At 37.7% G+C, this 282,133-nt stretch overlaps 2 protein-coding genes across 3 annotated transcripts; one reads left to right on the top strand and one right to left on the bottom strand.

Moving 5' to 3' along the window:
* Nucleotides 1-3,022: 3,022 nt before the first annotated feature.
* On the bottom strand, nucleotides 3,023-218,980 carry LOC138076172 (phospholipid-transporting ATPase ABCA3-like). The gene is made up of 27 exons (XM_068968393.1): nucleotides 218,878-218,980; nucleotides 218,287-218,546; nucleotides 202,190-202,306; nucleotides 201,758-201,875; nucleotides 199,850-200,023; nucleotides 177,028-177,209; nucleotides 160,112-160,249; nucleotides 137,397-137,526; nucleotides 132,599-132,753; nucleotides 132,196-132,351; nucleotides 131,671-131,881; nucleotides 129,226-129,376; nucleotides 109,306-109,404; nucleotides 106,774-106,927; nucleotides 105,097-105,394; nucleotides 74,421-74,673; nucleotides 73,985-74,189; nucleotides 65,932-66,154; nucleotides 41,699-41,860; nucleotides 38,904-39,082; nucleotides 19,889-20,014; nucleotides 19,475-19,669; nucleotides 15,280-15,467; nucleotides 14,175-14,345; nucleotides 13,524-13,714; nucleotides 3,549-3,622; nucleotides 3,023-3,157 (listed from the first exon to the last, which is right to left on the bottom strand). The coding sequence occupies exons 1-27, from the start codon at nucleotides 218,978-218,980 to the stop codon at nucleotides 3,023-3,025; spliced, it is 4,548 nt and encodes a 1,515-aa protein (XP_068824494.1).
* A 203-nt stretch (nucleotides 218,981-219,183) lies between these two features.
* LOC138075996 (N-chimaerin) lies at nucleotides 219,184-220,734 on the top strand. 2 transcript variants are annotated; one of them, XM_068968145.1, is made up of 2 exons: nucleotides 219,184-219,744; nucleotides 219,811-220,734. In XM_068968145.1, exons 1-2 carry the CDS (start codon nucleotides 219,184-219,186, stop codon nucleotides 220,561-220,563), a joined length of 1,314 nt encoding a protein of 437 aa, XP_068824246.1. In that variant the 3' UTR covers nucleotides 220,564-220,734. The 2 variants fall into 2 exon arrangements, with proteins under 2 accessions (XP_068824246.1, XP_068824245.1); XM_068968144.1 differs by having other exon boundaries at nucleotides 219,184-220,734.
* The last annotated feature ends 61,399 nt before the right edge of the window (nucleotides 220,735-282,133 follow it).

The following is a 282,133-nucleotide window of genomic DNA, read 5'->3' on the forward strand; positions in this document are numbered from 1 at the left end:
GCTGGAGAAATACTGCAGAAGGGACTTCTATTCATGGTTAAGTGTTTTCTCTTAGATTCTTCTTGCTCTTATCTTGTCGCTGCCAGCAGTGGATGTGGAGGACATTTCATGACATTCACCCCACCCCACCCCAGCCATGGTATTAAGTGTGAATTCCCAGCGATTCACGGAAGTTACCCTTCTTAGCACCAGGCTGCCAACAACCCAGAGGAGAGTTTCCTGCTTGCCAGATCTAGCCATGGTTCCTGTTGGCCAGCCTCAGCTGCCTGTACTGGAAGCAGTAATTCCTGCTTGCTCAGCAGGTATGGAATAGCCCTGGTCCAGGGACAGTGAACTTCCTCACGGGATCAGCTGAGCCACAACTAAACCTTTCCTTGGGGAGGAACCATCTTCCAAGTTTATTTTATACTTGTGTTTCCCCGGTGGCTCAGATGGATAAAGAATCTGCCTGCAATGCAGGAGACCCCAGTTGGATTCCTGGGTTGGGAAATTCCCCTGGAGAAGGGATAGGCTACCCACTCCAGTATTTCTTGGGCTTCCTTGGTAGCTCAGATGGTAAAGAATCTGCCTGCAATGCGGGAGACCTGGGTGTGATCCCTGTGTTGGGAAGATCTCTTGGAGGAGAGCATGACAACCCACTCCAGTATTCTTGCCTGGAGAATCCCATGTACAGAGAAGGCTGGCAGGCTATTGTCCTTGGGGTTGCAAAGAGTCAGATACAACTGACCAACTAAGCACACAGAACATTTTACCTCAGCCATAGGACAGTCTCGGGGGTTCTCTTTATTTCCTTATGGCTAATCCGCGTTATGGTTAACAATTCTTTTAATTTTCCCTGTTCAAATTGTTGTGTGGTTTCCTGATTCTTACTAGGGACACTGATAACCCTTCTGAGCTTCCTAATAATAGCACTTCCTATCTCAGGGGGTGTCATGGGATTAAATGATCCTATGTATGTAAAGTGCTTAGTAGAGGAACTGACACATTTTCTTTTGTTGTTTGTTTGTTTCTTGTTGAAGGATGAAGAGATAGGATAGGTGATAAAGCCTCTCTCTTCCTATTAGACTAGAAGAATATTTTAAAGAGTCATTAATGAAGTCAACTTGAAGACAAGATGTAAATAAAAGGTTAAACAAAATGAGTTTCCTTTCCCTTCTAAAGACAGCCAGTCTGGGAAACAAATTTTGTAATTATTGAAGGCACTTGTCAGAGATTAATGGAAGGCATTGGGATGGAACCCAGAGAAACTTAGATCAATTTTAAAAACAGTACAGAGAATAGCTTCTAGATATTAATTACAGTATCCGATTGAGGATATAAAAACCTATACCTGGGGGACTTCCCTGGCAGTCAAGTGGTTAAGACTTCACCTTCCAGTGCAGGGGGTTCAAATTTGATCACTGGTTTGGGAGCTAAAATCCCACATGCCTGAGGCCAAAAAACCAAAACATAAAACAGAAACAATACAGTCACAAAATCAACTGAATAGCAAAAAAAAAAAAAAAAAAAAAAAAACCAACAAAAAACAAAAACACCCCTGCACCTCCATGCACCCCACAATAGAACAGCTTCACTGACTCTATCTTGCAGTTTGAGGAGGATCATCCTACTTGTCTATTCATCTGCCTGTGATTCTGCAGAAGTGATTAGATTTCTCATGTTGCTTATGGGGGAACTCCACCTGCCTAAACATGAATTAGAATATGCTATCTCCCTCTCTCTACACTTCATTTCTCCTTCTTTCTTTCTTTCTAAATAAGATGTATGCCAAGAATAGAAAAGAAAGGACACTTCTTAAAGTATGGTCTGCTTCCTTTCTTGAACTCTAAATGTTCTTAGTGCAAATGCATGTGTGCGTGCTCAGTCCCTTCATTTGTGTCCCATTCTTTGTGACACTATGGACTGTAGCCCACCAGGGTCCTCTGTCCACAGGATGCTCCAGGCATGAATACTGACGTGGGTTTCCATACCCTCCTCCAAGGGATCTTCCTGACCCAGGGATTGAACCCATGTCTCCTATGTCTCCCACATTGGCAGGCAGGTTCTTTATCTCTAGGGCAATCTGGAAAGCCCCTTAATGCAAATATCCTTTTACAAATGTAGAATGTTGGCTTGAGTTTTGGAAATACACAATTTACCCCCAAAAACTTTGATATTAATTTAAATGGACTCTTTTGGCAGAAAATTGGTGTGTCTATTTGTGTGTGTTTTTATCTATGAAAAAGGTGATTTTTGTTCCAGGCTTTATATTCTTCTTATCTATAAATCAACTGCTAAAATGTAAAGCCATTGCTCTCTAGGCTGTACCATTCTGACAGCTTCATCATTTCTGTTTTTTTTTTTTCTCTGTAAAGGTATTTATTTATATCTTATTGAAGTATAGTTGATTTAAAATATTACATTAATGACATGTGTATAGCATTATATTATATTACATGTATATAGCGTGGTGATTGTGTATGTTTACTGATTATGCTGCATTAATTACAAGACCATGGCTATGATTCCAACACATGTAAGAATTAAAGATTTTAAAATTAAAAAAAAAATGTTACTTAGAAAAAAATAAATAAATAAAGCAACTATACTCCAATAAAGAGGGGAGAAGGAACAGGGGAAGGGAAAATTAGGGGTATGGGAGTAAGAGATGCAAACTGCTATGTATAAAATAGAGAAGCAACCCAGATATACTCTATAGCTTCATCATTTCTGAATGTTTCTTTTCAGATATTCAAAATACTCAGGACAAGGCCCTTGTCCCCACTCTGATGAATGATGTTGTTTCATATTTCTAGGAAAGAAAATAAAAATTTCACTAAATATGTTTAGATTTGCACATGCTGGAATCACAAGCCACTAATGTAAGTCTATGAAGAAGGAACATATGTTTCTTTTGAAGGACTCTTTATTACATAAATATATTTATACCAAGATATACACTCAGAGGGATGCCCTTCTCTGTATCCAAATATAGTAGAGAGTAGTCTAAGGAACGCGTAGGATCACTAGTTGCAAGCGAGTCTCAAGACTCTTTTTTCTCAGCTTCTGGGTTCTGACTGCCAGCAAAAGTCAGGAAGACTTGTTCCAGCGTTATCTGACTGATGGAATAGTCTTCTAAACTGAATTCTTCTTTAGCTTCCTCCAAAATACCAAACATCTTTAACAGCAACAACATAAAGTACAGTTACCATTGCAGTCCTCCTTTCCAGCCCACCACCCAGAAGAGCCTCTCCTACACTTCCTCCAACTGGTGCCAAGTTAATGGTGGAGGACGAAAGATACAAAAGGGGGTGATGAGATAACAGACAAAGTAGATCATCGAGAATTTAAGAAGAAGCAGGTCTCTGTCTCCATTCTCTTGATGGATATATAGAAAAACTGGGACTTAAAGGTGGAAGTCTGACTTAATTAAAATTAATTCCTTGGACCATTGAAAGTAACCTAAAGTCTCTGCTCCTCCTATAGCCCATTTCATAAGACTAAATCCCAAATGCTTTAGTTTTCTCTTAACATATAAAGTATTAGAAGGGCATGGTTTCTACATTCACCTTTCCCCAGCTATTGTTCTTGCTGGGAACGTAGTAGTTAATGATCCCTCGATTCTCATATTTCAATTCACTACCTAAGAAAGAAAAGATAAGATAGATACATAATTTTGCATATTGCTTTTCAAATATCAAAATACTGATACATCAGCTTAATTATATGTATAACAGAGGGGTAAATAGATATGGCTAGTAAAAAAGGGATGTAATCCAAAAGCCTACCTCTTTAGTATACACGATACAGTTAATTTCTTCAGCAGATTTATTCCTGGTGTAGTAGGCTTTGTTTTATGGGTTTCTAGGATTTACCGAGGACAGACTTTCAGGCACAAAATGTTGTCAACTCACATGTCTAAAGGATGAAACTTGAGTCTTCTAAAATTCTAATGCTGTAAGATGTAATTCCTAAACATAGGGTTGAGGATATAAATGGGTGGGATTTTCATTCTGGCTTTTTGAACATGTATGAATGTACAGCGTGTTTCCTAGGGAAGAGAGAAGAGGCTTTCTTGTTATTCTTATGATCCTATGCTAGGTTCAAGAGGAAATCATACATATAAATCACCAAAGTCAGGCTGTATGTTCTTTTTCAAGTGAATAAGAATCCTCTGGTGCAAGTTGGGGGATGAAGTGGTATACTTTCCAGATTTAGAATGAACATATTTGTTTATGTTTATCATTATATTTTGTAAGTTATTAAAATTTAGAGTAGCATGGTGGGCTGCCGTCTATGGGGTCACACAGAGTTGGACATGACTGAAGTGACTTAGCAGCAGCAGCAAATTAATTGAGATTTTAAATATTTTAAAATATGTTAATATAATCAAACTAGGAAGCCACTAGACTGAGGTGGCTCTAATTCCTTGATAGTCTATGTAAGGAAGTAAAAACCTAAGCCAGAGCAAATGTACTTGAATCTGAGGAAATCGACTTTAAGAACAACCAATAACAAAGAGCCAACTATGTCTCCCCAAATAAGGCAACTGCTTAAGCTCTAGCAAATCAAATATTTCCTTACTTTTTTCCATGTCTTCTCCATAAATATCTCTCCCCTAATTCCTGTCTGTGGAGACCTCCTAACTACCTTTGGTTTCAGTTCAGTTCAGTTCAGTCACTCAGTCATGTCTGACTTTTTGTGACCCCATGAATCGCAGCTCACCAGGCCTCTCTGTCCATCACCAACCCCCGGAGTTCACTCAGACTCACGTCCATTGAGTCAGTGATGCCATCCAGCCATCTCATCCTCAGTCATCCCCTTCTCCTCCTGCCCCCAATCCCTCCCAGCATCAGAATCTTTTCCAATGAGTCAATTCTTCACATGAGGTGGCCAGAGTACTGGAGCTTCAGCTTTAGCATCATTCCTTCCAAAGAAATCACAGGGATGATCTTCAGAATGGACTGGTTGGATCTCCTTGCAGTCCAAGGGACTCTCAAGAGTCTTCTCCAACACCACAGTTCAAAAGCATGAATTCTTCAGCGCTCAGCCTTCTTCACAGTCCAACTCTCACATCCATACATGACTACTGGAAAAACTATAGCCTTGACTAGACGGAACTTAGTTGGCAAAGTAATGTCTCTTGCTTTTGAATATGCTATCTAGGTTGGTCATAACTTTTCTTCCAAGGAGTAAGTGTCTTTTAATTTCATGGCTGCAGTCACCATCTGCAGTGATTTCAGAGCCTCAAAAAATAAAGTCTGACACTGTTTCCACTGTTTCCCCATGTATTTCCCAGGAAGTAATGGGACCAGATGCCATGATCTTCGTTTTCTGAATGTTGAGCTTTAAGCCAACTTTTCCACTCTCCTCTTTCACTTTTATCAAGAGGCTTTTGAGTTCCTCTTCACTTTCTGCCATAAGGGTGGTGTCATCTGCATATCTGAGGTTATTGATATTTCTCCCGGCAATCTTGATTCCAGCTTGTGTTTCTTCCAGTCCAGACTTTCTCATGATGTACTACTCTGCATAAAAGTTAAATAAGCAGGGTGACAAGATACAGCCTTGACGTATTCCTTTTGCTATTTGGAACCAGTCTGTTGTTCCATGTCCAGTTCTAACTGTTGCTTCCTGACCTGCATACAGATTTCTCAAGAGGCAGGTCAGGTGGTCTGGTATTCCCACAGTTTATTGTGGGAATAATAAACTGTGAAAATATTCACAGAATTTTCCACAGTTTATTGTGACCCACACAGTCAAAGGCTTTGGTGTAGTCAATAAAGCAGAAATAGATATTTTTCTGGAACTCTCTTGCTTTTTCCATGATCCAGCGGACGATGGCAATTTGATCTCTGGTTCCTCTGCCTTTTCTAAAACCAGCTTGAACATCAGGAAGTTCATGATCCACGTTTTGCTGAAGCCTGGCTTGGAGAATTTTGAGCATTACTTTACTAGCATGTGAGATGAGTGCAATTGTGCGGTAGTTTGAGCATTCTTTGGCATTGCCTTTCTTTGGAATTGGAATGAAAGCTGACCTTTTCCAGTCCTGTGGCCACTGCTGAGTTTTCCAAATTTGTTGGCATATTGAGTGCAGCACTTTCACAGCATTTGGTGATGCCCAATTAGAATCAATGTACACTCTGATAAACTCTTGAAAATTTTTGATATGCATCAGATGGGTAGTTCGGACATCAAAGTGAAAGTGAAGAAAGTGAAAATGTCAGTTGCTCAGACATGTCTGATTCTTTGTGACCCTTTGAACTGTAGCCTGCCAGGCTCAGCTATCCATGGAATTCTCCAGGCAAGAATACTGGAATGAGTTGCCATTCCCTTCTCCAGGGGATCTTCCTGACACAGGGATCAGTCTGGGTCTCCTGCATTGCAGGCAGATTCTTTACTGTCTGAGCCACCAGGAAAGTAAAGTGGGATCCAAAAGGATGCCCAATGGCTCTATGAGCAAAGTGCAACCAGATATAGGTACTCGCTGAGCCCTTCTTTTTCACTACTGTCTCACTGCACCCTCTTGGATATCCGAGCTCCTAGCTTTTCTGTCAAGAGCTCTGTAACTTGATTTGAGGTTTTTGTTTTTTTTCCTTTTTTTAACCCGACTGGGTATGGAGTTGGACTGGATCTGACTTAAACATCATTAGCTCTCTGTCTACAACCAAACTGGGTTCAGAGTCAGACTAGGTCCAACTTAAACTGGAATGGATTCAGTGTGAGGCCTCTGGAAAACATTTTCTTAATGAAAAGAAAGAAGAAAATGACTTCCTCCATATTCAGAGAGTTTGGGACTCCAGCTGACTATATGGGCAAAATTTATGGGTCCATGTGTTTTTATCCATTTGACTAATGTCTGTCTTTTGATTGGAGAGTTTAATAAACTTTAAATAGGCTTAGATGAAAAGTTTCTCCACATTGAGGGACACCCAGAGAGGTTCATTGAGTTACATGGAGAAGAGAAGAGGGAAGGGGTAGTTAGAGGTGACTGGAATGAGATGAGATGGGATCAAAAGAGGAGAGAGCAAGCTAGCCAGTAGTCACTTCCTTATGTGCACTCCTCAGTCTGGACCACTCAGAGGTGTTCATGGAGTTATACAGGGAAGAGGAGAGGGAGGAAGTAGACAGAGGTGGCCAGGAGGATAAAAAATGGAAATGAAAAGGAGAGAGACAGATCCAGCCAGTAACCAGTTCCCTAAGTGTTCTCCATCATCTGGAACACACAGAGATTCACAGAGTTGGGTAGAGAAGAGAAGGGGGAGGGAAGAGATAGAGGCCACCTGGTGGAGAAAAAGGAGAGTCCAAAGGAGGAGAGAGTGGTCAAGCCAGTAATCTCGCTCTCAGGTAAAATTGAGTACTGAAGATTGGGTTTTTAAATGTACAAAATTGACAACAAATACCAAAGAGCAAAGATTAAAAATTTAGAGTAGAGGTTGAATTTTCAAAAATACAGTATTAAAGAAAAAAAGAAGAAGGAGAAGAAAGGAAAAAAAAGCCACAAGAATTATTAAAAAACAACAACAACCACAAGAAGAGTATATACAGCATTTGCTTTAAAAATAGAGCCTTTTTTTTTGAAAAGTAATAGTAGGTTATGAAAACAAAAATTAAAGGAGAAACAGAGGACTTAAAAATTTTAAAAGGTTAAAAAGAAAAGAAGAGGAAAAAGAAAAGAAAAAACAATCACACAAGTAAAGACAATCTCTTTAGCAAGTGGTGCTGGGAAAACTGGTCAAGCACTTGTAAAAGAATGAAACTAGATCACTTTCTAACACCACACACAAAAATAAACTCAAAATGGATTAAAGATCTAAACGGAGGACCAGAAACTATAAAACTCCTAGAGGAGAACATAGGCAAAACACTATCTGACTTAAATCACAGCAGGATCCTCTATGATCCATCTCCCAGAATTCTGGAAATAAAAGCAAAAATAAACAAATGGGATCTAATTAAAATTAAAAGCTTCTGCACAGCAAAGGAAACTATAAGCAAGGTGAAAATACAGCCTTCAGAATGGGAGAAAATAATAGCAAATGAAACAACTGACAAGCATCTAATCTCAAAAATATACAAGCAACATATGCAGCTCAATTCCAGAAAAATAAACAACCCAATCAAAAAATGGGCCAAAGAACTAAATAGATATTTCTCCAAAGAAGATATATGGATGGCTAACAAACACATGAAAAGATGCTTAGCGTCACTCATTATCAGAGAAATGCAAATCAAGACCACAGTGAGGTACCATTTCACACCAGTCAGAATGGCTGCGATCCAAAAGTCTGCAAGCAATAAATACTGGAGAGAGTGTGGAGAAAAGGGAACCCTCTTACACTGTTGGGGGGAATGCAAACTAGTACAGCCACTATGGAGAACAGTGTGGAGATTCCTTAAAAAATTGCAAATAGAACTGCCATATGACCCAGCAATCCCACTGCTGGGCATAAACACCAAGGAAACCAGAATTGAAAGAGACACGTGTACCCCAATGTTCATCGCAGCACTGTTTATAATAGCCAGGACATGGAAACAACCTAGATGTCCATCAGCAGATGAATGGATAAAAAAGCTGTGGTACATATACACAATGGAGTATTACTCAGTCATTAAAAAGAATACATTTGAATCAGTTCTAATGAGGTGGATGAAACTGGAGCCGATTATACAGAGTGAAGTAAGCCAGAAAGGAAAACACCAATACAGTATACTAACACATATATATGGAATTTAGAAAAATGGTAATGATAACCCTGTATGCGAGACAGCAAAAGAGACACAGATGTATATAGTGGACTTGGACTCTGAGGGAGAGGGAGAGGGTGGGATGATTTGGGAGAATGGCATTGAAACATGTATACTATCAGGTAAGAAATGAATCGACAGTCTATGTTCAATACAGGATACAGGATGCTTGGGGCTGGTGCACGGTGATGATCCAGAGAGATGATATGGGGTGGGAGGTGGGAAGGGGGTTCAGGATGGGGAACCCATGTACACCTGTGGCGGATTCATGTCAATGTATGGCAAAACCAATACAGTATTGTAAAGTAAAATAAAGTAAAAATAAAAATCAAAAAAAAAAAAAAGAAAAAAAAATAGGCTTCATTTCCTGGGCTTCATCTGAAGGATAGCTCTTCCAGTTATATTACTGTTGGTTGACATTTTTTCTTTCAATATCTTGAATATATATTTTCAGTTTCTCTCAGCTTGAAAATTTTCCACTGAGAAATCTGCTGATAGGTTAATGGGGTTCCCTTGTTTGACAAATTACTTTTCTCCTGCTTTTTGTCTTTGACCTTTGACAAATTTATTACAGTATGCTTTAGCCCCTTTCTGGTTCAACTATTTGGAGTTCTTTGGGCTTCATGAATGTGAAAGTCCATATCCCTCCCAAAGTTTGGGAAATTTTCATCTATTATTTCTTTAAATAGACTTTCAGTCCTCTTTTCTTCTCCTTCTGGGATTTCCATAATATATAAATTGTTTCTGTTATAGTGCCCTGTAAATTTTGTCAGCTTTCTTCATCTTTTAATCACTCTTCATTCTTTTTGCATCTCTGATTGCATAATTTCAAATGACCTATCTCATAGTTCACTAATTCTTTCTTCTGATTGGTTGAATCTGCTAAATTTTTCAGTTTAGTCATTACATTTTCAGTTCTAGGATTTCTGTTTGGGCTTTTTTATGGTGCCTATTTTTTCTTCTTGTTGTTGTATTTTTCATTTTCTTTCTGCATTGTACAACTAATTTCACTTGGTTGTCTTTCTGTGTGTTCATATAGTTCATTAAACACTTTTAAAAGGATAGTTCTAAATTCCTTGTCAGACAGCCCATAGATCTCCATTTCTTTAAGGAGTTTCATTAGTTTCTTTGGGTAGTGTTATATATACCTGACTCTCTGTGGTCCTTGATTCCTTGAGTTTGTATCCACTTTTGATAAATAGTCTCTTCTTGTAGAGTTTACAGACTCACTTCAGCAGGGACACACCTTCACTCATCAGCTCAGCTAGAGGTTTGGACTGTTTGTGTGGCAGCATCCAGGGGCAGGCAGTCTTGCTAAGAGGGTCTTGGCTTGGGCAGGTACACTGCTTGTTATCTGAGGTTGAAGGTGGGTGGATGGGCAGGGCTGCTGTCTGATTTCTGTGGCTGAACTGACCTTCCAGCTGAGCTGTTCAAGCATGGCAGCTGGATAGGCTCCCTGGATGAGCAAGACTCATGACTACAGGCTACTACTTCACAGTCTAGTGGTGACATTAACTGAGATCTGTAATCACCTCTGGCCTGTTGAGGTGCAGGCTGTGCTCCCTGGCAGGGTAGGATGACTCTTTGACTCCATGATTGGGCAAGGTTACATATGGGCTGTAAACAATTGCTCTTGGGGGAAGGGTTCATATTGTGCTCCTTGACTGGATGGTGCCAGTTTTTGGTCTCTATGTTCAGGTGGGGCCACAGACAGGGCTTTATGGTTAGATGAGGCCTCAGGCTGTGCTCATGATTATACTGGAAAGTAAACTGCACTCAAATTTGGGTAGAACTGCAGGCTAGCCTTCACAATCTAGTAGGCTGGGGGTTGTGCTTCATTGCTGGCTAAGGCTACAGGCTGGGCTACTTTCAAGAGGGCTGCCAGTTACATTCACAGTTATATGGGCTCGAGACTGTACTCTGTGGTCAGACAGGGTCACTGTCTGGGCTCTGTCTTCAAGTCAGACCCTAGGGTATGCTCCATGAACGGGCAGAGTCACTGACTGGACTTTTTACATGAAATCCGTATGCTGTGTTCAGCAATTGAGCAAAGTTATAATTTGGGCTCTGCAGGTGGGCAATATCATAGGCTAGATTCCAAGGCCATCCAAGGCCATCATGGTGAGGTAAGGCCAGAGGCTATACATAACAGTTGGGCAAGACTGTTCGTTTGGCTCCCAACCAAACATGTCTGTAGAATGGGCTTAACAGATGCCCAAATTCACTGGCCAGGCTTATTGGTCAGGTGGGTTGGAAGTTATACTCAGCAGTTGGGTAGAGCTGTGAATTTGCTTCTCTTCCTAGACAGGGCCATGGAACAGGCTCCATAGCTGATAGGGTTTGTTGGTTGAGGACCCAAATCAGGCAGATCTGCCCTTTGAACCCTTTGGTCCAATAAGGCCAAAGTGCAGCTATAGGTTGTGTTCCATGGTTCTTCCTAAATTCTCTGGCCAGGTTTCCTGGTTGGAGGAAACTAGAGGCTATACTCAGCAGATGGTCAGGGGCTTTGAATCTACTTCTCTAGTCAGCGGGGCTATAGAATGACTCTACCCCTGGTACAGCTAATTGGCTAGGGACTCAAATATGGTAGAAGTAACCTCCAAGCTCTCACACCAGACATGGCCACAAATTCAGCTTTGCAGATGAGCAGAGCCATTGTCCTGGAACTCTACTCCAATGCTGCTGCAAGGAAGAGTGTGGTTTTGCTAAGTTCTGAGTGCTTAGTTCTTGAAGCACCAGCCCTCTTCTCTGTCTTTATGTAGTCTCTGGTGGTAAAGTCTCACAGGTTCACCCAGTGATCCTTGAGAGTTAAGACCAAGCTGGGCCTCCAAAGAAGCATTCTGCAACACTGGGGGACCTGATGAACACCATTGACTCTTTTTCCCAAGTGGAGAAACTGCAGGTCTAAGGGAGGGTTGATACAGTCAGTGTAAAGCTCCTCCTCTTACCCTTCTCATATCTCTTTTGGTTTCTATTGCCCAGGAGGTTGCTTCAACCTTACCTCCAGGTTCTGGGATTTTCATAATCATGTCTCGTCTACAGATAGTTACTAATTGGTCTTCTTATGAATATGATCTTCCCAACTGATGTTGAGAATGACCTATGTTGCCATGTTTATATCACTGTCAATATTGTAAGTTTGTCTCATGCTGTTATATATAGTTATTTCATTCATCTTCCATTCTCCACAGTGGTAATCTGGTATATGATTATTCTATAACTTATTTTCCATTCAACTGCTGGCAAGTATAATGTGAATATCATTGATTTAAATATTTTATTTATCTCATGGCACAAGTGGATGCAAGTATAATAACATAAGGAACAGCCATCTTCAGTTGAAAATGTTCCTCAAACCCACATTTCTATTAAAGCTTTTGTGTCTACATCCTCAATTATAGGTCTCTGATGTTTAATGTCTCTTCTTTAAGACCTGTCCTAGAGAAAGTTGTTAGGACAGCACACAGTAAATGAGACTTTCTGTTCACAGCTTTTCTTTGTAACGATGTAGGCACTGTATCTCAGAAATATTTGCTGAATAAATTCATAAATGAGTATTAAACTTAATAGACTATTAATAACAACACTGAGGTAATTCTATTTCCCATACATCTGTTCCCCCAGATCTGCTCTACCTTCTATTTCTTTTTATTTTCTGCTCTCCATTCTTACTGTGTAATCAATCAGGCTGTTTTCTATTGCTTGGAAGATAAACTTCCAACTCCTCAGCCTGACATACAATGGGGATATCTGTGATATTTTGCTCAGTGTAGCAGAATGGAAACTAACATGAAAAATCAGAATTAATAAAAGTCTTACCAAGTTTCTTATTTATATTTCTGAAGGAAAGATAAGAGATAGAAAGAAATAATTGCTGTTTCTAGCATTGTACCATATAGTCAAAGAAATGCTTATTGAATATAGCATGAAGAAGTGCTATTCTTGCAAGGAGGAAAAAGCTGAGTGGTTCTTGTTTAAATTTCAGTTTCATATCCTGACTGGGACAGCAAAAGACCACAGTTATATTTTCAGGTAAAAAACCTTAAAACTTTTCATGAGTGATATTATGAAAAGAATTGTGTCATTTCCCACCCCCCACTCTCACCCCCACCAAATTCATTTGCTGAAGCCCTAACCCCAGTTAATTGTGTTTGGTCATATGTCCTTTAAGGAAGTAATTAATGATAAATGAGGTCATAAAAGTGGTATCTGGATCCACTGTGACTGATGTCCTTATAAGAAGAGTAAGAGACACCAGGCATGGATACACATAGAAGAAAAGCTGTCTGATGACACAGTGAGAGAAGGAGGCCATTTGCGGGCCAAAAAGAGAGGCCTCAGGAGAAGCCAGACCTCCTGAAATCTTAATACTGAACTTCTAATCTCAGAACTGTGAGAAAATAAATTTCTGCCATTATGCCAGTCAGTCTGTGGTATCTTATTATAGCAGCCCTAGCGGGCTAATACAACTTCTATTTACTAAAAATTGAGAATTATGTTCAAACATGATTTTAGGTATACAGGTCATATGGACAGCTCTAATATCACAACTACCTTACTAGTTAATATGCACCAAGATATTGGTGGATATTTCTGTTCTTTGTGCAAACTTCTGAGCACAACAAAACATAAAAAGTTTAAAAGAACAAGCATTCCAAAAATAATTCAACATGGAAGGGCAATTAATATTAATAATTCACAAGAAATAGTTACTGGAGATATACAGCATATGGATGGTGAGAACAATAAATATAATTTAACACATCTATATCAAAGCTAACCCAACCAAACAAGTTTACCTGGGAAAGCTGTTTCAATAAAAGTTTTAAAATCCTTCAATTTGTTCTCATTTTCGTCAATATTGATCTTGACTTTTAGGATGTAAACATTGCCAAATTTGTTCTTGAGATGCTGAGGGCTGCCCAGACACATGAACTTTCCCTTCACCATGATGGCAAGCTTAGTACAAAGAGCGTCGCATTCCTCCATACTAGTAGAACAAAACACCAAAATGATGTGAAGCTTTAAAAAAATTTCTATCAGAAGATATTCTATAGTTCAAATATCCAGTATTTTGTGACCCTTTTTGAAAAAGGAAGTTTTATCTGCCCCTCATCAACATCATGGCAAATGGAGATATTTTCAAATTCAAAATAGTAAAGTAATCTGCAGGATATAATGTACAGCACATGGAATATAGCCAATATTTTTAATAAGTTTAAATGGAGTATAATCTATAAAAATATTCTATCACTAAGTTGCACAATTGAAACTAATATAATATTGTAAATCAACTGCACTTTAATTTTTTTTAAAGTAGTAAAAGACCAAATCCTCAAATGGAACAGTTCCTGAACTTCCTGCCCTTTCCTGTCAATGAAAACTCCTTCCCAGAGGTCATACTATTGTAACTCTTCTAACCCTTAACCAAGCCTCCCAGTGAGCTGCACCTGTGAGATGTTATGATGATTGCTTTGCCACTTTCACGTGTCCGTGTCACTGCATTCCAGAGTAGGCGCCGGGCTACTGGGTCCATACCAGTTGATGGTTCATCCAGGAAGATGACTGAGGGCTTTCCCATGAGGGCAATAGCAGTACTCAGCCTACGTTTGTTTCCTCCACTTCATAGTTAAGGAAGGAGAGAAAAAGCAGAAACAGAGATGGGTATATGTGACAGTAATTTAATACATCAAAAACATATATTTAATGTATATCCATTATTTATAGGAAACAATTAAATTATTTCAAAAATGCTGAGTCATAGGAAACATCCAAGACATTAAAAATGCTTATTGCATGTCATTCAACCAAGGCATTGGGCTTCCCATGTGGCACTAGTGATAAAGAACTTCTTGCCAATGCAGGAGATTTAAGAGACATGGGTTTGATCCCTGGGTCAGGAAGATCCCCTGCAGGAGGACATGGCAACCCACTCCAGTATTCCCTCCTGGAGAACCTCATGGACAGAGGAGTCTGGTGGGCTACAGTCCATAGGGTAACGACAAGTGGGACACACATGCACGCAATGAAGGCATCAGATCCAAATGCAAATATATAAGTCAAGTCATTTTCATTTGAAATGTAGAAAAGTGACTTTTGTCTACCAGAGTTCCTTTAGATTCCCAGATATATAAACAATATATTTACCAGGCCAATACAAAGAATTTCACATGGTCCTTGAGAGACAAAGAACAACAGAGAATAAGGGAGAGAGATGCTTTCATTTATAATTCATTATAAATTCAATGACTACATTTGCGATTGAACCAGGATTGTGTTTCATCTCTGCAAGGGAAAATTGTGATAATAATTCAGTTCAGTTCAGTCGCTCAGTTGTGTCCGACTCTTTGCGACCCCATGAATCACAGCACACCTAATTAGGTCTGCTTTATTGCTGATATCCCAGTACTGGCAAGGCATTAGATTATTTCCCAGTCATTGCTTCTATTTGTCAGTGGAACTCTGGCTAGATTGTGGGCACTGATTCCAAAGATCAGAATCTGCAGAAGGCTCCTCAATATTAGCTGCAATGAGAGCATCAGTATAATATCTCACCTGTAAGTGTAAATATACTTGTCAGCATAGGGTTCCAGATTCAGTGCTTGAATTGACTTCTTTACATAATTATTAATTTTGGTCTCAGGAATCCCCCACAATCTGGCATACATAATCATTATTTCTCGAGCAGTCATGTAATCCAGTAAGGCATCAAATTGTGGGCAATAACCAATTTTTGATCTTACCTAAAATAAAAGAACAACAATGGACATAAGTCAACTATATCTCACTGAGCATATAATATATACAAATAACATAGAAGACCTGACACTTTCCAGCCCATGCCTCTAAGAAGGTTACAACCCAGAGTTTTAGTAAATAATTTCTTTCTCAGTGATTACAGAGTCATTGCTGTTGTAAGCTATTGCCATGTATTAAAATTAAAACTTTGACAACCCTAAAAAGTAAAAGAGATCCAAATCAATAGTGTGATGTCCAGCGTTAATAACTAGATGGCTATTTTTGAACTTTGGTATCTTATTTTCTCTAATAAGTCTTCATTAGTTTAGTCCCAAGGGATTTCAGGATTTCATAATCAAAGACTGCCATAGAAGGGTGCCTGGGCTAGTCTAGGCTCAGTGATATCCTACTTTTTGGTAGTTATGACAAATGGATTATAAGTGGGGTCCTCCATCTCTCTGTTATACACAATATTACTTTGTGAGAATCATCTAAGTTGCACATGAACAGAATTGGGATCCTAGCTCTTATTTCAGTCATATATTAGTCATAAAAGAAGTCTGAACATATTATAAAAATTTTATAATATTCAGAGAAAATATCTGACAACATGGAATTAAAGTAAAAATCAATAATAAAACAAATATATTAGAAACTTCAATATTTTTCATATTTCAAAATGAATTTCTAAGACCACATCCTTAATTCATGGGCTGAAAATCCCAATTTATCTTGCAAAATATTTTGAACCTATGGGATATAGGCCAATTTAAACAACAGATTAACAAATAAGTTTAAATCAATGATTAAATTATTAACGTAACAACATATTTGTAAAAAACAGATTCAAAGGATTCTGGGAAGATAGCCAAGTAGGGAACACTGAGAATTTATCTCTGTCTAATAAAATTATTTTGGGACTCTGTAGTCTACTGAAAGTTTGCAAATTCCTAGGGGAAGATTTGGACTGTAAATTGTGGTTAATTGCAGTCAATTTCAGCTGTTAGCATACTAGCGTCTACCATCCTCCATCCCCACACCAAGTCACATTTGTGCATATGTTCTTGAAGTAGCTTTTACACAGCTAGGGGGAGACAGGATGAGCAAACAAGATCCCGTCCTCCAAATAAAGGGCATCTGTGCTCTAATTGCTTATTGCTGCTTCTGATTGTAGAGGTGCAGACCAACAAGAAAGCATGAGCCATCTAAAGATAAATAGATAATCAGGCACTACCCCTAAAAAACAAAACAAACAAACAAACAAAAAAAAACCTGATGTAAATCTACTAGACAGATACTTTAAAGTGACTATCTTAAAGGTGTTCAAAGAATTTTAAAAAATGTGGAGAAAGTCAAGAAAATTATGAACAAAATGGAAGTATCAATAAAGAGACAGAAACTATAAAGAGAAATTAAAATAAATTTTAGAGTTAAGTATAACAACTAATTGAAATGAAAAATTCATTAAAAGGATTCAAAGGCAGATTAAAATAGGCAGAATAATCAGCAGACAAAGATATGACAATAGAACATGAAAAAGAAAGCAAAAAGCATTAAAGAACAGTAGATTGAGCCTAAGGGACATTTTAAGCCATTAAGTGGATGAACATACGCACTGTAGGTGTCCTGAAGAAGAGAGTAAGAAAAGGACAGAGAGAATATTTGAATAAATGATACTAAAACTTCTCACATTTGAATACAATCATCCAAGAAGATCAATGAAATTCAGAGGAGACGAATTCAAAGAGAACCACACCAAGACACATTAAAATCAAGCTTTCCAAAACCACAGACAAAAAAAGAATCATGAAATCAGTAAAAGAAATGAGACCAATCATATACATGGAATGCTCAATAAGATCATGAGCATATTTCCCATCAGAAATTCTGGAGGTCAGAAGGCAGTGGGCCAAATATACTCAGTTCAGTTCAGTTCAGTCGCTCAGTTATGTCTGACTCTTTGCGACCCCATGAATCACAGCATGCCAGGCCTCCCTGTCCATCACCAACTCCTGGAGTTCACTCAAACTCATGTCCATCGAGTCAGTAATGCCATCCAGCCATCTCATCCTCTGTTGTCCCCTTCTGCTCCAGCCCCCAATCCCTCCCAGCATCAGAGTCTTTTCCAATGAGTCAGCTCTTTGCATGAGGTGGCCAAAGTATTGGAGTTTCAACTTTAGCATCAGTCCTTCCAAAGAACACCCAGGACGGATCTCCTTTAGAATGGATTGGTAGGATCTCCTTGCAATCCAAGAGACTCTCAAGAGTCTTCTCCAACACCACAGTTCAAAAGCATCAATTTTTCAGTGCTCAGCTTTCTTCACAGTCCAACTCTCACATCCATACATGACCACAGGAAAAACCATAGCCTTGACTAGATGCACCTTAGTCTGCAAAGTAATGTCTCTGCTTTTGAATATGCTATCTAGGTTGGTCATAACTTTCCTTCCAAGGAGTAAGTGTCTTTTAATTTCATGACTGCAGTCACCATCTGCAGTGATTTTAGAGCCCAAAATAATAAAGTCTGACACTGTTTCCACTGTTTCCCCATCTATTTCCCATGAAGTAATGGGACCAGATGCCATGATCTTAGTTTTCTGAATGTTGAGCTTTAAGCCAACTTTTTCACTCTCTTCTTTCACTTTCATCAAGAGGCTTTTGAGTTCCTCTTCACTTTCTGCCGTAAGGGTGGTGTCATCTGCATATCTGAGGTTATTGATATTTTTCCCGGCAATCTTGATTCCATTTTGTGCTTCTTCCAGCCTAGCGTTTCTCATGATGTACCCTGCATAGAAGTTAAATAAGCAGGGTGACAAGATATAGCCTTGACGTACTCCTTTTGCTATTTGGAACCAGTCTGTTGTTCCATGTCCAGTTCTAACTGTTGCTTCCTGACCTGCATACAGATTTCTCAAGAGGCAGGTCAGGTGGTCTGGTATTCCCATCTCTCTCAGAATTTTTCATAGTTTATTGTGATCCAAACAAAGGCTTTGGCATAGTCAATAAAGAAGAAATAGATGTCTTTCAGGAAATCTCTTGCTTTTTCGATGATCCAGTGGATGTTGGCAATTTGGTTCCTCTGCCTTTTCTAAAACCAGCTTGAACATCTGGAAGTTCACAGTTCACGTACTGCTGAAGCCTGGCTTGGAGAATTTGAGCAGTGCTTTAGTAGCGTGTGAGATGAGTGCAATTGCGTGGTAGTTTGAGCATTCTTTGACATTGCCTCTCTTTGCGATTGGAATGAAAACTGACCTCTTAAAATTTTGTGCTTGTCTAAACCATTGTGTATGTTAGTGGCCTTAGGAGATTAAGGCGTGACAAGTCTTGACAGTGCCCTGAAGGCTGAGGAAATGATCACTTGCCCATTCAGGCTCCTAGAGGACTACTAGTTCTTATGCACTTGTTGAAACTGCCTTTTCACTCTCCACATTCCAGGGGGGGTTCATGAATGCCACATCCTGTTTGCCCTCAGAGCTAGGTGGTTTGAAAAACAGTCTTTTGGACGGTAGACAAAAAGTTGAGGAGCTAAATGTGTGAAGCTGGGAGTTGGGAGTTCCATTCTGATTGTAATGCACTGTTTTGTGGGTGGGTTTTATGGTGCAAGTGTGTCTCAGCTTATCCTACCCATCTTGATGTGGATATTTTCTCAGTTGTGTGATATGTAGGAATCTTTCAATTAGTTCTGGATTCATCTCAGAGGGAATGGATCCCTGTTTAACTGTTTATTTGGTGCATCCAAGGAGGGAAAGTCAAGGGTCTCCTATTTCACCATCTTGCTCTCCGACAGTTTTATAGAAAATTAAAGACACTCTTAGATTCTCATGATAAGGCTGCTCTAATTGCCTCACCATCTCTGACCAAAATTCTCATTTCTCTCTAGAATCCATAGGCTAAGTCAACAGTAGCGATGTCAATGCCTACCATGATTCATGTCTATCATTTCCCACAAGTTGCTTCTGACCTTCACCCACAAATCATGTTTCTCACACCACAGACAGTAATGATGTCTTACCTTTAGGATATTTTTGGTGATGCTGAGGCACTCAACGAACACATCCCCAGAGGAAGCAACCTCCTCTCCAGTCAAAATTTGGAAGGTAGTAGTTTTCCCAGCTCCATTTAATCCAAGCAACCCAAAGCACTCCTGCTTTTGGATTGCAACAGAGATATTTCTCACAGCTAAAACGACTGGAGTTGCAAAATACACCTTAAAAAAATACAGAAAACATAATAAAGAATACTTACAGGTCACATACAAACAATACTTTAGACTCCCATGGACCACATCAGATAGTTTCACAAGAGTTCTTCTATTCTCTTGAGAGAATACACATAGATTCAAAGACCCACAGTAAACCCTTGGGATTAATGACATACTCTTTAATAGAAATTAAACCATCATAAGTTGTTCATTGAATAATATTACCTTTGTGAGTTCCTTAATAAGCACTACAGAATTCAGTGACTTCTGAGGGTCCTCCAGGATTCTATTTCTTTCATTTTGTACATCTTCATCTTCAGATTCCGCAGATAATTCCTTGGACACTGTATCCTATATTTTAAAAATAAGATCATAGATATGGATGCACTTTAGACATCTGGTCTACACTGCTTGGCTGCAGGAAGGCTAAACTGAGGTAATCTCAAAAATGTCAAAACAGAAGTTTTGAGTCATTTCCAAATGACTTCCTGCATATCAACTCAGCTCTTACATATTTCCTACATCCAGAGTTTAAAACCTATACCATGAGCAAGTAGCATGTTCTTAACAAAACAGGCACTTCACAAAAAACTGCAATCACAACAAAACTGTTAATTGTAACTAAAAGTTATTTTTAAATAATTTATTTTTAATTTTTATTAAATATAAATTTATTCTTAATAATAAATGTATACTTTATGAGAGATCAGAAGAGTTGAGAGTAGGGAAAGAGTAACACTTTTCTTTCAGAGTAGAAGAGCGGAATCCAAGGACAGACTCACATAAGAAATGTTTAAGATGAATTTAAATAAAATAGGAGCTCATCAGGCAGCTTATGACGGGAAAGAAGGAATAGGTAAGACATCCCACAGAGTGAAAAGAATATGAAAGAATACTCTATGACTTGTATATCATTCTTTGTATTTTGAAAGAATTTAGATGTACAGAAGAGCTATAAAAAGAGGACAGCCCTAGTATACATTTTAACTTTGCCCAATGACATCATATAGTAATGATTCATTGATCAAAACTGAGAAATTAACATTGGTTCAGTTCTATTAACTACAGATCTTACTGATGTTTGTGTAAAATATTTTGAATTCTTTAACACTATTTCTAGTAAAGCTATTTATTTAAGCATAATATATATCTTGGTTGCTGCTTTTCAGCCACTAAGTCATATTCAACATTTTGTGACCTCATGAATGGCAGCACACCAGGCTTCCCTGTCCTTCAATATTTCACTTAGTTTGCTCAAACTCACGTTCATTGAGCTAGTGATTCCATCCAACTACTTCATCTTCTGTTGTCTACTTCCCCTCCTGACTTTAATATTTCCAAGCATTGGGGTGTTTTCCAATGAATTGGCTCTTCACATCAGCTGGCCAAATTATTGGAGCTTCAGCTTCAGCATTGGTTCTTCCAGTGAATTTTCAGGATTGATTTCTTTAGGATTAACTGGTTTGATCTCCTTGCTGTCCAAGGGACCTTCAAGTGTCTTCTCCAGCACCACAGTTCAAAAGCATCAGTTCTCTGGTACTCAGCTTTCCTTTCTTTATGGTTCAGCGTTCACATCTGTACATGACTACTGGAAAAACCATAACCTTGACTATGTGGACCTTTATAGGCAAAGTGATGTCTCTGCTTTTTAATATGCTGTCTAGGTTTGTCATAGCTTTTCTTTCAAGGAGCAAGTATCCTGTCATTTCATGGCTGCATTCAGTTTGCAGTGATTTTGGAGACTAAGAAAATAAAGTCTGTCACTGTTTCCATTGTTTCCCCATCTATTTGACATGAAGTGATGGGGCCAGATGCCATGATATCAGTTTTTTGAACGTTGAAATTTAAGCCAGCTTTTAATGTTAAAAAGAGTTAGTTTCTCTTTGCTTTCTGCTATTAGAATGGTATCATTTGCATATCTGAAGTTGTTGATGTTTCTCCTGGCAATCTTGATTCCAGCTTGTGAATCTAGCCTGATATTTCACATGCTGTACTCTGCATATAAGCTAAATAAGCAGGGTGACAATATACAGCCTTAGTGTACTCCTTTCTTAATGTTGAACCAGTCCATTTTTCCATGTCTTGTTCTAACCATGCTTCTTGACCTGCATACAGGTTTCTCAGGAGGCAGGTAAGGTGGTCTGATTTTCCCGTCTCTTTAAGTATTTTCCACAGTTTGTTGTGATTCACATAGTCAAAGGCTTTAGCATAGTCAGTGAAGCAGAAGTAGATGTTTCTCTGGAATTCTCTTGTCTTTTCTATGATCCAGTGGATGTTGGCAATTTGGTCTCTGGTTCTTCTGCCTTTTTCTAAATTCAACTTGCACATCTAGAATTTCTCGGCTAAAATAGTGTTGAAGCCTAGTTTGAATTATTTTGAGCATTACCTTAATAGCATGTGAAATTAGTGCACTTGTGTGATAGTTTGAATATTCTTTGGCATTTCCCTTATTTGGAGTTGAAATGAAAACTGACCTTTTTCAGTTATCAGAGTGATCCAAATTTGTTGACATATTGCTGAAACATTAAGAGTGTCATCTTTTAGGAACTGAAATAGCTCAGCTGGAATTCCATTACCTCCATTAGCTTTGTTCATAGTAATTCTTCCTAGAGCTAATTGACTTCACATTCTAGGAAATCTGACTCTAAGTGAATGATCACATCATAGTTGTTATGTGGGTCTTGAAGACCTTTTTTGTATAGTTCTTCAGTGTATTCTTGCAATCTCTTCTTAATCTCTTCTACTTCTATTGGGTCCTTACTGTTTCTGTCCTATATTGTGACAATCTTTACATGAAATGTTCCCTTGGTATCTCTCATTTTCTTGAAGAGCTCTCTCGTCTTTCCCATTCAATTGTTTTCTTTATTTCTTTACATTATTTACTTAAGAAGACTTTCTTATCTCTCCTTGCTATTCTTTGGAACTCTGCATTCAGTTGGTATATCTTTCCCTTTCTCCCTTGTCTTTCACTTCACTTCTTTTCTCAGCTATTTGTAAGGCCTCTTCACTTTGCCTTTTTGCATTTCTTTTTCTTGGGGTTGATTTTGGTCATTACCTTCTGTACAATGTTATGAACCCCTGTCCATCGTTCCTCAGGCACTCTATCAGACCAATCCTTTGAATCTATTTGTTTCTTACACTGTATAATTGTAAGGGATTTGGTGTAGATCATACCTGAAAGGCCTAGTGGTTTTCCTTACTTTCTTCAATTTAAGTGTGAATTTTGCAATACAGAGTTCATGATCTGAGCCACAGTCAGCTCCCAGTTTTGTTTTTGCTAACCGTATAGAGCTTTTCCATCTTCGGGTGCAAAAAATATAATCAATCTGATTTCAGTATAGACCATATGGGTGATGTCCATGTGTAGTCATCTCTTGTGCTGTTGAGTGTTTGCTATGACCAGTATGCTCTCTTGGCAAAACTCTGATAGCCTTTGCCCTGCTTCATTTTGTACTCCAAGGCCAAAGTTGCCTGCCTGTTATTCGATGTATCTCCTGACTTCCTCCTTTTGCATTCCAATCCTCTATGATGACAAATATGTCCTTTTTGGTCTTAGTTCTATTACATCTTGTAGGTCTTCATAGAACTGTTTGACTTCACTTTTATCAGGGCTATTTGTTGGGACATAGACGTGGATTACTGTGAATTTGAATGGTTTGTCTTGAAAATGAACAAAGATCATTCTGTCATTTTTGAGATTGCAGCCAAGTACTGCATTTCAGACTCTTTTGTTGACTCAGGGCTACTCCATTTCTTCTAAGGGATTCTTGTTCACAATAGTAGATATAATGGTCATCTGAATTAAATTTGCCCATTCCCACCCATTTTATTTCACTGATTCTAAAATGTTGATGTTCACTCTTGCCAACACCTGTTTGAACACTTTCAATTTACCTTGATTCATGGACCTAACATTCCAGGTTTCTACACAATATTTTTCTTTACAGCACTGGACTTTACTTTCACCACCAGACACATCCACAACTAGGGGGTTGTTTCTGCTTTGGCTCAGCCTCTTCTTTCTTTTTGGAGCTATTTCTCTGCTCTTCTCCAGTAGCATATTGGACACCTACTGATCTGGGGGGCTCATCTTCCAGTTTCATATCTTTCTGCCCCTTCATACTGTTCGTGGGATTCTCAAGGCAAGAATACTGCAGCGGTTTGCCATTCCTTTTTCCAGTGGACTATATTTTGTCAGAACATATATCTAGATATGTACATAAATCATAAACCAACATCTTAATAGGTTTTATTGTAACCATTCTCAATAAAGAAAACAGAATATTATCCCTCAATAACTAGAAATATGACATGTAACTCACTGTGTATTGTTGTACATTAGTTTTGTTTTATATAAATGAAATTCTACTTTACATATTCTTTTACATCTGACTTATTTGGTGGCAATATGTATCTGAGATTATTCTATGCTGTTGCATTAGTTATAGGCTCTTCCTTCTGATTGCTATATTGTATTGTGTGAATAGACATTTTAAAATCCATTATGCTATTGAGAGACATGTGGTTTTCTTCCTTCTTAAACTTTGTCTTATATAAATAATGTTTTGTGCACATTCTTTCAAATGTCTTTCAGTGAACATGACTATGCTTCTCTGTTGGATTTATACTTAGAAGGGAAGCTTGTAGGACTTAGTTTTGCAAACTTCATATGCATATAAAATAATGTTTTATTCTTTTGAAGTATAGTTAGAAAATATTATATTAGCTTCATGTCAGCTTCACATTAGCTACAAGGGAAGCCCCCTACAACATAGTAACTTCACATTAATATACATTACAAATTAATCACCACAACATCTAGTAACCATCTGTCATCATACAAAGCATTTGGAATACTATTGACAGTATTCACAGTAGCATACATTATGACCTATGACATTTATTTTAAACTGGAATTTTATACCTCAATCTTTTTGTCTTTGTCTTTTTCTCTGAACCCTGCCATGCAATGATCACCTTTGCATCTTGTGGTCACCAGTTTGTTCTCTGCCTCTATGAGTCTGTTTCTGTTGTGTTGAGTCTCTGTCATTTGGTTTTTTAGACTCCACATATAAGTATATTGTTTAGTCGCTAATTTGTGTCTGACTTTTTGTGATCTATTGACTGTATCATGCCAGGTTCCTCTGTCCTTGGGATTTTCCAAGCAATAATATTGGAGTGGGTTGCCATTTCCTTTGCCAGGGCATCATCCTGACCCAGGGACAAAATCCACACCTCCTGCCTTAGCAAGCAGGCTCTTTACTATTGATCCACCATGGAACCCCACAAACAAGTGAGGTCATAGTAATTGTCTCCATCACAAACTGGAATCAAAATTGCCAGGAGAAATATCAACAACTTCAAATATGCAGTTGATGCCACTTTAATGGCAGAGAGTGAAGAAGAACTAAAGAACTTCTTGATGAGGGTGCAAGAGGAGAATGAAAAAGCTGACTTGAAACTCAACATCAAAAATTTAAGATTATGGGATTCAGTCCCACCACTTCATGGCAAATAGATGGGGATAAAGTGGAAGCATGGAGAAGGCAAGGGCACCTCACTCCAGTACTCTTGTCTGGAAAATCCCATGGACGGAGGAGCCTGGTAGGCTGCAGTCCATGGGGTCGCTAAGAGTCAGACACGACTGAGTGACTTCACTTTCACTTTTCACTTTCATGCATTGGAGAAGGAAATGGCAACCCACTCCAGTGTTCTTGCCTGGAGAATCCCAGGGACAGGGGAGCCTGGTGGGCTGCCGTCTATGGGGTCGCACAGAGTCAGACATGACTGAAGTGACTTAGCAGCAGCAGTAGCAAAGTGGAAGCAGTGACCAATTTTCTTTCCTTAGATTCCAAAATCACTGCAGATGGTGACTGTAGCCATGAAATTAAAAGATGCTTGCTCCCTGGAAGAAAAGCTGTGACAAAATGAGACAGCATATTAAAAAACAGAGACATTACTTTGCTTGTGAAGATCCATATAGTCAAAGCTATGGTTTTCTCTTGAGAGTCCCTTGAACTGAAAGGAGCTCAAACCAGTCAATCCTAAAGGTAATAAACTCTGAATATCTGTTTGAAAGACTGATGCTAAAGCTGAAGCTCCAATATTTTGGCTACCTGGTGTGAAGAGTCAATTCATTGGAAAAGACTTATGATGGGAAAGATTGGAGGCAAAAGTTCTCCTTTTTGTGATCTACTGACTGTATCATGCCAGGCTCCTCTGTCAGGGGTAGCAGAGGACAAAATGGTTACATAGCATCACTGACTCAAATGGACATGAATTTGAGCACATTCCAGGAGACAGTGGTGTGCTATAGTCTTTGCAGTCGCAAAGAGTCAGACATGACTTAGCGACTCAACAACATTGACAATCTGACATTTCACTTAGCATAATGATCTCCAGGACTATCTACCTTGGTATAAATAAGACACTTTCACTCTTTTTTTTATGGCTGAGTAATATATTATGTGTCTGTGTATTAAGTCACTTCAGTTGTGTCAGACTCTTTGCGTCCCTATGGATTGTAGCCCTCCAGGCTCCTCTGTCCAAGGGATTTTCTAGGCCAAAATACTGGAGTGGATTATTATGCCCTCCTCCAAGGGATCTTCCTTACCTGAGTATTGAACTCACATCTTTTATGTTTCCTGCATTGGGATGCAGGCTCTTTGCCACTAGTGTGACCTGGGAAGACATGCACATGTATATCATAGCTTCTTTCCATTCATTTATTGATGGACACTTCAGTTCAGTTCAGTTCAGTTCAGTTCATTCGCTCAGTCATGTCTGACTCTTTGCGACCCCATGAATCGCAGCACGCCAGGCCTCCCTGTCCATCACCAAATCCCGGAGTTCACTCAAACTCATGTCCATCGAGTCGGTGATGCCATCCAACCATCTCATTCTCTGTCATCCCCTTTTCCTCCTGCCCCAATCCCTCCCAGCATCAGAGTCTTTTCCAATGAGTTAGCTCTTCAGATCAGGTGGCCAAAGTATTGGAGTTTCAGCTTTAGCATCAGTCCTTCCAAAGAACGCCCAGGACTGATCTCCTTTAGGATGGACTAGTTGGATCTCCTTGCAGCTTTAGCATCAGTCTTTCAAATGAATATTCAGAGTTTATTACTTTTAGGATGACTGGTTTGAGCTCCTTTCAGTTCAAGGGACTCTCAAGAGTCTTCTCCAACACCACAGTTCAAAAGCATCAATTCTTCTGCACTCAGCTTTCTTCACAGTCCAACTCTCACATCCATACATGACCACAGGAAAAACCATAGCCTTAACTAGACGGACCGTTGTTGGCAAAGTAATGTCTCTGCTTTTGAATATGCTATCTAGCTTGGTCATAACTTTCCTTCCAAGGAGTAAGTGTCTTTTAATTTCATGGCTGCAATCACCATCTGCAGTGATTTTGGAGCCCCCCAAAATAAAGTCTGACACTGTTTCCTTAGATGACTTCTAAACCTTGGATTTGTAAATAATGCAGCAGTGAACATAGTGGTGCATGTATGTTTCAGAATCAGTGCTTTCCTTTTCTTCAGATAAATATTTGAAAGTGGAATTGCTGGATCATATGGTAATTCTATTTTTAATTTTTTGAGGAACTTCTATACTGTTTTCTATATTGACTGTACCAATTTACATTCCCACCAACAGTGGCCCTGAGGGTTCCCTTTCTCCACATCATCACTTGCCAGCCTAACTAGTATGAGGTGATATTGCTATGTGATTTTGGTTTGCAATTCCCTGAAAATTAGTGATGATGAGCATCGTTTTATGTTTCTGCTGGCCATCTTAATCTCTCTTTCTGTTAGTTGATTATTATAATGTATAGAAATGCATCAGATTTCTGTGTATTCATCTTTATCCTGCAACTTTACTGAATTCACTTATTAGCTATGACAGTTTTTGGTCTATTATAGTTTTAATAGTGTTTTGGATTTTCTGTATATACAGTGGCATCTGTGGATACTAACAGTTTCACATTTCCCTTCCAATTTGGATAACTTTTATTTCTCTTTCTTGTCTGATTTTTTGTTGCTAGGACTTCCAATATTGTGTTAAATACAAGTGAGAGTGGACATCCTTTTCTTGTTCCTGATTTTTGAGGAAAAGCTTTCAGTGTTTCATTATTGAGTTTGATATTAACTGTGTGTTTATCATGAAATGCCTTTTTATTATTTTAGATATGTCCCCTTTATACCCAAACTATTGAGTGTTTTTATAATAAATAGATATTAGGTTTTGTCAAATGATTCTTCTGCATTTACTGAAGTGATCATAGGCTTTCTACCCATGGTTTTGTTAACATGTACATAATATTGATTGATTTGGAGATACTGAACAAATGAATGATGGGTCATTCATTAGTTCAATGAATAATGAACCATCCAAATTCATCATTCATTCTTACATGTTAAGGATCACGTGTAAAATCCTTTAAATGCATTGTTGAATTCAGTTTGCTATTTTATTGAGGATTTTTGTATCTATGTTCTCAGGGATATTGGCCTGTAATTTCTTTTTTTGTAATGTTTTTGGTTTTGCTATCAGGGCAATACTGGCCTCATGGATTATGTTTGGAAGTGTTCTTTTCAATTATTTGAACTAGTTTGAGAATGATAGGTATTAGTTCAGTTCAGTTCAGTCGCTCAGTCGTGTCCGACTCTTTGTGACCCCATGAATCACAGCACGCCAGGCCTCCCTGTCCATCACCAACTCCCGGAGTTCACTCAGACTCATGTCCATCGAGTCAGTGATGCCATCCAGCCATCTCATCCTCTGTCATCCCCTTCTTCTCCTGCCCCAAATCCCTCCCAGCATCAGAGTCTTTTCCAATGAGTCAACTCTTCACACGAGGTGGCCAAAGTACTGGAGTTTCAGCTTTAGCATCATTCCTTTCAAAGAAATCCCAGGGTTGATCTCCTTCAGAATGGACTGGTTGGATCTCCTTGCAGTCCAAGGGACTCTCAAGAGTTTTCTCCAACACCACAGTTCAAACGCATCAATTCTTCGGCACTCAGTCTTCTTCACAGTCCAACTCTCACATCCATACATGACCACAGGAAAAACCGTAGCCTTGACTAGACGGACCTTAGTCTGCAAAGTAATGTCTCTGCTTTTGAATATGCTATCTAGGTTGGTCATAACTTTCCTTCCAAGAAGTAAGCGGCTTTTAATTTCATGGCTGCAGTCACCATCTGCAGTGATTTTGGAGCCCAAAATAATAAAGTCTGACACTGTTTCCACTGTTTCCCCATGTATTTCCCGGACCGGATGACATGATCTTCGTTTTCTGAATGTTGAGCTTTAAGCCAACTTTTTCACTCTCTTCTTTCACTTTCATCAAGAGGCTTTTGAGTTCCTCTTCACTTTCTGCCATAAGGGTGGTGTCATCTGCATATCTGAGGTTATTGATATTTCTCCCGGCAATCTTGATTCCAGCTTGTGTTTTTTCCAGTCCAGCGTTTCTCATGATGTACTCTGCATATAAGTTAGATAAGCAGGGTGACAAGATACAGCCTTGACGTACTCCTTTTCCTATTTGGAACCAGTCTGTTGTTCCATGTCCAGTTCTAACTGTTGCTTCCTGACCTGCATACAGATTTCTCAACAGGCAGGTTAGGTGATCTGGTCTTCCCATCTCTTTCAGAAGTTTCCACAGTTTATTGTGATCCAAACAGTCAAAGGCTTTGGCATAGTCAATAAAGCAGAAATAGATGTTTTTCTGGAAATCTCTTGCTTTTTCCATGATCCAGTGGATGTTGGCAATTTGATCTCTGGTTCCTCTGCCTTTTCTAAAACCAGCTTGAACATCAGGAAGTTCACGGTTCACATATTGCTGAAGGCTGGCTTGAAGAATTTTGAGCATTACTTCACTAGCATGTGAGATGAGTGCAATTGTGCGGTAGTTTGAGCATTCTTTGGCATTGCCTTTCTTTGGAATTGGAATGAAACCTGACCTTTTCCCGTCCTGTGGCCACTGCTGAGTTTTCCAAATTTGCTGGCATATTGAGTGCAGCACTTTCACAGCAGCATCTTTCAGGATTTGAAACAGCTATACTGGAATTCCATCACCTCCACTAGCTTTGTTCGTAGTGATGCTTTCTAAGGCCCACTTCACTTCACATTCCAGGATGTCTGGCTCTAGATTAGTGGTCACACCATCATGATTATCTGGGTCATGAAGATCTCTTTTGTACAGTTCTTCCATGTATTCTTGCTACCTCTTCTTAATATCTTCTGCTTCTGTTAGGTCCATACCATTTCTGTCCTTTATCGAGCCCATCTTTGCATGAAATGTTCCCTTGGTATCTCTAATTTTCTTGAAACTCATCTTTAAATATTTGGTAGAATTCGCCTGTGATTCCCTCTAGTTTTTAGACTTTATTAGGAGTATTTTTGAACACTGATTTGATTTCATTATTAGTGTTGATCTGTTAAAATTTTATGTATCTTTCTGATTGAATCTTGGGAGATGGTGTGATTCTAGAAATTTATCTCTTTCTTAAAAATTGTCCAAGTTCCTGCTGTGTAATTGTTTATAGTAAGCTCTTGAACCTTTGTATCTGTAGTATCAGTTGTAACTCTTCTTTTATTTATGATTTCATTTGGACTTTATCTCTTTGTTTTAAAAAATGAATCTGGCTAAATGTTTACCACTTTTGTTTATCTTCAAAGGACCAGATTCTAGTTTCATTGATTTCTACTTTGTAAAAGTTTCTATTTATTTTGACTCTGATCATTATTATTTCATTTATTCTACTAACTTGGGGTTTCATTTGTTCTTTTTCTGGTTCTTTTAGGTGGGAGATGGGATTATTTACTTCAGATTTTTCTTGTTTACTGAGGTTGACATATATCACTAAAATGTTTCTTAGAACTGCTTTTGCTGCAATCCATATATTTGGGAGCATTGTGTTTCCATTTTCATCTTTATTTCATCTTTGATATCTTCACTGATCCATTGGATGTCTAGTAACATATTGGTTAGCTTCCATATGCTTGTGGTTTCTATAATTTTCTTCTTATAATTCATTTTAATTTTCATACCAGAGTGATCAGAAAAGATTCTTCATGTGATTTCAGTCTTTTCTCTGAGATTTGTTTTGTGGCCTAACATGAGAAAGTCCCATGTGAACCTGAAAAGAAGGGGAATTCTGTTGGGGTGGAATATTTCATATATGTCTATTAAATCAACCTGATCTAGGCTGTCATTTAAGTATTTGTTGTTGGTCAGTTGCTCAGTTGTGTCCAACACTTTGGAACCCTATGGACAGCAGCATGCCAGGCTCCTTGTCCACCATCTCTTGGAGCTTGCTCAAACTCATGTCCATTGAGTTGGTGATGCCATCCAACCATATTATCCTCTTTTGTCTTCTTCTCCCCTTGCATTCTATCTTTCATAGCATCAAGGTCTTTCCCAGTGAGTCGGACTTTTGCATCAGGTGGCCAAAATATTGGAACTTCAGCTTCAGTCCTTTCAGTGAATATTGAGGGTTGATTTTCTTTAGGTTTGATCTCCTCACAGACAAAGGGAATCTCAAGGGAATCTTCTCCAACACCACAGTTTAAAAACATCAGTTCTTTGGTATTCAATCTTCTTGATGGCCCAACTTGCACATCTGTACATGACTACTGGAAAAACCATTGCTTTGACTATAGAGACTTTTGTCAGCCAAGTAATGTCTCTGCTCTTAAATACACTGTCTAGGTTTGTCATAGCTTATTTTCCAAGGAGCAAACGTCTTTTAATTTCATGGCTGCAGTCACCATCTGCAGTTATTTTTGAGCTCAAGAAAATAAAGTCTATCACTGCTTCCATTGTTTCCCCATCTATTTGCCATGAAGTGATAGGACCAGATGACATGATGTTAGTTTTTTGAATGTTGACTTTTAAGCTAGTTTTTCACTTTCCTTTATCATATTCATCATGAGGCTCTATAGTTCATCTTCACTTTCTGCCATAAGGGTAGTGTCATCTGCATATCTGAGGTTACTGATATTCCTTCTGGCAAACTTGATTCCAGCTTGTGCTTCATCCAGTCTGGCATTTTGCTGGATATACTCTGCATATAAGTTAAATAAGCAGGGTGACAATATACAGCCTTGACATATTCCTTTTCCAGTTTTGAATTAGTCTTCTGTTCCATGTCCAGTTCTAACTGTTGTTTCTTGACCTGATACGGGTTTCTCAGGAGGCAGGTAAGGCAGTCTGGTATTTCCATATTTTTAAGAATTTTCCAGTTTGTTATGATCCACATAGTTAAAGGCTTTAGCATAGTCAATGAAGTAGTAGTAGATGTTTTTATGGAATTCTCTTGCTTTTTCTATGATCCATCAGATGTTGGCAGTTTGGTCTCTGGTTCCTCTGCCTTTTCTAAATCCAGCTTATACATCTGGAAATTCTAGGTTCACATACTGTTGAAGCCTAGCTTGGAGGATTTTGAGCATGACGTTGCTAGCATGTGAAATGAGTGCACTTTTGTAGTAGTTTGAACATTCTTTGGCATCGCCCATCTGCTTCTGTTAGGCCCATACCATTTCTGTCTTATTGTGCCCATCTTTGCATGAAATTTCCCTTGGCATCTGTCATATTCTTGAAGAGATGTCTAGTCTTTCCTGTTCTATTGTTTTCCTCTATTTCTTTGCATTGTTTACTTAGGAAGGCTTTCTTATTGCTCATTGCTATTCTTTGGAAATCTGGATTCAGTTGGGTATATCTTTCCTTTCCTCTTTGCCTTTCACTTCTCTTCTTTTCTCAGCTATTTGTAAGGCCTCCTCAGATAACCATTTTGCCTTGTTGAATTTCTTTTTCTTGGGGGTGGTTTTAATCACTGCCTTCTGAACAACATTACAAAACTCCATCCATAGTTCTCTAGGCACTCTATCAGATCTAATCCCTTAAATCTATTTGTCACTTACATTGTATAATTGTAAGGAATTTAGTTTAGGTCATACCTGAAGGGCCTAGTGGTTTTCCCTACTTTCTTTAATTTAGTGTGAACTTTGTAATAAAGAGTTCATGATCTGAGCCATAGTCTGCTCCCAGTCTTGTTTTTGCTGACTGTATAGAGCTTCTCCATCTTTGGCGGCAAAGAATACAATCAATCTGATTTCAGTATTGACCAGATGGGTGATGTCCACATGTGGTCATCTCCTGTGTTGCTGGAAGAGAGTGTTTGCTATGATCAGTGCGCTCTCTTGACAAAACTCTGATAGCCTTTTCCCTGCTTCATTTTGTACTCCAAGGCCAAACTTGCCTGTTGTTTAAGTATTGTGTTGGCCAAAAATTTCGTTTATGTTTTTCCATAAGATGCTATCAGAAAACCCAAAGGAACATTTTTGGCCAACCCAATAGAATGTTTTTTCATTGATTTTTTTTTCTGGATGGTCTATCTATTAAAACAAGCAAGGTGTTAAAGTCCTCTTCTAGTTTTAGACAACTGGAATTATCTTGCTTTATACCTATACTCCTTTGTTAGGTACATAGATATTTGCAAATGTTATATCTTTTTATTGTATTGATCACTCTATAATTATGTAATGACCTTTTCATCTCAGTATAGTGTTTGCTTTAAAGTAAATTTTAAAATATATAATCATTGCTACCACAGCTTTCTTTTCATTTGCGTGGAAAATCTTTTCCATCAATTCTCTTTCAGTATGTATATCTTTATCTCTGAAGTTAGTCTTTGAAGGTTGCATACATATGGGTCTTTAAAAAAAAATCCATTCAACTACTCTGTGTCTTTTGATTGTAATATTTATTCTATTTATATTCAAAGTAATTATTGATAGTATTTACTTATTGCTGTTTTGTTAGTTGTCTTCTGTTTAGTTCTCTGATTCTTTCTTGTTCTCTTTCCTTGTAACTTGATGACTTTCTTTAGTGTTATGTTTATATTTCTTCTTTTTAAATTTTGTATATCTATTACAGCTTTTTTTGTTTGTGTTTACCATGAGGTTTGTAGGTAACAACTTATGTATATAGCAGCCTAAGTTGATGATCACCTGAGTTCAAATATGTTTTAAAAGTACAATCATGCCTCACATTTTATGTTTTTGATGTTGCATTTTGCATCTTTTAATTTTGTATATTGCATAATTAATTGTTTTAGATACCATTTTACTATTTTTGTCTTTTAACATTCATATTATTGTTATAGGTGGTTGATCCACTGTCTTTACTGTATGTTTTCTTTTACTAGTGACATTTTTCCTTTCATAAGTTTCCTTTTCTCTAGTTTTCATTTTCTGTTTTTTCTACCTGAAGAAGTCTCTTTACTATTTCTTGTAAGGCTTGTTTTGTGGTGATAAACTCCTTTAACTTTTACTTCTTTGGGAAACTCTCTCTCCTTGAATTCTGAATGAATCCTTGTCAGGTAGAGTATTATTGGTTACTTTTTTTCTATCAATACTTTGAATATATGGCATCAGTCTCTACTTACCTGTAAAGATTCTGCTGAACAGTCAGTTGATAATCTTATGGTGGTTCCCTTGTATGTAACGAGTCCCCCCCACCCCCCCAACCCCCCCGCCTTGCTGTTTTTAAGACTCTTCACTTTTACTTCTTGTTATTTTAAGTAAAATGTATTTTGGCATGAATGTTTTTCGGTTCATCTTGTTTGGGACTCTGTGATTCTTGCACTTGGATGTCTGTTTCCTTCAATAATTTAGAAACACTTTCAGCCATTATTTTTTCATATAGAGTTTCTGCCCCCTAATTCTCCTCCTGTAATCCCTATAATGCAAATATTATTATGTTTAATGTTTTCTCAGATGTCCCTTAAACTGCCCTCATTAAAAAAATTTTTTTTTCTTTTTTGCTATTCCAATTGGCTGATTTCTATTACCCTGTCTTCTAGATTGCTGATCCATTCTTCTGCATCCTCTAATGTGCTGTTAAGTTACTCAAGTGTATTTTCATTTATTATTGTATCCTGAAGTTCTGACTGCTTCTTTTTTATATTTTCTAACTCTTTGTTGAAGTTTACTGATTTCATCCATTCTTCTGAGTTTGGTGAGGATTTTTATGACTATTTCTTTGAATTCTTTATACAATAATTGTTTATTTTTGTTTCATCTGGATCTTTTTATAAGCTTTTGTCATGTTGTCTCTGCATTTTGCCTCACTCTCTGTTTGTTTCTCTGTATTGGGTATATCAGATATAGCACTAGGTCTTGAAAGAGTGGTGTTATGTAGACCACTGGTGTCCAGTGAATCCCAGTGGAACAACTCCCCCTGGTCATCAGGGCCAGGTACTCTAGGGGTATCTTTATGTATACTAACATGCCTTCCTGTTTTGATTGGGCCACAATTCCTGAAGGCATGCTGCATGGCTTGGAAGTTGCTGCAATGCCCTTGCAGACTGATTGGTCCCCATCCCAACTGTCTGAGACCTGGTCACAACTACTGTAGGTGTGCTTGTGAACAGGATTGCCCCTCAGTATGGCTGGTTGTGAGGCCTAACTGTGACCATTGTAGGGGTGCTGATGTGTAGGGCTGGTCTCCAGGAAAGGGAGATGATTTGGAGGGGTGCCAGGTAGGGTGGAGTGAGAGCCACTTTGAGGGCTGAGCAGGGGAACTGGGTTGGGCGGGGCTGGCACTTAGCATAAGGCTGGGGTGTAGCACACAATGTTAGTTATGTATCTGGAGAATTACAGAAATGATCCCCACTAACTCAGCTAAGTAGGAGACTAAAAACATATGACATCCACTAGCACTTCTGTTCTTTGAGATAGTTCCACCGGATCCTACTCTTCTGGTATATGCCCTAAAATTAATCAATTAATTTCCTTCTTATATGATCCAGGTGTTTGCAAGTCCTCAGTACTGGGACATGGAGAAAGTTGAGTTTGTATACAAGCTCTTCACGAGGGGAGTTTTGATTTCCCACAGCCAACTGGTTCTCCCGGTTATAAACCTCACCAATTCTCAATGCCAGACATAATGGGGACTTATCTTCCTAGTGCAGGTCTTTTGGGCTGGTGGGCCTGATGTGGAGCTTGAACCCCTTCCTCCTTGAATATTACTTCTTGGGGTAATATTCCTCCTGTGGGGTCTGGCTAGCCCATATCTCTGCCCCTCCTACCCATCTTGATGTGGCCTTTTCTATATATCCTCAACTATATGAGTTTTGTTCTGCTAGTCTTTAGGTTACTATTGGAGACAGTTGTAGGTGTGGTTTTGGCATTTCTCTGGGAACAAGTAAACTCTATCTATTCTGCTATCTTTATCTGACTCCTGAAGATAATGGCAGACAATTTTCTAATGGAGTATCAGTGTATATTCCCAACATCAGTGTTTGATGGTTCCAGTTGTACTGTTTCTTCAACACTTAGTATATTTATGTGTATATTGTGGTATCTCTCAGTGGCATTCTTTGCACTTACCAATGACTGTTGATATTGTTCATTTACATATGCTTTCCCTAGTAAAGCAATGCTCAAAATTCTCCAAGCCAGGCTTCAGCAATACGTGAGCCATGAACTTCCAGATGCTCAAGCTGGTTTTAGAAAAGGCAGAGGAACCAGAGATCAAGTTGCCAACATCTACTGGATCATTGAAAAAGCAAGAGAATTCCAGAAAAAACATCAATTTCTGGTTTATTGACTATGCCAAAGCCTTTGCCTGTGTGGATCACAATAAACTGTGGAAAATCCTGAAAGAATGGGAATATCGGACCACCTGACTTGCCTCTTGAGAAACCTATATGTAGGTCAGGAAGCAACAGTTGGAAATACAGACTGGTTCAAAATAGGAAAAGGAGTATGTCAAGGCTGTATATTGTCACCCAGCTTATTTAACTTCTACACGGAGTACATCATGAGAAACGCTGGGCTGGAAGAAGCACAAGTTGGAATCAAGATTGCTGGGAGAAATATCAATAACCTCAGATATGCAGATGACACCACCCTTATGGCAGAAAGTGAAGAGGAACTCAAAAGCCTCTTGATGAAAGTGAAAGAGGAGAGTGAAAAAGTTGGCTTAAAGCTCAACATTCAGAAAACGATCATGGCATCTGGTCCCATCACTTCATGGGAAATAGATGGGGAAACAGTGGAAACAGTGTCAGACTTAATTTTGGGGGCTCTAAAATCACTGCATATGATGATTGCAGCCATGAAATTAAAAGACGCTTACTCCTTGGAGAGAAAGTTATGACCAACCTAGATAGCATATTCAAAAACAGAGACACTACTTTGCCAACAAAGGTCTGTCTAGTCAAGGCTATGGTCATGTATGGATGTGAGAGTTGGACTGTGTAGAAAGCTGAGCGCTGAAGAATTAATGCTTTTGAATGTGGTGTTGGAGAAGACTGTTGAGAGTCCCTTGGACTGCAAGGAGATCCAACCAGTCCATTCTAGGGGAGATCAGTCCTGGGTGTTCTTTGGAAGGACTGATGCTAAAGCTGAAACTCCAATACTTTGGCCACCTAATGCGAAGAGTTGAGTCATTGGAAAAGACTCTGATGCTGGAAGGGATTGGGGGCAGGAGGAGAAGGGGATGACAGAGGATGAGATGACTGGATGGCATCACCGACTCGATGGACGTGAGTTTGAGTAAACTCCAGGAGTTGGTGATGGACAGGGAGGCCTGGCATGCTCTGATTCATGGGGTCACAAAGAGTCGGACACAACTGAGTGACTGAGCTAAATGACTGCATATTTGTATGTTCCTTTTTGTAAAGTCAGTATTCAAGTCTTTTGCTCATTTTCAAATTGGATTTTCTGCCAATTTTATTAGTGATTTTCAATTCAAAATATTTTTCCTCTGTGTGACTTGCCTTTTGACTCATTTAACGATGTCTTTTGATGATTATGTCTTCACTATCATGGTTATACTTTCTATGTTTTTGTTCTGAAAGCTTTATTGCTTTATCTTTCACATTTAGATGTATAGAAGTTGTAAACTAAAACCAACCTGTATGAAGTAAGATGGGAATCAAAGTTCACTTTGTGCTTATGGAAATCCATTGAGTCGGCATCATTGAGAAGAACACCCTCTCTTCATTGCATTTTGTGTCAATTCTGTCATATTTGTGCATCTATTTCTAGACATTTTATTCCATTGTTCTCAAACTTTAGCATGCACAGAATTACTTGAATGGCTCGTTAAAACAAGAATAATGGGTTCCAACCCCAAATCTTCCAATTCAGTAGGTCAGGGATGGGGCCTGAAAAGTTGCATTTCTAAAACTCTGAGCTTATGCAGATAACTACACTTTAAGAAAAAATTATTCTTTCTGTTACATTTCTCTATTTCTTGCCTTAATTACTAGTTTAAAAAACACATATATGGTAGTATATGTCTACCATATTTGTTCTTTCTCAATATTTCCTTGGAGATTCTTAACACTTTGCATTTCTATGTACATTTTTAAATCACTTTATATTTCCATGTAAACTTTAGAATCAACTGATCAGATGATCATTCTACATACACACACACACATATACACACACAGGATTTTGATTAGGATTGCATTAAATCTTTAGATTAATTTAGGGAAAATTGTCATCTCCCCATGATTGGGTTTTCCAAAGCAAGAACATGGCATATTTCTTCATTTATATAGGTCTTCTTTAATATTTCAATTGTTTTTTTGGTAATATTCCATGAAAATATCTTACATAACTTCTGTTAGATTTATTCTTGGGTATTATTTTTAATTCAAATAACACCATTTGAATGTTTTTATGCTAGTCAAATGACATAATTTTATATTTAACTTTTTGTTTGTGGTTGATATATAGATATACAACTGATTTTTCTATATAGACTTTATTTAGCAATAGAACACAGACCAAAATTTTATACTTTAAGAAAGAGTCCAGGAGATTTTGACTAATACCAACATTTGAAAACAACTGCAATAGAGATATGCTATTAAATATGCATTCTGTAGGCCAACAGAATCAATATCACTTGGGAGTTTATTAGAACTACACAGGGATCAAGTTAGGGTGAATGAGCAGTTTTGGGAGGGAATGGTTTTCTGACACAGGAGATGTTCAAGGGAAAGCTTTCTATTATGGTCAAAATATTTTACAGTATCGAGTTCTGACTGGTAGAGGTCATAAAGTTTAGAAACCAAAATTCAAATTATGATAAACATCTTTGATTCATATTGATCCCAGGCAACATGGAGTGATTTATATTCCTATATCTTAGTAATGAAGTTAGGCAGATAGAGACATGCTTTTGGTCTTAGAAATATCTCTGATTCAATAAGATGCTTACCTTATTGTATTTTTTGAAAATACCAAACAAAATGTAGCGAAACACAAAGGTTTTCAGTTTCCACAAGGTGGTCTCCAGAAGGAATATCAAGAGGAGGAAAAGAAGTCCTGTGACAGCCATTGCAATTAAGTATCTTCCAACTGCATCACGTTCCAAGGTATATATACTACGTTCAGTTACTGATGACAACAACAAATAAAATATGGACTTACTTTAAAAGTTAATTTTAAAAAAAGTTAATTCAATGAGCAAACATTAAAAAGTCAACAGATAGGAAGTACTAAGGAATGATTATCAAATAAGCTCAAAATTAATGTATTTATTGTATGTTTAAATAACTTTGTATGTCATGCAAAATATTTCAAAATCTGTTACAGTCCAAAATCTGTACAGTCCATGGAATTTTCCAGTCTAGAATAATGGAGTGGGTAGCCTTTCCCTTCTCTAAGGATCTTCCCAGTCCAGGGATTGAATCCAGGTCTCCTGCACTGCAGGCAGATTATTTACTAGCTGAGCCCTCAAAATCCATTAATGGAGGCAAAACCTTTAATTGCATGAACTTTGTCTTGCTATAGTTCTAGGCATCCATTCCCAACATAGATAGTCAGAATCATTGGGTGAATGCCCACTCACAGTAACCAGAGTACTGGGTAGTGGCAGAGACTCTCCTTGCTCTCAAATATTATTTTCTCTGAAAATACTTGAGATAGAGGTTTTGAAAATTGGAGCAGGAGCAGAAAAATCACCTGGTAGTGTGCTACATATACACTTTAACCTATAACAGTTAAAGGTTAAAGTTTAAAAGCTAGTTGTAACTTAACATTTAAACTTCAATTGTAAATGCCTAAAAGCTGGTACTTTTCCAATTATTTATGAGAAAACTTTATAATTACAAGGTTTTGAATTCATGATAGTGAAAGCTGTAGATTCATAAAAGCGATAAAGATCAAATTTCTTTTTTACTTTAAAAAAACTTCATATTAAAATATGATATACATACATGGAAATCCACCTAAGTATAGGACTCGTTGAATTTTTAGAAACTGAAAATATCTATATAACAAGTAATATTTTTCACCCAGTTTTAAACTTCAACTGCATCATAGTTTTTCTTTTCTCTTTTACTTCCTTTCTTTCACTCTTTCCTTCTAGTTTATAATTGTGCATGCGTGCATGTCTGCTGAGTCATTTCAATCGTGCCTGACTCTTTGTGCCCTTGGGGAGTGTAACCTGCCAAGCTGCTCTGTCCATGAAGATTCTCCAGGCAAGAATACTGGAGAGGGTTGCCATGTCCTCACCCAGGAGATCTTCCTGACCTAGGAATCAAACCTGAATCTCTTAAGTCTCATGCATTGGCAGGTGGGTTCTTTACCACTAGCGTCACATGGGAAGCCCATTTATCACTGGATGTACTTTTTGTAGTTATCACTCGAGACACTACTTTATGCATACATAGCTTACAGAATCATGATGTTCTTCCTTTTACCAGTCTGAGTGAAGTGTAGAAAACTTTCCCATGATTTATATCTCTTTAATACCCCCATTTATTACTGTCTTAAATATCCCAACTATATACACTGAGAACATACACTGTTACCACTTTTGCTTTAACCACCAAACTTGAGAAAACTCAAAAGGAGAAAGTATATAGTGTCCACCATATTTTAATTTTTTTCATTGTTTTTTTCTTGATGCTTCAAAATTCTTTATTCAATCATTTATGTTTATAGAATCTCTAGAGCCATTCTTTCAGGACTTCTAGAGGTAACAAATTTACGTAGATATTCTTCATCTGAAAATGTCTTGATTTCTCCTTCATTCTTGAAAGTTATTTCCTATCTATATGAAGTTTTGAGTAGACAGTTTTTTATTTACTTGAAAATAATGTGCTGCTTCTTTTGGTGTTTATGCTCTCTGATGAGAAATCTATAAATTAGAGGAATTGTTTTGCCTTTATGGATAAGGTATCATTTTTTTCTATAGCTGCTTTTCTCTAGTTTTCAAAGTTTAATTATGATATCTCTTGGCATGAACTTCTTCAGTCTTTTTAGAATTGAGATATAATTAATATACAACATTAGTTTCAGGTATGTAACATAATAATTTGATATTTGTATATGTTGAGAAATGATCACCACAATAAGTCTTATTAATATCCATCACTACATATACTTTCGCTTTTTTGTGTGTGATGAGAACTTTTAATATATACTCTCTTAGCAACTTTCAATTATACAATTCAGTATAAATATCTATAGTTATCATTCTGTACATTACATCCCCATGAGTTACTTATTTTATAACTGGAAATTTGTACCTTTTAAATCCCTTCTCCCATTTTGCCCAGCCTTACATCCCCTGCCTCTTGCAACCATCAGTTTGTTATCCATGAGTTTCTTTTAAAGATTCCACTTATAAGTAAAATAATATGTTATTCATCTTTCTCTGTTTGACTTATTTCACTAGGCATAATGCTCTCAAGGTATATCTGTAATGTCTCAAATGGCAAGATTTCCTCCTCATTTGTGGATAAATAATATTCCATTTTCTTTATCCATGGCTACCATTTCTCATGAGAAAAATGCACTATGCATATGAGTGGTGAATCTTAGCTCTAACTTGTACAAGTTGTATAACAGAATAAGTTATTCAATTTTGTATAAGCTTTAGTTCAAAGAGAGACTAGGACAGAACTTGAATAACTGTGAAGATTCAAAATAATGTAGCTATTCACATGCAATAATTAGTTGACTAGTTTTAACTCTGATGAGCCTTGGGTAGCCTAAGATACTTACCTGCTTTACTACAATTCATAATGGGAGAAACCTTTCCCTGTGAGGCACATGCCAATTTTGTGTGCTGGATATCATAATGCCTGCTGATGCTCATCCCAAAATTATGTATAGGTAACACCATCATTGCATTAAGCAGGATGCTTCTAGAAGCAGCTTCTTTACCTGCATTTAAAAAGATAATAACATTAGCGTGGTTAATATGAAATGAACTGTCCCAGGAAAACAAAATCTCCCTAAGTTGATCAAACTAAACTGAGAAAATTACAAAGCCATAATATTATCCTTGTAAATCTCTTGCCACTAAGTATACTGTCTCTGATATCTTGTAGTGTAGTTTGTGTTGATAATCACAAAACTGGAAAATCCTGTTGGGAAAGTTGACGTCCATATTATCTCTCTTCTGTCACTTGATGTGAACAGTAAACTTATACTGATTATTTCTCATATTTCTTATCCTATATGATCAATAAAAATAGTCATAATGAGAAATTAGCCTCATACTCAACAATGAGAAAGAGATAGAGGAACATTTTAAAAGTTGAAAGGAGGTATATTTTCAAAGAACCAAACTTAAAGCTAAATGTGTGTTCATGCTTAGTTGCTCAGTCATGTCCAACTCTTTTTGATCCTGTGGACTGCAGCCCAGCAGGCTCCTCTGTCCATGGAATTCTCCAGGCAAGAATACTGGAGTGGGTAGCAATTCTCTTCTCCAGAGGATTTTTCCAACTCAGGGATCAAACTCAGATCTCCTGCATTGCAGACAGACTCCTTAACATCTGAGCCACAAGGGAATCCCTAAAACTGAGATTTCTCTAAATATTAAATTAATATGTATAATGCACTGTGTGCTTAGTGACCACTCTTTGCAACTCTATGGACTGCAGCCCACCAGGCCCCTCTGTCCATGGGGATTCTGCAGGCAAGAATACTAAAGTGGGTAGGCGTGCCTTTCTCCAAGGGATCTTCCCAATCCAGGAATTGAACCCAGATCTCCTGCAATTGCAGGCAGATTCTTTATTGACTGAGCCACCAGGGAAGCCCAAGAATACTGGAGTGGGTAGCCTATCCTTCTCCAAGGGATCTTCCTGACCCAGGAATCAAACTGGTGTCTCCTGCATTGCAGGCGGATTCTTTACCAGCTGAGCTACCGGGGAAGCTCATATGTATAATAGTTGATGAACATACATGAGTAAATATAAAAGTAGTTATAGGTTAAGATATTAAGACTTCATGATTGAGTTCAGATATTTGGGAATAATGAAAAAATATGTCTGAGCAAAAAATATTTGTAAGATACTGACAAAAGAGAGGTGATGAGCAAAGATGATAGAGAATAAATGAAGTTCTTAGGATGTAAATTTTCCAAGTGGTCAAGTCACACCAAGCATGTTAAAAGAGGACAAAAATTAGTTTAGACCCAAAATGTAGTGGCCAGAAATAATAATTCTGGACATTGACAGGCCACTTTATTATTGAATAAAGGGAAAGTGTTAGTCACTCAATCGTGTCTGACTCTTTGCAACCCCATAGAATGTAGCCTGCCAGGCTCCTCTGTCCATGAAATCCTCCAAGCAAGAAAGCATGCTAAAAGTAATAAGTGTCATTTCATCTCCTTGGTTACATTTACTCCTTATAATTTTTTATGTGATTTTAAACAGGATACTCTGAAAACTATAAAACATTGAAAAAAGGAATCAAAAATTATTTAAAGAAATGAAAAGACATCCCCTGCTCTGGGATTGGAATAATTAATATTATTAATATAGTTATACTACCCAAAGCAATCTACAGATTTAGTGCAATCCCTATCAAATGTCAGTTTTCACAATACTAGAACAAATAATTCTAAAATTCATATGGAACCACTAAAGATCCCAAGTTGCCTAACCAATTTTGAGACAAAACAATAAATCTGGAGATATAACCCTCCCAGACTTCAGACTATACCACAGAATCACACTCATCAAAACAGTGTGGTATTGGCACAAAAACAGGCAAGAAGCCTAGAAATAAGCCCATGCACATACAGTCAATTAATCTGCAACAAAAGAGGCAAGAATGAACAAAAGAGAAAAGATAATTTCTTCAACAAGTGAGGAAACTGGACAGTCACAAATTAAACAGTGAAATTAAAACATTCTCTCACACAATATACAAAAATAAAACCCAAAATGATTTAAAAACCTAAATGCAAGATCTGAAACCATAAAACTCTTAGAAGAGAACATGGGCTGAACATTATGACATGAATCACTGTGGTACTTTCTTGGATCAGACTCCTGAGGCAAAAGAAATAAAAAAATAAACAAATAAGATCTAGTTAAACTTAAAATATTTTGCACAGAAAAGGAAACCATCAACAAAGTGAAAATACAGCCTATGGAATGGAAGAAAATATTTACAAATGATGTGATGGACAAGGGGTTAATATCCAAAATATAAAAAGCAGCTCATTCAACTCAGTATCCCCCAAAACAAGCAACTCAATTAAAAAAAAATGGGCAGGAGATCTGAATAGACATTTCTCCAAAGAAGACACACAGGTGGTAACAGACACTTGAAAAGATGTTCAACATTGCTAATAACTAGAGAAATTCAAACCTAAACAACAACGATATGTCACCTCACATGGGTCAGAATGACTTTCATCAAGGTCTACAAATAACAAATGGTGGTGATGATATGAAAGAAGGGAACCCTTGTACCTTGTTGGAGGGAATGTAAATCGGTGCAGCCACTGTGCAAAACAGTGTAGGAGTCCCATACAGTATTGTAAAGTAAAAAAAAATAAAATAAAAAAAAAGTAACTTTGACTAAATGGACCTTTGTTGGCAAAAAAAAAAAAAAGAAACTTCAAATGAAACTATTGTATGATCCAATAATTCCTCTGTCTGATATATATCCAGAAAAAAGAAAAAGAAAACACTAATTCAAAAAGATGCATGCACCCCAACATTCAAGACAACAGTAGTTACAATAACCAAGATATAGAGGCAACCCAAACACCCATCAACAGAGGAATTGTTATATATCTCAGTCATAAAAGGAATGGAATTCTGCCATTTGCAACAACATGAATGGACCTTGATAATATTACGTTAGTGAAATGTCAGAGAAAAAACAAATACTACAGTATATATCTCATATGTGGAATCTGAAAAATAACACAAATTAAAGTGTATGCAAAAGAGAAACAGATTCATGGATACGGAAAACAAACTTGTAGTTACCAAAGTGCAGAAGGAAAAGAGGAGAGACAAATGAGGCTTATGGTATTAAAGAATACCAAACTACTACATATATAAGAGAAGCAACAATAACATACTCTAGAGCACAGAGAATTATATCCATTATCTTCTAATAACCTACAATGGAGTATGATCTGCAAAAATACTGAATCACTATACTGTCCACTTGTAACCAACATAATATTATAAATCACTTATTCTTCAATAAAAATATAAGTGGCTAGTGCAATATATTGAAGTATTAGTCTTGCTCTGTATAGTACCTATAGCCCCTCACCTTTAAGGAGCAGAGGAAAATCTTCCCAGATTAAAAAAGAGTAGTATGATTCCTCACCCCGTTAACTGTTGAAAGATACCATTTGAGCGAGGTGAGAAAAAAAAAACTGAGAAAAATATGCTATAATGGATAATGTTTTAAAATATTTATCTTCCAGTTCAGCATGTGTACTAACCAGCAAGAGTAGACTATCAACCAGACAGACTGGGAACAAATGATAAACAATCCCTGCAGCTATCCTGTGCTTAATGACTGAACAGACCTTTTCTAGGATCTAGAGAAAAGCAGAATTGCTGTCTGCAGTTTTGGTTTGCCTCTTTATACATTCTCAACGTCACTAATAACAATACCTTTACTTTTATGTCATGTCTGAGTAATGACAATTTAATTTCTTTCTATTTTTAAAAATTTTTTTATCTATTACTGCACTAATCAAGACATTAGATGTCAGGTTGATTTTCAGGGAACATTTTAATGATTTAGCATTGGGTATGATATTCATTGTTTTTTGCAAATGCCTTTTATGAGGTTATGGAAATATTTACTTTACTTTTAAGAAAAGTTATAAGGAATCATTGTTGGATGTTTTAATGATATTTTTGCATATATCTATATTTTATTCATTAACTTATTAATATTGTGAATTATATTAATATACTTTCTGAGTCTATCATTTGAGTATATCATTTGCATTGTTTTTGTTGTTCATTTGCTCAGTTGCAGAACACCAGGCTTCCCTGTCCTTCACTATCTCCCAGAGTTTGCTCAAACTCATGTCCACTGAATCAGTGATGCCATTCAACCATCTTATCCTCTGTCATCCCCTTCTCCTGCCTTCAGACTTCCCAAGCATCAGGGTCTTTTCCAGTGAGTCGGGTCTTCAGATCAGGTAGCCAAAGTATTGGAGCTTCAGCTTCAGTATCAGTCCTTCCAATGAATACTCAAGGGTGCTAATCCTTAGGAGTGACTGGTTTAATCTCCTTGCTGTCCTTACTAGGGAAAATCTAGTTTGGTCAAAGTTAGTTACCTTTTCTATAGTTTACTGAATTCAGTTTTCGGCATTTTGTTCAAAATATTGCGTCTGTATTTATGAGTAATTTTATCTTATAATGTTCCTTTCTTCTATTCTTTTCCATTTATATTGTCAAACTTATACTATTTTCATATAATGGGTAGAAAAGCTGTTTTCCCTCCTCTTTATTCTCTAGAAGGGTCTGCATTAAACAAGAATACCATTTTTGAATGTTTCATAAAACTTCAATATGGGCCTAATATTTTCCTTGTAGGAAGACTTTTAATTAATAACAATTTTTGAATGGTTTATGGGACAATTTACATTTTATAACAACCTCAGATGTGCAGATGATACCACTTTAATGGAAAGAAGTGAAGAGGAACTATAGAGCCCCTTGATGAGAATGAAAGATGAGAGTAAAAAAGCTGGCTTAAAATTCAACATTTAAAAAATTAAGATCATGGCATCCAGTCCCATCACTTCATGGCAAATAGATGGGGAAAAAATGGAAACAGTGACAGATTTTATTTTATTGGGCTCCAAAATAACTGTGGATGGTGGACTGCAGCCATGAAATTAAAAGATGCTTGCTCCTTGGAAGAAAAACTATGACAAATGAAGACAGCATATTAAAAAGCAGAGACATCACTTTGCTGTCAAAGGTCTGTATAATCAAAGCTATAGTTTTCCCAGTATTCATGTACAAATGTTAGAGTTGGGCCATAAAGAAGGCTGAGTGCCAAAGAATTGATGCTTTTGAACTGTGGTGCTGAGGACAACTCTTGAGAATCCCTTGGACAGCAAGGAGATCAAACCAGCATGCTGTTTTGATGACCATAACATTGCAGTACAATCTGAAGTCAAGGGATGTGATTCCTCCAGCTCCATTTTTCTTTCTCAAGATTGCTTTAGCTATTTGTTTTTTGTTTTTCCATACAAATTGTAAAAATTTTTAACTTATTTTTTGCCAAACACCCCTGGAAATATGCTAAGGATTGTATTGTATCTGCAGATTGCTTTGGGTATTATAGTCATATTCACAAGATTGGTTCTTCCAATCCAAGAACATGGCATATCTCTCCATCAGTTTGTGTCATCGATTATTTCTTTCATCAGTGTCACAGTTTTATGCATACTGGTCTTTTATCTCCTTAGGTAAGTTATTTATTTCGGTGTTTTATTCTTTTTGATGCTATGGTAATTGGAATCAGTTCCTTGATTTCTCTTTCTGGTCTTTCATTTTTAGTGTACCGGAATACAAGAGATTTATGTTCATTAATTTTGTATACTGCAAATATACCAAGTTCATTGATAAGGTCTAGTAGTTTCATGGTGGTCTTTTTAGGGTTTTCTATGTATAGTATGCTGTTATCTGCAGTGACAGTTTTACTTCTTTGTTTAAAAAAATATTTATTTTAATTGGAGGATAATTACTTCACAATATTGTGATGGTTTTGGCCATACATCAACATGAATTGGCCACAAGTATACATGTGCCCCCACTAACCTGAACCCCACTCCCACCTCCTTGCCCACCCCCACCCCCTGGCTTATCCCAGAGCACCAGCTTTGGGTGCCCTGCTTCATGCATCAAACTTGCACTGGTCATCTGTTTTATATATGGTAATATACATGTTTCAATGCTATTCTCTCAAATCATCCCATCCTTGCCTTCTCCCACTGAGTCCAAAAGCCTGTTCTTTACATCTGTGTCTCCTTTGCTGCCCTGCATGTAGGATCATCTGTACCATGTTTCTAAATTCCATATAATGTGTTAATATACAGTACTAGTGGCATGGGCAACAGTTCGTTGGGTAACAGTTCAACTACATGTAAGATAATGAAATTAGAACACTTTCTAATACCATCCACACACACACACACACAAATCAAAATGAATTAAAGATCAAAATGGAAGGCCAGAAACTATAAAACACTTAGAGGAAAACACAGGCAGAACATCCTCTGACATAAATCACAGCAAGATCCTCTAAGCCCACCTCTTGGAGTAATGGAAATAAAAACAAAAATAAACAAATGGGACTTAAATAAACTTAAAACTTTTGCACAATGAAGGAAACTATAAGGAAGGTGAAAATGAAAAGGCAACCCTGAGAATGGGAAAAAATAATGGCAAATGAAAAACTGACAAAGAATTAATCTCCAAAATACACAAGCAGCTCATGCAGCTCAATACTAGAAAAAATGGAAAATCCAATCAAAAAGTGAGCAAAAGACCTAAACAAACATTTCTCCAAAGAAGACATACAGGCAGAAAAGATGCTCAACATCAGAGAAATGCAAATGAAAACCACAATGAGGTATCATCTCACACCAGTTAGAATGGACATAATCAAAAAGTCTAAAAATGCTACAAAGGGTGTGGAGAAAAGGGAACCCTCTAACACTGTTGGTGGGAATGCAAATTGGTACAGCTACTATGGAGAACAGTGTGGCGATTCCTTTAAAAACTGGATATAGAACTGCCATCAGTTCAGTTCAGTTGCTCAGTGGTGTCTGACTCTGTGATCCCATGGATTGCAGCACACCAGATTTCCCTGTCCATCACCAATGCCTGGAGCTTGCTCAAGCTCATGTCCATCGAGTCAGTGATGCCATCCAACCATCTCATCCTCTGTCATCACCTTCTCCTCTTGCCTTCAGTCTTTCCCAGAATCAGGGTCTTTTCCAATGAGTCAGTTCTTCGCATCAGGTTGCCAAAGTAATGGAGTTTCAGCTTCAGCATCAGTCCTTCCAAAGATATTCAGGACTGATTTCCTTTAGAATTGATTGGTTAGATCCCCTTCCAGCCCAAGGGACTCTCAAGAGTCTTCTCCAACACCACAGTTCAAAAGCATCAATTCTTTGGCACTCAGCTTTCTTTATGGTCCAACTCTCACAATCATACATGACTACCAGAAAACCATAGCTTTGATTAGATGAATCTTTGTTGGCAAAGTATATCTGTGCTTTTTAATATGTTGTCTAGGTTGGTCATAACTTTTCTTTCAAGGAGCAAGCATCTTTTAATTTCATGGCTGCAGTCACCATCTGTAGTGATTTTGGAACCAAGAAACTAAAGTTTGTCACTGTTTCCATTGTTACCCTATCTATTTGTCATGAAGTGATGGGACTGGATGCCATAATCTTAGTTTTTTGAATGTTGAGTTTTAAGCTGATTTTTTTCACTCTCCTCTTTCATTTTCATCAGGAGGCTCTTTAGTTCATATTCACTTTTTGCCATGAGGGTGGTGTCATCTATATATCTGAGGTTATTGATATTTCTCCTGGCAATCTTGATTCCAGCTTGTGCTACATCCAGCCCAGCATTTCACATCATGTACTCTGCATATAAGTTATATAAGCAGAGTGACAATATACAGCCTTGTCGTACTCCTTTCCAACTTGGAACCAGACCATTTAGCCATGTCCAGTTCTAACTGTTGCTTCTTGAGCTGCATACAGATTTCTCAGGAGGCAGGTAAGGTTGTCTGGTATTCCCATCCCTTTAAAGATTTTCTACAGTTTGTTGTGATCCACACAATCAAAGGTTTGACATAGTCAATAAAACAGAAGTAGATATTTTTTGGAACTCTTTTGCTTTTTTGATGAAACAATGGATGTTGGCAATTTGATCTCTGGTTTCTCTGCCTTTTCTAAATCCAGATTGAACATCTGGAAGTTCTCAGGTCACGTGCTGTTGAAGCCTGGCTTGGAGAATTTTGAGCATTACTTTTCTAGCTTGTGAGATGAGTGCAATTGGGCAGGAGCTTGAACTTTCTTTGGTATTACCTTTTTTGGGAGTGGAATGAAAACCGACCTTTTCCAGTCCTGTGGCCACTGCTGAGTTTTCCAAATTTGCTGGCATATTGAGGGCAGCCCTTTAACAGCATCATCTTTTAGGATTTGAAATAGCTCAGCTGAAATTCCATCACCTCCACTAAGTTTGTTGTAGTGATGTTTCCTAAGGCCCACTTAACTTCACATTCTAGGATGTCTGGCTCTAGGTGAGTGATCATACCATCGTGGTTATCTGGGTCATGAAGATCTTTTTTGCATAGTTCTCTTGCCACCTCTTTTTAATACATTCTGCTTCTGTTAGGTCCATACTCTTCCTGTCCTTTATTGTGCCCAACTTTGCATGAAATGTTTCCTTTGTATCTCTAATTTTCTTGAAGAATAGATCTCTATTCTTTCCCATTCTATTGTTTTCCTCTCTTTCTTTTCATTGATCACTGAGGAAGGCTTTCTTATCTCTCCTTGCTATTCTTTGGAACTTTCTTAAAACCTAGCAATCCCACTGTGAGGCATACAACGTGAGGAAACCAGAATTGAAAGAGACATGTGCCCTGATGCTCACTGGAGCACTATTTACAATAGCTAGGACATGGAAGCAACCTAGATGCCCATTGGCTGATGAATGGATAAGGAAGTTGTGGTACATATACACAATGAAATATTACTCAGCTATAAAAAAAGGAACACATTTGAGTCAGTTCTAATGAGGTGGATGAACATGGAACCTATTACACAGAGTGAAGTAAGTCAGATTTGTATTGCTTTTATTTATTTTTCTTCTTTGATTGCCTTGTCTAGGACTTCCAGTACTATGTTGAATATAGTGCTGAGAGTGAACATCCTTGTCTTATTCCTGATGTTAGAGAAAATACTTTCAGTTTTTCATCACGGGGAATGATGTTTGCTGTGCATTTGTCCTGTATATCCCTTATTATGTTTAGCTAAATTCCCTCCAAACCCACTTGCTGGAGAGATTTTATCATTAATGAGCTTTGAATTTTGTCAAAAGCCTTTTCTGCATCTATTGAGTGTTTTTTTTATTTTTCAACTTGTTAATATGGTGTATCACATTGATTCATTTGCATATGTTAAAAATACTTGCATTCTTAAGATCAAGTCCACTTGATCATGGTGTATGATCTTTTCCAAGTGCGGTTGGATTCTATTTGCTACTTTTTTGTTGAAAATTTTTGCATCTATATTAATCAGTGATATTAGCCTATTCTTTTTTGTAGTATATTTGTCTGATTTTTGGTCTCATGGTGGTATTGGCCTTGTAGAATGATCCTGTTAATATTACTTCCTACAATTTTTTGGAAGAGCTTCAAAGGATAGGTGTTAATTCTCCTGTGAAACAATCTTGCCTACTTTTGTTTGTTGGAAGAAGTTTAATCACATTTTCAGTTTCTATACCTATTGTTGATCTGTTCATATTTTCTATTTCATCCTTGTTCAATCTTAGAAGGTGTATCTTTCTAAGAATTTGTCCATTTATCCTAGGTTGTCCATTTTATTGTCATATAGTTGCTGGTAGTAATTGCTTATGATCTTTGGTATTTCTGTGGTGTCTCTTGTAACTTCTTTTCCATTTCTAATTTCATTGATTTGAATCCTCTCCCTTTTTTTCTTTCTAAAGGCTCCTCAATTTTGTTTATCTTTTCCAAGAATCAGCTTTTACTTTCATTGATCTTCACTATTGTTTTCATCATCTCTATTTCATTTGTTTCTGTTGGGATCTTTATGATTTCTTTCCTTCTGCTAACTTGGGGTTTTGTACATTCTTATTTCTCTAGTTGCTTTAGATGTAAGCTCAGGTTATTTATTTGAGATTTTTCTTATTTCCTGATAAGGTTGTATTGCCATGAACTTCCTCTTAGAACTGCTTTTGTTGTGTCCCAAAGGATTTCGATAACTGTGCTTTTGTTGTCGTTTGTCTCTAGATATTTTTAATTTCCTCTTTGATTTCTTCAGTGATCCATTGATTATTTAGTAAAATATTATTTTCTATTCATGTGTCTGTGTTTTTTACAGATTTTTCCCCCCTGTAATTGATTTCTAATCTCATGCATTGTGGTCAAAAAGATGCTTGTAATGACTTCAATTTTCTTAAATTTATTACACTTGATTTATGACCCAAGATGTGGTTTATCCTGAAGATTGTTTCTTGTGTAGTTGAGAAGAAAGTGTATCCTTCTGTTTACAGATAGAATATCCTATAAATATCAACAAGTCTATCTGGCCTAATATTTAACTGAAGGCTTGTGTCTCCTCATTAAATTTTTGTCTGGATGATCTGTCCATTAGTATAAATGGGGTGTTAAAGTGCCCCACTATTATTGTGTTACTGTTGATTTTCCCTTTTACGGCTGTTAGCATTTGCCTTAAAAGGGAAAATCAACAGTAACACAATAGTGGGGTATTAGCATTTGCCTTAGCAGAAGGCAATGGCAACCCACTCCATTACTCTTGCCTGGAAAATTCCATGGATGGAGGAGCCTGGTAGGCTGCAGTCCATGGGGTTGCAAAGAGTCGGACATGACTGAGCGACTACACTTTCACTTTTCACTTTCTTGCATTGGAGAAGGAAATGGCAACCCACTCCAGTGTTCTTGCCTGGAGAATCCCAGGGACAGGGGAGCCTGGTGGGCTGCCGTCTATGAAGCTGCACAGAGTCGGACAAGACTGAAGCGATGCAGCAGCAGCAGCATTTGCCTTATATAGTGAGATGCTCCTATGTTGGATGCATGTATGTATATTTGTTGTTGCTGTTTAGTTACTAAGTTATGTCCAACTCTTTTGCAACCCTATGGACTATACCCTTCCAGGCTCCTCTGTCCTTGGGATTTTCCAGGCAAGAATACTGAAACAGGTTGCCATTTTCTTCTTTAGGGGATCTTCCCTACCAAGGATTGAACCTATGTCTCCTGTCATGGCTGATATATTCTTTAACAGTGAGCTGCATATTTATTTACAATTGCTGTATCTTCTTCTTGTGTTCCCTTGCTCATTATATAGTGTCAATCCTTTTCTCTGGTAACAGTCTTTATCTTCAAGTTTCTTTTGTCTGATACGAGTAATGTTGCTCTAGGTTTTTTTTTTTTTTAAATTTCATGGAATATCTTTACCTGTCTGCTGGGAGCCAGCGTGAGGAATTCCACCCGTGACAAGGTCATGCGGCAAGAGCTCTGATGGCAAGGCTAATCAGACCTCAGGTTTTCCCCCTGGAATTTCCTGAGCATCCACCCCCTCAAAAATAAGAATCTGCTGGCTTTTGTGCTCTGCTTTTCCACTTTTCTAATATTCTCTGGAAAAAGTCAACTCAGGGCTTTAGTCTTCTGCATTTGAAAGGGATGTTTCAGTTAAAACCCCTCTGATAGCTCTCTAGCTTGCCTAACAGGTTCCCCAGACCTCTTACAGCTTGTGAATTGCTTACAGCCCCCCAACCGTGAGAGGCACAAAGCTTAAAAGCATCTTAAAGACACAAAGCCTTTTCTAAAGAGTTAAAAATTCCTCCAGTTCCATTCTTCTTTCTCAAGATTGCTTTGGCTATTCGAGGATTTTTGTATTTCCATACAAATCTTGAAATTATTTGTTCTAGTTCTGTGAAAAATATGGCTGGTAGCTTGATAGGGATTGCATTGAATTTGTAAATTGCTTTGGGTAGTATACTCATTTTCACTATATTGATTCTTCTGATCCATGAACATGGTATATTTCTCCATCTATTAGTGTCCTCTTTGATTTCTTTCATCAGTGTTTTATAGTTTTCTATATATAGGTCTTTAGTTTCTTTAGGTAGATATATTCCTAAGTATTTTATTCTTTTCATTGCAATGGTGAATGGAATTGTTTCCTTAATTTCTTTTTCTACTTTCTCATTATTAGTGTATAGGAATGCAAGGGATTTCTGTGTGTTGATTTTATATCCTGCAACTTTACTATATTCATTGATTAGCTCTAGTAATTTTCTGGTGGAGTCTTTAGGGTTTTCTATCTACTACAAAGCCACAGTCATCAAGACAGTATGGTACCAGCACAAAGACAGACATATAGATCAATGGAACAAAATAGAAAGCCCAGAGATAAATCCACACACATATGGACATCTTATCTTTGACAAAGGAGGCAAGAATACACAATGGAGTAAAGACAATCTCTTTAACAAGTGGTGCTGGGAAAACTGGTCAACCACTTGTAAAAGAATGAAACTAGATCACTTTCTAACACCGCACACAAAAATAAACTCAAAATGGATTAAAGATCTAAATGTAAGACCAGAAACTATAAAACTCCTAGAGGAGAACATAGGCAAAACATTCTCAGACATAAATCACAGCAGGATCCTCTATGATCCACCTCCCAGAATTCTGGAAATAAAAGCAAAAATAAACAAATGGGATCTAATTAAAATTAAAAGCTTCTGCACAACAAAGGAAAATATAAGCAAGGTGAAAAGACAGCCTTCTGAATGGGAGAAAATAATAGCAAATGAAGCAACTGACAAACAACTAATCTCAAAAATATACAAGCAACTTATGCAGCTCAATTCCAGAAAAATAAGTTACCCAATCAAAAAATGGGCCAAAGAACTAAATAGACATTTCTCCAAAGAAGACATACGGATGGCTAACAAACACATGAAAAGATGCTCAACATCACTCATTATTAGAGAAATGCAAATCAAAACCACAATGAGGTACCACTTCACACCAGTCAGAATGTCTGCAATCCAAAAATCTGCAAGCAATAAATGCTGGAGAGGGTGTGGAGAAAAGGGAACCCTCCTACACTGTTGGTGGGAATGCAAACTAGTACAGCCACTATGGAGAACAGTGTGGAGATTCCTTAAAAAATTGCAAATAGAACTGTCATATGACCCAGCAATCCCACTGCTGGGCATACACACCGAGGAAACCAGAATTGAAAGAGACACATGTACCCCAGTGTTCATCACAGCACTGTTTATAATAGCCAGGACATGGAAGCAATCTAGATGTCCATCAGCAGATGAATGGATAAGAAAGCTGTGATACATGTACACAATGGAGTATTACTCAGCCGTTAAAAAGAATTCATTTGAATCAGTTCTTATGAGGTGGATGAAACTGGAGCCGATTATACAGAGTGAAGTAAGCCAGAAAGAAAAACACCAATACAGTATACTAACACATATATATGGAATTTAGAAAGATGGCAATGGCGACCCTGTATGCAAGACAGTAAAAAAGACACAGATGTGTATAACAGACTTTTGGACTCAGAAGGAGAGGGAGAGGGAGAGGGTGGGATGATTTGGGAGAAAGGCATTGTAACAGGCATACTGTCATGTAAGAATTGAATCGCCAGTCTATGTCCAACACAGGATACAGCATGCTTGGGGCTGGTGCACGGTGATGACCCTGAGAGATGTTATGGGGTGGGAGGTGGGAGAGGGGTTCATGTTTGGGAATGCATGTACACCCGTGGTGGATTCATGTCAATGTATGGCAAACCCAATACAGTATTGTAAAGTAAAATAAAGTAAAAATAAAAAATAAAAAAAAAAAGGAAAAAAAAAGAAAAAAAAAGAGTTAAAAATTATATTGGTAGAGGGTTTTCACTGTTGATTCAATGACTGCTGCCAGACCTCCATATTCTTTATCTTTTAGGCACCTGGAAGGATGTTACTCAATGTAAGCAGGATGTAGAAAAAGATACATGGTAGTTTTGATGTTAGCAACACTAGACTTTTGAGTTAATTGCTTCTCTTTTGCTGTAAATTACTGTACTCCCTCTACTTGTTATAAGTTGTTATATCTTTGCTGTGTAAGAATGTAACTTTATTTAGTGCTTTCTGAGAGTGGCACCAGACTTTGGGAAGGTCAACACAAATAAGTCTTCTGGTTGACAAACCCTTATCAGAAAAAAGGCTGTAAAATGTTAATTGGCCCTTTTGGCTGGAAGATGGTGTAAATTACCTAAGACTTGTGTATACAATTAGGTATGCAGAGAGAAAAGCCTGGTTTTGATAAGAGTTTGGACTGCTAACGCTGCATAACTTTGTGTTATCCATTGATCTCCATGTTTTATCAAAAGTATAAAAGGCCTTCTGAACAATAGAGGATGGAGCCAGTCACTGGACTGGTTTCCCCCGTGTCTCTCTCTCTCTTCTTCTCTCCCTTTCCCTCCCTTTGCTCTTTACTTTAATTTCAGGCTGAATTTCCATCTGGGGCGCGGAGGCTCACCAAGTCTACTTACTTGCCCTGGCTGTTAAGACCCGCGCGAAAGGGAGCCTAAGGCGAGGCACCCTTAGATATTCAAGCGAGCGCCGGTGGCCCAATGTAGATGGTGCAAATTCCTTGTCTGGAATTTTATTGGTCTTCCGCGTAATCCAAGCTATTCAGCCCTCTTCCTCCACTTAATTCTCCTACTACACTATTTCTTCCTAATCTAATCTTATATCAATCAATAAATAAGTTTTTCTCACGCCAACGCCATCCACCCTTCAAATTCCCTGGATCCACCAGGGCTGGACCCCGGCACCTGTCCCCTCAATTTCAGTCTGTATGTGTTCCTAAAACTGAAGTAGGTCTCTTCTAGGCAGCATATACACAACTTTTGCTTTTGTATCCATTCAGCTAGTCTCTGTCATTTGGTTGGGATACTTAATTCATTCACATTTAAGGTAATTATCGATATGCAAGTTCCTATTACCATTTTCTCAATTGTTTTGGGTTTGTTTTTGTAGGTCTTTTCTCTTACCTTCCTATTTGTGTTCTTCTCTTAGGTTTTCCTTCATTGTGCCCATCTTTGCATGAAATGTTCCCTTGGTATCTCTAATTGTCTTGAAGAGATCTCTAGTCTTTCCCATTCTGTTGTTTTCCTCTATTTCTTTGCACTGATCACTGAGAAAGGCTTTCTTATCTCTTCTTGCTATTCTTTGGAACTCTGGATTCAGATGGGTATATCTTTCCTTTTCTCCTTTGCCTTTCACTTCTCTTCTTTTCACAGCTATTTGTAAGGCCTCCTTAGACAACCATTTTGCCTTTTTGCATTTCTTTTTCTTAGGGATGGTCTTGATCCCTGCCTCCTGTACAATGTCACAAACTTCTGTCCATAGTTCTTCAGGCACTCTATCAGATCTAATCCCTTGAACCTGTTTGTCACTTCCACTGTATAATTGTAAAGGATTTGATTTAGGTTATACCTGAACGGTCTAGTGGTTTTCCCTACTTTCTTCAATTTAAGTCTGAATTTGGCAATAATGAGTTCATGGTCTGAGATCCGACCAGTCCATCCTAAAGGAAATCAGTTCTAAATATTCACTGGAAGGACTGATGCTGAAGCTGAAACTCCAATAGTATACTTTGGCCATCTGGTGTGAAGAACTGACTCATTTGAAAAGACCCTGATGCTGGGGAAGATTGAAGGCAGGAGGAGAAGGGGACAACAGAGGATGAGATGGTTTGACGGCATCACAAACTCAATGGACATGAGTTTGAATAAACTCTGGGAGTTGGTGATGAACAGGGAGGCCTGGTGCACTGCAGCCCATGGGGTCGCAAAGAGTCAGACATGACTGAGCTACCGAACTGTCTGACTGACTGACTTATTTTCCTGACTAGTTTTCTACCTAGATAAGTCCATTTAGCATTTGTTGTAAAACTGGTTTGATGATGCCAAATTCTCTTAGCTTTTGCTTGTCTATGAAGTTTTTGATTTCTCCATCAAATCCAAATCTACTAGAAGCCTTACTAAGTAGAATATTCTTGGTCTTAAGTTTTTCACATTTATCACTTTAGGTATATCCTGCCATTCCCTTCTGGCCTGCAAAATTCCTGATGAAGTATCAGCTGATAACCTTATGAGGCTTCCCTTGTATGTTATTTATTGCTTTCCCCTTGCTGATTTTAATTTTTTTTTATATTTAATTTTTGTTAGTTTAATATGCATCTCAGTGTGTTTCTCCTTGGGTTTATCCTGTATGGTACTCTGTGCTTCCTGGAGGTGGGTGTTAATTTTCTTTTCCATGTCAGGCAAGTTTTTGACTATAATCTTTTCAAATATTCCATCTGCTCCTTTCTCTTACTCTTCTTCTTTCGAGACCCCCCATAGTTTGAATGTTAGTGCTTTCAGTATTATTCCAGAGGTCTCTAAGACTGTCCTCTTTTCTTTATATTCTTTCTTCTTTGTTTAGTTCCATGCAGTAATTTCCACCATTCTATTTTCCAGCTCACATATCCATTCTTCTGATCCAGTTATTCAATTGATTCTTTTCAGAGTATTTTTTATCTTAGTTATTGTATTGTTCATCACAGTTTGTTTTTAAATTGGAGTTCTGGAGCTTTTCCAGGTCCTTGTTAATCATTTCTTGTATCTTCTTCATCTGTGCCTCTATTCTATTTTCAACATCTTGGATCAAATTTACTATCATTACTCTGAATTGTTTTTCAGGTAGATTTCCTAGCTCCTTTTCATTTAGTTGGTCTTGTGAATTTTTACATTGGTCCTTTGTCTGCCACATATTTCTTTGCCATCTCATTTTGTCTAATTTCCTGTGTTTTTTGCTTCTTTTCTGCAGTATGCAGGGTTAAGTTGCTCCAGGTTCTACTGTCTGCCCCTTAGTGGGTGAGTACAATCGAGGGGTTAGTGTAGGCTTCCTGTTGGAAGGAACTAGTGCATGCCTTCTGGTAGGTAGAGCTGGGTCTTGTTTCTCTGGTGGGCAGGGCCATGTCAGGGGATGTGTTTTGGGGTGTTTGTGAGCTTAGTACTACTTTAGTCAGCTTGTATGCTGAAGGTGGGCTGTGTTCCTGTTTTGCTGCTTGTTTGGCCTTAGGTGTTCTGGTGCTGGAGTTTGCAGACAGTTGGGTGCAACCAGATCTTGATGCCAAGATAAGGACCTCTGAGAGAGGTCATGCCAATCAATACTCTCTGGAGCTATGAATCACCTGGTGGGTCCTGCAGCCAGGACTTTGCACTTTACCACAGGGCCTCAGGTTAAACCCCTCAGTGGGTAAGCAAGACCCTGCAAGTCATGCCGAGCCAACAAAAGGAAACAAATATAAATCAAGACAAGCAAAAAAAATAAAACCAAGTAAAAACAAAGACCACAAAGAAACAAGAAAACAACCAAACATACAAAGACCACGAGACCAAAACAGAATAAAACCAACAAGAGCAAAAAACAAAATCCAAATGAACAACAACAAAAACCCAGAAAAAAAAAACCCTTAAAAAAACCCCTAAAACACAAAGAAACAAAAGACAGAAACAGAACAAAAAGTGAAATAAAATAGAAACAAAAAATATATGAAAAAATAGAAATAAGTAAAAAATAAATAGAACAATAACAACAAGAGTGATCATTCCTTGGGGCCTCTGCTATCAATGCCCTTGCCCCTGAAGGGTTGTTGTTGTTCAAACCCTCAGTCATGTCTGACTCTTTGCCACCCATGGACTGCAACACACCAGGCTTCCCTGTCCTTCACTGTCTCCCAGAGTTTGCTCAAACTCAGGTCCTTTGAATTGGTGATGCAATCCAACCATCTCATCTTCTGTCATCCCTTTCTCCTTTCCCTTCAATCTTCCTTAGCATCAGGGTCTTTTCCAATGAATCAGGTTTTCACATCAGTGGCCAAAGTATTGGAGCTTCGGCTTCAGCATCAGTCCTTCTAAGGAATATTCAGAGTTGATTTCTTTTAGGATTGACTGGTTTGATCTCCTTGCTGTTCAAGGGACTCTCAAGAGTTTTCTCCAGCACCACAATTCAAAAGTATCAATTTTTCAATGCTCAGCCTTTGTTATGGTCCAACTCTCACATCCATACATAAGTACTGGAAAAATGATAGCTTTGACTACATGGGCCTTTGTTGGCAACGTAATGTCTCTACTTTTTAATACACTGTCTAGGTTTGTCATAGCTTTTCTTCCAAGGAGCAAGTGTCTTTTAATTTCATGGCTGTAGTCACTGTCCACAGTGATTTTGGAGCCGAAGAAAATAGTCTGTCACTGTTTCTATTGTTTCTCCATCTATTTGCCATGAAGTAATGGGACCAGTTGCCATAATCTTAGTTCTCTGAATGCTGAGTTTTAAGCCAGCCTTTTCACTCTCCTCTTTCACATTCATCAAGAGGCACTTTAGTTCCTCTTTGCTTTCTGCCATAACGATGGTGTCATCGTGATATATGAGGTTATTGGTATTTCTCCCAGCAATTTTGATTCCAGCTTGTGCTTCATCCAGTCAGGCATTTCACATGATATACACTGTATATAAGTTGAATTAGCAGGGTGACAATATACAGCCTTGATGTACTCCTTTCCCAATTTTGAGCCAGGTGAATGAGCCACAGCCAAACTCCACCCTCATAAGAGGCCCTCCAAGACCTCTTTGTAGGTCTAGACCATGGACCAGTACCAGTCTGTGACCTGTTAGGAAGCAGGATGCATAGAAATAGGTAAGAGGTGGCTAAGTGTGTGAAGCTTCATCTTCAACTCCTCATTACTTGCATTACTGCTTGCACCATCCTCCTACCCCCAAACACTGTCTTCCTCAATACTGTTCTCTGCTTCCAAAAAGTTTGGGGACTGCTGCTATTTGGGGCAGCTCAGACTCTGACCTAGACCAACTCCCACATGTATGTGTCCACAAAGACCACGGCTACTAAAGCTAGACCCATATCTGATGTGAGAGCACTCATTTTCCATTCAGATGTCAACAAGTGTTATATTTTAAAAAACCAATCATGGGTGTTTAATCTGTGACTTTCATAGCTGTATGGAGAGATTTTAATTCTGCTTCCTTAATCACACAGCCCCAAGAGCTCTGCTTTGGTTTTGGTCACACCTCTGCATGTGGGTCACCCTCCAACATCTGCACCCCACCCAGGTGAGAGGAGGTGATGAAGGCTGTGACTAACTGAGGCTTACTTGTTTTCTTGCTTAGGTCAGAACCCCCTCTACTGCCTACAGTGGCAGGGTCTGGCAGGAGGTGGTGGTGGACTGGAGCATGGGGGCTTGCTCAAGCATGAGAGTGACATGGTAGCAACTCCTGGGGCATGTGCTCACTCTGGCAGGAGCCCTTCTCAGTGCCTGCAGAGGCAGGGACTGGTGTATGGGGAGAGAGGCCACAATGGCTGCCCTTTCTGTATGTGCCACTCAACAATGGTGTCTTGCTTCCAAGGCAGTCTGAGCTTCCTCCAGAAGCATTCCCAGCTGCATAGGTCCTCACTCCAATCCCTTCAGACTGTCTCCATGCAGCCAGCAGCAGTCCTCTTCCTAGATTTGCTCTCCAAATGCCATGCTTCAGCATCCATTCCCCACCAGCACCGGTGGATACCTGTCTCAGTCAGGGGCATGAAATGCTGTGGCACATACCATTTGAGTGAGTCTCACTCTGGCCTGTCTGACATGGGCTTGCCACTGCACTTTCCTCTGGTAGCCCCTGAATCTCCCCCTCTATTTCATCTGATCTTGCCACTAGTGAGGGGGCTTTCTTATGGGCAGTAACCTCATCTCCTTCAGCAACCCCAAGGGGTGCATGTCCCATTCTATTTCCTGTTTACCTTGTTTTCCTCTTTTTCATCCTACCAGGTTATTAGGGGATCTTTCCCAGTTATTAGGTGTCTGAGGTCCTCTAATAATGTTCAGTAGGTACTCTGTGCAAATTATTTCACTTGTAGGTGTATTCTTGATGTATTAGTGGAGAGAGGCAAACCCCAGATCCTCCTATTTTGCCATCTTGACCCAAAATCTTCTGTAACTTTGTAGAAAGTTTCAAGATCAAGAAACATAGAATTCCAACTTTATTCTTTTTTAAAAAAATTTTACTTTATTTTACTTTACAATGCTGTATTGGTTTTGCTTTTTCTACATTGTTCTGTTCATTTTGGGTGCTAAGTCGTTTCAGTCGAGTCCAACTCTTTGTGACCCTATGGACTGTAGCCTGTTAGGCTCCTCTGTCCTTGGGATTTTCCAGGCAAGAATATTGAAGTGAGTTGCCTTCTCCAGGGGATCTTCCAGACTCAGGGACTAAACCCAGGTCTCCAAAACTGCTGGCAGATTCTTTACCATGTAAACCACCAGGAAAGCCCTGAGCCCATTCTAATTCCACATGAATTTTAGGATTTTTTTCATTTCTGTGAAAAAGGATGCTGGAATTGTGTAGAGTTTGTGTTGAATCTGTAGACTGTTTTACATAGTATTATCTTAACATTGTTAAGTCTTCTAATCTATGAAGATAGATATTTTCCCATTTATGTAGGTTTTGTTTAACTTTTCCCAACAAAGTTTTACAGTTCTCAGCACAAGTTTTCATATCCTTGGTTGGAATTTTTCCTAGGTATTTAATTATTTCAGATGCTATTACAAATGAAAGTGCTTTCTTTAATCCACAAAAGGTATTTGTTTCTAATTATCTTTTATTGTGATACCTTTATCTGCCTTTGCTATAGAAAAATGATTTCCTCATAAAATGAGTTAGGAATTGTTCTCTCATATTTTATTTTTAAAGAATTTTAGGAAAATTCATGTTAACTTATAAAGTTTGATGGAACTTACCAGTTAAACCATCTGATCCTGGGCTTCTCTTTGTTGTGAGATTTTTCATTCTTCTTTTAATCTCTTTATTTGTTAGAGGTCTACTGAGATTTTCTAATTCTTCTTCAGTCAGTTTAGATTATTTTTGTGCTCTTATGAGTTTTTCCATTTCATCTCAGTTATCTAATTTATGATGTGCAATCTTTCAGTCTTGTACAACTTTTTATTCTGGAAAATCAAACGTAAATTCCTCACATTCATTTCTGATTGCAGTTATTTCCTTCTCTCTTTTTCCTTAGACAATCTAGCCGAAGTTCTTAAATTTTGTTGCTCTTTTCAAAGAATTTCCTTTTAGTTTCACTGTTTCTTTTATCTCCAATCTTTATTATTTTCTTCCTTCTGCTGCCTTTGGCTTTAGTTTTCTCTTATTTTACTCTTTTCTCAAGGTGTAAAGTTACAAAAGAAAAATAGAATAATCTTGATTTCATATTTCTTTACCTAGTTACCTTTACTGAAGATCTTTATTTCTTCATACAACTTCAAGTTATGTTATAGCATAATTTTATTTCATCCAGAATAACTACTTTTAACATTTCTTGTAATACAAGTTGAGTGGTAGTGTACCTACCTGGCTTTTTTTTAAATCTGGAGGCTTTTATTTTCTCTACATTTTTAAAGGACAGATTTGCTGGATATAGAATTCTTGATAGATAAAGTTTCGGTTTTTTTTTTTTTAATTCCACACTTTTCTGTTTTCCATGGTTTTTAATGGGAGATCCACAATTTTATCAAGAACTTTTTGAACTTGGTGAGTTAATTCTTTCGTGATGTTTTCAAGGTCTTCCTTTTTGTCTTTCTAGACTGATTACGATGTGTCTTCATGAGGATCTCTAAATTCATTCTAGATGGAGTCTGCTGAATTTCTTGTATTTGTAGATTCATATCTTTTATCAAATTTGGGATGTTTTTAACTATTATTTCTTGAAATATTGTTTTTGCCTCCTTTTCTTTTTTCTCCTCTGGGACAATATATATGTATGGTCTCCCTGATGGTGTCTCAGGGATCCCTTAGACTTTATTCACTTTTCTTCACTATTTTTTCTGTCTTTTCCTTAGACTTAATTTTCCTGTCTCTAAGTTTACAGAATTGGCCTGATTAAATCTGTTTTGAAACTTTCCAGTGAATTTTTTTTCATTTCATTTATTATGATTTTAATTTGTTTGGTTCACCATAATTTCTTCTTATTTTGCTCAAAGACCTCTTAATTTCCTCTCATTTTAAGCAAATGTATAATAAGACTTTGAGTATCAGAATACTGAATTTATAATGACTGAATATTATTTTGCATTTTGGCATTCTTTAAATTGTGTATAACTCTCCTCAGAGAATATTAATAAGCAGGTCATTGTCCCTGAGAAAACAAATGGCCCTATAAATTTATAGTGCTATTCTTACAATGAAACTGAATAGAAATCATGCTAAACCAACTATCCTAGAAATATTTCTTACAGTACACCTTATTACTATAGAAAGTCAGATTAATATCTATTTTATAATCATTTTGTGTCACATGTCATATATAGGCATACTGAGTAAGAGCTCTTAGATATTTCATGAGGGTATTCTAATAAAAATATAATATTGTAGGGGCTTTTAGAACTGCCTTGAATGGGACATGAACATTTTCTGTACTTCATACCAGTAGTGATTAAGCAGAGAAGTTGTCCCAGAGTATAATTACATTTAAACAACTGAACTATGAACTGAGATCAATTTTAGTACAAAATAAATTCTTAAAAAATGATCACAAAAATCCTAGAAAGTCATCAAACATTTGGTTAAAGTAGAAATTACAAGAAAAATTATAAAACATTCCTAACTCAATGATACTGAAAATACAACATGTCTAAATGTGTGGGATACAACTAAATTAGTACTTAGAAGAAACTTTATAGCTTTAAGTGCTCATATATTCCAAAGGAGAGAGGTTTAAAATCATGTAATAATTGATCTTGCAAAGGTAGAATAAGCCTAGCCAATTTCATCCAAGGTAACAGAAAAAAAGGAAAATAAATATAAGAACATAAATTAATAAAGCAGGACATAAAAATACACAACATTAATAAAACCAAAAGGCAACACTTTGAAAAGACAAAAAAAGTGGCAAATATTGACTGGACAGAAAGTGTGGGAGAGCGTGAATGAATACAGAATACTAGGAATGAATGAGCAGTTATCAATACTTAGAATAGACCTTAAAGAATCATAAGGAAATGTTATGAATAACTTTATGTCAATAGTTTTAGATACTTAGATGAAATGCAAAAGTTCTTTGAAAAAGATGACCTCTCAAAAGTTCCAAAAGGAGGTATAAGAAATCTTAATACCCCTGTCTCAAGAAGAAAATAAATTTATAATTAACAACAAAACTTCCCACAAAGAAAACTCCAAGTGTGAGATGAGACCTTTCACTGGTGAGCTCTTCTTTCCTTAAGAAAAGAAAAATATCCATTTTAGAAAAAATCCATTTTTCAGGACTATAATATAAAGGAACTGAATTTCTACCAACAACTCAAATAAGCAAGGAAACAAATTCTCCCCTAAACCTTCCAAAAGTGGGCACAGCCTTGCAGATAGTTTGATTTTACCCAACGAGACTTATTTGTTTAAAAGCTGTAAGATAATAAATCTGCACAATTCACTAATTTTGTGGTAACTTACTTCAGTAGCAATACAAAACAAATACAGACTAATTAATAGCAATGTGATTAAGTATCTTCCTATATGTTTCTTAGGTTGCTATTCAGAAATCAACAATTTCTCATATGGCTTAATATTCCCCCTTGAATAAGTGTGCAATGAATATTATAATAGATCTTCAGCTAGCTCAGGGAATTAATTATTTCATGGGAGGGCATGATTTAAGGTCAACAATGGATTGGAAGCTTATTCTTCTCAGTCTCTGCAAATCCAAGGATAGCTGGATTCCTTAAAACAGATCACAATAATGTTTGTAGTGATTTAATAAAGGCATGCCAACAGTCTATCTCCTAAGAAATTCCTGTTTGATAGCTTTGCCAATCCAGTCATTTCTCCTTAATCTCAAAATCAAGAGGAAAATAAATAGATAAATATTCTGCAAATGCCATGCAAAATAATCCTGAAGGAAGAGGATTGGGTTAGCGAAAATATCAGTCATAATTTGTTTTGCAAATCACAACATGATTCTTATAATTTTAGTGACACTTAATATGGTTATTAACACTAGCATAAAACTTCCCCAGAAACCCCGAAGCAAACAATTTTGCAATGTTCGATTCTTCAAGCCAATTTCTCTTGAACTGTTCCTGCGGAAAAGGGGAAATTGCGTTAAGTCCTTACCCTGAATTGAGGTTATAAATAAATCTGCTATCGCACCAACAATCCCTGCACAGTAGTTAAATATGACGAGCTTGGTGTAGGCACTGGTATGACTAGAAAACAGGAAACTTATCAGGTACATGAAGGGAATGACAGACCAGCCAAACACGATGAAGATGAGCAATGTATCCAGAAAGCGGTAACCCGTGACCAATATTTTCAAGTCAGAGAACATGAACACCACCTGAGATACAGAATACAGAAATAAAGTCAAACTGAAGAAAACTATGCGATATAATACATGAAAACACAACTCAATAAACTCAGAGAAGGATAAATCTTTCTTTGTTAGAATATTTGATATAAATCAAATAATTTGATCTGTGATCATGGCTGTGAGGTACTTTCCCGTTTTCCTTATCAGTGAGAAGAACCCCTTTACTTTACTTTCTACTTGTTTTTATCTATTTGGAAGAGTTTCATTTTGTTCTTGAACAAGATCAAAGTATATTCTTTCTGCCTCTTCACCCAACCCCCCAAAAAACTCACTCTCAATATTTCCAGAAATTATATTCCTAGTAAGAAAACTTTTGTTAAGGTTTTCATTCTGGCAGCTGTAAGCTGTGATGTTAAGGGATCTACTTTTCACAATTCTCTGTTTTTAGATTCTGCCTCTTGACTCTACTGTATTTCTAACCCTCCTCTTCCTATCTCAGCCACTCAGTTGAGAAGCAAACAAGGAAGCCCAAAGTTATAGGGGATCCAAGTAAGGAAAGAGAGAACCTACAGAATTATTAAGGAAAATAAGTTTCCAGAGGTCTGCATCTTGTAAGTTATTAATTGTGTTTTTGCCAAATATTCTAGGGTTATCTATTGTGAACTATAAGTGATTACATAACAGGATACTTGAGAAGTGAACAGCAGTGTTATGTTGATAAGATCTACTATGTGATTGGTAGCAAGTTTTCAATGGTAATGGAAAAAGCAACAAAAAGCGAATATAACATTAGTGAAAATATTTGGGTATTATGGACATGACTACTTTGTTTCTACCAGAGCAGACTTTCAAGAGAAATAGAATGAATTCAATTGCTTGCACATGTTGTGGCATGTATGATAACTTCAATACTTTTAAAGGTTGAATAATATTCCATTGTATGCATATATCATATTTATTTATCCATGTTTTCATCAGTGAACACTTGAGTTGGTTCTACTAGTTGGCTATTGTGAATAATGTTGCTATGAACAATGATGTACAAATGTTTCTGCTTTCAATTCTTTTGGAATTCCAGTGTTAGTGAAAATGCTAACTCATATGGTAATGCTGTTTATTTTTTTGAGGACGTGTGAAGCTGTTTTCCACAGCAGCTTCAAGAGTCGGACACGACTGAGCGACTTCTTTTCACTTCATCATTTTAGATTCCCACAATTAGTGCACAGTGTTCCAGTTTCTCCACATCCTTCCTAACACTTGTAATTTTCTCTTTTTGATAGTAGTCATCTGAATAGGTATAAAGGAGTATCTCATTACTGTTTTTGGTTTGCACTTCCTTAAAGATTACTGATGTCAAGCATCTTTACATGCTCTTATGGGCCTTCTTTGGAGAAATGTCTACTCAAGCTCTAGCTCATTTTTGAATTGGGTTTGTTGGAGTTATTGTTAATTTGGGGGAATTCCTTATATATTCTGGGCATTAATACCTTAGCAGGTATAAAATGTTAAATACTTTCTTCCATATTGTGGATTGCCTTTTCACTCTGTTGACAATGCCCTTTGATTTATGTGTTTTCTTAGTTTTCATGAAGTCCAATTAACTTATCTTTTTCTTTCTTCTGCTTGTGCTTTTGCTATCACATCCAAGAAACCACTGCCAATCCAATGTTATAAAATTTTTCCCCTTTGTTTTCTTTTAAAACTCTTACAGTATTAGCTCTTACATTTAGAACTTTATCCATTTAAAATTTTTTCCCCCAGATTAATACCAGTTTAATACCAATAGTGTAGAAAAAATTTGTTACAGTATAGCTCTGCTCCCTACCCCCTTACCTGTGCTATTACTGTCATACAAATACATCTTTATACAGTATAAGATAAGGATCCAGTTTCACTCTTTTACATGTGAATATGCAGTTTTCCCACCATCACTTGTTGAAAGGCTCTTCTGCACCCATTGAATAGTCTTGGAACTCTTGTCAGAAATCATTTGATCATATATGAAAGAGTTTATTTCTGGGTTTTATTTCTGTCCCATTGGTTACTAGTGGTTCTGTCCCACTAATACCAGATTCTTTTGATTACAGTAGCTTTGTAGTAAGTTTTGAAATTAGGAAGAGTGAGTACTACAAGTTTGTTCTTTTTCAAAATTGTTTTAGATATTTAGGGTGATTTTCTCCTTTTATCACTAGATACTACCCTTCTTTATCTCTTTCAACACTGTTGAACATAAAGTCTATTTTGTCTGATATTAGTATAGCTACTTCAGCTCCCTTTTGTTTACTATTTGCATGGAATATCTTTTTCCACTTTTTCACTTTCAGCTTTTTCTTTCTTTTATTCATTAGATCTAAATGAGTTTTTTTAAGACAGCATATAGTTAAATCATTTATCTTAATCAATTTTTCATACACGCTTTTTGATTGGGCAGTTTAATCCATCTAAATTTAAAATAATTATCAATAAGGGCTTACTTTTGTCATTTTGCTATTTTTTAAGTAACTCATTTTTGTCCCTCAGTTTCTCTGTTGCTGTCTTCTTTTTTATTCAGTTTTCTTCTATTGACATATTTTGAATCCCTTGTCTTTTACTTTTGTGTGTAATCTATAGCTATTTCCTTTGTATCATTAGTTACATATAACATACTAAATTATAATAATCCAATTTGAATTGATACCATCCTAACTTTAATAACACATAAAAGTACTACTACTATACAACTCCTTCCAACTCTTTGTTATTCATATTACAACTTACATTTTTATACATTGTAAACCACTAATATGGATTTGTAACTATTTTTATACATTTTTCTTTTAAAACCTGTAGAAAAGTGGAGCGGCAAACAAAAATTTTCAGTGTTATGGATGAATGCTATGTCTCCCCACCTCATATTGCCAGCTTATATCTTGAAGCCTCTAAGTCCCAATGTGATTGTATTTGGGATGTAATTAGATTTAGATGAGGTCATGAGTGTGGGGCTTCCATGATGGGATAATGTCCTTAGAAGAAGAAGAAAGATGAGAGACCGCTCTCTCTCTCCCTCCCATGTATGGATGTAGTGAGAAGGTGGCCGTCTGCAAGCCATGAAGAGAGTTCTCACTAGGAAACAAATCAATCAGTACCTTGATCTTGGAGTTCCTAGTTGTCCCTCAGCTTTCATTTATCTGAAAATGTTTTAATTTCTTCCTTATTTTAGAAAAACAGCTTGCTGGATATAGAATTCTTCAGTGACACTTTTTCTCTCTCAATATTTTCAATAGGTCATCCCACTGCTTTCTGGCCTCTAAAATCTTTACTAAGAAATTGATTAGTAATATTATTTATTAATATTATTCAGGATTATTTACACACAGGGAGTTACTTCTCACTTGGAATATCCTCTCCTTGTCTTTGAATTTCAGCAGTTTAATTATCATGTTTCTCAGTATGGGTCTTGTTTGATTATTTCTTACATGCTATTTTTTGAGATTCTTGGGGTTTTAGATTCATGTCCTTCATCAAATTTGGGAAGTTTTCAGACATTATTTCTTTAAATAATATCTTTTCACTTCTTCTTTCTCTCTTTTCTCCCTGGGACTCCCATTATGTGTAATTGATCCAGTTGATGGAACTCCACAATTCTCTGAGGCCTGTTTTACTTTTTGCCATTACTTTTTCCTCCTGCTCTTTCAAATTGGTAATTTCAGTTTTCTTAAAGCTTGCTAATTCTTCATCCTGCTTGTTCAATCTTCTGTTGAAATCCTTCAGGGTTTTTCTCAAACAGTTATTATATATTTTAGCTCCAGAATTTGGTTTATTATTACAGTTTCTGTTTGTTATTATTTTTATTTTGCTCATATATCACGTTCCTAATTTTTTTGGTTCTTTGTATTTTCCTTTAGCTCTTGAGCATATTTAATATAGTTTTTAATACTTATTATTTATTTGGCTCTGTTGTGTCATGCAGAGACTTTTGTTGTGGTGCATGGACTCTCTGGTTGTGCATGGGCTCAGTAGTTGCAGCACATACTTAGTTGTTCCACAGCATGTGGGATCTTAGTTCCCCAGCCAGGGATTGAACCTGCATCCCCTGCATTGCAAGGCAGATTCTTAATCACTGGACCACCAGGGAAATTCCAATACATTTTTAAAAATTGAAATATAGTTGATTTACAATGCTGTGTTAATTTCTGCTATACAACAGGATAATTCAGTGATACATAAATGTATGTACTTTTCAATATTCTTTTTCATTATGGTTTATTACAAGATATTGAATATAGTTCCCTGTGCTATACAGTAGGACTTTTTTGTTTATCCACTCTACGTGTAATAGGCTTCATCTGCTAGTTCCAAACTCCCAATCCATCCCTCCTTCATCCCTTTCCATCTGAGATCCAAGTTAGGCTAGACAGAGACCAATTCTTTTAACATTCTCAAGACAGGTCAGAATGTTGTAAATAAAGTATGTTCTACTTCCTTCACTTTGAGAGAGATAACTAGCAACTGGATTGCCATCTCCTATAGACCAAGATGATGCTGCAGGAGGAAGGGGCTGATTCAAGGGCCAGTCAAAATGCAATAAAATTTCCTACTATTTTGAATGTGACTTTTCCTTTTTTGGGTATTCTCCTAAAGAGCAACTGCTATAGGTCTAAAACTGTTTCTCAGAGGTTGTGTAAGTTTATTTTAAACAGTTAATTCTCACCAAACTTCCAATTCAGGAAGCTCTGAGCACTCCAAGCAGGGTAAATGCCAACCCCCCCTCCCCAGTATAGCAATAAATATAGTAATAAGGATAAAAATCTAAGTGAAAAGGAGAAATCTCTTTAAAAATCATGAGGAAAAATGATATATTACATTCTAAAGAGTAGTAGTGGTAAAAATACCAAAAAATGACTTCTTAAAAACTGATGGAAGCAAGCCATGAGACATTGGAATATTATTAAAATATAGAAGGGGAAAATTCAGGAAAATATTCTTCAAAAGGTAAAGAAAGTGAAATAATTTCCATGCAAATAAAATCTAAGCTTTTATGTCATCATAACTTTCCTAAAGAAACTATCATAAGAAGTTCTTCAGGAAGAGAAAACTGATGTCATGTAAAATTTCAGAATAAAAATGCAGAGCAATTAAAAAAAAACTCTATGAACAAGCGTGACTATTTACTGCATAAAAAGTGATAATACCTTTTGGGTATGTAGAAATGAAAATGTCTTATTATAGTAATGCAAAAAGTCAGAGGGAGTCATTGAAATGATAAGGCTACAAGATCTTAGGACTGTTAGAGAAGTAGTAAAAGCAATAGCTTGTAATTAACCAAATGTATGTGTTAATTTTTAAGGCAGTCACTAAAAGAAGCATTAACACAAGTTAATAAAGAGCAGAAAAAAGGGAGAAAGAGGAAATAAAAATAGATTATTTAAATAGGAAAAAAATAAGATGATGCCATAGGCCCAAACTTCTTAGAATGTACCAAGCTAGATTGTTAGCCTGAAAAAAACCCCACAAACTTTATATAAATACTTTAAATATAAAGACCCAGAAAATTTGAATATAAAAAGATGGAAAAAATATACCAAAAAAACAATGATCAAAGTGGCTATGCTATTGCCAAAAAAGTATAATTTAAGGCTAGGATATCAGTACATTGAAAAGGGGAAAATGACAGTGATAAAGGGGTTAACCCACCAGGAAAATACAAATCTAAATATGTATGCACACATCAATATACCCATTCCACAAAGAAAATTACATGAAGCAAAATTTCAAACTATATCAAAATGTTACAGAAAATAAAAACAAGTAGGTAAATGAACTATGGTGTTGGAGAAGACTTTTGAGAGTCCCTTGAGCTGCAAGGAGATCCAACCAGTCAATCCTAAAGGAAATCAGTCCTGAATATTCACTGGAAGGACTGATTTTGAGGCTGAAACTCCAATACTTTGGCCACCTGATGTGAAGAGCTGACTCAGTTGAGAAGACCCTGATGCTGGGAAAGATTGAAGGTGGGAGGAGAAAGGGACAACAGAGGATGAGATGGTTGGATGGCATCATTGGCTCAATGAACATGAGTCTGAGTAAACTCCAGGAGTTGGTGATGGACAGGGAGGCCTGGCATGCTGCAGTCCATGGGGTTGCAAATAGTCAGACATGACTAAGTGACTGAACTGAGCTGACTGAAAATGTCAGTAACAGTAGTGAGAAGAGCCCCTCAATGAGCAAAATTGACTACATAGAATAATGCCCTCAATAACAGTGGGAGACAAAGTCTTTTTATTGAAGTGTAGTTCATTTACAATATTATGTTAGTTTCAAATGTACAGCACAGTGATTCAGTATTTTTGCAGATTGTACCCATTACAGGTTATTACCATGCCTATAATTCCCTATGCTATACAGTATATCCTTATTGTTTATCTCATTTGTGAATAGTAGTTTGTATCTGTTAAAATCTTAATGTTTCCTTCCCTTCTTATCTCTCTCCTTTGGAAATCACAAGTATATTTTCTTATCAAATACACATAAAATATTTATAAAATTTTACCACATGCTGGATCATGAAATATATTTCAAATAATTGAAAATATTCACATAATCTCCAAGAAAAGTGGTATTAAGCTATGAATATATTTTCAAACTGCTTAGAAATCAAATCATACATTTCTAGAAAACCTCACAGTTCAAAGGTATTTTAGAAATTAGAAAATATTTGGAAATTAGTGATTTATAAAATAACATATTATAGCTGTGGAATGTAGCTAAAGCAATTGGAAATTTTTTAAAATAAATAAGTTTTAGAATTTGTGCAATGTATGCATAGGGTGAGGAGTAAGTACTGGCAGCGAATGGAGGAGGGAAATCATGGCGCATGAGGTAATATCTGCATTAGCTCCCCCAGTTAGTTCATGTAGTAACAAAAATAACTAGTGGCCTCAAAAAGTTGGTAAGTGGCTATCTGCAAACCATGAGAGGAAGGTAGCATTGAGCCCCTTGGCTACAGTAGTGCATATGACAAAGAGAAAAACATCAGGTTTTTCTCTCTACCCTGGAGCTCTCCATACCAACTTAAGCCTCTAATCCTTTTACTTTTTAAACGTGTAGTAGCCTAGCTATTCCTCAGAACCAAAAGTTACAACATTCCAACTCTACAGCCAGTACATCTCTCTTAAAAGAAACAAACAGATTTGTTTTAACTTTCATAGCAGTGGCTCATTGACCTTCTCATAGGATAGAAATATGGCTGTGGAGAAGACACCAGGTATAAAGAGAGAGGAAAGCAACAAGCATAAACAGACCAAAAATCCTCCTAATTTTGCTTTTAGTAATAAAAGTTTCAATAGCTCTTCATTATCTGTTCAACATTCAAATATCCAAAAACAGAAACATAAAATTTAAACAGTTGATGGCATAAAATTTAAAAATCTCTTGAGGGAAACTGTAAAAATTGAGCATAAGATCTCTTTTATAATAAATAATTACAACAGATAATAAGATGGGAAAACACCAGGACCAGAAGGAAAAATTTTAAAGTATTTGTTTTGTTCAATATGGGACTGGTCTTCTAGTGTGCATATTATATCCTTCAATAATTGTAGAAGCTTTGGGCTGACTACATATGGGAGAGAAAGTAGATAAGAAGCCAGATCAAGAGACACCTTTATGTTTCAGCAGACAGTAATATTTTATTAAAAAGTAATAGAAAATAGAAAAATTTCACTATGAGATGCATTCCACAAAGTATTCTCTGACATAATGAGCCAAAGAACTTTTATCTTTCTTGAGAGATGTATATTTAAATTAATATTAGCCATATAAGAATCCTCTGGTGTTTAACAGAAAATGAACTCTTAAAATACTTGGTGTGACACTCACCAATAGTAAGCAGCAGGAAATGAAGAAGATGAGGAAGTCCCATAGCAGAGCAGAGAGCCAGAAATTAAGGGCATAAACCCCACTCAAAAACTGAATGTGCTTTGCCTTAGTGACTCTCTCATTCACCGTCAGGAGACAAAAGCCACTGACAAGAATACTCACACCAAAATACAAATTTAAGGCTACTTGTGTTCCTGTCATTGCTCTACAAAAGAATGAATAAAGAGGACACATTGGTAAAGCAATACAGTGGGAAACATTTATTTCTAACGATAAATTTAATTATTAATTTATTATAAATTATATTATTATTAGCAGCTATTTTACTATTTTAATTCACTTTTAAATTAACTTTTAACAAAATACATAGTTGGAAAGGGAAGAAGGGATCTATTTAAAGCTTAAACTTCAAGTTCAATGAAAAAAGTATACATACGAATATTCAGGTCCACCAAAAGCAGAACGTGCAGGCTGAGGTTTGTTGATGACTGTAATGGAAGCATCAGGGCCAGAAAGTGACATAAAAATAACATTGTCTAATACAGCCAGAGATAATGATGATGAATGGTATGCCTCATTGTTGAACCAAAATTTAACTATATTTTCACTTCCATTAACCTCAATGGAAAATGCAATAATGCATGAGTAAATGCATTTTTGATTACCCACCAAATAGGCCTTCAGATCACCTGGAATGAGAACATAATACCGATCATGGGTTGAACATGCAATATAGATCATTAACTATGGATTTTAGAGAGGGCAAACCAAATAATTTTACTTGCCTAATATTTTTTTTCCATTCCTGCAATAGCTCTGACAAGGTTTGACCATTTAACTTAAGAATTTTATTCTTCAAAAAGTCTACAAATAATAAATGCTGGAGGTGGTGGTTTAATTGCTAAGTCGTGTCCAACTCTTTGTGACCCCCTGGACTATAGCCTGCAAGGCTCCTCTGTCCATGGGATTCTCCAGGTAAGAATCCTGGAGTGGGTTGCCATTTCCTTCTCCAATAATTGCTGGAGAGGGTATGGATAAAAGGGAACCTTCTTACACTGTTGGTGGGAAAGTATATTGATGTAGTCATTATGGAATATAGTAAAGAAGTTCCTTTAAAAATTAAAAATAGAGTTGCCATACGATCCAGCAATTCCACTCCTAGGCATATATTCAGAAAAGATGACAACTCTATTTTAAAAAGACAAATGCATCCCAATGTTCCAAAAACTCAGATCATGGCATCCGGTCCCATCACTTCATGGCAGATAGATGGGGAAACAGTGGAAACAGTGTCAGACTTTATTTTGGGGGGCTCCAAAATCACTGCAGATGGTGATTGCAGCCACAAAATTAAAAGACGCTTGCTCCTTGGAAGGAAAGTTATGACCAACCTAGACAGCATATTGAAAAGCAGAGACATTACTTTGCCAACAAAGTTCTGTCTAGTCAAGGCTATGGTTTTTCCAGTGGTCATGTATGGATGTGAGAGTTGGACTGTGAAGAAAGCTGAGCGCCGAAGAATTGATGCTTTTGAAGTGTGGTGTTGGAGCAGACTCTTGAGAGTCCCTTGGACTCCAAGGAGATCCAACCAGTCCATCCTAAAGGAGATCAGTCCTGGGTGTTCATTGGAAGGACTGATGTTGATGCTGAAACTCCAATACTTTAGTCACCTCATGTGAAGAGCTGACTCATTGGAAAAGACCCTGATGCCAGGAAAGATTGAGGGCAGGAGAAGGGGATGACAGAGGATGAGCTGGTTGGATGGCATCATCGACTGGATGGACACGGATTTGGGTGGACTCCAGGAATTGGTGATGGACAGGGAGGCCTGGCATGCTGTGGTTGCTGGGGTCGCAAAGAGTTGGACACGGCTGAGTGACTGAACTGAACTGAATGTAAATAGCACTGCTATTCATAATAGCCAAGGCACAGAAGAAACCTAAGTGTCCCTCAACAAATAAATGGATAAAGAATATTAATCCTTTATCATTCAGTCATAAAAAGAATGAAATAATGCCATTTACAGTAACATGGATGGACCTAGTGACTATCATACTAAATGAAGTCAGACAAAAGTAAATACTATGATATCCCTTATATACAAAATCTAAAAAATACTACAAATGATCTTGCAAAACAGAAACAGGCACATAGATAAAACAAAAACAAAAACATATGGCTACCAAAGAAGAAAGGGGGAGGAATAAACTAGGAGTATGCGATTAAGAGATATGCACCTTAAAATGTTAAATAAACAAAAAACAAAGATATGGCACAGAAAAATATATCCACTATCATGCAATAACCTGTAACAGAAAAGAATCACTTTGTTGTACACCTGAACCTAACACAATATTGTAAATCAACTCTATTTAATTAAAAAATAAAAATACATGGAAAAATCTTCATTCTGTTAACAATACACATACACCTTACACATTTTAGCTAAATTTCACTGAGAAAATGTATTTCACTCAGTATTAATTCTCGCAAACTTCTTTTCCTCCTTCAAACTGTCAGTCCCCAAACTGATTTGTAAGGACCTCCACTTCTTTATTTTTTGCATTTTGAACTTTTTATTTTATATTGGAATGTACCCTACTAACAATGTTGTGACAATTTCAGGTGGACAACAAAGGGATTCAGCCATACATATACATGTATACATTCTTCCCCAAACTCCCTTCCCATCCAGACTGACACATAACAGTGAGCAAAGTTCCCTGTGATCTACAGTAGGATCTTGCTGGTTATCCATTTTAAATAGAGCAGAGTGTATATGTCGATCCTAAACTCCCTAACTATCTCTTCTCCACATTCTTCCTCATGGAGGAATAAGTTCATTCTCTAAGTCTATGAGTCTGTTTCTGTTTTGTAAATAAATTCATTTATATCATTTCTTTTTAGATTCTGCATATAAAGGATATTATACGATATTTCTGTTTCTCTGACTTCACTCAGTATGATAATCTCTAGATTCATCCATGTTGCTGCAAATGGAATTATTTCATACTTTTTAATGGTTGAGTAATATCCTGCTGTATATATCCACCACATCTTCTTTATACATTCCTCTGCTGATGCTTTTGAACTGTGGTGTTGGAGAAGACTCTTGAGAGTCCCTTGGACTGCAAGGAGATCCAACCAGTCCATTCTGAAGGAGATCAGCCCTGGGATTTCTTTGGAAGGAATGATGCTAAAGCTGAAATTCCAGTACTTTGGCCACCTCATGCGAAGAGTTAGTTGACTCATTGGAAAAGACTCTGATGCTGGGAGGGATTTGGGGCAGGAGGAGAAGGGGATGACAGAGGATGAGATGGCTGGATGGCATCACTGACTCGATAGATGTGAGTCTGAGTGAACTCCAGGAGTTGGTGGTGGACAGGGAGGCCTGACATGCTGCGATTCATGGGGTTGCAAAGAGTCAGACACGACTGAGCGACTGAACTGAACTGAACTGCTGAAGCAACATTTAGTCTGCTTCCATGTTTTGGCCATTGTAAATAGTGCTGCAACGAATATAGGGATGCATGTATCCTTTTGAAACATGTTTTTATCTTAGTATATGCCCAAGAGTGGGATTGCAGGGTCAAATGGTAGCTCTATTTTTAGTGTTTTAAGGAATCTCTGTACTGTTCTCCATAGTGGCTGCTGTTATTGTTCAGTCACTCAGTTGTGTCCATCTCTTTGCAACCCCATGGAGTAGCTTGCCAGGCTTCTCTGTCCTTCACCATCTCCTGGAGCTTGCTCAAACTCATCTCCATTGAGTAGGTGATGCCATCCAACCATCTCATTCTATTGTCGTCCCCTTCTCCTCCTGCCTTCAATCTTTCCCGGCATCAGGGTCTTTGCTAGTGAGTCATCTCTTAGCATAAGGTGGCCAAAGTATTGGAACTTCAGCATCAGTCCTTTCAATAAATATGGAGGGTTGATTTCCTTTAGGATTGACTGGTTTGATATCCTTGCAGTCCAAAGGATTCTCAAGAGTCTTCTCTAGCACCACAGTTCAAAACCATCAGTTCTTTGGTGCTCAGCCATTTTTATTGTCCAACTCTCACATCCATGCATGGCTACTGGAAAAATCATAGCTTTCACTATATGAATGTTTGTCTGCAAAGTGATGATGTCTCTGCTTTTGAATATGCTCTCTAGGTTTGTCATAGCTTTCCTTCCAAGCAGCAAGCATCTTTTAATTTCATGGTTGCAGTCACCATCTGTAGTGATTTTGGAATCCCAAAAAATAAAGTCTGTCACTGTTTCCATTGTTTTCTCATCTATTTGCTATGAAGTGATGGGACTGGATGCTATGATCTTAGTTTTTTGAATGGAGTTTTAAGCCAGCTTTTCCACTCTCCTCTTTCATTTTCAAGAGGCTCTTTAGTTCCTCTTTTCTTTCTGCCATAAAGGTTGGGAGGAGTGTCATCTGCATATCTGAGGTTATAGATATTTCTCCCAACAGTCTTGATTCCAGCTTGTGCTTCATCCAGGTGGGCATTTCTCATGATGCACTCTGCATATAAGTTAAATAAGCAGGGTGATAATATACAGCCTCGATGTACTCTTCCCAATTTTGAATCAGTCCATTGTTCCATGTTTGATTCTAACTGTTGCTTCTTGACCTGCATATAGTTTTCTCAGGAGGCAGGTAAGGTGGTCCAGTATTCCCATCTCTTTAAGAATTTTCCACAGATTGTTGCAATCCACACAGTCAAAGGCTTTAGCATACTCAATGAAGCAAAAGTCAATGGTTTTCTAGAATTATTTTGCTTTTTCTATGATCCAACAGATGTTGGCAATTTGATCTCTGGTTCTTCTGCCTTTTCTAAATCCAGCTTGTACATCTGGAAGTTCTCAGTTTATGTATTGTTGACGCCTAGATTGGAGAATTTTGAGCATGACCTTCCTTGCATGTGAAATAAGTCCAATTATGTGGTAGTTTGAACATTCTTTTGCATTGCCTTTCTTTGAGATTGGAGCAAAAACAGACTTCTCCAGTCCTATGTCCACTTCTGAGTTTTCCAAATTTGCTACTGTATTGAATTTAACACTTTAACAGCATCATTTTTAAGGATTTGAAATAACTCAGCTGTCATTCCATCATGTCCACTAGCTTTGTTCATAGTGATTCTTCCTAAGACTTCCTTGACTTCACACTCCAGAATGTTTGACCCTAGGCAAGTAATCACACCATCATGCTTATCTGGGTCATTAAGATCTTTTTATACAGTTTTTCTGTGTATTCTTGCCAACTCTTCTTAATAACTTTAGCTTCTGTTATCTCCACACCATTTCTGTCCTTCTGGGGGTGGCCAATGAGGAGATATCCCTCGTCCAAGGTAAGAGAAACCCAAGTGAGATGGTAGGTGTTGCGAGAGGGCATGAGAAGGCAGACACACTGAAACCATAATCACAGAAAACTAGTCAATCTAATCACATGGACCACAGCCTTGCCTAACTCAATGAAACTAAGCCATGCTGTGTGGGGTCATCCAATGGGCGGGTCATGGTGGAGAGGTCTGACAGAATGTAGTCCACTGGAGAAGGTGATGGCAAACCACTTCAGTATTCTTGCCTTGAGAACCCCATGAACACTATGAAAAGGCAAAATGATAGGATACTGAAAGAGGAACTCCCCAGGTCGGTAGGTGCCCAATATGCTACTGGAGATCAGTGGAGAAATAATTCCAGAAAGAATGAAAGGATGGAGCCAAAGAAAAAACAATACCCAGTTGTGGATGTGACTGGTGATAGAAGCAAGGTCCGATGCTGTAGAGAGTAATATTGTATAAGAACCTGGAATGTTAGGTCCATGAATCAAGGCAAATTACAAGTGGTCAAACAGGAGGTGGCAAGGTTGAATGTCAACATTCTAGGAATCAGCAAACTAAAATGGATTGGAATGGGTGAATTTAACTCAGATGACCATTATATCTACTACTGTGGGCAGGAATCCCTTAGAAGAAATGGAGTAGCCATCATGGTCAACAAAAGAGTCCAAAATGCAGTACTTGGATGCACTCTCAAAAACAACAGAATGATCTCTGTTCTTTTCCAAGGCAAACCATTCAATATCACGGTAATCCAAGTCTATGCCCCAACCAGTAATGCTGAGGAACCTGACATTGAACAGTTCTATGAAGACCTACAAGACCTTTTAGAACTAACACCCAAAAAAAGATGTCCTTTTCATGATAGGGGACTGTAATGCAAAAGTAGGAAGTCAAGAAACACCTGGAGTAACAGGCAAATTTGGCCTGGAAATACGGAATGAAGCAGGGCAAAGGCTAATAGAGTTTTGCCAAGAGAACACACTGGTCATAGCAAACACCACTAGATGGTCAACACCGAAATCAGACTGACTATATTCTTTGCAGCCAAAGATGGAGAAGCTCTATACAGTCAGCAAAAACAAGACTGGGAGCTGACTGTGGCTCAGATCATGAGCTCATTATTGCCCAATTCAGACTTAAATTGAAGAAAGTAGGGAAAACCACTAGACCTTTCAGGTATGACCTAAATCAGATCCCTTATCATTATACAGTGGAAGTGAGAAATAGATTTAAGGGACTAGATCTGATAGAGTGCCAGATGAACTACGGGTGGAGGTTCGTGACATTGTACAGGAGACAGGGATCAAGACAATCCCCATGGAAAAGAAATGCAAAAAAGCAAAATGGCTGTCTGTGGAGGCCTTACAAATAGCTGTGAAAAGAAGAGAAGTGAAAAGCAAAGGAGAAAAGGAAAGATATAAGCATCTGTATGCAGAGTTCCAAAGAATAGCAAGGAGAAATAAGAAAGCCTTCCTCAGTGATCAATGCAAAGAAACAGAGGAAAACAACAGAATGGGAAAGACTAGAGATCTCTTCAAGAAAATTAGAGATACCAAGGGAACATTTCTAGCAAGATGGGCTCGATAAAGGACAGAAATGGTATGGCCCTAACAGAAGCAGAAGATATTAAGAAGAGGTGGCAAGAATACATGCAAGAACTGTACAAAAAAGATCTTCAAGACCCAGATAATCATGACGGCATGATCACTCACCTAGAGCCAGACACCCTGGAATGTGAAGTCAAGTGGGCCTTAGAAAGCATCACTATGAACAAAGCTAGTGGAGGTGATGGAACTCTAGCTGAGCTATTTCAAAACCTGAAAGATGCTGCTGTGAAAGTTGCTGCACTCAATATGCTAGCAAATTTGGAAAACTCAGCAGTGGCCACAGGACTGGAAAAGGTCAGTTTTCATTCCAATCCCAAAGAAAGGGCAATGCCAAAAAATGCTCTCATCTCACACGCTAGTAAAGCAATGCTCAGAATTCTCCAAGCCAGGCTTCAGCAATACGTGAACAGTGAACTTCCAGATGTTCCAGCTGGTTTTAGAAAAGGCAGAGGAACCAGAGATCAAATTGCCAATATACGCTGAATCAGGAAAGATCAAGAGAGTTCCAGAAAAACATCTATTCCTGCTTTATTGACTATGCCACAGACTTTGACTGTGTGGGTCACAATGAAGTGTAGAAAATTCTGAAAGAGATGGGAACACCAGACCACCTGACCTGCCTCTTGAGAAATCTGTATGCAGGTCAGGAAGCAACAGTTAGAACTGGACAAGGAATTACAGACTGGTTCCAAATAGGAAAATGAGTATGTCAAGGCAGTATATTTGTCACCCTGCTTATTTAACTTATATGCAGAGTACATCATGAGAAACGCTGGACTGGAAAAAACACAAGATGGAATCAAGATTGCTGGGAGAAATATCAACAACCTCAGATATGCAGATGACACCACCCTTATGGAAGAAAGTGAAGAGGAACACAAAAGCCTCTTGATGAAAGTGAAAGAGGAGAGTGAAAAAGTTGCCTTAAAGCTCAGTATTCAGAAAATGAAGATCATGCATCTGGTCCCATCACTTCATGGGAAATAGATGGGGAAACAGTGGAAACAGTGTCAGAGTTTATTATTTTGGGGCTCCAAAATTACTGCAGATGGTGATTGCAGCCATGAAATTAAAAGACGCTTACTGCTTGGAAGGAAAGTTATGACCAATCTAGATAGCATATTAAAAAGCAGAGACATTACTTTGCCAACAAAGGTCCATCTAGTCAAGGCTATGGTTTTTCCAGTAGTCATGTATGGATGTGAGAGTTGGACTGTGTAGAAAGCTGAGTGCCAAAGAATTCATGCTTCTGAACTGTGGTGTTGGAGAAGACTCTTAAGAGTCCCTTGGACTGCAAGGAGATCCAATCAGTCCATTCTAAAGGAGATCCGTCCTGGGTGTTCTTTGGAAGGACTGATGCTAAAGCTGAAACTCCAGTAGTTTGGCCACCTGATGCAAAGAGCTGACTCATTGGAAAAGACTCTGATGATGGGAGGGATTGGGGGCAGGAGGAGAAGGGGATGACAGAGGATGAGATGGCTGGATGGCATCACCGACTCAATAGACATGAGTTTGGGTGAACTCCAGGAGTTGGTGATGGACAAGGAGCCCTGGCATGCTGCAATTCATAGGGTCACAAAGAGTCGGACATGACTGAACCACTGAACTGAACTGATGTGATATCTCATGGCAATTTTTATTTGTATTTCTCTAATACTTAGTGATGTTAAGCATCTTTTCATGTGCCCTTTTTCCATCTGTATGTCTTATTTGCAGGGACTTCTACTTCTAACATTATGATTAAGAAAAACAAATCATTATTAAGAAAAACTAGAAAGCTTGAATAATTTTGTGTTTCTATATCAAATATGGTTGAAACAATCAGAAAATTAGCAAAGCAACTATCTTTGGAAATACAAAGACCTAAGAGAAAAAGAAAACTCACCTAGTCAAAAGTTTTATACTACTTTTCCCTTCTGTACAGTTGTAGAAATAGAAGGTCGAGAAGCATCACAGAAAGTTGAGCAAAATACTACAGCTAACAAGAACTTACAGATGTTTCATGATGCTTAGAATAAAAAACAGAAGTTTCAAGCTTATCAAAGAAGTCACAATATAAAAATTCAAGATAGAGAAGCTGATAGAAGTGAGCCTTATACTCAGTCTCAGCGTGGGCCATATCAGACATGAAGCTTATTTTTTATGGTCCATAAGCTAAAAATTATTTTTACATTTTTAATTGATGAAAAATAATATAAAAAAGATGAAGGTGGAGAAGAAGAAAGAAGAGAGAGAGGAAAAAAAGAAGAGGGATGTGGAGGGAAGGAAGAGGTGGAGATGGAAGGAGGACAACAAGGAGGAGGAAGAAGAAAGAGGACGAGGAAGAGGGAGAACACAGAGACTGTATGTGGACTATGATGTCTAAAACATATACCATGTGGCTTTTGTACAGAACATGCTGGATGGCTCTTGTTTTAGTAGCTGAAAAGAAAATGAGAAGCTTGCTTTATGCTACTTCCACAGAAAAAATCATTTCTTGATTCCTAAGAGTAAAAGCTGAAAGGTTAACAAACTGAAGGTAAAATTGTCCTTAAAATGTTGAGGGAAATAAGTAAAGAATCAGGGAGAAAAAAAATCTCATTCAGGGAGAAAAACTAGAGTTAAAGGCTCACTAAGAACAGAGAGATCTGGGAAATACTCTCAGTCTTTCAACCGATATATTTGAGCAGTTATATTCCAAGAGTAAAGATAAATACAATAGATCAGGTCTTACAAGACTAAATCAATATTATATCCCTTCAATCCTATTAAAGTCAGCTATCCTGTCCTGGCTATTATAAACAGTGCTGCGATGAACATTGGGGTACATGTGTCTCTTTCAATTCTGGTTTCCTTGGTGTGTATGCCCAGCAGTGGGATTGCTGGGTCATATGGCAGTTCTATTTGCAATTTTTTAAGGAATCTCCACACTGTTCTCCATAGTGGTTGTACTAGTTTGCATTCCCATCAACAGTGTAGGAGGGTTCCCTTTTCTCCACACCCTCTCCAGCATTTATTGCTTGCAGATTTTTGGATCGCAGACATTCTGACTGGTGTGAAGTGGTACCTCATTGTGGTTTTGATTTGCATTTCTCTAATAATGAGTGATGTTGAGCATCTTTTCATGTGTTTGTTAGCCATCCATATATCTTCTTTGGAGAAATATCTATTTAGTTCTTTGGCCCATTTTTTGATTGGGTCGTTTATTTTTCTGGAATTGAGTTGCATAAGTTGCTTGTACGCTTTCAGGATTAGTTGTTTGTCAGTTGCTTCATTTGCTATTATTTTCTCCCATTCAGAAGGCTGTCTTTTCACCTTGCTTATATTTTCCTTTGTTGTGCAGAAGCTTTTAATTTTAATTAGATCCCATTTGTTTATTTTTGCTTTTATTTCCAGAATTCTGGGAGGTGGATCATAGAGGATCCTGCTGTGATTTATGTCTGAGAGTGTTTTGCCTATGTTCTCCTCTAGGAGTTTTATAGTTTCTGGTCTTCCATTTAGATCTTTAATCCATTTTGAGTTTATTTTTGTGTGTGGTGTTAGAAAGTGATCTAGTTTCATTCTTTTACAAGTGGTTAACCAGTTTTCCCAGCACCACTTGTTAAAGAGATTGTCTTTACTCCATTGTATATTCTTGCCTCCTTTGTCAAAGATAAGATGTCCATATGTGTGTGGATTTATCTCTGGGCTTTCTATTTTGTTCCATTGATCTATCTTTCTGTCTTTGTGCCAGTACCATACTGTCTTGATGACTGTGGCTTTGTAGTAGAGCCTGAAGTCAGGCAAGTTGATTCCTCCAGTTCCATTGTTCTTTCTCAAGATTGTTTTGGCTATTCGAGGTTTTTTGTATTTCCATACAAATCTTGAAATTATTTGTTCTAGTTCTGTGAAAAATATTGCTGGTAGCTTGATGGGGATTGCATTGAATTTGTAAATTGCCAGCAAAAAAGACACAGATGTGTATAGTGGACTTTTGGACTCAGAGGGAGAGGGAGAGGGTGGGATGATTTGGGAGAATGGCATTGAAACATGTATACTATCATGTAAGAATCAAATCGCCAGTCTATGTCTGATGCAGGATACAGCATGCTTGGGGCTGGTGCACGGGGATGACCCAGAGGGATGTTGTGGGGAAGGAGGTGGGAGGGGGGTTCATGTTTAGGATCGCATGTACACCCGTGGTGGATTCATGTCAATGTATGGCAAAACCAATACAGTATTGTAAGGTAAAATAAAGTAAAAAAAAAAAAAAAGTCAGCTATCCTGAATATAACTGACTGAGTAAATAAATAAATAAAGCCACTCAGAAGGATAATCTTAGCTTAATCCTCTACAGACTAGTATTTTAACATAATGTCCAGTATTCACTAAAAGTTACCAGATATTGTAAATTTGATCAAGAGAAAAAAGTAGTCAAAACACACCAAATATAAGGGTTAAAATAATCATAATTTGGAACAGGACCTCTGCCCTGCATTGGGGAAAGTTCCCTGAGGTGGAGATCAGTGACCTGCAATGTCAGTCAGTCAATTAGCAGGACCTGGGGATCATTGAAGAAGCAGGAGAGTTCCAGAAAAACATCTATTTCTGTTTTATTGACTATGCCAAAGCCTTTGACTGTGTGGATCACAATAAACTGGAAAATTCTGAAAGAGATGGGAACGCCAGACCACCTGACCTGCCTCTTGAGAAACCTATATGCAGGTCAGGAAGCAACAGTTAGAACTGGACTTGGAACAACAGACTGGTTCCAAATAGGAAAAGGAGTACGTGAAGGCTGTATATTGTCGCCCTGCTTATTTAACTTATATGCAGAGTACATCATGAGAAATGCTGGGCTGGAAGAAGCACAGGCTGGAATCAGGATCACCGGGAGAATATCAATAACCTCAGATATGCAGATGACACCACCCTTATGGCAGAAAGTGAAGAGGAACACAAAAGCCTCTTGATGAAAGTGAAAGAGGAGAGTGAAAAAGTTGCCTTAAAGCTCAGTATTCAGAAAATGAAGATCATGGCATCTGGTCCCATCACTTCATGGGAAATAGATCGGGAAACAGTGGAAACAGTGTCAGACTTTATTATTTTGGGCTCCAAAATCACTGCAGATGGTGATTGTAGCCATGAAATTAAAAGACGCTTACTCCTTGGAAGAAAAGTTATGACCAACCTAGATAGCATATTGAAGAGCAGAGACATTACTTTGCCAACAAAGGTCTGTCTAGTCAAGGCTATGGTTTTTCCAGTGGTCATGTATGGATGTGAGAGTTGGGCTGTGAAGAAGGCTGAGTGCCGATGAACTGTGTTGGAGGAGACTCTTGAGAGTCCCTTGGACTGAAAGGAGGTCCAACCAGTCCACTCTGAAGGAGATCATCCCTGGGATTTCTTTGGAAGGAATGATGCTAAAGCTGAAACTCCAGTAGTTTGGCCACCTGATGCAAAGAGTTGACTCATTGGAAAAGACCCTGTTGCTGGGAGCGATTGGGGGCAGGAGAAGGGAGCGACAGAGGATGAGACGGCTGGATGGCATCACTAACTTGATGGACGTGAGTCTGAGTGAACTTCAGGAGTTGGTGATGGACAGGGAGGCTTGGCGTGCTGTGCTTCATGGGGTCGCAAAGAGTTGGTCACAACTGAGTGACTGAACTGAACTGAACTAAATGACCTAGTGGTTTTCTCTGCTTTCTTCAATTTAAGTCTGAATTTTGCAAACTACTTCAGCACTCTTAGAACCCCATGAAAGTGAAAGTGAAAATCTCTCAGTCATGTCTGACTCTTTGTGACCCCATGGACTATATAGTCCATGGAATTCTCCAGGCCAGAATACTGAAGTAGTTAGCTGTTCCCTTCTCCAGGGGACCTTCCCAACCCAGGGATTGAATCCAGGTCTCCTGCATTGCAGGCAGATTATTTACCAACTGAGCTACCAAGGAAGCCCAAGAATACTGGAGTGGGTAGCCTATCCCTTTTCCAGTGGATCTTCCCAACCCAGGCCTCAAACTGGGGTCTCTAGCATTGCAGGTGGATTCTTCATCAGCTGAGCTACTAGGGAAGCCTGAAAACCCCTTGAACAGTATGAAAGGGCAAAAAGATATGAAACTGAAAGATGAACCTCTGAAGTCATTAGGTGTTCCATATACTACTGGAGAAAATTGGAGAAGTAGCTCCAAAAGGAATGAAGAGGCTGAGCCAAAGCAGAAACGATGCCCATTTGTGGATGTGTCTAGTGGTAAAAGTAAAATCCAATGCTGTCAAGGACAATATTGCATAGGAACCTGGAATGTTAGGTCCATGAATCAAGGTAAATTGGAAGTGGTCAAATAGGAGATGGCAAGAATGAACATCGACATTTAAAAATCAATAGATGAAGTGGATGAAATTGGGTAAATTTAATACAGATGACCATTATATCTACTACTGTGGGCAAGAAATGCTTAGAAGAAATAGAGTTGCCCTAATAGTCAACAAAAGAGTTCAAAATGCAGTCCTTGGATGCAATCTGAAAAACGATAGAATGATCTCTATTTGTTTCCAAGGCAAACCATTCAATATTGAGTAATCTAAGTCTATGCCCCAACCAGTAATGCCAAAGAAGTTAAGTTGAACGGTTTTATAAAGATCTACAAGATGTCTTAGAACTAACACCAAAAGAAATGTCCTTTCATCACAGGGGACTGGAATGCAAAAGTAGGAACTAAAGAGATACCTGGAGTAACCAGAAAGTTTGGCCTTAGAGTACAAAATGAAGGAGAGAAAGTCTAACAGAATTTTGCCAAGAGAACACACTGATCATAACAAACACCCGCTTCCAACAACACAAGAGATGACTCTAAACATAGACATCACCAGATGGTCAATATCAAAATCAGATTGATTATATTCTTTGCAGCTGAAGTTGGAGAAGTGCTTTAGACTCGGCAAAAACAAGATCAGAAGCTGACTGTGGCTCGGATCATGAGCTCCTTATTGCAAAATTCAGACTTCACTTGAAGAAAGTAGGGAAAAGTAACAGCCACAGAATGCCCTTCAAATCGCTTCAGATCTCCACATATTTGCATATTTACATTTGTTAATGATAGCCGCATCAGTCCCTCTGTGCTTTCCTGTACCCTGCCCTGCTGGAGTTTCACGCCACATCAACATCCATCAAAGGTCCTCTCTACCACTGTGTGTGAGACACCAGCTATGTGAAACCATCCCCAACCCCACTAGAATCAGAAAGCTATGATAGCAGCCTGCTCAAGCTTTCACAGAGGTATGCGTGCAAGACTAGAGCAAAGACCCTCTGGCCAATAATAAACTCAACTCCGTGCTCTTGCTCAGGGCTAGCCTTTCCAGCTGTGTATCTACATGACACCACCTTCATTATCTTCTTTGGCCCCCACTGTAGTGCCCACACAAGGGGAGCAGGTAGTGTGCAATCAAGGGTAAACATATGGACCATTCACTGGAGAAGGGAATGGCCAACCACTTCAGCATTCTTGCCTTGACAACTCCATGAACAGGATGAAGAGGCAAAAAGATATGACACTGGAAGATGAATCCCCCTCCCCCAGGTCACTAGATGTCCAAAATGCTACTGGAGAAAAGCAGAAAAATAGCTCCAGAAGGAATGAAGAGGCTGAGCCAAAGTAGAAATGATGCCCAATTGTGGATGTGTCTGGTGGTGAAAGTAAAATCCAAAGCTGTCAAGGACAGTATTGCATAGGAACCTGGAATGTTAGGTCTGTGAATCAAGGTAAATTTAAAGTGTTCAGACAGGAGATGGCAAAAGTGAACATTGACATTTTAGGAATTAGTGAACTAAAGCAGACAGGATTGGGTGAATTTAATTCAGATGACCATTATATCTACTACTGTGGGCAAGAAATGCTTAGAAGAAATGGAGTAGCCCTCATAGTCAACAAGAGTCCAAAATGCAGTACTTGGATGCAATCTCAAAAATGACAGAATAATATTTGTTTGTTATCAAAGAAAACCATTCAATATCACAGTAAACCAAATCCATGCCCCAACCACTAATGCCAAAGAAGCTAAAGCTGACAAGTTCTATGAAGACCTCCAAGACCTTTTAGAACTAAGACCAAAAATAAGATGTCCTTTTCATCATAGGAGTCTAAGATGCAAAAGTAAGAAGTCAACAGACACCCAGAGTAACAGGTAAGTTTGGTCTTAGAGTACAAAATAAAGCAGGGCAAAGACTAACAGAGTTTTGCCAAGAGAATACACTGGTCATAGCAAACACCTCCTTCTAGCAACACAAGAGATGACGCTATACATGGACATCACCAGATGGTCAATATCAAAATCATATTGATTATATTCTTTGCAGTCGAAGATGGAGAGGCTCTATACAGTTAGCAAAAACAAGACTGGGAACTGACTGTGGCTCAGATCATTAACTCTTTATTGCAAAATTCAGACTTAAATTGAATAGAGTAGGGAAAACCACAAAGCCATTCAGCTATTATGTAAATCAAATCCCTTATGATTATTCAGTGGAAGTGACAAATAGATTCAAAGGATTAGATCTGATAGCAGAGTGCCAGAAGAACTCTGAATGGGTGTTTGTAACATTGTACAAGAGGTGTGGATCAAAACCATCCCCAAGAAATGACATGCAAAAAGGGATAGTGGTTGTCTAAGGTGGACAGCTGAGAAAAGAAGAGGAGTGAAAAGTAAAGGAGAAAGGAAAGATACACCCATTTGAATGCAGTTCCAAAGGAAAGCAAGGAGAGATAAGAAACCCTTTCTAAGTGAACAACACAAAGAAATAGAGTAAAACAATACAATGGGGAAGACTACAGATCTGCTCACAAAAGTTAGAGATAAAGTTAGAGATAACAAGGGAACATTTCATGCAAGGATGGGCAGAATAAAAGAAAGAACGATAAGAACCTAACAGAAGCAGAAGATATTAAGAAGAGGTGGCAAAAATACACAGAAGAACAGCAAAAAAAAAAAAAAAAAAGTCTAAATGATCTAGATAATCATGATGGAGTGATCACTCACCTAGAGGCAAACATCCTAGAGTGGGCATTAGTTCAGTTCAGTTCAGTCGCTCAGTCATGTCTGACTCTTTGCGACCCCATGAATCGCAGCACGCCAGGCCTCCCTGTCCATCACCAGCTCCCGGAGTTCACCCAGACTCGCGTCCATCGAGTCAGTGATGCCATCCAGCCATCTCATCTTCGGTTGTCCCCTTTTCCTCCTGCCCCCAATCCCTCCCAGCATCAAAGTCTTTTCCAATGAGTCAACTCTTTGCATAAGGTGGCCAAAGTACTGGAGTTTCAGCTTTAGTATCATTCCTTCCAAAGAACACCCAGGGCTGATCTCCTTCAGAATGGACTGGTTGGATCTCCTTGCAGTCCAAGGGACTCTCAAGAGTCTTCTCCAACACCACACTTCAAAAGCATCAATTCTTCGGGGCTCAGCCTTCTTCACAGTCCAACTCTCACATCCATACATGACCACTGGAAAAACCATAGCCTTGACTAGATGGACCTTAGTCGGCAAAGTAATGTCTCTGCTTTTGAATATGCTGTCTAGGTTGGTCATAACTTTTCTTCCAAGGAGTAAGCGTCTTTTAATTTCATGGCTGCAATCACCATCTGCAGCGATTTTGGAGCCCCCCAAATAAAGTCTGACACTGTTTCCACTGTTTCTCCATCTATTTCCCATGGAGTGATGGGACCGGATGCCATGATCTTCATTTTCTGAATGTTGAGCTTTAAGCCAACTTTTTCACTCCCTTCTTTCACTTTCATCAAGAGGATTTTGAGTTCCTCTTCACTTTCTTCCATAAGGGTGGTGTCATCTGCATATCTGAGGTTATTGATATTTCTCCCGGCAATTTTGTGTTACTTCCAGTCCAGCGTTTCTCATGATGTACTCTGCATATAAGTTAAATAAGCAGGGTGACAATATACAGCCTTGACGTACTCCTTTTCCTATTTGGAACCAGTCTGTTCCATGTCCAGTTCTAACTGGGCATTAAGAAGCATTATTATGAACAAAGCTAGTGGAGGTGAAACAATTCCAGCTGAGCTATTAACCTATGGTGCATTCATGTTGATGTATGGCAAAACCAATACAAAAAAAAAAAAAAAAAAAAGAACAGATGAATACTAACAAAAATAAAATAAAATAAAATCCTAAAAGATGACACAGTTAAAGTGCTGCAGTCAATGTCAGAAAATTTGGAAAACTCAGCAGTGGCCAAAGGACTGGAAAAGGTCAATTTTCATTCTAGTCCCAAAGATGGGCAATGTGAAAGAATATTACAACTACCACACAATTGCACTCATATCATATGCTATCTAGGTAATATCCAAAATCCTACAAACTATGCTTCAATAGTATGTGAACTGAGAACTTCCAAATATTCAAGCTTGATTTCGAAAAGGCAGAGGAACCAGAGATCAAATTGCCAACATCCATTGGATCATAGAAAAAGCAAGGAAATTCCAGAAAAACATCTACTTCTGCCTCATTGACTATGCTAAAACCTTTGACTGGGTGCATCATAACAAACTGGAAAATTCTTAAAATGGTGGAAATACCAGACCACCTTACCTGCCTCCTGAGAAACCTACATGCAGGTCAAGAAGCAACAGTTAGAACCAGACATGGAACAACGAACTGGTTCAACATTGGGAGAGGAGTATATCAAGGCTGTATATTGTCACCCTGCTTATTTTTCTATGTGGTTACCTCTTGCAAAATGCTTGCTGAATGAAACTCAAGCTGGAATCAAGACTGCTGTGACAAATATCAATAACCTCAGATATGCAGATGACACCAACTTATTGGCAGAAAGCAAAGAGGAACTAAAGAGGTTGTTGGTGAAAGTGAAAGAGGAGTGTGAAAAAGCTGGCTTGAAACTCAACATTCAAAAACCTAAGATCATGGCATCCAGTCCCATCACTTCTTGGCAAATAGATGGGGAAAAATGGAAACAGTGACAGACTTAATTTTCTTGAGTTCCAAAATCACCGCAGACAGCAACTGAAGCTATGAAACTAAGACATTTGCTACTGAAGAAAAACTATGGCATATTTAGACAATTGAAAAGCTGAGACATTACTTTGCTAACAAATGTCTGTATAGTCAAGGCTATAGCTTTTCCGGTAGTCATTTACGGGTGTGAGAGTTAAAGCATAAAAGAGGCTGAGTGCTGAAGAATTGATGTTTTGAACTGTGGTGCTAGAGAAGACTGTTGAGAGTTCCTTGGAGTGCAGGGAGATCCAACCAGCTGATCCTAAAGGAGATCAATCCTGAATTTTTTTGTATGGACTGATGCTGAAGCTGAAGCTCCAATACTTTGGCCATCTGATGCAAAGAGCAGACTCATTAGAGAAGACTCTGATGCTGGGAAAGATTGAAGGCAGGAGGTAAAGGGGATGACAGTGGATGAGATGGTTGGATGGCATCACCGATTCAATGAACATGCATTTGAGCAGACTCCGGGAGAGATTGAAGGACAGAGAAGCCTGTTGTGCTGTAGTCCATGAGGTCACAGAGTCAGACACGACTGACTCACTGAACAACAAATTGGACAGTCAAGGCCCCTTTTGCTTCTTGTTGACTTGATCAGGCCCTGCTCTCTGTCACAGGCCAGTACCACCAAACCCACTTGTAGCTAGTCACTCCAGCAATGCACTTGCCTGCCCCTAATTCAACCCCTGTTACCAGCTTCCACTCTAAACTGCATAACCAAGTTGAGAGTGTGCCACCATAGGAGAACATGCTGACAGCTAGGGATTCCACAGGTTCCAATGAGCCCAGAGCTGTTCACATCCCCTGCTACCTTCCTTGGCCACCATCACTCTGCACGTGTCCACAACTGTCCTTCACTATATAGGCAGTTGCAGGTGGCACCTACAGCCAAGTGTATGCTCTAGACCCCATGGCTGCCTGATCTGATTCCTAGCTGTTTCACCGGATGCACTGCTTAGGACTCCAATAGCCATTACAACCACTGAGTACCCCCAACACACACACACCCACACACAGAGTGTTTGCCAAGGACTAAACAGATGAAAGAAAAAACATTTAATGAAATACAGCATCCTTTCATGATGAAATGTCCAGCAGTTTTGTAGAAGGAATATACCAAAACAATAAAGGGCATATGTTAATAACACAAATCCAAGACATCATCATACTCAACAATGAAAAGTCGAAAACGTGTGTGTTTTATAAAAATGTAAACCTTTGAATATATGTTCAAGTAATAATTAACAAGGGAGCCAAGAATATTCAATGGGAAAAAGACCCTTAATAAACGGTGTTGGGAAAACTAGATACCCACATGCAGAATGAATCTGGACCCCTATTTTACAACATTCACAAAATTAACTCAAAACTGATTAAGGATTTAAAAATAAGTTGAAGTTATAAAATGGCTAGAAGAAAACAGGAAAAACCTCCCCAACATTCTTCTTTATATTGGTACTTTGGATATGACACCATAATCACAATTAACAAAACCAAAAGTAAACAAGTGAGAATACATCAAACTAAAAAACTCCTACACAGCAAAGGAAACAATCAACAAAATGAAAAGCAATCTAAGGAATGGGAGAAATTATTCACAAACTATGTATCTGATGAAAAGCTAAAATACCAAATACAAAAGGAATTCATACAACTCAATAGAAAAATAATACTAACTCAGTAAAAAAATACGCAGAGTACCAAAATAGATAGTTTTCTAAAGAAGGCATACACGGTCAACAGGTATATGCAAATGTGCTCAACATCACTAGTCATCAGGGAAATATAAATCAAAACTACAGTAAACTATCACCTAACATCTGTCAGAATGGCTATCATATAAAAGACAAGAGATAAGTCCTGACAAGAATGTGAAAAAAAGAGAACACTTGTATACCATTGGTAGCAAAATAAAGTGGGATAGCCACTATGTAAAATACTATGGAAGTTCCTCAAAAAGTTAAAAAGATAACTACCATATGATTATTACTATGGAAGATATATTACGATGGTAGATATATACACTTCTGAGTATATATCCAAAGGAAATAAAATCACTCTCTTAAAGAAATATCTGCACCCCTCCCCATGTTCACCACAGCATTACTAACAATATGCAAGGCATGGAAACAACCTGATTGTGTATCAACAGATAAATGAAGAAAGATTTATGTCTACCTATTTATAGAGAGAAATGGTAGTTTCCTGGTCCTGGGCTGGGAGGTGGGAGAAATGGGGAGATGTATGTCACAGGGTACAAATTTCCTGTTATAAGTTCTGGAATCCAATGCACAGCATAGTGACTATAGTTAACAATGTTGTGTTGTATACTACTACAGAGCCGACCTTTAAAGTTATAACCACACAATGAAAAATTGTAACTTGCTGAGGTTATGGATTTATTAACAAATCTTTTGCATCAGTAATTTTGCAATATGTATATATATCAAATCATCACATTGTATACTTAGAACACACAAAACGTCATTTGTCAGTTGTATCTCAATAACTATGGGAAAAAATAGACTTTCTGTTCAGGTCTCTTGAGATTCAATAAGAATTTTAGGATTTTTCTATTCTCCTTCTTCCTCCAAATAACTTGGATTTTGATAGGGCCAGCACTGAATCTGAATGTTTTGAGGGGAGTATTGACACCTTAGCAATATTAAATCTGCTTATCTATGAATATAGAGTATCTTTTCATTTATATGTATCTTCTTTAATTTCTTTCAGCAAGGTTTGTCATTAAACATGTCTTTCATCTCCTGGGTTAAGTTTATTCTTAAGTATTTTATTCCTTTTTTGGTAAGAAAATGTATTTTATTTATTTATTTTTTAAACTGAAGGATAATTGCTTTACAGAATTTTGTTCTGTCAAAACACAACATGAATAACCATAGGTATACATATATTCCCTCCCTCCCATCTTCTTCCCCATTCTACCCCTCTAGGTTGATACAGAGCCCCTGTGAGTCTCCTGAGACATAAGCAAATTCCCGTTGGCTCTCGATTTTACATATGATAATGTAAGTTTCCATGTTACTCTCTCCATACATCGCACCCTCTCCCCATGTCTGTAAGTCTGTTCTCTATGTCTGTTTCTCCATTGCTGCTAAGTCGCTTCAGTCGTGTCCAACTCTGTGCGACCCCGTGGACTGCACCTACCAGGCTCCTCCATCCATGGGATTTTCCAGGCAAGAGTACTGGAGTGGGTTGCCATTGCCTTCTCCATTGCTGGCCTGCAAATAAATTATTCGGTATCATCTTTCTAGATTTTGCATATATGTGTTAGTATATGATATTTATGTTTCTCTTTCTGACATACTTCACTCTGTATAATAGGCTCTAGATTCATTCACCTCATTAGAAATGATTCAAATGTGTTCCTTTTTATGGCTGAGTAATATTCCATTGTGTATATGTACCACAACTTCTTTATCGATTCATCTGTCGATGGACATCTAGGTTGTTTCCATGTCCTAGCTAATGTAAATAGTGCTGCAATGAACAAAGGGATACATGGGTCTTTTTCACTTTTGGTTTCCTCAGGGGATATGCCTAGGAGTGGGATTGCTGTGTCATTTGGTGGTTTTATTCCTAGTTTTTTAAGGAATCTCCATATCATCTTCCATAGTGTCTGTATCAATTAACATTCCTACCAACGGTGCAAAAAGGTTCCCTTTTCTCCACACCCTCTCCAGCATTTATTGTTTGCAGACTTTTTGTTGATAGCCATTTTGACCAGTGTGAGGTGATATCTCACTGTAGTTTTGATTTACATTTCTCTAATAATGAGCGATGTTGAGCATCTTTTCATGTGTTTGTTAGCCATCTGTGTCCTCTTTGGAGAAATGTCTGTTTAGGTCTTTTTCCCACTTTTTGACTGGGTTGTTTTTCTGGCATTGAGTTGTATGAGCTGCTTGTATATTTTGGAAATTAATCCTTTGTCAGTTGTTTCATTTGCTATTATTTTCTCCCATTATGAGGGTTGTCTTTTTGCCTTGCTTATAGTATTTTAGTCTTTTGATGCTGTTATAAATGAAATGTTTTTCTTAATTTTGTTTTTGGATTGTTCACTGTTATGTATAGAAATGCAACTAATTCTTGTGTGTTGATTTTGTACTTTGCAACTTTTCTGAATTGATAAACTCATTTTTTTTTTGTGGGAACTTAGGACATTTTGTATATAAAATCATGTTGAGAACAGGTAATTTGAACTTATCACTTTCCAATTTGGATGTCTTTTTGTCTCTTTGCTGCTTAAACTCTTTAGCTAGCACTCCTAGAATTATGTTGAACAGAAATGTAAAAGCAAGTATCTTCATTTTGTTTTGATCTTAGAGGAAAATCTCTCAGTGATTCAATACTGACCATGATTTTAGCTGTGGGCTTTTGATACAAATGTATTTATTATGTTAAGGTAGTTTCCTTCTGATTTGTTGAGCATTTTCTATCATAAAATAATTATCACTCTGTGAATTGTATTTTCTCATCAATTGAAATGATCATGCAGTTTTTTTTTCTTTCATTCTGTTAATGCAACATGGACTGATTTTCATGTGTTCAACCATCCTTCCATTCTAGGAATGAATCCCTCTTGGTCATTGTGAATAATTTTGCCTTGTTTGATAATATTTTGTTACTGAGTTTTGCACTGACATTTACTAGGGATATTGGACTGCAGTTTTCTTATAATGTATTTGTCTGGCTTTAGTGTCAGGGTAATGCTGGCCTTACTGAATGCATTTGAAAGTGTTCTGTCTTTTACAATATTTTAGAAGAGATTGAGAAAACTTGGTATTAATTCTTTTCTAAATATTTGGAAAAATTCACCTGTTAAGTCCTCTGGCCCTGACTGCTCTTTGTTGGGAGTCTTTTTTTAAAATTATTGATTCAATTACCTTACTTTTTATAGGATTTATTTGACTTTATATTTCTTCACAATTCAGTTTTGTGCATTTCTTGGACTTTGTCGATTTCATCTAGGTTCTCCTATGTAAAATTAGTAATAGTATTCCCTCTTTCATTTCTGGTTTAGTAATTTGAGTCTTCTCTTTTCCCCTTGTCACTCTTTGTAAATTTTTCTCAAATATATTGATCTTTTCAAAGAAACAACTCAATTTTGTTCATTTTCTCTATTGTGTTTCTATTCTTTATTTTGTTCATATCTGCCCTAGTTTTTATTATTTCTTCTTCCTGTTAGCCTTGGGTTTAGTTATTCTTCTTTTTCTAGTTTCTTAAGTTGTAAAGTTAGGCGGTTGCTTTGATAGTGTTCTTTTTTTAAATTTATTTTCAATTCAAATATAATTGCTTGACAATGTTCTGTTGGTTTCTGCTGTACAACAATGCAAATCAGCAAAATGTATACATATGTCCCCTCCCTCATGAGCCTCCCTCCTATCCCCAGCTCCATCCCACCCTTCTAGGTTGTCAGTTTTCTTCTTTTATTTTATTTTTTAAATTTAAATTTATTTATTTTAATTAACATAAGCATCACACACTGCTTTTGCTACATTCCTTAATATGATATATTTTCATTTTCATTTGTCTCAAAGTATTAATATTTTCTAATTTCTCTTGTTATTTCTTATTTGACCTAATGATAGTTGAACATTGTTTTTTGCATTTCCACATTTGTTATTTTCCAGTTTTCTTGTTATTCTTATCTAGTTTCATTCAGTTATGATCAGAAAGTACACTTTGTAGGATTTCCATTTTTTAAGTTTATTAAGATTTATTCTGTGGCCTAGCATGTGATCTATCCTAAGGAATCTTTCTTGTGCATGCAAGAAAAACGTGTATTCTGCTGTTTGTTGAGGGAGGTGTCCTTTTCTGTCTGTTAAGTCTAGTTGATTTATGACATTGTTCATGGTCTCTCTGTCCTTGTGGATCTTCTGTCTTACTGTTCTATTTACTGTTTAAAAATATGATACTGAAGTTTCTGATTATTATTGTATAGTGTTTATTGCTCCATTGTGTCAATGTTTACCTCACATATTTAGGATATTTGGTGCTATGTTTATAATTGCTATAGATACCCTTTTAGATTACATCCTGTTTGTGTCTTAGTCTTATAACACCTTTTGGTTTAGAGTCTACTTTGCCTGATATTGGTATAGTTCATTCTGCTCTCTTTTGCTTACTATTTGCATGGAGTATGCTTTCTTATCCTCTCACTTAACAACATATGTGTGTCCTTGCCCAATAAATTAAAATCTGCCACTGCTTCCACTTTTTCTCCCTCTATTTGCCATAATGTGATGGGACAGGAATGCCACCATTTTAGTCAAATGCTTAATTTTAAGCCAGTTTTTTCACTCTCCTCTTTCACCCTTATTAGTTATTCTTAACTTTCTGCAACTAGAGTGGTATCATATGCATGTCTGAGGTTGTTGATATTTCTCCCAGTAATCTTGATTCCAGCTTGTGGAATAAAGTTTAGCATTTTGCACAATGCACTCTGCATATAAGTTAAATAAGTAGGGTAACAATATACAGCCTTGATGTATACCTTTTCTAAATTTGAATCAGTGTATTGTTTCATGTCTGGTTCTAATTGTTGCTTCTTTTCTGCATACAGGTTTCTCAAGAGACAGGTAAAGTGGTATGGTATTCCTATCTTTTTTAGAATTTTTCATATTTTATTATGATCCACACAAAGGCTTAGTGTAGTCAATGAAGCAGAAGTAGATGCTTTTTGGAATTACCTTGCTTTTCCTATCATGAAATGGATGTTGGCAATTTGATCTTTGGTTCCCTTGCCTTTTCTAAATCCAGCTTGTACATCTGGAATTTCTTGGTTCACGTACTGTTAAAACCCAGCTTGAAGGATTTTGAGCATTAGTTTATAGTGTGTGAAATGAGCACAATTGTATGGTAGTTTGAATATTCTTTGACATTGCCTTTCTTCGGGATTGGAATGAAAACTGAACTTTCCCAGTCCTTTGGCCATTGCTGAGTTTTCCAAATTTTCTGACATATTGAGTGCAACACTTTGACACCATCATCTTTTAGGATTTTAAATAGCTCAGCTAGAATTCCATCACCTCCACTAGCTTTGTTCATAGTGATGCTTCCTAAGGTCCACTTGACTTCACACTCCAGGATGTCTGGCTCTAGGTTAGTGAGCCATCATGGTTATCCAGGTTATTAAGAACTCCCCCCACCCACCTTTTTAAATAGTTCTGTGTATTCTTCTCACTTTTTCTTAATGTCTTCTGCTTCTCTTAGGTCCTTGCTATTTCTGTCTTTTATTGTGTTCATCTTTGCATGAAATGCTCCAGTGATATCTCCAATTTACTTAAAGAGATCTCTAGTCCTTCCCATTCTATTGCTTTCCTCTATTTCTTTGCATTGTTCACTTAAGAAGGCTTTCTTATCTCTTTTTGCTATCCTCTGGAACTCTGCATTCAGTTGGGCATATCTTTCCTTTTCTCCTTTGCTTCACTTCTCTTCTTTTCTAAGCTGTTTGTAAGGCCTCGTCAGACAACCATTGTGCCTTGCTGAATTTTTTTTCCTTGATGGTGTCACCAGCTCCTGTATAGTGTTACAAACCTTCAACAATAGTTCTTAAGGTACTCTGTCTACCATTTCTAATTTGTTGAATGTATTCATTATCTTACTGTATAACCACAGGGATCTGATTTAGGTCATACCTGAATGCACTAGTGGTTTTCCCTACTTTCTTCAATTTAAGTCTAAATTTTTCAATAAGTAGCTGATGATCTGAGCCACAGTCACCTCCAGGTCTTGTTTTTGCTGACCGCATAGAGCTTCTCCATCTTCAGCTGCAAAGAATATAATCAGTCTAACCTCAGTATTGACCATCCGGTGATGTCCGTATATAGAGTTGTCTCTTGTTTTGTTGAAAGAGAGTGCTTGCTACGACCAGTGCATTTCTCTTCACAAAATTCTGTCAGACTTTGCTCTACCTCATTTTGTATTCCAAGGCCAAACTTACCTGTCACCCCCGTTATCTCTTAACTTCTTCATTTTGCTTCCCAATCCCCTATGATGAAAAGGAATCCTTTTTGGTGTTAATTCTAGAAGGTCTTTTAGTTCTTCATAGAATCATTCGACCTTAGCTTCTTTGACATTAGTTGTTCGGGCATATATTTGGATTACTGTGATATTGAATGGTTTGTCTTGGAAACGAAACCAAGATCATTCTGATGTCTTTGAGATTGCACCGAAGTACTGCATTTTGGACTCTTCTGTTGGCTATGAGGGCTCCTCCATTTCTTAGGGCTTCTTGCTCACAGTAGTAGATATAACAGTCAACTGAATTAAATTTACCCATTCACGTCCATTTTAGTTCACTGATTCCTAAGATGTTGATGTTCACTTTTGCCATCTCCTGCTTGACAACATTCAGTTTACCTTGATTCATGGACCTAGCATTCCAGATTCCTACGCAATATTATTCTTTGCAGCATTGAACTTTACCTTTAACACCAGATTTTAGTGATTTACAGTTACTTTTTATTCTTTTGTCTTTCAAATCCTGTAAAAAAGTAGGATTATAAACCAAAATTGTAATAATATTGGTTTTTACTTTTATCCATGTATTTAGCTTTACTCTAGAATTTTTATTTTCATATGGCTTTGAGTTACTGTCCATTGTCCTTTCATATTGCTTTGAAGAAGAATCTTTAAATTTTCTTTTAGGGTAGATTTCATAATGAACTCCCTCAGTTTTTATCTCTGAATATCTCAATTTTTGAAGTGCAGTTTTGCTAAATATAGACTTCTTGGTTCACCATTTTTTTTAGCTTTCATTAAATATATCATCCCAATGCCTTCTGACCCACAAGGTTTTAACTGAGAAAATTTCTGATAATCTCATTAAGGATCTCTTGTACATGATTGTTTTTCTCTTGTTGCTTTCAAGATTCTTTGTCTTTCAACAGTGGATCTCTCTCTGGTTGTCCTACAAGGAGTCTATTGAGCTTCTTGTATTAGCATATCCAATCTTTCTCAAATTTGGAAAATTTTCAGCTTTGCTTTTTCAAGTAAGTTCTCTGTCCCTTTCTTTTTTTGCCTTCTAGAATTTTCAGAATGTGTAGCTTGGTCTGTTTTATATTGTATGATAATTTCATTAGATTTTGTTCAGTTTTCTCCGTTCCCCCCGCCCCTTTTTCTGCTCCTCAGATTCAATAGCTTCAAGTATTATGTCTTCACATTTGCTGACTGTTCATTTTCCTGCTCAAGTCTGCTGATGAATTCCTATGGTGAAGTTTTCAATTCAGTTTTGTATTTTTTAGCTTCAGAATTTTTGTTTGGTTCTTTTAAAAATTTGTCTTTGTTGATATTCTTACCATATATGGCTTTCTTGACTTCAGTATTTTGCTCATGTTTCCTTTAACTTAGTGAACACATTTAAGAGAGTTAAAGTCTTTGTCCCATAAATCCAAAGCTTGTGTTTTCTAGAGTTGGTTGAATGGAGCATGTTTCTGTTTATTTGTATAGCATGTGATTTTTTTTTTTTTTGACATCTGGGATTTGAAAAAAGTTGCTATCCTAGTCTTTGCAGATTGTATCTCAGCAGAGAGAGAATTTACTAATCTGTCAGGCATAAAGGTTTAATTTTTCTCAGAACATTTCTGGGCATATATATCCTCTGGGCTTATGTATATGTTTTTCCTTCATCTCTTCACTATATATGGCTGCTTTTAAATGTATTAATATCCCTATGAATTTTACCTTTGTTCCCTTTTGGGACCCTAGATGTTCTACTGTATTGTGATACCCATAATGTCTTGTCCCTGGTGCCTGCATGTCTGCAGTCCCCCTTGTAGTTTTCATACCCTGGCATCTATCACTGATTTCAGCAACTTTAATATAATATCCAAACTATGGCACTGTTCTCATTTGAGCTCTGAGTCAAGTAAAACAAATTTAGTTCTTTGCACAGTTCTCAACTTGGCCTGAATGTTGAAAAAATTCTACTCTTTTCACCCCAAAAGAGCAACCAGTAAATGCATAGCTTTCTACCAACTCAGTGTACTGTCCCAGAGAGGGTGATGGTGTAAAGATAAGCAAAAACACCACAGATACCCTTACAGTTTGCATGTAGCTTTTTTGACTGGGCATTCACTTGATTGTTGCAGACACTTCACCAGTTTCTATAAGAAGCTATTTTAGCTAAACTCTGTGTGTGTGTGTTTACTAGCTATTTCTATAGGACAAGAATTTTTAAAAATATATAAATTTATTTATTTTAATTGGAAGCTAATTACTTTACAATATTGTACTGGTTTTGCCATACATCAACATGAATCCGCCATGGGTGTACACGTGTTCCCCATCCTGAACCCCCCTCCCACCTCCCTCCGCGTACCATCCCTCTGAGTCATCCCAGTGCACCAGCCCCGAGCATCCTGTATCATACATCAAACCTGGACTGGAAATTCATTTCATATATGATATTATACATGTTTCAATGCCCTTCTCCCAAATCATCCCACCCTCTCCCTCTCCCATAGAGTCCAAAAGACTGTTCTGTACATCTATGTCTCTTTTGCTGCCTCACATACAGGGTTATTGTTACCATCTTTCTAGATTCCATATGTATGCATTAGTATACTGTATTGGTGTTTTTCTTTCTGGCTTACTTCACTCTGTATAATCAGCTCCAGTTTCATCCACCTCATAAGAACTGATTCAAATGTATTCTTTTTAATGGCTGAGTAATACTCCATTGTGTATATGTGCCACAGCTTTCTTATCCATTCATCTGCTGATGGACATCTAGGTTGCTTCCATGTCCTGGCTATTATAAACAGTGCTGCGATGAACATTGGGGTACACGTGTCTCTTTCAATTTTGGTTTCCTCGGTGTGTATGCCCAGCAGTGGGATTGCTGGGTCATAAGGCAGTTCTATTTCCAGTTTTTTAAGGAACCTACAGACTGTTCTCCATAGTGGCTGTACTAGTTTGCATTCCCACCAACAGTGTAAGAGTGTTTGTTCCCTTTACTCCACACCCTCTTCAGCATTTATTGCTTGTAGACTTTTGGATAGCAGCCATTCTTACTGGCGTAAAATGGTACTTCATTGTGGTTTTGATTCACATTTCTCTGATAATGAGTGATGTTGAGCATCTTTCCATGTGTTTGTTAGCCATCCATATGTCTTCTTTGGAGAAATGTCTGTTTAGTTCTTTGGCCCACTTTTTTGATTGAGTTGTTTATTTTTCTGGAATTGAGCTACAGGAGTTGCTTGTAAATTTTTGAGATTAGTTGTTTGTCAGTTGCTTCATTTGCTATTATTTTCTCCCATTCTGAAGGCTGTCTTTTCACCTTGCTTATAGTTTCCTTTGTTGTGCAGAAGCTTTTGATTTTAATTAGGTCCCATTTGTTTATTTTTGCTTTTATTTCCAATATTCTGGGAGGTGGATCATAGAGGATCCTGCTGCGATTTATGTTGGAGAGTGTTTTGCCTATGTTCTTCTCTAGGAGTTTTATAGTTTCTTGTCTTATCTTTAATCCATTTTGAGTTTATTTTTGTGTATGTAGAACAAGAATTTGAGGCTTCTTAGCCTACTAATTTTCTCAAGAGCTACTCGAATAATTTTTAATTAAGACAACAGCAAGATGCTAGAGCTTCTCCAGTGGCTCAGGCAGTAAAGAATCTGCCTGCAGTATGGGAGACTTGGGTTCAATCCCTGGGTTGGGAAGAGCCCCTGGAGAAGGGCATGGCAACTCACTTCAGTATTCTTTCCTGGAGAATCCCCATGGACAGAGGAGCATGGTGGGCTACAGTCCATGGGGTCACAAAGAGTTGGACATGACTGAGTGACTAACCACAGCAGAGAAAGATGGTAAAAGGACTAACAAGAAGGAAGATTTAATTTGATCCTTATTATTAATATATCTCTGAAATATAGTCTTTTAATTTTTGTATCAACAATATAACATAGTGAAAAAGAATAACATTTTGAATCGGGCAAATTCATTTTCTCTCTCTCTTCCCTCTTCTAAACAACTGTGTCATTTTTGATTAATAAGTGTTCATTTAGTCATCCAGTAATGGAGGAGAAAAAAATGTATGATTTACTGACAGGCTTTATGCCACCCAACCTATAATGTTTATCAACATACAATCAAGATAATGGTAGAATTAACCAACATCTCTGAATGCACTTTCACCTCTCACAACAGAACCTAAAAGATAAACCTGCTAAACTGCATACGTAATATGTTAACATGAAGTAACACTGTTAACCAGATAGCAGCTGAAGGAAATACAAATGAATTACCTGGGAGGAAATGGTCAGTCTTGTAAAAGGACAGACTTGCCTCTTACTGGAATGATCTAGTGTAGTGTGAGTTAATATTATAATCTCTTACAATCTAATCCCTGCTCTAATACATACTAGATGCATGAATTGGGGTGGCTCACTTAACATCTCCAAACCTTAGTGTCCCCAACTTTAGGAAATATTATTGTTATAGAAATAGACAATGCAAATACTTAGAAAAGTTCTTGCCAAAAGTACTTGTTCAGTACATATAATCGGTTACTATTACTACTTTACAAGTAAATAAGTTCTGAGTAGCCTGCCCATAAAGCTTTCAGCCATACTTGTTTACCCGTTTTTAGATACGGCCAATCTAGATACATAACTTATGAGGAGTCTTTCAGGATTTAGGACCATCATACCACACTGTAAGACTGGTTTTATGTGAAATTCTGTGCTACATTTCACAAAAGAAAATATTCTGGTACTTGAGTCCATTCCTTAGAAGGTGAGGGCTTCCTTGATAGCTCAGTTAGTAAAGAATCTGCCTGCAATGCAGGAGACCTGGGTTTGATCCCTGGGTTGGGAAGATCCCCTGGAGAAGGGAAAGGCTATCCACTCCAGTATTCTGGCCTAGAGAATTCCATGGACTGTATAGTCCATAGGGTCACAAAGAGTCGGACACGACTGAGCGACTGTCACTCACTTTCACTTGGAAGGTGTAGGAAATGGCTGGTAGATGACCCATACTCCAGCACCTCCATTAATAATTAACTTTTGTAGCCAGTAATTTCAACTGATTGTTCTTGCATCTGGTTTAGTTGTCTTTATGAGATTACAAAAAATAAAAATAAAAATAACAAGTAACTAAATATTCCAGTTAAGACCTTTTTTGGAAAAACACAACAGGTCTTTACCTACTAGCAGTCATTTTTTTTTTTTTTTGAAGGAGGCTTACCTTTTACTTCATGAAGTTTCTGTTTCTTAGCCTTTAGCAAGATCTCAAGATTTTTTACAAAATTCATAGTAAACTCAGAATTTCCAGAAATTGAGAAGGGCACAATTGTTTCACCATACTGTTTCAAATCCATTTCTCTCTCAAGTTCTTCACCTCTTGAAAACTCCACATCACTCATCAAAAAATAAAAAATACCCAGAAGTGCTAGTATCTGCAGCAAGATCAAATTCCAGTTGCGCCAAGAGAACATTGCTCTTTTCATGAACATGGCAAAGAACTGCTGACTGTAAAGAGTCCACTGACAAGACAGAAGATGGCATTACAGCATCACAATGGTCACAATATTTAATGAAATTCATTAATATTTTAAATCTTATGATAGAGGATGTATGCAAGTTTATAAATATACCCTTGAACAGAAAGGACATAACCATAGTTCACAGACTAGGTGACAAACAAGACTTCTTATTTGTATAATGTGTTGAATGCAAGGATTAATGCTTCCATCTAATTACACTGAAAACCTCAAAAGGATCACTAACACATTCATAGTGTCTCTGACCAGAGCAACATCACATCTATCTTTCTTAGCCAATATTAAATTGTAATATTTCCAAATTCTTAGCCACTGACCACCAGAGAAGTCCCATCAATCAGTATTTTCTGAATGAAACAACTAGCATTTAGATGTTGTCACTGACTGGAAATAAGGTAAAGTTTAGGAGGATTCTTTTTCACATTGTTTTCTGACTTTTAAAAGATGGATTATTAGATATGTTTTTGGATGACAGAATATAGTAATACAATTAATTTTTCTACACTATTCTGCAAATCTTTCATTGTCTGCATCTTTATAAGAAGGGGGAAATAAGGAAGCGTGATATAGCAGAAATGTGCAAGCAGGGAGAAGAGGAAAATTATATTTTAAAGTATCCAATTCATGGCAAACATTCCAAAGGTCATATTTTACTTGGTGTTAACTCATTAAAATGTCTCACAGAGAATTAAATTAAAGCATAAATATGTTAAATAAATTGTTTAAAGTCAAATAGCTAGTGAATAGAGCAGGAATTCCAGTTCTCTCTGGTTCAAAATTCCACACATTAGTTGTACAATGTCAACTCTGCTTCACAACTGGCTCATCAGCCCTCTCAGTGAAAGTATGCTTATGGGCAACTCTGAGTAATATATCATCCACATCAGAATCCCTAGCGTTTGGGGGGAACACTATAGGGAGTATTTAGTTAAGAGAACAAGGAAAGAAATGCTTGTCAGTCCAATGAAATTTCCCATGGTAATGAAGAAAGATACTGAATTGGGAGTAAATAGTTCACTAGGAAATATCAATTCATTTCAATTCATAAATTTAAATAGTTTTATGTACATGAATAGTGATGTTTTATAAGAAACTTTATCAACTCTGAGTGGACTAACAGTTCAAAATTGTGACAAGTGACTCTGAGGAATAATAATGGGAAGAGTAAAAATCTAATTCCTACTATCATATTTTACTTTCGAATTAAAAAACTAACTGAATTGTTTTACGTACTACTCCTTACCTGAATTTCTTTGGCTAAGAACTCAAACTCTACTTTTAATTCAATATTAAAATGAAATATTATAACTTTTATCCCATACAAATATATACAAAATTATATTCTTAGTGAAGTTGCTCACCCCAGTATTAAATGTAATATTAGAGTGCTCATTCAAGTTGGAGGGAAAATGTGATCTCTCAAAATTTCTAGGGACATTCATATTCTGATTTATGTCTTCACGTTCATCTTCACTTTTTAGGGTCTGCAAAATCGGATTATTCGATTGACTGACCCTACACACATAGAAAAAGAAAATTATTTTAACCAGAATAGTGGTTTCTAAATACATAGTTCATCATAAAATTTTCAAAAATTAGTCAAAAATTAAAAAAAAATCACTGGCTAGAAGTTGTTAAATCTGTAAAAATTGATATTGATAATATATAGCAGTTTTATTTTCATAATGCTTCTAAGCTTATTTCAGAAAAATTAAACTAAAGAGGCTCTTTAGTTCTTCTTCACTTTCTGCCATAAGGGTGGTGTCATCTGCATATCTGATGTTATTGATATTTCTCCTGGAAATCTTGATTCCAGCTTGTGCTTCATCCAGCCCAGCATTTTGCATCATGTACTCTGCATATAAGTTATGTAAGTAGAGTGACAATATACAGCCTTGATGTACTCCTTTCCCAATTTGAAACCAGCCTGTTTTTCCATGACTTGTTCTAACTGTTGCTTCTTGACTTGCATACAGGTTTCTCAGGAGACAAGTAAGGTGGTCTGGTATTCCCATCTCTTTAAGAATTTTCCATAGTTTGTTGTAATCCACACAGTCAAAGGTTTTGGCATAGTCAATAAAGCAGAAGTAGATGTTTCTCTGGAGCTCTCTTGTTTTTTCTATGATCCAATGGACATTGGCAATTTGATCTCTGGTTCCTCTGCCTTTTGTAAATCCAGCTTGAACATCTGGAAGTTCATGATTCACATACTGTTAAAGTCTGACTTGGAGAATTTTGAGCATTACTTTGCTAGCGTGTGAGACGAGTGCAATTGTGTGATAGTTTGAGCATTCTGTGGCATTGCCTTCCTTTGGGATTGGAATGAAAACTGACTTTTTCAGTCCTGTGGCAACTGCTGAGTTTTCCAGATTTGCTGGCATATTGAGTCCAGCACTATTAACAGCACCATATTTTAGGATTTTCCATCAAGTCCACTAGCTTTGTTCGAGGTAATGTTTCCTAAGGTCAACTTTACTTCACACTCTGGGATGTCTGACTCTAGGTGAGTGACCACACCAAAATGGTTATTCAAGTCATTAAGACCTTTTTTGTATATTTACTGTGTATTCTTGCCACCTCTTCTTAATCTGTTCTGCTTCTGTTAGTTTCTGTCTTTTATTGTGACCATTTTTGCATGAAATTTTCCCCTTGGTATCTCTAATTTTCTGAAGAGATCTCTAGTCTTTCCCATTCTATTGTTTTCCTCTCTATCTTTGCAATGTTCATTTAAGAAAGGCTTTCTTATCTCTCCTTGCAATTCTTTGGAATACTGCATTCAGTTAGGTGTCTTTCCCTTTCTCCTTTGTCTTTCATTTCTATCCTTTTCTCAGCTATTTATAAGCCCTCCTTAGAAAACCACTTGTCTTCTTGCATTTTTTTTCCTTTGGGATGGTTTTGGTCACCTCCTCCTGTACAATGTCACAAACCTCCGTCCATTGTTCTTCAGGTACTCTGCCTACCAGATCTAATCCCTTGAATCTATTTGTCACCTTCACTGTAATCATAAGTGATTTGATTTAGATCATACCTGAATAGTCTTTGTTCTTCCTTACTTTCTTCAATTTAAGCTTGAATTTTGCAATAATGATCTGAGCCATAGTCAGCTCCCAGTCTTATTTTTCTGCCTGTATATAATTTCTCCATCTTCTGCTGCAACCTAGATAATCCATCTAATTTCAATATTAACTATCTAGTGATATCCATGTGTGGAGTCATCTCTTGTGTTGTTGGAAGAGAGTGTTTGCTGTGGCCAGTTTGTTCTTTTGGCAAATTTCTGTTAGCCTTTGTCCTTCTTCATTTTGTACTCCAAAGCCAAACTTGCCTGTTACTCCAGGTACTTCGTGAATTCCTGCTTTTACATTTCAGTCCCCTATGAGAAAAAATCCATATGGTCATTTTCATTAGTTTTCTGTGATTGTGGTTTTCATTCCGGAAGCTATGAGATTGCAGTTCTTGCTTCTTCTGTCTTCTCTCTTTGCTCTAGGCCAGTACTAACAATTCTACCCACAAAATACACAGACATTCAATTGTAATCCCAAAGTTTCAAATAATCTTATGAAATATTCCTCTGCTCTAGGTATTCAGTACCTGGATTTAGTTTTTTGTGCAGTTTCATAGTCTCATTTTTTTTCATTGAGTATCCTGCTTCCTAACTCTCTGAACTGATATTCTCACTCTAGTTCCATGAGTCACAGCAGCCTTAGCACATAAGGCAAGCAATGTACATAAACTGATATGTTTGTGATTCATAGAAGATAATCATAGCTAACAATCCATTACTACTTCAATTATTCTAGCTCCACACATGATGGGTCTTGCTTTCAAAATGAAATCTGATTTTAAGGAAAATAAATTTTTTTTCTACTCTCTTGCTCCAATGCATCATTACTTACCTAATGAAAACCTCTTCCATTGTAGTGATGGAGATACCAAAGCTAGCAATACCCAACTCTTCCTGTCTGTCTTCCATTTCAGTAAATAGATCTTTAAACCTAGGAGAAGAAGGTGAAGCAGCTAGTACTCGGAAGGTGATTTTTGCATTAATATTTTTGTTGCCTTCAACAGTGGGGGAAAATGTAGTTTATCCTTCGCTGCAATGCTGATCATAGTTTCCATGGTAGGTGATAAATCAGGAATGTGGAATATTCCTGGAATATACATGTATGACTATCACCACCAAAGCTATAGACATACCCATCACCTCCCATAATTTCCTCTCATCCTTTTTATTATTTTTTGTTTTTATGGTAAAAACACATAATCTGAGATCCATTCTCTTAGTGTAAATATTCAGTTCAGTTCAGTTCACTCACTCAATTGTGTCTGACTCTTTGCGACCCCATGAATTGCAGCACACCAGGCCTCCCTGTCCATCACCAACTCCCGGAGTTCGCCCAGACTCACATCCATCGAGTCCGTGATGCCATCCAGCCATCTCATCCTCTGTCGTCCCCTTCTCCTCCTGCCCTCAATCCCTCCCAGCATCAGAGTCTTTTCCAATGAGTCAACTCTTCACATGAGGTGGCCAAACTACTGGAGCTTCAGCTTTAGCATCATTCCTTCCAAAGAAATCCCAGGGCTGCTCCCCTTCAGAATGGACTGGTTGGATCTCCTTGCAGTCCAAGAGACTCTCAAGAGTTTTCTCCAACATCACAGTTCAAAAGCATCAATTCTTTGGCACTCAGCTTTCTTCACAGTCCAACTCTCAGATCCATACCTGACCACTGGAAAAACCATAGCCTTGACTAGACAGACCTTTGTTGGCAAACTAATGTCTCTGCTTTTGAATATGCTGTCTAGGTTGGTCATAACTTTTCTTCCCAGGAGTAAGCATCTTTTAATTTCATGGCTTCAATCACCATCTGCAGTGATTTTGGAGCCCCCCAAATTAAAGTCTGACACTGTTTCCCCATCTATTTGCCATCAAGTGATGGGACCAGATGCCATGATCTTCATTTTCTGAATGTTGAGCTTTAAGCCAACATTTTCACTCTCCTCTTTCACTTTCATCAAGAGGCTTTTGAGTTCCTCTTCACTTTCTGCCATAAGGGTGGTGTCATCTGCATATCTGAGGTTATTGATATTTCTCCTGGCAATTTTGATTCCAGCTTGAGCTTCTTCCAGGCCAGCATTTCTTATTATGTACTCTGCATATAAGTTAAATAAGCAGAGTGACAATATACAGCCTTAACATACTTCTTTCCCTATCTGGAACTACTCTGTTGTTCCATGTCCAGTTCTAACTGTTGCTTCCTGACTTGCATACAGGTTTCTCAAGAGGCAGGTCAGGTGGTCTGGTATTCCCATCTCTTTCAGAATTTTCCACACTTTATTGTGATCCACACAGTCAAAGGCTTTGGCATAGTCAATAAATATTAAGTATGCAATATTGTTATATGTAGGCACTATGGTGTATAATTGAGCTCCAAAACTTATTTATCTTTCATAAACTGAAATTTTGAATAAACTGAACATCAACTCCCTGTTTCCCCCTCCTTCATTCATCAGCTCTAGCAACCACAATTCTACTCTCTGCTATTATGAATTTGACCATTTTAGATTCCATGATACAGGTGAGATCATACAGTGTTTGTTTTTGTGTGTCTGTTTTATATTACTTAGCATAGTGTCCTCTAGGTCCATCCATTCATGCTGTCACAAAAAACAGGATTTACTTCTTTTTTAAAGTTGAATTATATTCCATTGTATATACATTTATTTTCTCTTTATTCATTTGTAGGTGGACATTTAGGATGTTTTCATATCTTGCCTATTGTGAATAATGCTGCAATGAGCTTGGGAGTACAGGTGTTCCTCTGAGATCCTGATTTCAATTCTTTTGATAAATACCCAGAAATGAGATTGCTGGATCATGAGTGGTAGTTTTATTTTTCACTTTTTGAGAAATCTCTGTGCTTTTTTCCTACACAGCAAAATCTTAAGCAATACATAGTAAATGCAACTCTTAAAAGCAATTATATAGAGAAAGATTGTGAGAACAGTTTTGTGGTCTTTGTACATTTGTTCACACAGATATTGGAGAAGGCAATGGCACCCAACTCCAGTACTCTTGCCTGGAAAACCCCATGGGTGGAGGAGCCTGGTAGGCTGCAGTCCATGGGGTCGCCAAGAGTCAGACATGACTGAGCGCCTTCATTTTCACTTTTCACTTTCATGCACTGGAGAAGGAAATGGCAACCCACTCCAGTGTTCTTGCCTGGAGAATCCCAGGGACGGGGGAGCCTGGTGGGCTGCTGTTTATGGGATTGCACAGTCGGACACGACTGAACTGACTTAGCAGTAGCAGTCACATAGATATAATAGCAGACTCAAGCCCCCATAAGTCTGAAGAAGAAAACGAAAATTTATAATGAATCAGTCAAGCATTATTATTAGCATTGTCCTTTTTATGATTTAAAATGTAGTAAATTAAAATGTTTGAAGCTCCAATATTTTGGCTACTTGATGTGAAGTGCCAACTCATTGGAAAAGACCCTGATGGTGGAAAAGATTGAAGGCAAAAGGAGAAGGGGAAGCAGAGGATGGGATGGTTAGATAGCATCACCAAGTGAATGGACAAGAATTTGAGCAAACTCCAGGAAATAGTGCAGGACAGAGGAGGTTGGTGTGCTACAGTCCGTGGGGTTGCAGAGTCAGACACAACTTAACAACTGAACAACAACAACAAAATTCAATTGGGATATCAAGATGGCAGGGTAGGAGGATGTAGCACTCACATTTCCCCAGAAACACATCAAAAATATACATACATGTGAAACAATTCTCACAAAAACTAACTAGAAACTGGCAGAACTCCAGTCAACCAATGTTTGCAACTAAAGCTGCAAGAAAGATCTCCATGTAACCAGGTAGGATGGAGAAAAGGCATTAAGTCAGGGTCTTTGCCCCTGGGAGCAATCTATAAGAAGAAAATCAACACAGCCAGACCCTTTCCCTGAGGAGTAAAGAGTCTGGGCATATCAATCCTGTGGAGGAAATGGGCCCCCTTACCAGCTGGGAAAACTGCTAAGAGAGATAGATGGGCTAGAGATGCCTAGCTCCCTAAGAGTGTATACATGTTGGCTTACTGACAATCAAGGCAGAAACAGCCTTGCACTGGAGGCTGCTGCCTCATTGCACTTTACAATTTTAAGGGAGAAACAATTGACCCTGCTCATTCCACACCACAGCCTTGTTCAAGTTCTGTGCAGAGACCCAGTCTAGCTCTGCAGAAACTGACCAGGGTGCTTGGTGTGAAACAGGCCAAGTTGTGGAGGCCTTTGTCAGCAGATGTGGCAATGGGGGATATTGTCAATGTGCACAGAGGGCAGTTCCACAGGAGCTTGCAGTGATAAGTGCTAAATCTCAGGCAAACAGACTCTGGGAGAGGAATTAATATAGCTCTGCAGAGACAGCCCAGAAAGCCTGGGGGTGTGAATCAAGTGAAATGGCAATAAACATTGTCATTGCATAGGAGTACATAGTAGTTTGTCTCCCAGTGAGGGCACTCCAGTTCAGCTTAGCATGAGATGTGGGGCAGAGAGGTCCTGAGAAAAGTATGCCACAGAGGCAGTCCGGATCAGGTGAAAGCACAGCCACCTCAATTCATACAGCCACAGTGTCCCAACACCCAGTCACAGCCTTGTACTAGATCTGAGATGAACACAACAGAGGAATGGATAGGCATCACATAGAGCCTTTGTGATTTCATGGGCTTCACATGCTTCAACAACCACCTTATTTAGGGCAGAGCTCACACTCAAGGGCAATGGAGCCATATCAAACCTGACACTCAGGACTTCAAATACAAAAACAACTGAGGGGCAGACTCTGCCCCTGATAGGGTAGCAATAGTCACAGAGCAAAGAGGAAACCCCACCTTACATCTTGCACAGACTTTAAATCTCCCGACACCAACAACACCCCGTATCAAGGAGATAAATGCCAGCACACTGGGCTCAGTGTCCATACCAAAACCAGTACTAACACAAAAATATTGGCCACACAGTTTGCACAAGTATACTCCCATATAAGAACAACCCTTGAAGTTGAAAGTGTGCTGTATGTGCTATTCTCAGTTGCTTCCATTGTATCCAGCTCTTTGTGACCCCATGGATCATGGCCCACCTGACTCCTCTGTCTATGGGATTTTCCTGGCAAGAATACCTCAAGTTCACAGTAGGTAACTGTTTCTCATAAATTCATAGAGACAGAGAAAGTCAAATAAAATAAAGTCAGAGGAACTACTCCCAATTAAAAAGAAAATGAGAAATACCCTGAAAGAACAAATAATGAAACAGTGTTCACCAGTTAACTAAAACCAAAAAGAAGTAATAAAAATGCTAACCAAATTAAGAAAAGCTATTGATACAAATGCAGATCACTATAAAAAAGAACTGGAAAATATAAAGGTGAACCAATCAAAAATAGACAATTCAACTGCTTAAATAAAAACCAATCTGGAAGCAATGAATATTCACAAAATAACATAGAAGAATGAATATGTGATTCAGGAGAGACAATGATTGAAGTCACCCAATCAGAACAGAAGACAGATTAATAAAAAATGTTAAAGCAACATATAATATCTAGGGGATAATAAAAATTATGCCAGCCTGTGCATAATAGGAGTTCCAGAAGAAGAAAAGAGAGACATGGGTACTAAAAATGTACTTGAAGAAATTATGGCTAAAAATTTCTCAAACTTAAGTAAGAAAACAGACATCCAGGTACAGGATGCACAGTGTTGCAAAAAGATGAACCCCAAAAGACTTACATTGAGAAATATCATATTTAAAATGGCAAAAGCAAAAGATAAAGAGAAAATTCTAAAGGCAGCAAGAGAAAATTAAGAATCATCTACAAGGGAGACTCCATGAAGCTATTGGTTGATATTTCTACAGAAACTTTGCAGACCAGAAGGGAGTGGCATGATATAATCAAAGACCTGAAAGAGAAAACCTCACAACTTAAGTACCCAAAAAGATTATCATTTAGAATAGAAGGAAAGATAAAAAATTTCCTTAGACAATTAGAAACTAAAAGAATTCAGCAGTACTAAGCCTACAATAAAAGAAATATTGAAAAGTCTTCTGTAAATAAAGATAAACAAGAATCTACAGGAAAAAACAATCACAATAATAAAGGCAAACAAATAAAAAGAATGAAGATTACTAAAGTAAACCAAAGTATAGATTAAAAAATAAAACAAAATTCAAAAAATTTAAATGAATTATAACTACAATTAAGAATAAAAAGACAAACATGAAAATAGGACATAAATGATAAAATCTGGAGGAAGGGAGTAGAAAAACATATATCTTTTAGAATGCATTTTATTTTGAATGACAATCTTTTTAAAGCAAGTAGATACACTTGTAGATCAACATACTTGATTTTCATTGATTTCAACCACAAATAAATGATATACATTAGATTCATAAAAACCAAACTCAATCATATTACAGAAGAAAATTATCAAGCCAAAAATGAGAAAAACAAAAAGAAGACAATATGAACAAAGAAAAACTATAAAAACAACTGGAAAAGAAAGATTTAAATGGCTGTAAGTACATGATGCTGCTGCCGCTGCTGCTGCTAAGTCACTTCAGTCGTGTCCGACTCTGTGTGACCCCATAGACAGCAGCCCACTAGGCTCCTCTGTCTCTGGGATTCCCCAGGCAAGAATACTGGAGTGGGTTGCCATTTCCTTCTCCAGGAGATCTTCCTGACCCAGGGATCGAACCCAGGCCTCCCACATTGCAGGCAGACGCTTTAACCTCTGCATACCTATCAATAATTACTTTAAAGTCAATGGACTAAATCCTCTTATCAAATGATATAGTGTAATAGATGGGATAAAAACCAAGAACTTACAATATGCTGCCTAGAAAAGATTCACTTCAGGGCAAAAACACATATGCTGAAAGTGAGGGGATAGAAAAAGATGTTTCAAACAAATGGAAATTACAGGAAAGCAGGGATAGCAATACACATATCAAAAAATAGACTTTAACACAAAGGACATGAAGAAAGACAAAAAAGAACATTATATAATGATGAAGAAGCCAGTACACTCATCAACATACATGCATATAGGTGCACCTTATATATTTAAAATAAGTATAATAAATTCTAACAGACATAGAGAGGTGGACAATAATACAATAATAGTAGGAGACTTTAATACCTCATTGACATCAATGGACAGATAACCTAGACAGAAAAGTAACAAGGCAACAGAGGTCCTAAATGACAAAATAGATCCATTGGAGTTGATATCTACAGGGCACTACACAATCTCCCCAAAATATAACAAAAACCAGAATACAAATTCTTTTCAAGTGGAAATGAATGATCTAAGATAATATCACAAAACAAGCTTCAACAAATTTAAAAGGATAGAAATTATTTCAAGCCTTTTTTATGACCACAGAGGTGTGAAACTAGAAATCAACCACAGAAAGTAAAACAGGAGTAGAACAAACAGCTGGAGATCAAACCTGCTACTAAAAAGACAAGAAGATCAATGGTAAAATCAAAGAAGATATCAGAAAAAAAAAACTCAAGGAAATGAAAATACAACCTTACAACATCTATGGGATATAGCAAAAGGACTTCTAATGGGGAATTTTATAGTCATTAAGGCCCTTCTTGAGAAGAAACATTTCAATAAACAATATTATCCCCCACCTAGTGGAATTAGAAAAAGAAGAACAAACAAAACCTAAAGTTGGCAGAAGGGAGGAAATAATAAAGATGAGAAAGGAAATAGGATAGAGATTAAAAATAGAAAAAATCAATAAATCTAAGAATTGCTTGTTTGAAAAGATAAAACAAAATTGATCAACTTCTGGCAGATCTCACCAAGAAGAAAAGAGAGAGGATTGAAATAAACAAAATAAGAAATGAAAGAGGAGAAGTAAAAATCGATACCATAGAAATACAAAAACATTTTTAAGAGAGTATTACAGTTATTTGGCAACAAATTAGATGATCTAGAACAAAGGGACAAGTTTATAGAAATATGTTGTTCTTGTTGCATAGCTGCTAAGTCATATCTGACTGTTTTACAACCCCATGGACTGTAGACCCCTAAGCTTCTCGGTCCATGGGATTTTCCAGACAAGAATATCAGCGGGATGCCATTTCCTTCTCCAGGGGACCTTCCCAATCTAGGGATCAAGCCTGTATCTCATGCATTGGCAAGTGGATTCTTTACCACTGAGCCACCTTAGAAGCCCTTGTAGCAATATACAGCCTGCCAAAACTAAGTCCAGAAGAAACAGAAAATTTGAGCAGACCAACTATCAGAAATGAAACTGAATATGTAATTTAAAAACAATGGTCCAGGACCAGATGCCTTCACTGAAGAATTCCATGAAACATATAAAAAAGAGCTTACACCTATCCTGCTTTAATTATTCCAAAAAAATGAAGAGGAAGGAAAACTGCAAAATTATTTCCATGAAGCCACTGTCACTCTGTTACCCAAAAGAGACAAAGACACTATACCTACACATTTGACAAGTCAATATCTTTGATGAATATAAATGCAAATATCCTTTACAAAATGTTGCAAACTGAATGCAACAGTACATAAAAAGAATCAAACAGAATGATCAACTGGACAATTCCAAGGTTCACAAGAATGGTTCAACACATACAAATCAGTGTGATATACCACAGTAACAAAAGGAAAGACAAAAATACATGGTCATCTCAGTAGACTCATAAAGAGCTTTTCATAAAATTCAACATCTATTCATGATAAGAACTCTCACCAAAGTGGATATAGAGGGAAGATGTCTTAACAAAATAAAAGCCATTTATGACAAACCCGCTGTCAACATAATACTCTATGGTAAAAAGCAGAAAACATCTTCACTAAATTTGGGGAAAAGACAAGGATGCCCATTCTCACCATTCTATTCAGCATGGTATTAGAAGTAGTAGCTGCAGCAATCAGACAGGAAAAGAAATTGAAATACAACCCCATTGGAAGGGAGAAGTAAAATGGAACTATTGATGACATGATACACTATACAGAGAAACATAGAGTCTCCACATAAAATCTATTAGAACTAATAAAAGAATTCAGCAAGGTAGCAGGATACAAGATTAATACACAGAAATCCTTTGATTTCATTATGCTAATAAGTAAATATCAGAAAGAAGAGGAAAAAGCCAATCCATTTAAAAGTCTAACCCCAAAATCTAGGAAATAGCTTAATAAAGAATGTGAAAGATCTATACGCTGAAAACTATAAAACATTGATAAAGGAAATCCAAGGAGATTCCCAAAAATGGAAAGCTATTACATGTTTTTGATTTGAAGAATTAATGTTCTTAAAATGGCCATACTACCCAAAGGAATCTAAAGATTAATGCAATCCCTATCAAAATGCTGATGATACTTTTCACAACCAGAATAATCTTAACATTTCTATGGAACCACAAAACATCCAAAATTGACAAAGAAATCCCAAGAAAATAAGGACAAAGCCCTTTTAGACTTCAGACATAACAAAGCTACAGTAATCAAAACAGCAGGGTATTGACACAATAACAGACATATAGATTAATGCAACAGAATAGAGTCAATTATGATAAAGGGGGCAAGAATATACACTGGAGAAAAGAGAGTTTCATCAACAAGTGATATTGAGAATACTGGACAGCTACATGCAAATCAATAAAATCAGAACACTCCTTCACATCGTATACAAAAATAAACTTGAAATGGTTTATACAAAAACATAAGACATGACATCATAAAACTCCAAGAAAAGAATGTGAAAATTTTTTTCTGACATAAATCATAGCAATATATTCTTAGTCTGTCTCCAAAGAGAAAATAAATAGAAACAAAATGAGCAAATGGGCGCTAATCAAACTTAAGGTAAACCATTCACTATAACAGTAATCCAAGTCTATGCCCCAACCACTTCAGCTGAAAAAGCTGAAGTTGAATGGTTCTATGAAGACCTAAAACACTCCTAACCTCAAAAAAGATGTCCTTTTCATCATAGGGGACTGAAATGCAAAAGTAGGAAGTCAAGAGCTACCTAGAGTAACAGGCAAGTTTGGCTTTGGAGTACAAAATGAAATAGGACAAAGGCTAACAGAGTTTTGCCAAGAAAATGTCCTGGTCATAGCAAACACTCTCTTCCAACAACACATGGACATCACCAGACAGACAGTCAATACTGAAATCAGACTGATTATATTCTTTGCAGACAAAGATGGAAAAGCTTGAAGAGTCAGCAAAAACAAGACTGGGAGCTGATGACGGTTCAGATCATGAGCGCCTTGTTGCAAAATTCAGACCTAAATCAAAGAACACAGGGAAAACCACTGGGCTATTCAGATATGATCTAAATCAGATCCCTTATTATTATACTGTAGAAATGACAAATGGATTCAAGGGATTAGATCTGGTAGACAGAGTGCCTGAAGAACTATGGACAGAGGTTCTTAACATTGTACATGAGGCAACTACCAAAACCATCCCAAAGAAAAAGAAATGCAAGAAGGCAAAGTGGCTGTCTGAGGAGTCTTTACAAATAGTTGAGAAAAGAAGAGAAGTGAAAGACAAGGGTGAAAGGGAAAGATATACCCATCTGAATGCAGAGTTTCAGAGAATAGCAAGGAGAGATAAGAAAGCATTCTTAAATGAACATTGAAAAGAAATAGAGGAAAACAATAGAATGGGAAAGACTAGAGATCTCTTCATGAAAACTGGAGACATCAAGAGAACATTGCATGCAAGGATGGGCACGATAAAGGACAGAAATGGTAAGGACCTAACTGAAGTAGAAAATATTAAGAACAGGTGGCAAGAATACACAGAACTCTACACCAGAAAGGTCTTAAAGACCAGGACAACTACGATGGTGTCGTCACTCACCCAGAGCCAGGTATCCTTGAGTGTGAAGTCAAGTGGGCCTTAGGAAGCATTACTGTGAACAAACTAATGGAAGTGATTGAATTCCAGCTGAGTTGTTTAAAATCTTAAAAGATGATGCTGTTAAAGTGCTGCACTCAATATCCCAGCAAATTTGAAAAACTCAACAGTGATCAGAGCACTGAAATGGGTCAGTTTTCATCCCACCTATGAAGAAACACAATGGCAAGAATGTTCAAACTACCACAAAATTCCACTCATTTCACATGCTAGTAAAGTTATGCTCAAAATCCTTCAAGCTAGATTTCAAGAGTATGTGAATCGAGAACTTCCAGATGTATAAGCTGGATTTAGAAAAGGCAGAGAACCAGAGATCAAATTGCCAAGATTCGCTGGATTGTAGAGAAGGCAAGGGAATTCCAGAAAAATATCTACTTCTGCTTCATTGACTATGTGAAACCCTTTGTGATCACAACAAGTTGTGGAAAATTCTCAAAGATATTGGAATACCAGACCACTTTATCTGTTTTCTGAGAATCCTATGTGTGGGTCAAGAAGCAACAGTTGGAACTTGACATAGAATAACTGAGTTCAAACTGACAAAGGAGTGCAACAGGTTGTATATTGTCATTCTACTTATTTAACTTAAAGGCAGAGGACATCATGCAAAATGTCAGGCTGGATGAAACACAAGTTGGAATCAAGATTGCCAGGAAAAATAGCAACAACCTCAGATATGCAGATGGTACCAATCTAATGGCAGAAATGGAAGAAGAACTAAAGAGCATATAAATATGGATGAAAGAATACCGTGAAAAAGCTGGCTTAAAACTCATAATTAAAAACAAATAAGATTATGGCATGCAGTCCCATCACTTCATGGCAAATAGAAAGGGAAAATGTGGAAGCAGTGATGGATTTTATTTTCTAGGGATCCAAAATCACTGCAGATGGTGACTGCAACCATGAAATTAAAAGATGGTGGCTCCTTGGAAGGTAAGCTATGACAAACCTAGACAGCACATTAAAAAGCAGAGACATCACTTTGCCAACAAAGGACTGTATAGTCAAAGCTATTGTTTTTCCTGTAGTCATGTATGGATGTGACGGTTGAACCATAATGAAGGCTGAGTGCTGAAGAACTGATGCTTTCGAACTGTGGTGCTGGAGAAGACTCTTGAGATTCCCTTGGACAGTAAGGAGATCAAACCAATCAGTTCTAAAGGAAATAAAACCTGAATATTCATTGGAAGGACTGAGGCTGAAGCTCCAGCTCTTTGACAACCTGATGGGAAGAGCCAACTCATTTGAAAAGACCCTGATGGTGGGAACAATTAAAACAGGAAAAGGGAGCAGCAGAGGATGAGATGACTGGACACTATCACCGACTCAATGGACATGAGTTTGAACAAACTCTGGGAGATAGTGAAGCACAGGGAAGTCTCAAGTGCTGCAATCTATGGGGACACAGATAGTCAGACATGACTTAGTGACTGAACAACAACAACAATGAAAGACAAGGGGTTAATATCCTTAATATCACACACACACACAAAACAACTCTATCATAAATTGGCAGAATATTTGAACAGACATTTTTCCTTAGAAGCCACATAGGTGGCCAGGAAGTGCATAAAAGGATTCTCAACAGTGTAAATTATTAGAAAAATGCAAATGAAAAGCACAATGAAGTATCACCTCACACAATTCAAAATGACTGCTATCATCAAACAATCTATAAATAATAAATGTTGGAGGGGTTATGGAGAAAAATTCTCCCTCCTACTCTGTTGTTTGGAATGTAGTTTGTTCCAGTCACAATAGAAAACAGTTTGCAGCTTTCACAGAAAACTAAAAATAGAGCTGTGATATGATCCAGCAATTCTGCACCTAGGTTTGCATCCAGAAAAAAAAAAATCTTACTTCAGAAAGATACATGCATCCAGTGTTCATAACAGCATTATTTCTAATATCAAAACAGAAAAAACCCAAGTGCACAACAGACTATTGGCTTAAGAAGATGTGATCAATAGATCTATCAATCAATAGGTAGAATATTACTTAGCCATAAAAATGAACAACATTATGCACCTAGAGAGTAGTATACTTAGGAAAATCAGATAGAGAAATAAAAATATTATATCATTTATTTGTGAAATCTACTGTAATGCAAACAGATCTACATACAATATGAGTGCTAAAGGAGAGTGGGAGGGAGAGATGGACAAATTAGGAGTATCAGATTAACAGAAACAACTATATATAAAATAGATAAGCAGCTTGGACTTACTGTAAAAGAAATTATTTTCTTTATCTTGCAACAACCTGTAATGGAATATACTCTGAAAAATAATTTTGTACACTTTGCTGTATATCTGAAACTAACACAATATTTTAGATCAATCGTATTTCAATAAAAATATAGTAAATGAAGAAAACGTGGATAATACAAACATTTAGAGAAGAAAATAAAAATAATCTCTGATATGATCCTATACATACAAAACCATAACGATGCCACCAGAAAACCACTAGAACTCAACACATTTCTTCGAAATTGCAGGATCCAAATTTATATACAGAAATCTGTTGCATTTCTATATACCAGCAATGAGCTAGCAAAAGAGACATTAAGGAAATGATCCAAATTAGCATTGCATCAAAAAGTATAAAATACCTAGAAATATACTTACATAAGGAGGAAAAAGAACTGCACTTTGAAAACTATGATACTGATGAAAGAAATTGAAGATGACAAAAATGGAAAGATACACTGAGTTCTTGGATTGGAAGAATCAATACTGTTAAAATAACCACACTATCCAATGCAATCTACAGATTCAATACAATCCCTACCAAATATTCAATGGCATTTTTCACAGAACTAGAACAGAAAATTTTTAAATTTGTATGGAAACACAAAAGACCCACTAGTAGCCCAAACCATCTCAAGAAAGACTAGAATTGGAAGAATCAGACTCCCTGACTTCAGATTATGATACAAATCTATAAGCATCAAAACAGTACGGAACTGGCACATAAACAGCCACATAAGTCAACAGAACAGGGTGGAAATCCCAGCAGTAAACCGATACACTTACAGTTACTTAATCTATGACAAAGAGGAAAGAATACACAATGGAAAAAAGACAGTAAAGCAATAAATGATGCTGGGAAACCTGGACAGCTACTTGTATAATAATGAAATTATAACATTCCCTAACACCATATACAAAAATAAACTTGAATGAAAGACCTAAATGTAAGACTGGATACTATTAAAGTCTTACAGAAAAACATGCATAGAACTCTTTTTGACATAAATCACAGCAATTTTTAAAAAATTCATCTCCTAGAGTAATGGAATCAAAAGCAAAACTAAACAAATGGGACCTAATTAAAATTAGAACCTTTTGCAAAGCAAAGAAAACCATTAAAAAATGAAGAGACAACCTACAGAATGGGAGAAAATATTTACAAATGATGTGACTGACAAAGAGAATAATTTCCAAAATATACAAACATCTCATACAACTCAAAATAAGAAAGAAAAAAAAGACACCCAAACAAGCCAATTAAAAATGTGCATGAATGGCCAATAGGAACATGAAAAAATGCTCAACGTTGCTAATTATCAGAAAAATATAAATCAAAACCACAATTAGTTATCAACTTACATTAATGGCTATAGTCAAAAAGTCTACAAATAACAAATGTTAGAGAGGCTGATTAGAAAAAATAACCCTCCTACACTTCTGGTGGGAATGTAAATCAGTATAGCCATTATGGAGAACTATATGGAGTCCCTTTAAAACTAAAAGTGGAATTGAGGTAGGAGATACCTACCTCTGGCCTCTGGACCAGAAACCTGATATTTGTCAAATGGAGTAAAATTCAAGCTTTGTTCTAACCTAGATACTCCAAGGACAGAGCTAGTGGTAATAGCTGAGCTCTGCTAGAGCAAAGAAATGTGGTGTCCACTCCTGAGGTCAAGGAAGACTTCCTTGTTGGCACCACACAGGAAAGCTTCTTGGAGGTCAAAAAGGGAGGAGACTCCACCCCATAGTAAGCATGGACATGCACTCATAGTGGATGCATGGATCCTTCTGTAGTGGGATCCATCTTAAAAAGGTGCACCCACACCTTGGGGAAGGTTCATAGTGTGGAACATCCAGGGTTCAGGTGTGAAGAACCAAAAAAGATAACTGGCCGAATGTAGACAAAAACCCGGAAGGACTATCCTATATCAGTGACCTATTTCACCTCCTTACTGCACTCCTGCTCACTCAGGACACCTGCACTCCTCTCTGGATGTGTATCTCTGCCTAGTTTCTGGAGTACTGTGCTCCTCCTCATTAGAGGGGATGCCCATATTCTTTCTCTCTGGGTGTGTATCTCTGCTCTGTTTCTGTGTTGGATAAACAAACTGTTTTCCTATGTGCTCTCCCATACATTGTGCTGTATCACTAACAAAGAACTTTGTACTTGTTTTTAGTTTTTGTCTCCTTGAAACATTCTTGATTTCAAACAGGGGCAAGAGCCAGGAACTCTTTGCTTCTAGCTAACCCTGGTGGCCTAGTGGCTAGGACTTGGTTTTCATCCAGGTTACCCAGGTTTAATTCCTGAGCAGGAAACTAAGATCTTTCTTCAGGACCTCTCACTGCTCTCCCTTCAAGACCAGAATTACCTTATGGTACAGCAATTTCATTACTGTGCATGTTTCCAGAGAAAGGTCTAATTTAAAAAGACATATGCACCCCAATGTTCATTGTAGCACTATTTACAATTGCCAAGACATGGAAACAACCTAACTGTCCATTAACATATGAATGGATAAAAAAAAATATGTGATACATATATATTGGGGTGGCCAAAAGCTTCCTCCAGATTTTTTTTCTGTAAGATGTTATGGAAAGACCTAAATGAACATTTTGGGCAACCCAACACAATGGAGTACTACTCAGCCATAAAAAGAAGGAAATAATTCTATTTGCAGAAGCATGGATGAAACTGGAATTTATCATACTAAGTAGCCAGGCAAGGAAAGACAAATATCATATATTACTTATATGTGAAATCTAAAAAAATGATACAAATAAACCTATGTACAAAACAGAAACAGACCCAAAGACAGAAAACAAACTTTTGGTTCCTAAAGTGAAAAGGAGAAGGGATAAATTAGGAGTTTTGCATTAACATACATACTCCTTTATGTAAAATAGATAACCAACTGTGGCCTACTGTAGCACAGGGAATGATACCTAATATTTTGTAGTAAGCTATAATGGAAAATAATCTGAAAAAGAATATATATTATATATATATATATATATATATATATATATATATATATATAGAGAGAGAGAGAGAGAGAGAGAGTAGTGAAAGTCGCTCAGTTTTGTCTGATTCTTGCGACCCCAAGGACTATGCAGTCCATGGAATTCTCCAGGCCAAAACACTGGAGTGGGTAGCCTTTCCCTTCTCCAGGGGATCTTCCTAACCCAGGGATTGAACCCGGTCTCCCTCATTGCAGGCTGATACTTTACCAGCTGAGCCACCAACGAAGCCCCATAAACATATATATGTATAACTTCATCATGGTGCCATACACCTGAACCTGACACAATATTTTAAATCAACTAAATTTGATTAAAAACAAACAAACAAAACAGGAGGCCCAGAGATTGCCCAAGCTCCTTCTGCCCTCTGAGGATACAGTAAGTAGATGACTGTCTCTGAATCAGGAAACAGGCCTCATCAAATACCAAATTTGCCAATGCAATTTTCTTGGACTTCCCAGCTTTTAAACTGCAAGAAATACATTTCTGTTATTTATAAACCCCTCCCCCAAATTCTGGTTTGGATTTGCCTATTCTGAACATGTCATATAAATGGAATATACAAAGTATAGCCCTTATTAATGGAAGAAAATTGTTTTAAAAGGTCGTGTTGCTTTCTTCTGTACAATAATGTCAACCAGTCATAATTATATATAGATACACTCCCCCTTAAGCCTCTCTCCCCTTCCCCCATCCCCCCTCTAGGTCATCACAGACAACCAGGATGGGCTTCTTGTGTTTTATAGCAAATTCCCACTAGCTATCTATTTTACACATGATAGTGTAAACGTATATATGTCAATGCTATTTTCTCAATTTGTCCCACCCGCTCCTTTTCCTGTTGGCTCCACAAATCTGTTCTCTAAGGATGTGACCTTTTCAGTCTAGCTTCTTTCACTTATTGTAGTAATTTCAAAGTTCATCCATGCTGTCAGTTCAGGTCAGCCACTCAGTCATGTCGGACTGTTTGAGACCCCATGAACTGCAACACACCAGGCTTCCCTGTCCATCACCAACTCCCGGAGCTTGCTCAAACTCATATCCATTGAGTTGGTGATGTCATCCAACAATCTCATCCTCTGTTGTCCCTTTCTCCTCCTGCCTTCAATCTTTCCCAGCATTAGAATCTTTTCCAATGAGTTAGTTCACATCACATGGCCAAAGTACTGCAGCTTCAGCTTCAGCATCAGTCCTTATAACGAATATTGAGGATTGATTTCCTTTAGGATTGACTGGTTTGCTTCTTGCAGTCCAAGGGACTCTCAGGAGTCTTCTCCAACACCACAGTTCAAAAGCATCAATTATTCGGTGCTCGGTTTTCTTTATGGATCAACTCTCACAGCCATACATGACTAATGGAGAAGACATAGCTTTGACTAGATGGACCTTTGTTGGCAATGTAATGTCTGCTTTTTAATATGCTGTCTAGGTTGATCATAGCTTTTATTCCAAGGAGGAAGCATCTTTTAATTTCATGGTTGCTGTCACCACCTGCAGTGATTTTGGAGCCAAAAAGATAAAGTCTGTAACTGTTTCCATTGTTTCCCCGACTATTTGTCATGAAGTGATGGGACCAGATGCCATGATCTTAGTTTTTTGGATGTTGAGTTTTAAGCCAGCTTTTTTACTCTCCTCTTTCACTTTCATCAAGAGGCTCTTCACTTCCTCTTTGCTTTCTGCATAAGGGTGGTGTCATCTGCATCCCTGAGGTTATTGATATTTTTCCTGGCAATCTTGATTCCAGCTTGTGCTTCATCTAGCCTGGCTTTTCGCTTAACGTACTCTGCATATAAGTTAAATAAGCAGAGTGACAATATACAGCCTTGATGTACTCCTTTTCCTATTTGGAACCAGTCTGCTGTTCTATGTCAGGTTCTAACTATTGCTTCTTGACCTGCATACAGATTTCTCAGGAGGCAGATTAGTTGGTCTGGTATTCCCATCTCTTTATTTTTATTTTTTATTTTATTTATTTTTTATTTTTTGAAAAACAACACCAAAATCCTCTCCAAAGACAATAAATCAAGCTGTCTCAAGATTAAAGACTAAGAGATAGTAAATTAAATTCTCTGTGGCTTAATCTGAATTAAGAATCTTATGTTTATAGTGATTCTATAGAGTTAGTAACTGTATTAGCTTCTTACTGATGCTATAACAAACTACAGTGGCTTAAGAATATGCAGATGTTATTTTACAGTTCTGGGGATCAGAAGTCCAAAATGGGTCTAATGGGCAAAAATCATCCCATCTCTTTAACGTTGTTCCACAGTTTATTGTGATCCACACAGTCAAAGGCTTTGGTGCAGTCAAGAAAGCAGAATTTTAAAAAAAAGGAATTTTTGCTTTTTCTAGTTCTTCGTATATGCTGTGTAACTTTTTTTATTATTAAATGTGTCTTTTGCAAATATCTTCTTCCATTCTGTGTCTTGTCTTCTAATTCTCTTGATATTGCCAAACACAGAACAAAAATTCAATTTCATTGAAGTCCAGCTTTTCAGTTATTCCTGTCATGAAAAGTGCTGTTGGTGCTGTAATTTAAATGTCATTGCCATACCTAAGGTCATCTAGTTTTCCTCCTATGTAAAAATCTTTCCTCCTATGTATATAAATCTTCCTAGGAGATTTATAGTTTTTTGTTTGAATTTTGGTCTTATCACCCATTTTAAGCATCTAGGTTATTTTCTTTGCATGTGCATGTCTGACTGTTCATTCCATCACCATTTGTTGAAAAGTATCTTTTCTCCATTGCTTTTCCTTCCTTGTCAAAGACCAGATGACTATATATATATATATATTTCTGGGTTCTCTGCTTTGTTCCATTGTTCTCTTTTTCTATTCTTTCACTAATACTATACCATCTTGATTATGGTAGTTTTATAGTAAGTCTGAGAGTTGGTTTCTGTAAGTCTTCTAAATTTATTCTTCTCTTTCAATATTGTGTTGATTAATTTGAATGAACTTTTTATAAACTTTGGGATCAGTTTGTTGATACCCACAAAACTTACAGAGATTTTGACTAGAATTACATTGAACCTATAGATCAAGTTGGGAAGAACTGACTCCTTGACAGTATTCAGTCTTCCTATTCATAAAAATGGACTATCTTCATATTTATTTAGTATCTTGATTTCATTCATTAGAATTTTGGAGTTTTCCTCATATGTATTTTATTAGCTTCCAAAATATAAAATTTTGGAGTTTTCCTCATATGTATTTTATTAGCTTTATACCTAAGTATTTTGCTTTGGGCAATACTAATGTCAATGGCATTGTGCTTGTAATTTTAAACTATATTTGCTAATTCTTGATATATATAGAAAAGTTATTGACTTTTATATCAAGTTTGTATCCTGCGACCTTGCTACAATCACTTACTAGTTCCAGAAGGGTTTTTTTTGGTTTGTTTGTTTGTTTGTTTGTTTTGGTAAATTCTTTTGGACAGTATGCAAAAGATGATTGTATTATCTGCAAAGAATTTTATTCCTTTCTTCCCGATGTATGTACACTTCTTTGTCTTGTGTTATTGCTTTAGCTAAGGCTTCCAGCATGATGTTGAAAGCAGTGGAGAGAAAGGACTTCCTTTCCTTGTTCCTGATCTTAATGGGAAAGCTTTGAGTTTCTCACCATTATGTATGATGTAGGCTGTTGGGATTTTGTTCATTAGAAAGTTGAAGAGTTCCCCTCTATTCATCTTCTTTTGAGAATGCCAATTAGTTTGCTTCAAGAGAATATCAAGCTGCCATTCTGAAGGAGATCAGCCCTGGGATTTCTTTGGAAGGAATGATGCTAAAGCTGAAACTCCAGTACTTTGGACACCTCATGCGAAGAGTTGACTCATTGGAAAAGACTCTGATGCTGGGAAGGATTAGGGGCAGGAGGAGAAGGGGACGACAGAGGATGAGATGGCTGGATGGCATCACCGACTGGATGAACATGAGTCTGAGTGAACTCCGGGAGTTGGTGATGGACAGGGAGGCCTGGCGTGCTGTGATTCATGGGGTTGCAAAGAGTTGGACATGACTGAGTGACTGAACTGAACTGAACTGAACTACAACTTGAAAGAAGATGAAATTGGCACAGTCCCTGGAAGTTTATCATAAGTATTTTTATTTTCCTCTTCCCTTAATCAAGATAAAGATCCCAAGTACAATTAAATTTTTTTTCTCCTTTTGGTAACTAGCTTGGTTAACTGTTACGGTCAAATTGCCTGTTTCTTGTAGTTTCTAGGAAACTATATGGCAAGGTCTGCCAGATAGGCCACTTTTTTCTTATAATCTCAGCAAATCAGTTGAACAAAATTTGTGCAAACAGCTTATCATTTCTTGTCACTACTTAACACCAGACTGTAAGAAATAGAAATAAAGATACCAAGACAAACTAAATGCAAGCTAAGTTATATGACTTCCCTCTGTGCAGACAGTGAAATCTTTAGGAAGTAATTTTTTTTTTTATCATTACTTGTCAAATGACAGCTGCACACAATCTTTGTCAAGTCAGAGGAAACTTTAAAAAGTAATAGTGATTTCTTATAACCCCAAACTATTATCTAACATTCTCTGGATCCATACCTGTTTGCGTACTCCTTGGGTAGGATAAATGATAATTCAGCTGCAACATTATTCTCCAATTTGGCTTCTGGTATGTGATATTTAATCAGTTTGGAGATTTCTTTAACATCACAATGAGGATCCTTTACAATAATTAAGTGGTATCCCACACCTGAAAAAGTCCATTTAAAAGGTCAAAATTTTTAAAATGCAATTTGCCCCAATCAAACACATAAATATACTCTACCACCAGAAAGCACAGGATCTTGCTTGTTTAAAATTTCGTTTTTACAAGGCATCAGTACTGTGTTTAAGAGCAAGTGATCTTTAATCTTTGAGATTTACTGGTTTCATATTTTTACTAAAATTTAAACCTGTTAATTTTTATGGGAGGAGAGTTTGGAGGAGAATGGATTCATGCATATATATGCCTGAATCGCTTTGTTGTTCACTTGAAAGTATCATAACATTGTTAATCACTTATATTCCAATACAAAAGAAAAAGCTTAAACACTTTTCTATTGTTTTACATATTAAAAAATTTCCTTCCTTCTGTCATTCTTTCCATACTTAATGTTTAATGATCACATTTCAGGTACATGCCATTAAAGTGGAAACTTTTACTTCACCATATTAATGAATGAAAACTTCAAAATTTCACCTCACTGTACTAGGAAGTCTTCCCTTCATTATGTGACAATGGGCTACATGGACTATCGTCACCAAGTGTTTCTGACCCTTTTACAATTTTATATATACATACATACATCCACATATACATTTATGTATATGAAAGTGAAAGTGAAGTCACTCAGTCATGCCTGACTCTTTGCGACCCCATGGATAGTAGCCTGGACCAAGCTCCTCCGTCCATGGGATTTTCAAGGCAAGAGTACTGGAGTGGGTTGCCATTTCCTTCTCCAGGGAATCTTCCCAACCCAGGGATCGAGCCCAGGTCTCTCACATTGTAGACAGACACTTTACTGTCTGAGGCACTCGATTATAGACACACGTTATTATTTTTCCTGTCATATTCTTATTTTAGCATACATTACTTTAGGCTATCTTTCTATTATATTTTTGAATGGGGCTTCTGAATTTCACATTTCTAAATTTGTCTTACACATGCATTCACACATCAAATGCAAACCACTCTTGCTGTTTTCAATGTCCTGTCCATCAGACTTAATTTCTCACTGATTCTCCCCCAAAGACTCTTGATGCCGGCTGACTCCTTTGTCCCAGGAGAAAAAAGATGCATTTTTATCCTCATACTTTTATTACTTACTTATATCATTTTCTAAAATAGAGGTGTTCTTTCCTTCATTGCCTTTTTAAGGTCAACAACTAAAAGCATTAATATACTTAGGTAATAATTTTGTGCCTACAACTAATCTGCTATAGGAATATTAACTTATATGTTCCCATCTGTAAGTGAAAAAACATTCAAAAGTATGAGTCCCTTTATTTCTGATATTCACCAAATATACTGCTTAAAACTCACCTCAATATCCTCTTTGAGATAGAGTAAAGGGAAAATGGTAGCATGTTAGAGTGCAAAACAAGGGCTTTGTTGTCAGAAGAACCCAGGTCCAAAACTCTGCCACTTAACTGCATGATTGACTCAGACTTAAGAATAAGCGGCAGTTTTCTGCTCCATAAAAATGGTGAGGTTATGAAGAGGAGATGAGATAAACGTGTATAAACATTAAATGTAACTCACCCAAAATAAGTGTGAGTTGAATGAATGAATTCAAACACCAAATTAATGATTAATAGAATAATGTCAGTTTTAACTACTCTCATTGATTTGTATGCTTCAATTCTGATGCCTTGATATGCTTACTGGTTTGAACCTTGTAATTTTGGAACTCAATTATATATATTATGGCTCATTTTTAATGTACTAGTCTTAGTGACTAATCAGACTATATTCTTATTAAAATTGACTGTTTTATTTCACTATTTATTCATATCCTGTTCAATAAATTCCTATTGATCAACTACCACATTTCAAGATGATTTCATGAAAATAAACTAGAAAGTAATTAGCTAATTACACCAGAGGGGAGTGATGCTGATTTGGCAATAGAGAAAGAAGGGTCAGAGATATTGAGTCACTCATTTTCTCCCCTACAAGTTATCAGTCTATGAACCAAATACCTTGGAAGTATTACTTCATTCCAACAAAAACTAACTTCAGTGGAAGCCAGGTGAGAGAAAGAAACATGACTTTTTTGAGGTCAGTAATAGAATGAGTTTTTTAAGTTAGAATATACTCATCGTATCATAATGAAAAATAATAGGAATAGATAGATAAATTACAAATAGCCAATTTAAATAGTTTAGATTTAATGCAATAGGACACAAGAAGTTTTGTGTAAAGGAACAAAAACTATAATAAAATTATGTTAAAGAATGTTATTCAGGCATTAGCATCCAAACAGTGATCAAAGGGAGACAGACCATAAACTTTTTTCAGGAAAATTGTAGAGCCACAGCACTGCAGAGTACCCTTCGCCATGATAGCTATACGGTCACCCAGGACATCAGCTTCATCCATGTGGTGGGTTGTCAGTAAGATGGTACGATTCTCTTTATGCTTCTGAAGGACATCCCAGGTGAATCTCCTTGAGACTGGGTCCATGCCAGATGTTGGCTCATCAAGCATCACCACCTATAGATTAGAAGAACAATTCCATGATCATATTTAATTCATGTTATGCTCTTTATGTGATAACTTACTATTTTACCTGGAGGACATATGCAAGCTAAAACACATAATCTAGACTATATTAAGAACTTTGAAAAATTAACAATAAATTAAAACCCCATAACCATATTATATCAACTGGATCAATGATGGAAATACTCTCTGATTATCATTTGGGAAGTTCCTTCTAGAGAGTTAGATTCATATCAGCTCATAGGTTGTGTCAGCCCAGTTTTATATATTAGCTGGGGCAGGAACCCATGTTAGTGGTTCTTTACCTTGGAGTCTCCTATAAGTGCTATAATAATGGAGAGTTTACGCTTCATCCCTCCACTCAGTGACTTTGAAAGGGCATCACGCTTTTCTATCAGGTCAAAAGATAGCAGCATTTTGTTAATTTCTTTAGAACGTGTTTTTGGAGGCATTCCTTTTATCTAAAAAAGAAGTCAGAGTTTACATGGTGCTTCCAACTTTGTCCTTAGAAAAATCCTTTCATCAGGATTTTTCTTACAGAGTTATCTAGACATGAGCTTTTTCTTCTCTTTGCCCCCCTTTATAGTTAAGGAACAATGTCTCCAAAAAAATGAATTTCCACTAAATAAGGATAAAGATGTTGGTTCTTTGTCACACTGCCTGAAGCATATGAAAAGAGTGGGAAAAAAGAATATATCTCTGGCTCACCACACAGTAGAAATAGAGATGTTCTGACACTGTCAAGTGATGGAACAATATGTCATCCTGAGGGCACAAGCCCAAGCTTTTCCTGACTTGAACCATATCTTTTGAGATATCATATCCACTAATATACACCTTTCCACTGGTAGGACGATAGAGACCTAGAGTTAAGCATAAGACATGACAGAAACTTAGTTTCAGTGAGAGAATCTGACAATACACGGTTCATTAGCACCTCCTTAATAGTCGATTTGTAGACTGCTTGAAAGAATTATGAGTACCTCTTACAAAGAAAGTGACCTGGTACCTTTTGGTAATGGGGAAATTTTTAAAAAATCTATATATTCTGGTTTCTAATGAGTATAAAAATATTAATTGAGTAATAAAAAATACTTAGAATTTTCTGTTTCAGTGTTCTGTGCTACTGTCTATTTGACAATATAGGCAAACCACAGTATAATCTTACCAACTTGTGATTCATCCAACTTGACATTTTGCATGATGTACTCTTCATAGAAGTTAAATAAGCAGGTTGGCAATATACAGCCTTGTTATATTCCCTTCCCAACTTTGAACCAGTCATTTGTTCTATGTCCAGTTCTAACTGTTGCTTCTTGTCCCACATACAGGATTCTCAGGAGAAAGATAATGTGATCTGGTACTCACATCACTTTAAGAACTTTCCACAGTTTGTTGCGATGCACACAAAGTGTTTAGCATAGTCACTGTAGCAGAAGTAGATGTTTTTCTTGAACCCCCTTACTTTCTCCATGATCCAACGAATGTTGGCAATTTGATCTCTGGTCCCTCTGCTTCTTTGAAACCCAGCTTGCATATGTGTAAGTTCTCAATTCATGTACTGCTGAAGTCTATTTTGAGCATAACTTTAGTAGCCTATGAAATGAGCACAATTGTATGGTAGTTTGAACATTCTTTGGCCTTGTCTTTCTTTGGGATTGGAATGAAACTGACCTTTTCCAGTCCTGTCATCACTGCTGAGTTTTCCAAATTAGCTGGCATATTGAAAGCAGCACTTTAACAGCATCATCTTGTAGGATTTTAAATAGCTCAAGTGGAATTCCATCACTTCCATTGGTTTAATCATGGTAATGCTTCCTAAGGTCCACTTCACACTCCAGGATGTCTGGCTCTAGGTGATTAACCACACCACTATGGTTATCAGGATCATTAAGACCTTTCTTGTAGAGTTCCTCTGTATTCTTGCCAACTCTTCTTAACCTCTTCTGCTCTTGTTAGTTCCTCACTATTTATGCCCTTTATCATGACTATCCTTGCATGAAATGTTCCTTTGGTACCTCCAATTTTCTTCAAGAGATCTATAGTCTTTCCCATTCTATTGTTTTCCTCCACTTCTTTGCATTGTTCATTTTAGAAGGCCTTGTTATCTCTCCTTGCTATTCTCTGGATCTCTGTATTTAATTGGGTATGTCTTTCCCTTTTCTCTTTATCTTTGCTTCTCTTTTTCCTCAGCTATTTTAAAGCTTCTTCAGACGACCACTTTGCTTTCTTGCATTTCTTTTTCTTTGGAATGATTTTGGTCACTGCATCCTGTACAATGTTAAAAATGTCCATCCAGAGTTCTTCAGGCTCTTTGTCTACCATATCTAACCCCTTGAATATACTTGCCACTCCACTGTGTAGTTGTGCATATTGTAAAAGTACCACACGCTACTAAGCTGGAAACTTTAAATTGAATAATTTTATGTTATATGAATTTTTCCTCAACTAAAAATTATCATTCAAAAAATTACAAGACATAACCCTTGGGCTTCAAGCTACTTTTAATTGAGGAAACAAGTGTCTCAACAACTGTGATACATGATACAATTAATTCATTTTGCAAGTATTTATTGAAAACACTGTAAGGCCAGACCCCAGGGCCATGATGGGCCTCCCCTTCTCTCCCCCACTGGTGGGGGAAGTCCCTAACGGAAGGAGCCTCCCAGATCCTGGGGACCAATGACAGCACACTTCACCAGCTAAAGCCGCCCCACCCCAGCCACGTAGAAGGACCTATCAGCCCGCGACGCCTTGGCCTGGCGACCTATCCGAACCCCCGTCCATTAACCTGACCATCCCTTACACCGAACACACATAAGCCACCTCCAACACGGTCTGGGTGCGGATTTCCTTGACCTGCCTCGTTCAGGTTCCAGAACCCGCCCGGGAGTGCTTCCCCATTAAAGCCTGTTAGACACTCTTTTTGGTGTTCTGGTCGTCTTTTACCTAACACTTACTGTGTAAGAAATTACTCTAATCCCTTGGGACATAGTTACCAAACAGAGGTAAGGATGATTAATTCTGGTTGATGGGATCAGGAAGTAGCTTTTGAGCTAAATCTTCATGAATGAGTAGAAAATTTCAAAAGGGAAGTGGTGGTTTAGGCATTCCTGGTAAGGAAAAGGGAATGTGCATATACACATTAGGAAGTGCATAATATATGTTCTGAGATATCAAATGCATTGGTTTCCAATGGCTGCTGTAGCAAATTACCACAGAGTTAGTGTTAAAACAAAAGAAAGTTATTCCATTACAGTTCTGGAGACTGGAAGTCTGAAATCAGTATCACTGGGGTGAAACTGAAGTGTCAGCAGGGCCTCACTCTCTACAGAGACTCTGAGGGAAAAATCCATTTCTTGTCTTTTTCGGATTGTGGTGGCTGCTAATATTTCTTATCCTGTGAAGCAACACTCTGGTTATCTGGGTCCAACATCACCTTGCCTACTCTCTTCTTGTCTTCTATTCTTCTGCGTATCTACAATCTCCCTCTGTCTTTCACACACCCCAACAAGCTTCTTGGCACAGAACTATCCAACCCCATGCAGGGATCCATCTTACCAGGAAAAACCCTACTTGCCCATGACACTTGGGACCTTTAGGGTATCTGGATTGCTGGTTCTTGATCTTCCTAAGAAATATTGTGGAGCAAATCCATTTTTATTTAGGATTTATTTAGTCATTTAGGATTTGGTTCTGTGGGTTTTTTATTTTTTTGGTAAGTAAACAAAAACTAATTAAACAAGGTCTGCTGAAGTTGTGAAATTGAATCACGCTTGACTTTTCAGTGAGAAAGAGACAGACCACTTCACTGCCCTGCCTCCTCACAAGGGTCAGGGCCCCCACCTTTTTCCTCCCAGGCAGAAAGTGGAAGCCACCTTGGCTGGAGCAGCCCACCACACCAAGCAGACCCCAGGGGTTTATTGTTGTCTTTCTGGCCAGGTCTGTGCCCAATACATCAGCTTCTCCACACTACATGTTGGGCATAGACCTGGCCAGAAGACATGGCAAGGAGACGATTATCTTTGGGGACCACTGTCACAAAATGTAAAGCATGGGATATGTTCTAAGATGAAATATATAAAAATATTTAATAAGTGGCAGTTGATATTATACTGAAGACAACAATAACAATATTCACTAATAATTATGTGGAATTAATTAGGAAGTAATGATTAAGAGCTTTAACTAAGTTTCAGAAGTATTTCAAAGATAGAAGCTAACAAAGAATTGTTGTTTTACATCATTTCTTTCCTCAAAGATAAGGCTACTTATAGTTGACCTAAAATGGGAAATTCATCCTTGCTCCAACCTTTCACTTGACACTCTGGTATCATTTTGGTCATTCCTATTCTCTATCTGTTCTCTAGCCATATAATATTCCCTATTTTCTTACTTGCTGGCCCTGAATATTCTTAGAATATGCATCTCCCCTTTCTTTTATGATTCATTACATCTTGTACCAATCTCAAATTAGATTTTATTTCCCCTTTGCTCATAGACCTTGCCCGCAGTATTACATCAAGGTGACAGGACAACACCCAACACTCAAGCTTTATTTTTTACTTCTCGAGATGTTATAAAATTCCTATTTACTTATCAAATCCTTGCTCAACTATAAGATCTTTGAAGGGAAGGACTTTCTGCTCAACACTGCATTCTTAGTTTTTACCCAAATATGTGGCATATTAATGTATACTAATGATATGAGTAAAGTTTTGCCTCATCTGTAATTTACTGAATCACTTGAGTAATGAGAACACTTTCTGGGATAATAGTGAAGTCATCTATCTTAATAGGCAACAGGATTATTCAGAAGTATGCATAAGTCAAAATGTAGCAAATGAATACTTAAAATTTAAGCATTTTTTAATTAAAATTTTATTCCAAAAGAAAAATTCTCGTTAATGATATGCATTCTAAATTATTTATCAGGAAGCATCTTAATGTCTAAAATTAATTTTCAGATGCCTAAAAATGGAATCAATAGATCTGTGACAAATATATAAAATGGTAAAATGGTAAAATCTAGTCAGTGGGTGTAAGGGTGGTCACTAAAAATCTTTCAACTTGGATGTGTGTAGAAATTTTCTTATTAAATATAAAAGTATATTCATAAGAATATATAATACACATTATACAATGAAACAATGTACATCAAACAAATTAGGATGGTTTCCTATGAAGGGAGCAGGGGAACAGAAGAAAGTAATGTAAAAGGAAATTTAAAGGTATAGATAAGTGAAAGTAGAAAGGCTCTCTAGTCTTTGCATTGACCAATGAGGATGGTGCACTAAAAAGTGAGAAGTGGGATGTACCTGAGAAACGAAAATAAACATTGATTTTTAAGCTCAATAATAAATGATTTTACACTTTATAAAGAAAGCAGATTAATAAACAGACCTACGTATCATTTAAATAACAATGTCAATGTCAAGAAGAGTACACAAAAGCTTCAAAGCTTAATCCACAGTATCTGTGTGTCAAAATAACCATGAATATTTACCTGTGAGGACAGATAAGGTAGTAGTCTTCCCTGCTCCATTATGACCGAGAAGGACAGTGATTTGCCCCTCATATAAATTCAAAGACAAGTCTTGAACTGCTAGTACTGTCATATTTTGCAATGTAAATTCCTGTGAAAAGGAAAAAAAAAAAACACAAACCTTATATCTATTACTATTACTTATAAAGGGCATGCATTTATATCAGTTATCTATAGAATAAGAAAATGAGACCATTAATCTCAAAAGGTAAAATCAAAGTATAAAAGAAAAATATCATTAATAATTATATTTGGAAGCAAAATGTGGATAGAAGTTCAAAGTAGGCCCATAAGACTTTTCCTGAACAATTTCATGGAGTCCTACTTTGATCCATTTACTGTCATGAAGCTGATATCTTACAATCTGCTCCAGTCAATGTCTTTCTGCTAAATTCCTGAACTTAATGCAAAAACTCATTACATGTCCTATAAGCACTTCAAACTCTACTAATTAGTTAGTTCAGTGGCTCAGTTGTGTCCAACTCTTTGCAATCCCATGGACTACAGCATGCCAGGCTTCCCTGTCCATCACCAACTCCCAGAGCTTGCTCAACTCATGTCCATCGAATCAGTGATGCCATTCAATCATCTCATCCTCTGTTGTCCCCCTTCTCTTCCTGCTTTCAATCTTTCCCAGTATCAGCATCTTTTTAAATGAGTCAATTCTTCGCATGGCATGACCAAAATATTGCAGCTTCAGCCTCAGCATCAGTACTTCCAAAGAATATTCAGGACTGATTTCCTTTAGGATAGACTGGTTGGATCTCCTTGCAGTCCAAGTGACTCTCAAGAGTCTTCTCCAACACACAGCTCAAAAGCATCAATTCTTTGGTGCTCAGTTATCTTTATAGTCCAACTCTCACATCCATACATGACTACTGGAAAAAAACATAGTTTTGACTAGACAGATCTTTGTCTGCAAAGTAATGTCTCTGCTTCTTAATATGCTGTCTAGGTTGGTCATAGCTTTTCTTCCAAGGAGCAAGCTTCTTTCAATTTCATGGCTCCAGTCACTATCTGCAGTGATTTTGGAGCCCAAGAAAATAAAGTCTGCCACTGTTTCCATTGTTTCCCCATCTATTTGCCATGAAGTGATGCGACTGGATGCCATGATCTTAGTTTTTTGAATGTTGAGTTTTAAGCCAGCTTTCTCACTCTTCTCTTTTACTTTTATCAAGAGGCTCTTTAATTTTTCTTTGCTTTCTGCCATAAGGTGGTGTCATCTGCATAACCTAGGTTACTGATATTTCTCCTTGTGCTTCCAGCTTGTGCTTCATCCAGCCCAGCATTTACCATGATGTACTCTGCAAAAGCAGAGACATTACTTTGCCGACTAAGGTCCATCTAGTCAAGGCTATGGTTTTTCCTGTGGTCATGTATGGATGTGAGTTGGACTGCGAAGAAGGCTGAGCACTGAAGAATTGATGCTTTTGAACTGTGGTGTTGGAGAAGACTCTTGAGAGTCCCTTGGACTGCAAGGAGATCCAACCAGTCCATTCTGAAGGAGATCAACCCTGGGATTTCTTTGGAAGGAATGATGCTAAAGCTGAAGCTCCAGTACTTTGGACACCTCATGCGAAGAGTTGACTCATTGGGAAAGACTCTGATGCTGGGAGGGATTTGGGGCAGGAGGAGAAGGGGACGACTGAGGATGAGATGGCTGGATGGCATCACGGACTCAATGGATGTGAGTCTGAGTGAACTCCAGGAAATGGTGATGGACAGGGAGGCCTGGCGTGCTGCGATTCATGGGGTCGCAAAGAGTTGGACACAATGGAGCGACTGAACTGAACTGAACTGAACTCTGCACATAAGTTAAATAAGCAGGGTGACAATATACAGCCTTGATGTACTCCTTTCTCAATTTGGAACCAGACTGTTGTTCCATGTCCAGTTCTAACTGTTGCTTCTTGACGTACATATAGATTTGTCAGCTGGCAGGTAAGGTGGTCTGGTATTCTCATCTCTTTAAGAATGTTCCACAGTTTGTTGTGATCCACACAGTCAAAGGCTTTGGCATAGTCAATAAAGTGTATGTTTTTCTGGAGTGTTCTTGCTTTTTCTATGATCCAACAGATGCTGGCAATTTGATCTCTGGTTCCTCTGTCTTTTCTAAATCCAGCTTGAACATCTTGAAGTTCTCGCTTCACATACTGTTGAAGCTTTGCTTAGAGAATTTTGAGCATTACTGTACTAGTATGTGAGATGAGTGCAATTGTGTGGTAGTTTGAACATTCTTTGGCATTGCCTTTCTTTGGGATTGGGGTGAAAACTGACCTTTTCCAATCATGTGGCCACTGCTGAGTTTCCTAAATTTGCTGACATATTAAGTGCAGCACTTTCACAGCATCATCTTTTAGGATTTGAAATATCTCGACTACAATTACATTACCTCCAGTAGCTATGTTTGTAGTGATGCTTCCTAAGGCCCACCTGACTTTGCATTCCAGGATGTCTGGCTCTAGGTGAATTATCACACCACTGTGGCTATCCAGGTCATTAAGATCCCTTTTGTATAGTTCCTCTGTGCATTCTTGCCATCTGTTCTAGTATCTTCTACCTGTTAGATTGATACCATTTCTGTCCTTAATTGTGCCCATCTTTGTGTGAAATGTTTCCTTAGTATCTCTAATGTTCTTGAAGAGATCTCTATTCTTTCTCACTCTGTTTTCCTCTATTTCTTTACATTGATCACAAGGAAGTCTTTCTTATCTCTCCTTGCTATTCTTTGGAACTCTGCATTCACATGGGTATATCTTTCCTTTTTTCCTTTGCTTTCTTTTCTCAGCTATTTGTAAGGCCTCCTCAGACAACCATTTTGCCTTTTCTCATTTTTTTTTTTCTTGGAAATGGTCTTGATCACCGCCTCCTGTACAACGTTATGAACCGCCATCCATAATTCTTTAGGCACTCTGTCTATCAGATGAAATCCCTTGAACCTACTTGTCATTTCCACTGTATAATTGTAAGGGATTTGACTTAGGTCATACCTGAATCATCTAGTGGTTTTCCCTACTTTTTTCTGTTTAAGTCTGAATTTTGCAATGTTGACTCTTTAGAGCTCTCCATTTTCACCTGAAAAGAATATAATCAATCTTATTTTGGTATTGACCATCTGGTGGTGTCCATGTGTAGAGTCGTCTCTCGTGTTGTTGGAAGAGGGTGTTTGCTATGATCAGTGCTTTCTCTTGGCCAAACTCTATTAGCCTTTGCCCTGCTTCATTTTGTATTCCAAGGCCAGACTTGCCCGTTACTTCAGGTATCTCTTGACTTCCTACTTTTGCATTCCAGTCCCCTATGATGAAAAGGACATTTTCTTTTTGAGTGTTAGTTCCAGAAGTTCTTGTAGGTCTTCATAGAACTTCAGCTTCTTGTGGCTCTGCTGGTGAAGAATTCGCCTGCAATGTGGAAGCCCTGGGTTTGATCTCTGGATTGGGAAGATCCCCTGGAGAAGGGAAAGTCTATCCACTCCAGTATTCTGGCCTGCAGAATTCCGTGGACTCTATAGTCCATGGGGTCGCAAAGAGTCGGACACCACTGACTGACTTTCACTTTCACTCATCTGAAAATGTATTCCTCCTGCTATATTCCTTTTCTGAGTAAGTTGCACCATTATCTATCTGGATGTACAAGGCAGAAGCTTGAGATTTCCTTGCCCACAGCTCCCTCTGTCTCATCTACTAAAATTTATCAGTCACTTATCCAGGGGATCCACACTGGTTGCCTTGTAAAAACACAATGCCTGAAGGACACTAGAGCAAATTGTCAGCTTTTCCATGGTTGAGGCAGGGCTGAGAGCAGTGCCGAAACAGTGTACTGTGTGACCCTGCACAATGGGTGACAGATGACACAATGGAGTGCAGTCCCTGATGGACAGCTCTGGTGGAGGAATACTTGGTGGCTCCTCTCCCAGTGGGAGCACTGCAATACCACCTACTTCACAGTGGAGCTCAGAAACAGATGAGGGGTTCCTACTCCAACAACTAAGGTGCAGACCCTACCCCTGATATGGCTGTGACAGCCACAGGGAAAAGAGGAGGCACTGCTTAACATGCAGGGCAGGTTCTGATCACCGTAAGACAAGTCACACTGCATATCAAGGGGATAAAAGCCAGGACACACTGAGGAAAGAAGCAGCAGTCATCCATACTAAGAACAGCATTGGCATCAACAATATCAAAGCCATTCAGGCTACACAGGGGTGCTACCACATCAAATAGCCTTCTAAGACCATGGTAGATAACTGTTTCTCCTAAACTCAAAAAGTAAGAGAAACACAGATAAAAAGAAGTAGAGGAACATCTCCCAGCTAAAAGACCAAGAAAACTCACCTAAAAGAACAAGCAGTGAAACAGACCTCTTCAGCCTGATAGACACAGAGTGCAAAAAGGAGACAATGAAAGGCTATCAATAAAAATTCAGATTATTATATAAAGAAACTAGAAACTATAAAAAACCAGGAAAAATTAGAAATGTCATTTGCTGAGGCAAAAGCTGAGCTAGAAACAATGAATAGCAGATTGAATAATACAAAATGTATAAGTGATGAATAAATTCCAACAAAAGAAGTAAAAGTAAAGGAGATCAAAAAATATACTTGAAGAAATTATGACTGAAAACTTTCCAAACCTAAAGAAGTGAAGTGAAGTGAAAGTCGCTCAGTCATGTCTAACTCTTTGTGACCCCATGGAGTATACAGTCCATGGGATTCTCCAGGCCAGAATACTGGAGTGGGTAGCCTTTCCCTTCTCCAGGGGATCATCCCAACTCCAGGATTGAACCCAGGTCTACCATATTGCAGGCAGATTCTTTACCAGCTGAACTACTGAAGTGAAGTGAAGTGAAGTGAAGTGAAGTGAAGTGAAGTTGCTCAGTCGTGTCTGACTCTTTGCGACCCCATGGACTATAGCCTACCATGCTCCTCTGTCCATGGGATTTTCCAGGCAATAGGAGTGGATTGCCAGGGAAGAAAAAAAAAAAAAAAAAAAAAAAAACAAGAAAAGCAAAAAAAAAAAAAGGAAACAGATATCCAGATACAGGAAGAATAGTGATTCCCAGACAATATGAACCCAAGCAGACTTACACCAGACATACTATAAAGTGGCAAAGAAAGAAAGTCAAAGTGTTAGTTGCTCAATCATTTCCAATTCTTTGCAACCCCATAGACTGTAGCCCACTGGGTTGTTCTGTCCATGGAATTCTCCAGGCAAGAATAGAGTGGGTTGCCATTCCCTTCTCCAGGAGATCTTCCCAACCCAGGGATCAAACCCAGGTCTCCTGAATTGCAAGCAGATTCTTTTCTGTCTGAGCCACCAGGGAAGCAAAAGTTAAATGTAAAGAGAGGATGCTGAAGACAAGGAGAGAAAAATAAAATTTGATTGCAAGGAAATCTCCTTGAGGCAATCAGCTGGTTTCCTTATAAGAATATTGCAGGCCAAAAGGGAGTAGCAAGATACATTCACAATCTTGAAAGAGAAAAATCTGCAACATAAGATACCCTTTCCAGAAAGATTATCACTTAGAATAGAAGGAGAGATAAAGAATTTCTGAGACAGGAAAAATTAAAAGAACTAAACTAAAATGAACCCTATCATAAAGGAAATATTGAAAGATATTTCCAAAATAGATAAGAAATAAGAATCCATAGAAAAGAGAAAATGAGAATTGAAAAGGAAATTACTTAAGTAAACCAGTATACAGATTAAAAAAATAAATAAATAAAACAAATTTTTTTTTGTGAAAGCAGTGAACAGCAAAAGGGTAAATATGAAGATGTAAAAGAGGACAACAAAGTCACAAAGTGTGAAGAAGGAGAATAGCAAAATGCAGATATTTTTACAATGCATTTGAGCCTATAAGAAAGTCAGTCTAAAGCAGTTAGATATAGAAAAATGTAACATACTTGAAAAACAAGATAATCACAAACATACAATAGTTTCACAAAAACCAAAAAACAGAGAACACAAGCATAATTAATACAAAAGGAACTAATCAAACAACAAAAGGAAGAACAAAAAGAAAAAGAAAGGAGAAATCAACAAAGAAACACAGAATCAACGGGAAAATTAGGTTTAAAATGGCAATAAATACATATCTATTGATAATTACCTTATGTCAATGGCTTAAATGCTCCAATCAAAAGACAGAGTGGAAGATTGGATTAAACACACACACACGAGTCTAGCTGCCTAGAAGAGAATATTCAGTGCAAATGACAGACATAGGCTGAAAGTGAGAAGATGAAAAAGACATTTCATTTAAATGGAAATTAGAGGAAAGTGGGTGTAACAGTACTCATACGAGAAAAAAATAGACTTTAAACAAAGGCCATAAAGAAAAATACAAAATAATATTATAAAAGAATAAATGCAAGAAGAGTGTATTACACTCATCAACAAATATGCACATTTTAGGGGTATAACTGAATCATTTTGCATCCAAATACATAAAACAAACACTAACAGATATAAAGGTGGTGCAGTGGTAGAGATCTGCCTGCCAATGCCAGAGACTCAAGAGATATGGGTTCAGTCTCTGGGTTGGGAAGATTCCCTGGAGTAGAAAAGGGCAACCCACTCCAGTGATTTTGCCTAGGAAATTCCATGGACAGAGGAGCCAAGCTGTCTACAGTCCATTGGGTTGCAAAGAGCCAGACATAACTAAGTGCAAGATTTTAACACCCAACTCACATCAGTGGACAGATTTTATAAACAGAAGATTAATAACACAACAGAGAAATTAAATGATACAATAGAACAGTTAAGTCTTCTTGATATATATAGGGTATTACGTTAAAAAAAAAAAAACAGAATACACATTCTTTCCAAGTGCACATGGAACAGTCTCTAGGACTGACCACATACAGGGACACAATATGATTCTCAACAAATTTAAGAATACGGAAAATATTTCAGCTATCTTTTCAGATCACAATGGCATGAAACTGGAAACCCACCACAGAAAAGAAATAAGAAAAAAAAATGATTACATGGAAACTAAACAACATGTTATTAAAAAATCAGTGAATCTTATAAGTAAGGAAATAAAAGTCGCCTGTATTCCACCCAAGGGCTGTTTTAACAATTTTTGTTCATAGTAATTTTGTAGAAAATTTTGCAGTTTTCCTCAATGAGACTACACACATACATGCACACAATTTTCTATTCTGTATTTTCTCTAAACTTTTAGAATGTTCTCATTTCTTTCTATATTCTTTATATGTGTATTTAGCTTCTACAAATTATTGTATAATACAGTAAAGATCTTAATTTACTTTATATTTCTCTTACTATGGAAAAATTTTTAAATTTTTATTTGATAGCATTGCAGTGATATTTTTGTGTATATATTCCCGTGTTTTTAAATTATATCTCCAAAATAGATTTTAAAAATTGAAGCATTAATCAGAGGATTAAAATATATTTATTTAAGTTTATTGATAGAGTTTGTTAATTATTTTGCTGTAGATTTTTAAATTTCTATTTTATATTGGAGCATAGTGGATTAACAATACTGTGTTAAATTCAGGTGTACAGCAAAGTGATTCAGTTATATATATATATATATATGTATATATATATATATATGTATCTATTCATTTTCTAATTCTTTTCCCATTTATTACAGAATATTGAGCAGCATCCCATGTGCTATACAGTAGGTCTTTCTTGGTTATAGTATATACATGTCAATCCCAAACTCTCAGTCTATCCCTCCTTCCAGTTCTTTCCCCAGTAACCATAAATTCATTCTCTAAATCTGTGAATCTGTTCTGTTTTGTAAATAAGTTTATTTCTATCATGTTTTAAGATTCTGCATATAAATACTATCATATTATATGTGTCTTCACCTGACTTGTTTCACTTAGCTTCACTTTGTCAGCAAAGTCCATCTAGTCAAAGCTATGGGTTTTTCCAGTAGTCATGTATGGATGTGAGAGTTGGACTATAAAGAAAGCTGAGCATTAAAGAACTGATGCTTTTGAACTGTGGTGTTGGAGAGGACTCTTGAGAGTCCCTTGGACTGCAAGGAGATCCAACCAGTCCATCCTAAAGGAAATCAGTCCTGAATATTCATGGGAAGGACTGATGGTAAAGCGGAAACTCCAATATTTTGGCCACCTGATGCGAAGAACTGACTCATTTGAAAAGACCTTGATGCTGGGAAAGATTGGAGCCAGGAGAAGGGGACGACAGAGGATGAGATGGTTGGATGGCATCACTGACTCAATGGACACGAGTTTGAGTAAACTCTGGGAGTTGGCGATGGAAAGGGAGGCCTGGCATGCTGCAGTCCATGAGGTCACAAAGAGTCGGACATGACTGAGTAACTGAACTGAACTGAACTGAGTATGATAATCTCCAGGTCCATCCATGTTGCTGCCAATGACATTATCTGATTCTTTTTAATGGTTGAGCAGTATTCCATTGTATATATGTACTACCATTTCTTTTATCATTCCTCTGTTAATGGATATTTAGGTTGTTTCCATATCTTGGCTATTGTAAACAGCATTGCAATGAACATTGGGGGTGTATGTATCTTTTTGAACCATGTTTTACTCTGGATATACGCCCAGGAGTTTTGCCTCTGGATCACATTGCAACTCCATCTCTAAGGAACCTCCCCATATTGTTCTCTATAGTGGCCCTACCAATTTACATTCCTTTCAACATTGTAGAAAGGTTCTCTTTTCTCCATACCTTCTTTTTTTAATATAAATTTATTTATTTTAATTGGAGGTTATTTAATGTTTATTTTTTGCTGATATTATGATGATAGCCATTCCAACAGGTATGAAGTGATACCTCATTATAATTTTGATTTTGTCTAATTATTAGCAAGGTTGAGCATTTTTGCATGTGACTCTTGGCCATCTATATTTTCTTTATAGCAATTTCTAGTTAGGTTTTCTGCCCTTTTTTTTTTTTTTTAATCTTGAGCTTCATTGTAGATTTTGGAGATTAATCCCTTTGGTAATATCATTGCAAATATTTTCTCCCATTCTGTGGGTTGTTTTTCATTTTTTATGGTTTCCTGTGCTGTGCAAAGGGCTTTCCTGGTGGCTCAGAGGTTAAAGCATCTGCCTGGAATGCAGGAGACCTGGGTTCGATCCCTGGGTCGGGAAGATCCCCTGGAGAAGGAAATGGCAACCCACTCCAGTACTCTTGCCTGGAGAATCCCATGGAGGGAGGAGTCTGGTAGGCTACAGTCAATGGGGTTACAAAGAGTTGGACACAACTGAGCGATTTCACTTTCACTTTCACTTTGCTGTGCAAAAGCTATTGAGTTTAATTAGGCCCATTTGTTTATTTTTGTTTTTATTTCCATTATTCTAGGAGGCAGCTCAGAAGAGATATCACTGCAATTTTGTCAAAGAGTGTTCTGCCTGTTTTCCTCTAAGAGTTTTATAGTTTTATATTTATCTTTAATACATTTTAGGTTTATTTTTGGGTATGGTGTTAAAAAATGTTCTAAATTCATTTGTTTTACATGTAGCTGTAGGGTTCCTTCATTGTATAGTCTTGCCTCATTTGTTATAGATTGACCATAGTGTGTGCGGGTTTATTTACGGGCTTTCTACCCTGTTCCATTAATCTACATTTCTGTTTTGTGCCAATAGCATACTATTTTGAAGACTATAGTTTTGTAGTATAGTCTGAAGTCAGGGAGCCTGTTTCTTCCAGACGTTTTCCTTTTTCAAGATTGCTTTAGCTATTCAGGATCTTTTATGTTACCATACAAATTTTAAGATTTTTTTTTATTTTTGTGAATAATGTCATTGTAATTTGATAGGGACTTCATGTAATCTGTAGATTGCTTTGGGTAATATAGTCATTTTAACAATATTGACTCTTCCAATCCAAGAACATGGTATATCTTTCCATTTTTCTGTGTCATTGTCTACTTTAATATAATCAAATAGAAAGCATTTTTTAATATATTGGAAAACTTTCATTTGCAATTTGATTATTATGAGTTACTTTCAAAGTAAATAATCCTTCTGTAAATAAAATATTTATATATTAACATGTATTACATATAAATTCCTATTTCCACATATCAGCTTTATTTACAATGATGCACACTTGCAAAATACAGTGAAGAAGTATATTTTGGTTATTATTAATCTAAAAACAAAAGTATATGATCAAAAATAAGTACCTTAAAATACTTTTATAATTCATATTCTTTTACTAGATTTAATGTTACTTTTTAAATACATTTATAACACTAAAGAAATAAAAATTGTTAAGGAAATGAATTCTCTAACTGAGGAACTGGAGATAATTACAAAATAATTCTTATTGGCTTTTTGTATTATAGTAAGAAAGAATGTACATCAGAGTTTTATTTTAAAATAACATATAATATTGATGTGATAATACAGACATGTAATCTTTAGATTTGTACTGGATGAATTGTATCAATTTATCTCTGAGAATTTCCCAACATCCTGTTTGGATACTTGGGAGTCTATAGTTTAGAGCCCAAAGGAGAGATCTGAATTGGATAAATTTGAGATTCCATCATACAGATAATAATTAAAGCCATACGCACACACACACACACACACATGCACACACATTATTATATAGAGAGTGCTTCAATTTCTTTTAGAAGGAGGTACATTAGACAAAACAAATACATGAATGCTATTAAGCCAGGAATAATATCTTTGCATGTATGTAAAAACCTCTGGCTGAATCAGGGAGGCCATTGTTGTTGTTGTTCAGTCACCCAGTCACATCCAACTTATTGTGACTACATGGACTGCAGCACACCAGGCCTCCCTGTCCCTCACTATCTCCCAGAGTTTGCCCAAGTTCATGTTCATTGCACTGGTGATGCCATCCAGTCATCTCTTCCTCTGACACCCTTTTGTACTTCTGCCCTCAATCTGTCCCAGTATCAGGGACTTTTCCAATCAATTGTCTGTTCATGTCAGATGACCAAAATACTGGAGCTTAAGCTTCAGCATAAGTCCTTCCAGTGAATATTCAGGGTTGATTTCTCAAGACTGACTGGTTTGATCTCCTTGCTGTCCAAGAGACTTTCATAAGTCTTCTCCAGCACCACAGTTCAAAGACATCAATTCTTTGGCATCTTGTCTTCTTTACAATCCATCTCTCACAACCATATATAACCACTGGGAAAATCTCCTCTAGGGAGGCCATTAGATATGTATAAACACATAGATAAGGCTTTGCTGAAGTTTCTAATGTACTGGTCCCTCCCCCTGAAAATATGCACATTTTAGTAAATAAAAGGTATCTGAAAATGTTTTTAAAATTGAGTCAGTGATAAAATCCAAGAGCAAACTTAAAAATACCTTGAGACAAATGGCAATGAAGACACAGTCATACAGAATCAATGGGATGCAGCAAAAGTAGTTCTTAGAGGGATGTTTATAGTGATACAAGCCTTTCAAAAGCAATGATAAAAGTCATAAATAAACAACCTAACCCACCACCCAGAAGAATTAGAAAAAGAACAAACAAATGTAAAGTAAGCAGAAGGAAGAAGATAATAAAGATCATAAAGAAAACAAATAGAGATTTTAAAACCACTGGAAGCTTTTGATTTAAATTAGGTCCAGTTGCTTATTTTTGTTTTTATTTTCATTCCTCTGGAAGGTGGGTCATTGAGGATCTTGTTGCAATTTATGTCAGAAGGTATTCTGTCTATGTTTTCCTCTAAGAGTTTATAGTTTCTGGCCTTACATTTAGGTCTTTAATCTACTTTGAGTTTATTCTTGTGTATGGTATTACAAAGAGTTGCAATTTCATTCTTTTGCATGCAATTGACCAGTTCAGTTTTCCTGTCACCACTTGTTGCAGAGATTGCCTTTTATCCATTGTATATTTTTGCCTCTTTTGTCAAACATAAGGTATCTATAGCTGTGTGGATTTATCTCTGGGATTTCTATTTTGTTCCATTTATCTATATTTCTATTTTTGTGCCAGTACCATACTGTCTTGATGACTGTAGCTTTGTAGTATAGGCTGAAGTTGGGAATGGGAGAAAATGACAGCAAACAAAATAACTGACAAAGAATTAACCTCTGAAATACACAAGTGTTCCATGCAGCTCAATACTATAAAAATGAATAATCCAATAAAAAAGTGAGCAGAAGACCTAAACAGACATTTCTCCAAAGAAGACATACAGATGGCTAATAAACACATGAAAAGATGTTCAATGTCACTCATTAATATAGAGATGCAAATGAAAACCACAATGAGGTATCTCACCAGTCAGAATGGCCATCATCAAAAAGTCTACAAACAATAAATGCTGGAGAGGGTATGGTGAAAAGGAAAATGTCTTACATTGTTGGTGGGTATGAAAACTGATACAAACACTATGGAGAACGGTATGGGGATTCCTTAAAATACTAGAAATAAAACTGCCATATGACCCAGCAATCCCACTACTGGGCATATACCCCAAGGAAACCAGAATCGAAAACACATATACCCCAGTGTCCATTGCAGCACTATTTACAATAGCTAGGACATGGAAGCAACCTAGATGTCCCTTGGTAGGTGAATGGATAAAGAAGTTGTGGATACATATACACAATGGAATATTACTCAGCTATAAAAAAGAATGCATTTGAGTCAGTTTTAAGTCAGAAAGAGAAAGAGAAATGCCATATATTAGCACATATATATGGAATCTAGAAAAATGATCCTGATCATCCTGCATGCAGGGCAGCAAAGGAGACACAGATGTAAAGAACAGACTTTTGGACTCATTCGGAGAAGGAGAGAGTGGGATGATTTGAGAAAATAGCATTGAAACATATACATTACCATATATAAAATAGACAAGCAGTGCAAGTTTGATATATGAAGCAGGGCACTCAAATCTGGTGTTCTGTGACAACCTGGAGGAACAGGGTAAGGAGGAAAGTGGGAGGGTGTTCAAGATGTAGGAGACACATGTATACCTATGGCTGATTCATATTGATGTATGGCAAAAACCATCAAAATATTGTAAACTAATTATCCTTCAATTAAAATAAATTAATTAATTTTTAAAACACTAGAAGAAATTCAATACAACCAAGAGTTGATTCTTAGAAAGGGTAAGCAAAATTGATAAATTTCTGTACAATCTCATCAAGAAAGGAAAAGAGAATATCCAGTAAATATAATTAGAAATTAAAGAGAAGAAATCACAACTGATATCACAGAAATACAAAATACCATAAGAGAATAATATGAAAAGTTATATGCCAATAAATTCAACAGCCTAGAAGAAATGGACTCTTTAGAAACATGCAGCTGTTCAAAACTGAAGGGCTGAATCAAGAACAATTAAATAACTTGGATGAATCAATCACTAAAAGTAAAATAGTATCCATAAAAAAAAAACAAACTTCCTACAAACAAAAGTCCAGAGCCTGATGGCTTCACTGGCAAATTCCACCAAACATACAAAGAACTTCTACCAATTTTTCTCAAACTCTTCCAAAAGACTGAAGAAGAGAAAATACTTTCAAAGACATTCTGTAAAGCCACCATTACCCTGATACCAAAAACAGACACAGACACTACCAGAAAAGATTACAGAACCATATCTTTGATGAATATTAATGTGAAAATTGTCAAAATGTCAGCAATTGAGTTCAACAGCACATTATAAAAAATATCACACACCACAACAAAATTGAAGTCATGGCTAGTTCACAAGGATGGTTCAGCACATGCAAATCCATCAATGTGATCCACCACATCAAAATAAATCAAAAACCACATGATCATCTCAATAGCTGCAGAAAAAGGCATTCAATAAAATTCAACATGTGTTCATGATTTAAAAAAAAAAAACTAGTACCAAAGTAGTTATTGAGGGAACATGTCTCAACATAATAAAAGTTATTTATGACACATCAACATCCAATATGATACTCAGTTGTGAAAACGGAAAACCTTTTTGTTAAAATCCCACTCTCACCACTTACATTCAACACAGTATGTAATTCAAAAAGTTGCATGCAACCCTATCTTCATGGCAGCAATATTCCCAATAGCCAAGACATGGAAACAACATAAATGTCCATTGACATATGAAGAGGTAAAGACAATGCGGTACACATACACTATAGAATATTACTAAACCATAAAAAGAATGAAATGCCATTTGAAACAACATGGATGGACTTCGAGATTATCATACTAAGTGAAGAGAAAGACAAATATATCATATCACTTATATTTGGAATCTAAATTATGACACAAAAGTATCTACAAAACAGAAACAGACTCGCAGTTCAGTTCAGTTCAGTTCAGTTCATTTCAGTCACTCAGTCGTGTCCGACTCTTTGCGACCCTATGGACAGCAGCACGCCAGGCCTCCCTGTCCATGGCAACTCCCAGAGTTTACTCAAATTCATTTCCATCAAGTTCGTGATGCCATCCAGCCATCTCATCCTCTGTCGTCCCCTTCTCCTCCTGCCCCCAATCCCTCCCAGCATCAGAGTCTCTTCTAATGAGTCAACTCTTCACATGAGGTGGCCAAAGTACTGGAGTTTCAGCTTTAGCATCATTCCTTCCAAAGAAATCCCAGGGTTGATCTCCTTCAGAATGGACTGGTTGGATCTCCTTGCAGTCCAAGGGACTCTCAAGAGTCTTCTCCAACACCACAGTTCAAAAGCATCAATTCTTCGGCGATCAGCTTTCTTCACAGTCCAACTTTCAAATCCATACATGACCACAGGAAAAACCATAGCCTTGACTAGACTCTATTATTCATAGAATAGATAAATAACAAGGTGTTACTGCATAGTGCAGGAAATTATATTCAATATCCCATGATAAACCTCAATAGAAAAGAATCTGAATCACTTTGCTATACAGCAGAAATTAATACAACATAAACTATACTTCAATAAAAATACTATAGAAAAATAAATATGATTTATATGCAAATATTTCCAGGTCTTAAGGAACAACATGAAAAATACATGTATAATGTAAGTAAAAAGAAACTTTAATGCGGAATCAAAAGGAAACGTTAAAGAGCAATAACAATGTGACAGAAGTGAAGAACACTTTTGATGAGCTCACTAGTGGACTGGACATGGCTGAGAAGAGAAGACACAGTAAGCTTGAAAACACAACAATAGCAACATCTCAAAGTGAAATAAGAAGAAAAAAGAATGAAAATGATCAGAACAGAATCTCCAAGAACTGTTGGACAGTTACAAAAGGTGTTGTCTATGTATAATATAATGGGATTGCCAGAAGAAGAAGAAAGAGAGAAAGGACCAGAAGATATGTTTGAAGAAATGATGACTGAGAATTTTCCAGATGAATGATAGATACCAAACTGTATTTCTAGGAAGCTCAAAGGAAATTCAGCAGGATAAAGACCACACACACAAAAAAATCTAGACCAAAGCATGTATTTGCCAAAAACCAAATAATAAAAATCTTGAAAAATAAAAATATCTTGAAATAAGCCATGGCTGAGCGGTCTAAGGCCCTGCGTTCAGGTTGCAGTCTCCCCTGGAGGCATGGGTTTGAATCCCACTCCTGACAAGCCAACCTAGGGCTTCCCTTGTGGCTCAGTTGATAAAGAATCCACCTGCAATGTGGGAGACCTAGGTTCAATCCCTGGGTTGGGAAGATCCTCTGGAGAAGGGAAAGGCTACCCACTCCAGTATACTGGCCTAGAGAATCCCATGGACTGTCCATGGGTTCACAAAGAGTCAGACATGACTGAACGATTTCATTTCACTTTACTTGAAATAAGCCAGAGATCAGAGAAGAATAAGGATTAAATTACATAAGACCTGTATAAGCCACTGACAGGCAGAAAAGGAGGAGAGGATAAAACAGGTAACAAAGAATATGTGCGATAAGTATAAGAAAGTTACAGTTGGTGATGCTCAAACACTGAGTCATGTTGGACTCTTTTGACCCCATGGACTGTAGCTGGCTTCTACAGGCTTCTCTGTCTATGGATTTTCCAGGCAAGAACACTGGACTTGTTGCCATTTCCTACTCCATGGGATCTTCCCCACTCAGGGATCAGACTCTTGCATCTCCTGCATTGGAAGGCAGATCCTTTACCAGTGTGCCACCTGTACTCTCAATTACAGATATTAATATTAAATATTGATGGTAGTTTAGTCACTAAGTTATGTCCAACTCTTGTGACTCCATGGACTGTAGCCCACACCAGGCTCCTTTGCCCATGGGATTTCCCAAGCAAGAATATAGTAGTGGGTTGCCATTTCCTTCTCCAAGACCTAGGAATAGAACCCAGGTCTCTTGAGTTGCGGGGGGAATCCTGCATTGCAGGCAGATTCTCTACTGACTGAGCTATGAGGGAAGACTCATTTAAGTAATATTCAGTTCAGTTCAGTTCATTTCAGTTGCTCAGTCGTATCCGACTCTTTGCGACCCCATGAATTGCAGCACGCCAGGCCTCCCTGTCCGTCACCAACTCCCGGAGTTCACTCAAACTCACGTCCATCAAGTTGGTGATGCCATCCAGCCATCTCATCCTCTGTCGTCCCCTTCTCCTCCTGCCCCCAATCCCTTCCAGCATCAGGGTCTTTTCCAGGGAGTCAACTCTTCGCATGAGGTGGCCAAAGTACTGGAGTTTCAACTTTAGTATCATTCCTTCCAAAGAACACCCAGGGCTGATCTCCTTCAGAATGGACTGGTTGGATCTCCTTGCAGTCCAAGGAACTCTCAAAAGTCTTCTCCAACACCACAGTTCAAAAGCATCAGTTAATATTAATTCACCTATATTAATAATAACTTTATATAATAATGATCTAAATGCACCAATTAAGAGACTGAATTTTTAAAAAGATGGGACTATATACTGCCTACAAGAATTCCACTTTGGGGGCTTCCCTGGTGGTCCAGTGGTTAAGAATCTGCCTTGTAATGCAAGGGACACGGGGGTTCATCCCTGATCTGGGAAGATCCCCATGTGCCAGGGGACAACTGAGCCCTTGCCCCACTACTACTAAGCCTGCGCTCTGGAGCCTGCAAGCTGCAACAACTGAGCCTGCATGCTAGAACTACTGAAACCTGCATGCCCTAGAGTCTATGCCCTGCAATAAGAGAAACCACTGCAATAAGAAGCCTGTGCACCACAATGAAGGGTAGCCACTCTTTTCACAATGAGAGAAAACCTATGCAGAGCAATGGAGATCCAGCACAGCAAAAATAATAAAAATACATAAATGAAAGAATTTTAATTTAAACACAAAGACACAGAAAAATTAAAGGTTCCTGTGACACCAAGATGTCACGCACCTCTGCTATGTCTAAGGTCTCCTGGGTTGAAGGCTCCATTTTCGGGGATGGGGGTGGTAAAGGTGGAGAGGGAGCCGGTGTCATGCCACATCTGGGGTGATTGAGTTTGGGGGCAGGCAGAATCATGGGAGCTTCTATGGCTAAAGGGATGGTTTTACAGCCCCAGCTGCTGCTGCTGCCTGGTCTACTGTGGCCAGAGGTGCCACTTAACCAGGAGACTTGGTTTGTATGAGCTGCCTCTCCTGCTGCTTCTGGGTTCTCTGGAGCTGTGGGCTCAGCCAGGGGTCTGGGATTGCAGACACTGCCTCCACTGCTCCCACTTGCCACCACCTCACGTGTTCCTAGTCCACTCTATACAGTTGCACAGATGTATGGAATTCTCTGGCAACCATGTCTATTGCACAGAAGCAACTTTGCTGAGTTATGGATATTTTACTGGTTGTAGAGTGAAGGAGAAAGACAAAGCAACTTACGCTGCTGTGATGCTGACACCACCCTATCATTTCACATTTGTTTTTAATTGTAGCACATGTACCATATTAATACGTTAATAACACAAAATATTGAAAATACATAAATATATGGGGACATGCACTATCTTCTCACTTTCTATAAATATGACTGTTCTAAAAATAAAATATATTTATAGTCTATCCCTAATTGAAAGAAAAAATCATCAATTTTCATGAATGAGAAAAATCATATCTACTTCCCTCCTTGACCTTTGCAGATTAGGATATCAAGTAGAGTGAGAGCAGGTAGGTAAAATTAAGATAACATCATTTCGTTTATTGATGATAGGAAATTCCATCTTCCCAGGACCATGGTTGAGGATAAAGTTAAATTATCCAGGAAGTTAGGTAATGATAAGATAACAGAAACAGTAAGGTTAAACATTTATTAGAGAAATATGTTTGAAACCACAGGGACAAAAATTGGTTATTTTTCAAAGACCAGTAGGTACAAGTGATAGTAGAGAGGGAGAAGTAGTCGGTAAAGGAAGAGAATGAACTCTTCTAAATATCTACTATGTCCCAAGCACTGTTTGGTTTTATATATCACATCTCACAATTAACCCGTAAAGCAAACCTATATGGTAGCTACCATTCCCCACATTGCAAATGAAGAAAATTAAGCTCAGATATTTTAAGAAATAAAAAATACGTGGAAGAGGTGGGAATCAAACATATTTGTTTTAAAATTCATCTCTTAAACCCTTTCTGCTAACTTGAACAGATGCTGAGAAAAGGACAAATATAGAGAGTAATGGAAAAGTAATAATACATTATAATTAAAGTGCATCGTATCTACATTTTCTCCTTAAGCCTTCATCTTGATATTTGTTTTAAATGTCATCTCTCTGCTGATAAATTTCAAATGCATATCAGGCTTTAAATTTGCCTAAACTCTAGACTTCTAAAACTGTTTGATATCTCACCTGGATGTTTGTTTAAATGGTACTTCAAACTTATATCCAAAAGAGATCTGTTAAATTCCTCAAGCCTTCACTTTTAAATTAAAAAAAAAAAAACTGTAATTACTCTCCAGTCTTTTCCATATCCGTAAATATCACCACTATCCACTCAATTGTTCAAGTCAGAAACCCAAATCAAATGAGTTTCCTCCTCTTCCCTCAACCTGCTGCACTCTTTACAGTTCTAATTACAGAAAACAGCCTTAAACTGTTCACTTCTCTCTCAAATTCACTGACACCACCTTAGTCCAAGCTGTTATGATTACAGAAACTTCCTTATTCATTTTCCTCTCAGTAATTCTCCACACCACAGTCAGAGAATATTTTCAAAGCATAAATCAGATTATGTCCTTATAGCAATCATACTCTTTTAGTGACTTCCAACTATTTTTCAAGTCCAAAGTTTATTGAACTTTACTGTGACCTCATGGTTCCTACCTGATCTGGCTTCTATCTCTTCAAACTTGTTTCAACCATTTCTTCTTTGTTTGCTTCTTCAAATACATAACAATGTTTTTTCCACCTCAGAACTTGGATTTAATATTCTGTTTTAATCTTTTATCTCTCATTTTTCAACTCCCTGATTCATCCACATCTTTCAGATTTCAACACAAAGATCACCTTCACAGAGAGGCTTTCCTTCACTATTCCATCAAAATGACTTCTCATTCTTGTTGTATGTCCAAGTTATTATCCAATCATCTTGTTTCCCTCATGATGTAATACATTCTATAATACATGATATAATCATTTTTTTCAGAGTCTTACCATTATCCCTTCAGGCAGACTTCCAGTCAGACTTCACCATTGACTCAGTGGTGGCTTCATAGAAGGTAGCACTAGCACCTCAGCAAGCCTCATCATTACCACATCCAGTGGCTTCTCTCTCCAGGACTGAAGCAAGAAGTTTCCTGGCATGTTTCTCTGTCACCAAGTACGAAGTTTTTCCAGTTGCCAGACATAGCCTATGGTACCTCAGCAAACTTCTTACCATTCACGCAACCACAGAACCACAGCCTTCAGTAAAGTAAGTTTGACCTCATCCTTGGTAGATAGGAAGAAACTTTTCCAAGTTTGTTCTTCCAGTGAGTGCTGCCTCCTGAGCCTTAGAGGTAGTGACTATTGTCTAATCTACTATTTCTGTATCTTTAAAGTTTGACTTATTCCTATCAGTATTTTTACCTGTTTTTATTACTAAATTCTTTGCACTAAAATTTCCGTATTACTGGAGAATAATTTCTGTTTCCTAGCTCAACTTTGAATGATACACTGACACATAGGTTTCTGAAATTGTTATATTGATTTGTATTGCTGTAAATATAACCTTTTTCCATATCCTTGCTACTAATAGTATTGCCAAATGTTTTTATTTTAGCCATTCAGATGAGAATATCAATCTTTCAATATGTTCTTTATTTCAGCATTCATAGTTCTTGTAAAATCTTTCTCTGCTAACTCCTATTTCTAGATAATCTGTGTGTCTGCTTCCATGGTATGTTCCTATTCTTAGTTACTGGTCACTATCTTGCACCTCTTCACAAGTCTAATAATTCTTTATTTGTGCTATGCATTTTGTATAAAATAACCAAGGAGGCGCCAGCCATCTTCCATCTGAAAGTAACCTCTTTTCTTGATTAAACAGATAAGGGAAAGAGGTGATCAATTACATCTAACCTGGAATTCAGTGGAGTGAAAAACTGATCAGAAGTTTAAAAAGATTTGAGCTACCCTAGTTCATTCTTACTCTGTAAGAACGGTCCTCTTAAACTTCTGATGGAATATCTTGCAGGTAAAGGAGACTCTGTTCTGTTCTTTATAGTTTTGAATATAGTTCTTTACTTTCTACTTGTTACAACTCCAAAGATGCCAGGTGTCTAGGGTGGGGAGGCCAATCATGTGCTTTTACTCTAGTGTGACTTTGGTTTCTGAGCTTCACAGATTTACAGATTTCATGCTGCCCTTTAGAATCCTTGATCTATTTTCCCAGAATCCCACTTAAAGCTCTTTACATCAGTTTAAATATCTCAAAGGAAAAATTGATTACATGGGACCACTTCATGCTTCCAAAATGTCATGCCAGCCAACTATAACCACCAAAGGGCTCAAGCGCCTCTTTATTTCAGTAGAGTTCTTATTTGGAGTAGAGGGTGCAGGGATTGATTCTCAGTCCCTAGTTAGAAAACAGCTACAAGGGAGAAAATGGCCAGTATTTCTAAGGTCAGTTTAAAAGTATTGCTTATTCTTCGGAACTGAAACTAATCTAGTCCTTACAGCTTCTGCAGTTGTCTGATAAATATAGTTTATCTGGTTTCTTCTACTGTTTTTAGTTTGAGTGTCAGGCTACCAAGAACTTCCTCATCCTACTTGGAGGCAGAAAGTGAAAGTGAAGTCGCTCAGTCGTGTCCGACTCTTTGTGACCCCATGGACTGCAGCCTACCAGACTTCTTTGTCCATGGGATTTCCCAGGCAATAATACTGGAGTGGATTGCCATTTCCTTCTCCAGGGGATCTTCCCGACCCCAGGATCGAACCCAGGTCTCCCGCATTGTAGACAGATGCTTTACCCTCTGAGCCACCAGGGAAGTCCTTCTTTGGAGGCAGGAGTACCCCTAACTGTTTGCTTACATTTCCTTTAAAAGGGAGATTTTTATCTGAATATTTTACAACTATATTTCCAGTACCAATCAGTTTCTACAACATAATAGGTGCTAAGAAACTACTTGTTGAACTTCTGAATAAATAAATAAATAGTACATAGAAAGTTCTTGGTTCTGCCAGTACTCATAAGTCTGGATATGCAAGTCTGGGGGAAAGAGCTAAGAAAATATGACCTACTACACAAATTAGAGGAAGCCCTCAGGGACAATCTTGGTGGAAAAGTGAAAACAGAGATGAGAAAGGATATGGGTGGTGAAATGGCTCATGTGGCTGTTAATATAAACCCATCATAAATCATAAATCACAAAATTGTGATTTGAATGGACTTCCTGAGAAAATACAATAAAAAGACAGTTTTACATCTACAGTGATGTGATAAAGACAGAATCATAATGCAATATGCTGGAGGCAGAGAAAACCATAATAGGATAAAAAGTCTTATCCTCTTCCTAATACCCATAAATGATTAGCAGAAATTTTGAAGAGATATCTGAGTTTCCACAAATTGTGAGATTAGAAGTTTAAGTTAAGCTGAAGTATCTCCTTGAGGCCCAAGAGAATGCCAGCAGATACAAGGGTTACCTGAATGATACATGCCTGCAGTTTATCCAGATAAACTGATATGTCTAAGAACATGTCCTTGCAGAACACTTCAAAAGAGGATAGTGTGAACAAATGGCCTAATATATAACTTGTAGAATAAGTAAAGCCAGAGTGGTGAACAGAAATTTATATTTACATAACATGTTTTCACAGCTCCAATGAAAAATTAACTCTTATGATGGAAGAATTGTAGCAGAGACAAAGCCGAATTTTATTCAGAAGTAAATAGAGGAAAACATGGATTTTTATTTTTTTGCATAAATTTTCATTTTGTCTCCTTAAATAATCAGTCTGCTGACTATAACATTTTATTAACATCATATGGAAGTAGGGTTATGGCCAGTGAAAAACATTTGTTATTTTTATTGTTCAGTTGCTAAATTGTGTCTGACTCTGCAACCATATAGACCGCAGGATGCCAGGCTTCCCTCTCTTTCACTATGTCCCAGAGTCTGCTCAAATTCATGCCCACTGAGTTGGTCATGCTATCTAACCATCTTATCCTCTGCCATCATCTTCTCCTTTTGCCTTCAATCTTTCCCAGCATCAGAGTCTTTTCCAATGAGTCAGCTCTTTGCAACAGAAAATTAATTTACTATGTGTTGTAAATTACTTTCCAATAGTACAGGGGAAAAGAGACCTGTAAATAATACCTTGTACAAATGTTGAATCCTGATACCAGCCATCAAACCAACAGGTTCTTCTTCAAAGTAAGCATTTTGAACTGTACTAGTAACAGGCATATCTTCCTTTTTCCTAATGCTTGTAGCCTTTCCAAGCCAGTAGCCTTTCTAAGAAAAGAAGAAAAACAATCTATCATGTGACTGAAAAATAAGATGTTCCTAAACTTGAAAACATTTTAACTCATTTCACTTCAGTTTGAGATGGGTTGCAGCAGATAACTTGAAATGAAATTTGGAAGTAAATAGCCTATAATTTTAATTCCTACAGAATAAGTCCAAAATATTCTATTTAAAATTTCATTTTAATATGGCTCAGCAAAAAGCATTCTATCATTCTGAGTCAGTCTCTTTCTTTGGACATGTGGTAAAGATCCTTAAAGATTGCTAAGACCCTTTCAATGAATTTGTGAGTTCAAAATTGCTTTCATAAAAATACTTTAATATATGTATTCTTTTTCATATACTGTTCCATTATGGTATACTCCTAGAAAATAACTCCTAGAATGTTTGGTTTCGAAGGTCAGTGGGGCTTACTTTCAGAAGTCTTAAGAGGCTAGGGGAAATAGACACTTCACTTTTAGAGGGCACACAAAAAATATCCATTCTCCAGGACCCAGAGAAGAAGCAGTAATTTGAAAGATGCCTGGGTAATGCTGCTGGGTCTGCTAATCTTGGAGAGACCTCTGGAAAGGTATGAGGCCACTACAGCTCACCTTGTGGATACAGACACTGGTGGCAGCCATTTGGGAGAGCTTATTGTACCATATGGACACTTGCTGGCAATCACCATTTTGGAATCCTCCTTTTAGCTGATTAGCCTTAGGGCTCAGTCATGCCCTTGCCCAACAGCCTGTAGAAATCAACTAGGCAGCAGATGGTCTACCTTCAGACCTTCTGAGCCCACAGCACCAACAGTATGTCCCATTCCAGCTAGGGGCCCAGGACCTGGCCCCACACATCAATGTGCAGGCACTACAAGCAGGACCCCCAGAACCATGCAGCTGGGCCCTGGTATATTCACAAGTGGGTAGGCATTAGCCCCAGAATCCCTACCAGTGATCCTGCTCTAGCCTTGGAAACAGTCTCTCCCAGAAGTGGGTGGATACTAACCACAGGACAACCAAAGCCCCACAGTCTGTGGTCCAAGCCCAACTACCAACAGGCCAGCACCTGCCCTAGGACTGGCTGGGCCCTGTGCCCAGTAACAGGTCAACAAAGCTTTGAGACATGCCAGCTCCCACAGACAGCTGTGTCAGGAACCAGTCCCAGTCACCAACAGTCCAATAGTAACTCTAGGATCCCTAGATCCTACAGCCAAACCATAGGACCTAACTCTGCCTACCAATGAACCAGCACTAGCTCTAGGGCCTGGCCTCACCCTCCAGTGTGGGGGCAAAAGCCCCAGGATCTTCTGGATCCCAACTCCACTTATCAGTGAACCAATAACAGGCTCAAGGCTCCACAGGGTTCAGAATCCAGCCACCTCATGACCTGGCCCCCGGAACTAGTGTTCAACAGCCCTTACACAAGGAAGGGCTTGGCAACCAACCAGACTAAGGCTAACAAAGCATGCCAGATTACCCATGGTAATCAGCCCACTACAACAGAAGGACCCACATAGCCTAAATAGGGGGCACACCTAGAACATATAGCTCTGGTAAGGAAAGGTGAGTGTGCTGCTGGGATGCATTAGACTTCTCCTTCAAGGCCACTTCTCCAATGTTGAGAAATGTAACTAACATATCAAGTACACAGACATAAAAACAGCAAGTCAGGGGAAATTATGAGACAGAGGAATATGTTCCAAATGAAGAAACAATATAAAAACCCAGAAGAACTAGGTAAAGGGGCAATAGACAATCTCCTTGAGAAAAATTTTAGAGTAATGACCGTAAAGATCATCAAAAAAGCTAAAGAGAATGGATGCACACAGAATGAAGTTAGAAACTTTCAACAAAGAATTAGACAATCTAAAGAGCTACCAGAGATGAAGAACACAAAAACTGAAATGAAAAATACACTAGAAAGAATCAACAGTAGGCTAAATAATATGGAGAAAAAGATCAATAAGCTGAATATCAATAAGACAGAGTATCAGAAATCCTTGATGCTTAACAAAAGAAAAGAATGGAAGGCAATGTGGACAGTTAATGATACTTCTGAGACGATATCAAGCATACCAATATTCACATTATAGGGGTCCCTGAAGGAGAAAGGAGAGAGAAAGTGTATAAACATATCTGGAAACATAATAGCTAAAATATTCCCTAACCTGGGAAAAGAAACAGTTATTCAAAACCAGTAAGTGCAGAGAATCTCATACAGGATGAATTCAAAGAGGAACACACCAAAACACATTGTAATTAAAATGACAAAATTAAAGATAGAGAGTATTAAAAGCAGCATAGGAAAAGCAATGCATAACACTCAAGAAAACTCCCATAAGATTATCCACAATAAGCACCTAAGAGATACAGAATATAATTAGATGTAAAATATAATATCAAAAACAGTAATTATGAGGGGAGGAGAGTACAATGCAGGATTTTTAATTTGAAATTAAGAGATCAACAATTACATGTGTGTGTGTGTGTGTGTGTGTGTGTGTGTGTGTGTGTCTATGAATGTGAAAGTTATTAGCTCAGTCTTGTCCAACTCTTTGTGACTCCACCAGGTCCTCTGTCCATAGAATTATATATAGTGATAGTGAAGTTGCTCAATCATGTCCGACTCTTTGCAACCCCATGGACTGTAGCCTACCAGGCTCCTCCATCTTAATTATATATATATGTATGCTAATTATATATATATATATAAATGTATGATATATATATAAATGTATGATATATATATATATAAATGTATGATATATATATATATATATATATATATATATGTAGATGGTAACCTCGGAGAAAGCAATGGCAACCCACTCCAGTACTCTTGCCTGGAAAATCCCATGGAAGGAGGAGCCTCATAGGCTGCAGTCTGTGGGGTCATGAAGAGTTGGAGACGACTGAGAGACTTCACTTTCACTTTTCACTTTCATGCACTGGAGAAGGGAACAGCAACCCACTCCAGTGTTCTTGCCTGGAGAATCCTAGGAACAGGGGAGCCTGGTAGGCTGCCGTCTATGGGGTCACACGGAGTCGGACATGACTGAAGCAACTTAGCAACAGCAGCAGTAGCAGATGGTAACCTCATAGTAACCACAAACCAAAACTCTATCATAAAAGAAGAAAGGAAAAAAAGAAGAAAAGAACTTCAAAAACAAACCCAAAACATTAACAAAATAGCAATAAGAACATACATATCAATAATTACCTTAAATGTAAATAGACTAGATGCTCTAACCAAAAGACACAGAGTGGCTGAATGGTAACAGGAACATGGAACACCTGTATATCTTCTTACAAGACTTGCTTCAGATGTAGACACACACATAGGCTGAAAGCAAAGGAATAGAAAAAAGGTTCTCCATACAAATAGGTTCAAAAGAAAGCCAGAGAAGTGACATTTTATCACACAAAAGAGACTCTGCATAGTGATCAAGGAATCGATCGAAGAAGATGTAATAATTTTAAACATCTATGCACCCAATGTTGCTGAAGCTGAAGCTCCAATACTTTGGCCACCTGATGCAAAGAGCCAACTCATTAGAAAAGACCCTGATGCTGAAAAAGGTTCCAGGCAAAAGGAGAAGGGGGAAGTAGAGGATGAGATGGTTAGATGGCATCACCAACTCAATGGACATGAATTTGAGCAAACTGGTATCCTGCAGTGCATGGTGTCACAAAGAGTCAGATAGGACTTAGCAATTGAACAACAACATTACCTCTATCTAGTTGATGGTTTTAGCCACCACCTCCTCAATTTCCCATCCTCCCAGACCCTGAAGCTAACCATACATTAAAAAGGTCACACATAATAATCAAGTGGGATTTATCCTAGGGACATAAGTATGGTTCTATTTCCACATATAAATCAATACGATACACTCCATTAACAAACTGAAAAAGAAAAAAACATATAATCTCAATAAATGGAGAAAATATTTTGACAAAATTAGAATTCCACTTATTATATATAAAAAAAAAAAACTCTCTAGAAAATGAGTATAGAGGCAACATATCTCAACAATAATCCAGGCCAAATATAAAAAGCTGACATCATACTCAACAATGAAAAGCTGAAAGCTGGAACAAGACAAGGATTCCACTATAACCACTTTTATTCTACATAGTATTGAAAGTCCTAGCCACAGCAATCAGAGAATAAAAAGAAATGAAAAGAAAGAAAACTCACTATTTTCAGATTATATACTATACATAGAAAATCCTAAAGTTGCTAACAGAAAGCTACTAAAGCTCATTAATAAATTATGCAAAGTTGCCTGACACAAAATTAGCATATAGAAACCTGTTGCAATCAATACTCAGAAAAGTAAATTAAGAAAATCAACCTATTTACAACTGCATCAAAGATAATAAAATACCTAGGAATAAACCTATGTAAGGAGGTAAAAGATCTATCCTAATAAAACTATAATATAACATTAAAAAATTAAAGACAACACAAATAAATGGAAAGATATCCTTTGTTCATGAGTTAGAAGAATTAATATTTTTAAAATGACCATTCTCCCCAGGGCAATGTACAGATCCAATGGAATCTCTATCAAAATACCAATAATATTTTTTACATAACTAGAACAATAAATTTTAAATCTGTATAGAACACCAAAACTGCAAACAGCCAATACAGTTTGAGAAAGAATAGAGCTAGAACTATCATATTCCCTCACTTTAGACTATGCCATGAAACTACAGTTATCAAGACAGTATAGTATTGGCACAAAAACAGCTGTATAAATCAATCAAACAGAATAGAGAACTTAGAAATAAACCCACACAGTTATGATCAATTAATCTATGACAAAGGAGGTTAAAACCGGATTGTGGGGGGGAGTGATCCTAAGATGGCAGAGGAATAGGACCGGGAGACCACTTTCTCCCCCACAAATTCATCAAAAGAACATTTCAATGCTGAGTAGATTCTACAAAGCAACTTCTGAATGCTGACAGAGGACATTAGGCACCCAGAAAAGCAGATCATTGTCTTCAAAAACAGGCAGGAAAAATATAAAACACGAAAAAAGAGACAAAGGAGGTAGGAAGGGAGTCTTAAAAAGAGAAAAGTTTCCAAACACCAGGAAACACTCTCCCTGCCGAGTCTGTGGCGAGCCTTGGAAGCACAGAGGGCAACATAACAGGGAAGAAAAATAAATAAATAACTAAAACCAACAGATTACAAGCCCAACAGTAACTCCCCCAGTGGAGAAGCAGCGCAGACGCCTGCATCTGCCACTAGCAAGTGGGGGCTGGGCAGGGAGGCGCGGGCTGCAGTGCTTTTTAAGAATTGGGCCAGAATGCCCCGAATGTAACCAGAGCAAACTAACTTGGGCTAGCATGCCAGACTGTGGGATAGCTACCACGCGAAAAGCTCTAACATAAGACACCACCAGGACCGCACACAGAACAAAGGACAGAACAGAAGTAGCCGACTACAGACCATCCCCCTCCGGTGACAGGCAGCCAGAGCCATAAGGGCTGGAAGGGGGCAATCGCAGCCCCAGAGAGACTTTACCTACCAAACTGCAAGCAGGCTGCTTTGCTAACTAAGACTTCTTGGGGTTCTGGACAGTCACCATCTGCCTGACAAGGGGCGCCAGCGGTACACCCAGAAAACTGAGCAGCAGGGAAAAGCGATAAGTTGTAGCGACTGCGCTTGCCAAACACCTGAGCCACTCGGTCCTGGGAAGGGCACAAAACACAGGCCCAACCGAATCTGCACCTCTGAGGGCTGCCTGAGGGCCGAGCCTGAGCGGCTTAGACCAGGGAGGTGCATGCAGCCTAGGGCCAGCTTCAGACGGCTCCCAGTGGAGCAATGTAGAGCCTGAGCAGGGTGTGCCAGTACAGGGAGATGCCCAGTATGGTTGAGACACTGTGAGCACACACCAGTGTTATTTGTTTGCAGCATCCCTCCCTCCCTACAGCGCGACTGAACAAGTGAGCCTAAAAAAAAGAGTCCACCACCGCTCGCCTTGCGTCAGGGTGGAAATCAGACACTGAAGAGACCAGCAAACAGAAGAAGCTAAACAGAGGGAACTGCCTTGGAAGTGACCCACACTGCCCACAACACCAGAGAAAGTCCCAGAAATATCTTTACTATTTTTACGACGGTTCTCTTTTTTTTTTGATGTTGTTGTTTGTTTTTTCTTCTCCTTTTTTTTTAACTTTTAAAAAATTTTAAGTCCTCTATTTCTCTTTTAATTTTAATTTTTATAACCTACTATCACTTTTCAAAAAAAAAGATCCTATTTTTAAAGAAAACGCCGTATATATATTTTTTCCTGTGGTGGTTGTTGTTTTTTTAATAATTCTCGTGACTTTGTTTTTTTTCTTCTTGTTCTTCTTCTTTTCTTTAATATTGTATTTTTGAAAATCCAACCTCTACTCTAGATTTTTAATCTTTGCTTTTTGATATTTGTTGTCAATTTTGTACATTTAAATACCCAATCTTCAGTACCAAATTTCACCTGAGAGCGAGATTACTGGCTTGACCACTCTCTCCTCCTTCGGACTCTCCTTTTTCTCCACCAGGTTGTCTCTGTCTATTCCCTCCTCCTTCTCTTCTCTATCCAACTCTGTGAATCTCTGTGTGTTCCAGACGATGGAGAACACTTAGGAAACTGGTTACTGGCTGGATCCGTCTCTCTCCTTTTCATTTCCCTCGTTTATCCTCCTGGCCACCTCTGTCTACTTCCTCCCTCTCCTCTTCCCTGTATAACTCCGTGAACATCTCTGAGTGGTCCAGACTGAGGAGAGCACATAAGGAAGTGATTACTGGCTAACTCGCTCTCTCCTCTTTTGATCCCATCTCATATCATTCCAGTCACCTCTAACTACCCCTTCCCTCTTCTCTTCTCCGTGTAACTCAATGAACCTCTCTGGGTGTCCCTCAATGTGGAGAAACTTTTCATCTTTAACCTAGATGTTTTATCATCAGTGCTGTATAGATGGAGAAGTCTTGAGGCTACTGTAAAAATAAAACTGAAAACCAGAAGCAGGAGGCTTAAGCCCAAAGCCTGAAAACATCAAAGAACTCCTGAATCCAGGGAACATTAATTCATAGGAGCTCATCAAACGCCTCCATACCTACAGTGAAACAAAGCACCACCCAAGGACCAACAAGTTCCAGAGCAAGACATACCATGCAAATTCTCCAGCAACACAGGAACACACCCCTGAGCTTTATACAGGCAGCTCAAGTTACTCCAGAACCATAGACGTCTCATAAATCATTACTGGACACTTCATTGCACTCCAGAAGAAGAAATCCAGCTCTACCCACCAGAACTCTGACACAAGCTTCCCTAACCAAGAAACCTTGACAAGCCAGTGATACAACCCCAACCACAGCGAGGAAACTCCATAATAAAGAGAACTCCACAAATTCCCAAAATACAGAAAAGCCACACCAAACGCAGCAATATAACCAAGATGAAGAGACAGAGGAATACTCAGCAGGTAAAGGAACAGGAGAAATCCCCACCAAACCAAACAAAAGAGGAAGAGATTGGGAATCCACCTGAGAAATAATTCCGAATAATGATAGTGAAAATGATCCAAAATCTTGAAATCAAAATGGAATCACACATAAATAGCCTAGAGACAAGGATTGAGAAGATGAAAGAAAGGTTTAACAAGGACCTAGAAGAAATAGAAAAGAGTCAGTATATAATTAATAATGCAATAAATGAGATAAAAAACACTCTGGAGGCAACAAATAGAATATCGGAGGCAGAAGATAGGATAGTGAAACAAGATAGAATGGTAGAAATAAATGAATCAGAGAGGAAAAAAGAAAAATGAATTAAAAGAAATGCAGACAATCTCAGAGAACTCTAGGACAATATGAAACGCTCCAACATTCGAATTATAGGAGTCCCAGAATTAGAAGACAAAAAGAAAGACCATGAGAAAATCCTTAAGGAGATAATAGTTGAAAACTTCCCTAAAATGGGGAAGGAAATAATCACCCAAGTCCAAGAAACCCAGAGAGTTCCAAACAGGATAAACCCAAGGCAAAACACCCCAAGACACATATTAATCAAATTAACAAAGATCAAACACAAAGAACAAATATTAAAAGCAGCAAGGGAAAAACAACAAATAACACACAAGGGGATTCCCATAAGGATAATTGCAGATCTTTCAATAGAAACGCTTCAGACCGGGAGGGAATGGCAAGACATACTTAAAGTGATGAAAGAAAATAACCTACAGCCCAGATTACTGTACCCAGCAAGGATCTCATTCAAATATGAAGGAGAAATCAAAAGCTTTACAGACAAGCAAAAGCTGAGAGAATTCAGCACCACCAAACCAGCTCTCCAACAAATGCTAAAGGGTATTCTTTAGACAGGAAACACAAAAAGGGTGTATAAACCCAAACCCAAAACAATAAAGTAAATGGCAATGGGATCACACTTATCAATAATTACCTTAAACGTAAATGGGTTGAATGCCCTGACCAAAAGGCAAAGACTGGCCGAATGGATACAAAAACAAGACCCCTATATTCTGCCTACAAGAGACCCACCTCAAAACAAGGGACACATACAGACTGAGAGTGAAGGGCTGGAAAAAGATATCCCACGCAAATAGAGACCAAAAGAAAGCAGGAGTACCAATACTCATATCTGATAAAATAGACTTTAACACAAAGGCTGTGAAAAGAGACAAAGAAGGCCACTACATAATGATTAAAGGATCAATCCAAGAAGAAGATATAACAATTATAAATACATATGCACCCAACATAGGAGTACCGCAATATGTAAGACAAATACTAACAAGTATGAAAGGGGAAATTAACAATAACACAATGATAGTGGGAGACTTTAATACCCCACTCACATCCATGGACAGATCAACTAAACAGAAAATTAACAAAGAAATGAAAACTTTAAATGATACAATAGACCAGTTAGACCTAATTGATATCTATAGGACATTTCACCCCAAAACAATGAATTTCACCTTTTTTTCATGCTCACAGAACCTTCTCCAGGATAGACCACATCCTGGGCCATAAATCTAAACTTGATAAATTCAAAATAATCAAAATCATTCCAAGCATCTTTTCTGACCATAATGTATTAAGATTAGATCTCAATTACAGGAGAAAAACTATTAAAAATTCCAACATATGGAGGCTGAACAACACGCTTCTGAATAATCAACAAATCACAGAAGAAATCAAAAAAGAAATCAAAATATGCATAGAAACTAATGAAAATGAAAACACAACAACCCAAAACCTGTGGGACACTATAAAAGCAGTGCTAAGAGGAAAGTTGATAGCAATACAGGCATACCTCAAGAAATAAGAAAAAAGTCAAATAAATAACCTAACTCTACACCTAAAGCAACTAGAAAAGGAAGAACTGGAGAACCCCAGAGTTAGTAGAAGGAAAGAAATCTTAAAAATTAGGGCAGAAATAAATGCTAAAGAAACAAAAGAGACCATAGCAAAAATCAACAAAGCCAAAAGCTGGTTCTTTGAAAGGATAAATAAAATTGACGAATCATTAGCCAGACTCATCAAGAAACAAAGGGAGAAAAATCAAATCAATAAAGTTAGAAATGAAAATGGAGAGAACACAACAGACAACACAAAAATATAAAGGATCATAAGAGACTACTATCAGCAATTATATGCCAATAAAATGGACAACGTGAAAGAAATGGACAAATTCTTAGAAAAGTACAACTTTCCAAAACTGAACCAGGAAGAAATAGAAAATCTTAACAGACCCATCACAAGCACAGAAATTGAAACTGTCATTAGAAATCTTCCAGCAAACAAAAGCCCAGGTCCAGACGGCTTCACAGCTGAATGCTACCAAAAATTTCGAGAAGAGCTAACACCTATCCTACTCAAACTCTTCCAGAAAATTGCAGAGGAAGGTAAACTTCCAAACTCATTCTATAAGGCCACCATTACCCTAATACCAAAACCTGACAAAGATGCCACAATAAAAGAAAACTACAGGCCAATATCACTGATGAACATAGATGCAAAAATCCTTAACAAAATTCTAGCAATCAGAATCCAACAACACATTAAAAAGATCATACACCATGACCAAGTGGGCTTTATCCCAGGGATGCAAGGATTCTTCAATATCCACAAATCAATCAATGTAATTCACCACATTAATAAATTGAAAAATAAAAGCCATATGATTATCTCAATAGATGCAGAGAAGGCCTTTGACAAAATTCAACATCCATTTATGATAAAAAAAAAAACTTTCCAGAAAGCAGAAATAGAAGGAATATACCTCAACATAATAAAAGCTCTATATGACAAACCTACAGCAAACATTATCCTCAATGGTGAAAAACTGAAAGCATTTCCCTTAAAGTCAGGAATAAGACAAGAGGGTGCCCACTTTCACTTCTACTATTCAGCATAGTTCTGGAAGTTTTGGCCACAGCAATCAGAGCAGAAAAATAAATAAAAGGAATCCGAATTGGAAAAGAAGAAGTAAAACTCTCACTGTTTGCAGATGACATGATCTTCTACGTAGAAAACCCTAAAGACTCCACCAGAAAATTACTAGAGCTAATCAATGAATATAGTAAAGTTGCAGGGTATAAAATCAACACACAGAAATCTCTTGCATTCCTATACACTAATAATAAGAAAGTAGAAAAAGAAATTAAGGAAACAATTCCATTCACCATTGCAATGGAAAGAATAAAATACTTAGGAATATACCTACCTAAAGAAACTAAAGACCTATATATAGAAAATTATAAAAAACTGGTGAAAGAAATCAAAGAGGACACTAACAGATGGAGAAATATACCATGTTCATGGATTGGTAGAATCAATATAGTGAAAATGAGTATACGAGCCAAAGCAATCTACAGGTTCAATGCAATCCCTATCAAGCTACCAGCAGTATTTTTCACAGAGCTACAACAAATAATTTCACAATTTGTATGGAAATACAAAAAAAACTTGAATAACCAAAGCATTCTTGAGAAAGAACAATGGAACTGGAGGAATCAACCTGCCTGACTTTAGGCTCTACTACAAAGCCACAGTCATTAAGACAGTATGGTACTGGCACAAAGACAAATATAGATCAATGGAACAAAATAGAAAGCCCAGAGATAAATCCACACACCTATGGACACCTTATCTTCAACAAAGGAGGCAAGAATATACAACGGAGTACCGACAATCTCTTTAACAAGTTGTGCTGGGAAAACTGGTCAACCACTTGTAAAAGAATGAAACTAGATCACTTTCTAACACTGCACATGAAAATAAACTCAAAATGGATTAAAGATCTAAACATAAGACCAGAAACTATAAAACTCCTAGAGGAGAACATAGGCAAAACACTCTCCAACATAAATCACAGCAGGATCTTCTATAATCCACCTCCCAGAATTCTGGAAATAAAAGCAAAAATAAACAAATGGGATCTAATTAAAATTAAAAGCTTCTGCACAACAAAGTAGACTATAAGCAAGGTTAAAAGACAGCCTTCTGAATGGGAGAAAATAATAGCAAATGAAGCAACTAACAAACAACTAATCTCAAAAATATACAAGCAACTTGTGCAGCTCAATTCCAGAAAAATAAATGACCCAATCAAAAAATGGGCCAAAGAACTAAATAGATATTTCTCCAAAGAAGACATACGGATGGCTAACAAACACATGAAAAGATGCTCAACATCATTCATTATCAGAGAAATTCAAATCAAAACCACAATGAGGTACCAATTACACCAGTCAGAAAGGCAGCGATCCAAAAGTCTACAAGTAATAAATGCTGGAGAGGGTGTGGAGAAAAGGGAACCCTCTTACACTGTTGGTGGGAATGCAAACTAGTACAGCCACTATGGAGAACAGTGTGGAGATTCCTTAAAAAACTGGAAATAGAACTGCCTTATGACCCAGCACTCCCACTGCTGGGCATACACACCGAGGAAAGCAGAATTGAAAGAGACACGTGTACCTCAATGTTCATCGCAGCACTGTTTATAATAGCCAGGACATGGAAACAACCTAGATGTCCATCAGCAGATGAATGGATAAGAATGCTGTGGTACATATACTCAATGGAGTATTACTCAGCCATTAAAAAGAATACATTTGAATCAGTTCTAATGAGGTGGATGAAACTGGAGCCGATTATACAGAGTGAAGTAAGCCAGAAAGAAAAACACCAATACAGTATACTAACACATATATATGGAATTTAGAAAGTTGGCAATGATAACCCTGTATGTGAGACAGCAAAAGAGACACAGATGTATAGAATGGACTTTTGGACTCAGAGGGAGAGGGATAGGGTGGGATGATTTGGGAGAATGGCATTGAAACATGTATACTATCATGTAAGAAACGAATCGCCAGTCTATGTTCGATACAGGATACAGGATGGTTGGGGCTGGTGCACGGGGATGATCCAGAGAGATGATATGGGGTGGGAGGTGGGAGGGGGTTCAGGAGTGGGAACTCAAGTACACCCGTGGCTGATTCATGTCAATGTATGGCAAAACCAATACAGTATTGGTTGGGCAAAATAAAGTAAAAATAAATTTTTTTAAAAAAATAAAAAGAGCAAATGTATGGGAAAAAAAATGACTGGATTAGAAAGAAATCTCTTCAATAAGTGGTACTGGGAAAACTGGAGAGCTATATGTAAAATAAATGAGATTAGAATGCTTTCTAATACCATATACAAAAAGAAAATCAAAATGGATTAAATACCTAAATATAAGACTGGAAACCGTAAAACTCATAGTAGAAAACATAGGAAGAACACTCTGACATAAATGATAACAATATTTTTTTAGATCTCTTTCCCAAGCCAGAAGTAACAAAAGCAACAGTAAAAAAAAAAAAAAAAAAGGGACATAATCAGTTAAAAAATGTTGTAGAGCAAAGGAAACGATTAACAAGGCAAAAAGACAACCCACTGAATGGGAGAAAATACTTGCAAATGATGTAACTAATAAAGGGTTAATATCCATCCCACCCCTCCAAAAAAGCCAGCTCATATTACTCAACATCAGAAAAACAAGTAGCCCAAATAAAAAAATGGGCAGAAGAACTGAATTCACAGTTTTTCATACAAGATATACAGATGGCCAACAGGCACATGAAAAGATGTTCAACATAGTTAATCATCAGGGAAATGCAAATCAGAACCACAATGAGATATCACCCCACATCTGTCAGAATAGCTATCATCAAAAAGAACACAAATAACAAATGTTGGTAATGATGTGGAGGAAAGGGAACCCTCCTATTCTGTTGGTCAGAATGTAAATTGGTGCAGCCACTATGGAAAACACTATAAAGGTTTCTCCAAAAACTAAAAATACAACTAACATAATACCCAGCATTCCACTCCTGGGTATATATCCCCACAAAAGAAAAACACTAATTTGAAAATATACATGCGTCCCCCGCAATATTCATAACAGCATAATTTTCAAATACCAAGATATGGAAACAACCTAAGTATTCATCAACACTATGGATAAAGTACAGATAGTGAAGTGAAAGTCGCTCAGTTGTGTCCGACTCCTTGTGACCCCATGTGACTCCATGGACTGTCCATGGAATTCTCCAGGCCAGAATACTGGAGTGCGTAGCCTTTCCCTTCTCCAGGGGATCTTCCCAACCCAGGGATTGAACCCAGCTCTCCTGCATTGCAGGCAGATTCTTTACCAACGGAGCAACAAGGGAAGCCCAAGAACACTGGAGTGGGTAGCCTATCCCTTTTCCAGGGAATCTTCCCAACTCAGGAATCGAACTGGGTTCTCCTGCATTGCAGGTGAATTCTTTACCAACTGAGCTATCAGGAAAGCCCTAAAGTATAGATAAAGTATTCCTATATATATACATATACATGAATATGAAAATTTGTCATTTGTATCAACATTAATGGACTTGGAGGACACTATGTAAAGTGAAACAAGTCAGAAAGAAAAATATAAACACTGTATGATATCACTTATATGTGGAATATAAAAAATACAACAAACTAGTGAATATAACCAGAGAAGGCAGTGGCACCCCACTCCAGTACTCTTGCCTGGAAAATCCCATGGATGGAGCAGCCTGGTAGGCTGCAGTCCATGGGGTCGCTAAGAGTCTGCCACGACTGAGCGACTTCACTTTCACTTTTCACTTTCATGCATTGGAGAAGGAAATGGCAACCCACTCCTGTGTTCTTGCCTGGAGAATCCAGGGATGGCAGAGCCTGGTGGGCTGCTGTCTATGGGGTTGCACAGAGTCGGACATGACTGAAGCGACTTAGCAGCAACAGTGAATATAACATAAAAGAAGCAGACTCACAATTATAGAGAACAAGCTAGTGGTTACTAGTGGGCAGAAGGAAGTGGAGAGGGGCAATATAGGGGTAGGGGAATAAGTGGTACACACCTTTAGGTTATAAAACAATCTACAAGATATATTGTGTAGCATAGTGAATAAGACCAATATTCTATAACTGTAAATGGAGTATAACTTCTAAAACTGTGAATCACTATATTGTATATCTGAAATTTATGTAATATTATATATCAATTATAACTCCATAAAAAGTAAAACAAATAAAAAATAAAATACATTATTTCCCTTTTTACACTGTTGATATTTTCATTGATGGTGTAAAAACAATATTGAGAAAAACTGTGATGCCTTAAAACAAATCAAACAGTAGTATAAAACTGTGCTAAATGTAATTTTTTCACAACTAGACAAACACAGTAAAAAAAATGTTTCATTTAATTGCATCATTGAGGAAGGAGTAAAAGTAATTTTCTAAGTCTTACTCCTTGAATATGAATTTTTATTATTCTGTATAATGAAAGGAGAAATATACACAATGCATTTCTGTAGCATATCAAAATACAATGGGAGCCCTAAATTATTTGTAATTGTGTCGTGGGGTCAACTAGCCACTTTTTAAAATAGAAAGGCAATTTTACCTGAGAAGATGATAGATATGGAAATTATAGTTAATCAAGACTTGGATATCTAATAGACATCTTTTTTACAAATTAATAAAGCAGTGCTTCATTTCAAGAAAAAGAACTGACAATATTTGTCACCAATGAAAAAACTGAGGTTTCTGCTGAAAAGTAAAATTTAAAAAAATTTTTATCCACTATTGTGTAACATATTTCCAATTCTGGAAAAATACTTTGATGACATCATATTCATATTAATAAATGTGAACCTTTGATGATGTAATAAAGAAATGTGTCATCACTTAGAAGATACGTATTAGTGAATGAATCTTTTCCAAATAATCAAGATAAATTATGACAAATTTATGCTTGGTTAAATATTTATTCAATTTGAAAGATATACTAATGGATATTATTTTAACAGATTAAGAAATGTTCAGTAATATGTTTTCAGATTCCAAACTTTATTCAATTGTTAGTAAATGATCATCAGTTAAGTTTTAGTGAACAACCATACATAAACTTAAGGCTTCCAAAATATGCAACTTTTAAAAACTACATGTCTATGTAAGGCTGCATTTTTTTCAAATATTTTAAACAAAACAATAATGCAACAGATTGAATGCAGAGTCAGATACTAACTATCCAATGAGAATCCAGTTATCTTCAATTAAGTAAACATGAAAGATACTTGAAAAATATAAAACATGACACTATTCTCACTAATTTTCTTAATTTTGAAAATAGTTTTTTCCACCAAAATAAAATGTTACATAGTTCAATATATAATGGGTTTATTGGTGATATATTTAAATAAGTTGATAAATATTTTCTAAATTTCTCAGTTTTAATTTCCAAATATGATAAATACTAATAGATATAATTGACCCTGAAGTTCCTTGGGGAGCTCAATAATTTTAAAAGTGCAGATACATGAAGCAGGGCATTCAAAGCTGGTGCTCTGGAACAACCCAGAGGGATAGGGTGGGGAGGGAGGTGGGAGTGGGGTTCAGGGTGGGGGACCGCATGTGTACCCGTGGCTGATTCATGTTGATATGGCAAAACCACAACAATATTGTAATTATCCTCCAATTAAATAAATTACTTCATTAAAAAAAAAGAAAAAAATGCAGAGGTGTTCTGAGAATCACTTGCTTTAAACCACAGACTGATAAGAAGAGGATTGAAAATGGAGGACAGATAAAAAATGTTCCCTATTTTGCTATGCCGTTCAGTTCAGTTCAGTTCAGTTCAGTTTAGTCACTCAGTCGTGTATGACTTTTTGCAACCCCATTGACTGCAGTACGCCAGGCTTCCTGTCCATCACCAACTCCTGGAGTTTACTCACTCTCTTGTCCATTGAGTCGGTGATGCCACCCAACCATCTCATCCTCTGTCATCCCCTTCTCCTCCCATCTTCAATCATTCCCAACATCAGGGTCTTTTCAAATGAGTCAGTTCTTTGCACAAGTGACTATGGCTTTGATTCTAAGTAATTTGGACTAATAGTATAAAAAAAGCATATAATGGTAACCAGATAGCTGACATAATTTATAATCTCCTCACTAGGGTCTAAGGACCTTACCACACATTCGTTCAGATACAGATTTTTTATAGAAAACCATTTCATTCTATTATATATGTTACAAAGTTAACTCACAGCAGCTTTAGTTGAGAAGGAATTAAAGCTGTATTAGTATCATAAGACTGTGTGGATGGTGTTAAAATTAAGTAATGTTCACTCTTCAACAAACTCAGTATGTAAGAACTGGAGTTTCTCTCAATAACAGAAATAATTAGAACTTACCTGAATAAAGAAATACCATGGCTTGGGCACACCATACTTTCCTGGAAAGACAGCATCTATATACCAGGCCAGAAGGCCATATAAGAAGGCATCAAATAAAAGCATTCCCATAATTTGAGCAAGAGTGAGTTCATCATCTGGGCTCACTTGTGACAAGAAGTTATTCCACTTAGCACCATATTCTGAAATATAATAGGAAATAGTTACTTCAGGTGCCCAAATGTGACTAAAACAAAATTACTCATCAACTTTATAATTAAGCAATGAAGAAAAGTGCACTGATATTCTCTAGCTATAGATACTACTTACTACTTTCTGATACTTTAGATTTTAGGTTTCTCAAAAAGATAATGAAGTAGTAGCAAAAGGGGTCTCTGCCTAGACCCAAACATGTTGATTGAAATGTTGGTAGGTGACTGAAACAAAAATAAGCAATCATCAGAAGTCCATAAAATAAGACTCAAAGCAATAAGCAGACCTATTGCTTGAGATGGTGGTCCTATCTCTCCATTCTCTCTCATGCTGATTTCCATCAAAATAACCATCAGGATATATAAAATTTGAAAGGTATTCATCAGTATAAAAAAAATAAGGTTCAGCTTCCAGTTTCTGGTTTGGAAAAAGAACTTAGAAGTCACTACTCCATCCTAACAAGTAGGAAGCTGAACTGAAAAGTCTATAACTCTTCTTAGATCAATCAGATAAGTGAGGTCACAGGGCAATACACTGTCCCTAAAACTGGAGAGCCAGATAGGCAAATACAGAGAATATAATTTAATGGAATAGAAACTCTAAACAGAATCTCTAAAAGATCCAGTGCTACAGTAGAAAATCCTAAACTATAATTAACAAATTGCTGGGGCCTTACTAGGACAAGTCTAAAGAATTAAAAAGTCCAGGGTGCCCAAGTCATAAGGAACTTGTGAATCCATGTTTTTGTCAATTTACCGCCAAGATCCTTATCAGTTTCTCATGGCAAATATACGAGAAAACTCCCTGCGTGCTTCCAGGAATCATGGAAGAAGGGAAAAAGGAACCATTTTGAAATGTGCCAGTGCATTCTATTCTTAATTAGGCCTGATTCATGAGAAAGTATTTTACCAGAGCATAACCTACCTAGGGGAAGGAAAAGTCCAACCTGCTCTAGTCATCTTGTCTCTTCTAAAGAGGAGGAAACCGAGAAGCACTGATGATTTCATAGATCAGCAACATAAGCTCATCGAAAGACTAAAGCCTAATCATAGTACTATGGAATCCTTTATCTCCCCACTACACCTTACCAATATGTCAGTAATGTCCTATTCACTATATTTCCTTTTCCCTAGACCCTTATGTACATATTTTAATGAAAATTTATACCGCATACTAAAGGAGGGGGAAAAAACACCACAGTTTGAAGAAACTAAAGCAGCATCAGAATCACTCTGATATGCAAAATGTTGGAAATATTAAATCAGGTCTATTATAGCATTGAAACATGTATATAATCATATATGAAACAGATTGCCAGTCCAGGTTCGATGCATGAGACAGGGTGCTCAGGGCAGGTGCACTGGGATGACCTTGAGGGATGGGATGGGGAGGGAGTTAGGAGAGGGGTTCAGGATGGGGAACACATGTACACCCACGGCTGATTCATGTCAATGTATGGCAAAAACCACTACAATATTGTAAAGTAATTAGTCTCTAGTTAAAATTAATTAACTAAAAAATAAATAAACCAGGATTATTTAAAACCATGATTAACATGATAAGGCCTTTAATGGAAAAAGTACACAGCATGCAAGAATAGACTGATAATGTAGAGAGATGGATAAGAAAGAATCAAAAAGAAATGCTAGAGTCCTTGGCATGGCTGTGGTGGGGAAAACGATGGGCAGGAAGGAGGGAGAAAAGCCTGAGAACCCACAGCTAGCTAAAGCCTCTGGAGTAATGGGACAAAGTGCCAGTTGAGAAGTGCTGAGAAGCAATGAGCTGAAGGAGAAACTTCATTTCTCAACAATGCTTATAAAGATCTACAAGCTTGTATTTGGTAGTCAGACAACAGAGAAAGAAAGCATCAACTTTTTTATGAGACTTATATCAAGTATGCCTGAGCTAACAAAGCTGTTTCAGCTCTTGCTCCAATAAATCCTTTCAGTAGCAGCAGCTTTTAAAGAAGATGAAGAGAGCAAACCAGAGGAAATGCCTCCTAAAAATAAAGATGGGGGAAAATATTGGACAAACACTAACATCAGCAAGACCAAACTCCTTCAATAACGGAAAACATGGGTTTTCTGACAACCAGGAGCTACGGGAGGGAAATATAAAACCTCATCTTGGAAAAGTCCATTACTAAGACCTGTTAAAAAAACTATCATGAAATTAAGGTATGATCCAGATGTAATTTAAAATGAGCAGTTTCCTTTAAAAAAATTTGTATATAACTATCTTTGGAGCCACTTAAATAAAAACAAAACATTATCACATGAGAGCTTGAAATTAGAAGTAATTTGTACACAGACTTCAATACATTTGCTAATTTTGTCGTTTCATACTATTAATTTCCAAAGATTGGAGACAATAAAGAAATTAGAACCTTTTAAAGAATTGCCTATTTTTAGATACAACTGATTAGACTAGCTCACTAAGCCAGAGCAAAAAGTTACTATCTATTTAAACTTCAAGCAATTACTCTTTACCTTAACTCTCTCATTACCTAGAGCAGTCTAGCTCCCAGGAACTGCCTTATAGAAAAGTAGTACTGTATTAAGAGGAAAATGCTACCAGACCATGGACTAAAAGTAAATTTAGATAAAAAATAACTACAGCATTTTTTTTCCTTATGGGCATTTGGTTTGTTTCAAGTCATCATCAAGTAGGTATAGCATTGCTATCAGTGAATACAGCTGTTTAGCTCTTTAAAAAACATATTTTAAGACTTTCCTGGTGGTCCAGTAGTTAAGAATCTGCCATACTATGTAGGGTACACCGGTTTTGGGGGTGTGGAGGGGAGGAACTAAGCCCACTTGCCACAGTTGTTGAAGCCCCCATGCTCTGGAGCCTGTGCTCTGCAACTAGAGAAGGCCCATGCACCACAAAGAAGAAACAGTAGAGAAAAAATAAAATAATAAAAATATATTTTAAAATGTTATGTAAACCGTTGAGTATGTTAAATAGTACACTTCAACTTAATGGGTCATGTCTACTTTCATTGGAGAAGGAAATGACTCCAGTACTCTTGCCTGGAAAATCCCATGGACGGAGGAGCCTGGTAGGCTACAGTCCATGGGGTAGCAAAGAGTTGGGCACGACCGAGGGACTTCACTTTCACTTTTCACTTTCAGGTATTGGAGAAGGAAATGGCAACCCACTACAGTATTCTTGCCTGGAGAATTCCAGGGACAGAGGAGCCTGATGGGCTGCAGTCTATGGGGTCACACAGAGTTGGCCACGACTGACGTGACTTAGCAGCAGCAGCTACTTTCATTAATCTTCAGAAAACAATCCTTCGCTATCAAAGTAAATCAGTATCTTGAATGTGCTTCTCTTTATGCTATTATTAGAGCTGGAAGCAAACAATAGGAAACTGTTTTTTTTAAAATACAGACTACAACCCCAAATTTTAATATGTATGTTGTTTAATATTCGGCTGCTTTTAATTTTTAACTGTATAAACATCAAATAATTACATTTCATAAAAATGGAAAGTAAAAAGATGCACTTTCTATTACATTGTCAAAGCATTTACTAACTTGTGAAATCCAATTTGAATTGATCTTAATACAGGATTTCTTGTTATAACACTATAATATTGTATCTTAAGTGTATACATTGAACAACAGCCTCTGAAAACAATGGCCTTTCAAAACACTTCCTACATTTTCCATAGAAGGAAAGTCAGTCCATCTTTAAATATTTTGTGGAATCTCTGACCACATGTACTTTGTTAGATCTGTGTGTCATATGGTGGTTTGGAGTTGTTTGTTTCTGTATTTTTTAGTTATATGTAGACATGGAACAACAGACTGGTTCCAAATAGGAAAAGGAGTACGTCAAGGCTGTATATTGTCACCCTGCTTATTTAACTTCTATGCAGAGTACATCATGAGAAACGCTGGACTGGAAGCAACATAAGCTGGAATCAAGATTGCCGGGAGAAATATCAATAACCTCAGATATGCAGATGACACCACCCTTATGGCAGAAAGTGAAGAGGAACTAAAAAGTCTCTTGATGAAAGTGAAAGAGGAGAGTGAAAAAGTTAGCTTAAAGCTCAACATTCAGAAAATGAAGATCATGGCATCTGGTCCCATCACTTGATGGGAAATAGATGGGGAAACAGTGGAAACAGTGTCAGACTTTATTATTTTGGGCTCCAAAATCACTGCAGATGGTGACTGCAGCCATGAAATTTAAAGACGCTTACTCCTTGGAAGAAAAGTTATGACCAACTGGAGCCGATTATACAGAGTGAAGCCAGCCAGAAAGAAAAACACCAATACAGTATACTAACACATATGTATGGAATTTAGAAAGATAGCAATGACGACCCTGTATGCAAGACAGGAAAAAAGATACAGCGGTGTATAACGGACTTTTGGACTCAGAGGGAGAGGGAGAGGGTGGGATGATTTGGGAGAATGGCATTCTATCATGTATACTATCATGTAAGAATTGAATCGCCAGTCTATGTCTGACGCAGGATACAGCATGCTTGGGGCTGGTGCATGGGGATGACCCACAGAGATGTTATGGGGAGGGAGGTGGGAGGGGGGTTCATGTTTGGGAACACATGTAAGAATTAAAATTTTTAAAATTAAATAAAAAAAATTAATTTAAAAAAAAAAGAAAAAAAAAAAAGAAAAGTTATGACCAACCTAGATAGCATATTCAAAAGCAGAGACATTACTTTGCCGACTAGAGTCCGTCTAGTCAAGACTATGGTTTTTCCAGTGGTCATGTATGGATATGAGAGTTGAACGATGCAAGGAGATCCAAACCGTCCATTCTGAAGGAGATTAGCCCTGGGATTTCTTTGGAGGGAGTGATGCTAAAGCTGAAACTCCAGTACTTTGGCCACCTCATGTGAAGAATTGACTCACTGGAAAAGACTCTGATGCTGGGAGGGATTGGGGGCAGGAGGAGAAGGGGACGACAGAGGATGAGATGGCTGGATGGCATCACTGACTCGATGGACGTGAATCTGAGTGAACTCTGGAGTTGGTGATGGACAGGGAGGCCTGGTGTGCTGCAATTCATGGGGTCACAAAGAGTTGGACATGACTGAGTGACTCAACTGAACTGAACTGAAGCATTTTAATGTGCTGGTTAAATGTATAGTCAAATACAAGAGAAACATACTATATGTTGTTTCTTCATTCATACCAACAATTTCCTTGAAAACTCCTACAGTGTTTAATTTGGAGGCAGCTTTAGACTATTCTCTTGGTGAAAACTACTTGCTGAGCCATTTTAATAGGTAATAATGTCAGAGAAGCAGACTCAGTATATTGTATTATATGTTCTTATATGTAATTATCCTAAATAACTCAAAATAAAACAATGGAAATACATATGGAACTATAAATTCCTACTTACATGATTTAATTATATCAGGATACATAAACTGAACTTGAACTTATTTTAATGTAGACACACTAGCCATTTTAGTCCATTTTACTGTTTATGTTAAAATAACATTCCTTTCCTAAATATTATTTTCTTGACCATGGTGCACTATTGGTGGGAATACAAACTGGTACGGCCACTATGAATAATAGTATAAAGTTTCTCAAAAATTTTAAACATATGTTCCAGTGATCCAACCAAATATATATATACACACAGAAAAAGAAAACAGGACTTTAAAGAGGTATCTGCACTCCCATGTTCACTGTAGCATTTTTCAAAATAGCCAAGACATAAAAACTATCTAAGTATCTATCAACAGACAAATAAAGAAAATGTGGTATATATATTCACAAGGAAACATTATTCAGCCACAAAGATAAAGAAATCTTGCCATTTTCAACATGAATAAATCTGAAGGACACATTATATTAAGTGAAATAAGTCAGACACATAAAGAGAAATATTGTGTGACCTCACTTACATGTTAACAGTATTTGCCAAGGGCTGTGGTTTGGGGGAAACTGAAAGATGTCTGTCAAAGGATTCAAGCTTTCAGCTATAAGATGAATAAATTCTGTGTAGCTAATGTACAGTATAGAGAACATAGTTAATAATTTAAATATGCTTGAAATTTGCTGAGAAAGTAGTTCTTTTTTCCTACTGTAATTATTTTAAAATTTAAATTAATTTATTTATTTTAATTGGAGGCTAATTATTTTACAATACTGTAGTGGTTTTTGCCATACATCAACATGAAATTTCTAAGTGTTCTTAACACACACACACACAAAGTAACCATGGTAGCTCAGCTGGTAAATATTCCCCTACAATGCGGGAGACCCGAGTTCAATTCCTGGCTCAGGAAGTTCCTCTGGAGAAGGGATAGGCTATCCACTCCAGTTCATGGGCTTCTGTGGTGGCTCAGATGGTAAAGAATCCTCTTGCATTGTGGGAGACCTGGGTTTGATCCATGGGTTGGGAAGATCCCCTGGAGAAGGGTATGGCAACCCACTCCAGTATTCTTGCCTGGAGAATCCCCGTGGACAAAGGAGCCTGGTGGGCTATTGTCCATGGGGTCGCAAAGAGTTGGACAAAACTGATCGACTAAGCATAGCACAGCACATGGTGTTGTATGTGTTAATTAGCTTGAATATGATGAATATTTCACATTTCACGTATGCATATAAAATCATCAAGTCGTACTGTTGCACACTTTCAAAATATATACTTTTGTGACTCATACTTCTATAAAACAAAAACAGAATTTAAAAAGTGGCATGTTTATTTTAACTGAGGTAGAAAGTATTTGATAATATCCAACACTTCAATTTCAATATTGAAAATTTAAAAATCTTAACAAAATCATAAAAAAGGGGTGCTTTCTTAATCAAAACAAAGATCCCCTATAAAAGATCATCTATTTAAAAAAAACCCACAACTAAAAATCACACTCAGTGGTGAAGGACAGAAAGCTTTCCTTAGTGATCAAGAACAAAATAAGCATGTACACTCTCCCCCTTCTATTCAATACTGTATTTGATGTTATATTCATGAAAATTAGCCAAGATAAAGAAATAAAAGGCAACCAAATTGGATAGGAAGACGAAAAACTATCTTTACTCACAGAACTTATGTACAGAAAACCCAAAAGATTCCATGAAAAAAAGAAATGTTAGAGCTAGTAAGCATTCAACAAAATTTCAGGATACAAAGCCAACAAACAATAATCAGTGGTATATCTACAAATCAGTAATAAATAATCAAAAAGGAAGAAAACCAAGGAATCCCTCCAAAAACGAAAAAGCACCCCCAAATCAGACAAGACACTGATGCTGATGCTGTGAAATATATATATATATATATATATATATATGCATATATATCCACCTGCAATGCAGGAGACCCTGGTTCAATCCCTGGTTTGGGAAGATCCCCTGGAGAAGGCAAAGGCTACCCACTCCAGTATTCTGGCCTGGAGAATTCCATGGATTGTATAGCCCATAGGGTTGCAAAGTGTGGAACACGACTGAGCAACTTACACTTTCACTATTGCATTGAACCTACAGACTATTTTAAGTATTAACAAAGTACTCTTCTAATACCTGAACACAGGATGTTTTCCTACTTACCTATGTCTTCTTTAATTTCTTTGAGCAATGTTTTGTAACAGTCAGTATGTGTGTTGCACTTCTTGTTTAAATATATTCATAAGCATTTTATTCTTTTAATTCTAATGTAAATGGAATGATTTTCTTCATTTCCTTTTTGTTGCTTATTACAGATTGGTAGACATACCACTGATTATTGTATGTTGGCTTTGTATCCTGAAACTTAGTTGAATCTGTTTATTAGCTCTAACATTTTTGAAATATCAATAGCACTTTTTGCTGAAATAAAAAAGCTAAACTGTAAAACTTACATAGAATTGCAAAGGACCTTGAATAGCCAAAACAGTCTTGATAAAGAACGAGATTAGAAAACTTACACTTCTCAATTTCAAAACTACCAAATTGTGTGATACTAGCAAAGGATAGATATACAGAAGAATACAATACAATTGTGAGTAATGGTGAATTTATTTTTTACAAGATGCTATGAAAAATTGGGAACGAAGTCTCTTTTCCATTAGTACTGTTGAGATAACTGGATATTCACATGCAAGTTGAGTTCAACTTGCAATACATAGAAAAAGTAACTTAGATTGAAAAATTCAACCTAATAGCTAAAGCTATTTTTTAAAAACTGTTACAAAACACACAGGGGCAGATACTCATGACTTTCAATTTGGCAAACAGACAATACCAAAACATAAACAATGAAAAAAGAGATAAATTGAATGTGATAAAAAATATAAACCTTTGTCTATGAAAAAGTACTATCAAGAAAGTGAAAATACAACCTACAAAATAGATGAAAATGTCATATATATATAATAAAGGGCTTGTATCTAGGATATATAAAATTCTTACAACTGAACAAAATAAACAACTGACTTAAAAATGGGTAAAGGAGTTGTACCAGTGTGCAACAATTCTCCAAAGTTGTAGTACCAATGTGCAATAACCACAAGAAAAGATGCTCAGTATCATTAATCACTGTTGTTTTTGTTGTTCAGTCACTAAGTCACTATAGCATGCCAGGCTCCTCTGTGCTCAACTATCTCCCAGAGTTTGTTCAGACACATGCCCATTAAATCAGCGATGCTAACTAACCATCTTATCCTCCACAGCCCCTTTCTCCTTTTGGCTTCAATATTCCCCAACATTAGGGTATTTTGCAATGAGTTGGGTATTTTGCAATGAGTTGGCTATTCAAATCAGGTAGCTAAAGTATTGGAGCTTCAGCTTCGTCCTCTCAATGAATATTCAGGGTTGATTTCTTTTAGTCCAAGGGAATCTCAAGAGTCTTCCATAGCACCACAATTCAAAAGCATCAATTCTTTGGCCCTCAGACTTCTTTACGGTACAAATCTCACATCTGAACATGACTACTGGGAAAACCATAGCTTTGACTATACTGACCTTTGTTAGCAAAGTGATGTCTCTGCTTTTTAATATGCTGTCTGTGTGCGTGCGAAATTGCTTCAGTCTTGTCTGACTCTTTGTGACCCTGAACTGTAGCCCACAAAGCTCCTCTGTCCATGGGATTCTCCAGGCAAGAATACTGGAGTGGGTTGTCATGTCCTCCTCCAGGGGATCTTCCCAGCCCAGGGACAGAACTGCCATGTCTTATGTCTTCTGCATTCTTTATCACTAGTGCCACCTGGGAATCCCAAAACGCTGTCTAGGTTTTTAATTTCATAGCTTTCCTTCCAAGAAGCAAACATATTTTAATTTCATGGCTGCAGTCACCATCCACAGTGATTTTAGAGCCCAACAAAATAAAATCTGTCACTGCTCTCACTTTTTCCCCTTCTATTTGCAATGAAGCTGTGGGACTGGATGCCATAATTTTTAATATGGAGTTTCAAGCCAGTCTTTTCATTCTCCTCTTTCACCTCCATCAAGAGGCTGTTAAGTCCTTTCCCTTTCTGGTATCATCTGCATGTCTGAGGTTGTTGATATTTCTCCCTGCAAACTTGATTCCAGGTTGTGATTCATCCAGCTTGGCATTTTTGCATGATGCTCTCTGCATAGAAGTTGAATAAGCAGGGTGATAATATACAGTCTTGACGTGCTCCTTTCCCAATTTAGAACCAATCAGTTGTTCCATGTCCAGTTCTAACTGTTGCCTCTTGACCTGCATACAGATTTCTCAGCAGTCAGGTAAGGTGGTTTGGTATTTCTATCTCTTTAAGAATTTTCCACAGCTTTTTGTGATCTACACAGTCAGGGCTTAGTGTGGTCAATGAAGCAGAAGCAGATGTTTTTTTGAAACTCCCTTCATGATCCAATGAATGTTGGCAATTTGATCTCTAGTTCCTCTGTCTCTTTGAAACTCTGTACATCTGGAAGTTCTCAGTACACGTACTACTGAAGCCTAGCTTGAAGGATTTTAGGCATAACCTTGCTAGTATGTAAATGAGTGCAAATGTACAGCAGTTGGAATATTCTTTTGCATTGCCCTTTTTTGGGATTGAAATGAAAACTGACCTATTCCAGTCCTGTGGCCATTCCTGAGTTTCCAAATTTGCTGACATATTGAGTACAGCACTTTAACAGCATCATCTTTTGGATTTTAAATAGTTCAACTGGAATTCTATCATCTCCACAAGCTTTGTTTGTAGTAATGCTTCTTAAGGTCCACTTGACTTCACACTCCAGGATGTCTGGCCTAGGTGAGTGACTACAATATCATAGCTATTCGAGTCATTAAGACCTTTCTGATCTTCCCAGGTGGCTCAATGGTAAAGAATCTGCCTGCCAGTGCAGGAGATGTGCCTTTGATTCCTGGGTTAGGAAGATTCCCTGGAGGAGGAAATGAGAGTTGGACCATAAAGAAAGCTGAGTTCTGAGGAACTGATGCTTTTGAATTGTGGTGCTAGAGAAGACACTTGAAAATTCCTTGGACAGCAAAGACATCAAACCAGTCAATTCTGAAGGAAATCAATCCTGAACATTCATTGGAAGAGCTTATCCTAAAGCTGAAGCTCCAATAGTTTGGCCACCTGATGTGAAGAGCCAACTCACTGGAAAAGACCCTGATGCTGGGAAAGATTGAGGGCAGGAGGAGAAGTGGGTGACAGGGGATGAGACGGTTGGATGGTATCACTGCTTCAATGGACATAAGTTTGAGCAAACTTCAAGTGATAGTGAAGGACAGGGAAGCCTACGGTTCATGGGGTCGCCAACAGTCAGACATGACTTAGCTACTGAACAACAACAGAAGGAGAAGAGAGAGAGAAAGGAACTGAGAAAATATTTGAAGAGATAATAGTCAAAAACCTCACTAACATGGGAAAGAAAATATTCAAGGATGAGGAGGTGCTGAGAGTCCCAAACAGGGTATGCCAAGGAGGAAACTTGCCAAGACACTTAGTAATCAAGTCAACAAAAATTAAAACAAGGAGAAAATATTAAAGGCAACAAGGGAAAAGCAACAAGTAATATACAAGAGAATATTCTTAAGGACATCAGATGATTTTTCAGCACAAACTCTAAAGGCCAGAAGAGAGATATTTAAAGCGTTGAAATGGTAATGTCATCCCAGTTTTACAGCTGAGGAAATTGAGGCTTAAACAATTTAGTAAGAGACATTCAGGAATTAGGGCTTGACGTATTAATGTTAATTCTCTGGTACATTTCTGATAGATTCTCTGAGAAGTTTATTGAGCTTTTTTTTAAAAAAAAAAGTCACAAAACTTTGGAGTTAAGGAGCATTGATGATTCTTGATGCTGTTAAAGTGTTGCACTCAATATATCAGCAAATTTGGAAAAGTCACCAATGGCCACAAGATTGGAAAATGTCAGTTTTCATTCCAGTACCAAAGAAGAGTAATGCCAAAGGATGTTCAAACTACCTTACAATTGTGACATTTCACATGCTATAAAAGTTATGCTCAAAATCCTTCAAGTTAGACTTCAGCAGCATATTAATTGAGAACTACCAGATTTCAATTTATATACAAGCTGTGTTTAGAAAGGGAAGAGGAGCCAGAGATCAAATAACCAACATCCATTAGATCATATAAAAAGCAACGAAATTCCAGAAAAACATCTCTTTCTGATTCACTGACTACATTAAAGCTTCGATTCTGTGCATCACAACAAACTGTGGAAAATTCTTAAAGAGGTGGGAGTACCAGACCACATCTTGAGAAATCTGTATACAGGTCAAGAGGCAACAGTTAGAATTTTATAACTGACTGGTTCAAACTGGAAAGAGGTACAACAAAGCTGTATATTTTCCCACCTTGCTTATTTGTCTTATATGTAGATTACATTATGGGAAATGCCAGGATGGGTGAGTCACAAGCTGGAATCAAGGTTCAGTTAAGTTCAGTCGGTCAGTCGTGTCCGACTCTTTGTGACCCCATGAATTACGGCACACCAGGCCTCCCTGTCCATCACCAACTCCTGGAGTCCACCTAAACCCATGTCCATTGAGTTGGTGATGCCATCCAGCCATATAATCCTCTGCCGTCCCCTTCTCCTCCTGCCCTCAATTGTTCCCAGCAGAACGGTCTTTTTAAATGAGTCAGCTCTTCCCATCAGGTGGCCAAAGTTTTGGAGTTGCAGCTTCAACATCAGTCCTTCCAATGAACACCCAGAACTGATCTCCTTTAGGATGGACTGGTTGGATCTCCTTGCAGTCCAAGGGACTCTCAAGAGTCTTCTCCAACACCACAGTCCAAAAGCATCAATTCTTCCGTGCTCAGCTTTCTTTAGGTTCAACTCTCACATCCATACATGACCACTGGAAAAACCATAGCCTTGACTAGATGGACCCTTTGTTGACAAAGTAATGTCTCTGCTTTTTAATGTGCTGTCTAGGTTGGTCACAACTTTCCTTCCAAGAAATAAGCACCTTTTAACTTCATGGCTGCAATCACCATCTGCAGTGATTTTGGAGCCCAGAAAAATAAAGTCAGCCACTGTTTCCACTGTTTCCCCATCTATTTCCCATGAAGTGATGGGACCAGATGCCATGATCTTAGTGTTCTGAATGTTGAGCTTTAAGCCAACTTTTTCACTCTCCTCTTTCACTTTCATCAAGAGGCTCTTTAGTTCTTCTTCACTTTTGCCATAAGTGTGGTATCATCTGCATATCTGAGGTTATTGATATTTCTCCCAGCAATCTTGATTCCAGGTTGTGCTTCCTCCAGCCCAGCGTTTCTCATGATGTACTCTGCATAGAAGTTAAACAAGCAGGGTGACAATATACTGCCTTAACATACTCCTTTTCCTATTTGGACCAGTGTGTTGTTCCATGTCCAGTTCTAACTGTTGCTTCCTGATCTGCATATAGGTTTCTCAAGAGGCAGGTCAGGTGGTCTGGTATTCCCATCTCTTTCAGAATTTTCCACAGTTTATTGTTATCCAGACAGTCAAAGGCTTTGGCATAGTCAATAAATCAGAAATAAATGTTTTTCTGGAACTCTCTTGCTTTTTTGATGATCCAGTGGATGTTGGCAATTTGATCTCTGGTTCCTCTGCCTTTTCTAAAACCAGCTTGAACATCTATAAGTTCATGGTTCATGTATTGCTGAAGCTTGACTTGAAGAATTTTGAGCATTACTTTACTAGCATGTGAAATGAGTGCAATTGTGAATCAAGGTTGCCAGGAGAAATATCAACAACCTCAGATATGCAGATGATACCACTATAATGGCAGAAAGTGGAGAGAAACAAACAGTCTCTTGATGAGGGTGAAAGAGAAGAGTGAAAAGCTGGATTGAAACTCAATATTCAAAAAATTAAGATCATGGCATCTGGCCCCATCTCTTCATGGCAAATAGAAGGGGAAAAAATGAAAACTGACAGATTTTATTATCTTGGGCTCCAAAATCATGGCAGATGGTGACTGCAGCCATGAAATGAAAAGAGGCTTGTTCCTTGGGAGGAAAGTTATGACAAATCTAGACAATGTATTAAAAAGCAGACATGATTCGACAACAAAGATCCGTATAGTCAAAGCTATGGTTTTTCCTGTGGTCATGTATGGATGTGAGAGTTAGCCTGTAAAGAAAGTTGAGTACTAAAGAATGGATGTTTTTGAATTGTGGGGGCAGAGAAGACTCTTGAGAGTCTCTTGGACTGCAAGATCAAACCAGTCAATCCTAAAGGAAATCAACTGAATATTCATTTGGAAAGACTGATGCTGAAGCTGAAATTCCAAAACTTTGGCTATCTGATGTGAAAAGCCAGCTCATTGGAAAAGACTTTGATGCTAGGAAAGACTGAAGGCAAAAGAAGGGGTGGTAGGGGATGAGATGATTACATTTCATCACCAACTCAATGGACGAGAATTTGAGCAAACTCTGGGCGATAGTGTAGGACAGAGGAGCTTTCAATCCATGAAGTTGCAAAGAGTCCGACACACTTAGTGACTGAACAACAAAACAACAATATTTCTTAGTCTAATTCTTATCATACGACACTACCATCCCACTGCTGGGCATACACACTGAGGAAACCAGAACTGAAAGAGACATGTGTACTCCAATGTTCATCACAGCACAGTTTACAGTAACTAGGACATGGAAACAACCTAAATGTCTATCAGCAGATGAATGGATAAGAAAGCTTTGGTGTATATATATGTATATATACACAATATGGAATATTACCCAGCTATTAAAAAGAATGCATATAAATCAGTTTGAGAGGTGGATGAAACTGGAGCCTATGATGCAAAGTGAAGTAAGTCAGAAAGAAAAACACAAATACAGTATATTAATGTGTATATATGGAATTTAGAAAGATGGTAATGACCACCTTATATGCAAGATAGCAAAAGAGACACAGATATAAAGAACAGACTTTTGGACTCTGTGGGAGAAGGCGAGGGTGGGATGATTTGAGAGAATAGCGTTGAAACATGTATATTACCATGTGTGAAACAGATCACCAGTCCAAGATCAATGCATGAAACAGGGCGCTCAAAGCCGGTGCAATGGACAACCCTGAAGGATGGAATCGGGAGGGAAGTGGGAGGGGTTTCAGGATGGGGAACACATTACACCCATGGCTGATTCATGTCAGTTCAGTTCAGTCACTCAGTCGTGTCCAACTATTTGTGACCCCATGAACCGCAGCATGCCAGGCCTCCCTGTCCTTCACCAACTCCTGGAGTCCACCCAAAACCCATGTGCATTGAGTCGGTGATGCCATCCAACCATCTCATCCTCTGTTGTCCCTTTCTCCTCCCACCCTCAATCTTTCCCAGCATCAGGGTCCTTTCAAATGAGTCAGTTCTTTGTATCAGGTGGCCGAAGTATTGGAGTTGCAGCTTCAACATTAGTCCTTCCAATGAACACCCAGGACTGATCTCCTTTAAGATGGTTGAATCTCCTTGTAGTCCAAGGGACTTTCAAGAGTCTTCTCCAACACCACAGTTCAAAAGCATCAGTTCTTCCGTGCTCAGCTTTCTTTAGGTCCAACTCTCACATCCATACATGACCACTGGAAAAACCATAGCCTTGACTAGACGGACCTTTGTTGACAAAGTAATGTCTGCTTTTTAATATGCTGTCTAGGTTGGTCATAACTTTCCTTTCAAGGAGTAAGTGTCTTTTAATTTCAAGGCTGCAATCACCATCTGCTGTGATTTTGAAGCCCATAAAAATAAAGTCAGCCACTGTTTCCACTGTTTCCCTATCTATTTCCCATGAAGTAATGGGACTGGATGCCATGATCTTCGTTTTCTGAATGTTGAGCTTTAAGCCAACTTTTTCACTCTCCTCTTTCACTTTCATCAAGAGGCTCTTTAGTTCTTCTTCACTTTCTGCCATAAGTGTGGTGTCATCTGCATATCTGAGGTTATTGATATTTCTCCCAGAAATCTTGATTCCAGGTTGTGCTTCCTCCAGGCCAGCATTTCTCATGATGTATTCTGCATATAAGTTAAATAAGCACGGTAACAATATACAGCGTTAATGTACTCTTTTTCCTATTTGGAACCAGTCTGTTGTTCCTTGTCCGGTTCTAACTGTTGCTTCCTGACCTGCATACAGATTTCTCAAGAGGCAGGTCAGGTGGTCTGATATTCCCATCTCTTTCAGAATTTTCCACAGTTTATTGTGATCCACACAGTCAAAGGCTTTGGCATAGGCAATAAATCAGAAATAGATGTTTTTCTGGAACTCTCTTGCTTTTTCCATGATCCAGCGGATGTTGGCAATTTGATCTCTGGTTCCTCTGCCTTTTCTAAAACCAGTTTGAACATCTGGAAGTTTATGGTTCACATACTGCTGAAGCCTGGCTTGGAGAATTTTGAGCATGATTCATGTCAATGTATGGCAAAAATCACTACATTATTGTAAAGTAACTAGTCTCCAACTAAAATAAACATATTAAATTAAAAAAAATTTTTTTAATGAAGGAATTAGTTTATAGTGGCTTGAACTTATCCAAAGCAGCAAACATCTAGCCTAAGAGCACAACTCCACTGCTCCTAATTCGCCTCACTTTAAGTCCTGTTTGACCTTCTCACAAATGATCTGAAGTTTGAATCTTACTTGAAGATTCCACTCTTTAGAAGGTGAAAACTTTATATGACCAATAATTATATAATAAATTTAGCTTGTAATTCTTCCAACTATTTCTTCTTGCTGTTAGCACATATGCATTTTATTGCCTACTGTCTGTGCCTGTTTTTCTTGTGTTTCTGGAGTTGGTGTATGTGCTTTATCTAGATCAACAATGGCACTGAGAAACATAGATTACAGTTTTCCAGAAGACAAGAGTTACACAGCGTAATGAGTGTTATGCTACTATTTCATTTAACTCCAATTTCATAGCCAACTAGTATATTTTGAATGTTTAAAACAAAGGACGTGGATTCAACACTGTGTTCTGTTCCTGTTATAAACTGAGGAATTCTGAACAATTCACTTAACCATTCAGTTTCCTTATCTCTTTAAGAAGAATGCTAAAAATAATAATAGTAACAATAATTTAAAATAACTACAGCTAATATTTGCTATTATATACTTTTGTAGATTTTGTTGTAAGAAAATTTAAAAATTCATGCTTAAAAAGTTCTATGGAATGGAAAGCACATTTCAATTTAACTGTCAAAACAGAATACTGGAAGATGGTGACAAAGACTAGAAAATGTAATGAATTTGAATATGGTGTTTTCTGTTCAAATGGTATGTGAGTTAACACTTTTGTCTATTGTTAAAGGCAAATAAAATCATAGATTATTACAAATCAAAAAACAGCAATGAAAGTGAAAAACCTGCCATCAAGAATCCTCTAGCCAACAAGGATCTTATTTATATTTGATGGAGAAATCAGATCTTTATAGGCAAACAAAACTTAAAATAATTCAGCATTATCAAACCAACTGTATAACAGATGTTAAAGAAAGTTCTCAAGGTGGAAAAGAAAAGGCCACAGCTAGACTACAAACAACAAATATTGGTGAGGATGTGGTGAAAAGGGAATTTCAACACTGTTGGTGGAAATGTAAATTGGTACACCCTGCATGGAAAGCAGTATGGAGGTCCATCAAAAACTAAAATGAGAACTACCATATGATCCATCAATGCCACTTATGAGTATATAGCCAAAGAAAACAAAAATGCTAATTTGAAAAAATATACACGCCCCATTGTTTGTAACAGCATTATTTACTGCAGCATTATTATAGCCAAGATGTGGAAGCAACCTAAGTATCCACTAATGATGAATAGATAAAGAATGGTACACATATCAATACATGCAATGAAATATTAGCCATAAAAAGAATGAAATTTGACCATTTGCTACAACAGGATGGACTGGAGGGTATTATACATAATGAAATAAGTCAGAAAGAAAAATGCTGTATGTTATCACTTATATATGGAATCTAAAAACAATCTAATGAGTATACAAAAACAGAAACAGGCTTAAAGAGAAAAAACTTGTGGTTACCAGTGGGGAGAAGGAAGGGGAAAAAGGAATAAGGGGTTGGGGTTTAAGAGGTACAAACTATTATATATAAAATAGATAAGCTACCAGGATACATCAAATAGCACAGTGAATATAGCCACTATTTTATAAAATCTTGGAATGGAATATAATCTATAAAAATATTGAATCACTGTGTTGTACACCTGAAACAACTATGATATTGTAAATCAACTATACTTCAACATAAAAATAATGATGAAGGAAACTCTGTGTTGAAGGCTATACAGGAACTCTCAGTGCTCTCTGTTCAATTTTTTATAAACCTAAAACTGTTCCAACATCTGTTGGATCATTGAAAAAGCAATAGGCCTCAGATTCATCACCTCATTAGAGCTGAAAATGCATTGCTTTTTATAGCTGAGTAATAGTCCACTGTGTATATGTACCACAACTTCCTTATCCATCCATTGCCAATGGATATCTAGGTTGCTTCCATGCCCTAGCTATTGTAAATAGTGCTGCAGTGACCACTAGGGTACATGTGTCTCTTTCAATTCTGGTTTCCTCAGGGTGTATGCCCAGCAGTGGAATTACTGGGTTGTATGGCAGTTCTATTGCCAGTTTTTTAAGGAATCTTCACACTGTTCTCCATAGTGGCTGTACCAGTTTGCATTCCCACCAACAGTGTAAGAGGGTTCCCCTTTCTGCACACTCTCTCCGGCATTTGTCGTTTATATATTTTTTGATGATGGCCATTCTGACTCATGTGAGATGATACCTCATTTCAGTTTTTATTTGCATTTCTCTAATAATGAGTGATGTTGAGCCTCTTTTCATGTGTTTGTTAGCCATCTGTATCTTCTTTGGAGAAATGTTTAGTTCTTTTGCCCATGTTTTGATTGGGTTGTTTGTTTTTCTGGTATTGAGCTGCTTGAGCTCCTTGTATAGTTTGGCGATTAAGTCTTTGCTATTATTTTCTCCCATTCTGAGGGTTGTCTTTTCACCTGGCTTAAAGTTTCTTCATTGTACAAAATATTTTAATTTAATTAGGTCCTATTTGTTTGTTTTTGTTTCCATTACTCTGGGAAGTGGTCATAGAGGATCTTGCTGTGATTTATGTCAGAGAGTGGTCTGCCTATGTTTTCTTCTAAGAGTTTTATATTTTCTGGTCTTACATTTAGGTCTTTAATCCACTTTGAGTTTATTTTTGTGTATTGTATTAGAAAGTGTTCTAGTTTCATTCTTTCACATGTAGTTGACCAGTTTTCCCAGCCCCACTTGTTATAGAGACTATCTTTTCTCCATTATATATTTTTGCCTTTCAAATATAAGGTGTCCATAGGTGCATGGATTTATCTCTGGGTTTTTGATTTTGTTCCACTGATCTATATTTCTGTCTTTCTGCCAGTAACATACCGTCTTGGTGACTGTAGCTTTGTAGTATAGTCTGAAGTCAGGAAGGTTGATTCCTCTAGTTCCATTCTTATTTCTCAAGATTGCTTTGACTATTCAGGGTCTTTTGTGCTTTTCTATAAATTGTAAAATTTTTTTTCGAGTTCTGTGCAAAATACCATTGTTAGTTTGATAGATTTTGCATTGAATCTATGATTGCTTTAGGTATTATACTCATTTTCACTATATTGATTATTCCAATCCATGAACGTGGTGTATTTTTCCATCTATTTGTGTCATCTTCGATTTTTTCATATAATATAATCAGTGTTTTATAGTTTTCTGGTCTTTTGTTCCCTTAGGTAAATTTATTCCTAAATATTTTATTCTTTTCATTGCAATGTTTAATGGGATTCATTCCTTAGTTTTTCATTAGTCTTTTTATTTTTCATTGTTAGTGTATAGGAATGCAAGGGATTTCTGTGTATTAGTTTTATATCCTGCAACTTTACTATATTCATTGTTTAGATCTAGTAATTTTCTGGTGGCATCTTTAGGGTTTTCTAGGTAGAGGATCATGTCACCTGCAAACAATAAGAGATTCTTCTTTTCCAATCTGGATTCCTTTTATTTCCTTTTTTTCTCTAATTTCTGTGGCTAAGGCTTCCAGAACAATGTTGAATAGTAGTGGTTAAAGTGGATACCCTTGTCTTGTTCCTGATTGTAGAGGAAATGCTTTCAGTTTTTTGCCATTGAAGATGTTTGCTGTGGATCTGTTGTATGTGGCTTTTATTATGTTGAGGTATGTCCCTTCTCTGCCTGCTTTCTGGTATATCATAAATGGGTGTTGAATTTTGTCAAAGGCTTTATCTGCATCAATTGAGATAATCATATGGCTTTTATCTTTCAATTTGTTAATATGGTGTATCATGTTGATTGATTTATGAATATTGAAGAATCCTTTCATCCCTGGAATAAAGCATACTTGATCATGATGTATAATCTTTTTAATATGTTGTTGGATTCTGTTTGCTACAATTTTGTTGAGGGTTTTTGCATCTATGTTCATCAGTGATATTGCTGTGCAGTTGTTTTTTTTTGTTTTTTGTTTTTTTTGTGTGGCATCTTTGGTTTTGGTATCAGTGTGATGGTGGCCTCATAGAATGAGTTCAGATTGGGAGAAAATAATAGCAAATGAAACAAAGAATATTAGAAAAATGAACCACCCAATCAAAAATTAGCAAAAGAACTAAACAGACATTTCTCCAAAGAAGACACACAGATGGCTAATAAACACATGAAAAGATGCTCAATTTCACTCATTTTTAGAGAAATTCAAATCATAACCACAAAGAGGTATCATCTTATGCTGGTCATAATGGCCATCATCAAAGAGTCTACAAACCATAAATGCTGGAGAGGGTGTCGAGAAAAGGGAACCCTCTTGCACTGTTGGTGGGAATGCAAACTAGTACAGCCACTATGGAGAAAAGTGTGGAGATTCCTTTAAAAACTGGGACTAGAACTGTAATATGACCTAGCAATCTCACTGTTGGGCAGACACCTTGAAGAAACCAGAAGTGAAAGAAACACATGTACTCCAACGTTTATTGCAGCACTATTTACAATAACTAGGACATGGAAGCAACCTAGATGTCCATTGGCAGATGAATGGATAAGGAAGTTGTGGTACATATACACAGTGAAATATTACTCAGCTACAAAAAAGGAACACATTTGAGTCAGTTCTAATGAGGTTGATGAAACTGTAGCCTGTTATACAGAGTGCAGCAAGTCAGAAAGAGAAATACAAATACTGTATATTAATGCATATATATGGAATTTATAAAGATGGTACCAATGACCCAATGTGCAGAGCAGCAAAGCAGATACAAATATAAAGAACAGACTCTTGATCTCAGTGGGAGAAGGTGAGGGTGGGATAATTTGAGAGAATGGCTTTGAAACATGTATTTTACCATATAGATGACCAAAGACATTCAATGCATGAGGCAGGGTACCCAAAGCCAGAGCTCTGCAACTACTCAGATGGATAGGTTGGGGAGGGAATTAGGAGGGGGTTCAGAATGGGGAGACACACATATACCCATGGCTGACTCATGTTGATGTATGGTAAAAATCATCACAATATTGTAACTTTCCTCCAATTAAAATAAATTAATTAATTTAAAAAAATATTGTAAATCTCCTAAATGTTCATGCATAGTTGATTATTTGAATGAACTATGCCACATCCACACAATGTATCTGTAAAAAATAATAAATATATCTGTATTCATAAGGAAATATTTCTAGAATATATTGTTGGCTGAAAAAAAGCACATTGTAAATGTATATACATTACACCAATAATTTGACTTAAAAGTGAGATAAATATGAAAATATACAGTATTGTTAATCTTCTTAGAATATAAATCACAGAGAAGATAAAACAGAAATAAATAAGACTTACCTACAAGGGAACAAAGTACTGGTATGTGAAGGGAATGATTTTTATCTGAGTATACTTTATTTTCTAGGATTTTACTTTTTAAAATCTGTGCTAATATCTACATATATAGAAATTCATATTAAATAAGCAATGATGGTGAGATTAGAAATATGGCAGAAACAGATGTACATATCCATATTTCAAAAGAATAACATAACCACACTAAAAGTAATACTTCCCTGGTAACTCAGATGGTAAAGAATCTGCCTGCAATGCAGGAGACCCAGGTTTGGTCTATGGGTCGGGAAGGTCATCTGGAGAAGGAAAAGGCAACCCACTCCAGGATTCTTGCCTGGAGAATCCCATGAACAGAGGAGCCTGGTGGGCTACAGTACATGGGGATGCAAAGAGTCAGACACAACTGAGCCACTGAAAGTAATAAGAAATACTAATCTAAATAATTTTTGAACACAGTACTTTGACTACCTAGACTCAGATTAAACATAAAAAGATTTGCAAGCAATCACCATAATTAAAATGTTAGTTCTTTACAGTGGAGTAGATCAACATTTCTGTAAGCATTTATGAGTATTGCAAAATTGAGCAACTTAATAGTTATTTTGACAATGGTGGGGGTCAGATTTATCATGGTTGGAAAGGGAAACAAATATAAGAAATTGAAAAAGGTAGGATGAACTTATTTTGGTAGGAAGAACTGCATGACTTGTGGGGTATTAGTTCCCCATTAGGCATTGAATCAGGCCCTCAGCAGTGAAAATGCAGAGTCCATACTACTGGACTGCCAGGAAATTGATATTAAATTGAAACTAGATGTAACAGTGTGAACTCATATATTTTAATATATAGATATTGAGCAGAATGTCTTCAGCTTTGGTGTTATTGACATTTAGAGCTAGGTGATTATATCAGCAGCAGTCCTGTACTTTGTGGGATGTTTAATAGCATCTCTGACTGCTACCCACTAGATATCAGTAGCACTCCTCCACCAGTTATGACAATTAGAAACCAGAAATATCTCTAGACATTGTCAACGTTCCCTAGGTAGCAAAATTTCCCCCCAAATAGGCCACTGATATAAAGGCATGAAAACAAACAAATAAACATTTGTATATACATTTACATGTACATATTTCATGTATAAATTTATATATACTGTATACATATATAGTATATAAATATCATTTTTATGATAAAAATAGTACAAACCAGGAAAAATATTTAAGAGACACTAAAGTTTCCTTTTACCCACTTTCCACTTACTATACTGCCAATCCCAGATCACCTACATTTTCTTCCTAGGAATCAAATCATCAAAGTACATTTTTATAAAGAAAAAACCCACCCTTCATTTCCAAATTGCTTATAGAATTAATCCCCAAAGCTACTGCAACATTTGAAAGGAGACAGGAAGCCAGCTTCCCCGTGTGGCTCAGCATTCCATACATGGTGATGACTACTACAAATGGAAAGAAGGAAAGGAAAAAGAGGAAACCTCCAACAGAAACAGCCAACGTAGCTGAAATGTAAGATGGAAAACATAGTCAGTACATAACATACAAAATCTTGAAGTAGAAATACCCCTATTTTACTATAAAAGAGCTCTAAAATGTAAACTCTAGAAGAGAAATTGCCTTGTTCACCACTGTGTTACCAGTGTTGTTCATTACTGTATCATCAGCATTTAAGCAGTGCTTAACAGAGAGTAGTTGTTTAATAAATATTTTGCTTGCTTGCTTGAATGAATGGATGAGTAGCATGAGGAAGGAACTTTTCTGGAATTTGCTCTTTCTTATACAATGATGTGAATGTTTGCTTATTTAAAGAAGAATTGATCCTTACATTTATAAAATCTTGCCTTTTTATTTTTAATTTATGACCACTTAGCTTAATAACCTCTAGAAGTACAACATCCCTCATCACATCATAAGAATATACCTACCTAATTACCATTTATTTTGGAATTTTTGAAATTGAAAAGTTTTAGTCACTTTCTCAATACTCTCAGTCTTATATTTCAAATTTTTATTTATTATATTTTATAAAAATACACTAAAAAGACTGACAACAAAATCATCAAAGAGAGTCATCTGGGTTAGAGTGATTTGTATCATGAAAAGTGAAAGTTAGTTGCTCAGTCGTGTCTGACTCTTTGCAATCCCATGGACTTTAGTCTGCCCAGCTCCTCTGTCCATGGAATTTCCCAGGCAAGAGTATTGGAATGGCTCACCATTTCCTTCTCCAGGGGATCATTCTGACCCAGGAATATACTTGTTTTAGGCAAGTAAGTCATTCATTGATATTTGCCTACTTTATGTTACTCTTTGGCATGTCACCTTCAAGCAACACACACCAGTATTCCTGCCTGGGAATTCCCATGGACAGAGACTCCTGGCAGGCTACCAAGCGTGCAGTGGCAAGAGTCAGACACAGCTTAGTGACTAAACCACTGCCACTATCTTCAGGTTTACTTTGACATAATTCTCTCCACCCATAGCTTTCCTATGCTCTGTGGTAGAGTGTAGTTATTTTGCTCTATTTTGTAAGAACAAGCCAACAGCAGTGTTGCTGCTGAAAATAATAAAAATACAAATTTCTCTACCATAAAACATTTGCTTCATGTTACTTGTGCCCTACATGGTTGAAAGAAGGCAATATTTTAATTGTTTAGCATATAAGATAGATATAAAAGCAAAAAAACGGTGAAGGTTTGTTTTCTGAAAAACATATTTTACTTATTTTTAAAATAAATAATAGAAAATGACCACAGGAGAAGTAATTCTACAAATTCCCTAACTAGGCCAGTTTGAATTTATTCAGTCACACATCCCTCTTGTAAGTGAGAACAGGGCAGAAAATTCTTTTTTTTTTTTTTTTTTTGGTATATTTGATAATGTTCCAGGTATGTGATAAGTGATCCAAAGACTTCATTGAGTGAGTGAATGAATAAATAAATGCTTTCACATGACCATATTTTAGTTTATATCCTCTTGTCACATGTGATCTTATGTTGATTTTTATTCTCGTTTCCTATGCATCCTATGCTATTAATATAGTAATTTTCACTAATTTTTGTCCTTCCTCTCAAATCACTTCACGTTTATATGACATGTATATTTTTAGACAAATTTAGAATGCAAGCAGAAGCTCTATATGAAGTGGCAACTAAAACTTAGAAGAAACTACCATATAAAATCCTCTTTTAGTCAACTGAAACAGTTAAAATGTTTCACAGAGGGAGTCTTGTACTCACTTTTACTGAAGAATGTGGTAATCAGAAAGCCGAAGGTTATGGTGGCCACGACAAAACACAGGAAAAAGACAAAGATGAGGGACGGGTCACTGTTTCTGAGGATAACTATAGGTGCAATCTACAACACAATTGTGAAACCAGTTTAGTCACTGGAAGTGGTGTCACAGGAAAACAAGGAGGTGAAATAAAACAGCCTTAAAACATTTCCGTACCCCCAAATGAAATGGCAAAATCTAACTAAATAACTCATTTCCCACAGAAGGGATCAATGGTTTGTGTCTGCTGATAGACTGAGCAGCTTCTGAATTCCCCAGAGGGTCAATGATAAACACATCTATTCTTTTGCAACCCAAACCACGCAGCTCCCACCCACAATTATTTTATCCCTCTCAAAGTGTAGCTGCAGCATGATGCATTCAAACAGATACTTGCCTTGACACATAAAATCACGCACAGTATACAGATGATAATTAAAAACATCAGAAGGAACGTGACAAAATAAGATGCCCAGAGCATACCATTACTGAGCCCTATCATGAACTGGTACTCCTGTGGGAGAGTCAACACAGAACAAATACCGTGAAAGTGATATTTTCAAAACACAATCACAAATATTATCTGACTTAATCCCCATAAAAACTTTTGTAGGTTAAATATCATCATTGTCATTCTGCAAAGAAACCAAGTCTCAGAATAGTCAAATGACCTGATCGGAATCATTTAACCTAGTGAATGACAATGCTGTGATTTCCAAACTGGAATTTTGAGTAACTTACCAGTTACGGTTCTAATCTAAGAAACAGTTAATTAGAAATTTGAAACATAAAATCTAGGATCACTTTTCCCATTATGATGTCTCAGGACATATTGGAAGAAAGTAAATAACTTTTAATATCATTATAGATGAAAGCAGGGAAATCTACAGCCCATGGGCCAAATCCAGTCTGCCTCATATTTTTTGTAAATAAAGTTTTGTTGACATAGAGCCATGCTTATTCACTTCTGTATTGTCTGTGGCTGCTTTCATCCTACAACAGTAGAGTTGATAGCTGTGAAATGGTCTGTAGAACCTAAAATATTATACTGTCTTATACAGGAAAAGTTTGCAAATCTCTAATTTAAACCAAACCCCTCCAATTTTACAGATCAGAAAACCAGACCCAGAGAGGGTAAGTTGCTTTTACAAATTTATACAGCAGCAAACTCCCTGCTCTGCGCTCCTCCTGTTCTATCATGCTGCTTCTCCTTATTTCAGAGGCTACTTTTCCCTGCACAAGCACAGACTGGAGACAGACTCCCTGTGTTTGAATCCTGACTTGCCCCTTGGCAATAAAAAGACCTTAAGCCAGCTCCTTTACCTCTCTCTGTCTCAGTGTCCTCATTTATGAATACTAAAATTTGAATAAAACTATGAGCAAGAAAGAGTTCACAGTTTTAGCAATGAGTTTCATAAACTATAATTCATCAGAAGTCAATGGATACAGACACTTGATATTTCAAGTTTTAACAAAGGCAGATCAAAATTTAGTTACAAGATGATCATTTTAATTTAAACAGCTATTTAACAAAGCAAAATTAGTGGTAGTAGTTTCCAGGGGTGATTAAAAATAGATGTTTCCTACTATATTTGATTGCTTTCCAATGTCCTTGCAATGAATTAAGGTACATTTTATTATGCAAAGGAACCATATAAGGAAATAAAGTATTAATTAAGAGATTGGAAAACTTTAAAATAACAGATTTACTAAGAATTGGTGACAAAATAGTCCTTTGAAGCCAGTTTCAACAAAAAAATCAAAACGAGAAAGTTGACAGTGAAGTAATTTACATGACACTAAAACCTCACAGGTAGCCAAACTTTAATGTGGAGATGTGTAATGTCCACATGCACACACTGAGAGAAAGAAAACAGAGAAAAATACACTAAATCTTAAAAGATTTTGCACTGGGTGAGTAACCCAGGGATTTATGACAGATAGTCTTGTTTTCCATGTCTATTTTGTTTTGTATTAAACATGCACTGTAATAGCCATGATATTTTAAAAGAAAAATAATTTGGAATTCAGTGCCTGTATTTTCAACCAGTAAGGAATTGAAACTGACTAAAATAAAGCAGCCGGGCTTCCCTGGTGACTCAGTGGTAAAGAATCTGCCTGCCAATGCAGGAGATGTGGGTTCCATCCCTGGGTTGGGAAGATCCCCTGGAGAGGGAAATGGCAATCCAATCCAGTATTCTTGCCTGGAAAATCTCATGGACAGAGGAGCCTGGTGGGCCACAGTCTATGGGGTTGCAAAAGAGTCAAACACAACTTAGTGACTGAACAACAAAGTAGCAGCTAAGGCAACAACTAGCCAAGACCCTTAGATAGGAGGACACTGTCTCTACTGTTCCCTCATACAAGATATCTAATAGAAAACAAAACATTCAGAGAATGCTTCCCCTTCTGAGCTAGATGGGGCAAATGGGACCAGATTTACCCTCCAGCTAGAAACAACAAGAGAGAGAGGGAGAGAGAGAAAGAGAGAGAGAGAATGGAATAATACAGCCATAGAAAATAAGGAACTCTTGCATTCACAACAACATGAATGGACTTTGAGGGTGTTATGCCTAGGGAAATGAGTCAGATGGAGAAAGTTAAGCACTGTATGATATTACTTGCATATGAAATCTAAGAAAAATCTTGTATGAAATATCAAGAACAGATTGGTGTTTGCCAGAGGTTTGTGGTGGGGGATGGGTGAAGGTGGTTAATAGTTACAAATTTCCAGTTACAAGATAAATATGTCCTGGGAATTAATGCATAGCACAATGATAACAGTTAACTATACAGTATTGTATATTGAAAGTTGCTAAGAAAGCAATCTCAAAAAGTTCTCACCACATACACACAAAATGTATTAATATATGGTGATGGATATTACCTAAATCTATTGTGGTAATCATTTCACAAGGCATGCATATATTAAATCATTATGTTGTATACCTAAAACAAATACAAATGTTATACATCAATTATATTTCAATTAAAAATAAAAATGATTGATGTAAAGTGACAGTTAATTTTTAAGACATCTTAATTTTTCCATGACCTGGTGATAAAGGACAGTAATCCTTTAGAGGAGAGAAACATTGAGATAAGCCCTATGCTCACCCAGCTAGTTGCTAACTAGTTGCCCAGCTAACTGGAGTGAGAACCCAGCAATGTCCCTGACAGGAGAAGACAGGGCTGGGAATCCAGGGAGGACAAAGTGGCTGAAGTTTGCACAGCCAAATAACAGGGTTAATCAGAGACAGATTTCCAGAGATCTTTGGAAGGCGCTCTTATAGACTTTTTAGTATTCACCAGCATATATGTGTGAGAAATGTCCCAGGGTAGTGAAAAGAACCATTTTAAGAATTAGAGATAAAAATATCTAGAGCTCACATTTGCCTAGAAATATTTCTTGTTTTCCCCAAAGAGTAAAACCATGTAATTTATAGGTCATAGGTAGACTATAAGGATTTTGTGTTAATACTGTGTTAATACAGTATTTATAGGTCATAGGTAGGCTGCTGGTGCTGCTAAGTCACTTCAGTCGTGTCCGACTCCGTGTGACCCCACAGACGGCAGCCCACCAGGCTCCCCCATCCCTGGGATTCTCCAGGCAAGAACACTGGAGTGGGTTGCAATTTCCTTCTCCAATGCATGAAAGTGAAAAGTGAAAGTAAAGTCGCTCAGTCATGTCTGACTCTTAGCGACCCCATGGACTGCAGCCTATCAGGCTCCTCCGTTCTTGGGATTTTCCAGGCAAGAGTACTGGAGTGGGGTGCCATTGCCTTCTCTGCATAGGTAGGCTATCTATAAGGATTTTGTGTTAATATAGATTTAGCTGTAGACCTGCATTTCTTAACCTCAGTACTACTGGAAACATATTCAGTGCAAAATATTGTCCTAAGTGCCTCATATACATTGGGACTTCTCACTTAGTGGTATTTCTATTTTGGAGTAATTCCTCATTGTACATTATAGAATGTTTAACAGCATCCTTGGCCTCAGCTTACTAGGTGCCAGGAGCAATAGTTCTCAGTGTATTAATGTCTTTTAGTTCAGTTCAGTCACTCAGTCATGTCCGACTCTTTGCAACTTCATGCATCACAGCACTCCAGGCCTCCCTGTCCATCACCAACTCCTGGAGTTCACTCAAACTCACGTCCATCGAGTCCATGATGCCATCCAGCCATCTCATCCTCTGTTGTTCCCTTCTCCTCCTGCCCCAAATCCCTCCCAGCATCAGAGTCTTTTCCAATGAGTCAACTCTTTGCATGAGGTGGCCAAAGTACTGGAGTTTCAGCTTTAGCATCATTCCTTCCAAAGAACACCCAGGGCTAATCTTCTTTAGAATGGACTGGTTGGATCTCCTTGCAGTCCAAGGGACTCTCAGTCTAGTCTAACACCACGTTCAAAAGCATCAATTCTTCGGTGCTCAGCTTTCTTCACAGTCCGACTCTCCCATCCATACATGACCACAGGAAAGACCATAGCCTTGACTAGACAGACCTTTGTTGACAAAGTAATGTCTCTGCTTTTCAATATGCTATCTAGGTTGGTCAAAATTTTTCTTCCAAGGAGTGAGCATCTTTTAATTTCATGGCTGCAATCACCATCTGAAGTGATTTTGGAGCCCCAAAAACTAAAGTCTGACACTGTTTCCACTGTTTCCCCATCTCTTTCCCATGAAGTGATGGGACCAGATGCCATGATCTTCGTTTTTTGAATGTTGAGCTTTAAGCCAACTTTTTCACTCTCCTCTTTCACTTTCATCAAGAGGCATTTTAGTTCCTCTTCACTTACTTCCATAAGGGTGGTGTCATCTGCATATCTGAGGTTATTGATATTTCTCCCGACAATCTTGATTCCAGCTTGTGCTTCCTCCAGCCCAACATTTCTCATGATGTACTCTGCATAGAAGTTAAATAAGCAGGGTGACTATATACAGCCTTGATGTATTCCTTTTCCTATTTGGAAGCAGTTTGTTGTTCCATGTCCAGTTCTAACTGTTGCTTCCTGACTTGCATATAGGTTTCTCAAGAGGCAGGTCAGGTGGTTTGGCATTCCCATCTCTTTCAGATTCCCATCACCAGATGGTCAACACCAAAATCAGATTGATTATATTCTTTGCAGCCAAAGATGGAGAAGCTCTATACAGTCAGCAAAAACAAGACTGGGAGCTGACTGTGGCTCAGATCATGAGCTCATTATTGCCAAATTCAGACTTAAATTGAAGAAAGTAGGGAAAACCACTAGACCATTCAGGTATGACCTAAATCAAATCCCTTATGATTATACAGTGGAAGTGAGAAACAGATTTAAGGGACTAGATCTGATAGATAGAGTGCCTGATGAAGTATGGACGGAGGTTCATGACATTGTACAGGAGACAGGGATCAAGACCATCCCCATGGAAAAGAATTGCAGAAAAGCAAAATGGCTGTCTGGGGAGGCCTTACAAATAGCTGTGAAAAGAAGAGAAGTGAAAAGCAAAGGAGAAAAGGAAAGATATAAGCATCTGAATGCAGAATTCCAAAGAATAGCAGGAAGAGATAAGAAAGCCTTCCTCAGTGATCAATGCAAAGTAATAGAGGAAAACAACAGAATGAGGAAGACTAGAGATCTCTTCAAGAAAATTAGAGATACCAAGGGAACATTTCATGCAAAGATGGGCTTGATTAAGGACAGAAATGGTGTGGACCTAACAGAAGCAGAAGATATTAAGAAGAGGTGGCAAGAATACACAGAAGAACTGTACAAAAAAGATCTTCACGACCCAGATAATCATGATGGTGTGATCACTCATGTAGAGCCAGACATCCTGGAATGTGAAGTCAAGTGGGCCTTAGAAATCATCACTACAAACAAAGCTGGTGGAGGTGATGGAATTCCAGTGGAGCTATTTCAAATCCTGAAAGATGATGCTGTGAAAGTGCTGCACTCAATATGCCAGCAAATTTGGAAAACTCAGCAGTGGCCACAGGACTGGAAAAGGTCAGTTTTCATTCCAATCCCAAAGAAAGGCAATGCTAAAGAATGCTCAAACTACTACACAATTGCACTGATCTCACACACTAGAAAAGTAATGCTCAAAATTCTCCAAGACAGGCTTCAGCAATACATGAACCATGAACTTCCAGATGTTCAAGCTGGTTTTAGAAAAGGCAGAGGAACCAGAGATCAAATTGCCAACATCCACTGGATCATCGAAAAAGCAAGAGAGTTCCACAAAAACATCTATTTCTGCTTTATTGACTATGCCAAAGCCTTTTACTGTGTCAATCACAATAAACTGGAAAATTAAATCTTTAGACATTACCAAATGTCCTCTGGGAGCAAACTTGCCCCCAGATGAGTTGCCTGCTGTCCTGGAATAAATGCCTGTCTTGTTCTACATATTAGAAATTTAAAAGCAAGACTCCAAAGAATAATATTGTTTCCAGATTACTTAACTCAGTCTCAAAATAAAACTGAGGAATATAGAATACAGAAAAATCCAAGTCTCTACAAAATAATATTTACAATGTCTGACCTCCAATTAAAAACTTACCAGGTATGTCATGCAATTTCAGAGTTGGGCCTAATGTCTCTACCCTTTGGTGTTCACAATTCTTTGTGAACTCCCCTTGTATGAATGGGTCATGCAAGTTGTTTTAACCAACAGAATGTGGCAAGAGGGATTAAATGTCACTTCTGTGATTATGTTACAAGGATTATAGCACTTGTCCCACTCTGAGACTCTCTCCCTTGCTAAATTTGATGATGCTGTTGGCCATTTTAGAAGGACCTAACGTTATTGAGGCAAATTATTGAGGGTAGAATCTGGCCCACAGCCAAAAAGAAACTAAAATATTCAGTACTACAACCATAAGGAATTGAATTCTACTAACAACTACATAAGCTTAAAAGTGATTCTTCTCCTAGTTGAGGTTCAGTGAGTTTACATGTGTGTGTGCTCAGTTGTGCCCAACTCTTTGTAATCCTGTGGACTGTATAACCTACCAGGTTCCTCTGTCCATGGAATTTTCCAGACAAGAATACTGGAGTGGGTTGCCATTTTCTTCTCCAGGGAATTTTCCCAACCCATGGATTGAACTCACATCTCTTGCATCTTCTGCATTGGCAGGCATATTCCTTAAAACTGTGCCACTTGGAAAGCCCCAGTGAGTCTATATCCTTGGGTAATACCTTGATTGCAATCCTGCAGAAAACCCAGCTAAGCCTTCCTTGATTTCAACACATAAAAAGTGTGAAATAAAAAATGTGTGCTGTTAGAAACTATTAACTCAGGTAATACCGTTAAACAGCAATAAAAATATTAAAATCTATAAATCTACACTAAAAAGTTTAAAATCTAATCTACAGATACAAAAAGCTCCAGGAAATCTAAGCACAGGAAACTTGAAAAAAAAACAGACCAAAGCATACCATAGTCAAATTCCTGAAAACTAGGGGAAAAAAGAAGAATCTTAAAAAGGAGATTAAAAAAGGATATATTATGTACAGATGGGCAGAAATACCCATCTTATTTGAAGCAACAAGACAATAGGTCAGATATTAAAGTACTCAAGCAAAATCATTGCCTTAGAATTCTTAACACAATTTAAGTATCTTTCAAAAATGATAGCAAAATAAAGATCTTGCCAAACATGCAAAAACTGAAATAATAAATCAACAGAGGAATAGCATTACCAAAAATAAAAAAGGAAATCCATCAGGCAGAAGGAATATATAAGAAGATATAAAGATGAATCTGGACCTGCTCAAGGGAAAAACAAGACAAGAAATGAGAGTGACATTTGTTGTTCAGTAGCTAAGTTGTGTCCAACTCTTTGTGACCCCATGGACTGCAGCACAACAGGTTTCCCTCTCCTTCACTGTTTCCTGGAGTTTGTTCAAACTCATGTCCATTGAGTCAGTGATGCCAACCAACCATCTCATCCTCTGTTGTTCCTGACTCCTCCTGCCCTCAATCTTTCCCAGTATCAGGGTATTTTCAAACGAGTTGTCTCTTTGCATCAGGAGGCCAAACTATTGGAGCTTCAGCTTCAGCATCAGTCCTTCCAATGAATATTCAGGGTTGATTTCCTTTAGGAAAGACTGGTTTGATCTCCTTATAGTCCAAGAGTCTTCTCCAACATCACAGTTTGAAAGCATCAATTCTTCAGCGCTCAGCCTTATTTATGGTCCAACTCTCACATTTGTACATGACTACTGGAAAAACCTGCAGTGATTTTAGAGTCAAAGGAAATAAAATCTGCCATGGTTTCCACTTTTTCCTCATCTGTTTGCCATAGAGTGATGGGACTGGATGCCATGATCTTAGTTTTGTGAATGTTGAGTTTTAAGCCAGCTGCTTCACTCTACTCTATCATCCTCAACAAGAGATTCTAGTTCCTCTTCACATTTTGCCTTTAGAGGGGTATTATCTGCACATTTGTCTGGAGAAGGAAATGGCAATCCACTCCAGTACTCTTGCCTGGAAAATCCTATGGATGGAGGAGCCTGGTGGGCTGCAGTCCATGGGGTCACAAAGAGTCACATGACTGAGCAATTTCACTTCACTCACTTCACTTGCTTCATACTTTATCAATGGAGAAGGAAATGGCAACCCACTCCAGTATTCTTGCCTGGAGAATCCCATGGACAGAGGAGCCTGGCAGGCCATGGTCCATGGGGTCGCAAAGAGTTGGATATGACTGAGGTGACTAAGCAATGCACCTGCATATTTGAGGTTGTTGATATTTCTTCTGGCAATCTTGATTCCTGCTTGTGATTCATCCAGCCCAGTATTTCGCATGATGTACTCTGCATATAAGTTACATAAACAGGATGACAACATACAGCCTTGACATACTCCTTTCCCAATTTTGAAGAAAGTATAAAACGTTTTTCCTTACTCTTTAAATCTTAAAATCTTCTACCTTGTTATTCAAATATCTTTAGAAATGTAATTGTTTTTTTTTTAACCAAAAATCATAGCAATATATTGTGAGGAAGCAAAATATATGACAAAATGGCAAATGTGAATAATATAAACCCAAACCAACTGTGAAAATTACACAACTTATTACCAGAGAATTACAACTAATAAGAAAACAAAGTTAAATTGAATAAATAGTAATCAAAATGATTACTTTTGTGCAATCTCAAAAACAACAGAATGATCTCTGTTCATTTCCAAGGCAAACCACTCAGTATCACAATAAGCCAAGTCTATGACCCAACCACTAATGATGAAGAAGTTGAAGTTGAATGGTTCTATGAAGATGTACAAGAACTTCTAGAGCTAACACTGAAAAAGATGTCCTTTTAATTATAGGGGACTGGAATGCAAAAGTAGGCCATCAAGAGATACCTGGAGTAACAGGCAGGCTTGGCCTTAGAGTACAAAATGAAGCAAGGCAAAGGCTAACATTTCCCAAGAGAATGCACTGGTCATAGCAAACACTCTCTTCCAATAACACAAAAGATGACTCTACATGGACATCACCAGATGGTCAATACTGAAATCAGATTGATTGTATTTTTTGTAGCTGAAGATGAAGATCTCTACAGTTAGCAAAAACAAGACTAAGAGCTGACTTGTTTGTCAGATCATAAACTCCTTATTGCAAAATGCAGACTTAAATTGAAGAACATAGAGAAAACCACCAGGGCTTTCAGGTATGACCTAAATCAAATTCCTTGTGATTATACAGTGAAAGTAACAAATCGATTCAAGGGATTAGATCTGATAGAGTGCCTGAAGAACTAGGGATGGAGGTTCATAACATTGTACAAGATGCAGTGATCAAAATCATCCCCAAGAAAAGCAAATGTAAAAAGGTAAAATGGTTGTCCAAGGAGGCCTTACAAAGAGCTGAAGAAAGAAGGAAATACAAAGGAGAAAAAGAAAGATATAACCACCTGAATGAAGAGTTCCAAAGAATAGCAAGGAGAGATAAGAAAGCCTTTTTAAGTGAAAGTGAAGTTGCTCAGTCGTGTCCTACTCTTTGCGACCCGTGGACTGTAGCCCACCAAGCTCCTCCGTCCATGGGATTCTCCAGGCAAGAATACTGGAATGGGTTGCCATTTTCTTCTCCAGGGGATCTTCCTGACCCAGGGATTGAACCCAGGTCTCCCACATTGTAGGCAGACACTTTAACCTCTGCACCACCAGGGAAGCCCCAAAGTGAAAGTGAAGTCGCTAAGTCGTGCTCGACTCTTTGCGACCCCATGGATAGTGGCCTGCACCAAGGTCCTCCATCCATGAGATTTTCAAGGCAAGAGTACTGGAGTAGGTTGCCATTTCCTTCTCCAGGGAATCTTCCCAACCCAAGGATCGAACCCAGGTAGACAGACGCTTTACCATCTGAGCCACCAGGGAAGTCCTTTTTAAGTGAACGTTTAAAAGAAATAGAGGAAAACAATAGAATGGGAAAGACTAGAGAGCTCTTAAAGAAAATTAGAGACACCAAGGGAACATTTCATGCAAAGAGATGCACTATAAAGGACAGAAACTGTATGGGCCTAAGAGAAGCAGAAGATAATAAGAATAGGTGGTAAGAATATATAGAATAACTATATAAGAGAGATCTTAATGACCCAGATAACAATGATGGTGTGATCACTCACCTAGAACCAAACATCCTGGAGTGTGAAGTCAAGTGGGCCTTAGGAAGCATCACTATGAACAAAGCTAGTGGAGGTGATGAAATTCCACCTGAGCTATTTCAAATCCTAAAAGATGATGCTATTAAAGTGCTGCTCAATATGCCAGCAAATTTGGAAAATTCAGCAGTGCCCACAGGACTGGAAAAGGTCATTTTTTATTTCAATACCAAATAAGGGAAATGTCAAAGAATGTTCAAATTACTGCACAACTGCACTCATTTCACATGGTAGCAAAGTATTGTTCAAAATCCTTCCAGTTACTTCAACAGTATGTGAGCCCAGAACATCCAGATGTACAAGCTGGACTTAAAAAGGCAGAGGAACCAGAGATCAAACTGCAAACATCCATTGGATCATAGGAAAAGGAAGAGAATTCCAGAAGAACATCTACTACACTAAAGTCCTTGACTGTGTCGATCACAACAAACTGTGGAAAATTCTTAAATTTTACCAGACCACCTGACCTGCTTCCTGAGAAACCTCTATGCAGGTCAAGAAACAACCATTGGAATCAGACAAGTAACAACGGACTGGTTCCAAATTGGGAAAGTATTGTCACCCAGCTTATTTAACTTATATGCAGAGTACATTATGAGAATAGCCAGGCTGGATAAAGCACAAGCTGGAATCAAGATTGTGGGGAGAAATATCAGTAACTTCAGATATGCAGACAACACCACCCTTATGGCAGAAAGCAAAGAAGGAATAAAAAGCTTCATGATGAAAGTGAAAGAAGAGAGTGAAAGAGCTTGCTTAAAACTCAACATTCAAAATGAAGATCATGACATCCTGTCCCATCACTTCATAGCAAACAGATGGGGAAACAATGGAACAGTGACCGACTTTTTTCTCTTGGGCTCCAAAATCTGTGGACAGTGACTGCAGACATAAAATTAAAAGGCACTTGCTCCTTGGAAAAAAAAGCTATGACAAACCTGGACAGCATATTAAAAAGCAGAGACATTACTCTGCTGACAAAGTTGTGTATAGTCAAAGCTATGGTTTTTCCAGTAGTCATGTACAGATGTGAGAGCTGGACAATAAAAAAGGCTTAGGGCCAAAAAATTGATGCCTTTGAACTGTGGTGTTGGAAAAGACACTTGAGAGTTCCTTGGACAGTAAGGAGATCAAACTAGTCAATCCTAAACGAAATCAACTGTGAATATCCACTGAAAGGACTAATGCTGGAGCTGAAGCTCCAATGCTCTGGTCACCTGATGGGAAAAACTGACTCACTGGAAAAGACCCTGATGCTGGGAAAAATTGAAGGCATGAAGAGAAGTGGACCACAGAGGATGAGATGGTTGGATAGCATCACCGACTCAGTGGCTATGTGTTTGAGTAAACTCTGGGAGATGGTGAAGGACAGGGAAGCCTGACATATTGCGGTCTATTTAGGTCACAAAGAGTCAGACACAACTGAGCAACTGAACAACAACAACAAAATCTTTAAACAAGTTGGAAGAGATAACCATTAGAAATCCACACACACCTAACAAAAAAGTACTTCAGCCTGGAAGGACTGAAAAATACAGCCTAAGCAAAGCTTACATGCTAAGACTTTATCAGGAGGTTCATTCATAGAATAGCAAGAATGAGAGAATTAAGATGTGAAGGAGAGAAAAAAAAATTGAATGTAATGTGTTTAGCATACTGGCCACAGGCTGATAAAAAGAAATGTATTCAAATGCTACTATTCCACTAAGTCAAATGGAAGCATCAGGCCTTAAGATAGTCCACTGCAGGGAGAAAGGCAACGAAATTTATTTATGTCAACTCTTTATTGTCTCTTCACTCCATGGTCAAAGTTCAGCTGGCTGGTTGACAACTTCCCTGAGTTTCTGAGTTGGGTGACCTGAGGATTCCATGAAGCCACTGTGGATGAAAGATCCCTCACTCCATGACACAAGCTCTTTCTTTGAGCCCAGAAATGAATAGAACTAGCTCCCAATGCAGGGATAACATTTGCCATTCCAAACCCTGTTCCTTAGAAGGGAGTTTAAAACAACCAGCAATGTTATTAATAGAAGACAAGGTGATAACATTGGTGGACAAGGCTCTCTGTGAAGAAATAAGTCAAGTCATGCAAAACAGGTGAAAATAAGCAAATCCCATGTACTGGGTCCCCTACATGTAACATCAACATGTATAAAGCTAAAACTGACAATTAAAAGGAAAAATTAGACAACTCAACTTAGAGGGGTGGGAATGGGTGGGAGGTTGGAGGGAGATTCAAGAGGGAGAGGACATATGTACACCTATGGTTAATTTATGTTGATGTAAAACAGAAATTGAACCAATATTATAAACCAATCATCAATCAATTAAAAATAAATAAATATTTAAAAATAATGGGGAACACATGTACACCCATGGTGGATTCATGTTGATGTATGGCAATACAATATTGTAAAGTAAAAAAAAAATAATAATAATAAACATAAAGGTAGATATTTACTATACTTCTCACAATAACTGATAACAACTAATAGATAAAACAAACATGAACAATGTGAATAACAAAATTGATGTAATATGTACAGAAAACTGCACCCTTTTAATGCTCAGCACAAATTGTTTTTCAGTGCACATGTGATAACATAGCATTTGTTAAAATTGGCTATATTCTAGTCCATAAGGCATGTTTCAATAAAATTTTAAAAAACTGAAATAAAAGGCTGGCACCTAGTATGTTATTGTGTTTTTTAAACACATTAAAAACCATTCTGTTCTATTAAGTTCACAATTGTGAGCTTCAAAATCTGCTGAATGATCCTTGATCAAAATACAGATTACAAACATTCAAGAAACATTTTCATTCTTTTCATTGAATGGTCTGAGAATTGTATTTTCTTTGGCTTCCAAACCAGAGGTTAATGATTTAGTAAATGTGGATGTATGTTAATTGAATGTCCTCTTTAGGGAAAGATTACCTATACCTTTCATTGATATCTGTGAAGATTTCTTTATTTCAACCACATCAACTAATAGTGATGACTTCCATTGCTATTACGAAGATACATCAGGATCTAAACAAACTGCTAGCTTTTGATCCTTAAAAAGCAACTTGTAACACTATTTTAAACTTATTATGGTCCTTGAAATTTTATAAATGTCCTATGGGTCAAAGAAAAAATTAACAAAGAAACTAGAAACTATTATGAAATATATGATAAAGAAAACACTGTATTTCAACTTATAGGTTGTAACAAAAGTTGATTTGACTTAAATTTAGAGGCTTATGTGCAAAGATTAGAAAAAAAGAAGGTCTAAAGAACAGCAAGGAAGAGAATGTAGGGAAACTCAGCCAGCAAAAACTGGCCACAGAAAGCAGGAATCATAAAGGAAAAGACTTTATTGCTTTAAATTTCAGAACTTTTACAAGTCAAAGACACCATTAAAGCAAGTTACAGGTTGGGAGAACATACTTGCAATACATACATCACATAAAGAGCTTGTATCCAAAATATATAAAGAATCAATGAAAATCAATGAGAAAAGACACAACCCAACAGAAAAGTGGGTTCAGTTCACAAAAGAGAATATCCATGTAGCCAAAAAGCATGTGAAAAAGTGTTCAACATCATTAGTTGACAAGGAAAATTAAATTAAAACCACAATGAGTTTACCACTATACCCTTTCCAGAATGGTTGAAAGTTTAAAAGGCTAATACCACCAATTGTTGGCATACTTATGGAACAAGAGTAAAACTCTTTTACATTACTGATAAGAGAATGAATTAGCACAAATGAATTTTTTAGAAAAAAAATTCACTTTATTTAACAAGGTTGAAAATATGTATATTTTATACTCTACCAATCTTAATCTTAGGTTGCACATCTTCACCAAAATATATCTTTCAATAAAAAATAAATAAATTTAAAATAAAAAAAGTATAAAAGGGAATATTTCACTGAGAGAAAAACTATTGCTAATATATTAGCAAATATCTGGTTTTTTTCTCTGATACACATGCTTTTTGCAAAAATGGGATATCTGCATTGTTTCAGGATATGCTTTTTTTCATTTAACATTATATTGGGGGCCTCTCAACTCTTATTGAATAAACCTACAGCTTCATTTAAAAAAAAATATTCACATTGGTTTACTCTAATAGGCCAATACTTGAACAACTAAATATTCATCAGCAATAGTGACAAACTGTGGTATAGTCATAAAGTGTAACACACAACAATGAAAATGGCCACATTGCATCTATACAGAAAACGTCAATAGCTCCCACCGAAACAAAAGAATGGCTATTATATGGTTCTATTTAAATAAAGTTTTTAAACCAGGCAACACTAATATACAATTTTAGAATTTAAATAGTAACTATTTTTAGAGAAGAGAGATGTAGTTATTTAGATGGGATGCAAAGGGGTGTCCAGATTGCAGGCAATATTCTATTTCTTGGCTGGAACAGTAGTTGTGAGTTCATGTTTCAAAAATCTGTACACATTGGTATGTATTTATTTTAATTCAAGTTTTTAAATGAAAAATAAAATAACAAATAATTTAAACTACATGATCAACATTTGTGTAACAGGTCCTGGAGACACAGAGAGAAAATTAGCAAGCTGAAGTTTAAAGTTGAAAATAGACTTCAAGGAGATTATTCACTAAGGAGGAAAAAAGAGAAAAATATGTGATAGTCAGGGAAATGGCTAGATGATGAAAAATTAACAAGAGCTTGCAGTAGAAAATGACATTTCCAAACATGGAGAGAAAGGAACAGAATGTATGCTGGTTGACACACGCTGCACACAGGGGACAAAGGGAATGGAAAGATAACTAACCATTGATAGCTACATAATATTTCCTATGTGCTAACAATTAAGATCTCTTTAATTATCACACAACTCTATGTGGTAAGAGTATTTTTACCTCCATTTTACAAATGAGGCCCAGAGAAGTTAAGAAAGTTGCCCAAAAGTTATAGGGGTAGGAAATAGCAGTACTCAGGTGCTACATATACTATACTACACTGATAAGACTTAGGTTTCAACCTGGGTGATTTAGAGGGTGATACATGGCAACCCTGGAGAAGGCAATGGCACCCCACTCCAGTACTCTTGCCTGGAAAATCCCATGGATGGAGGAGCCTGGTAGGCTGCAGTCCATGGGGTCGCTAGGAGTCGGACATGACTGAGCAACTTCACTTTCACTTTTCACTTTCATGCATTGGAGAAGGAAATGGCAACCCACTCCAGTGTTCTTGCCTGAAGAATCCCAGAGACGGGGGAGCCTGGTGGGCTGCCGTCTATGGGGTTGCACAGAGTCAGACACGACTGAAGCGACTTAGCAGCAGCACATGGCAACCCACTCCAGTATACTTGCCTGGAGAATCCCATGGGCAGAGCAGCATGGTGGGCTACAGTACAGGGTTGCAAATTAATGGATAGATGGATAAATTAATGGCTTTCTCTCTGATTTTAGAGACACTGCTCTTTATAATATGATCTTGATTTGACTTGATATTAAAAAGATCCTCAAATCTTGGAATTGAAGTATATATTAAGGTCATAATTTATAAGCATGTATGATTATTTTTTTGTTCATTTTATTCCAAAGAAGATTCAGGATATTTAATATATGATTTCTCTTCATAGTATTCTATTCAAATAGTCAATAAAATTTCAAGCCAGATCAAGAATTTAGATAAAAGAAAAACACCAGCAAATGACAAATGACATAGTATATATATATTCTATGCCCAATCTATATTTGTATATTGCTATAGTGTTATAATCATTCATTAGTAACAAATGTATAGACATAGTCCAAATCTATGCATAAATCTGTTCCACAGGCCCAAAATGAAACAAAGAAAGTGAATTTACCTTTAATCTGGTTTCCTTTTCCATAACAATGGTCCTGATAAGAGTAAGTTCAGTTAGAGAAAATATAAGTAAAACTGCTAAAGGGAAAAGAGATAAAAAACTTAAAAAAAATTGATCTTTATAATAAGCAGGGTATGGAAATCTGCCAACAAAAATGATGACATTTTCAAATAACATTTCCGCAGCTCTGCCATTATGGTACACAATGATGGCCTTATCTAAGGCATGCTGCACAAGCAGGAATCCGTCTTTGTAGTACTCTAAGTGAAAAAACAAAGATTGCTAAGTTCAGTATATTAGGAAACAGCAAGGCAAGCACAGAAGGCAATTCAGGTAATTCTAAGTCTTTAACTCATAAAACAAAGCAAATTCACATAACTTATAATAGTTTTGAACATAAAGAGATAATAAATAGCATGGAATTGCATTACCACCTTCCCCAAACTAAAATACTTTCATCTAAATGTTACAGTTGGTTTATGCAGTATTATCAGTCAAAAAAAATGAGAATTCAAGGAAATATCAGATATACTTTTCTTCTTTTTAAAAATTTATTCTGAGTGGGAGACGCTATCGCAAGATGGCGTCTGCGAGGCCGCGGGATGCAGAGTGAGCGCACCCCGCCGGGGGTTCTGCGAGGCTGCTCCTCTCCCCGCCGTCGCCGCCACTGCGGCGCCGCCTCTCCGTCTGCCATTGCGCCGCGGCCAAGCCTCCCCACCTCCGGCCCCCTGCCTCCCGGCCTGCAGCCTCCCCGCGCCCGCGCCCCCACCACGCCCCTCCGACTCCTTGCTCCCTCCGAGGTGTGAGCGCGTCGGGCCGATGAGGTGATCCCCGGCCAGCCTGGGAGGAGCGCGTGGACCGGCGGGCGGCGGCGAGCAGTTGGCGAGCGCCTTTACAATGGCCCTGACCCTGTTTGATACAGATGAATATAGACCTCCTGTTTGGAAATCTTACTTATATCAACTGCAACAAGAAGCCCCTCATCCTCGGAGAATTACCTGTACTAATGAGGTAGAAAATAGACCAAAGTATTACGGAAGAGAGTTTCACGGCATGATCTCCCGAGAAGCTGCAGACCAGCTCTTGAGTGTAGCTGAGGGGAGCTACCTCATTCGGGAGAGCCAGCGTCAGCCAGGAACCTACACTTTGGCTTTAAGATTTGGAAGTCAAACCAGAAACTTCAGGCTCTACTACGATGGAAAGCACTTTGTTGGGGAGAAGCGCTTTGAGTCCATCCACGATCTGGTGACTGATGGATTGATTACTCTCTATATTGAAACCAAAGCAGCAGAATACATTGCCAAGATGACGATAAACCCAATTTATGAGCACATAGGATACACAACCTTAAACAGAGAGCCAGCATACCAAAAACATATGCCAGTCCTGAAAGAAACACTTGATGAAAAAGATTCTACAGGCCAGGATGGGGTGTCAGAGAAAAGGTTGACATCACTTGTTAGAAGAGCAACTCTGAAAGAAAACGAACAAATTCCAAAATATGAAAAGGTCCACAATTTCAAGGTCCATACATTCAGAGGGCCACACTGGTGTGAATACTGTGCCAACTTCATGTGGGGGCTCATTGCTCAGGGAGTGAAATGTGCAGATTGCGGTTTGAATGTTCATAAGCAGTGTTCCAAGATGGTCCCAAATGACTGTAAGCCAGACTTGAAACACGTCAAGAAGGTGTACAGCTGTGACCTGACGACACTCGTGAAAGCCCACATCACTAAGCGGCCCATGGTGGTGGACATGTGCATCAGGGAGATTGAGTCTCGAGGTCTTAATTCTGAAGGACTGTACCGAGTCTCAGGATTTAGTGACCTAATTGAAGATGTCAAGATGGCTTTTGACAGAGATGGTGAGAAAGCAGATATTTCTGTGAACATGTATGAAGATATCAACATTATCACTGGTGCACTGAAACTGTACTTCAGGGATTTGCCAATTCCACTCATCACATATGACGCCTACCCTAAGTTTATAGAGTCCGCCAAAATTATGGATCCTGATGAGCAATTAGAAACCCTTCACGAAGCACTGAAACTGCTGCTGCCTGCTCACTGCGAAACCCTCCGGTACCTCATGGCACATCTGAAGAGAGTCACCCTCCACGAAAAGGAGAATCTGATGAACGCAAAGAACCTTGGGATTGTTTTCGGCCCGACACTCATGAGATCTCCAGAACTAGACGCCATGGCTGCCCTGAACGATATACGATATCAGAGACTGGTGGTGGAGCTGCTTATCAAAAACGAAGACATTTTATTTTAAATTTTTAGCTTGAAGGAAAAAGGAAATGTTTTACAGATGAAGGAATGTTTTATAGTAATTTAATTGGCTCTTATAGCTGAATTATTTCTTGGTTAGAAGTTTGGGCATATAACCAGATTAAAATGAAGGAACCTCCCATTGTTTTCATAGCACCGCTCAGCTGTCCTTGTAAACAGTGAACACACGCTTTCCAGTTCTAGTAATCTTGGGTGTTTATCATGTTCAGAGAAACTCAAGCTATTGCATGATTAGCCCCCTGTTTGGCAAGGGAACCCCATACAAAGGAGACACCAAGCCTGCACCGCCCCTTCATCCTGGGTCGCCTGTGGTTGTAACTCAGCATGTTTCGCAGAGTAGATCTGTCGTGACTTTGCTTTTGGGTCCTATGTCATTGGTTTCTGATGCTTCTATACACATGCACACAAATGGAGAAAACAGAACCTCTGGCTGCTGCATTGCCCTAGACTATAACATATGCCTACTTTTCTCAAATGCTTCATTTCTGGTTTCTCTTAGTTCTTCTCTAACATTGTACTTTCTTTCCAGCAAAAGCAAAATGTGTTCTCAGATTTGTTACTTTAGTAAATTATCTCTACCAATAAAAAAACGTGCAACACACACAAAAAATAAATAAATAAATAAAAATAAAATTTTATTCTATTTTTATTTATTTTTTAAATTTAATCTTATTTATCTTAATAGCAGGCTAATTACAATATTGTATTGGTTTTGCCATACATCAATATGAATCTGCCACGGGTGTACATGTATTCCCCATCCTGAACCCCCCTCCCACCTCCTTCCCCGTATCATCCCCTCTGGGTCATCCCACTGCACCAGCCCCAAGCATCCTGTATCCTGCATCGAACCTGGACTGGCGATTCATTTCTTATATGATATTATACATGTTTCAATGCCATTCTCCAAAATCATCCCATCTTCTCCCTTTCCCACAGAGTCCAAAAGACTGTTCTATACATCTGTGTCTCTTTTGCTGTCTCGCATACAGGGTTATTGTCACCATCTTTCTAAATTCCATATATATGCATTAGTATACTGTATAAACTCAAAATGGATTAAAGATCTAAATGTAAGACCCAAAACTATAAAACTCCTAGAGGAGAACATAGGCAAAACACTCTCTGACATAAATCACAGCAGGATCCTCTATGACCCACCTCCCAGAATATTGGAAATAAAAGCAAAAATAAACAAATGGGACCTAATTAAAATTAAAGCTTCTGCAAAACAAAGGAAACTATAAGCAAGGTGAAAGACAGCCTTCCGGATGGGAGAAAATAATAGCAAATGAAGCAACTCACAAACAACTAATCTCAAAAATATACAAACAACTCCTGCAGCTCAATTCCAGAAAAATAAACGATCCAATCAAAAAGTGGGCCAAAGAACTAAACAGACATTTCTCCAAAGAAGACATACAGATGGCTAACAAACACATGAAAAGATGCTCAACATCACTCATTATCAGAGAAAAGCAAATCAAAACCACAATGAGGTACCATTTCATGCCAGTCAGAATGGCTGGGATCCAAAATCTACAAGCAATAAATGCTGGAGAGGGTGTGGAGAAAAGGGAACCCTCTTACTCTGTTGGTGGGAATGCAAACTAGTACAGCCACTATGGAGAACAGTGTGGAGATTCCTTAAAAATCTGGAAATAGAACTGCCTTGTGACCCAGCAATCCCACTGCTGGGCATACACACCAATTGAAAGAGACACATGTACTCCAGTGTTCATCACAGCACTGTTTATAATAGCCAGGACATGGAAACAACCTAGATGTCCATCAGCAGATGAATGAATAAGAAAGCAATGTTCATCGCAGCACTGTTTATAATAGCCAGGACCTGGAAATAACCTAGATGTCCATCAGCAGATGAATGGATAAGAAAGCTGTGGTACGTATACACAATGGAGTATTACTCAGCCATTAAAAAGAACACATTTGAATCAGTTCTAATGAGGTGGATGAAACTGGAGCCTATAATACAGAGTGAAGTAAGCCAGAAAGAAAAACACCAGATACACTTTTCTATACCGGACACATGCATAGAAATTAAGCTTAAAACAAGATATGACATAATTCCATTTACAACAGCATTGAAAAGAATAAAATACATAAAAGAAACTTAACCAAAGAGGTAAATTACTTGTACACTGAAAACTACAAAGCATTCCTGAAATTAATAAAGAAGACACGAATAAATTAAAAGATATCCTGTGCTCATGAATTGGAAGACAATACTCATACTAATCAAGAGTTATCTGCAAATTCAATATAATCTCTATCAAAACCCCAAATGCATTTTTGTAGAAATAAACAAAAATCCTAAAATCCAGATGAAATTGCAAAAGATTCTGAGTAGCCAAAATAATCCTGAGCAAGAAAAACACTTGTTCTGGTAAGCTGGAGGACTCATATGTCCTGATTTTAAAATATATTAGGAAGTTACAGTAATCAAGAGTATGGTACTGGCATAAAGACAGACATAGAGACAAATGAAAAACAACAGATGACCCAGAAATAAACTCTCATATATGGTCAAATGATCTTTTCTAAGGCATTGGGCAAAAAAATACAGTCTCTTCAAAAGAAATGGTGTTGGATAAACTGGAAGTCCACATGCAAAAAAAAATGAATCTGGATCCTTATCTTCTACCATAACCAAAAATTAAATGAAAATGGATTGAATATCTAAACACAAGACTTGACATTGTAAAACTCATCAGTTCAGTTCAGTTCAGTTTCTCAGTCGTGTCCGACTCTTTGCAACCCCATGAATTGCAGCATGCCAGGCCTCCCTGTCCATCACCAACTCCCAGAGTTCACTCAGACTCACGTCCATTGAGTCAGTGATGCCATCCAGCCATCTCATCCTCTGTCGTCCCCTTCTCCTCCTGCCCCCAATCCCTCCCAGCATCAGAGACTTTTCCAATGAGTCAACTCTTTGCATGAGGCGGCCAAAGTACTGGAGCTTCAGCTTTAGCATCATTCCTTCCAAAGAAATCCCAGGGCTGATCTCCTTCAGAATGGACTGGTTGGATCTCCTTGCAGTCCAAGGGACTCTCAAGAGTCTTCTCCAACACCACAGTTCAAAAGCATCAATTCTTCGGCGCTCAGCCTTCTTCACAGTCCAACTCTCACATCCATACATGACCACTGGAAAAACCATAGCCTTGACTAGATGGACCTTAGTCGGCAGAGTAATGTCTCTGCTTTTGAATATGTTATCTAGGTTGGTCATAACTTTTCTTCCAAGGAGTAAGCGTCTTTCAATTTCATGGCTGCAGTCACCATCTGCAGTGATTTTGGAGCCCAAAAAGATAAAGTCTGACACTGTTTCCCCATCTATTTCCCAGGAAGTGATGGGACCAGATGCCATGATCTTAGTGTTCTGAATGTTGAGCTTTAAGCCAACTTTTTCACTCTCCACTTTTACTTTCTTCAAGAGGCTCTTTAATTTCTCTTCACTTTCTGCCATAAGGGTGGTGTCATCTGCATATCTGAGGTTATTGATATTTCTCCCAGCAATCTTGATTCAGGCTTGTGTTTCTTCCAGTCCAGCATTTCTCATGATGTACTCTGCATATAAGTTAAATAAGCAGGGTGACAATATACAGCCTTGACATACTCCTTTTCCTATTTGAAACCAGTCTGTTGTTCCATGTCCAGTTCTAACTGGTGCTTCCTGATCTGCATACAGATTTCTCAAGAGGCAGGTCAGGTGGTCTGGTATTCCCATCTATTTCAGAATTTTCCACAGTTTATTGTGATCCACACAGTCAAAGGCTTTGGCATAGTCAATAAGGCAGAAATAGATGGGTTTTTTTGGAACTCTCTTGCTTTGTCCATGATCCAGCGGATGTTTAGAAGAAAACAAAGGGCAAATTATTCGTGACATTGGATTTGGTGATGATTTCTCAGACATGACATCAAAAGCACCTGGACAAGCAAAAATAAACCAAGTAGACTACATCACACTTAAAAATGTTTCCACAGCAAAGGGAACAATCAACAGAATGAAAAGACAATTAATGAAATGGGAGAAAATATTTATAAACCATAAAATTTATAAAAGGCTAATATTCAGAATATATAAAGAACTTCTAAAACTCAACAACAACTAAACAACCATATTAAAAAATATGAATGACTTGAACAGATATTTCTTCAAAAAAATTACAAAGGGACAAAAAGCAAAGGAAAAACTAATCAAATTCACTAATCATCAGGGAAATACGTATCAAAACCACAAGATGCCACCTCACACCTGTCAGGATGGCCACATCCAAAAACAGAGAAAATAACAAATTTTGGTGAAGATGTAAGGCAATTGAAATCCTTGTGAACTACTGGTAGAAATATAAAATGGTGCACTTGCAATGGAAAACAGGATGGAGATTTCTCAAAATATTACAAATAATTGCCATAAAATCCAATAATTACATTTTTTGGAATATACAAAGAATTCAAAACAAGATCTCAATGAAATATCTGCACACACATATTCATTGTAGCATTATTCACAATAGCCAAGAGATGAGAGCAACCTAAATGTTCTTTGATAGATAAATGGATAAACCAACTGTGGTATGTGTTTGTGTGTATACACCCCAGTGCCAAACAGGGTGAAGTTGAATGGTTCTATGATGACCTACAAGACCTTCTAGAACTAACACCAAAAAAAGATATCCTTTTCATCATAGGAGACTGGAATGTAAAAGTAGGAAGTCAAGAGATACCTGGAGTAACAGGCAAATTTGGCCTCAGAGTACAAAATGAAGCCGGGCAAAAGCTCACAGAGTTTTGCCAAGAGAATGTACTGATAATAACAAAAATCCTCTTCCAACAACACAAGAGACAACTCTACACATGGACATTACCAGATGATCAATACCTCAATCAGATTAATTATATTCTTTGCAGTCAAAGATGGAGAAGTTCTACAGAGTCAGCAAAAGCAAGACCAGGAGCTGACTGTGGCTTGGATCATGAAATTCTTATTGCAAAATTCAGACTTAAATTGAAGAATATAGGGAAACCACTAGACCATTAGTGTATGACCTAAATCAAATCCCTTACAATTATACAGTGGAAGTGACAAATAGATTCAAGGGATTAGATCTGATAGAGTGCCTAAAGAACTATGGATGGAGGTTCATGATATTGTACAGGAGATGGTGGCCTAATACCATCCCTCAGAAAAAGAAATGCAAAAGGGCAAAATGGTTGTCTGAGGAGGCCTTATGAAGAGCTGAGAAAAAAGAGAAGTCAAAGGCAAAGGAGAAAAGGAGAGATATACCCATCTGAATGCAAAGTTCCAAAGAACAGCAAGGAGAGAGAGAGAAAAAAAAAACAACCCTTCCTAAGTGATCAGTGGAAAGAAACAGAGGAAACCAATAGAAAGGGAAAGACTAGAGATCTCTTCAAGAAAATTAGAGACACCAAGGAAACATTTCATGCAAAGATGGGCTCAATAAAGGACAGAAATGGTATGGACATAAAAGAAGCAGAAGATATTAAGAAAAGATGGCAAGAATACACAGAAAAAAACTATACAAAAAAGATCTTGACCCATATAAGCACAATGGTGTGATCACTTACCTAGAGCCAGACATCCTGGAATGTGAAATCAAGTGGGCCTTAGGAAGCATCACTACTAACAAAGCTAGTGGAGGTGATGGAATTCCAGTTGAGCTATTTCAAATCCTGAAATATGATGCTCTGAAAGTGCTGCACTCAATATGCCAGCAAATTTGGAAAATGCAGCAGGGGCCACAGGACGGGAAACAATGCCAAAGAATGCTCAAACTTCTGCACAATTGCACTGATCTCACACACTAGCAAAGTAATGCTCAAAATTCTCCAAGTCAGGCTTCAGCAATACGTGAACCATGAACTTCCAGAAGTTCAAGCTGGATTTAGAAAAGGCAGAGGAACAAGAGACCAAATTGCCAACATCCATTGGATCATTGAAAAGCAAGAGAGTTCCACAAAAACATCTACTTTCGCTTTATTGACTATGTCAAAACCTTTGACTGTGTGGATCACAACAAACTGTGGAAAATTCTTCAAGAGATGGGAATACCAGGCCACTTTACCTGCCTCCAGAGAAATCTGTATTCAGTCAAGAAGCATTAGTTAGAACGGTACATGGAACAATAGATTGGTTCCAAATTGGGAAAGGAGTACGTCAAGGCTGTACATTGAAACCAGGCTTATTTAGCTTCTATGCAGAGTGAATCATGCAAAATGCCAGGCTGGAATCAAGATTGCCAGGAGAAATATTAATAATCTCAGATATGCAGATGACACCACCCTTGTGGCAGAAAGCAAAGAGGAACTAAAGAGCCTCTTGATGAAAATGAAAGAGGAGAATAAAAAAGCTGGCTTAAAACCCAGCATTCAAAAGACTAAGATCATGGCATCTGATCCCATCACTTCATGGCAAATAGGTGGTGAAACAATGACAGATTTTATTTTCTTGGGCTCCAAAATCACTGCAGATGGCAACAACAGCCATGAAATTAAAAGATGCTTGCTCCTTGAAAGAAAAGCTGTGACCAACCTAGACAGCATATTAAAAAGCTACCTTATGACCCAGCAATCCCACTGCTGGGCATACACACCGAGGAAACCAGAATTGAAAGAGACACATGTACCCCAATGTTCATCGCAGCACTGTTTATAATAGCCAGGACATGGAAACAACCTAGATGTCCATCAGCAGATGAATGGATAAAAAAGCTTTGGTACATGTACACAATGGAGTATTACTCAGCCGTTAAAAAGAATTCATTTGAATCAGTTCTGATGAGATGGATGAAACTGGAGCCGATTATACAGAGTGAAGTAAGCCAGAAAGAAAAACACATATACAGTATACTAACACATATATATGGAATTTAGAAAGATAGCAATGATGACCCTGTATGCAAGACAGGAAAAAAGACACAGCTGTGTATAACGGACTTTTGGACTCAGAGGGAGAGGGAGAGGGTGGGATGATTTGGGAGAATGGCATTCTATCATGTATACTATCATGTAAAAATTGAATCGCCAGTCTATGTCTGACGCAGGATACAGCATGCTTGGGGCTGGTGCATGGGGATGACCCACAGAGATGTTATGGGGAGGGAGGTGGGAGGGGGGTTCATGTTTGGGAACACATGTAAGAATTAAAGAATTTAAAATTAAATTAAAAAAATTAATAAAAAAAAGTAAAAAAATAAAAAATAAAAAGCAGAGATATTACTTTGCCAACAAAGATCCATCTAATGAAAGCTATGGTTTTTCCAGTAGTCATGTATGGATGTGAGGGTTGGACTATAAAGAAAGCTGAGTGCCAAAGAACTGATGCTTTTGAACTGTGTTGGAGAAGATTCTTGAGAGTCCCTTGGACTGCAAGGAGATCAAACCAGTCAATCCTAAAGGAAATCAGTCTTGAATATTCGTTGGAAGGACTGATGCTGAAGCTGAAACCCCAGTACTTTGGCCACCTGATGTGAAGAGCTGATTCATTTGAAAAGACCCTGATGCTGGGAAAGATTGAGGGCAGGAAGAGGAGATGATGGAAGATGAGATGGTTGAATGACATCACTGACTTTCTGGACATGAGTTTGAGCAAGCTCCAGAAGTTGGTGATGGACAGGGAAGCCTGGCATGCTGCAACCCATGGGGTCACAAAGAGTTAGACACGACTGAGCAACTGAACTGAAATGACCTATGATGGAATATTATTCAGCCTTGAAAAAGAAGAAAATTCTGTTCTATGCTGCTGCTGCTGCTAAGTCACTTCAGTCGTGTCCCACTCTGTGCGACCCCATAGACGGCAGCCCACCAGGCTCCCTCATCCCTGGGATTTTCCAGGCAAGAATACTGGAGTGGGTTGCCATTTCCTTTTCCAATGTATGAAAGTGAAAAGTGAAAGTGAAGTCACTCAGTCATGTCCGACTCTTTGCGACCCATGGACTGCAGCCTACCAGGCTCCTCTGTCCATGGGATTTTCCAGGCAAGAGTTCTGGAGTGGGGTGCGATTGCCTTCTCCCTGTTATATGCTACAAGATGGATAAATCTTGAGGACATTATGCACAAAAATACAATCAATGCATGATTCCACTTAAATGAAGTATCTAGAGTAGTCAAACTCATAGAAACAGAAAATAGAATGGTGGTCTCCAAGGCTGGAAGAAGGGGAAAATGAGGAGTTGTTGCTTAATTGGTGCAGGGTTTTATTTTTGCAATATTAAATAGTTCTGGAGATCTGCTACACAATAATATACCTTTGTTGTGCACTTAAGAAAATGATTCTCATGTTTAAATACTCTTATTACAATTTTTGTAAATATCACTTTCAAATTTCACTGAACTAATTCTGGTCATCTCTTCTACCACAGCTGATTTAACTGGTCCAGATCCTAATAATTAATACCATAGATTTTTACTGTTGATGGGGATTTAAAAGGTCACTTACTCCAAATACTCATTTTTCACCTTTAGAAACTTGGTCCAGAGTGGTTAAGCTCATAAAGGTACTGACTAACAGAGTCTGAGAAAGAAACATCAAAATACTTGACTCCCAGTCACTATACTATAATGTCATTTACAAGGAGAATATCTCTTCATATCAGTTTTTAATATTAATTTGCTATGCAGTACCATTCAATAGGTGAAATCTGTCTAATTTTTCTTTCTTTATAGTAGGTTTGGGTTTTTTTAATCTTTATTTTTACTTTATTTTACTTTACAATACTGTATTGGTTTTGCCATACATTGACATGAATCTGCCACGGGTGTACATGGGTTGCCCATCCTGAACCCCCCTCCCACCTTCCACCCCATATCATCTCTCTGGATCATCCCCATGCACCAGCCCCAAGCATCCTGTATCCTGTATCGAACATAGACTGGCGATTCGTTTCTTACCTGATAGTATACATGTTTCAATGCTGTTCTCCCAAATCATCCCACCCTCTCCCTCTCCCTCAGAGTCCAAAAGTCCATTCTATACGTCTGTGTCTCTTTTGCTGTCTCACATACAGGGTTATCATTACCATCTTTCTAAATTCCATATATATGTGTTAGTATACTGTATATGTGTTTTTCTTTCTGGCTTACTTCACTCTGTATAATCGGCTCCAGTTTCATCCACCTCATTAGAACTGATTCAAATGTATTCTTTTTAATGGCTGAGTAATACTCCATTGAGTATATGTACCACAGCTTTCTTATCCATTCATCTGCTGATGGACATCTAGGTTGTTTCCATGTCCTGGCTATTATAAACAGTGCTGTGATGAACATTGGGGTACACGTGTAGTAGGTTTTTTAAGGAAAGCCTCCCTTGAGGAATAGCATATATTTAAATGTTTTTATGGGACCAAAGCTTCTTTTTGGTTTTAAACTACTATTTTTCCACTAAGATCATGCACTTTTCAATTAACTTACTCACTCTCACAACTACACTTAGGATGCAGCACACTAATTTTAAAAAGAGGCCACTTCTGATTAGAGAAATACTCAATTTTTTTGATAAAAATGACAAGACACTACACAATCCCACCACTCTAACTTTCTTTATTTTCAGACAGCCATTCTAGTTTTTATACAGACCATTATACATTTTCATAATTCTATCCATATGGTTCTGTATTTATCAGGTTTGATAATGATTATTTTTCATCACTACACAGTAGTCTGTCATACTGATATATCATCATGTTCTTGATAATGGTAAACGACACATAGCTTTTGTCTTCTGCTGAATAATTTAGTAAAGACAAATTCTCAGGATTGTTAGTTAATTCAAGTCCTCTATTGTTTGTTTCTTTGTGGGGTGGGGGGTGGGGGTGCTTCACTGATGGCTCAGATGGTAAAGCATCTGCCTGCAGTGCAGGAAACCCAGGTTCAATCCCTGGGTTGGGAAGATCTCCTGGAGAAGGAAACAGCAACCCACTCCAGTACTTGTGCCTGGAAAATTCCATGGACTGAGGAGCCTGGTAGGCTACAGTCCATGTCACAAAGAGTCGGACACAATTGAGTGGCTTCACTTTCACTTTCTATTGTTTTTTATCCTTAAAGTTAACCTACGTAATTTAAAAAAAAATTTAAAACTACCATTGCATAATGAAACTTCATTCATCAAAATAACTGCCCCAAATAATACAGGAACCATAAACATGCAAATAGTTTTAATAAATGTAGACGTGTCTATGTCAGCAGAGCCAACATTTACCAAAAAAGACTAAATAAATGCATGGATATACATTGATAAAAGTTCAGGAAATGATCGAAGGTAATACAAAGATACTTTCCAAGTGTATCAGTTCAGTTCAGTTCAGCCGCTCAGTCATGTCCGACTCTTTGTGACCCCATGGGCTGCAGCACGCCAGGCCTTCCTGTCCATCACCAACTCCCAGAGTTCACTCAAACTCATGTCCATTGAGTCAGTGATGCCATCCAAACATCTCATCCTGTGTCCTCCCCTTCGCTTCCCGCCTTCAATCTTTCCCAGCATAAGGGTCATTTCAAATGAGTCAGTTTTTCCCAACAGGTGGCCAAAGTATTGGAGCTTAAGCTTCAGCATCAGTCCTTCCAATGCATATTCAGGACTGATTTCCTTTATGATGAACTGGTTTGATCTCTGCAGTCCAAGCGACTCTCAAGAGTCTTCTCCAGCACCACAGTTCAAAAGCATCAATACTTTGATGCTCAGCTTTCTTTATAGTCCAGCTCTCACATCCATATGTGACTACTGGAAAAACCATAGCTTTAACTAGACAAACCTTTGTTGGCAAAGTAATGTCTCTGCTTTTTAATATGCTGTCTAGGTTGGTCATAGCTTTTCTTCCAAGGAGTAAGCATCTTTTAATTTCATGGCTTCAGTCACCATCTGCAGTGATTTTGGAGCCCAAGAAAATAAAGTCTGTCACTGGTTTTCACTGTTTCCCCATCTATTTGCCATGAAGTGATGGGACTGGATGCTATGATCTTAGTTTTCTGAATATTGAGTTTTAAGCCAACTTTTTCCACTCTCCTCTTTCACTTTCATCAAGAGGCTCTTTAGTTCTTCACTTTCTACCATAACGGTTGTGTCATCTGCATATCTGAGGTTATTGATATTTCTCCCAGAAATCTTGATTCCAGCTTGTGCTTCTTCCAGCCCAGTGTTTCTCATGATGTACTCTGCATATAAGTTAAATAAGCACAATGCCAATATACAGCCTTGATGTACTCCTTTCCCAATTTGGAACCAGTTTGTTGTTCCATGTCCAGTTCTAGCTGTTGCTTCCTGACTTGCATACAGGCTTTTCAAGAGGCAGGTAAAGTGGTCTGCTATTCTCATCTCTTTAAGAATTTTCCAGAGTTTGTTGTGATCCACACAGTCAAAGGCTTTGGCATAGTCAATAAAGTAGATGTTTTTCTGGAACTCTCTTGCTTTTTCAATGATCCAACAGATGTTGGCAATTTGATCCTCTACCTTTTCTAAATCCAGCTTGAACTTCTGGAATTTCATGGTTCACGTACTGTTGAAGCCTGGCTTGGAGAATTTTAAGCATTATTTTACTAGCGTGTGACATGAGGGCAATTGTGTAGGAGTTTGAGCATTCTTTGGCATTGCCTTTTTTTGGGATTGGAATGAAAACTGAGCTTTTCCAGTCCTATGGCCACTGTTGAGTTTTCCAAACATATAAAGTTTTCTATATGCTTGTTTTACCATCAAAACTAAATTTAAAAAACTTACTGTCACAATTCACAAACAAACACATTTCTCACATGTTGAAAAAAAATGTTAAATGACTGCCAGATTGGACAACCAAAATAATAGTTAAGTGTGCTTAAGGATATGCTCACCAGGACTTCCGCCTTCTGCAGAGGTAGGGTTCCTGGGTCCTACAGAGGGATTTACTGGAAAGAGAAGTTCTGTAAACCATGGAGTATTTTTTTCAGAAAGGTAACGCAGACGATATTTTACCTAGAACGAACAATAATAGAAAACAAGTATTTTAAGCCAATAAACATCAAAAAGCAAATACTAGCCATGAAAGGTACACAAAATACAAAGTTAAAAGTTGTGTTTTGAGGACAAGTGAGCAATTCAGAGTTCTAAATGAGGAGAAACGACACTATCATTGTCAACAGGGAACAAGTAGCAGGACTCACATCCTATAATCACAGTCATAATTTAAAATTGACTAAATTTACATGTTTCCTCTTTTATCTCCATGGCATTTTGCCTTTGAGTTTCAAAGACACAGTAGTGGTACCTTCTTTGATCATTATGAATGATTTTCTACACGGAGAACTGACCTGCCTACTTCCCTGGTGGGAGAAAGAAATGGCAACCCACTTAAGTATTCTTGTCTGGGAAATCCCACAGACAGAGAAGTCTGGCAGGCTACAGTCCATGGGGTCACGAAGAGTTGGACATGACTCAGTGATTAAACAACAACTTCTCTGATGTCTTCCCTGGTAGCTCAGTGGTAAAGAATCCACCTGCTAATGTAGGAAATGTGGGTATGATCCCTGGGTTGGAAGATCCCCCGGAGAAGGAAATTGCAACTCACTCCAGTATTCTTGCCTGGGAAATCCCATAGACTGAGGAGCCTTGTGGGCTATAGTCCATGGGGTCTTAAAAAGTCGGTCACCACTTAGCGACTAAACAGCAGCAACAACTGGTGAAAATTCAGAAAGTTCTATTATTTCATTTCCCATCATGTTAGCCAAATATGGTAGGGCAAAAATATAACTCCCTCTTCAAAATAATGAATGACACATAAGGAAAAACCCAGATGAAGAAGAGAAGGAATGATAACATTTAAATGTTGAATGTTGCCTATTTTAAGTATTAAATGAAAAAATAATTATCACTGTGTCTGAAGAGATAAGTAAGCTAAAAGTGTAAATTATGGTAGAATCTGAGTAGCTTAACAAGACGAAAGATTTCTGTCACCAATGATCAAGGAAGCAGAACAGAGAAAGAGAGAAGGAACAGGCACCTGCACTATGTCTAAGTAAAAATTCACATAATTCAGTCATTTATAAACAGAGTTTTAACTAGCTACAGCATGCTTAAATATCTTAGTACACAATCCTTGATCTCAGAGAACTCAAATAGTGTTAAAGGAGCACAGAGGAGGGAAGAGGACACTTTGCACTTACAACAAGAGTTTCCTAGAATGAATGACAACTATCCAAAGAAAATGAGGGACCTCAAGAGAACACATTTCCTCCCCAAAAGAGGATAATGTGACCAAAGGCAGAGGAGCAAGAGACAACATAGTACATGCAAAGAACTGCTACTGGTTCAGTATTGCTACAACATAAATTTCAAAGAAAGAAGAGACAAAAATGGGGCTGGAAGGGTATTCAGAAACAGGTCACTGATGGCCTTGTATCCTGCGCAAAGAAACTTTTGTAGTCAATGGAGCACCCCTGATGTCTTTAACATAGCAGAGCAACCTGATATTTTCTGTGTTCTTAATGAATTGTTGGGGTATCCATGTGGATAGATTAAGTCTTGCCTGGGAAATTCAGCTAACATATAAAGTTCAGCTACGTAAGAGCCAGAGGTTGAGGAAAGAAGGAAAATATAGTAGGTCTACATTATCCATGAAGTCAGAAAGCAGAGATAAGAAATTTTGTTTGGTAAAGTGTAGAAAAAGAGAACAGGTATCTGGGAAAATAACCTGGGGGGAAATTTTTCAGGAATACATTTCAAATGGTAGACACAGAGAATCAAGAACAAAAATGAAGTTTGCAACTGTACCAAAGTTACATGATATTTGGGCCAAGGGGTCCGCATATACCAATGAAGTTATCTAAGCACAAGCATTTTTTTTTTGAGGCAGTAATTAGCACAAAGTAGACATATATGAAAAGAATAAAGTGAGTTTCTTCCCTTCTCCTGGCAAATATTTGCCTCTTAAATGCTGGATCTGGCTGTATGCACAGATACTATAGCTTGATCATTTGTGTCAACCCTACGTAGAACATCTCTCTGGTAAAAAGACACACCAAGTTACCAAGTTCAAAACATTCCACCTTGAGCAACGTTATGAGAGTCTTCTTCAATGGATGCAGGTGTCCTAATTCTGATGCAACCTGGCTAAAGCCTAAGAACTGTTGCTGCTGCTGCTGCTGCTACGTCACCTCAGTCATGTCCGAATCTGTGTGACCCCAGAGATGGCAGGATTCTCCAGGCAAGAACACTGGACTGGGTTGCCATTTCCTTCTCCAATGCATGAAAGTGAAAAGTAAAAGTAAAAGTCGTGTCCGACTCCTAGCGACCCCATGAACTGCAGCCTACCAGGTTCCTCCATCCATGGGATTTTCCAGAGACTTAGAAGAGAAATTAAGTAATTTATTCAAAAGAAAGAAGCCTTTCCTGTTGGAATCTGCCAGTGTATGCATGCATGCTAAGTAGCTTCAGCTGTGTCTGACTCTTTGGGGCCCAATGAACTGTAGTCCACCAGACTCCTCTGTCCATGGAATTCTCCAGGTAAGAATACTGGAGTGGGTTGCCATGTCCTCCTGCAAGGGATCTTCCCCACCCAGGGATCGAACCTGCAACTGCTGTGACTGCTGCATTACAGGCAGATTCTTCACCTCTGAGCCAGTGGAAAGCTCTTGCTAGTGTATATATATCTGGCTTTATTTTAAAGATCAAACCTAAAATATATAAAGGACATGCAAATTAGCTATTAGTGGCATTACAGAAGCTTCCATGGCCACCAGAGAGAGAATCAAGAATTCTCAAAGTTGAAGCAATTACCTCTTTGGATATGTAGCAACAATATATTAAAGCATGACACCAAGTGCAAAAAAAAGAGGTATTTAGCAGGCAATTGTCCTAACAAGAAGGCAGAGAAACTCCTTCTACAGTTCACAATCCCAGTAATTAAAGCTGCCACAGCCAAAAAAGTTCCAGACATGAGCTGGGCTGCTTTTGCATTTGTTTAATGTTCACATAGTAACAACTTTATTATAAACTTGACTTCACATGCAAAGTCAGAATGGGAATTACACTTAAAATCAACACACTAAAAAGTTTAAATATCATATATGGGTATGTACTATCTGAAATTCCAGAGATATATAAACAGGTAACAGATATTACTGCCCATCTTTTTTATGTATCTATATTATTATTTTCTTAACCACAATTTGCAGGACTGGAAACATCTACCTGGCCAGGTAGATTGGCAAAATAAATATCCTTACTAAAGTTCCTATTACTTCATTTTTCTGAATACAAGACCTTAAGAGTGGGTGAGCGTCACTCAGTCGTGTCCGACTCTTTGCGACCCCACGGACTATACAGTCCATGGAATTCTCCAGGCCAGAATACTGAAGTGAGTTGCCATGTCCTCCTCCAGGGGATCTTCCCAACCCAGGGATAGGACCCAGGTCTCCTGCATTGCAGGCAGATTCTTTACCAGCTGAGCCACCAGAAGCCCAAGAATAGTGGAGTGGGTAGCCTATCCTTTCTCCAGCAGATCTTCCAGACTCAGGGATCAAACAGGGGTCTCCCGCATTGCAGGCAGATTCTTTACCAACTGAGCTACCAGGGATGCCACAAGACCTTAAGGTACAGTTTTATTCTTATCAGCATAATGTGATGACTAAAAGCACAGGTATTAAAATAAGTTGGACCTATTAAATGATTCAAATTCTTGCTCTTATATACAGCAGTTATTATCTTGAGCAAGTTATAACTTTTGCTGTTTATAAAATCATGATATTACCTTCATTTCATTAAACCCCTGAAGCTTTGAAATATAAAGTCTTTAGATAAAACTTTCTCACCTTAAGTGGCAATCTGTCATTACTGTTTTTGAAGTCATGATCAAATATGATAGCAGCCAGCACAAGAGCAGACTGATTTTCATACTTAATATACTTTTCAAAATCTTCTTCTGTAGGAAAGCCATGAACTGTACAGAGAAAAACAAGCATCATACAAATGCAAATTGTCTAATGATTATTCCTATCTTCCTATCATTACCATAAATACCATAATCCTGTCATAGTATTATAAAATTTAGAACATTATTACTCAAATATTGCCATCACAGATGTCCTCGTGAATATCTGGGGTACACAAAATTATTATGTATTATAAACTGTATATGTTATTTTGAATAATGTTTAACCATTACAATAACTGTATATTAAGGTAAACTGGGACAGGAGAATTTCTATTGTGTTTTGAAATCTAGTGATTTAAAGGAAAAAAGGTGAAGAGAAATGACACTTATTTCTGTGGGAACTATGATATTTCAGAAACTAATCTTAAGTTGTAGAATAAAACTACATTTTCAATTATATTTCTCATTCACAAGTGAATCTGTATGAAATTTGGAAATACATTCTCACAAAACCACCCATACACAATCACACACATACAAGTAACTTAACTGACTGAAGAATTTTCATAGGAAGTAAAAACCACAATCACTGCTAACCAAAATGATCACATGGATCACAGCCTTGGGTACAATGAAGCTATGAGCCATGCTGTGCATGGCCACCCAAGACAGATGGGTCATGGTGGAGAGTTCTGACAAAACATGATCCCCTGAAGAAGGGAATGGCAAACTACTCCAGTTTCATTGCCTTGAAAATCCCATGAACAGTATGAAAAGGCAAAAAGAAATGACACTGGAAGATGATCCCCACAAGTTGGTAGGTGCCCAATACACTACTGAGGAAGAGTGGAGAAATGGCTCCAGAAAGAATGAAGAAGCTGGGCCACAGTGGAAATGACTCTCAGTTGTGGATGTGTCTAGTGGTGAAAGTAAGTCTGATGCTATAAACAAGAATATTGCATAGGAACCTGGAATGTTAGGTCCATGAATCAAGGTAAATCAGATGTGGTCAAGGAAGAGATGGCAAGAGTGAACATCGACATTTTAGGAAATCAGTGAAAAAAGAATGGACAGTAATCAATGAATTTAATTCAGATAATCATTATATCTAATTGTGAGCAAGAATCCCTTGGAAGAAAGGGAGTAGCTCTCACAGTCAACAAAAGAGGGTGCAATCTCAGAAAGGACAGAATGATCTTGGTTAGTTTCCAAGACAAACTTTTCAACCTTACAGTAATCCAAGTATATGTCCCAACCAATAAAGCCGAAGAAGCTGAAGTTAAACAGTTCTAGTAAGACCAACAAGATGTTCTAGAACTAACAAGAAAAAAAGATGTCCTTTCCCTCACAGGGGACTGGAATACAAAGTAAGAAGTAAAGAGATACCTGGGGTAACAGGCAACTTCGGCCTTAGAGTACAAAATTAAGCAGGGCAAAGGCTAACAGAGTTTTCTGAGATAACACACTGCTCATTGCAAACACTGTCTTCCAAAAACACAAGAGACAACTCTGCACATAGACGTCACGAGATGGTCAAAACTGAAATATTGATTATATTCTTTGTACCCAAATATGGCGAAGATTTATACAGTCATCAAAAACAAGATCTTGAGATGAATGTGGCTCAAATCATGGGCTCTTTACTGCAAAATTCACGCTTAACTTGAAGAAAGTAGGGGAAAACATTAGGCCATTCAGGTATGACCTAAATCAAATCCCTTATGATTGATTATACAGTGGAAGTGACAAATACATTCAAGGGATTAGGTCTGGTAGATATAGTACCTGAAGAACTATGGAAGGAGGTTCATAACATTGTACATGAGGTGGTGATCAAAACCATTCCCAAAAAGAAGAAATTCAAGAAGGCAAAGTGGTTGTCTGAGGAGGCCTTAAAAATAGCTGAGAAAAGAAGAAAAATGAAAGGAGAGGAGAAAAAATATATATATGTAGCTGAATGCAGCATTGCAGAGAATAGCAAGGAGAAATAAGATAGCCTTCTTAAGAGAACAATGTAAAGAAATAAAGGAAAACATCAGAACAGGAAAGACTAAAGGTCTCTTTGAGAAAATTGGAGATACCAAAGGAATATTTCTTGCAAAGATGGGCACAATAAAGGACATAAATGGTAAGGGCCTAAGAGAAAAAGAGACTTGAGAAAAGTTGGCAAGAATACACAGAAGAACTATGTTAAAAAAAGGTCTCAATGACCTGGAAAACCACAATGGTGTGCTCACTCACCAAGAGTCAGACACCCTGAAATGTGAAGTCAAGTGGGTCTTAGGAAGAATTACTACAACAAAGCTAGCGGAGGTGATAGAATTACAGCTAAGCTAGTTCAAATTCTAAAAGATGATGCAGATAAGTTCTACACTCAATATGGCAGCAAATTTGAAAAACTCAGCAGTGGTCACAGGATTGAAAAAGGTCAGTTTTCATTCCAATCCCAAAGAAAAGCAATGCCAAAGAATGCTCAAACTACCATACAATAATGCTGATGTTACATGCTCACAAGGTAATGCTCAAAATCCTTCAAGCCAGGCTTCAACATTATGTGAGCAGAGAACTTCTAGAAGTACAAGCTGGATTTAGAAAAGGAAGAGAAATCAGAGATCAAATTGCCATCATTCACTGGATAATAGAAAAAGCAAAGGAATTCTAGAAAAAAATCTACTTCTGCTTCACTGACTACACCAAAGTCTTTGACTGTGTGGATCACAACAAACTGGAAAGTTCTTACAGGGGTGGGAATACTGGACCACCTTACCTGCCTCCTGAGAAACCTGTATGCAGGTCAAGAAGAAACAGTTAGAACCAAATATGGAACAATAGATTGGTTCAAAATTGGAAAAGCAGTAAATCAGGCTATAGAATGTCACTCTGTTTATTTAACTTATGCAGAGTACATCATACAAAATGTCAGGCTCAACAAAGCACAAGCTGGAATCATGATTGCCAGGAGAAATACCAATAACTTCAGATATGCAGATGACACCACTCTTATGGCAGAAAGTGAAGAGGAACTAAAGAGCTTCTTAATGAGGGTGAAAGAGGACAGTGAAAAAGTTGGCTTAAAACTCAGCATTCAAAGACTAAGATCATGGCAACTGATCTCATCACTTCATGGTAAATAGATGGGGAAAGAGTGGAAACAGCGGCAGACTTTATTTTGGGGGGCTCCAAAATCACTGCAGATGGTGACCGCAGCCATGAAATTAAAAGATGCTTGCTCCTTGGAAGAAAAGCTATGACCAACCTAGACAGCATATTAAAAAGCAGAGACATTACTTTGCCAACAAAGGTTCGTCTAGTCAAAGCTATGGTTTCTCCAGTAGTCATGTATGGATGTGAGAGTTGGACCATAAAGAAAGCTAAGCATCGAAGAATTGATGCTTTTGAACTGTGGTGTTGGAGAAGACTCATGAGAGTCCCTTGGACTGCAAGGAGATCAAAGCAGTCAATCCTAAAGGAAATCAACTGTGAATATTCATTGGAAGGACTGATGCTGAAGCTCCAATACTTTGGCCACCTGATGGGAAGAACTGACTCATGGAAAAGGCCCTGGTGCTGGGAAAGATTGAAGGCAGGAGGAGAAGGGGATGACAGAGGACAAGTTGATTGAATGGCATCACCGACTCCATGGACATGAGTCTGAGCAAACTCTGGGAGTTGGTGATAGAGATGCCCGGTGTGCAGCAGTGCATGGGGTTGCAAAGAGTCAGACATGACTGACCTAATGAACTGACTGACATCATGCAAAACTCCAGGCTGGATGGATCACAAGCTGGAACAAAGATTGCTGGGAGAAATATCAACAGTTTCAGATATGCAGATGATACCACTCTAATAGCCGAAAGCAAAGAGGAACTAAAGCCTCCTGAGAAAGGTGAAAGCGGAGAGTGAAAAAGCTGGCTTAAAACTCAACATTCAAAAAACTATGATCTTGGCATCTGGTTCCATCACTTCATGGCAAATAGGTGGGGAAAAAGAATAAGCAGTGATAGATTTTATTTTGGGGGGGCTCCAAAATCACTGTGGATGGTGACTGCAGTCATGAAATTAAAAGACACTTTCTCCTTAGAAGGAAAGCTATGAAAAACTTACACAGCATATTAAAAAGCAGAGACATCACTTTGCTGACAAATAGCTATACACAGTCAAAGCTATGATTTTTCCAATAATCATGTAAGGATGTGAGAGTTGGAACATAAAGAAGACTGCGTGCTGAATAATTGATGCTTTTGAACTGTGGTGCTGGAAAAGACTCTTGAGGGTCCCTAGGACTGAAAGGAAATCAAACCCAGTCAATCCTAAAGGAAATCAACCCTGGATTTTCACTGGAAGGACTGATGCTGAAGCTGAAGCTCCAATACTTTTGGCCCCTAATGTGAAGTGTGGATTCACTGGAGAAGACCCTGATACTGGAAAGACTGAGAGCAGGAGGAAAAGGGGACAACAGAGGATGATATAGTTGGGTGGCATCACCACTTCAATGGACAGGAGTTCGAGCAAACTCGGGGAAATAGTGAAGGACAGGGAAGCCTGGCATGCTGAAGTCTATGGGGTTGCAAAGAGTTAGGGGCAACTTAGCCACTGAACAACGTCAAAGTAAGAAAGATATTAAAGTCTTTGATAGCCTCTATATCAAGAAACATAAATAGAATCTTAAGAAACAAGTTTTTAAAAATGTATATCCATGCCAACAAAGGTCCGTCTAGTCAAGGCTATGGTTTTTCCAGTGGTCATGTATGGATGTGAGAGTTGGACTGTGAAGAAAGCTGAGCACTGAAGAACTGATGCTTTTGAACTGTGGTGTTGAAGAAGACTCTTGAGAGTCCCTTGGACTGCAAGGGGATCCAACCAGTCCATTCTGAAGGAGATCAACCCTGGGATTTCTTTGGAGGGAATGATGCTGAAGCTGAAACTCCAGTACTTTGGCCACCTCATGCGAAGAGTTGACTCATTGGAAAAGACTCTGATGCTGGGAGGGATTGTGGGCAGGAGGAGAAGGGGACAACAGAGGATGAGATGGCTGGATGGCATCACTGACTCGATGGACGTGAGTCTGAGTGAACTCCGGGAGTTGGTGATGGACAGGGAGGCCTGGCATGCTGCAATTCATGCGGTCGCAAAGAGTCAGACATGACTGAGTGACTGAACTGAACTGATCCATGTTCAAGGATTTAAAGAAAGCCACATGGTGAAAATGTAAAAATTGACATATAGAGCCAATGCAACTCTAATAAAATTCCAAATAGAATTTTTATGTAATGTTAGAAGCTGATTCTTAAACTTGTATAGAAATACAAGGGTGGGAGGCGGTCCTAAGATGGCAGAGGAATAGGATGGGAAGACCACTTTCTCCCTCAAAAATTCCTCTAAAGAACATTTCAACACTGATCAAACTCCACAAAACAACTTCTGAAGGCTGGCAGAGGACATCAGGCAACCAGAAAAGCAGACCATTGTCTTCAAAAACAGGTAGGAAAAAATATAAAAGATGAAAAAGGAGACAAAGGAGGTGGGGAGAGAGCTCCGTCCCGGGAAGGGAAGCCTGTCCCGGGAAGGGGATTTTAAGAAGAGAGGTTTCCAAACACCAGGAAACACTCTCCCTGCCGAGTCTGTGGCAAGCCTTGGAAACACAGAGGGCAACATAACAGGAAGGAAAAATAAATAAATAATTAAAACCAACAGATTACAAGCCCAACAGTAACTCCCCCAGCAGAAAAGCAGCACAGACGCCTGCATCCGCCACTAGCAAGTGGGGGCAGGGCAGGGAAGCGCGGGAGGCACAGGCTGCAGTTCTTTGTAAGAATCGGGCAGGAACGCCCCATGCACAACCAGAACGATCTAACTTGGGCTAGCAAACCAGACTGTGGGATAGCTACCACACGAAAAGCTCAAACATAAGACACCGCCAGGACCGCGCACAGAACAAAGGACGCAGCGGAAAAAGCTGGCTGCAGACCATCCCCCACCGGGGACAGGCAGCCAGAGCCGTAAGGGCTGGAAAGGGGAAACTGCAGACCCGGAGAGACTTTACCTACCAAACTGCAAGCAGGCTTCTTTGCTAAGACTTCTGGGGGTGCTGGACAGTCACCATCTGCCTCACAAGGGGCGCCAGCAGTCCACCCAGAAAACTGAGCAGCAGAGGCAGAAAAGGCAACAAGTCACAGCGATCGCGCTCGCCAAACTCCTGAGCTACTCGGACCTGGGAAGGGCACAAAACGCAGTCCCAACCGAATCTGTGCCTCTGAGGGCTACCTGAGCGCCGAACCTGAGCGGCTTAGACCGAGAAGTGCACGCAGCCTAGGGCCGGCCTCAGATGGTTCCTGGCTGAGCATCGTAGAGCCGGGGCAGGTTGTGCGCCTCGAGAAGGGACAGGTCCAGCGGGGCTGAGACACTGTGTGCACACGACAGTGCTATTTGTTTGCAGCATCCTCCCCTCCCCACAGCGCGACTGAACTAGTGAGCCTAAAAAACCAGCAAACAGAAGAAGTTAAACAGAGGAAACCAACTTGGAAGTGACCCCACACTGCCCACAACATCAGAGAAGGGCCAGATATATTTTTACTATTTTTACAATCATTCCTTTTTATTTTTTCTAATTTCTTTTAATTGTTAAGTCTTCTATTTCTCCTCTAATTTTTATTCCTATAACCTACTATTACTTTTCGAAAAAAAAAAAAAGACTCTATTTTCTTTTTTTAAGGCAAACACTATATATAGTCTTTGGGTGGTTGTTGTTGGGGTTTTTTAATAATTCTTGTGGCTTTTTTTTTTCTTTTCTTTTTTCCTTTTTCCATCTGCTTCTTTTCTTTAATATTGTATTTTTGAAAATCCAACCTCTACTCTAGATTTTTAATCTTTGCTTTTTGGTTTTTGTTGTCAATTTTGTACATTTAAAAACCCAAACTTCACTACCCAATTTTACCTGAGAGCGAGATTACTGGCTTGACCACTCTCTCCTCCTTTGGACTCTCCTTTTTCTCCACCAGGTGGCTTCTGTCTCTTTTCTCCCCCATCTCTTCTCTATCCAACTCTGTGAATCTCTGTGTGTTCCAGACGGTGGAGAACACCTAAGGAACTGGTTACAGGCAGGATTGTCTCTCTCCTTCTCATTCCTCTCTCTTATCCTCCAGGCCACCTCTGTCTACTTCCTCCCTCTCCTCTTCCCTGTATAACTCCGTAAATACCTCTGAGTGGTCCAGACTATGGAGCGCACATAAGGAAGTGACTACTGGCTAGCTTGCTCGCTCCTCTTTTGATCTCACCCCATCTCATTCCAGTCACCTCTAACTACCCCCTCCATCTTCTCTTCTCCTTGTAACTCAGTGAACCTCTCTGGTGTCCCTCAATGTGGAGAAACTTTTCATCTTTAACCTAGATGTTTTATCATCAGTGCTGTATAGATGGAGAAGTCTAGAGGCTACTGTAAAAACAAAACTGAAAACCAGAAGCAGGAGGCTTAAGTCCAAAGCCTGAAAACATCAGAGAACTCCTGAATTCAGGGAACATTAAGCAATAGGAGCTCATCAAATGCCTCCATACCTACACTGAAACCAAGCTCCACCCAAGGGCCAACAAGTTCCAGAACAAGACATACCACACAAATTCTCCAGCAACACAGGAACACACCCCTGAGCTTCAATATACAGGCAGCTCAAAGTTACTCCAAAACCTTTGACGTCTCATAACCCAAGACTGGTCACTCCACTGCACTCCAGAGAGAAGAAACCCAGCTCCACCCACCAGAACTCCAACACAAGCCTCCCTAACCAGGAAACCTTGACAAGCCACTGATACAACCCCACCCACAGTGAGGAAGCTCCATAATAAAAAGAACTCCACAAATTACCAGAATATAAAAAGGCCACCCCAAACGCAGCAATATAACCAAGATGAAGAGACAGAGGAATACTCAGCAGGTAAAGGAACAGGAGAGTTGCCCGCCAAACCAAACAAAAGAGGAAGAGGTAGGGAATCTACCTGAGAAAGAATTCCGAATATTGATAGTGAAAATTATCCAAAATCTTGAAATCAAAATGGAATCACAGATAAATAGCCTGGAGACAAGGATTGAGAAGATGCAAGAAAGGTTTAACAAGGACCTAGAAGAAATAAAAAAGAGTCAATATACAATGAATAATGCAATAAATGAGATCAGAAACACTCTGGAGGCAACAAATAGTAGAATAATGGAGGCAGAAGATAGGATTAGTGAAATAGAAGATAGAATGGTAGAAATAAATGAATCAGAGAGGAAAAAAGAAAAACGAATTAAAAGAAATGAGGACAATCTCAGAGACCTCCAGGACAATATGAAATGCTCCAACATTCGAATTATAGGAGTCCCAGAAGAAGAAGACAAAAAGAAAGACCATGAGAAAATCCTTGAGGAGACAATAGTTGAAAACTTCCCTAAAATGGGGAAGGAAATAATCACCCAAGTCCAAGAAACACAGAGAGTTCCAAATAGGATAAACCCAAGGCGAAACACCCCAAGACACATATTAATCAAATTAACAAAGATCAAACACAAAGAACAAATATTAAAAGCAGCAAGGGAAAAACAACAAATAACACACAAGGGGATTCCCATAAGGATAACAGCTGATCTTTCAATAGAAACTCTTCAGGCCAGGAGGGAATGGCAAGACATACTTAAAGTGATGAAAGAAAATAACCTACAGCCCAGATTACTGTACCCAGCAAGGATCTCATTCAAATATGAAGGAGAAATAAAAAGCTTTACAGACAAGCAAAAGCTGAGAGAATTCAGCATTACCAAACCAGCTCTCCAACAAATGCTAAAGAATATTCTCTAGACAGGAAACACAAAAGGGGTGTATAAACCCAAACCCAAAACAATAAAGTAAATGGTAATGGGATCATACTTATCAATAATTACCTTAAACATAAATGGGTTGAATGCCCCAACCAAAAGGCAAAGACTGGCCGAATGGATACAAAAACAAGACCCCTCTATATGCTGCTTACAAGAGACCCACCTCAAAACAAGGGACACATACAGACTGAAAGTGAAGGGCTGGAAAAAGATATTCCACGCAACTAGAGACCAGAAGAAAGCAGGAGTGGCAATACTCATTTCCGATAAAATAGACTTTAAAACAAAGGCTGTGAAAAGAGACAAAGAAGGCCACTACATAATGATCAAAGGATCAATCCAAGAAGAAGATATAACAATTATAAATATATATGCACCCAATATAGGAGCACTGCAATATGTAAGACAAATGCTAACAAGTATGAAAGGGGAAATTAACAATAATACAGTAATAGTGGGAGACCTTAATACCCCACTCACACCTATGGACAGATCAACTAAACAGAAAACTAACAAAGAAATGCAAACTTTAAATGATACATTAGACCAGTTAGACCTAATTGATATCTATAGGACATTTCACCCCAAAACAATGAATTTCACCTTTTTCTCAAGTGCACACGGAACCTTCTCCAGGATAGATCACATCCTGGGCCATAAATCTAACCTTGATAAATTCAAAAAAATCAAAATCATTCAAGCATCTTTTCTGACCATAATGTGTTAAGATTAGATCTCAATTACAGGAGAAAAACTATTAAAAATTCCAACATATGGAGGTTGAAAAACACACTTCTGAATAACCAACAAATCACAGAAGAAATCAAAAAAGAAAGTACAGGCATACCTCAAGAAACTAGAAAAAAGTCAAATAAATAACCTAACTCAACTAGAAAAGGAAGAATTGGAGAACCCGAGAGTTAGTAGAAGGAAAGAAATCTTAAAAATTAGGGCAGAAATAAATGCTAAAGAAACAAAAGAGACCATAGAAAAAATCAACAAAGCCAAAAGCTGGTTCTTTGAAAGGATAAATAAAATTGACAAACCATTAGCCAGACTCATCAAGAAACAAAGGGAGAAAAATCAAATCAATAAAATTAGAAATGAAAATGGAGAGATCACAACAGACAACACAGAAAAACAAAGGATCATAAGAGACTACTATCAGCAATTATATGCCAATAAAATAGACAACGTGGAAGAAATGGACAAATTCTTAGATAAGTACAATTTTCCAAAATTGAACCAGGAAGAAATAAAATCTTAACAGACCCATCACAAGCATGGAAATTGAAACTGTCATCAGAAATCTTCCAGCAAACAAAAGCCCAGGTCCAGACGGCTTCACAGCTGAATGCTACCAAAAATTTCGAGAAGAGCTAACACCTATCCTACTCAAACTCTTCCAGAAAATTGCAGAGGAAGGTAAACTTCCAAACTCATTCTATGAGGCCACCATCACCCTAATACCAAAACCTGACAAAGATACTACAAAAAAAGAAAACTACAGGCCAATATCACTGATGAACATAGATGCAAAAATCCTTAACGAAATTCTAGCAATCAGAATCCAACAACACACTAAAAAGATCATACACCATGACCAAGTGGGCTTTATCCCAGGGATGCAAGGAGTCTTCAATATCCGCAAATCAATCAACGTAAGTAACCACATTAACAAGTTGAAAAATAAAAGCCATATGATTATCTCAATAGATGCAGAGAAGGCCTTTGACAAAATTCAACATCCATTTATAATAAAAACTCTCCAGAAAGCAGGAATAGAAGGAACATACCTCAACATAATAAAAGCTATATATGACAAAACTACAGCAAACATTATCCTCAATGGTGAAAAATTGAAAGCATTTCCCCTAAAGTCAGGAACAAGACAAGGGTGCCCACTTTCACTGCTACTATTCAACATAGTTCTGGAAGTTTTGGCCACAGCAATCAGAGCAGAAAAAGAAATAAAAGGAATCTGAATTGGAAAAGAAGAAGTAAAACTCTCACTGTTTGCAGATGACATGATCTTCTACATAGAAAACCCTAAAGACTCCACCAGAAAATTACTAGAGCTAATCAATGAGTATAGTAAATTTGTAGGATATAAAATCAACACTCAGAAATCCCTTGCATTCCTATACACTAATAATGAGAAAGTAGAAAAAGAAATTAAGGAAACAATTCCATTCACCATTGCAACGAAAAGAATAAAATACTTAGGAATATATCTACCTAAAGAAAATAAAGACCTATATATACAAAACTATAAAACACTGGTGAAAGAAATCAAAGAGGACACTAATAGATGGAGAAATATACCATGTTCATGGATCGGAAGAATCAATATAGTGAAAATGAGTATACTACCCAAAGCAATTTACAAATTCAATGCAATCCCTATCAAGCTACCAGCGATATTTTTCACAGAACTAGAACAAATAATTTCAAGATTTGTATGGAAATACAAAAAATCTCGAATAGCCAAAGCAATCTTGAGAAAGAACAATGGAACTGGAGGAATCAACCTGCCTGACATCAGGCTCTACTACAAAGCCACAGTCATCAAGACAGTATGGTACTGGCACAAAGACAGAAATATAGATCAATGGAACAACATAGAAAGCCCAGAGATAAGTCCACACACATATGGACACCTTATCTTCGACAAAGGAGGCAAGAATATACAATGGAGTAAAGACAATCTCTTTAACAAGTGGTGCTGAGAAAACTGGTCAACCACTTGTAAAGAATGAAACTAGATCACTTTCTAACACCGCACACAAAAATAAACTCAAAATGGATTAAAGATCTAAATGTAAGACCAGAAACTATAAAACTCCTAGAGGAGAACATAGGCAAAACACTCTCCGACATAAATCATAGCAGGATTCTCTATGATCCACCTCCCAGAATTCTGGAAATAAAAGCAAAAATAAACAAATGGGATGTAGTTAAAATTAAAAGCTTCTGCACAACAAAGGAAACTATAAGTAAGGTGAAAAGACAGCCTTCTGAATGGGAGAAAATAATAGCAAATGAAGCAACTGACGAACAACTAATCTCAAAAATATACAAGCAACTTATACAACTCAATTCCAGAAAAATAAACGATCCAATCAAAAAATGGGCCAAAGAACTAAATAGACATTTCTCCAAAGAAGACATACGGATGACTAACAAACACATGAAGAGATGCTCAACATCACTCATTATTAGAGAAATGCAAATCAAAACCACAATGAGGTACCACTTCACACCAGTCAGAATGTCTGTGATCCAAAAATCTGCAAGCAATAAACGCTGGAGAGGGTGTGGAGAAAAGGGAACCCTCCTACACTGTTGGTGGGAATGCAAACTAGTACAGCCACTATGGAGAACAGTGTGGAGATTCCTTAAAAAATTGCAAATAGAGCTGCCTTATGACCCAGCAATCCCACTGCTGGGCATACACACCGAGGAAACCAGAATTGAAAGAGACACATGTACCCCAATGTTCATCACAGCACTGTTTATAATAGCCAGGACAAGGAAACAACCTAGATGTCCATCAGCAGATGAATGGATAAGAAAGCTGTGGTACATATACACAATGGAGTATTACTCAGCCATTAAAAAGAATAGATTTGAATCAGTTCTGATGAGATGGATGAAACTGGAGGCGATTAAACAGAGTGAAGTAAGCCAGAAAGAAAAACACCAATACAGTATACTAACACATATATATGGAATTTAGAAAGATGGCAATGACGACCCTGTATGCAAGACAGCAAAAAAGACACAGATGTGTATAACGGACTTTTGGACTCAGAGGGAGAGGGATAGGGTGGGATGATTTGGGAGAATGGCATTGAAACATGTATACTATCATGTAAGAATCGAATTGCCAGTCTATGTCCGATGCAGGATACAGCATGCTTGGGGCTGGTGCACAGTGATGACCCAGAGAGATGTTATGGGGAGGGAGGTGGGAGGGGGGTTCATGTTTGAGATCGCATGTACACCCGTGGTGGATTCATGTCAATGTATGGCAAAACCAATACAGTATTATAAAGTAAAATAAAGTAAAAATAAAAATTAAAAAAAATAATAAAAAATAAAAAAAAAGAAAGTGGGTAAAAAAAAAAAAAAGAAATACAAGGGTGAAGAACAAGGTGAGATGGCTTCCCCTACAGGTTATCAGAACATGATAAAATTATAGTGATTAAGATAGAATCAGACTGACACTGGATATACAAATAGATCAATAGAACTCATAAATACATTCATGAATATACAGAACATTAATTTATGATAAAACTGGAAATACAGAGTAGTAGGTAAAGAGTGGTCTTTTCCATTAAAAAGTAAGAAGTCAAATGAATATCCAAATGGGAATAAACGAAATCTCATATCATTAAAAATAAAAGTTCCTTATATATTATAGATATCTTTGCAAAACAAAAAAATCCCCGAAATACCCATGTCAGGGAGGGTAAGTTTTCCAAACAGAACACAAAGAACAATAAACTCTAAGGATAAGATTGATATATTAGGCTTTTTAAAATTAAGCATTGCTATAAGTTGCCACCAGTGGTAAAGAACTGGCCTGCCAATGCAGGAGACATAAGAGATGTAGGTTTGCTCTCTGGGTCAGAAAGATTCCCTGGAAGAGGGCATGGCAACCCAATCCAGTATTCCCAACCCAGTCCTAAATATTCACTGGGAGCACTGATGCTGAAGCCAAAACTCCAATACTTTGGCCACCTCATGTGTAGAACTGACTCATTGGAAAACACCCTGATGTTGGGAAAGATTGAAGGCAGAAGGAGAAGGGGATGACAGAGGATGAGATTGTTGGATGGCATCACCGACTTGATGGACATGAGTTTGAACAAGCTCTGGGAGTTGGTGATGGACAGGAAAGCCTGGCATGCTGCAGTCCATAGGATCACAAAGAGCTGGACAAGACTGGAGCAACTGAACTAAACTGAACTGATTCTTTTCCATTATTGCATATTATTGTATACCACAGTATACTGAATATATTTTCCTGAGCTATATGGTAGGTCCTTATTCATTATACATTCTGTATATACTAATTTGCATCTGCTAATCCCAAATTCCCAATCCTCCATCCTCCACCCTCCTCCCCCTTGGCAATGACAAGTTTGTTCTCTGTAAGTCTGTTTGGTCTCATATATATATTTCTTTGTGTTGTGTTTTAGATTCCACATGTTATAGTATATGGTATTTGTCTTTGTCTCTCTGACTTACTTCCCTTAGTATGATAAGGTCTAAATTCACCCATATTGCTTCATATGATATTATTTCATTCTTTTTTAAGACTGAGTAATTTTGCATTATATATGTATATATACAATGACATATGGATAATGGCATATATTATATATATATATATATATATATATATATATATAATATGACATCTTTACCCATACATATGTCAATGAACATTTAGTTTGTTTCCTCTTGGTTACTGTAAATGGTGCTACAATGAACATATGGGTGCGTGTGTCTTTGAATTATAGTTTTGTCTGCGTATATGCTACCAGGAGTGGAATTGCCTACCATATGGAAACTCTGTTTTTAGTTTTTTCAGGAGCCTCCATACTGTTTTCCATACTGTCTGAACCAATTTACATTTCTACCAACAGTGTAACAGAGTTTCTTTTTGTTCACAACCTCACCAATATTTATTATTTGTAGACTATTAAATAATGTCCACTCTGACAATTGTGAGATGATAACTCATTACCATTTTGATTTGCATTTCTCTAATAATTAGCAATGTTTTGAGCATCTTTTCATGGGTTTTAGGCCATTTGTATGTTTTTCTTGGAGAAATGTCCATTTAGATCTTCTCCCCATTTTTTGATTGACTTTTGATTGTTTGTTGTTGAGTTCTATGAGCTATTAGTAGATTTTGGATTAAGGCTTTGTCAGTTGCATTATTTGCAAACATTTCCTCCCAGCCTTTACATTTTGTTTAAGATTTCCTTTGCTATACAAAAATTTATAAGTTTGATTAGGTTCCATTTGTTCATTTTTGCTTTTATTTTTATTGCCTTGGGGAACTGATCTGAGAAAATATTGGTATACTTTATGTCATTTGCCTACATTCTCTTCTAGGAATTTTATGGTGTCCTCTTACATTTAAGTTCTTAAGTCATTTTGAGTTTATTTTTGTGCATAGTGTGAGGATGTTTTGTTAACTTCTTTGATTTATGTGTGGCTGTTCAGCTTTTCCAACACCACTTGCTGAAGACAATGTCTTTTCCTCATTGTATATTCTACCTCCTTTGTCAAGGATTAATCGTTCATAGGTGTGTGAGTTTATTTTTCTCTATTCTGTTCCAGTGATTCATAGTCTATGTTTTGGTGAATAGCATGCTGTTTTCATTATTTTAGCTTTGCACTATTGTCTGATGACTGGAAGGGTTATGCCTCCTGCTTTGTTCTTTTCCCTCAAGATTGCATTGGTAATTCTCAGTCTATTATGTTTCCACATAAATTTTAAAATAATTTGTTCTAGTTCTGTGGGTAATTTGATAGGATCACATTAAATCCATAGATTGCTTTGGGTAGTATGCCATTTTAAATTCTTCAAATCCAAGAGTGTGGGATATCTTTCCCTTTCTTTGAATTATCTTCAACTTCCTTTATTAATGTTTCATCAGCATATAAATCTTTCACCTCCTTGGTCAGTATTTTTTATGTGATTTTAAGGGAATTGTTTATTTGCACTTGCTTTTCCTAACTTTTTGGAGAATTTTTGCATATGTATTCATCAAGTATAATATATTGGCCTGTAATTTGCTTTTATGCTAGTGTCTTTATCAGGTTTTGCTATCAGGGTGATGGTGTCTTCACAGAATGTCTTTGGAAGCATTCCTTCCTCTTCAATCTTTTGGAAGAGTTCAAGAATGATTGGTATAAGTACTTCTTTGTATGTCTGGTAGAATTCTCCTGAAAGACATCTGACCCCTGACTTTGTTTGGAGGGAGCTTTTTTTTTTAACAGAACTATTTTATTTCTAGAGATTGATCTGTTGAAGTTATCAATTTCTTTAATTGATTTCATTTTTGTGGGTTGTATGTTTCTTAAAAGCTGTCCATTTCCTCTAGGTTGTAAAATTTGTTTCTTGTATAATTGCTCATAAAATTTTCTTATGGTTTTCCATAATTCTGTGGCATCAGTTGTGATTTCTCCTCTTTAATTTCTTATTTTGTTTATTTGGATCTTTCCTCTTTCCTTCTTGATGAGCCTGGACAGAGGTTTGTCAACATTGTTTACTCTTCAAAGAACCAGCTCTTGATTTTACTGACTGTTTTTTTAATCTCCATTTTATTTTTTTTCCTAATTTTATTATCTCCTTCCTTCTGCTGACTTTACATTTTATTTGTTCTTTTTCTAATTATTTAAGGTGGTGAGTTCAGTTCAGTTCAGTTCAGTTGTTCAGTCGTGTCCGACTCTTTGCAACCCCATGAATCGCAGCATGCCAGGCCTCCCTGTCCATCACCAACTCCCGGAGTTCACTCAGACTCACGTCCATCGAGTCAGTGATGCCATCCAGCCATCTCATCCTCTGTCGTCCCCTTCTCCTCCTGCCCCCAATCCCTCCCAGCATCAGAGTCTTTTCCAATGAGTCAACTCTTTGCATCAGGTGGCCAAAGTACTGGAGTTTCAGCTTTAGCATCATTCCTTCCAAAGAACACCCAGGGCTGATCTCCTTCAGAATGGACTGGTTGGATATCCTTGCAGTCCAAGGAACTCTCAAGAGTCTTCTCCAACACCACACTTCAAAAGCATCAATTCTTCAGTGCTCAGCTTTCTTCACAGTCCAACTCTCACATCCATACATGACTACTGGAAAAACCATAGCCTTGACTACACAGACCTTTGTTGGCAAAGTAATGTCTCTGCTTTTGAATATGCTATCTAGGTTGGTCATAACTTTCCTTCCAAGGAGTAAGCATCTTTTAATTTCATGGCTGCAATCACCATCTGCACTGATTTTGGAGCCCAAAAGATAAAGTCTGACACTGTTTCCACTGTTTCCCCATCTATTTCCCATGAAGTGATGGGACCAGATGCCATGATCTTCATTTTCTGAATGTTGAGCTTTAAGCCAACTTTTGCACTCTCCTCTTTCACTTTCATCAAGAGGCTTTTGAGTTCCTCTTCACTTTCTTCCATAAGGGTGGTGTCATCTGCATATCTGAGGTTATTGATATTTCTCCCAGCAATCTTGATTCCAGCTTGTGTTTCTTCCAGCCCAGCGTTTCTCATGATGTACTCTGCATATAAGTTAAATAAGCAGGGTGACAATATACAGCCTTGATGTACTCCTTTTCCTATTTGAAACCAGTCTGTTGTTCCTGCATACAGGTTTCTCAAGAGGCAGGTCAGGTGGTCTGGTATGCCCGTCTCTTTCAGAATTTTCCACAGATTTTTGGGATCCACACAGTCAAAGGCTTTGGCATAGTCAATAAATAGGAAATTGATGTTTTTCTGGAACTCTCTTGCTTTTTCGATGATCCAGTGGATGTTGGCAATTGGATCTCTGGTTCCTCTGCCTTTTCTAAAACCAGCTTGAACATCTGGAAGTGCATGGTTCATGTATTGCTGAAGCCTGGCTTAGAGAATTTTGAGAATTACTTTACTAGCATGTGATATGAGTGCAATTGTGTGGTAGTTAGTGGATTGGAATGAAAACTGACCTTTTCCAGTCCCATGGCCACTGCTGAGTTTTCCAAATTTGCTGGCATATTATCTTCAGTTTCCTTTTTTTTAATATAAATTTAATTGGAGGTTAATTACTTTACAACATTGTATTGGTTTTGCCATACATCAACATGAATCTGCCACAGGTGTACACATGTTCCCCATCCTGAACCCCCCTCCCTCCTCCCTCCCTGTACCATCCCTCTGGGTCGTCTCAGTGCACCAGCCCCAAGCATCCAGTATCATGCATGAAACCTGGACTGGCTATTCGTTTCATATATGACATTATACATGTTTCAATGCCATTCTCCCAAATCACCCCACCCTCTCCCTCTCCCACAGAGACCAAAAGACTGTTCTATATAGCTGTGTCTCTTTTGTTGTCTCGCATACAGGGTTATTGTTACCATCTTTCTAAATTCTATATATATGCGTTAGTATACTGTATTGGTGTTTTTCTTTCTGGCTTGCTTCACTCTGTATAGTAGGCTCCAGTTTCATCCACTTCATTAGAACTGATTCAAATGTATTCTTTTTAATGGCTGAGTTATATTCCATTGTGTATATGTACCACAGCTTTCTTATCCATTCATCTGATGATGGACATCTAGGTTGCTTCCATGTCCTGGCTATTATAAACAATGCTGCGACAAACATTGGGGTACATGTGTTTCATGGTTATCAGCATATAGATATTTCACCTCCTTGGTCAGTATTTTTTATGTGATTTTAAGGGAATTGTTTATTTGCACTTGCTTTTCCTAACTTTTTGGAGAATTTTTGCATATGTATTCATCAAATATAATATATTGGCCTATAATTTGCTTTTATGCTAGTGTCTTTATCAGGTTTTGCTATCAGGGTGATGGTGTCTTCATAGAATGTCTTTGGAAGCATTCCTTCCTCTTCAATCTTTTGGAAGAGTTCAGGAATGATTGGTATAAGTACTTCTTTGTATGTCTGGTAGAATTCTCCTGAAAGACATGTGACCCCTGAATTTTGTTTGTAGGGAGCTTTTCTTTAAGAGTACTATTTTACTTCTAGAGATTGATCTGTTGAAGTTATCAATTTCTTTTATTGACTTCATTTTGGTGGGTTGCTTTTTTTTTTTTTTGGATGTAATGTCCTATAGATATCGAGACTAACTATTCTATTGTATCATTTTGAATCTTTGGTGCCTTTTGGATCTGTCCATTGATATGAGTGAGGTGTTAAAGTGAAGTGAAGTGAATTTGCTCAGTCGTGTCTGACTGTTTGCGACCCCATGGCCTGTAGCCTACCAGACTTCTCCGTCCATGGGATTTTCCAGGCAAGAATATTGGAGTGGGTTACCATTTCCTTCTCCAGGGGATCTTCCCGACCCAGGGATCAAATCCAAGTCTCCCGCATTGGAGGCAGGCGTTTTAACCGCTGAGCCCCTACTATTATTGCATTCTCATCAATTTCTTTCTTCATGTTTGTTTTATGTATTTGGGTGCTTCTACATTAAGTGCACATATGTTGACAAGTGTAATATCCTCCCCATGTATGAATCCTTTTACCATTATTTAGTGTCCTTCTTTTTCTTTCTGTCACTTGTTTTAAAGTTCATTTTGTCTGATTATGAGTATTGCAAACCCTGCTTTCTTGCCATTTCCATGAATATCTTTTTTCCATCCCCTTACTTTCAATCTAGGTGTGTCCTTTGCCCCAAAGTGGGTCTCTTGTGGGCAGCATATTGTAGTCTCTTTTTTTTTTTTTTCTATCCAATCTGCCACTCTGTGTCTTTTGATTGGAGCATTTAGTCCACTGACTTTTAAGGTATGATAGATATGCATTTGTTGTATTTACTGGGTTTCTGTTGTAGCTCAGTCTGTAAAGAGTCTGATTGCAATGCAGGAGACCTGGGTTCGATTCTGGGTCAGGAAGATCCCCTGGAGAAGGAAATGGCAAGCCACCCCAGTATTCTTGCATGGAGTATCCTGTGGAGAGAGGAGTCTGGCAGGCTACAGTCTATGGGGTCACAAGAGTCGTACATGACTGAGTGACTAAGCACACAGCAGCATGTATTTATTACTATTTTAAGCCTTGTTTTCCCATTGGCTTTATATTTCTTCTTATATCTTTCTTTTTTGTTTTTCTTTTTATGCTTTGGTGATTTTCTTTTGTTATTAAGATTACATTCTCTTCTTTTTGGTTTTTATGAATCTATTGTATGCTTTTGATTTGTGGTTAAGGGAAGTATATTAAACCTTTCCTACATCTACTTGCTTTAGACTGGTAGTCACATAGGCTCAAAGATATTCTAGGGACAAAACAATCTACATTTTCTTACTCTCTTCCCCCACATTTTATGATTTTGATATCATCTTTTACATCTTCATGTCCATCCTTTTGCTGTTCCTGTGGTTATTTTTGCTCATTATTGCTTCTATAGAAATGTTTTGATTTTTAAATCTATATACTGGCTTATTTCAGGGCTTCCCTGGTAGTTCAGATGGTAAAGAATCTGCCTGGGTTCAGTCCTTGGATTAGGAAGACCTCCTGGAGAAGGAAATGGTAACTCGCTCCAGTATTCTTGCCTGGAGAATTCCATGGACAGAGAAGCCTGGCAGGCTATATCCATGGGGTTGCAAAGAGTCAGACACAACTGAGCAACTAACACTTTCACTATGTACTGGCTTATTTAAGTGATTTGCTTTCCAATTATGATTTCCTCTTTCCTATAGATTCTTATTTCTTTTTGATTTAGAGAAGACTAAACAAAAACTAAAGCTTCCTTCTTTAGGTTTAGGAAGCTTTCAGCCATAATTTTTCAAATATATTTTCAATCCTCTTTTTCTTTTTCTTCTGTGGCTCCTATTCTGTGTAGATTGGCACGCTATATACTATCCCATAAGTCTCTCGTAATGTTATCATTCTTTTCAAAATTTGACTTTTTGTCTGTTGTTCTGACTGTCTGATTTCCATTACTGTATCTTCCAGATCACTTATGCATTCTTCTGCATTATTCATTCTGCTATTCATTGCTTCTAGCTCAGCTTTCATCTTGGCGAATGGTTCTCTAATTTTTCTTGTTTCCTTTTTATAGTTCCTATTTCCTTTTTAATAGTAATCTGCATTTCTATCAATAATTTTTTTAATTCCTTCAGAATTTTTATTATCTCCTTTTTAACTCAGTGTCTATTAGACTAGAGAGGTCTATTGTTTTAAAGAGGTCTATTGTTCTTCCTTTCAGAGGAGTTATCTTGATCTTTTAATTGGGAGTGGTTCCTCTGCCTCTTCATTTTACTTATACTTCTCCTGCTTAATGAGTTTAGGAGGACCAATTATCTACTGTGGTTTTAGAGGGCTGTTTTTATGTAGGAGTGTCCCTCTGCATAACCTGTGTGGATTTAACCATTTTTGGTGTGAGAATTATTTTTTAGTGTAGCTGTCTGCCACCTCTTACTTCAGTGTGTGCTGGCCATTATCCTCCTGATAGAAAGTGTGACTGACATTGTGGTGACTAGAGCCTACACTGGATACTGATCAGGTTATCTTCTTTTACTCTGTGGTTTTCACTGCCCTGTCAAGGCTGGTTCTGTTCCCTAGTTGTTGGAGTAGACATGCCCAGATTCATTTCTGAGCTGTTTCTTCAGTATGAGGTATGCTGGATTAGGGGTCTCCCACTAGGATAGAACAACTGAGTATTCTTCCAGGGCCGTTCACTGGATGAGTATACTCTGCTGTGTCACCTGTCACCCATTGTGTGGGCTCACAAAATGCACTGTTTCTGGCACTGCCCTTGGCCCCATCTCAGCCCTGAGAATGCTAGCAATCAGCCCTGGTGTCCCTCACGTGTTGTTTTCACAAGGCCATCAGTGCAGATATGCTGAAGTCAGGTTCTAAGACCACAGTAGTCATGCACCTAGACCTGCTTGCGGGAGCTATGCAGCCAGTCCAGACTCTATCCTGCCCCTGCCCCCATATGTATGTGCCCACAAATACACAGCTGCTAAGGCCAGACCTGTCCTGTCCATAGGAACACCCATTGTCCACTCAGATGCCCTACATATGCTGAATTTACAAACTGGGGATGGGCAGATAAGTAAATCTGAGATTTGCACAGCTGTGGGAAGAGATTTCAGACTTGCTTCCTAGGTCCCACTGCCCCTGCAGCTCAGCTGTGGTTTCAGCCTTGCCTCTGCAGTGGATAAACCACTGAAGTCTGTTCCCAGAGGAGGTGGCTGGGGTGTGGGAGCCCAGAGCCCATAAAGACCAGGGCCAGCACATGGAGAAAGAAGCTGCATTGGCAACCCTACCCCTTCCTTCAAGCACCACTTAACAATGGCTTGTTGACTAGGCTTCTATAGTAGGCCCAGACTTCTTCTTCAAACACCCTTGGTTGCTGCCTTACCACACCCCAGACCCTTTGGGCTGTCTCTGTGCAACCAATAGAAAGCCTTTCCCTGGGTCTGTCCTCTAAACACCAAGTTCAGCACCCAGCCCTTGTTTGTACCATGGACATGTATCTCAAGCTGAAGAGTTCAGGACAATGGCACAGCCCACCTGTTCAGGTCTCTCTCTGCTCCACCCACCTACCAAAAGCTGGTTCTTGTGCTCTTCTCTGAGACTCTGATGCCCCCTTTCTGTCCCAGCTGATCTCCGCACCAGTGAGGGCGCTTCCCTTGGTATGAGAATCTTTCCTGTTTTTCCGCCCCCTATGGGGCACAGGTCCTTCATTGCTATATGTGGGCTTTCTCTAGTTGTGGTGAGCAGGGGCTACTTTCTAGTTGTAATGTGTAAGTTTCTCTTGTTGCAGTGGCTCCTCTTATTGTGGAGCATGGGCTCGAGGGCACATGGACTTCAGTAGTTGCAGTGCATGAACTTAGTAGTTGTGGCTTGAAGGCTCTAGGGTGTGTGGGCTGAGTAGTTGTGGCACACAGGCTTAGCTGCCCCACAGGATATGATATCTTCCCAAACCAGGGATCAAACCCAAACCCATGTTGCCTGCATTGGCAGGCAAATTCTTAACCACTGGACCACCAGGGAAGTCCAGTAGAAGTATTTTTAATGTATGTGTGGCATGAGGGCATGTATCTCCATGTCCTTCTACTCCACGGTCTTGATTGGAGCCCCTAGTAAGGTGTTTTTCTTAAGTTTTAATTCTTCAGTATAGCAGTAAAAACTGAATGTGGAAGTTTTCCAAATAAAGACTTTTACGTCTCTCTTCTTATAGTCATTAGGTTATTTTGCTAAGGAGTTAGTTCAACTGAAAATAAAAGAATGTATCAGAAATCATCAGGAAAGTTTCTCATCTTCCTTTCTTTTAAGTTAGCAGTTTATAAGGAGACATATATTAAGCTATGCCACCATGTACCTACAGCTCACCAGATCTCTATTCCAGTCTTCAGCAACACTCTCTCATGATGGCCTCAATATGACTGAATGACAATGTGTCTTAAACTTTTTCACTGATGGACCCATAATAGGAAAGCATAAGAAGTAGCAACCTGTTCTCTGTCCTCTACCTCCACAAACAGGGGTACTTGACAGGTAACCTAAACCAGCCCATCATAAGCACTAAAGTTCTTTGGAGAGTCATGGTTTATATTTTTTAAGTTGATGGGAATTTCGCATTAAGTTACATAAACATAACACTTTAATTTTTAAAGATGGTTGCTTAGATGACAAAGTATCTACCCTTCCCTCCCATCTCAAAACCCTTGAAATGAAAAAAAATGTATAATTTTAAAAACATATAACAGGATCAATCCATGAACACACATATGTCAAAGCATGAGACAAGACTGGAGGGATTCTTATCAAATTTCTGACAGTATTTTTAACTGTGGGGGACAACGAAGAGAAATTGGGTGCAGAGTAACGAGAGTGTAAGGACATAAGAATTGAATAAGTTTTCTGTAATTCTACACTGTTTTAATTTTCTCTCTAAATACAATCCTATATCACACTTAAGTAATATATTTTACAAAATGTAAAATCAGTGACCTCAAGTAAAGTTTATGCATCCAGGAAAGAACTACCAAATTTATTGTGAGGCTTTGTGTCCTTTTGACATACTCAGGAACTTACCTTAATTTAAGAAGTACAATCAGAGACAAAGATTTTGAATTATATAACTTGTCATCTAATTCTAAACAGTATATTTTGTTTAGGTGTGTTTGATTTTTTTTTACAAAGTTCATAACATTATATTTGAGATTAATGTACAAGTTATAAGGGTCACTGAAACATGCCTTCTCTACAGCAAATTAATAATTATTCTACAAAAATATTTTAAACATCACCATTTCTAACCTGTAAGGTTGGCATTTAAATCATTTTTCACTTTCTCAGTAATATTTTTTGCCACATCACTTCCAGAAGGCACGTAAACCAATTCAAATTCCTTTTTCTTATTAGTGAGGAAAGTGGGAAGTTCATTCAAGGGAAGAGACTGGAAAAAAGTAGCTTGTGTAAGTTCCCTTGTGGAATGTTTGCGCAGAAGCAAAATCAATGTACAGAACAGCACTGTCATGGAAATTTCCACAATTAAAGAAGCCATCTTCCGTTTCTACAAGAGAAACAAAATTATAATAATTAACTTTAGAGTATTATATGTGTGTACGTGTGTAGTTACACTTGTGTACATACATGTATACAATACATATATATATCATTCAACTTCATTCTACAAAATGAACGGTTCTCTGGATTGTCTTTTTCACCCTTTTCTCATTTTACTATTGATTTTATTGGTTTGCCCTATTGATACTCTTCAGATTTAGAAATCTACCTTCAGTCATGGAACGAAAGAGGAAAAATACCCATAAACTGAAATGAAATGAAGGAATTATTAAAACTTTTCTTTTCAAATTCATTAGCCTTTACAGCCATTTCTCAAAGATACCTCCACTTACCTTTAATATGAAATTTTTCCAGAGGAGGACGGCAAACTGGTTAAGCCACAAGGTATCCATTTTACCACAAAGAATGAAAGTTCAATACTAAAAAAGAAGAAATTTTTAAAATTTAGATTACCTGCCAAAATGTTAAGTTTAGTCAAGTAAAATGATTACTTCACTGTTCTACTCTTTTCATCAACCTTGAAAGATAATCTTTTAAAAAGCTTGAAATAAATACTTATCTGTTCATTTTTTATATTAATTCATTAAATTCATATCTAATGATCTTCTAACAAGTATGAAAATATTAGACAATAGAGATGCCAACATCAGTAAGTTGCAACTCCATGTTCACAAAGAAAAATGTAAACTGCAAATGAAAAATATTAGTTATTAAAAGGAGGGAGGAATGAACTGAAAGGGTAGCATTGCTATGCATACACTATTACATATAAAATAGATAGCTAGTGGGAAGCTGCTGTATAGCACAAGGAGCTCAGCTTGGTGCTCTGTAATGACCTAGAGGGGTGGGATGGGAGGGTGAGTTTGGAGGGAGGTTCAAAAGGTAGGGGATACACACACACACACACACACACACACATTATACATATAGCTGATTCACTTTGTTGTATAGCAGAAACTAACACTACATTGTAAATCAATAATACTCCAACTAAAAAAAACAAAATATCAATTATTATTTTGATAGATTCTGAGAGAAATTCTCACAAAATATAATGTTGTTGAATATTTACTGCTTGTTTAATACATTTTTTGTGCCTTGTTCTATATTAAGCATTAAGTATATTTAAACAATCATAATTTTTTCCTCATGGTGTAGATAGTAGGGCATAGTAACTAAAAATCTGAGATCAAAAGTTAGGGTTCTTGAGTTCAAATCCTAGCTTTGATCAAAATTATTAACCTATGTCTGCTTATCACAAATAAAATCAGAAAAATTATAGTACTTATAAGGTTTTTCCCTTGGTGCCATTTGCTACGAGGGCAGGGGTAACTAAAAAGCTATGAACTTTTAATTATCATAAAATATGCATAATAAAAAATTTACCACTTTTAGATGTACACTTCAATGGCAGCAATCACATTCACACTGCTGTACAACCATCATAACCTAGTATTTCATAATCTTTTGTCCTTCATATAAGTGGAAACCCTTACCTGTGATAGTGACCTTTGTGACTGACTTATTTCACTTAGCATAAAATGTCTTCAAAGTTCATCCATATTGCAGTATGTCAGAATTTCCTTCCTATGCAGTAATTTTAACAGCCTCATTGGACTATCAAAATCAGAATTGACTTCAAGAAAAATAAAGACGTGTTGTGTGTTACATTAATACTAAGAGGTGTTTTAAGTTCCCTCACTTTGAGTGAACCAAAAAGAGTAGCCAGGGGATATAAAGACCAAAACCAGAATTGGTACTTCTGAACTTTCAGTGGCAGGCAAAAAAGGAAGTTGGTGATTTCTGGCCAGCAGGCAAAAAATAAGAGTGTCTCAGAGAAACTGAAGGTACTGTGGAGACAGAGGAACAGGTGGAGCTCAGACTTGATCAGAGATTAAGTGATTATGATCCTAGTTACTGTGCCAATCACTTTGATTACTGAACCATACAGACTCTGCCCAGGTCCCAGAAGGATCTAAAGAGAACAAGAGAATCTTTTAAAACTTCTTTGACATTGCAACCATAGGCCACAGAAGTGGTTTGGAATTTGTGGCTTAAACCTAACCAAGAAGGGTTGCCAGATAAAAGAGAGGATGTCCAGTTAAATTTGAATTTCAGATAAATAAGACTTTTTTTGTTTGGGGTATACTTATACTAAAACATTATTCATACTTTATCTAAAAATCAAATTTAATTGAGTATTCTGTATTTTACTTGTTAAATATGCCAACTCTAAAACCAGGTCAGTTGCTTACTAAACAGAAGTACTGAGATTTTCCATGGAACTTTAAATAGGACCTGGATTCTCATAGTTTAATATACAAAATATCCAGAATACAATCCAAAATTATACAGCTCACAATAAAATACAAAATCTCATTTTGCATAGGAAAAGATAATAAATGGATACCAATGATGGCATGGCATAGATGTTTCAATTATCTGAAAAAGACTTTAAAGCAGCTACTATTAAAATATTCAAGACAGCAGCTGCAGACTTGAAACAACATTTAAAATAGAAAAAACCATCAGGAAACAAATGAAAGATATAAAGAAAAATCAAAGACAAATTTTAGAACCCAAAGTAATCAAAATAAAACACTCACTGGATAAACTCAATGGCAGAATGAAGATGACAGAGGAAAGACTCAGTGAACTTGAAGATAGATTACTAGAAATTATCCAGTATGAAGAAAATGGCAGGAAGGGGGGGTTAGAAAAAATTAATAGAGCCTCAGACATACATGAAATAACAAAAATAAAGCCTAGCATATTACTCATCAGAATCTCAGAAGACAGAAAAGTGTGATGTTGAAAAAATATTTAAAGATATAATGGTTGAAAAGTTCCAAATGTGATACAAAGTGACATTACAAGAAGTTGAGCAAACCTTAAACAAGATAAACCAAAGAAATTTATGTCTAGATACATCATACTAAAATGATTAAAACTGAAACAAAAACTCTTTTAAAAATGACAGAGGAAAACCACCTTATGTCTCCTTATGTCTCCTTGTGTCTATAAGGAGACATAAATTTGAAAAACAGCAGATTGCCATCAGAAACTGGGGGAACCAGTAGGAAAAAACCAACATTTTTAAAGTTCTAAAGAAAAACACCTTTTAACCTGGAATTGAATATTCAGCAAAGAAATCCTTCAGAAACACAAGTCTGAAATAGACATTCACAGAAGAAGGAAAACTGAAAGATTCCACTGATAGCTGGTCTAATCTACAAGAATTATTATAGGAAGCTCTTCGGAGAGAAGAGAAATGATAACAAGGAAACTTGTAACATAAGAAATGAAAAAAAAAAGCAACAGAAATGGTAAGCTTCTGGACAAAAAAAAAATATTATTCTCGACTTCTTGCATTCTTTAGAAGGATATAATATGAGCTAATGAAGTTTACAATAAATTAAAATGTAATATGAGAAAAATATAGTATAAGGGGAAAAAGAGTAAAAAGGACCTATGTGCTGTGCTGTGCTCAGTTGCCAAATTGTGTTGGACTCTTTGTGATCCCATGGACTATATAGCCTGCCAGGCTCCTCTATCCATGGGATTTTCCAGGCAGTGATAATAGAGTGGGACCTATATGATAATTAGATTTCTGTATTTCAATTCAAGTGCTAAAATGTTAGTTCTAAATAGAGTATGGGTTAAGATTATATTTTGTAATTCCTAGTGCAACAATTATGCTTCCCTGGTGGCTCAGAGGGTAAAGTGTCTGCCTACAATGCAGGAGACCCGGATTCAATCCCTGGGTTGGGAAGATCCCCTGGAGAAGGGAATGGCAACCCACTCCAGTACTCTTGCGTGGAAAATCCCATGGACTGAGAAGCCTGGTAGGCTACAGTCCATGGGGTCGCAAAGAATCGAACACAACTGAGCGATTTTCATTCATTTCAGTGCAACAATTACAAAATGTGTAAAATCACAATGGGTAAATTGGAACAGAAAGGAAACTAGATAGTAAATTAATTCCACATGAAGAAATAAAGAACACCAGTAAAAGTTAAAATTTAAATATAAAGCAGTATTCAGTTCAGTTCAGTTCAGTCGCTCAGTCGTGCCCGACTCTTTGTGACCCCATGAATCGCAGCACGCCAGGCCTCCCTGTCCATCACCAACTCCGGAGTTCACTCAGATTCACATCCATCGAGTCAGTGATGCTATCCAGCCATCTCATCCTCTGTCGTCCCCTTCTCCTCCTTCCCCAAATCCCTCCCAGCATCAGAGTCTTTTCCAATGAGTCAACTCTTCGCATGAGGTGGCCAAAGTACTGGAGTTTCAGCTTTAGCATCATTCCTTCCAAAGAAATCCCAGGGTTGATCTCCTTCAGAATGGACTGGTTGGATATCCTTGCAGTCCAAGGGACTCTCAAGAGTCTTCTCCAACACCACAGTTCAAAAGCATCAATTCTTCGGCGCTCAGCCTTCTTCACAGTCCGACTCTCACAACCATACATGACCACAGGAAAAACCATAGCCTTGACTAGACGGACCTTAGTCGGCAAAGTAACGTCTCTGCTTTTGAATATGTTATCTAGGTTGGTCATAACTTTTCTTCCAAAGAGTAAGCGTCTTTTAATTTCATGGCTGCAGTCACCATCTGCAGTGATTTTGGAGCCAAAAAAAAAAAAAGTGACACTGTTTCCACTGTTTCCCCATCTATTTCCCATGAAGTATTAATGGTTTGCAACTCATTTTTCCTATATGATTTAAGAAAACTACATTAAAAAAATATAAAAATCCATGTTGATTTCACAAACAATGCAAAGAAATGCAAGTCTTGAAAATAAATTTAAGGGAAAGAGAGGTAAGTATGAGCAAATCTTCATATACTCTTGAAATTGTTGGTATTAATTAAAACTAGATTATTCTAGATTAAGACACTGGTTAGAATTCACAAGACAACCACTAAGAAAATTACATATATATATGTATATACAATTATATACATAACATGAATAAAGAAATTAAAATGGTACATTAGAAAATATCTTCTAAAAAGGAGATCAATGACAAAAGGATACAAGTAACAAAAGTGAGATAAGACATAAAGAATACAAATAGCAAAATGGAAGACGTCTTTCCTTATTGTTAATTACATAAAATGTAAATGAATTAAACTCTCTAATTAAAAAGCCACAACTGGCTTAATGTATATAACAGTTTGAGTCAATTATACATAGTCTCCAAGAGACTCACTTTAGGCCCCAAAACAAAAGGAAGTTAGTTAAAGATGGAAACATATATTCCATGCAAATAGTATCAAAAGAAGAGCTGGCATAACCGTATTAATATCAGACAAAAATAGATTTTAAAAAATTATTAAGAGACAAAGAAGGACACCATATAATTATAAAAGAAATGATTCAAGAAGATATAACAATTCATAAACATACATGAATCTAACAACAGAGGCCCCAACATATATGAAGCAAAAACTGACAAAATCAGGTGATAAATAAAAATAGAAATAAAAAAAGTTCAAAAACAATTGTTGGAGACTTCAATACTTCTCTTTCAATAAAAAATAGGACAACTAGAAGATTAACAAGGAATATAAGTTAATGAACACCATAAACCAGCTAGACTTAATATATATAGAACAATCTAGCCAACAATGACAAAATAGACATTTTTCTCAAGTGCACATGAAACATTCTCTAGGATAGACCATTAGGTCACAAAACAAGTCTCAATAAATTTTAAGAGACTAAAATCATACAAGGTATTTTCTATGACGAAGTAATTCAATGACATGAAACTAGAAACCAGAGGAATTCAAATTCCAGCATCACAAGGAAATTTGAAAAATTCACAAATATGTGGAAATTAAATGTTGTGCTGTGCTCAGTCATATCCAACCCTTTGTGACCCCATTGACCTTAGGCCACCAGGCTCCTCTGTCCTTGGGATTTTCCAGTCAAGAATACTGGAGTGGGTTGCCATTTCCTACTCCAGGGAATGTTCCTGACACAGGAATTGAACCCATATCTCTTGTGTCTCCTGCTTTGGCAGGCAGATTCTTTTCCACTGAACCACCTGGAAAGCCTCAGAAATTAAATAATACACTCTTAAACAACCAGTGAGTCACCGAAGAAATCACAAAAGAAATTAGAAAACAATTTGAAATAAATGAAAACAACAGTATCATGTACTACAACTTAAGGGATGCAGTGAAAGCATTTTAGCTATAAACTCCTACATTTCCAAATCAATAATGATTTCAAGTCAATATCTTACACTTCTACTTTGAGACTATAAAAAGAAGAACAAACTAAAACTACAGATAACCAAAGGAAATAATAAATATTGCAGCAGAAATTAAATAGAAAACATAAAGACAGTATAATTTTTTAGAATTCTTGGTTCCTTTAAAAGATCAACAAAATTCATGTCAATGTATGGCAAAAAACACTACAATATTGTAAGGTAATTAGCCTCCAATTAAAATAAATTAATTAATTTTTTTAAACTGAATAAAAAAGCTTAAGGTATTAGGAATGTACACAACTCAAACAAAGAAATCAACAAAAGTAACAAACTATCTTGACTACCCAAAATAAGAGAGAAGACTCAAATTGCTAAAACTGGGAAAGAAAGAAAAGTTAATTACTACCAATCTTATAAAAAAATTTTTTAAAATTATGACAATACTATGAATGATTGTGAGCCAACAAATTTGATAACCTAGATAAAATGACTCACTCCTAGAAACAACCAACCAAATCAACTCAAGGATTATAGATCTAAATGTAAGACCAGATATTATAAAACTCTTAAAGGAAAACATAGACAGAACACTCTCTGACATAAATCACAGCAAGATCTTTCTGGATCCACCTCCAATAGTAATGAAAATAAATACAAATGATAACTAATTAAACCTAAAAACTTTTGCAAATTAATAAAAAACATAAACAAAATGAAAAGACAACCCACAGTATGGGAGAAAATATTTGCAAATGAAGCAACAATAAGAGATTAATCTCTAAAACATACAAACAGCTCATGCAGCTCAATTTAAAAAAAAATGGGTGGAAGATCTACACAAACATTTCTCCAAAGATATACAGATGGCCAAAAAGCATGTGAAAATATGCTCAGTATCACTAATTATTCAGTTCAGTTCAATTCAGTCGCTCAGTCGTGTCTGACTCTTTGCAACCCCATGAATTACTGGGAAATGCAAATCAAAATTACAATTCTTACATAAGTCAGAATGGCCATCATCAATATCTACAAACAATAAATGCTGGAGAGAACGTAGAGAAATGGGAACCTTCTGATACTGTTGGTGGAAATATAAATTGGTACAGCCACTACCAAGAATAGTACAGGGGTTTCTGAAAAAACTAAATAGAGCTACCATAATCCAAGCAATTCCACTACTGTGCATATAACCATAGAAAATCTTAATTACATGCACCTCAGTGTTCATTCTTTGGCATTGCCTTTCTTTGGGATTGGAATGAAAACTGATCTTTTCCAGTCCTGTGGCCACTGCTGCGTTTTTCAAATTTGCTGGCATATTGAGTGCAGCACTGTCACAGCATCATCTTTCAGGATTTGAAATAGCTCCACTGGAATTCTATCACCTCCACTAGCTTTGTTCATAGTGATGCTTTCTAAGGCCCACTTGACTTCACATTCCAGGATGTCTGGCTCTAGATGAGTGATCACACCATCGTGATTATATGGGTCGTGAAGATCTTTTTGGTACAGTTCTTCCATGTATTCTTGCCACCTCTTCTTAATATCTTCAGCTTCTGTTAGGTCCATACCATTTCTGTCCTTTATCAAGCCCATCTTTGCATGAAATGTTCCCTTGGTATCTCTAATTTTCTTGAAGAGATCTCTAGTCTTTCCCATTCTGTTGTTTTCCTCTATTTCTTTGCATTGATCGCTGAAGAAGGCTTTCTTATCTCTTCTTGCTATTCTTTGGAACTCTGCATTCAGATGCTTATATCTTTCCTTTTCTCCTTTACTTTTTGCTTCTCTTCTTTTCTCAGCTATCTGTAAGGCCTCCTGAGACAACCATTTTGCTTTTTTGCATTTCTTTTTCTTGTTGGTGGTCTTGATCCTTGTCTCCTGTACAATGTCACGAACCTCATTCCATAGTTCATCAGGCACTCTATCTATCAGATCTAGGCCCTTAAATCTATTTCTCACTTCCACTGTATAATCATAAGGGATTTGATTTCGGTCATACCTAAATGGTCTAGCGGTTTTCCCTACTTTCTTCAACTTAAGTCTGAATTTGGTAATAAGGAGTTCATGATCTGAGCCACAGTCAGCTCCCAGTCGTTTTTGCTGACTGTATAGAGCTTCTCCATCTTTGGCTGCAAAGAATATAATCAATCTGATTTCGGTGTTGACCATCTGGTGATGTCCATGTGAAGAGTCTTCTCTTGTGTTGTTGGAAGAGGGTGTTTGCTATGACCAGTGCATTTTCTTGGCAAAACTCTATTAGTCTTTGCCCTGCTTCATTCTGTATTCCAAGGCCAAATTTGCCTGTTACTCCAGGTGTTTCTTGACTTCCTACTTTTGCATTCCAGTCCCCTATAATGAAAAGGACATCTTTTTTGGGTGTTAGTTCTAAAAGATCTTGCAGCTCTTCATAGAACAGTTCAACTTCAGCTTCTTCAGCATTACTGGTTGGGGCATAGACTTGGATTACCATGATATTGAATGGTTTGCCTTGGAAACAAACAGAGATCATTCTGTCGTTTTTGAGATTGCATCCAAGTACTGCATTTTGGGCTCTTTTGTTGACCATGATGGCTACTCCATTTCTTCTGAGGGATTCCTGCCCACAGTAGTAGATATAATGGTCATCTGAGTTAAATTCACCCATTCCAGTTCATTTTAGTTCACTGATTCCTAGAATGTAGACGTTCACTCTTGCCATCTCTTGTTTGACCACTTCCAATTTACCTTGATTCATGGACCTGACATTCCAGGTTCCTATGCAATATTGCTCTTTACAGCATCGGACCTTGCTTCTATCCCCAGTAACATCTACAGCTGGGTATTGTTTTTGCTTTGTCTCCATCCCTTCATTCTTTCTGAGGTTATTTCTCCACTGATCTCCAGTAGCATATTGGGCACCTACTGACCTGTGGAGTTCCTCTTTCAGTATCCTATCATTTTGCCTTTTCATACTATTCACGGGGTTCTCAAGGCAAGAATACTAAAGTTGTTTGCCATTCCTTTCTCCAGTGGACCACATTCTGTCAGACCTCTCCACCATGACCCGTCCATCTTGGGTTGCCCCGTGGGCATGGCTTAGTTTCAATGAGTTAGATAAGGCTGTGGTCCTAGTGTGATTAGATTGACTAGTTTTCTGTGAGTACGGTTTCAGTGTGTCTGCCCTCTGATGCCCTCTTAAAACACCTACCATCTTACTTGGGTTTCTCTTACCTTGGGTGTGGGATATCTCTTCACGGCTGCTCCAGCAAAGTGCAGCCACTGCTCCTTACCTTGGATGAGGGGTATTTCCTTACCACTGCCCTTCCTGACCTTCAACGTGGTATAGCTCCTCTAGGCCCTCCTGCACTTGCGCAGCCACCGCTCCTTGGATGTGGGGTTGCTCCTCCCGGCCACTGCCCCTGGTCTCAGGCATGGGGTGGCTCCTCCCAGCTGCTGCCCCTGACCTTGGATGCGGGGTAGCTGTTCTTAGCCATTCCTGCGCCTTCGCAGCCTGGCACTCTCAGCCGCTGCCCCTGACCTCGGACGTGGGGTAGCTCCTCTCAGCCATGCTTAGTGTGCCGGTCGCAGCCGGCTGTGCTTATTGGGCCGGTCACAGCTGCCTGTGCACAATTGCACTCATCTCACATGCTAGTAAAGTAATGCTCAAAATTCTCTGAGCCAGGCTTCAGCAATACGTGAACCGTGAACTTCCAGATGTTCAAGTTGGTTTTAGAAAAGGCAGAGGAACCAGAGATCAAATTGCCAACATCCGCTGGATCATCAAAAAAGCAAGAGAGTTCCAGAAAAACATCTATTTCTGCTTTATTGACTCTGCCAAAGCCTTTGACTGTGTGGATCACAATAAGCTGTGGAAAATTCTGAAAGAAACGGGCATACCAGACCACCTGACCTGCCTCTTGAGAAATCTGTATGCAGGTCAGGAAGCAACAGTTAGAACTGGACATGGAACAACAGACTGCTTCCAAATAGGAAAAGGAGTACCTCAAAGCTGTATATTGTCACCCTGCTTATTTAACTTCTATGCAGAGTACATCATGAGAAACGCTGGGCTGGAAGAAACACAAGCTGGAATCAAGATTGCCAGGAGAAATATCAATTACCTCAGATATGCAGATGACACCACCCTTATGGTGGAAAGTGAAGAACTAAAGAGCCTCTTGATGAAAGTGAAAGAGAAGAGTGAAAAAGTTGGCTTAAAGCTCAACATTCAGAAAACAAAGATCATGGCATCCAGTCCCATCACTTCATGGGAAATAGATGGGGAAACAGTGTCAGACTTTATTTTGGAGGGCTCCAAAATCACTGCAGATGGTGACTGCAGCCATGAATTTAAAAGACGCTTACTCCTTGGAAGAAAAGTTATGACCAACCTAGATAGTGTATTCAAAAGCAGAGATATTACTTTGCCAACTAAAGTCCATCTAGTCAAGGCTATGGTTTTTCCAGTAGTCATGTATGGATGTGAGAGTTGGACTGTGAAGAAGGCTGAGTGCCGAAGAATGATGCATTTGAACTGTGGTGTTGCAGAAGACTCTTAAGAGTACCTTGGACTGCAAGGAGATCCAACCAGTCCATTCTGAAGGAGATCAACCCTGGGATTTCTTTGGAAGGAATGATGCTAAAGCTGAAACTCCAGTACTTTGGCCACCTCATGCGAAGAGTTGAATCATTGGAAAAGATTCTGATGCTGGGAGGGATTTGGGGCAGGAGGAGAAGGAGACGACAGAGGATGAGATGGCTGGATGGCATCACTGACTCGATGGACATGAATCTGAGTGAACTCCGGGAGTTGGTGATGGACAGGGAGGCCTGGCGTGCTGCAATTCATGAGGTCGCAAAGAGTCGGATGCGACTGAGCAAATGAACTGAACTGAACAGTGTTCACTGCAGGACAATTTACAATAGTCAGAACATGAAAACAATCTTAATGTCCGTCAACAGAAGAACATTGATAAAGAAGATGTGGTACATACAGAGAATGAAATATTATTCAGCCATTTAAAAGAACAAAATAATGCCATTTGCAGTGACATAGGCAAAGATAAATATCATATGATATCATATGATATTGCTTAAATGTGGTCCACTGGAGAACGGAATGGCAAACCACTTCAGTCTTCTTGCCTTGAGAACTCCATGAACAATATGAAGAGGCAAAAAGATAGAACACTGAAAGATGAACTCCCGGTCAGTAGGTGCCCAATATGCTACTGGATATCAGTGGAGAAATAACTCCAAAAAGAATAAGAGATGGAGCCAAGGCAAAAACAACACCCAGTTGTGGATGTAACTGATGATGAAAGCAAGGTCCGATGCTGTAAAGAATAATATTGCATAGGAACCTGGAATATTAGGTCCTTGTATCATGACAAATTGGAAGTGCTCAAACAGGAGATGGCAAGAGTTAATGTCACCATTTTGGGAATCAGTGAACTAAAATGGACTGGAATTGGTGAATTTAACTCAGATGACCATTATATCTACTACCATGGGCAAGAATCCCTTAGAAGAAATGGAGTAGCCATCATGGTCAACAGAAGAGTCCAAACGCAGTACTTGGATACAATCTCAAAAATGACAGAATGATCTCTGTTCGTTTCCAAGGCAAACCATTCAATATCATGGTAATCCAAGCCTATGTCCCGACCAGTAATGCTGAAGAAGCTGAAGTTGAATGGTTCTATGAAGACTTACAAGACCTTCTAGAACTAACACTCAAAAAAGATGCCCTTTTCATTATAGGGGACTGGAATGCAAAAGTAGGAAGTCAAGAAACACCTGGAGTAACAGGCAAATTTGGCCTTGGAACGCGGAATGAAGCAGGACAAAGGTTAATAGAGGTCTGCCAACAGAACTCACTGGTCATAGCAAACACCCTCTTCCAACAACACAAGAGAAGACTCTACACATGGACATCACCAGATTGTCACCACCGAAATCAGACTGACTACATTATTTGCAGCCAAAGATGGAGAAGCTCTATACAATCAGCAAACCAAGACCAGGAGTTGACTGTGGCTCATATCATGAACTCCTTATTGCTAAATTCAAACTTAAATTGAAGAAAGTAGGGAAAACCACTAGACCATTCAGGCATGATCTAAATCAAATCTCTTACAATTATACAGTGGAAGTGAGAAATAGAGTTAAGGGACTAGATCTGATACACAGAGTGACTGATGAACTATGGATGGAGGTTAGTGACTTTGTACAGGAGACAGGGATCAAGACCATCCAAAAGAAAAAGAAATGCAAAAAAGCAAAATGGTTGTCTCAGGAGGCCTTACAAATAGCTGTGGAAAGAAGAGAAGCAAAAAGCAAAGGAGAAAAGGAAAGATATACCTATTTGAATGCATAGTTCCAAAGAACAGTGAGGGGAGGTAAGAAAGGCTTCTTCAGTAACCAGTGCAAAGAAATAGAGGAAATCGATAGAATGGGAAAGACTAGAGATCACTTGAAGAAAATTAGAGATACCAAGGGAACATTTCTTATGCAAAGATGGACTCAATAAAGGACAGAAATGGTATGGACCTAACAGAAGCAGAAGATATTAAGAAAAGGTGGCAGGAATACACAGGAGAACTATAAAAAAAATGATCTTCACAACCCAGATAATCATGATGGTTTGATCACTCATCTAGAGCCAGACATCCTGGAATGTGAAGTCAAGTGGGCCTTAGGAAGCATCACTACAAATAAAGCTAGTGGAGGTGATGGAATTCCAGTTGAGCTATTTCAGATTCTGAAAGATGATGCTGTGAAAGTGCTGCACTCAATATGCCAACAAATTTGGAAAACACAGCAGTGGCCACAGGACTGGAAAAGGTCAGTTTTCATTCCAATGTCAAAGAAAGGCAATGTCAAAGGTTGCTCTAACTACTGCACAATTGCATTCATTTCACATGCTAGTAAAGTAATGCTCAAAATTCTCCAAGCCAGGCTTCAGCAATACATGAACCGTGAACTTTCAATGTTCAAGCTGGTTTTAAAAAAGGCAGAGGAACCAGAGATCAAATTGCCAACATCCGCTGGATCAAGGAAAAAGCAAGAGAGTTCCAGAAAAACATCTATTTCCTCTTAATGACTATGCCAACACCTTTGACTGTGTGGATCACCACAAACTGGAAAATTCTGAAAGAGGTGAAAATACCAGACCGCCTGACCTGCCTCCAGAGAAATCTGTATGCAGGTCTGAAAACAACAATTAGAACTGGTCATGGAACAACCGAATGGTTCCAAATAGGAAAAGGAGTATGTCAAGGCTGTATATTGTCACCCTGCTTACTCAACTTATACGTAGAGTACACCATGAGAAACTCTGGGCTGGATGAAGCACAAACTGGAATCAAGATTGCCAGGAGAAATATCAATTACCTCAGATATGCAGATGACACCACCCTTATGGCAGAAAGTGAAGAACTAAAGAGCCTCTTGATGAAAGTGAAAGAGGAGAGTGAAAAAGCTGGCTTAAAACTCAACATTCAGAAAACTAAGGTCATGGCATCCAGTCCCATGACTTCATGGGAAATAGATGGGGAAACAGTGTAGCATATTAAAAAGCGGAGACATTACTTTGACAACAAAGTTCTGTCTAGTCAAGGCTATGAGTTTTCCAGTGGTTGTGTATGGATGTGAGAGTTGGACTATAAAGAAAGCTGAGTCCGAAGAACTGATGCTTTTGAACTGTGGTGTTAGAGACTCTTGAGAGTCCCTTGGACTGCAAGGAGATCAAACCAGTCCATCATAAAGGAAATCAGTCCTGAATATTCATTGGAAGGACTGATGCTGAAGCTTACATTTTGGCCACCTGATGCAAAGAGCTGAACATTTGAAAATACCCTGATGCTGGGAAAGATCGAAGGTGGGAGAAGGGGACAACGGAGGAAGAGATGGTTGGATGGCATCACTGACTCAATGGACATGATTTGAGTGAACTCTGGAGTTGGTGATGGACAGGGAGGCCTTGCGTGCTGCAGTCCATGGGGTTGCAAAGAGTCGGACATGACTGAGCAACTGAATTCAACTCATTGACATGTGGAATCAAAAAATGGTACAAATAAACTTTTTTACAAAACGTAAATAATAGTCACAGATACAGAAAACAAACTTACGGTTACCAAGGGTAAAGGGGGAGGCAATAAATTGGGAGATTGGGATTGACATATACAATTGCTATATATAAAATAGATAACTAATAAGAACCTACTGTAGAGCACAGGTAACTCTCTTCAGTGTTCTGCAATGACCTATATGGGGAAAGATTCTAAAAAAGAGATGTATATACAACTGATTCACTTTGTTGTACAGCAGAAACTTACCCAACATTGTAAACCAACTACACTCCATCCAATAAAAATTAATTTTAAAAAAGAGGATACTATAAATAACTGTGAGACAAATTTGATAACCTAGATGAAGTGACAAACTCCTAGAAACCAAGGCAACTCAGAACAAGTAGAAAATATGAATGACTTAATAATAAGAGATTGAATCTGTAATCAAAAACCTGCCAGCAAAGAAAATGCCAGTCAGATGGCCTTAATGGAGACTCCTATTAATGTCTAATGAATGATTTACACAAATCCTTCTGTTTGATTTTCCAAACATCAACTAAATTCTAAATTCTTTGGCACCTCAACGGAGTGTCCTGCTATTCAGTTCAATTTTGAAACTAATTACCCAGAGTTAGCACAGATCCTAAAGTTTAAAGGCTCAGCCTAACAAGCCTACCCTCACTTCAGATTCCAGCCACAACTAGGTTTCTCAGGTTACCCACACTTCTGCCAGGCTAACCACAAATTCAGGAGTTCCTGCCATACCCCCTCAAGTTCAATAATTTGCTAGACTGACTCAGAACTCAGGAAAGTGCTATACTTACAAATACAGTTTACTACAAATAAACTGTCAGATGAAGAAGTACATAGGAGAAGCAGTGGGAGACACAGTGCTTCTATGCCTTCGGTATGCCACACTGCCAGCAAAATGATATCTTCACCAACCCAGAATCTGACTAGGTTTTTTTTCGAAGAAGATATTCAAATGGCCAAAAGGTACATAAAACAGTGCTAAGCATCACTGTCATTGTGGAAATGCAAATCAAAACCACAATGAGCTATTATCTCACACCTGTTAGGATAACTATTATCAGTAAGACAAAAGTAAGTGTTGATGATGTGGAGATAGGGAACCTTTGTACACTGTTGGCGGGAATGTAAATTGGTACAGCCATTACGGAAAATAGTATGAAAGTCCTCAAAAAATTAAAACATGACTATTATATGATGCAACAATTCTACTTCTGGGCATATATCTGAAAGAAATTAAATCACTAGGTCAAAGAGATATCTGCACCCCCATGTTCATAGCTGTATTATTTACAATAGCCAAGACATGGAAACAACCAAAGTGTCCACCAATGGATAAATGAATACGGGAAATGTGGTATGTATGTATACACAGAGACAGAGAGAGAGAAAGAGAAAGAAAATTTTGCCATTGTTGCAATACAAATAGATCTTGAGGGTATTATGCTAAGTAAAGTTTCAAACATAGAAAAACAAATACTTTATGATCTCATTTACATGTGAAATCTTAAGGAAAACAAACTCATATACACAGAACAGATTCATGGTCATTAGGAGCAGGGGGTGGAGGTGTTATAATTGGATGAAGGTGGTCAAAAGGGACAAACTTCCATTAATAAATAAATACTGGAGATGTAATGTACAACATGCTGACTAGTTAATACCACTGTATGGTATCTTTGAAAGTTAACTAAGAGAGTCAATTCTATAAGTTCTTATCACAAGGAAAAATATTATAACTATGTGAAGTGATGAATATTATCTAATTTTATTGTGGTGATCATTTTGCAGTATATACATATGTCAAATCTTTATGCAGTACAACTTACATAGTATTATATGTCAATTATATCTCAACAAACCTGGGAGAAAAAAAATTACTTTCTGGAAAAAAAAAGAAAACTGTATAGCAATATCTCTTATAGAAACTAAAGACCTATATATCAAAGACTATAAAACACTGATGAAAGAAATCAAAGAGGACACTAATAGATGGAGAAATATACCATGTTCATGGATTGGAAGAATCAATATAGTGAAAATGAGTATACTACCCAAAGCAATCTACAGATTCAATGCAATCCCTATCAAGCTACCAGCGGTATTTTTCACAGAACTAGAACAAATAATTTCAAGATTTGTTTGGAAATACAAAAAACCTCAAATAGCCAAAGCAATCTTGAGAAAGAAGAATGGAACTGGAGGAATCAACTTGCCTGACTTCAGGCTCTACTACAAAGCCATAGTCATTAAGACAGTAAGGTACTGACACAAAGACAGAAATATAGATCAATGGAACAACATAGAGAGCCCAGAGATAAATCCACCTATGGACACCTTATCTTTGACAAAGGAGGCAAGAATATACAATGGAGAAAAGACAATCTCTTTAACAAGTGGTGCTGGGAAAACTGGTCAACCACTTGTAAAAGAATGAAACTAGATCACTTTCTAACACTGCACACAAAAACAAACTCAAAACGGATTAAAGATCTAAATGTAAGACCAGAAACTATAAAACTCCTGGAGGAAAACAGGCAAAACATTCTCCGACATAAATCACAGCAGGATTCTCTATGATCCACCTCCCAGAATACTGGAAATAAAAGCAAAAATAAACAAATGGGATCTAATTAAAATTAAAAACTTCTGCACAACAAAGGAAACTATAAGTAAGGTGAAAAGACAGCCTTCTGAATGGGAGAAAACAATAGCAAATGAAGCAACTGACAAACAACTAATCTCAAAAATATACAAGCAACTTATGTAGCTCAACTCCAGAAAAATAAACGACCCAATCAAAAAATGGGCCAGGGAACTAAATAGGCATTTCTCCAAAGAAGACATACGGATGGCTAACAAACACATGAAAAGATGCTCAACATCACTCATTATCAGAGAAATGCAAATCAAGACCACAGTGAGGTACCATTTCACACCAGTCAGAATGGCTGCGATCCAAAAGTCTACAAGCAATAAATGCTGGATAGGGTGTGGAGAAAAGGAAACCCTCTTACACTGTTGGTGGGAATGCAAACTAGTACAGCCACTATGGAGAACAGTGTGGAGATTCCTTAAAAAACTGGAAATAGAACTGCCATACGACCCAGCAATCCCACTGCTGGGCATACACACCGAGGAAACCAGAGTTGAAAGAGACACATGTACCCCAATGTTCATCGCAGCACTGTTTATAATAGCCAGGACATGGAAACAACCTAGATGTCCATCAGCAGATGAATGGATAAGAAAGCTGTGGTACATATACACAATGGAGTATTACTCAGCCATTAAAAAGAATACATTTGAATCAGTTCTAATGAGATGGATGAAACTGGAGCTGATTATACAGAGTGAAGCAAGCCAGAAAGAAAAACACCAATACAGTATCCTGACACATATATATGGAATTTAGAAAGATGGTAATGATGACCCTGTATGCAAGACAGCAAAAGAGACACAGATGTATAAAATGGACTTTTGGACTCTGAGGGAGAGGGAGAGGGTGGGATGATTTGGGAGAATGGCATTGAAACATGTATACTATCATGTAATAAATGAAGTGCCAGTCTATGTTTGATACAGGATACAGGATGCTGGAGCTGGTACATGGGGATGATCCAGAGAGATGTTATGGGGAGGGAGGTGGGAGGGGGATTCAGGATTGGGAGCTTGTATACACCCATGGTGGATTCATGTCAATGTATGGCAAAACCAATACAGTATTGTAAAGTAAAATAAAGTAAAAATAAATAAATAAATAAAGTTTAGTTATTAAAACGAGAAAAAAAAAAAAACAAAACACCTCAACAACATGCTAACTAACTGAATCCAGCAGAAAATCAAAAGGACTATACCAAGTGAGATTTATTCCAGGAATACAAGGTTGTTTCTCAGGTGAACATATGAAACATAATACACATATCAAGAGAATGAAGAAAAATCCCACATGACCTCAAATGATACAGAAAAAGCATTTGACAGAATCCAGCATCTTTACATAATAAAAACACTCAGTGAACTCAGACTACAAGGGGATTATCTCAATGTGATTAAGGACATCTATTGAATACTCTAATATTGTAATGATGGTGTCTAACTCATTTATAACTCTAGCATAATGGTAGAAGACAAAGTATTAAAAATAACAACAGCTAGAATAATTTATTAATAGATACACAAAATAAAAAGATGTATACTGTGACATTAAAAAAATAAAAAGTATGAAATAGAGTATAAAAATCTAGAACTTTTATATGTATCAAAGTTAGGTTGTTATCAGCTTAAAATTGATTGTTATAACTAAAAGATGTTTTATGTAAACCTCATGGTGACTGCAAAACAGGCACCTATAGTAGATACACAAAAGATATAGAACTCAAAACATACTACTATGGAAAATTACCAAGTCACAAAGGAAAAGAGAAAGAGAGGAAGAAAAGAACAAAGAACTACAAAACAGCCAGAAAAAGCAATTAACAAAATGGAACGATTAAATCTATTTTTACCAATAATTACTTTAAATGTAAATTGGTTAAATTCTCCAATGAAAAGGCAAAGAGTGGCTGAATGGATAAAAAGATTCACTTCAGCTTTAAGGACACACATAGGCTCAAATCAAGGGATAGAAAAAACATATCCCAGGCAAATAGAAACCAAAAGAGAGCACTGGTAACTATAAGTCGTTGCTATTGTGTAGTCACTAAGTCATGTCCAACTCTTTGGGACCCCAAGGACTATAGCCCACCAGCGTCCTCTGTCCATGGGATTTCCCAGGCAAGAATATTAGAGAGGGTTGCCATTTCCTACTCCAGGGGATCTTCCAAATGTAGGGATTGAAGCTGAGTTTCCTGCTTGGTAAGCAGATTCTTTACCACTGAGCCACGTGGAACACTATAAGTACATCAGATTAAATAGACTTTAAGTCCAAAAATGTAACAAGAGATGAAGAAAGTGTATATTATGATACAGGGATCAAGTAACTAAGAAGATACAACATTTATTAATATTTATGTACCCAACCTCAGAGCACCTAAGTATATAAGGCAAATATTTAAAGAACTGAGGGGAGAAGCAGACAACAGTAACAGTAGATTTCCATCACCAGTCTCTAAGGCAGTGTGCATACCTGTGAAAATATCCTGCAGTCATGGAACTGCACACTGACAGAGCCCACACAACTGCTTGTGGGCCCAGCTCTGGTGACATCTCCTGTCACTGGCCTGTATCACTAAACTCACCTGCAGCTGTCCCTACCAAATGTACACCTGCACTCATCCAGCCAGGTCCCCATTAAGCCCCCATTGCTGAGCATGTCTCATGTGAGATCCTGCAGCTACAAAATGTATACCAACAGTCAGGACCTCTGTTGTCCTTGGCCCTTGTTACTGACACTGGTTCCTACCACTACATGTGTATCTGCAACCAGACTCTGCCACTAAATAGGCACCAGTTGGTGGCATGCACACACCACCAGCAGCTCCATACAACTGCTGCTTGCCCTTGTATGTAGCCTGTGGACCTAGAGACACCACTACTAAGGATCCCAACAGCCCTTGTAGCCATTGTAGATATCCCACTATGCTCACCAAGAACCACACAGTTGTCAGTCCTGCAGACTCCTGTGGCCTGACCCAAAGAGGTATCATGCCTCCACCCCTGCCCTGGACCCAGAGCTGCCACATGCCCCTGCACTTGGCAGTCTGTGACACTAGATACAGAGTCACAACACACTCCCATGCACCAAAGATCTTTCATTACCAGAGTCAGTCCATAAAGTCTGCAAGAAGTGACTATTTCTTCAATTGTGCAAACACCTACACAAGACTACCAGAGTCACAAAGGATTGGGGGATCATACCAAAGGAACATATCAAACATCTAGTAACTGACCCCAAATGGAGATAATTTAATTGTCCAACAAAGAATTCAAAATAATTATTCTAAAGCTTCTCAAAAGAACACAAATGAACAATATAAGAAAATCAGGAAAATAATACAGGAACAAAATGATAGGTTCAATATGGAGACAAAAAAAAAACAATCCCATTTACAAAAGCATCAAAAATAATAAAATATTTAAGGAATAAATATAAGGAAGTGAAAGATCTATTCATTGAAAACTCTAAGACACTAAGGAAAGAATATGAATATACAAATAAATGGAAAGCTATCCCACGTTCATAGATAAGAACAGTTATTGTTAAAATGCTCCTACTGCCCAAAATCATGTATACAATAAATGCAACCTCTAGGTTTCCATAGCCAAGGGATAAGGGAGACGGAGAGTGGTTAGCAAAAGAGTACAAACTTTTAATTGTAAGATAAATAAGTTCTGAGGATCTAGCGTAAAACATGGTGACTATAGCTGATAATACTATACTGTATAATTGCAATTTGCAAAGATTGTAAAATGTAAGTGCTCTTACCAAAAAAAAGAGAGCAACTTTGTGAGGTGATTGATATGTTAATAAACTTTAATATGGGAATTCTTTCACAAGGTATATGTAAATCATCATGATGTATACTTCTAAATAAATGAAGACTTTTAAGGAGAGATAAGAAGGACTTCTTAAATGAACAATGAAAAAAAAATAGAAGAAAACAATAGAAGAGGAAAGGCTAGAGATCTCTTCAAAAAAATCAGAGATATCTCAGAAAAAATTCATGCAAGGATTGGCACAATAAAGTATATAAATGGTAAAGACCTAGCAAAGCAGAAGTGATTAAGAAGAGTTGGCAAAAATACACAGAAGAACTATACAAGAAAGGTCTTCATGACTCAGATAACCATAATGGTGTGGTCACACACCTACAGCTGGGCATCCTGGAGTGTGAAGTGGGCCTTAGGAAGCATTACTACAAACAAAGCTAGTGGAAGTGACAGAATTCCAGCTGAGCTATTTAATATCCTAAAAGATGATGACCTCAGCATGCCAGCAAATTTGGAAGACTCAGCAGAACTGGAAGAAGTCAGTTTTCATTTCAATCCCAAAGAAGGGCAATGCCAAAGAATGTTCAAACTATGTACAGTTGCATTCATTTCACATGATAACAAGGTTATGCTCAAAATCCTTCAAGCTAGACTTCAGCAGTATATGAACTGAGAACTTCCAGCTGGTTTTGAAGAGGCAGAGAAAACAGAAATCAAATTGCCAACGTTTGTTGGATCATTAAGAAAGCAAGAGACTTCCAAAAAAAATATACTTCTGCTTCATTGACTATGCTGAAGCCTTTGACTCTGT

The sequence above is a fragment of the Capricornis sumatraensis genome, chromosome 3 (assembly GCF_032405125.1).
Source record: "Capricornis sumatraensis isolate serow.1 chromosome 3, serow.2, whole genome shotgun sequence".
NCBI classification, from domain to species: domain Eukaryota; kingdom Metazoa; phylum Chordata; class Mammalia; order Artiodactyla; family Bovidae; genus Capricornis; species Capricornis sumatraensis.

Excerpts from the sequence above, each read along its gene's own strand:
- LOC138076172 (XM_068968393.1), bottom strand. The coding sequence starts at position 218,980 with ATGGCAGACGGAGAGGCGGCGCCGCAGTGGCGGCGACGGCGGGGAGAG. Across the intron at positions 137,527-160,111 it reads GGATTCAACATTTGTACAAG|GAATTTACATTGCAAAATAT; the intron begins GTATTATTTACA and ends TCCTTTTCACAG. Across the intron at positions 3,623-13,523 it reads TATTGAAACAGCTTTCCCAG|GTAGTGAATTGAAATATGAG; the intron begins GTAAACTTGTTT and ends TTTCTTTCTTAG.
- LOC138075996 (XM_068968144.1), top strand. The coding sequence starts at position 219,184 with ATGGCCCTGACCCTGTTTGATACAGATGAATATAGACCTCCTGTTTGG.